Source organism: Rattus norvegicus, chromosome 5 (assembly GCF_021556685.1).
Source record: "Rattus norvegicus strain SHRSP/BbbUtx chromosome 5, alternate assembly SHRSP_T2T, whole genome shotgun sequence".
Taxonomy (NCBI): Eukaryota; Metazoa; Chordata; class Mammalia; order Rodentia; family Muridae; genus Rattus; species Rattus norvegicus.
Window position 1 is genome coordinate 125,546,182 of NC_141538.1, and position 247,100 is coordinate 125,793,281.

Consider the following 247,100-nt stretch of genomic DNA (forward strand, 5'->3'; position numbering starts at 1 on the left):
TCATCTGCTTTGACAGTCTTCTCAGAAATCTTGTCGAGGTGGGAAAATGCTCGGTAGGTAAAAATGCTCGTCTCGCAAGCGTGAAGACATGAGCTGGAATCACCAGAACCCACAATGAGAGCTGGGCACGTTAGCAAGAACATGTGCAGCCTCAATTCTTTTGCTGAGAGATGAAAGGAAAGGAATGGGAGAATTCCAGAAACTCATGAGCTAGCTACTATTTCAGCAGGAAAAACATGACAAGAGACCCTGTCTCAAACAACATGATAAGACCTAAAGTTGTCATCTGACCCACATACCCATGCTGAGATATATGTGAACCTGCATTCTCTCTCTCTCTCTCTCTCTCTCTCTCTCTCTCTCTCTCTCTCACACACACACACACACACACACACACACACACACACACACACACACACACACACACTAAAAGGTTCACCATCATTTGAGTGTGCTCTCCTGTGGTTGGAATTTGGTGACTTAAAACAGGGAGAAAGAGGAACACTCCTTCATTGCTGGTAGGATTGCATACTGATACAACACTGGAAATCAATTTGGAGGTTCCTCAGAGAATTGGAATAGACCTACATAAAGACCCAGAAATACCACTCTTGGGAATATACCCCAAAGGTGCCCCACCATGCCAGAGGGGCACATGTTCCATTATGTTCATAACACCTTATTTGTGATAGCTGGAAGCTGGAAACAACCCAGGTGTCCCATGACAAAAAGAATGGATACAGAAAATGTGGTTCATTTGCACAATGGAATAGTACTCAGCTATTAAGAATGAAGACATCCTGAGTTTTGCAGGCAAATGGGTGGAACTAGAAAATACCATCCTGAAGGAGGTAACTCAGATCCAAAAGGACATGCATGGTATGTTCTCACTAATAAGTGTATATCAGCTCCCCCCCCCCAAAGTACAGAATACCCAAGATACAGTCCACAGAACTCAAAAAAGTCAACAAGCTGAAGGCCCCAAGTGAGGATGCCTCAGTTCCACTTGGGAGGGAGAAGAAAGCAACCACAGTGGGTAGAGAGGGAGGGACAGGGAGGGAACGGGGATGGGGGTAGGGGAACATGGTCTGGTATTGGGTGGGGAAAAAGGACTGAAGCCCTGAGGGCCAGCAGAAAGAATGGAAAAAGGTGTCCTCAGAAGGAAGGAGGACCTTCTAGAATGTGCCAGAGACCTGGGAAGTGAGAGACCTACCATGACTGTTCTCCAAAAGACCCAACAAGCAGTTGAATGACTCAGATGCAGATATGTGCACCCAACCAATGAACAGAAGCCACTGGCCACTCTGGTTGAATTAGGGAAAAGCTAGAGGAAGCTAAGTAGGAGGGCAACCCTATAGGAGGACCAGCAGTCTCAATTAACCTGGACTACTGAGATCTCTTAGACACTGGATCACCAACCAGGCAGCATACACCAGATAAGATGAGGCCTCCAACACATACAAGCAAAGGACTCCTGGTGTGGGTTCAGTCAGAGAAGATGCATCTAACTCTCAAGAGACTGGAGGTCCCAGGAAGTTTAGAGGTCTGGTGGGGTGGGTGGGGTGGGGACATTCTTGTGGAGATGGGGGGGGTGGCGGGGGGTGCCATGGGGGGGAGGTATGGAATATGGAACTCTCAGGGGGTGGGTGGACCAGGAGGGGAATAAAATCTGGAGTGTAAAAATAAATAAATAAATAAATAAATAAATAAATAAATAAATAAATAAATAGAAAACAGAATGACAAAGATTCAGTCTGGTCAACTCCTAGGTCGAGTCCTGATATTGGCTTCTCTCCCACAGTTTATGCCACAAACACAAGCTATTCACAACTCCAGTGTCCCTTTCTGGTGCTGTGGCGTGATTAGGAGGCAGCTGATGCTAAGAGAAGACACAAAACTATGCATTACCCAAACTGTACAGTTCACAGATCTCCTTCGTGTATTTTGGGTCTTGTACTCACTCCACAAAATAAACATCATTATGCTCAATTTATTCATAGGCTAGAGATGCCATTCATACCCCACACTTTGCTGAGCAATCTCAAATACAATACTTCATTTCAACATCACATGCCCTACAAAATAAAAATTATTATTTTGTCTTAAGGAGGAAGGAATGGAGTCCTGAGTGACATCCCTACTGCTGTCCCCTACACTCACAGACAGGGTGCGATTTGAATGAGAACTGTATCCTAGGACAAAACTCCTACTCAGTTCATGGGCAGTACTAGGTTCCTTTAAGAAAGTCTTGTCTAACCTCTGCCCTGGATTCTCACAGACAAACCAGACTCCATCGCTGACCCCTCTGAGTGTTTCTCCTGTCATTGGCTGTGAATGCAAATGACCTGTCTAGTTTGCAGGACTGCTGATCCAGAGAGAGCTTTGTCTCAGACACTGCACTCAAGGAGCCTTATCGGCAGCCTGTCCTGATTGATATCTGGATCCTGCACCTTGAACCCGAGCCTTCCAGCACACTGGGATGAGGCTTTGTGGTTGCCGTGAAGTGGTGAGCATGGCAGGCCTGTGGAATAAAGGCAAAGGAGTTGTGGTCAGAGGGCAGACCAACCTGCTACTCTTAAAGCATGATTGCTGAACCCATTCATATGCCTCCTGCTGTACCCTCTCCCTCAGTCTAGGAGGCTAAAGGCTTAATAAACTAGCTTCTCTCATCTCCTGTCTTTGGGAATTCTCAGTCATCCATCCCAGCCACGGTTGTTACATGGGAGCCATAGATAGTCCCATATGGAAAGGAACTGACTGGTAGGTTTTGCCCGCCATGTAAGTAGATCCCCAGAGGCGCCTCCAGCCAGTGCTGCCTAGAGCAGGGATCAGACCATACTGCTGAGCCTGACCAAATGGAAGCTTTATGAGCAAACTAAATGGCGGGTTTTGTCTTAAACCATGATGTTGCGGCTTGGTTAGCTATGCCATAATAAATAACGGAAGGAGTGGCCATCTTGAAATTTCTAGAGCCTGTTCTGCATGACAATACTGACAGCCCTTCCTAGACACATAGCAAGACCATCATACTGACAAATAGCCCTTGTTATGAAATAGTTTTCATAACAATCTCTTGAACACGTGAAACTGCAGCTCAGAAGGAGCCAGTGGACCAGCCTAGAGCTGAATTCAGTCTGGTTAAAAACATCACCCCCTAGCTCTTCTGTCTACACTACAGGCAGTGTAGTAGACTCTGACCTTTCCCAGCCCTCGCCTCCCCACGAACCTGTGTCTAGTCCTATGGAGTCCTTAGGTGCAAAGCAATCACACTGGCTCATTTTCTTCTCAGTAAAAGGTGTTTGGAAAGAGACACATCTGGTATCAATCCCAGAGTGCTCCAGGCAGTTGGATGTCACTGGCTGAGTCAGTTGGGTAACTCTCCCTCCACCTCTGCCTCCTTAGACTTCCCTGAGCCTCAGTTTCCTCATCTGTACATGGGGATAGCAATATTTACTTCTCAGAGGCATTGTAGAGATCTGGGAAGGGATTGTTAGGAAAATGACAGCGTAATACACAAACCATAGTAAGTCTTGAGTAAACTGGATATCCTTGTGGTGGTGGGTTTAGCCTGAGAAGTTTTCTTCTCACAACCTCCTGAGGACAACAGAGCAGGAGAGGGAGAGGAAGAGGGAGAGGGAGATGGAGAGGGAGGGGGAGAGGGAGGGGGAGGGGGAGAGAGAGAGGCAGAAACAGAGAGAGAGACAGAGAGAGACAGAGAGAGAGACAGAGAGAGAGAGAGGAGTGCTCTGAGGGTCACAATGGATCAACTATAACCCAACCCCCCAAAGATTCAGTCCCTTTGGCTTCCTCTTTGCTTGCCCCTCCAGAGGAGAACAGGCTCCAACAGCTGCTAAGCTTTGCTCACACATTCCCCCTTCACGACTGACTGAGCCCTGACACAGGAAAGAAACATTCCGTTGAATCATGTAAATCCCCACTCATCTCCAAATTGGGTGCTGGAGTGCCTCAGGGAAGTGATTTTACAACCTCACTGACTCCAGCCAAGGTAGGCTTCAATTGCTCTTGCAAGATAATTCAGCCTCAGCCTCTGCCTGGCAACAAAACTGAGCAGGGGCTCCCTCCCTCCTGCCAGAGAGATGCCCCCTTAGGCTGAAGGAGAACAGTGTCTTTCCCCAGTAAGCAAAGAAGACCAGGCTTAAGCCGCCTTCTGTAGCCTTCTCAGACAGTGCAGGGAGAATCCTCACCTGAACAAAGGCTCGCAGACAAGCACAGGAGGGGTAAGAGCCAGTGCATTGGACTAAGAGGTCAAGGTTGCCTAGAATTCCCCTCACCCCTCCAGGATCTCAGAGGCAGGGTTATGCTATGATGGACTGAGCCATCCTCCTGCCTTCACGCAAGAAAACACTTTCCAGGCCTGCTGTGCCCCTGGGGAGAGCTGTTATCTGTTCTTGTATGGCTGCCTATTTAAAAAATTTATTTTCAAATCTGAGCCTCGCAATAGATTATTCAACCCACAGCCAACAGAGCAGCAAGAAGCACATAGCCCTGGCCTCTGCTTTGGCTAACACAGCCTTGTCTTCCTGAGACACCCTGGCTGCTTCATCATCAGTGACTTGGGTTCCCAGGATTGCTACGAAAGATCGTGTTTCTCTCATGGTGTTAAAAGCCCAAGTCCTAGTGCAAATATTAGCAAACAGGTCAGCCACCCACCAACAAGTGTGGCCGTAAAGCCGTGTCAATTCACCGGCACGAGGACTTAATAACCAACCACCCAGCCACGATTTCGTGCCACCGATTCCTATAGCAGCTCTTACTGTCTGTGTTCCATATTGGCAAAAACAAATTCAGTCATCAGGAGATTGGTCCAAGGGCTTCCATGGCTATGTGGAGGAATTAGAACGTTGGTTCCAACATCAGGAATTTTTGCTGAAGTCTCTAGGGAAGCCCTCCCCAGAGGAGTTTGCTGACAGACTGCTGGTTATGTTCAGTTAGTATCCTTCCTTCCGAGACTCCTTTCACAGCTCACCTCACACAGATCCTGACTGAGTCTGGTGGCCCTCGCTTGTTACAGGTGCTGTGCTGCCCTGAGCCACGGGGGTTACCTTTCTCTCTCCCAGCATTTGCTTTGCACACCCCAGTGTCATTTCTGGTGTGTTTTGGCATGAATAGTTTCACCAAATTCAAACTCCTACTCCTTGGGCCCTTGCCATATTTCCCTTGCTGTCTGCGTCCTGATGTCAAGACTGGACTAGATCAGAATTTGCAGAGAACTGAGCTGTGGGGAGATGTCTAGGGAATACCAGCCAAGCAAAGTGAGCATAGACTTTCAGTTCCGCAGCCATCTTTATGAAAAGAGTAACACTGATTTTTTTTTCCCCTTGTCTACTGTGAGGTTCAAATGCACAGTCCACAAAGGTCTGTTCCCTCACTAGAGGAAACTCCATTCCATACCACAGCCCCTGAGTAGCACTTCTGCTCTGATAAAGTCTAGGCAACCTTACCAAAGGCTATTATCATGTAATAATAATAATAATAATAATAATAATAATAATAATATCATCATCATCATGGGTCAGTTCTACCCAAAGATGGGCAGCTAGTCATATCCATACTCTGAGGACCCAAGGAGAACTCAGTTATTAGTTGCAGCAGGGAGGCTGCCTGTTCAGAAAATGGTTATTAGGTAGAATGGAGGGCCCTCAATAACCTGGGGCTGCATGCAAGCAAAATCAGGACGAAGTGCAGGGCCGAGTAACTAGAGTCTGAGAAGGACCAAAGGCATCCAAGGAAGCTAATCATTGGCAGAAAGAGAGGCAGAGAAATGCCAACAATAAGCTTCGGGTGAGTTATGCCAATTATGAGTGCTGGGTGCAGATCCAGAAAGCATTAGGCTGATACTTCTGGAACCCCTGCATGCAGGGGCTCAATGGCTGGTCTGGCTACATGGGACACTATTCTAGGATTCCCAGGAGCACCTTCTGTCCCTTTTGCCAAGAGCATCTGTGCTATCACCCCCTCCAGTGTGCCTCTTATTCCTGGTGCTAGCTTCATAGAACCCTTCATTATAACAAAGAGAACGCTGCCAAAGCCCCAGCCTCCATACAGGTGAATGTGTGTGAGGTAACTGGGTTCGCTGTATCTTATAGACTCTAAACTGGGTCAATGCTATGCTTTATCTAGGAATCATGAGGGCGAGGGGACCTGTTTATGTCTTGCTAATGATCTTGTGGAGAGGTTATAAAGCCAGGCAACTGTCTCAGCTTCCCCTTTACTTCCAGCGTGTGCCTTTCTGCATGCCTTCTCCTCATTGCTTTAACTGACAAGGTTTCACATTTAATATACTGTTAATAAGCTATAATTTCCTTTTCAAACAAGGCAATGAATAAGCATGTACAAAGGCATAATATAAAAGTTGTGCCTTGGTGGAAAATAATTTACCCACAAGGCTTGAAAGGAGAATGGTTAAGAACTGAACCTCTCAGGGAGGTGAGGACGGGGTTGAAGAAACCAATGAGATGAGATCAAACCAGGAAGAACTGGTACCCTTACCACGAGAGGAGTTTCTGGCACACCCCAAAGCCAAGGCATAAGGAAGTACAAGAAGACCAATACTCCGGGACTGCCTATGACCAGCCACACAATAGGAGGCAGGAGAGATGCTGTGACCATCTTTTTTTTTTTTAATTAACTTGAGTATTTCTTATTTACATTTCGAGTGTTATTCCCTTTCCCGGTTTCCGGGCCAACAGACCCCTAACCCCTCCCCCTCCCCTTCTTTATGGGTGTTCCCCTCCCCATCCTCCCCCCATTACCACCCTCCCCTAACAGTCTAGTTCACTGGGGTTTCAGTCTTAGCAGGACCCAGGGCTTCCCCTTCCACTGGTGCTCTTACTAGGATATTCATTGCTACCTATGGGGTCAGAGTCCAGGGTCAGTCCATGTATAGTCTTTAGGTAGTGGCTTAGTCCCTGCAAGCTCTGGTTGCTTGGCATTGTTGTACATATGGGGTCTCGAGCCCCTTCAAGCTCTTCCAGTCCTTTTGCTGTGACCATCTTATCTCACCTTGGGACTTCACACTAGAGCTTCTAACTAGAACCTGCCAGCACCGTCCAGGTCATGGTTCTCTGTAACTCAGTCTTCCTGAGTGCAGAGAAAGGTTAAGGAAGGTAGAAAGGTAGGAGGGAAGTTGAGAATGAGCTGCTGAGAGGAATATGATGTCTGAGGATGGAACATGGGCAAACACAGTGACCACACTGAAAACTAGAGCAAGAATTGTTGAATGGTCAGCCCACTCTGTGGGACTTGTGCTGCTCCAGCATGAAATCTCACAGCAAACCTTGTGTCAGGACCTTCCTTGTCCAATAGCCCCCTTTCCTTCATTCCGGACCACTATCGTGGCACCCTTAACTTCTGGACATCTGCAATGTGTCTGCCAATGGTGCCCTAATGCTTCTCCAAGTCCCTCAGATTCTAGCTTGTTTAGTCTCTCTGGGCTTCTGTGACAGAATGCCACAAACCAAATGGCTTAAATAAGAAGACCTTTCTTTCCCACCATTCTAGAGACCAAGCAATCTACAATCAAGACACAGGTAGACAGATGTGTGTCTGAGCAGAAACCATGTTCTAGGACACAACCAGCTCCTCATTGTTGTCATGTGGGACAGGAGGTAGATGTCAATTGGATTCAGAACAGCTCTACCCTCCTGATCTTATCAAACACAAGCACACTGAGGATTAGGCCCAATATAAGGATTGGAGGTGGGCACAGTCATTGAGGTTGGTCTAGCAGCTCATCTTCTTCTGTCCATGTGATCTGCTCATCACATAACCAAGGGAAGCAGCTCCTTCTAGTCCATGCAGTTGGGTGAGAGACCTCCACATGCTCTCATTCCAACTGTCTGGACCTTTCTTGACCATTCATGAGAAAAAGTACTTCTCAGTTCAGATAAGCGTCCAAATTCTCACACCTCTAACAACAGGCCTTCTTTAAAGCCAAGGGATTTAGGAGGAGAGCCCAATGCCCAGGTGAGTCCTCTGTCACCCAACCATTTAGGACTTCAAAGGAAATCCTTAGGCACCTGAGCCTCAGACTCAGAATCTGTGAAAACAAAGAGGTCCCATGTATTTGTGACTGTATTTAGGAAAATGCAAAACCTTTTCCAGGAAGAAAATTGGTATTGGTTGACCACCTGTGATGGCCACACACACACACACACACACACACACACACACACACACACACAGACACAGACACACAGACACAAAGACTGCATCTCATATTGAGACTCAATCTGAGAGAACCGCTGTGCACAGCCTGAAGATGGTTTGCCCAAAGGCTCAGTTTCGCTGCCTCAGAAAGGCGAGGTTCAGTTGACTGGCAGTGCTTTCCTTACTGCATGGCTCTGCAGCAGACCTTGTGCCAGGGCTCCGGGCTTTGCTCATACAAATGTCCTCTTGTCCTTGATTCTGTGAACTTTGATTTGACCCCTAGAATCCTGGAAGTCTGTTACATGTCTGCAATCCCCCCTTCCTCCAGGCCTCATGCTTCAACTCTCTAAGTTCCTCAGAGGCTGCTTGTACTGAGGTGACCAGAGAATGCCACACACTGGGTTTTGTCCACAGGGTCCTATGACATCATACCTAGCAAGGGCACAGCTTGTCCGAGTGACTGTGACGAGAGGGGACCTTGAAGACAATGGCTCCTTATGTCATAGCGAGCACTCTCCTAAGCACATGATTTGGGTTTTAAAGACAGATTTACACAGGAGAACAGTCTTTTGGTTCAGTTGCCTCCAATTTTCTGTCATCTGAATCATAGCCAAGGAATAAATTGAATCTTTTTCTAACATAGAATATATTACTCTTGAAATAGTAGGAAATGTTGATAATTGCCTTTTATTGGACTCACAAATAATTTATAAGTTGGTCCGATTTAAAAAAAAAAAAAGTATTATAGTCTTATTTCTTTGGTTTCTTCCTTGAGGCAAGTATCAGTCTCTAAAAATAGAACCCGTGTAGAGATGGGACTAGTGCTCCCCCTGGTGGTCACTATTTAGGATTGCAGGCTCCATAAATGGACCTGAAGCTGTAGGCTACATTTGAATAATTCCTTTTCCCCTAAGTACACAGAAAGATTTGATTTATTCTTCCCAGCCATGTCTGCGTTACAGAGTACTTCTCCTTATAAAGTCCATCTGCTTTGAGCGTAAGTAAATGATCTATTCCTCATATACATTATCAGGCTGAGCGTCTCTGAGGTAGTAAGAGCATCCCCGGTTCTATCAAATGTCAGGGAAACTGGGAGTTTCTTCTTTGCTTTAGAAGATACAGAGGAGTGAAATGCAAGTTGGCTGTCAGAGAATCACGGTGACAAGATATTGAAGGGATAACTCCATGTGAATGTGTGTGTGGGAGGAGTGCTGTGGAGAGATGGAGAAAGAGAGGACACTACTGGCTCAGCATAGACCCCTGGGTCGGAGGCAGGGTCCCGGGAAGGACAGTCCTCCACTGTAATAGCAGATACATACCCCCCTTCCTCTGGAGAGACTGTGATCCCTTGCCTTCTTCTCAGGTAGCTAGAGACTTAAGTGGCGATTCCAGACAGTGGGCGGAAGAGCTCGCTGCAACCCTTATTGACCTAACTCTCAAGCACCCGGGAAGGCTCCCACTCTGTCTCCGTGTCCACACAAATGGCAAAGGAATACTCCAAGATGTCACAGGAGGAAAGTGGACTCTGGGGTTGGGGATTTAGCTCAGTGGTAGAGCGCTTGCCTAGGAAGCGCAAGGCCCTGGGTTCGATCCCCAGCTCCGAAAAAAAGAACCAAGAAGAAAAAAAAAAGTGGACTCATCTCTTGTTTGAAACATACTTATTTTCATTTTTGAGATTATGATATAATTTATATCATTCTCTCTGTATTTTTCCTCCCTCCAAACTCTCCCATATGCCCCTCCTTGCTCTTTCAAATTCACAGTATCTTTTAAAAAAATTGTCATCTTACACGAACACACAAATATACATACATATACATATTTATATTTACATGAACATACATATTCATATACGTGTATGTGTACATAAATGCATAAATACAGATGCAAATGTTACTTTTGTATATGTTTTCAGGGCTGACTGTTTGAAATTGCATAACCAATCAGTGTGTTCTTCCCTGGGGAAGACTGTTTCTTCCTCTCTCAGCATTGTTCAGTTGCTGTGGTTCTTTCTTTAAGGTTGAGGCCTCTCGTCTTTCTCCTGTCCACTTTGACATGTCTATTATGTCAAATTGTGTATTATTATCACATGTCTAAGTTCATGCTTAGATACTTGAGTTGGTGAGACTTCGTGGTTCTGGTTTCTGATATTCCTGGGAGTCACAGTACCACAGCAAACTCCCTATTCCCCTGACTTTTATAGTCTTTTGGTCCCCCGTTCCTCAGTGATCTCGGAGCCTTGGTTGTGGCAGTTATATCGTAGCTGTATCCGCTGGTACTAGGTTCTACAACAGCATGTTTTGATTGGTTGTGCTTTTCGGTAGTGTTCTCCACTTATTGCAAAGAGAAGTTTCCTTGGTGAGAGATGAAAACTACACTTATCTGTGACTATAAGGACCAATGTTCGTAATGTAGTTAAGAATTATGCTAGTTTAGGAAAGTAGCAGTTAACAACGGCTTTCCTCCAAGCTGACTTCACTAGCCCTGGGTGGTTGGTTAGGCTTCTGATACTGCCTAATCCAGGAAATGCAGGTGTATGTTCTATTGTTTTCTGTGTTGGCAATAATGAATTCTGAAATCATGGTTTGGTTTTCACCCAGGGTTTCTGCTGCAAGAAAAGGAATTTCTTGCTTCAATAAGTAAACAAAATCAGCTTCTCAAAGCCAGGCAGGCCCAGTGTAGATTAAATCTTGGGGCAGTTTAATCCACTCAAAGTGTCTTCCTAAATTGGCAGCATGCAAGCAGACATCATGCCAAAGAAGCAAATGAGAGTTCTTCATCCTGACCCATAGCCAGAGCGAAGAGAGGGGGAGAGGGAGGGAGGGGGAGGGGGGAAGAGGACAGGAAGAGGGAGGGAAAGGGAAGGCGACAGGGAGAGGGAGAAGGACTTTTGAAGTCTCAAAGCCCACCCCAGTGACACACTTCCCCCAACAAGGCCACACTTTTTAATCTTTCTAATCCTTTAAAATACTACCCTTCCTGGCCCTTGGGAGCCATTCTTATTCAAACCACCACAGGTAAGTAAAAGAAAGAGGCTACTAGAGACAGCTTGGAGGGGCAAATGGTGAGTGTTATTTTGTAATCACTCCAAATAATCTTTCAGAAATTTTTTAGTTAACTGAATGATATGGTTTACAGCTTCCTAACCTCTGATAGTGAGTTTCCTAAAATGCCCTCAGATATTGACTCCCTGTCTCTTTTGACAGTGTTGGGCTTTGGAAAAAGAGTTTTCATAAGAACATTGCTCTTCTATTCTGCTTTCCTTCTCTCTTGATTTGTGTGTCCTTCGATTTCCGTGTTGTAGAAAGTACATAGTACTTTATAGACGTGAAGGACTGGTGTGCCCTTCCTGGCTGGGATAATCACGTGGTACTCAATCATTAGGTAACCAGACAAATTTTAAGGAGATTATTTAGATACTCCCGAGAGTGTCCTAAATAATTGCCCTTGTGAGCAGTCACCTAGAGAGGTGATCTGCATATGCTTCCCAAGCGTCTTTCAGCCACAGCTCAGATTTTATTTCCTTAGTTTCAACCCGAAAGAATAGTCCCTTGTCAGACTACACTATGCATCTGACTGGATTCCTGGCTCCTGTAAGTCCTTCCAAAAGATAATCTAACTCCAAACAAAGGCTTGTCCTCTTAGATAACATAACTCAGGATAGGAATGCAATTGTCTGTGGAGAGGTAGAAGAACATTTTGGAATCTGGTATTCAGGATCAATGATAAAGTAGGAAGTGTAGAATTTGTTGTTGCTGCTGCTGCCGTTGAGTAGAACAGAAGGAGGCAAGATGATATCCTGGTGCCCTGTACTCCTCTTCCACAGTCAGCATGCTCTGACAACCACAACTCCCTCTCACCCCTTGCAGGAGAATTCCTCCAACCTTAGGGCTTTGGACTCTGAATACCATTCAAAACCCTATTCACACACAGACACAGGCACAGGCACAGGCACAGGCACAGGCACAGGCACAGGCACAGGCACAGGCACAGGCACAGGCACAGGCACAGGCACAGGCACAGGCACAGGCACAGGCACAGGCACAGGCACAGGCACAGGCACAGGCACAGACACAGGCAAGGCACAGGCACAGGCACAGGCACAGGCACAGGCACAGACACAGGCACAGGCACAGGCACAGGCACAGGCACAGGCACAGACACAGGCACAGGCACAGACACAGGCACAGACACAGACACACTTTCAGACTGAAGGACTGAAGTTCTCTTTCTCTGCTGGGGAGACCAGAAAGCTGTGGCTCAGTCTTTCTCTGTTTTCTCTGCTTCTCCTGGCCTCTTTCAAATTGTCTTGTCTTATGGTTATGTGAGCTCCTCTCAAACCTTTGACCCCTCCTAATTCACAGAAAGACCATGTTGTTTCAATCTTGTGGGAGACGTCTGTCTCTTTACAAATGCTTTCCTCACATATGCCTGCCCTCTATCCAGTCATGCTCAGAACAGTTCTTCATCCCTGCCGAACTCCCTTCAGTCCAACAGAATGCCTCTTCCAAACCCTTCCACCAGGTGAACCCTGCCTCTCCTTGTTGAGTAGGAGGTGCTGCCAGGAGACTGGAGGAGAAGACAAGGGAGAAGCGGAGTTATTCTTCTCTATGAAGCCTCAGGAGATACACATGTTAGTAGTCATGTGGTTCTGGCTCCCCCTGGATGTTCTCAGATCTCAGCCTGATGATATCTCCAGGCTAGTGGCTTCTTCCAGCTTTTTACTAACCTCTGGTTTTCTTGTAGCTCTCAGGGTAGGACCAGATCTCTGTATGAAATTCTCTCTGTCCAATATTAGGAGAACTCCATGTTCTTGCAATTGCACACTGACAAATAGGCCACTCCCCACTCCATCTAGCAGTATCCTAAGAAGTCCGGCTTAACCATACAGTCAGTTGAAAGGATACATCACTGGGGTGTTTACCTATAACAGATGAAATTTGTATTTCCATTCTCTAAGACCTTTATGGCTCCTCCAAATATAGCTTTTCCGACTCACTTTTAGAAGAAGGTTCCACGTTTTCTAGCTCAGTGCCCTATTCCCAAACCCCTTGTTCAAGTTAACCAGCACTGTGTGGCATTTGCATCTCTGACAGATGGTCAAGACAGAGTACAGAGAGGGATCATCAGATCAGAAATGCTTCAGATCCACAGAGCCGGCGCTGCTGGCTGGGCCTGCAGCACAGTGTGAAGGACTGAGTACCCTTCCACTTTCCCAGTCTGATATGTGACTTTCGCCAGAATGAGGCCAATTTACTGTTATTCCCAGAGCCCAGGGCAATTTTCACATGAAGGGAAGATGCACATTTGTGGCCAAATAGGCAGATTTGGACATTGGACTGGATGCTAAAATGTCCCCCCTGTGCTTGAGGCAGGCACACAGCCGGATGACTGCCTTGAAGCTGCCTGAAACATTATTTTATTTCCATGGTCTGAGCTGATTAGAAGCCAAGCATTTGGAAAGGATCTGGGAATAGCTGGGGGGGTTTGCATCCCAGCTACTTGAAAACAATGGCAGCCCTCAATCTATGTTGCCTTTCTTGAGCGTGGCTGTCAAGGTGGGTGGTGGGCACATCAGAAACAGAGTTCTAGGTAGAAAAGAGAAAATCAGGCAAATATCTGGACAGCAATGAATCACTGTAAGCCCAGGAATGAAGAAATCAACTGCACAGGCATCTGTAGCCAAAGGTGGAATAGCCCCAGAATCCAGTTATGGAAAGTTATAAAGAGCCTTTGGTATGTGAAAAAACTTTAGACTTCACCCCTTGTGGTGGGGTCAGGGGTGTTTTTTCATTGCACAGTATTACTATCACATTTACCTATGGGAAGATCAATCTGGAAAGACCCAGGAAACTTGCTTGATGTGGAATGGGAGACCAGAGACAGGGGCATCCTGGGTCTAAACATACATCTCCCTATAGAGGAGACTCACTAAAGAAATTATCTAGGGCAGGGGTCCTCAACCTTTCTAATGCTGCAATCCTTTAATACAGTTCCTCATGTTGTGGTGACCCTAATCATAAAATTATTTTCATTGCTACTTCATAACTGTAATTGTGCTACATTTGTGAATCATAATGTTAATATCTGATAAGTAGGATATCTGATATGTGACTCCTGTGAAAAGGTTGTTTGACACCCCCCAAAAGGGATCATGACCCACATATTGAGAACCAATGGACTAGTGAGATCTTCTAGAAGCCTAATAGTCTTCTGAGGTGAAACTGAACTAAGTCCCTTGATGACAAAGACTGTTCTGACTTCCGGTGGGTAAGAACCAAGTACCAAATACAGGAGTGGGCACAGAGACAGAGCCTTTGCCAGTCGCTGCCGAATGATGCACAGAGAATGGCGTTTAGGAAGGTCCAAAGTATCTTCAAGGAAGGTGAATGATCTTTCTGTTGCTGGAGCAGGTCAAGGGGTCAGATCTTGGGTTAGGTTGTGGTCTTGCTCGGTTTGACATGTTTGTGGAAGACTCAACTGAGAACCTTCATGGGCATCTGGATACAGGTCGCTCGTTATGTCCTCAATACAGAGAACAGCACCTACCTAACTCAATACCATGAGCCGGTACTCAAAAATATGTATTGAAAAAATGAACAGGTCAGGAATTCAGGAAGGGCCTGAAGTTCTTGACCACCTTCTGTGTGGCAGAGGTTGCCAATCTTCTGTCCCCAATTATTGATCCCCTATAGTACTTGAGAATGCAAGCACCCTGGAAAGATTCACCTGTGACCTAATGTTGGCTCCTTAAAGTGTAGACATTGTCCTTTTGTTCACTTCTGCATTTCTTGGCCTACTCTAGCTCACAGAGAAAATGAGACTAATATTTGTTGAATGCATGAGGACCTAGGAACATTTGATGTGGGCATGGATAGGATGTAAGGAGTAGCCAAGAGCAGGGAGGTACCCAGCAAACTGGCTGATCATGCTCATCACGGAACTTTCAAGTTTGTCACTCTTCTGTAGCCCTCCCAGTTTCCTCTTCCTCCCCGACATGCCAAACCAGGCCCAATCAAACCCTGCTGTTCTTTCATCTGCAAAATGGGGATTTAGGGCATATCCTACCTAGTGCTTGCAAGTACTACATGAGGTAATTCAATGCAACAAATGTCCACAAGGGTGATTAGATGCCTCACTGTAAAAATGCCTCTGAACAAGTCACTGCACACTGAGTTCTCCCTGGCTAATGTCCATGTGGATTGTGCCACCATGGCTAGAAGCATCCCCTGCTCATGGAGAAACACATCTTATTGGCAGAAGCATACCTGCCCTCCGGGGATCCCTTCCTTTCAATGACAAAGACTTTCTTCTTATAATCTGAATAAATAATCTGCCTCCTTCAGCCTCTCCAATCAGATCACTATCTCTCAGACAGGCCATGGTGGTGAGGCCTGTCAGCACCTCCCCTCCTCTCGAGCTGTTGCACTGACTCTTCATTGCTTGGGTCTGAGCTTATGACCATGCTGCTAACACTGCTAGTGAGTGGGGGGGGGGGGATGGATATGAGCAGAGGAAGGCCACATGATAAATGCCACAACTCCTGAAAGCATAAACCCTGCCTTGCACCTTTTAGCCCTCTTAAGGTCTGCTCAGGAGAGCTGCTTGTCAGTTGTTGATCTAGATCTCTTCTCTCTTTAGACTGAGCCCCCTCCCCCACCCTCAGTCCCATTAGGACTAAGAGTCAAATCTTGATAGCTCTGTGAAGCCTGCCTCCCTCTCTGAACAGAGACATAGGTTTCCCTCTGTAAGTGAGAGGCTGGAGAAGTACTATGTTCCTGCAGGAGTTACCTACTGTGACTGCTTCTCCCTATGCCTCGTATAATTTCACAGTTGCAACCATGTGGAAGTAGAATGTGATTCCATTATACGGATCAGAAGGCTGAGGAGCCGATAAGACAGAGCTGACATGAAGTTGAATCAGAATTGGCCAGAAACCAAATCCACAATTACAAGACTTTGTCCACGTTGCCCACAGAGCATGGATTTTGTAGCTTTGATTTTGTCTCCTCTAGGGCAAGAATCTCTCCTCTTCTACCTTGATGCCCAGACACACTGGGCAGGTCTAGAGGCCTTGATCACAGAGCAAGATCTTTTCAGGCCCAGAAATTATCAACCAAGTAGGTAGGAAGATGGGGGCATCCCCCTAGCAGGAAGACCTGGTGTCATTCTTCCGCTAGTCTGATGCACATTAAACAGTCTTTTGTCGCTAAGGTGTCATTATATCTTGCCTAGTCCCCAGCCTCCATTGCATGTTCCTGGCTCTGCCAGCTGGGCATCTGCTTCTAGTCTTCATGTTCACGTGCCTTCTGTGAGAGGCCCTAATGCTTGTCTGCTTGTCTGATGCTCTGGCACCTTTCCTAGGCACATCAGGCTCTCTCCCTGGGCGTTGAAATCCGTCTCTAAGATGCTGCCAGTAACTCTCTAAGTGTTTGACACCAACTCTTCCTCAGATCATAGTAATGTCACGCCTGTGAGCTTCTGTGAGGTCATCAGCCCACTATGCAATGACTACAAGCATCTGATGTTACCTCACCAATAAGGGCTGAGTTTGAAACCCAGCTCTGCTTCTTATGGGCCATGTAAACTAGAGATCTCTTTATACTTCAGTTTATCCATTTGTATCATACGATTAAGAGCACTGACAAAATAGGATTATGATACATGTAAAGTAATAACCACTGTTACTCAGAGGAGCTCAGATCATATCAGTCAGCACTACAGTCTGATCTTCCATTGATGCCCCACCCACGGAGTTGGCTAACCCTTCCCATTTCAGGACATTTTCCCATTCGGTCTGTGCTAACTCTTCCCATTGACTTTCTTTTCCCTTTCAAAGTAACCATGATTTTATAATGAATACAGGACAGGTGTATCAGTCAGGATAAGAGAGACTTTGCCACAGTTACAAATTACTCCAGATTCTTCGTCCTTTAAAGCAATACAGTTTTATTCATAGTTCAAGCTGGTGCTTGGTTAACAGAAGCCGAATCATAGTTCTCTTAGCAGCTCAGGGATACAGACCACTCTGGTTCTGTGCCTAGTCCATCATAACCAGACATGTTACATGATTGCTGCAAAAAGAAAGGGAGGTGGACAATTTAATAGTCCCACAAGTCATATTCACTTCTTTTTACTACAGACTATTCCCAAATGTGGTCACATTCTTAAATCTGCTTCCAAGTATGGTTAGAAATACACTCTTCTCCTGGGCCTAAGACTGGGAGATAAAAGTTAGATATGATGAGAACAAAGTGTCCTGCCTCCCCTCCTTAGCTATATTTATAGAATAACAACCACAGCTTCGATGTGTGAGGAAGACTGGTTGCATCGCAGTACCCCTTCTCCACACTCTTCAGCCCTGGAAAATGACCCACTAATCAGTATTGCAGCCCTGCCAACCTCAAAGGACATGACCCTCTTATTTAACACTCCATCCCACACGTGGACCAAAAGCATTTGCTTTTCCACTATTGCAGAGTAGAAGTTAAAATGAAATATCTAACAATAACAGGTTTTATAACATGGTTGCCGGCGACGCATGAAGAACAAATAAAAAATGCTCCTTTTTCTTTTTCAAAATAAATTTTAAAGTTCTTTAACTTGGATGTTCTTAAACCCCTTCCCTGCATCCACAGTCCAGAAGCCATCTTGCTTCTGCAGTCCAGGGATGCTTGCATGCACCGTCTACCCATAAAACATAAGCACAACATTTAAGGCAGAAGAACCAGAGGAAAAGGGGTGTGGACGTGAGTGCTAGAGAAAAGCCACCCCTGCCTCAAAGGGAAGAGCAATGCCACCTCTCAGACTTCAAGAGAATTTTCTAATGCGTATGAAGTCAGCTTGCTTTTAAAACTATGATTCATGAGAACCGTTCCAATGTTTATGATTAAAATGTTTGTGTCCTTCCTCAAATTCATGTTGTAGTTTAATATATCCCATGTGGAGGTTTTCAGAGGGCCTTCTGAAAGAGCTAGCAGGAAATATGGCAAGGCCTTTTTGCCCTCCTGTCTCCCACCCTGTGAGGATCCAAACGCATTCATCCTGTGCAGAGCGTGCTGTGCTAAAAGCATCTCCCTGAAAGCAAAGACTGGGCTCTGAGCAGACACCTGCTACTGTCTTGATCTCGGAGTTCTCAGCCTCCGTGACTATGATCATTAAAGTTACTCTATTCCTAGATCAGACAGTCTAAGGATTTTGTTTTAACAGCACAAATAGACTGAGATATCAATTGACCTATGGATTTTGTGGCAAGCCCTACCATCCCTACATCCTAATAACTCCTGGCCTTTATGCATTACAGTCATGAGGTGTGGCTATGCCTTGAAGTCCTGATATAAGTAAATGAGACCCAAAGAGAGAGAGAGAAATCCCCAGCTTGAGTTTTCTAACTAAGGACCCACTTTTCTGGGTGATGGAACATGGGAGTGATTGATATCGGTAATGATTTCCTACTTGCCTAGGAGTCAAGTATTCCCCATCTCCTTGCCACGGGGGAGTATTCCTTCTTTGATCTCAACAAGACAAGCATATCAGAAAACATCTTAATAATTCATCTGAGCGGAGCATACATAATGTAACTGGCATTAGTAGAGGAAGGAAATTTCTATACAAGAAACCAAGGACTACCACATCCCTAGCTCCAAGCAGGACACCTGGTGCAAAACAGCTGCTAAAATTCTCCTTAAATGATCATGAAAAAGTGGGGGACGCATGGGCTGTTGAGGTTATCACAGTAGTTGAGAGCATTTGCTGCTCTTGCAGAGGACCCAGGTTCAGGTCTCAGCACCCACCTGTCAGCTCACACCACCTGTAACTCCAGCTCTCCAGGATCCCTTACCCTCTGGTTTCCACAAATACCAGGATGACAGTGGCCCATATCCACCTATGCAGGCAAAACATTCAGACATACAACATAAAAATAAGCAAATCTTTGAAAAGAGGTTGTTTAAAGGAGACCAACTTGACTTGGTCATGTTTGCTTAACATTCTTCAAGGTCAAAGTTTAAAAGGTATGAATTTGCATGGGATATGTTGAGAGGACCATGGGTGAACTTGGGAGAGAGAAATGGGGAGGTCATATTTCATTGTATATGGTATGGCATTCTCAAAACTAAGGAAAAGTTATATTTTACCGATTCTTTGAGAATTCCATATAATACACTTTAATCATATCCACTGTCCCTTCCAAAACTCTTCTCAGGTCTACTCCAAACTACCTTACCCACCCATCCTCATGTCCTCCTTTAAAAAAAATTTGAGTTCTGTCTTAGTCAGGGTTACTATTGCTATGATGAAACATGGTGATCAGAAGCAACTTGGAGAGGAAAGGGTTCATTTAGCTTGTCCTTCCTCATAATAGTACCATCATTAAAGGGAGTCAGGGCAAGAACTCAAACAGGACAGAGAACCTGGAGGCAGGAGCTGCTGATTACTGGCTCCCTATGACTTGCTCACCCTGTTTTCTAGAACCCAGGACCACCAGCCTAGGGTTGGTACCACGCAAAATAGGCTAGGACCCCCCCCTTCAAACACTAATTAAGAAAATGTTCTACAGCCAGATCATTTTCTCAGTTGAGATCCTTCATTTCAGATGACTCTAGCCTGTGTCAAGTTGACATAAAACTAAATAGCACAAGTCCAATCTGTATTACCCATGTGCTTTGGATATGAGACCTGTCCTGGAGTGTGGTTAACTTACAAGAGGTGACATCCTTAAAGAAAACGGTTTTCTTTTCCCAGTAGATATCAAATTCCAAAAACTCCTAATCTATGGATGGGGCTTTGTGCCATCCCCATGCTGGGATTTTGTCTAGCTTGAGTTTATACAGGTCTTACACATTCCGTCATGATGACTATGAGTTCACATGCAATTGTCCTGTGTGTCAAAAATTATTTTTTTTAATTAATTTACAATCTGGGGGCTGGAGAGATGGCTCAGTGGTTAAGAGCACTGACTGCTCTTCCAGAGGTCCTGAGTTCAAATCCCAGCAACCACATGGTGGCTCACAACCATCTGTAATGAGATCTGATGCCCTCTTCTGGTGTGTCTGAAAACAGCTACAGTGTACTTATATATAATGAATAAATAAATCTTTAAAAAAATTAATTTACAATCTCTGCCCCCTCTTCACAGATCTCTGGGCTTTGTGAGCAGAAGCATGATATAAATATACCATTTAGGGCTGAATATTCCATAGTTTCTTCTTATTCTCTGCACACTGACCAGTTGTTCTCTTAATTGCAAGAAGAAACTTCTCTGAGGAGGGTTTGAGAGATGTACTAATAATCTCTGGGCATAACAATATGCCATTAGGAATAATTTTAATGGGGGAATAGATGTGGTCATATTTCATTGTATAAACTATGAAATTCTCAAAACTAAAGAAAAATTCATCTTGCTAAATCACATGTTAGCATGCTATTAATTAATATAAATAGAAAATGGGAACACTAAGTACTGGATTATACACTTTTCTCAAGCAAAGAACAAGTAAGCCTTTTATAGGTTGACAGACCTCCAAGATAGTTCTAGGCATTTCATCATAACATATAAACTACAAATAGGCTTATATTGTACAGTAATTCATTCCACATTTCTGATTCGTTGCCCATCCCTTCCTACCCACCTACCTGCCTGTCCTCTATAGAACCCTCACCTTCTCTTTAACCGTCTTATTTTATTTGATATCTTAGCACTCGAGTCTTTTGAGGCTCCCATGAGGAATGGAAGAGAAGAGGTGGCTCAGTGGAGTGTGGAGTCTGGGTCCTTCTCGCTCATGGGAAAAGTCTGATGGTCAAGCGCATGTCTGTGGTCCAGTGCTTGCAGGCAGAGACAGGCGTATGCCAGGGGCTGGCAGAACAGGTGTAGTTCATGAGCTCCAAGTTCAATGTGAGCCCTGTCTCGGGGATAAGGTAGAGAATGACAGATAAAAACACCTGATGTCAACTTCTGACCTCCACATGCAAACACACACACACACACACACACACACACACACACACACACACACACACACACACACCACAAAGCAGGGGCAGCTTATAGAGAAAATGAAAAGGAAGAATCGAACCTGAGTGCCAGAGCATCTGCCATGATCTTTCTGATCTCGCCCTCTTCGGTGAGAAGAAGAAGGGAAGCAACCCTGAAAACTCTGTCATGAAAAATAGAATACAACAGATGTTGTGTCGCTTGTTATATGATAGACTTCCAATAAATTTAACTTCCTTTCCCCTTTCCTTCTTTCCCCTTTGAAAGTAGTCGGGGTATAAATTATACATAAACAAATTACATGTTCTGCTGAAAGTCCTCAGACATGATTAATGTAACCAATAATAGCGTTAATATTAATAGCGGGCTACTCCAGCAGCAGCATCCTGAATGACAATCAATCTGCGCGCCCCAGCCTTGTCGCCACATGACAGATCGCGCTCAAGGCTTACCCAGGGAAATGGAGAATGCACAGGCTTTCTTCCCACTTTTCCATTTAAAAAAAAATTCCTTTTTTTTTCCGTTAGGGTATTGTGGATAAGCCGTTACTTGCAGTGCAAAGTGTAAGTAATATATTTGCCAAGAAATGAAAAACCATGACGTGATAGGAATCACTAAGCAGCTTCAAGTAATATCTAAGGCTGAAAGGTTTGGAACAATCCAGAATGTGCCGGAATACAGTTGTCTGATGCTCGCTGCCTGTTGCGTTATTTTTCCTGGGAATTCACAAATGAATGTTTGTTCACTCCAGATAGGCTGAAACCAGGGACCAAAGTTATGATTGTGCCCAAGTCTAGCTCAGTGATCCAATGAGTCTATTGAGAGAACTACAGAAGCACAAGCCAGAGGTTCTTTGAAGGATGTAGGTAGCCCCCAAAGAGCTTCACCACTGAAAAGTCTCACCCTAGCGTGAGCAGTGACTTCCCCCAAACTGCAAATATGGGGGAAGTCACCATTAACTCTTCACCTCTTATAGATCTCCCTAGCCTACAGGCACTTTGGACAGAATTACACCTAGAATGTAGAACACAGAAGGCAGAGAATGGCTAGAATTTTAGGTAAAGGTCTAAAGACCCTTCCAAACCCCTCCTTCTGTGAGGGAAGGTAAACAGATTTTGTCTTTTGTAGGTAGCCATAGGCTCTCTGGAGAAGATGGTAGTGACTGTTATGTTTCCAGGGCAGTGGCCCAAAGAATAGATGGGCCCTTAATGAGGGTGGGTTGGGGTGGTTTGAATAATAATGGCCCCCACAGACTTGTAGGGAGTGGCACTATTAGGAGGTGTGGCCTTGTTGGAATGGATGTGGCTTTTTGGGAGAAAGTGTACCACTAGCAGGTGGACTTTGAGGTCTCAGAAGCTCAAGCCAGGTCTAATGGCTCACAGTCTCTTCCTGCTGCCTGCAAATCCAGATGTAGAACTCTCCACTCCTTCTCCAACACCATGTCTCCCTGCATGCCGCCATGCTTCCCACAATGATGACATAAGCCAGCCCCAATTAAATGTTTTCCTTTGTAAGTGTTGCCATGGTCACGGTATCTCTTCAAGGCAACAGAATTCTTAAAAAAGAGGGGCACATCATGTCCCCTATAGGAAAAGCAAACCAAAGATAGTAAAAGAAATATATAGAAGAAGTTAAGCCCAAGTTCAGTCTATCTGTTAAGATCTCCAACCTCCCACTTTCAGAACTTAATTGGGGGAAACCACTTTAAACTTCTAAGTTCTCAGATCCTGTGGGCTTATTGTTTGGTATTTCTTGAAAATTGAAAGAAAAGGCAAACGGGCTGGCTGCGAGGGTGGAGTTGGCTGTCTGGACTGGAATTCCTATCCTTCCATTTGCTAAATGCTGCCCAGAGGAGGCTACTTAACTTGTGCGTGCCTCAGTTCTCAGCTAGAGAGTAGAGCTCATACGAAAGATAATTAAGGAGCGGTCTGAAAGGTCTATGGTGCTGTTCTCCAGAGGCAATAGTCTGAGACACGCAGCCAGCCATTTCCTTGTCCCTGATTAACTGGAACTCATGGGGCCATTTCTCCTGGCCCGGGGCTAGAGCAGATCCTCTGAGTACCAGGTACTTGGTCAGATTTCATCTTTCTTGACTGATAGTGTTCATTCCTAAGGTATAGTGAGATATAGTTTTACTCTGGTCAAAACTCAAACTTCAAATCTCCAATTCTTCACAGTGACTGGATTTGCTCCCTTCCCCCTCCCCGTGTCAGCTGTGTGATTTGCCTTCGGGTGGAGCTGGACACCCACTCACTGGGATCTGCTCACTCACAGGATCGGGGCTCGTGAGCAATTGGAGATCACTGGGGTTGGGGGTGAGGGATGGAACTGCGCTACCTCATTCCCGCAGTTAGGTGTGGCCTGTGCATTGCGACACGGACACAGCGATTTAAGGTAAGTGGAGAAAGGAGAGGAACGGCATGTGGGGCCTTGTAAAGTGCTAAGCACCATACCATGGTTCAGATGGCCATCAGTCCTGAAGTTAACGTTGTTGACCTTCATTTTAAAGACTAAGAACATCACAGAGGGACTTGTGGACCTTCTCCAGGCCAACCGTTAGAGGGACAAGAGTATTTCCCATCTGCATCTTATGATAATTAACATGGTGCCAAGCATAATTCTCCTACTGTCTGTTTACCTTGAAAAGTTTTTATTATTTATAATATCTAATACAGTGTAAGTGATAGATGATACATTATTAAAGAAAAAATGCCAAAAACTGTCCATTCATATTTAGTTCAGATGTAATCCTCCTGCCCTCTCCATTTCCCCGGCCCTCCCTCCACTGAACCCTTCGGCCCCCGCAATTTCCTCTTCCCCTCTCATTGCCCCAAAGTACCTTTGGCCTCACTGAAGTCATAATGTTTGTCATCAAGAGATAAATGAGTGGGGCGAGTGACATGGCCCTGTGGTTAACAGCACTTGCTTCTACGAAGGACCTGGGTTTGGTTGCCAGCACCCACATGGTGGCTTTCAATGGTCTGCGACTCCAGTCCCAAAAGATAAAAAATAAAAGACAAACAAACAAATGAACAAAAAGTCCTCTTCTGGCTCTGCAGGCACTTCAGACATGTACTGCACATAAATACATGGAGGCAAAATGCACACAGAAGGGCTAATTAATTTGAAAATTATACAATATATTTTGTTATAGTCTTTCCCCTCCCCCACTCCTCCCAGATCTTGCCATTCCTACTCACCCAACATCATATTCTTTCTCTCTCTTAAAACAAAAATCAGCCTAGATGTCCATCAATACACGAACTGGTAATGAAATGGGGAGCACATACATGGTGGAATTGCATTCAGTTGTAAAGCAAAACCAAGTTATAAAATTCATATAATCCAGGCTTAGAAAGAAAAAATACCATCTCCTTGTTCATATGCAGATCCTAGCTTCTAAACATTAGCTACAGTAGACAGTAGGAAGTACAGAAAAGCCAGGAAAGTCCAAAGGAGCCCAACGGATGGAGGAGGAGGCCAAGCCTTTTATCTACTGGAAAGATAATTCCCTCACCCAAGTTTTATGTAGGTTCCTAGTATACACTAGAACTCACCACTCTAACTAGTTCAGGGCCAAACCAGATAACCTCTAGGAGCCTCTGGATCTAGGTGGGTTGTTGGGTAACCCTGAAGCCCTGCTTAACACTCTGCCATGTAGGCTGTCCTGACGCCACCAGGGGGAGCCCTTGCGTTGGGACCATGGGGATGTTGGCGGCCCAAAGGCCCCTGAGGCTCAGAGCTGTGAAGTATACCTGGATATAGAGGACCAGAGCGCTGAGCAAATGACCCTTGGCCTTGAGGAAAGACAGCAAACATGACAGTGAGCAGCGCTGAGCAAAACGAAAGTCCTGCAGTCGGTTACCTCTTAGGGGATAAACAAGCGGGTACTTCCTTCCTACTCTCCTCCTGTCAAGACAGGGGAATCGTGTTTTTAAGACTTTGAAAGCCAAGGCATGGTGATCAATGCCTTAAATCATGGCACTAGGGAGGCATAGGGAAGTGGATCTCTATAAGTTTGAGGCCAACCTGGTCTACACAGTGAGTCCAAGGTAGCCGGAGCAATATAGAGAGAAAACAACAATAATGATTTGCTCGGAGGCCATTCCAAGTTAAATATGCAAGTCTGAAGGTAGCCTAAGTGGGAAACTCTGCACCAAACAAACAAACACAAACAGATTTTTCCCCCACAAAAAAAAAAAAAAAAAAAAAAAAAAAAAAACCTAATAAAACTCAGCAGACTATATATAAATCAAAGCACAGGTCATTCACCTTGCCCACCTCCAATCCCCATGACAGTTGGGAGATCCGCCCCTCCCCAAATCTAGGAACTGAAGTTTGGGTTTCCAGCCAGGACCGGCTCTGGAAGGAAATGGCAAAGAAATCAGAACCGAAAGTCATCATTAGTCAATCAGAGCCTCTTTCCTTCAGCATCCTACCAGAGTCACTCCAAGCTAGATAAAGGCATCTCCTCTAAGCTCCAGTTCCTGCCCTGCTAAAAGGAGGACAGTTGGATATGCCAGGGCTACTTGTAAGAGTTAAAGGGATCCATGCATTCAAACACTGGGGACCATACCTGTCTTTAAAACAGGTATAACAAGTATAATTTATTTCATCGTCCTCTCACACCCCCATCAAACGCACCTGCCCGATTAGCCACACTTCAGAGTTTTCTTTTCTTGGGGCCCTGAGCAGCTTTTGTGAAATTAAGTAGCCACCAGCAGGGGCGGAGTTGGGCGAGGGTATCACTAAAGGAGATCACAGTGTCCTGAGCTTTTCAATCTAACTTTAGTGATAAGATGTACTCAGCTCCCAGAAACTCCCCCGGATGGGATGTGATGGGAGAGGACCCGACGCAGACACAAAGTGAAACCCTTGCAGAGGGAGTGATGACAAGGAAACCTTGGGAGCAGCGGGCAAAGCCTTCTGCCCACACACCTCCCCCTACCCCTATGCAGCAGGTCCAACTGGGAGGATGGAGGCCCGCCCACTCCCAGCCCTGAGGGAGGGAGGAGCCACTGCCCAGGTGGAGCAGGTGGAGAGTCCCGGTTCCAGCCTGTCCCGGACAGGGGAAGTGACTGCACGCTGGCGGGCGGAGGAGGGAGCGTTGTTGGCCCCAAGATCCAGCTCTGGGAAGCTGGCATTGTCTCCCAGTCGGAGCCTCGGAGGACCACAATGGAAGAGGTAAGGCACCCGCTTGCGTGTGGACTGTCACCTTGCGAACTTTAGTTCCTTCCAAAGGAGAAAGTCCTAGGGAAAGAGCTGCCCCGTGTGCCCTGGGCCGAACAAACAGGTATCCTGATGAAACTGGCATGCTGGCCTTGCTCAGGAGTCCCGTGTCCTGTGTCTCTACAGAACCGGAGGCACTCTGTCTATAACCCAAGCCACAGTTCAAGTGCCTGTCACTTCATTGTTGACTTTCTTTCTCTGTCCTCTGCGGTGGCAGATGGGTATCCAAGTTCAAGGACAGAGCATGACTGTGGGAAAAGGTGGTAAGTGGTATGCCCTGTGGCATTTTTACATCGCTCTTCCCTATGAACTCTGTGGTCTGGGACGAAAGTGCTAGTGCCCTTGAGCCTTAGGGAATCTCACTTCTCTGAGACTGAAGGTGCATGAAAAAAGTTGAGCCGAGGCTTGTGAAGGCTCCAGAGGCAGAGGCTGGAGTGTTGAAAGGCTAAAACCAGTCAGAGTCACACAGGGGGACCCTGGAGGTTTTTGGTTTTGACAAAAGCAACACGAGGTTTTGAACGACTTTGAATGGCTGAATGCTATTGGCATATTTAGAGATTTTGCCTGGCTAACCCCATCGTCTCAAATCCTTGCCCTGCTGTTCTGTTAGTGGCTTTCATTCTGCAGAAGCATATAAAGATGTTGTGCTGTGTCTCTATTAAATATTTGGAAGAAAGTTATTTACTCCTGAAATTGCATCACTTCCCACCCAGATGTTTGGTTTACAGTTAGAATGGTGGACCATTCATCTGTGGCTGGGCAAGGACAGCTCCGGAGTTTTAAAGGGACTCTTGTATTTCTGCCAACACTTGTATCTCTGGCAGTTCACATCACTCAGTTGAGCTTTGGAGAAGGGGAGCCAAGGATGCCAGTTCCAGCCCACTTGTGGCGCTACCATGTTTAGAAACTCATTCTTTTACTGGGGTGGGGGAAATTGTTTTTATTTAGAAAAGGTCTTACTTTACAACCCAGACTGGCCTCAACCTTTCAAATGCTTGAATTACAGGCATGTGTCACCATGCCATCTTCTATTGGTCAACTTTTGGGACCTTCTTCCATGCTGGCCACCTGCCAGGCTGAACTGATCCATGTGGATTCAGGAAAAAAAAAAGAGAAGACAATTTACATTCTGCCCTCTCTGGCTAACCAGGATCTGAACTGCCCACCACTATGTCTGCTTATCAACCTGATAGGACAAAGACCTGGAGGTCATTGTCTCCGGGGTTTTTAGGTGAGGAAGCTGAAGGACAGTACGGTACTGCTTCACGGGATGGCACCATCAGTCAGAGCAGGGCTAGGGCCTAGGCTCAGGTTGGCTCCTGGGTGCCAACTCCAAGCCTGGCAGCACGAGCAAGGATTAATTACTCCAGCAGAACGGTCAGAATGTACAAAAAGTACGAAAGGACCTATTTGCTTCCTAGTAACATTGTTTAGGACAAGAAAAAACAGTGCACATCTTCCTCTGCTCAGAAAGATGAGGAAAGACCCCAAAAGAAATATGGGCAGTTTCTCATCTGGAAAGGATCCGTCTATTGTTTTAGAAAGCCAACCAAACATTCCTTTATATAATATATAAATTTTGAGCACCTTCTTTGTCTGGTCAACTCCCTTTTTGGGTACATGGATGCAGCTAGGAACCCAACAGTGCAAACTATCTGTGTTAGCCAGGCACACTGGTACATGTGTGATTCCAGTACCTGGAAGGCTGAGGCAGGATCAAAAGTTCGAGGCCACGCTACGCTAGGTAGCTGTAGAAAACTCATTCATGAAGCTTACATACTAGTAAGAAAGGAGAAGGAAACACAAACTAAGGGTTAAATGGCAGCTAATGCAATGCAGATGTTCAGAGAGGAGTGGGATCTAAGGTCACGAGGCAGCAGAGGAGACTGCCATTCTAAGGGGCAGTGTCAAAGGTCGCTGTAAAGAGGAAACAGGACAGAAGCTTTAGGTTAAGAGAGTGGTTGTGTGGATGTTTGGGGGGAAAGATTCCATTGAGAGGTACTAGTTCATCTAAACTGCTTTGGTGAAGACCAAACCGTCCAGTGTAAACTAAAGAAGCAGAGGAAGCAAGGGGCGAACGCTCACATAATAAAGGGTGTGAAACCCTTAGTAGAAACTAGCTTTGCCCAACGATGGTGAGTAGCTATCTGGCACCATCTGGCTTTCATTTCCTAAGAATCAGGTGACTGTAGTTTGGAAACGAGATGGCCAGAAGCTTGAGAGCAGCCGCTGGCTGACCTGGTAGAGGGAAGGTGCACAGGTCTAAGGAGAAGTGGTGTGGGCCAGGCTTAGCAGGGGTGGTGGTTAGAAGTGTCGGATTCTGGGTCTCTGACTTTGGATGATTGGTCTAACAATGTTTTGGCTTTCTGAGGCTCTCATTTGGTTAAAAAAAAAAAACTACTTTGAGTTGTGAGTTTCGACGTTTTCCTGGATCAGCCATGTGTGGTGCTATACAGGCAAATGAATATTCGGTGTGTTCTCTGTTGCTAAGCAATGAGTTTTACTAGGATGGGTGTATCAACTGCATTTTTAGCTTACGATATGGTATTTTCTACTTACCATGGGATGGTTAGGCCATTGTCCTGTCATAAGTCAAGGTACATCTGTATGTTAAAGGTGGAGTCATCGTGGTATACTGACTAGAAAAGGGAAGGGGGGAGGAAGAGGATTGTCAATGACCTGAAGGGATAAAGGCTCAACTTGAGGAAGGATAGAACCGGTGTTTTTAAGGCGACATAATTCTGAGCAGTTCAGGAGAGCAGGAGTCAGTTTTAGACATGGAATGATGGAAGGGCTAATTATCCAGAGGGATCCTCAGCTTCAGAGTTCACTGGGGAGGTTGAAGCAGGAGACTAATCAGAATAAGATCTGCATTAGGACAGTGCTGTTTAAGACCGTGGTGTTAAAACTGACCTCACATGCTCCAATATTCTCCACAAGACGGGAAAGCAGGCTCCCTATTCTGTGTCTGGGCAAAACTGCAGGCTGCCTTGAACATTGCAGGTTGCCACATTTGGCCCTGTAGGACTTCACAGACCCCTAGGAGGCACGCCGTCCCCGTCTTGTTTTGAGAAGTGATTCTTACAGCCCTGAGCTAGGTCAGCAGCCTTTGCTGCTTTCATGCTGAAAATCACCTCATGTACATCCTGACTGACAGCTCCAGATGAGTCTTGCTTGCTGGCCTTCCTGCAAGACCACTCTCAGGGCCCCACAGACCATGCCAGCACCAGGCAAACCCCACAGAGTGGCTTTCATCAACACCCCGTGGATAGAAAACTCACCCAACTGGGCCGTGTCGATATTCTCCTCCTATGCAATTGGTAGATCCAGAAGGCAGGTTTATGTTTGTTTTATGTCACTCAATTTCCTGTTGTTTGGTTCTGTATTCGTAGGCATAAAACCAAAAGGGTACATTTAGGTTTTTTTCCCAGTTATTAAAAGAAAAGTTATTTATCTGGTCATAGTAGTACACACCTCTAATCCTAGCATTTAGAAAGCTGAGGCAGGAGGACCTCAAATTTAAGACCAGCCTATGCTACACACTGAGATTCTTTCTTTTAAAAAAAAAAAAAAGTAATGTTGCTACACAGCTTTAATCCTAGCACTCTGGAGGCCAAGAATGTAGATTTCTGAGCTCAAGGCCAGCCTTATCTACATAGCAGTTCCAGACCATTCAAGGTTACATAGGGAGACCCTGTCGCAAACAAACAATGGCAAACAATTCTTTCTAATAAATATATGTTTTGGAGGAATTCTGTAAGAGTATGTTTTGAGCTGGCTCAATTGGTGTGGTCTCCTCATGCATATGCAAATATGTACACATAGGTACATATGCATACTTCACACACACACACACACACACACACACACACACATACATACGTGCGCACGCGCGCTCGTGACACCATGGGGGCTGCTTTACAGATCCTCATACTGAGAGGTTGGTAAGTCCTTTTTCAAATGCATGTGCTCTTGGTCAGGTGTGTTTTCACTTGGGTCCAGTCTTGGCAAGAAAGAACTGTAGCATTTTTTAGTTAGAGCTCACTAGTCAAGGTGTCACCAAACAGGGCTCAAATGTTTGATGGATAAGCTTGAACCACATTGAGAATCAAGCCACATTGAAGTTCACCTCTGCCCATTGGCAGCCAAGTGACTTGAGCAAGTGCTGGAGTTGGGAAATCTCTCAAAGTCCAACCAGTTTAACAACTCCCATTTTACAAGGAAATTTGAGTCCCAGGGGCAGAAAATTGGCAGTGGTTTGAAATTACCCATCCAGTCTCTGTACCTTGGGTATCCTGTTCTTTTTTATGTAGAGTTGGGAGATCTGCTAGTTAGGCCCAGCTCTCATCAGCGGATGGACATGGATCAGGCATCTCCCTGGGCCAGGCCCGCATTAGCATCTGAGAGGGACCTGCTTTACCGATGTCTAGTGTCTCTCTTATTCAGCAGAGCATTAAAGAAAACAAATGGCAGAAAGTAGAATAATGAAGATCATCCCAGCCTCAATGGCAGCAGTGTGGCTGGTGTCTAGCCCAGCATGAGGACTCATTTGAGGGGCTGCTGTCTGTGCAGAATGTCAGAGGAGTTGGTAGCAATGTATCAGAGGAAGAGGAAATGAAGAGTGGGGGTGGGGTGGAGGACAGCAGACAGGTTCAAAGGAACACAATGACACAATGTGAGTCAGGGGACACTTTTTTTAAAGATGTATTTATTTATTATATATAAGTACACCGTAGCTGTCTTCAGACACACCAGTAGCGGGCATCAGATCTCATTACAGATGGTTGTGAGCCACCATGTGGTTGCTGAGATTTGAACTCAGACCTCTGGAAGAGCAATCAGTGCTCTTAACCGCTGAGCCATCTCTCAGCCCCAGGGGAGTTGCCATAATGGAATCCTAAGATTTAGAAAGGACGGGGATTAAAAGGCCCTTGGTGATGCCCATGGATTACTCTGAAAACTGAAGTTCTCATTGGGTTGGAGTAGGGAAACTTTTCCTCTAAATTTCAGGGTTGAGCTGCATGTCCTGTGGTGGTCCTGAGGTGGTAATCTATTACCAACATCACCTTTGGCTAACTGGAATAGAATCTAGGCACGAATCCCTATGAAACACAGCTTAGCAATGCTTCAAGAGAAATGTTTGTTTGGTTTTTTTTTTTTTACCTAAATAATCTGGTGTTTAAGGAAAAGGCCCTAAGGGAATATCTATTGCTAAATAACAGAATGCCAGCTGCCTTCTGTCTGTGTGTATCTCCAGTCACAAGGATTAATCCTTGAGGATCCTCCTGCAATGACAGACTCTGGTCGGTGAGCTTGTCTGGAGAGACTAGAAGCAGTTGTGGTTGAGAGGTGTGGTGGTGCACACCTGTAATCCCAATACCCAGAAGGCTGAGGCAGGAGACTGCTGTGCATTCCAGGCTAGTCTAGGTTATGGGGTAAGACTATGGTTTTTTGTTTGTTTGTTTGTTTGTTTTGTAAAGTTTGGCAACTTCATAGATGAGTTATGAGGGAAAAGAAACCACCCAGTAAATCAGTGAATGAAAGGCTGGGCAGCTCTCGTCTGTCTTGCCTGGAGGGCTGTGGGAAGCATCCTCTCAGACTGTAGTGTTTCGTCCTTGCTGGTGAGACAAGAAGTGGCCTGCATCATTGCCTCATAGCAACTCCCACCCTTATCATCCTTTCTTCAAAGGAAGAGTCAAATCCCCCTCCTCCAAATCACTCACCTACATTTCTCCTAGGAGAAATGTTCCCAGCAGGCAATGTGGGTCACATCATTCTGCTGTCCCATCTCAGTCATTCTTGATACCTGTGACAGAAAACCCATGCTTGTCAGCCCAGCAGACAGGGCTGCAGTCTTGGTGCCCACAAAGTATCCTCCCACTTTAGCCATTGTCCCTGGGCTATCCCTGTTCCAGCCTGGCATTTCTGTAAGCATCCTTAGCCAGAGGCATGACTGAAGGCTGGTGTGACTCAAATCAAGCCCTGCTTTGCCAAGAATTCTTTCTGAGCTCTTGGGCCACAACTGGTCTCTCCTCTCCTTGCAAAACCTCAGGTCCTTTGAATAGATCCAAGTGTAGGCTCTGAGGTCCCATGGGGCAAAAACCTGTCTTATAAGAGACAGGAAAGCTTGCCTCTCAAAAATACAGCCCCATGAGGCAACCTGACTGGTTTGTCCCTAGCTCTGACAAATGCCAGTTTCTTGGTTTTGAACAAGATATTTAATTTCTCAGGCTCCCAGGTGCTCCACTTGGAAAGGAGAGAAAATAATATCTGCCGCTTAGCATTCCACAGAGGCTTAAATATATTCCTAGGAATAAAGAACTCAGACCACCCCACCAAGCTCAAAGGGCAGATAATGCTACATCTGACATAACAGTAACTTACAGAAGGAACAAGTGGCTGCTACAGTTGAATTGTGTCAGCCTTATACTGAAGGCCCGCAGTGCTTGGAGAGCATAGGTGTTATTTCGAGGGTCTTTACAGAATAGTCAAGTTGAAGCGAGGCCACAGGAGTCAGTTTTAATCCAGCACGAGTGATATCCTCAGAACAGAGGATTTAAACAGGGGCTATGCAAAGAATAGACCGTGGGATGTGAGAACACCCTGTGAACATCAAGAGCACCATTGGGCTCCAAGCTGAGTGAAAGACCTACACTCCCCAAGAGGGAACTGACCCTACCTGCCTCTTGAACCTTCCAGAACCATCAGACAACAAATGTCTCTTGTTTAAGTCACAACTTATGGCATTTAATCATGGATGCACCAGCAAAGTTCTGCAAGAACCCATCTATGCAAGTTAACAAGAAAGTTGATGTTAATATTCGAGATTTTTTTTTTTATGCAGGGTGATGTTTCATGTTTGGACCCACTCCAAAACAGTAACTATGCTTAGTTCTTCAGAAAAGGGACTTGGGACAGACATGAGGTTGGCATCAAAGTTGGTGTTCTACCCAGTTAACAAATGCCTAGAAAGAGTTTCAAAGATTAGTCAAACTATCACCCTATGTGCGAGGACTCATTAAATACAGACAAGTTGCTTAGACTACTTTAGAAAGATCAAGCAACTTCGTACCCTGACTACGGAAAGAGTTCGGATTTCCCCTTTCTCTCATCTCTTGACTACTTTTACTGTTACCTTTCCATTCCAAAGATAGGGCAGGATCCTGGTGCAAACTAAGACTGCTTAACTCAAAGTGTGATTCTTCTGTGGTTTTTATGTTTTATTCACTCTCTCTCTCTCTCTCTCTCTCTCTCTCTCTCTCTCTCTCTCTCTCTCTCTCTGTGTGTGTGTGTGTGTGTGTGTGTGTGTGTGTGTGTGTGTGTGTGTGTGTATGCGCACAGACGCATGCCATGGTGCACAAGTGTGGAGGTCAGAGGACAACTAACTAGAAGAGTTAACTCTCTTCTGCCATGTGTGTCCTAGGAACCAAACTCAGGTGATCACCCTTTGCAGAAATTGCCTTTCCCACTATGCCTTCCTAATCCTGCAGCCTTTTAATACAGTGTTGTAGTCGCCTCCCACTATAGTGTTGTGGTTGCCTCCCACTATAAAGCTATTTCATTGCTACTTCATAATTGTTATCTTGCTACCCTTATGACTCATAATGTAAATATCTGAAATGGGACCCTGAGGGGTCTCGACCCACAGGTTGAGAGTCATGCACTATGCCATCTTGCTGGCCTTCCGGTTGCAGTTCTTGTTGACTGGCTTTGTCCCTTTCATCGTGACGATAGTGGATGCTTATGGAACAGAGGGCTAAAATGTTAGTCCAGGACCTGCATGTGATCCACCAACCTGCCATACACTTGCTGTTTGTCCCCAGACAAGTAGGTTGTCTTCTCTGACTTTAATGTTTCTCATCTGTTTGTGTGTATAGTAACGCCTGTCAATTTAGTCAATAAGGATTACATTTTGAATCGTGTATTTCAATAAACAGGAAGACTAAAATGCTACACTCGCAGTTGTTGATAGTGCCAAGCTCTCCCGTCCATAGAATTAGAGCAGAGCCACCACTTACCAGTGGTGCAAACCACCTCCAAGCCCTGCATCCCCCAACCCCCACATCTTTGGTGAAGTAGTCCATAACTTGTCTCAAAAATCAGCCATGGCTGGAGGCAAGAGGAGACAAAGGAGCTGGAGGCGAGGATTGTTTCTAAAACTTTTGAGGACTGAATTCTTATTAAGCCAGTATCATTTATAAAGTTTTAAAGGACAAATAGAGACATGGCAGCTTCAGATGCCCTCTAAAACCAAAGTACCCACCACTGGTGTGCTCTTTCTTGTTTGGTTGGCGGTGGTTGTTATTGTTTATTGTGCTTGTTGTCCTTATTTTGAGTGACAAGGATCGAACCTAGCTAGTACTTTCTGTATGCTACTCTACCAACCCATTCTGTTCACCTTTCTTCCCTTTTCTTTTCTTTCTTTTCTCTTTTTAAAGGCAGGGTCTCATTAATGTTTCATTGCCCAGTCTGGTCTTGAACTCACTCTGTAGCCCAAGAAATCCTTGAACTTGTAGCCCTCCTACATAGCCTCCCAAGAAGCCTCTCATAGGCCTGTGCCCCCCAGGTCTGCAGTGATGCTCTTTGGAGTGTGTGGAATGTGTGTCCTGGGACTTTCCTGTCTTCTGTGGTGTGAGCAAAGAGCATGAGGCTGGTAGTCTTGGGACTCTTGTCCAATTTGGTGTCCTCCTCTCATGCCTGGATACCTGAAGGTGAATTATTTTACCCTCTGTGGCCTTTCGCTTTATTGCTTGTGAGAGAGGAGTTAAATGTGGAGAGCAGACAGCTAAGATCATGTAGCAGCAGAACTGTCTGTATCATCTGACTGATGTGCAGGGCAGCTGAAGAGTGTGGTACATGAGACGTAGCCCTGATCTGAAGACTCCAAACCAGAAATACTCTCACATGTGAGCTGCCCTGAGCACTGACTGACAGGGTATCACAGAGGTTTTCACACCATCTCCTTTTGGTTCATACAAAGAATTATTTAGATTACCTTCAGGCTACGGTATAAGATATATATGATATATACATGAATCTTGTATTTAGATTTAATATCATAATACATATATAGAATATTCCAAACTTATAAGGAATACGAGAGAAACCCAATATACTACTGGGCCCACACATTTTGAATAAAGGATGCTTAAGTATTTATGTCTTCTGCCTTGTTTGATTTCCAGGTCATAGACCAAGGAACCCAAGGTCTGGTGGTGTACCACCACCATAAACCATTTATACCTGTAGATGTGTGTTCTCTGTTCTCACTTCTCCTTGCTATTTACCACAGTTCTGTGCTTAGTGACTATTTTAATGAACTCAATGTCCTGGGGAGGATGGAAGATATTTATAGAGCACGGTCCAACAATTTCATTCAGACCTCACCAACCCCACGAGAAAGACTCTATCTCCATTTCAGAGACAAGGAAATGGTTCTCTGGGTTGCCTGGTTTTGTTCAAAGTCTCATGGATGAAGAGCCAGGGAACCAATCTTTGAACCATATGCTTCACTTAAAGTCCCTAGATGTTCAGCAGAATAGACCACCACTTTCTGAGTTTATTTGGAAAAACACAGAAACATTAGCTTATGTACTACACTTTTAATTTTCCATTTGGAGTAGAGTCGTATGTTTACTATGATGACTGGTCTTGGTCATAGACTTAACTGAATCTGGAATCAACCTACTGGGCACTCCTGTGAGTGCTCCTTCAAATGTGAACTCATTCTATCAGTTTTCTTCCTCCAGAGAATACTGATTAGAACATTTACCAAGAAATTAAATAGCCATCACTGTCTTAACTTCTCTACAAGCCAGAAACTCTTCCTTGCAGCCAGGTTACAATCTCTGAGTATCAATCATTCATCACAGAGGAAATAGAGACTCTGACTCTGTCTATCTTTTCAGAGAGAAGTTTCTGGAAAATCTTAGGACCTAGCCTGCCTCTTAAAGATTCCCATATCTGTCTGAATAGGAGTACTGGACCAAAGACATGCATGGCCTGTAAATCTATATGTTCTGTATGACCAAGTGTCACCACCCCCAACTTTTCATAGAAAAAGAGAGGCTCTGAGGGTTTGGAGACATCTCCCATGGGTGGCTCCAGGTCTTTCTCAACTCATTGTGCCAGCAGGGAAAGGCAGTCAGTAGGTTTTCTTCTTATGCACCCTGTTCTCCATCACATTTCTTCATTATGATAGAACATGGAGTTTCTTAGTAAATGTCCCCAGTGGTGACTCTTGTAGTTAAATATCCTCTCCTAAACAGGATTCCATAAAACTGCATCAACAGTAGCATTGCCTCAGCTGGGATGTGTGGGAGAGTCATACACCACCAGGCAACATCTACACACACTGATGCTTCAAGGACTTAGTCGGAAAGTGCTCAAACGGTCTCAGCTGTACTTTTAGTACAACTCTTTTAGGTGGAAACTATTAATGGGACAACATTCTGTGAGATTCATTGTTGTCCTGTTACTGTGAAGAAACACCTTCTCTGAAAGAAACTTGAGGAACAGTGAGACTATCTTGGCCATGCCATTTCCCTGCTTGTGCGTAACCAAAACTGCTTTCATTTTTCCACAGAGACTCACAGGCAAGTTGTGCTTTTATGTCTCATGGGCTTGGTGTGTTGAGACTCTTCTCCTTCGGCTATGACTACTCTTTCTGCATTGTTTCAGGGATTATGGGAAGAGGGAACTTTTGTAGAATGCCTCTCAAATCTCTTGTCTTCAGGGTGGGCTGTAGCTCGGTGGTAGAGCATCTGGGAGGCATTTTTGAGGCCCTATTTTCCATCTCCAGCGTCACAAAAGCGAACCCCTCTCAGTCCCTGCGTCTGAATGCCGCTACTACCTCCCACTGGGTGTGTGATCTTCAGCCTGTTATTCACCTCTCTGAGCACCTCGGTGGAGGACCCTACCCACTTATTGACAGTGCCCGAACTCTCCTGAGCTCAGGGTTTCTACCGAACACTTAGAATGGTGAACACTATGGTGGCATTAGCTGATGCTGCTGGCAATGATGACAGCACACTGTGAAGGCACTCACGGTCCACAGAGAAACAGAAAAGCAGATGTGGTGAATAAAGTGATAAACATACATGATATTAAAGACCATGCCTGATCAAACAGGGTCAAGAGAGGGAGATGTATCGTGTCCTGGCTATGGTAGACGGGTTGCTGAGAATAGTTAAAAATATATTAGTGAGTCCTTTAGAGGCTAAACAGTTGCCTAACAGAGTTGGGATGGGAGAAGGGAAGAGATGGGAAACATTTGTTTGTTTGTTTGTTTGCTTGCTTGCTTGCTTGCTTGTTTTTTAATGCAGACTGCATGGCTGGATTCACTAGATACAAATCACCCTGGCTGCTTGCCCTTGGGGCCCTGTTCCACTGCTCTATACTTTCCTTGCTTTATCTACAAAATACATCATAATAATAATGGAGCTTGCCACATAGATATTTTTATAGATGTGAAGCTCTTAGCATATTACCTAACACATGTCATTCCTTTAACACTGGCTGTTGGTAATAAAGTGCCCACGTCCCCTACATTTTCTGGAGGATGGTGAGGTAGAACTTGTAAGCATGAAACATCACAGAAGAAGGTGCACAAGGCAATGGTGTACCTGACCATGGTTGACTAGGGCACAGCCATATGGCCAAGCTGCTTAAGGCTTTTGAGGTTAAGTTTCTCTTCTGTTGAATGGAATTGAACGTCACCCACCTTCTTTCAGATGGTTATGGAGATCAGATGACGTTAGTGAGGAAAGGGTTTTGTGAATTACAATACAAGGTGCCAACAGAAGGAAATTATGGCAGTGAGTGACGTGTAGACTGGATAAATACCTAGGTCCCGCTCTCTCCTACTCTGCTGCAGCTTGAAATTATTACTTATCTCATCGCCTTGACAAAACACCTGACAAAGGTAACTGAAAGGAGGGGTCTTTTGTCTTTGTGCATAGACTTCCAGAAAAGAAAATGCAATCCAAGATGGAGGTGGGGTGAGAGGTGGGGAGGAACAAGAGGCTGCTGGCCACATCACATCCAAAGATCATCAAACACAGTAACCAATACTTGTATTCAGCTTTCTTTCCTCCTTGGTTATGGTCCAGGACCACAATGCATGTCATTGTACCTCTCACATCTAATGTATATCATGGTTAGCTTTGACTGTCAACTGGACATAGTCTAGCCGTCTGAGAGGAAGTCCATCGAGGAACTGCCTAGATTCCTCAATGAATTGAGGAAAAAGGATTGGCCTATGGACATGTCTATGAGGAGTTGTCTGGATTTTTATTGATGTAGGATGACCCAGCCCAATGTGGATGACACTAGGCATGGTCAGGACAGGCAGTCTTGGGCTATGTAAAGAATCTAATTAATCATGGACTTGCTAGTAATCGAGAAAACAGTGTTCTTCCGTGTTTTCTACTTCAAGTTCCTGCTTGCATTCCTGCCCTCATGTCCCGTAACCTATAAACTGAAGGGAACCGTTGCCTCACCTACGCAGCTTTTAGTCAGAGTGGTTTATCGGTGTCACAGAGATAAAACCAGAATAGGGTGTGTCTTCCTACCTCAATTCACTTAATCTAGATAATCCCTCAGAGACTTGCCAGGAGATAGTTCCCCTGGTGACCCTGCATCTTATCCAGGTGATAATCAAGATTAGCCCTCAAGCTTGGTGTTGAATCAGGCTGGGCTCATAAAGGCCTGCTTCAAGTTAGTAAGCCCAAGTATAAGTTACGTAGGAACATTAAGGATTCCACTGGCGAGATGTCCACACAGGAAATTTTATCATATAACCTGACCTTCAGCTAGAAAGATTTCTGAAAGGAAGAAAGCAGCTATCCTCAGCTAATCTCAAGACCCTGTTGGAATCCTTTTGGAAAGAAATGGGGAAAAATATGACTAGCCTTTCCACCAAGCAACTAGAGATCTTACGCAAAATAGAAATCTGCTGCAAAGGTAGTTTTAGTGCCTTTATGGCTTGTCAAGTTTGGGCAAACATGTGTTAAATTCAGCATGAATGTTCATACCCATCTGACCTTAGAGAAGTTCAACATGCTTTCCTCTTCCCTCCATTTTTTTTTCTCTTCACTCTGCAAGTTTGTCCATGGTTGGCCTGTGATCATCTCTCTACCTACCTCTCCTGACCTCTAGTTACCATGTTAAAAGCCTCTTTGAGAAGTCTTACTACTCCACATCAGTTTTTAGTGCTGTGGCCAACAATGCTCAGTACTTACTTACCAGACATCCCTTTGCTTTCTTAAGGATACCCCAGCTTTTTTTTTTTTTCTTCAAATTATGGTGAAGTCATGTGACACATGCTGGCCAATAGGATGTGAGTGGAAGTGACACTCCAGGCACCACAAATGGCTATGAGTCTCTTAGCCCTTCTGAACCTGCCCCAGATGCTGAGGTATAAGATGTTGCAAGGCAGATCTCTGAGTGAATGTAGAGACCAGTCAGTCCTTCTACATATGTTGGGCATGTGGAAGAGAGGGCTGGGATGGAGGAGCCTTGGGTTAGGCCACTGAGATTTGGGGTCTGCTTGAATTCAGCAAAACCTATCCTATACTAACCACTGATCACCCTGTTTTCAAAATCGCCTGATTATTGGTTTCTATTGATGGTGTAACAAGTGGGCCGCAGGTTACACGCCTCCTGTCGATATGAGAAAAATCTGTCTCCCTGCCTTTTTCCTCTTAGAACCCACTTGCTCTCATTGATTGGTGGCTCCTTCAGTGTCAAGGGCAGCAGGGTGGAATCTTCTTTTCTCTCTGATCTTGGCTTTCAGCCTTATATCTTTTAAAACAATTAATTTCTTATCTCTGTTCTATAAGGGCCCTAAGAATATACTGAGCCCACCCGGGTGAGCCAAGACCTTATTCCCAAAGTTCCTTTCACCATGTAAGACATCATAATAAAACAGATTCACAGGTTCTCAGAGTTTGGACACGGGCATCCTTAGGTACTCGGGAGGGTACTATGTAGGTACTCGGGAGGGTACTATGTAGGTACTCTGGAGGGTATTATAGCCTACTTCTTTCCTAGCCCATCCTGACCAGTTGCTTGTAGAGTATTCATCCAATTGCGTTTAGTTTATTTGTTTTGTTGTTTGTGTTTTTGTGGGCAAATAGCTATTTCCTATACAACTTATTTCCCATATTGTGACTTTCATTCTGAAAAAATAATCAGAGGTTATTTCTTATTGTTATCTTCTCCACTAATTTATTTGATCAATAAGAATGACAACTACAATGATAACAAGTATGTTCAGAGGCCAGGTCATGGTCTCCTTCCTGTGAAGAATGTAACTGCATCACCTGGCATTCTGACAGCGATCACTCTACCTATCTCAAATAGAAAGATTGAACCCTCATGGGTTTAAATATATATTCTAAGACCACAACTCAGTCATGAGTCCAGGGCTTGAAACTTAGTCTATGTGATCCCAGAGATCTTTCATTTAATAAGCAGAGTGCCAAGAGTCCATAAAATGAAACAATTTAGGCCTTTCTCAAACATCTTGGCATTTAATAAGGAAGATATACAACAGCAATATCACATCATTGCAGTGGGGACAAAAGCATCACACTCAAGTGACTGGACTCACTTGGTGAGTCAGAAGAGATCATTTCTGACTCAGCCAAAGGATGACAAGCTATTGCAAGAAGGCTTTCTCTAACTAGGAGTAAACACTTATCTGCCTTCTCTCACCATCTGGAGCACCTTCTGGAATAAGCAAAGTGTAATTCTACCAAAGTCTAACTTGGGGAGCCAGTGCCTTGATTGGGCTCACTTACAGAGCATGGGTGAGAAGTTCTCGACTGTATAGGTGACCCAAAGCAGCCACACTGTCAGAGAGTCTGACCCTGCAAGAAGGATGATGTTCCAATATTGGCATTGATGGGAGTCCACCTTTTGGTTAACTTTCTACACACTGTATAGTCTAGTGCCTTCTGAGATCACAAGACCTTATGTAATTAAGGCAGAATTACATAAAATAGGTAGGAGTGTGGAGGAGGAAGATGAATCTCAAGTGAGGATCCACTTTCTTGCTTCCGCACCCCCTTCTTCCATGAAAGAACATCAACAACCCAGAGGCTAGATCTTGAGGTCTCTTAGGAGTAGCTATGGCTACTTTGGTAAAAGTTGTGTCTGTTATGCTAGACGGACAGCATGCATAGTTCTAGCAATGGAGGACAGATGTGAGAAAGACATTGTAGCCATAGAGGATAGTGTGTCTCATGGACCTGTAGCAGAAAAGAATATGCCTTGTGGAGCAACAGGCTTTGTGTATAGCAGGGAGTGGGACTGTAGACAATAGAATCATGGATGCTTGTACACCTCTGCGGAGGGTTGAATAGGCTCTCCGACGAAGAGCCAGGGGCAGATGATGATCAGAGCAGATCCTGGATTCGCTACATCTCCCTCCTTCACTTTGTTCTCCTCTGGGCTCTTCATGAGCCTTTTAAGTGCATGGTTAGAGCCTGGTTTTAAGATTTGAAGCAGTTTCCCAGAATCCCTATCGGGGCTGTGTTCAGCTACATCTGGTTCTCTAGACATAGGTGGGCATTATGGTCCCCTCATCAGGTCACAGTTATTTTTGAGCTGCCACAGGTAGAATGCTGCTCCGTACACCAGTGTCCTCAGCGAGCTGTACCTGTCTCTGCTAATCTAGGTCTAGGAGCTCAGTTCTTTGTACCCAGACCACCCTTTCATGCATTGCAGACATTTAAAGGAATTCCTCCAACCTGAGTTGCATTCTACTCTATTCATAACATCTTCCTACTTCACTTGATATTTACAAGAACTTTAGTAATGCAAAAGAATAAATACAATTATTTTCATTTTAGATATTACCAAAATAAAGAGAGAGTATATATCTCTAATTGGTCAACAAATATTTTACCTAACTTCCTTAAGCTGTGACATACTGGATGAGAACAAATTAAGATTAACTTTTACTCTAGTGACATGGTAGGCTCTGGGGTCTCTAATCCCTACTACAAACTTCCAAAACCAGAAGAGAACTCATGTTCTAGATCATCAGCTCTCAACCTGGGGAGTGAACAACCCTTTCCCAGGGCTCACTGAAGACCATAGGGAAACACAGGTCTTTACATTATGATTCATAACAGTAGCAAAATTACACTTATGAAGTAGCAACAAAAACAATGTTTCATTTGGGATCACTTCAATAGGAGAAGCTGAATTAAGGGGTCCAGAAATAAGGTTGAGAACCACTGCTGTAGATGAACAGGCCTAGGCTCTGAGATTCTACTACCCTAGTGTTATTTCTCCTTTCAGTTTGGGCTCCAAGGAGTCAGATCCTCTTGAGGAACCAAAGCTTGCACAGGATCAGAAAGTCATCACTGCAGACCTTCTATTCCTTCAAAGTTAAATAATTGCCTGTGGTTTTTATCTGTGCAGTATCCTGTGACTTTAAATGTCTTAATCATTCATCTTGTCTATTAACACACAGAAAAGAACACCCATCACTCTTAAAACCATGCATGCTACACAGATTGCCTCTGTCACTCCACCCTCCCCTTATTCTCACCATTAACCTCAATCTGGTTTCTTAGCCAAATCCCAGATCTGTCCCAGCACCCGTGAGAAAATTCAAGGCCATCTCTAGCTGGTGGCCTCTTCAGATTCTTTCCTCATCAGGGCTCCCTTTACTATTCCCCACATTTACTGACTATACTTGAAGAGAGACCCCCAGAATAGGGTAGTAATGGGCAGAATAAAGTTTTGAAGTGGGTGGTCTGGTGCCACTCTTCTGAGTGAATATCACTAACAGACTTGGGTATAGGTTAGAAGTAGGAAGGAAAACATGAGAAGAGAGTAAAGTCATAGGGTTTGTCAAGGTATGTAGATCAGGAATGAATGTGACTCCTTAAACATGAGGTGAATGAAGACAACACTAGATATGCTAACATGGACTGGGTTGGAGGAGCCCATGAGCCCTCAACCCTAAATAAAGAACTGTAAGCAACTAAGGAATGCCCCAGAGAACTAGTCTTCCTCGGGGAACAGCACACGGATTGCACACAAGAGCACACATTACCCAATACCAAATGTTCAGCCCTGAGAACATATATACAAATAACATTATGCAGACTGAACAGGCTGTTTTTATGTATTTAGGAATATATATGTGTGCATACATATGTATGTATAACAAGTAATGGAAAAAGGGCATGACTTGAAAGAGAGTAAGGAAGTGTACATGGGAGGTTTGGGAGGGAGGAAAGAGACAGGGGAAATGATACATTCTTAAAAAATAAAAGAAATAATAAAGAATTCTGACCCAGAATATAGGTCAAATGGGATGGAGAGGTGGTTCAGCAGTTAAGGCCATCTGTTGCCCTTACAGAAGACTGGAGTTTAGGTCCCAGCTCTGACACGGTAGCTCACAACCATCCATTACTCTGATCCCAAGAGTTCTAAAGCCCTCCTCTGGTCTCCATGGGCATCTTAAGACAGGCATGTGTATATATACTCCTGCACATCACACACACATAGAAATAAAATAATCTAGCTTATAAAACAAGTCTTCAAGAAACGATACTTTGAAAACTCTTGCAATATCATTGCTACATATTTCCAATGAATCATCGATAAACACATCTTTCCTTTTTCCTATGAATCACAATTCATTTTTAATTGTGAATATATTTATTTTTGAACACATCACACAAGAGGCTAAGTGTTACTACCTTTGTAATCTAGGTTGTATATATCATTGCATTGCTCTTGAGAATTGCTATATTGAAATTTGATTTCAAAATTTGATTTCTTTATTCATATATCATGATACATTAATACTGTACATCAATGAATTAGCAAAGTATTAGGAATCCAGAAGAACATGAGTGCCTCAAGCGAGAAAACTAAAAGGTAACACCTTGGGTTTTTATGTTTTGTTCTCTGGTGATAGTTATATCTTAATAAGTTGTCTTTTTGCCATTTCGTTACTTCTATGGTCATGTGAACTCTAGCTCCTAGGCTAACAGTTGTTTTAGATACAAAATAGAGTTTGCCTTATATTCTTCAATGCTGATAATAATAAGTAAGTGTATATTACTACTAGAACGTTTAAAATTGAAGAGGAGGAAGAGGATTGGGTATGATGAGTGCAGAGAAAGAGGGGCCAAGACTCGCCTTTGTCACTGGCAAGTAAAATGCCACCTGTCAAAACTGATAAATGATCCTCCCACGTGAAAACACCAGGCTGATTAACTTGGGCACGTGTTTTTGTTGCCTCAGATAATCACCCTGCCAGCACTCACATGATAATCATGAGTGGATCGGCATTACCTCCACCATCACCACTCTCACTGCAACTCTCTGTCCCAACACCATTACTTAAGAGCCTCCTTTATGCCAGTTACCAGGCCAACATTATTGCCTGTGATGGCAGTGCTTGGTAGCCCATTTCATGTGTCAGAAGACAGGAAACAACTTTGTTAAGGTAAACACATCAGGATGCCAACCTAAGGCATTTCAACCCTCAAACCCGTGCTTTGAGCCCCGCTCCCATGATTGAAAGTAATTCTCAGCCTAGGGAGAAAGATAAAAACTGGACCACAACAACAGCACAGTAAGACCATGACTGAAGGAGCACAGGGCATTCACCACCTCTCACTTTGGGAGGCTTACCAGGTAAGCGAGATGTATAGTAACTATTGAAACACACACATTAAGTGAGGAGAAGGATACAGTGCAGTGCTCTGGCATGGCATAGGGTTTCTTTTTAAAGCCATCAGTTCATGGTGTCCTCGAAAGGGCACCCAAAGTGTGGGAGCTCACATTCAAACTCAAGAAAAGTTTATTGTTAAACCAAACTGCCTCTTAGTAATGGTACAAACCGAGAAACCCAGGGAGGATCAGTTAGTCTTCCCAGGCATAGTTAGTACCGGGTAACATGATGACCACTTACCACGGGTTGTCTTAGTTAATGGATACTGAGTAGATGGACCCTACTTGACTGATGGGAACTGAGATGAAAAAGATTCAGCTGAAGGTCACCCAAACACAGCCCCTCTACTTCCCACATCCACAGCACGGAGTTTTAACCCTTGACTAAATTGTTCTCTCTCTAAGCCAGCTCCTAAGACTGTAAAATGGTAATGCCACATACCATATCATATTGCTAAGGGGTTCAAAGGTCGTGTCTAAAAGGCAGCGGCTTATAGACACCAAATGTTGGCAGTTTTATAGTGGGGGTGGAGGAGGAGGGGGAAAGAGGAGGGGGAAGGAGAGAGTCGAGGGAGATAATGGGGGAGATATGTTCAGGGCAAAGCTGCCTGGCACTTCATATCTTAAAAGCAAGTTTTCTGAAATTCTAGCAGAAAGGAGGCATGGAATAGACAGAGAACCTGGGGGGCTTGTTTGTTCCTTCTTTAAAAAGTACTAGCACCCCATAAGCTAGAATGGGGTCCAGTTCCTCTCAAGGTTTCTTCATTTGGCTGGGATTCCAATATACAAAACAATCTAAGAAATTTAAATGGCCCGGTCAGCTGAGGCATTTGCATCATAGAATGTAGGTCAAAGCAATAAAGTGACTCAGAAAAGCTACTTAACCCTTCTCCTTTAGGTGCTTGCTAGATTGCACTTTATGTAAAGCTGTCATAACCCTGGTAGGGAGTGACTGGCTAGAGAGGACTTCAGGGTACAGCACAGGGAGCCCTGTCAATTAGACTGGCTCTGTGGCCTGCTTCCCAATAGGCAGCTTCTGCTGAAGCCTCCTTTCCCTCCTTCCTCTCCTCTTTCTCCTTCACCCTTCCTCCTCCTCCTCCTAATTGTGTATCTGTGTATGGAGATATACACATGTTAAAAGGCAACTCTCAGGAGAGATTCCGTTGTTTCCTTCCACTGTGGATTCTGAGGATCAAGCAAGGGGTTTTACCCCAAATATCTTGTCAGCCCAGAAACTCCATTCTTGCCCCTAAGCTCCTGTACCAGATAATGAAGAATGGTTGGGCAGTTGGTAGGGCTGTGGCACATTTGCACAGATTGTAAATTCCAAAATAAGGCCCCATCTCCTGTCTGCAGATATAATTAAAACCTAGGCTGTTGGCTGGGAGCTTCAGTTTGAAACTGGCCTCAGAGGCTTATGGCCCTAATTTCCTCAGAGACCCTCTACACCAACACTGAGCCACTGCTCGGCAACGTTTTGATGTCTGGAAGCAGTGCTGAGCCTCCACTGCTCGGCTGACTTCCTGAAAGGCACCGTAAATCCTGCGTCTGCAGTGAGCCGTGGTTTGCTTGGCAGGTCATCCTACTCGGTCGATCTACAGACCTGTGCCTTGAGGAAGGGCTCTGGTGGCTCTGTGTGTAAAACGCTTGCTGCACAGCTGTAAAAACTGGAATTTAGATGCCGCAGTACTCGCAGAGAAGAAGGCAGGCTTGGCACCTGCTCCTTGCTAACCAGAAGGCAGAGATAAGGGATGCCTGGGGTAAAGCCAGCGAGAGACCTTGGACAAATAGACAGTGATGGAGGGAGATAACAGTGTCAATTTTGGGCCTACGCCCACAGAGAATATCACTTTCTTGTTACCAGATCTCACTACATCCCAAAAGGCATTTCGAACCATGACACTGAAAATGTGCTGCTCATTTAATGGTGTGCAGGCCTGGGGGTTACAGCCATCTCCATTCTTCTCGTGTCTCACTCCAGCCATAGGTGTGATAATCGTCCTAGGCCAGGAATCTCTGCCTGTTGGGCTCTCTAGGCCTCAGGCCTTTTAAAGCTTTCTCTCCTTGCTTCACAACTGGTAAATAACTGTGATTTCCACTTCCTAAGGGCAGCAGCCTCCTTTTCTCTGTGATATCACTTGTTACTCAAGCCCAGTTAGGTTTGTCCTGTCCTGCCTGTCTGCCTGCAGCGCTCTGTCCTAGCAGTGTCCTTGGGAAATTGTCAGTATCGCAGTATGTGGCCTCTTACACGAGACAATGAAAAAGCTGTGTGTGTGTGTGTGTGTGTGTGTGTGTGTGTGTGTGTGTGTGTATGAGTTGGTGCGTGTGTGTGTGTGTGTGTGTGTGTGTGTGTGTGTGTTTGTGTCAATCCCACCAGGCCTTGGATGCTCAGGGGAAAGATAGCAGACTTTATCATTGAGGAAAAGGAGTGTATAACAGTGTTCTTTTGAAACCCCACAAGCTTCTGGTTGTTGCTGGCTTCAGACCTTGTCTTCAGTGTTCATTTGCAGCCTGAAAACAGCTTCAGAAAGCTCTGGTCCTCTGCTCTGTCCTTATCTCAGAAGCCTGTTGGTGGAACTACAGAAACTCGCAGCAGAGACATACTGCCATGCACACCCGGAGAGGTAGTAACATAAACAGAATGGAATCAGAGTCCAGAGCACCCTTTACCTGTCTAGAGTGAAGCCTAATTGTTCTCAGTCCCTACATGCATAAATGCATAATTAAAAGGACCTGTGTCATCTTTGTATTCTCTGTGTGCCTAAGCACCGTGACAGGAACATGAGCTGGGAAAAAATGCACTCCTGGGCTCTGCAGTCCTCAGTGTGAAACAGGGTGAGGTCAGAGCAGCCAGACACATGTACACATAGATGACTGTGATCAAAGTAGGAAACTGGAAGCCGGTGAGCAGAGGCTGCTGTAACAGCGGGGTGTGTGTGTGTGTGTGTGTGTGTGTGTGTGTGTGTGTAGCACGCTTTGCCTAACCCCAGAGCTAGAAGACACTTCTGGGAACTGACACCTCAGCTCTGGGTCAAATGGTGACTACGAGCCCAGAAAATAAATATGGAGAGGTATTCAAGGCAGAGGGCACACTGTGGACAAGTGCACATAGAAAACTTGGTTTTCTTGGGGGATGGGGTGGAGGGGGGTGGGGGAAGAGTCTAATGGAGTAGAAAGTACTAGGGAAAGAAGATGGAGGTGAAGGCAGACAGGGCCTTATGTGTGCAGCTCAGGAACGTGTAACTTAGCAGCAGGCCATGGGGAACTCCTGAAGGATTTTAATAAGGGAGTGCCATGATTAGAAGAGCAATTTAGAAGCACTGTTGGCAGCAAATTAATTGGTAGTTCTCTGAGAAAGCCCTTTTTGAGATGAGAATCCCCTCTAGGCCGCTATCTGCTCATTCACTTTGTTCTGGGTTGCTTTGGTAAATATTTATTGAGCACTCGGAGCCGCTTGTGGAGAACTCATGGGCTCTGTGAAAATGAGAGCACATCTCTACCTGCCACCAAGGAGCTCATGGAACCCAGGGAAAGCAATGTTTTCCCTTGAGTCCTTACAGCAGGGCGCAGGAAGTGATGAAGTATAAGACCGGAAGAGAATGGCAGCTGGAGAGCTCTGCATCCAGATGTGTTGTTGGACAAAAGGCTGAGATGGCCACACAGAAAGCATTATGGTGCACAGGTACCCTGTCCAGTGGGGGGCTGTTTAGAGGTCCCACATCCAAGACTGAGAGCCATTTCCAAAAGAGGTTTGAGAAGTGAGAGGTTTTGAGGGGTAGTGATAACAGCTTCATGGGAGTTTCTGAGCCCCATGTAAAAGAAATAAGTATGGCTTGAACAGTGATTGTCTAGCAAAGATACCCCACACATTTCAGAAAACAGGTGAAGCACAGGCTGAGAGGATGAAGGAAGTCATGGTCCTTACCCATGAACCACAGCAGGTCTACGTGATCATAAAATAAAGAGATGAATAGCATGGGCTTGGTGTTAAAATACTTGTCTAGCATTATGTAAACTCTTGGATTAGAGACTCAGTATGAGGGAGGGTGGGAGGAAAAAGCACATTTAACAGTGGCTTGAGATCCAGGAGCTGAAGGAGTTACCATTTGAGCTGGCTGGCTTTATGTCAACTTGACACAAGCTGAAGTTATCTGAGAGGAGTTAAAAATATGCCTCCAACAGAGCAAGCTGTAGGCAGGCTTATAGGGCCTTTTTAAAATTAGTGATTGGTGTTGGAAGGACCAGTCCATTGTGGGTGATGCCAGTCCTGGGCTAGTCATCATGTGTGCTATAAGAAAATAGGCTGAGCAAGCCATGAGGAGCAAGTCAGTAAGCAGCACTCCTCCATGGCCTCTGCACCAGCTCCTGCCTTCAGCTTCCTGCCACTGCTATGTCTGATTCCCTACCTGATTTCCTTTGATAATGGATTGTAATACAGAAGTGAGACAAACCCTGTACAAGTTACTTTGGTCATGGTGTTTCAGCACGACATTAGAAACCCTAACTACCACAGCATACTATCTGATTAATAGTTCAGGGGAAAAGCCAGCTTTTGAAAAGAGAGTGAAAATTTGTTATAGAAATGTATTTTAGAGCCATCGAGTCATTGAAGGGTTGCTTGCATGAAGCTAATTGCTAGTGAGAAAATAATTGCAAAGATACCAGCTGAAGCCGATGGCCCACTGGACTCTCTGCTAGGGGTTATCTACAGCCACGGCTGCCATTTTCTGTACCCGGCACAGACTGATTGCCTTGTTCTCCTTCCTCCAACCTTGAAGAATTTCCTGGGAAATGGATAGGAACTCATTCATAATGCCCTACCCATGTCTCCCAATGTGCTTTTAGGATGACTAATTTGTCATAACTGTCTAAGTATCAGAACCCTACCTGAATCATCCCAAGACAGTTTCTGGTCAATACGTGTGGTACCTTCAGCAAGCATACATTGTTTTCCTAGGGAAACAGTAGCAGGTCTGAGCATATAGCATGCTACTGCAGTAAGAACCTTAACTAAGACAGGACTCCAAGCAACTTCCCAAAGATAGAGAGAGAAGTGAAGCAGGTTCTGTGACTTGTAAGACCTGGATGGGCAGGGTTTGATGAGGGAAAGTTGGTCATTAGTATTCATTTGGGGCACTGGAGATAGGATTATTTATATTGGTACCAAGGTACTATTAGGACCTTTGAATTCCAGTTCCAGTGTTTTTCTGGTGACTGAACAGAAAAACTTCCTCAAAAAAAGTTGTCCGTAGATATAGACTAAACATTGTCATCTCTGCCCTCCGAAAGGCTTTGCATCAAAACACCTTTTTCTTATCGCCCTGAAAGCAGCCAAGAGCATGGCTTCCTTCTTCCATTGCCCCTGCACTGTTCTGGTTGCTCTGATCTGCTTTCCCGCTTTTATTTATGCTGTCCTGTCCACCCAGAATGGCTCTAGTCAAAACACTTCATTTCACTTCCTCTGCGCTTCACCAAACTTAGTCTTGTGTCTGTGTGTGAGGGTGTGCACACACACGTCTATGTCTCTGCGTTTGCCTGCCTATCTGTGTGTCTGCCTGTCTGCCTGTCTATCTGTCTGTATCTGTGTCTGTGTTTCTGCCTTTTTGTCTGCCTGACTTCCTGCCTGTGTGTGTGTGTCTGTCTGTCTGTCTGCCTATTTGTCTGTATCTGTGTCTGTGTGGGTCTATGTTTCTGCCTTTTTGTTCGCCTGTTTGCCTGCCTGTGTATGTGTGTGTGTGTCTGTCTGCCTGCGTGCATGCACACGAGCGTGTGTGTGTGTGTGTGTGTGTGTGTGTGTGTGTGTGTGTGCTCATACATGCAGATGTGGAGGTTAAAAGACAACTCACAGGAATCGGTTCTCCCCACCTTGTAATTCTGTCACATGGCAAACTCCAGGAGTTTCTGTCTCCTGTCTCTGCTTCCTGCCTTGCTGAAGGAGTGTGAGTTCGGCAGGTTGATCTCAGGCAATCAGACTTATGAGGCAAGTACTTTTACCCACTGAGCCATCTCAGGGCCCCAAACTGATCCACGAGGCCACGGCATGTTTATTGACAAAACCTTCAGCCTTGGGTTAGGTGGCTGTTTCCATAACTGCCTTCACTGAGCAGACAGCCACTGAATGTTTAGGGTTGCTTTCCTCAGCTGGCCCAGCTATCACTGAAGATAACAGAGATGAACCGAGCTCCTGCACTGTGAAAAAATTGAAAGGCTCATTGAGCCAGTGGGCAGTTGAGATAAGTTAGAAGGTGATAAGCAAGCCGAACTCACCCAGAAGAGTGCCTGGAGGCACATGACCACCGTGGACACTGGGAATTGCCTTCCTGTCTGCATAGTGGAGATACGATGAGAGAGGAATTTGACCCGTAGTTCCAGAAGTTCTAGATTCCTTCCTTAAAGCATATGGGAAGTGCTCCTTAGGATGCAGATATCTGAGGACACAGTTACACTTGTCAGCCCTTATACTGATGTCAGGGGCTTTAACTTTTCAGATTGAACCTGTTCTCAGGGAAGGTGAGGGGACCTCAGACTGCCCTGTGCTGTTTTTAGCCTTTCCTGGTTGTCTTAGGTGTTAATCTCTGATGCCAGGAATACAGACAGTCTTCCCACTACCCAGCTCTTGGAGTGGTGTAGCCTGTATTCATGAACGGTGACTGTCTACATGCTATTCTGAAGTTGTCCCCTTTAGCATCTGGCAGCTATGACTACTCCTTTTACTAGAGCATAATTCCTTGGCTTCTGCAGCCTTCCCTGTGCCTTGGATTGTTAGCTTGCCTGTTCCTTAGGGATCTTGCACTTTGCTTATGAGGAGGGACAGTTTCAGGTTCATGATAAACCTTTGTCATTGATGTTGCCCTGTGGTGAACAATAATTCTCAGCAATGTATAGACTTAGCCTGCACTTATGTTTTTACGTCAGCATTCAGACACGAAGTCACGGATAATTCAAACCTGTAGAGTTCTTTCTCACGTGGAGCTGGGGTGTGATGTGATGTAGGCACCACAGAGAGACATCTAGAGTACCATGACACTGCGTCCAGCAAAGACATGAGGCCAAGTAGCCTCCACCCCACGCTGTGTAAACTTCAAAGTGATAAATGATTTGACACCAAACTTGCCTCATTTGCAAATTTACTTTAAAAGCATTACATCACCTAATTACATTTTATTATTTAGTTTTGCGCTTTTATATTTTAAAAATTGCATCAAGTCAGAGCTGCTTTGAAAACCCAAGGAGGCATGGGCATGTTTGCTATGTCATTTGTTATAAACATTTAGAATTTTGTTAAGAAAAAAAATGTTGTGTTCCTGTCAATATAAATAACAAAAAGCAAATAAAGATTGGTTTTCTGAGGGCCAGAAAGATGAGTCAGTGGTTAAAAGCACAAGAGTTCCATTCCCAGCCCCCCCCCCCCCAGAGCAGTTTACAACCACACCTCCAGATCTAGGGGATTCCACAGCGTTTCCTGACCTCTTCAGGCCCAGGCATGCACACAATGTACACACAGATATACAGGTAAAACACTCATACGCATAAATATAAATTTTTGAAGTTTTTTGTTTTTGTTTTGTTTTGTGTCATTGTGACATGGCTTTCTGCATAGACCTGGCTGTCCTGGAACGCAATCTATAGACCAGACTGACTGGCCTCAAAATCAGAGATCCATATGCCTCTGCCTCATGAGCCTTGGGATTAAAGGTGTGTGAGACCATTGCCCAGCTCAAAGGTTATGTTGTTTGTTTTTTAAAAGGTGGGTTTCCTGGAATTTTAAATTGCTTCCATAAAATAACTATTAGATAATTTTTGTTTCCGTTTGTTTTATTTATTGTAAATCACAAATGTGGTTTACATGGATGTTAGAAAATAGGCACACATGCTCCACAGTGAGAGCATGCATGGTCCCACGATGGTTTTCAGGGGTCCAGTTCTCTCCTTCTGCAATAGAGTTTGGGAATCAAACTCTAGTCTTTAGGTTTGCTCAGGAAGCCATTTTATTCACCAAACAGTCTGACTGTGACTAGGGACAGTTTTCGATGACACTGTGACATTGACACAGTTAGTTGTGGGACTTCTGTGAGACAGGAAAAGAATTACAAGCCAGTGCTAAATGTCAACCTACAGTAGCAGAGGGGTTGAAAGCAGTCCTGGGATTCTAGAGAGGAGGATTTGAATCTCTGTGTAGTGTTCTTTGTCGGTGATTCTCAACCTGTAGGTTGTGGCTCCTTTGGGGGTCACATGACCTTTTCACAGAGCTTGCATATCTGATATCCTGCTTATCAGTTATTTACATTATGATTCAAAACAGTAGCAAAATTAGTTATGAAGTAGTAGTGAAAATAATTTTATGCTTGGGGGGTGGGTCTCCACACCATAAGGAACCATGTTAAAGGGTCGCAGCCTTAGGAAGGTTGAGAACCACTGATCTTTATAAACTTGAGTCATTTAACCCTGTTCCTCACATTAGCTTATCTATAAAATGGCACAGTAATCACACCTGCATGGTGGGGCTGGTAGAGATCAATCAAGACTATGCATCAGGGTTCGTGATGAGGCTGAGGACGGAACATATGCCTGTCAGATGTGTCCTGTGCCCAGGAGCACAAGAGCAGTGCACTTATAGTCTCAGGGGTGAACGTGACCCTAAATCTAGGCTGTGTGAATCAGTTCCTGGGTTGATCTTCTGTGACCTGGAGGGATGCACTAGGCTTTCTGTGCTTGGTATCTGTCTGCCCCTGGGAAACCAACAGAGGTGAACTGGTACTCAGATCAGCGTGTGGATGTGGACATGTGGGAGAAGCATCTGCCTCCTGTGTTATCACTGCTGTTAACGCTCCACGAGTCTATAAAATAAAAGGTGAATGAGAGACACCTGCTGTTCTCCAAGTTTGGCTAAACGGAGACATCATAATATCACATGCAGGGAACTGGCCTTAGAAGTGTTTGACCCTGGTGGCCTCATCCTTCTGAAGTGGCACTTACTTCTGTTTATGGTGTCTGGTTGCCCCTCCTTTCTGTGGTGGAGATAAGCCTCTTCTGTTTAGAGGACATTACACCTTTCATCTTTGATTGTCCCCACAATAGCTCAGGCATGGCTTTGCAGCTCTCCTGGTCCATCTAGAACAGAAGTGCCCAGGACAGTTTCCAAAACTATTTTTAGGGTGACCTGCTGACATTATAGAGGACTGGTTTTCTCTGTGGGTGTTCAAAGCTGACCTCACAACGATGGTGCAAGAAAACTTTAAAATTCTACAGTTCCCATTCACGTGTTGTATGGACCTGCTAACTTTTCCAAGCGTGCGTTCTCTGGTTCATCGATTCACCACAGACTTTGTGAACAAGGGAGCTAGAGGTAGGCTGAGATAAGTAAGACTCTGTGTGTCTGTAACATCTAGATTCTGAAAGGCTTGTAAATCTTCATCGATTCACTATTTTTTTTTTTATTGAGCGGCTGTTTAAGATAAATATTCTTCCAGGCTCTTACGTTACATTGCAGGAGTGATCAAAAACTAAAACACAAGCAGGGGCCTGCTTTCATGGAGTCTCCACTCTGACTGAGGGAGGTGGACAGTATGCTGGGTGCTCAGCGCTGCTGTGGAGCAAAGCATAACAGTGTGTGTCAGCACTTTTCACTGCAGATCACCTGATCTGTTGTTCCTGGTCTAACAGCAAAGGGTTCATTATAGGTTCCTTTGGGAATTACCAAGAGCACTAGGAAGAGTGTCATATTCTACACCCATGGACATTACACATCCTGGCAACCTCTGCCACACTTGGCTCCCAAAAGATAGGCTCTGGTACCCATCTCCCTCACCGGTGCTTGGAAACTTGGATGCCTCTGCTTGGAAAATTTCAGCATAGAGACTACCTGGAAATTTACGTCTGACCTTTGCAGCCTCTGCTTGAAGGGCAGGTTCACTGCACCAAGCTGGATGAGTCAAGCTACATTCAGGAGAAGGCAGGCAGAGGGAGTGAAGGTGATGTTGCTGGTTTGCAGAGACGCGGACAGGGTATCTGTTGTAAATTGTGTTTGGCTCCTCGGTGGGAGAGCCACCCGTCCTGCTCCCTGCACTTAAGATGGTTGCCTCAGGCACTCTGAGAAGACCGACTTTATAGCCTCACCCTCTGACCCTGGGAGCAGTTGTGAGTGGAATTCTTTGCTCTTCCGTCAGCAGCAGGCTGCTCCACACTTCTAGGCCCATGGTTCTTGTTCTCTGGATACCCTTTTCCTGTTCATGCTCCGTTGGTGTCGCCTCCAGGAAGCTTTCTTTGTAACTCCATTGCAGCACAAGCCTCTATTCCTGTGTATGTGACAGTCTACTGTATTACACTGGTGTGGTCCACAGGTGGCCGTTTCCCTTATTTCATGCGTCTGACTAGGAACTAGTCTATGTGTCACTCTAACTTCAGTGTCTAGCTCCCAGAAGACAAAGCAATACACATCTTAAAGCAACATGAATCAGATTTGCTAATTTGAGGAATTAGGAGAAGGATGGGCATTCCAGGCAGAGGAAATCATACATTTGAAAGTCAAGCGCTGTGAGAGGGCTATGTATGCACTTGGATTTGGTGAGAAGCTGGGCAGCCTGCTTCTCACCAAAGGAGTGGCCGCAGTGATGGCAAACCAACAGGATAGGGCTTAGGAATGTCTTAGCTGATCAGAAAATGTACTGGAGCTGGTTTGAGAGCTCGAGAAAGCCAATTTGAAGGATTTTCAGCATGTGAGGGACTTACATAATCAGATTTGTGTTGTTAAACAGATTTGTCTAACAGCTGGGTAAATGAAGGATTAGAAGAACCCAGAGTCACAGTAAAGAGACCACAAAGAAGTCATTTCAAAATAATGAGAAAGGCTTTGAGGCGGTAGGAAGAGCAAGGAAACAGAGAACAGTTGCTGAAGAAGACAAGGTCACGGGGATGTGGGATCCATAAAAATGGGCTGCGGTTCTGGTCAGAAGGCTTTAACCCACTGTCAGCTCCCAGCCCATCCCCATGATGTCTATGTACCTCATGCTCTCAACTCTGAATTCTCAGAGGGTGATAAACTGTCCCAAGTCACACCTATTTCCCATGCATACCAGGAAGAAGAAGGCAGTGCAGTGCCGGAAGACGCTTTGGGGACCATTGAGGTGACACTCGCTATGGTACATGGCTGAGTGAAATAGTGGCCTCTCTGTGGTACCTCTGAAGATCAGATATGATGCCTCACGTTGCATGGCACCTACCCCGTTCTCTATCTAGCTCCTGCCTCTAAGCTTTTCTTGCGTGTTATACTTACAGGTTATGTCTCCCTACTATTAAACTACAATATCCAAGAGAAGAGCCTTTCAGTGTTGAAAACCGTATCTCGTCCACATAGTAGGCACTTAATGGACATTTATTGAAGAGGAAATGAGCTGAGCATTATCAGCTTTGCCCCACCTTGAAGCAGTGATCTTTGCACAGGCCCTTGGCTTAAAGGTTATCTAATGCACAATTCTGTTTTCTAATTTTTGCAAAATCATTTCTACAGAGATTAAATTTTACCAAGTAATAGCTTTTTGGCTCACATGGCTCCAGATAGTAAAGAAAAAAAATTATCACATTACTTCAAAACCATTAACCACTGGCTAGTTCACACCCATTTGGATGGCCAATACAAAAAAAAAGAGCTGGTGAGTATGTTGATAAATAAGAATCCTTGTGTCCCAATTGTGGGAATGTAAAATGATGTGATTGCCATGGAAACCAGTATGGAGATTTCTAACAGCTTAAAACCAGAAGTGTCATGTGATCCAGCAATCCAACACCTGGGAACATACCCATGAGAATTGAAAGCGGTGCATCAAAACAATGTTTGTACAGAGTTTTATAGAAGTCTAATACCCAGTAACTAAAAATATGCAAAGAACCTAGGTATATGACCCAGGCTAGCCTTGAGAGCAGATCCTCCTGCTTTGACCCACCAAGTGTGTGCCAGCTTGCCTGGCTGGAAGAAAGGAAATGTAACACTACATCATGGCTAATCCTTAAGGGCACTGCACTAAGTTAAATCGCCAGTCACTTAACCATACCAAGCTAAATAGCCAGACAAATGCTATATGTTTTTTCCATTCTTAAATACCCAGAAGAGTCAGACTCAAGAGTCAGAAAGTGACCTGGGAAGGGAAGACAGAGCTATTGTTTGAGGGATGTAGAGTCTCGTTTGTAAGATGAAGAGTACTGGAAATTGGTTGCACAGCAGCGTCAGTCCTTCTCATGGTGCTAAACTGAAATCTTTCAGTAGCTAAGGTCATGTATTTTATATTAAAAAATATTTACCATGACATATGTACATCTGTTATCTTGATCCTGAACAGTTATGAGAAATGCATGTCTATTCCCAGCCCCATCGACCACATTTCCTGCCTATATTATTTATGAGAACAGGTCCCCTTGAGTAGCCAAGGCTGGCCCTGAACTCCTAATCCTTCTGTCTCATCTGAATAAGTAAATACTACTCTATAGTAAGGAAAATAGGTTAGAATTACAAAAAGGATTTCATAAGGTACCTGGCTGGAGAAGGACTAGCCTGAGACATCACACTCAGGATCTCAGATTTCACTCCCAATACAGTCTTCTGCCATATCAGGAGAGAGGATGCATAGATGATTTACCTGGTCTGTTGACTAAAGTATAAGAAATGGACCACTGAGATTTGGAGAAAGAACTATAAGCAAGTGCTGGGCTGGAGGTGTTTAGTGATTTCAGAGGAAGAAAAACAACCATGGATATAGCATGAAATCCAGCTTGCAGCCACCTGCCTTTTGCAACGTGTCAACTTCCCTCCCTTCCTAAATCCATGGAGGGCAGGTGTGAGTCAACTGTAAACATGGTGAGGAAAGGGCACGCAGAGTTCCTGCAGCTGGCAAAATCCAAAGTCACTGCCATGGCAATGGCCTGTGTACATGCAAGTTACAAAAAAAAAAAAAAAGGGAAGAAGGGAGGGAGGGAAGAGGTGGGGAATGGGAGAGCAAGGGAGAGAGGGAGGAAGGGAGGGAGGGATGGAGGGAGAGAGAAAGAAAGGAAGGAGGGGAGGGAGGAAGGAGGGAGGAAGGGAGGGAAAGAGGAAGGGAAGAAGGAAGGAAGGGAGGGAGGGAGGGAGGGAGGGAGGAGGGAGGAAAGAAAGGAAAAAGGGGGGAAGGAAGGGGGAAGGAAGGGGGAAGGAAGGGAGGAAGGAGAAAAGAAAACTTGAAGCATGATCAGAAGATAATGGCTCTTTCTTTTTGAAATGATTCCATTAAATGTCTTCCTACCTCCCACGCAGGCAGAAGATGCCAGAATGCACTTACAAAAATAAATGAACTTTAAGAGGAGAAAGTGGGAACTCTAGTAGAAAAAGCATCACGCCTATTTGGCTAGATGAACGGCCAGATCACTCTGTAGTCCTGGACTCTCCCTCACTGTCCCCAACCCCGACCTTCTTGCTGCCCTAGACCTGAGCCACCATTACCAAGTGGTACGGTAGCTTTTCATTTGCTTGAGTTGACCTGATCTCCAAAGGAACCACTAACAGGAAAATATTATCTAGCTTCTTGCAGCGTTTCTTGATCACAGCCCTACTATGTGTTTGGCCCCATACTGGACACTTTCCATATAGTAGCCCCAACCCTTCTAGTGTTTGTAATATTAAGCGACTACATGTGACGTTAAGATAAGGTTGCTTATAGTATTTGGCTGGATTAGAGGAGGCAGAGTCAGAACTTGGATATAAGCCTCCCGAATTTGCTACTAACACAGTGTGAAATTCAGCAGCCAAGTTATAAAGAGATTTCAGGGCACCATGGAAGCAACTGGCCCTACCTGGTCTGCTAGAGGCAATCGCAATGGAGAAACGAACTCGAAATCAATCAGGAAGTGAAAGGAAACTTGACATGGAGATGGGAGTGTACAAGGAGGCCAGGATGGTAAGCAGGGCACGGTCTTCAGGTGGATTGTAAGCCATTCATCTGGTGTAAGACTGGTCATCTTTTAATTGTTTTATATGGAGATAAAGTTTCATTATTCTTTGAGCAAACAGAGACTATATTATGAAGACAGTTGCTTTATGCCAACACAGATTTTAACTAATTCTTTTAAAAGAAAGAAGCCATCCAAAGGTTTATCAGCCAGACATAGTGGTATGCGCTTTTAATGCCAGCACTCTGGAGACAGAGGCAAATATACCTCTGTAACCCTGGTTCACACAGAGTTTCAGGCCAGGCAGGGCTGCATACTGAGACCCTACTTTAACAAAACACCCAAAAGGTTTATGATCAATTGCTATGATTGTCTCTACTTGGTCCTTCCATGCAGTAAGAACATCCAGCACAGCCAAATTTAAGAGGAAGAAAATCATTAACGCTCATCTCACAGAGATGGCAGTAGCACCGTCTAACTCAGCTCACCTGGGGAGCAATGCTGTCACATCAGCCATTGGCGACATTTAACATGAACAAGGAAGCCAACTGATCACGCTAGATGTTTCCCCAGGGTAATTTGACTCTTTTGTTCTCCTTTGTGCTTTAGGAAGGAATAAGAAACTTCAAGGAACTTCGAGCCAAATTTCAAAAGCTCAATGCTGTACCTCTTTCAGGACCTATTAAGTTGCCAGCTGGTGTTTCTCGAAAAGACGGTAGAGGGTACACACAGCCAAGTCAGGATCCGGCTAATAGGAAGCACCTCTCATCCCACCACTATCGGACCCCATCTAATTCTTCTGCTGGACTGTCCCATCCTCTTAAAACCCAGAAAATAAAGTCGGCTCAGAGAGATGACGTTCAAAAGAGTTCCCTGGGAACTCCAGAAAACTCTACTGTGTATCCTGAAAGAAATTTCCAGAAAGCTGCCATGCCATTGGATGTGAATAAATCAAGATCTGAGACATCCAATGAGGAGAGAGGAATGACCCTCAGCAGCTTCAGATGCAAGCTTTGGAACTGGGAGAAAGTTTCATCTCAGAAGAGTGAAATGTCTCCAACTGCACTCCTTACCAATGGGAGGCTTAAGACCTTCCATCTCGAAGGGCACAAAACCATGGAGCTTGCTCAAGAAAAACCAGAGAAGAACCTGAAGACAACAGAAGCCCAGCCTCTTCCTCCCCAGAACCATTTGATGGCCCAGGGAAAATCACCCATAGCCTCTAAAGCCTCTAAAGGTTCACTTCCTCGGTATAGCAGGAAGCAAACAGAAAGCCCTGGCACTGAGGGGAGCCATGAGAGCAGCCCATGCCAACCTGTTTATGAGTGTGAACTTGTCAGCCTGGTTCCAGGTAAGAAACTGAGACTCCTTGGGACTGGGAGTGAGACCGTCATGTTTTCTCAGCCCAAGCCTGCAGACTTGAAGTGTATGTGGCTGGTGCAATAGAAATACAACTTGGCTGTGGTCAGCCTGTCCAAGTGTAGTGTTGGGTGTGAATAAGCGTTTAATTCTGAATTACGCCATGACAGTTTGGCTGAACCTGGACTTGAATCCCAGCTCTACCTGCCACAAGCTGTGTGAGTGTGATTTATAAACTTCTTAAAGCTTAGTATGTTCTGTGAATCGAATTCATCACCAGCCTTCTCTGAGTGGAATACATAGCTCAGAACTCAATTTTCTTTTTCAAAATTGCAACCTGGAAGGGACACTCCAGTCTTCTGTCCTTATTCTTTGCATCGAATCCACCAACTGGCTCTTTGACTCTACCTTAAAAGTATCTTTGGAACCCCTCAACTTCTGTCTCTGCCCCGGGCTGTAGTCTCTACCACACCTTTCTCTTACAGGGCCATTGCTAGTGGTCTCATCACTTCCATGCGGTTACTCCCTGTATTCTGTGTCCCTCCCCACAGACAGGGTGATCCTTTAAAATAACATGAATTGGGCATCATCACACTGTGCTCAAAATCTGCTCAACCATCCAACAGTGCCTCGCATAGCGATGCTTGCCTGTTTCTCTGTCCTTAGCTCTTATCCTTGCCTGCTTAGTCTTTAAATACAAGATGTTGGCTCCACCCCAGGTCTGAGCACTGTCAGTCATCTGTCAGGGTAATTCTTCTACAAGCTTCAGGGTGGCCAGGTGATGTCTTCCTCCCTTGTAGTCTCTGTCGTAGTGTCTGTCCCCTGCTCTGCCATCTCTGCTGTCCCTGTTACCCTTAGGCTTCCGGCAGTTCTTTGTTTTTTTTTCAGGTCACTTGCCTCAGCCCAGGAAACTGTCATACACTTGTTTGCCTTTATAAGAAGGAGATTTTCAGAAGATAAAACTTGCCTTCCTCAGCCCCTTACTCCCACAAAACAAGACCAGGTTGATGAAGTCTTCAACAAATATTTAGTGATTGAGTAGATCGATGGATGGATGGATGGATGAATGGATGGATGGATGGATGAATGGGTAGATGGATGGATGGATGGATGGATGGATGGATGATGGATGGATGGATGGATGATGGATGGATGGATGGGTTAATGGATGGATGGATGGATGGATGGATGGGTTAATGGGTAGATGGATGGATGGGTAGATGGGTAGATGGGTGGGTGGATGAACAGTTAGATGGCTTGATAGATAATGAACCAGCTACATACAGTTCTATGGCTTTTCCTTTTACTTAGAACAGAAACTAAACTATCTACTACAATCTTAACAATGTCTTTGCACATTAGTCCTTCCATCTCTGACTTCTCTTCCCCTAACTCACATGCCAGGTAGACCTCCAGAACTCTCTTCTTTGTTCTTTCTTTATTATTAATCTCCTCTTATGATAATAAAAATTCCTGAAAAGGAACTATGTTTGTTTCTGTTCTTGGTTCTAGCTCTAGCCCCCATGTTAAATCCTGGAATACAATAAAATAGGTTCTTAAGAAAGATGGGAAACAAGATGAATGAAAAGAAAGGTGTATGAGGAAAAGCGAAGAGTAGGTCATCTCCAGATAAAACTAGGGAGAGAGTTTAATGAGATAAACATGTAAATTAGCTTCACACAGTGCTGAGGGTTGGGAGAGACCACGAATCTAGTTAGAAAGTGATATTTCATTTTCACTGTGTCTCTCCTTTGTGAGATTAAGACTAAAATTCCCAACATTACAACAGTTGACTTACAGTTGACTCCTAAAGAGAGTGTTGTTTGACTGTGAGCTTCTGGAGACATGGCATCTCGTGAAAGGACAAGAAGGAAGCAGTCCCTTCCATCTCAGCTTGCGAAGGATACAACCTTCCCAGAGGCACATGCCCAACCCAGTCTACTTGTTTAGTCTTAGCACGGATGGCCTATATAAACAACTACTGTATTGTGTTAACCAAGAATGAACATGCTCTATTTATTAAAAACTTGTGTCCTTTTCTGCCAAGGAAAATCACATATACTTTTTACATATAATGGAATATTGGAGTTGTATTTATGAATACAGAAAGCAAAAATACAAACCATTGGGACTGCTTAGAAAACTCTAGTACACTGAACTCATATATTCTAACAACCTTGAAGCCAGAGCCCTGTAAATTCAGTGATTAATTTCAGATCAATTCAGAGATCTGCTTTATAGTCCTGTGCTATTTGCTCAGCCGGTACTCGAGGAGTCTTTCCAGTGAGTAATCATAGCCCTCCTTCTCTAACGTAGGCCCTGTGCTTCAAGCTAGGACAGCAGTGTCACCGAGTCCCACAAAAGGCCCACTAATGACCAAATTACTTACTAGATTCTTGGTTTTTCCCCAAGTATGCAGCAACCTGAGAAATACAGTAGAGTATGCAGATTTGAGGGTGGTTAGTCCTACCCTTGATTCCAGGAAAACTCAAGAGTGCTGTAGGGGATCTGCCACTGGAGCTCAGCCTTAAAATGAGAAGTGGAAATTAGGATGAAAGGAATCAGCGTCCCACAGTCAGGAGGAGCATACACAGAGTCTCGGAGATGAAAGACTCACAGAAAGCTTTTAAAGTCAGTAGTGGATCACCGAGAAGCCAGTGGCAAGAGTGGAAGATGTGTGTGCTAAAAGGTCGGGAAGCAGGACAGTGCCACTTGCTGATGAAAGAATCTGGAAATGTGAATCCAAATTGGACTGAAATAGCAGATCAATGACTGGGCCACATTGAAGATCAACAAGACAGTGACGTAAGTGGGTGTGTGTTGGGGTCAGAGTGTTCTCACGGTTGCATAGAGACTAGTCAGGAGGTCAGGCTGGTTAGTTTTACCCAACAAATGTAAATAATACCTTATATGTTTTCCGATTTGTACTCAGAAAAACCAGAGAGCCAGCATTGCCAGCTTCCCAAAACAAAGCCACTGCCTTCCATTGAGACCCTTGGTCCACCTCCCCCGAAGCCTTCGAAGCCCCCATTCGTGAACATCTATGCTTTCCCCAGGCAGCCAGCTGTTGTCTCCAAGTCCCTGAAAGAAGGTAAGAAGATGCACAGGGCCCACCCTCACTGGCCAGAGTCATAGGTGTCTGGACCACATATCCTGTCCATCTTCACCCCTCCCACATAGCACACTGCTCTTCCAAAGGGTTTGGGCAGTATCACTGCTGTTTGCACACACAGACTGTGGCAGCTTGCCTGTGATATGACACACAGGTAGAAATTGGCCCCTTCTTGCTCTTGAGCCAGTCCACTTCCCCCAAGAGAACTGCATTACGTCACTGAAAATCTGGCCAAGAGGAAAAAAATGAAAACTCTTTAAGTGAGGAGGCAGTGAACCTTTGTGTGCACTATAAACAGTCAGTGCGGGAGGAAGAAGAGTAAGGGAAGGGGGGAGAGTTGGTGTCAGCTTGACCTGACATATTTGCTCATCTCCCTCAGACTCCCATGACCTGTATCCTCTGTGGGATGCAAGGCATCCTTGGAAGACATTTTCCTGTGTTCTTTTGTCTCTTCCTCTGCTATTTAAAGGAACAGCTCTGTTCCTTTCTGTCCTTACACTGGTGTCATCATCCTGATTTCTTAAACACCTTTCCTTCTTCCTCCAATGAGCGAGAGGGGAAAGCACACTTCAAGGCTCTGTGCAGTGGGCGATGTGCTAATGTTTGCTTTACCACGCAGATGGTGTGGTAGCAGGGCTAATATGGGCTTTGATTGTTCATTTGTCTGCTTTGGGCAACCTCATAGTTGAATTTCCCTAACTCAGATGTAGATAGAATCTTTACATAATGTGTGGAAACATCGCCTGTCAATAAAAAAGCCTCTGGCCAATGAGCTGAGGCAGGAAATAGGAGGTGGGAATTCTGGCAGAAAGTGAGAGGGGGACTGGATTCTGAGAAATAGACACTGGAGATTCGCCCCAGAACGCTCATGGACGCAGTCACGTGAACCCAAGGAGAGGTAACTAGCCCTGTGACACTCGTAGAATAGAATAAGTGGCTAATTAAGTTATGAGCAAGTTGGCCTAAGCATTTATTCATAGATGAGACGTCTCAGAGTCGTTATGTCTGGAAACAAAGAGGTCATGTGGAAAAACACAAGGTTACGGATGGCTTTAGCTACACTTAGTGCCTCTCATAATGAAACCAGCATCAGAATCACCTAAGTTTAAAAAAAAACAAAAAACAAAAAACTCAATCCTAGAGCTTCTCATTCTGAGGGAGACTGAACACATTCCTTTTGAGCAGGTAGTGGCATGCTGGTACGTGCATATCGAGAACATGCACTACAGGCCACCATCAACTTTACCTTTTTAAGAAAAGTCCACGCGCAGAGACAGAGCTCTCCTAAGTGTGTGCTGGTAATGTGGCAGTTCCTCACCGGAGAAGACTAAGTGACTGATTCCCCCTCTGACCCCACCCCCACCCCCGAGCACGCACCTTGTTGTTTTTTTCCAGACAGGACATCTCTGTGTAGCTCAGGCAGTCTCTGAACTCAGATGCCTTCTTCCTGCATGCTGGGATTAAAGGTTTCTGCCTCCATGCCTGGCTGTGATCTTTATAAATGTTGAAGAGCTCAGGTTTCAGACTATGGCCACAAAAGGGAAGATGACTGTCTAGAACCAGACGCTAAGTCTCCTGTAATAAAACAGGCGTTTTGGATCTCAGCTCCGCACCAGCAGCTGCTTCAGGTTGAGCATGGTGGTCAGGGAGCCTCCTTTTCTGTCCTGCGAGGTGGGAACTGTGGTACCTCTGAAAATGTGAAATTCTTGTGAGAAATTGTTCTGACCATACTTGGCACCCTGCACATGCTTAGTGTATCTGAGTGTCCTTCAGAACACAGGGCGAGTGGTTCTCTTTGCCAGTCCGTGTGATAAAAATGAGCAATTAAGAGATTGAACCCTGGGTTCCTACCCCTATGGAGGTCAAAGTGCCCATAAATAGTATATAGGTATGTGCTTCTGTTTAGCAATAGGCAGTCCTTAGGGTAACCAGGGTGGAAGCATCATTCGCTTTAACCAGACTGCTACCAACACCTTCTTTTCCTCTGCCTCTTGCTTTTGCAGTGACTACGAAGGAGAGCCCCCTGCCTCCGGACAAGTGAGTACCTGTTCCTCTCCTGTGGGAGAGTACAGCCCACTGGGGTAGGGTGGGGGGGAGGGACCCATTGGCCTTCTCAAGCACAGGCAAGTTGCTCAAAACCAGTATGCATATCCCCCAGAAAGGCTGCAGGGAAAAGAAAAACAGACTTACAAAGCAAACAGGAATTTCTCGTTTCAAATAAATAAAGATGCATTTAACTTCTGTGCTGATGTTAAGTTGGAAATGTCATCCTCTGAGGTACTTAGTACTTCTTCATTGTACAAGTGGATTTAGTAAATTAAAACATTGGCCTTTTTAGGTATAAATCAAATAAGAGGCTAAAGAGTGCTTTGGGCAGCTCTGATATTAGGCGTTGGAAATGGGATAAAAAATGTTCTATTTTTGGTGCCCCCTCCTGAGAATTTCACTACAGAGAGGTCAGGTCATTAATTCACTCAGCCAAATAATATCTCTTGAGCCCTCTGAAGGGACCTGGCCTGAGCGGCCTAGTTTTCGTGTGTTTGCTTAGGAGCTGCAAAGTTGCTTCCACAGCCCTCATTGTAAGGCCTCAGATGCCCAGCTTCAGAAATGTTCTACTCTCCGGGGTCATGATTCCTGTCTTGATGTAGCTAAACCATTTTGACTAAGCCTCACTTCCCTCCTAGAGATGTTCTTGGCAAGGACAGACAGTCTTCAGAGGGGAAGTGTACAAACAAACACAAGCCATCAGCTGATCACAGTGTTCAAGCATGCAGTCTGAAATAGAGGATGCATATGAGTCAGAGATCGCACCAACGAGAGAACAGTACATTTTCCTCAGTGGGGACCAGGAAGTCTTAAGAGAAGTACTCCTCCATTGCAACATTAGTAACCCTTAGTAAAAGCAGAGTTTTAGTACGGCAAGTCCTTGGGGACAGCCATTATGGCCTCTAGACTAACTCCTGTGTTTGCAGACCATTAGTGATGCTGGCTGGAGTTGCTCAACGTCTGCAGCTCTGGAAGCTGGCTGATGGAGAACTGCTTCTAGGACTGGGTACTTAGACTTAGCACTGACCATCATCAGAAGACAGAAATGTCCCCTTCTTGGTGGCAGCAGACAAGCAAGACAGTAGCGTGAACACTCACGTTTCCCAGCCTTTACCAGGTCTCTTTCACTAAGGATAAAAAATTGTTCAAAACACTTCATCGGCCAAGTCCAGAGTCAGTCTGGAGGAGCACTGAAGACTCACATGCCAAAGGAAAGGGGTTGAGGGAAGGGTAATAGAGATGTTGGTCCAATCAACCCATTAGTGCCAAGTTGAGTGTTGAGGATGAATGTTTGCTCCATATAATATAGTGAAGAAATGCTACAAGAGGAGACTGGATGTGTGACATAAACACTCTTGTTTGTGGAACAATAGAGTCATGTGAAATCAGAATGTGGACAGTATAAAACATCTACACGGGACTGTAGAGCGGACAGGAGCATTGTGAAGCATCTTGTATACTCAAGGATTGTGGAGGTGGCCTTGTTCGACCAGGCTCTGCCTGGGTTGTGCTAGACATAATTCATATGCTCAGGAAATCCCTAGTTGAATGTCCATTTGAGAGCTGTGCGTCGGATGGGCCAGTGCAGCTACGTGCTACGTACAACTATGTGAAAGAGACAATAATGTAGATGGCTGTAGCTGTGGTTCACAGTGGCCACTCTGTGATCACAGGCACAGAGTGACAGCTGAAGTGGCAGTGAACCGCTGCAGTACTCAGTCAGCCTCGTCTCATGACTGCCATTCTGGAAACATCTCAGGATGCATGGAACTATACTGGGTACATTGTACTAAATGAAGATTTCTCTAGCATTTTAACCATAGCAGCAGCAAGTCATTCCGCACTGAGAGCTGTGAGGGGCCCGTTGGGAGACTGTTTCCTGTGTGGCACTCTCTTCTTATAGGATGTGTGAAGGCAGTTTTGACAATTCTTCCTTCTCACACTGGCTTTAGAATACACCTCCATCTGAACTGGGGTTTTGTTATATGTGAATTATGATATAGGCACATATGATAAGAAAGAGATAAAACAGGCCATGTGACTCAGGTGGCTTCATGGAAGAGGAACTAACTTGAAGAATAACCTACACAATAAGCAGGAGGTAGGTAGGTAGGTCTACATTTCATTTTTTTGATGATACCATAAGATAGATAGCAGAGTGTTCCTCCTGGGACTAACCATGTCCAGACATATTGATGGGTGGATGTTGTGGTTTGCCCTAGAGTTATCTGTATTTTGATGCTAATTCCACTGCGCCAAGGACAGCTGCCTAGTCAAGTACTCAGGACTCAGGTGACTTTAACAGAACCTTCTCCCCATTGAATATATAAAATACAGGTGAGGGGCAGGTACAAGGTAGAAGGAGACCTGTCATTGGAGGAGAAGGAAGGATGGGTGGGAGAGAAGTTTGAAAGAAGAGAAGGAGACTGGAATGGAGAGGAGAAAGAGACAGGGGAGAGAGGGCAAGAAGCCATGGCAGGTGACGTTAAGATTCCACTCTGCGTGTTTACAGGTTGTTATTAATGTTCTTAAGGGATAGATGGTACTGGGCTTTGTATATTTAGGTGAACAATTATATCTTACCAATTGGGTCAAAGGTTATTGTGTTGTGTGTTCTTTTATGTGACGGGTTGAGTGTAGCAAAGTGTGCGGCAGCAGGAGACACTGGGCCGCCGTGGAGTTGGGAATGTGTTTCCGCCAAGATATCTAGCAGATACCTGGGGCACTGCAGTGTGACCTAGCGGGGATAAAAGACAACCCTACTTTTTTTATTTTTAATATTTTTACAACAATTGGATGGCTTGATGAACAGTCAAGATAGAAGTATAATGAGATATGACAGCACATGCTTGGAATCCAAACACTAAGAAGGCTGAGGCAGGAGAATAGACACACATTCAGGGACAGTCAAGGCTACATAGTGAGACCCTGTCTCAAAAAAAAAAAAAAAAAGAAAAGAAAAAAAAAGAAAAACCCAACCCCACCCCCCAAAAAAAACCCAAAATGGAAAACAATGTGTTGAACATAGGCAGCAATAAAGAGAAGTAAACAGACCAAACCATCCTGATACAGAAAAAATAATTGATATGTTTAGTATAAAATACAATCAGCCATCTGGGTTCTGATCTATAAATTCGAATAAGCCGTAGGTGAAAAAAATTGGAAAAAAATTCTGCCTGCTGAGTATCTAAAGCCATTCTTGTCCTCGTTCTCTGAGCATATGGTGTAACAGTTATTTGCACAGCACTGAAGCCACACTAGACATGCTAATAAGAGAGAGGTGAGGTAAGTGTGTGGGAGGGGAGTATAGGTTCTGTGTACACACTAAGCATTTTATAAAGCACTGTGGGCATCCACAGCCTTTCTTGTTTGCATGGATACTAGAAGCAATTCCCTATAGATACTAGGGGGCAGGCAACTGTATATTAAATACCATGATAAGAAGTTTGGACTTTGTCTTGTCAATGACAAGTCAGATGTAGCTTGAACACATAACTGTCATAATGCCCAAAAGCCTTAGATACAATTTCCATGGAAACTGGTGCTTGCTAGAGAAGAATATCTCCCTTGTTCAAGTGCTAACCTTCAATACAGATATTAGATTTAGGCATAAATTTATGGTAATGGGGAAAATACCTTGAAATTTCCTGATATAGCCAGGCATGGAATTAATGAGATCTGGGCTTTGAATCCCAGCACTACCACTTAGTATTTGGAATACTGAACATGCTTTAACCTCTGCAAACCTGCTTCCGTTCTTGTCTAATGGTTAAATGAGATAAGGGTTGTAAAGTGTTTATTACAGTGTCTGAGACAGTAGCTTACTTGGCTATTACATAACAGACCCAAAGATAAGAACAATGCATGAACCCTATTTCCAAACATCTATCACTGGAGAACTCAGTAGCTAGAATACTCAGTACCTGTTTTTCTTTGTTAAACCCTATTTTAATTCACCTAAAATGTATTTCTCCAGCATGTTTGGTATACTGAGCACACTTTAAGTCTTTCAAATTACTCTGGTGTAAAATTGGCCTCCATACTCCAATTCAACCATTTATACCATCTAAACTTGATTCTTATGTATAATAGACAGGAGTTTAATCCCCCTTCTCAGGACAGCGCTTAAAGCAGAGAATTGCAGTTTCTCAAAGTAAAAACACGTCTTGCTTTCAGTCATTATTGATGAAGTTATTGTATTTTTGCTGCATTAGAGGACATGGAAAACACACTGTAATTATTTTGCTAAGAACCCAAGGCCATCAAAGGCAGCCATCTTCCCTGTGTTAAACCTGAAACACAATGCTGTATAACACAAGTGCTTCTGGAGTCAGAGCAGTATAAGTTCAAGTCCCTCTTCCACAGTTAAGAAAAGTACCAGTGTGCCAGAGCTTTGTCATTCACAACCGCAAATAGACGCGTGATAGTAGTCCATTCATTGTGTTATGGAGACCAGTGTGTAAATATAAGCAGGATATAGATGATGCCCAGTGAGCCTTAGCTACTTCTCCCACACTTGAACTCACCATCCTTGTTGCTTCTGAAACATCAATATCCCGTTAGCGCCCAACAGTGATAGAGGTCTTTAGACGATGCTCCTTCCCATCACTCTTTCGTGCAGACCAGGCTGGCTGGCATCCCTCTTGGATCAGCAGTTAGAGCTTGTGTGAACAAAGAAGGCTGGTCCCTGGGTAACAGTTAGCTTTAGGTTGCCGTCAGGACTTAGCAGGGTTGGTTGATGTTTTATTCATGAGCTACAAATATGGCTTTCTCCCATTAAAAAATGGCAGAGGGTAATCCTGATTCAGGGAATGTCTGAGTTAGATGAGAGGGAGTAGAGAGAGTATTTACTTCAGAAGTAGGAAAAAATGCCCACATATGGGGCCTCAGAAGAGCCTGCAAGTGTGTTCGTAGAAGTCTACCACTTGACTCTTGTGTGTTTGTGTGTGTGTGTGTGTGTGTGTGTTTTGAAGAAAGTCCTACTATCCAGTCTAAGCTAGCCTTGAATGTATAGTCACTTTGCCTCTACCTTGCAAAAGAACTTTAAAAAATAGTTAAGATTTATTTTTATTATATTTATTCTGGATATGTATGCTTCTGTGCATGCGTATGTGCCACTGTGTACAGGGATCCTCTGAAGCCAGAGGTGTGAGATCACCTTGGAGCTGGCTGTAAGCTGTTGACGCAGCTGCTGGAAACTGGCCTCTGACCTCCAGAGAGCAGCCTGTGCTCTTAACCACTGAGCCACTAAGGGAACTTTTTTTTTATGTCTCTGATTCACAAAAGTTTTAAAACACCGGTATCAACTTATTTCAAGTCATGTGGCTGGTCTCTTTCATACTTAGTGTTTTGAAACAGACTTTTGTATTTGTGCTTTTTGTATACTTACCTCATGTGAAACACAAAGCCTTCTAGGATGGCTATTTGACTATGTCTAGGGCACTCCGCACTAGGAGCAGGGAATGGTTAGTGCCATGGAAGTGGGGGCAGGTAACTTACATAGGGTCAGGTGGTAAAAAATAATGATAATAGCAGTGCTGAGAACAGCCAAAGTCACTCACAGCCCTTCTCTGAAACAGCCACAGAGAAAGCTTTTAGGGAGTATTAGCATAAAACTGGGAATTGAGAGGACCAAAAGAAGTTTAGAATGAATGGCTGGCTGAGAAAGGCCTAGAGATGATGACATCAGCTTAACACCTGAGTGAGAACCCATTCTACTCATAGACAGGTCTAGGAAAGAGCATGCCCAGAAAGGGAGTATTTTCAAAGACTCAGAGTCTCAGAGGATTCGCACCCTCCACTTGTTAGAAGAACCAGATAGGAGGCAGTCATGGCTATAGCCCACTAAGCAAGAGGGAAGGAGAGTCTCACCAGTTGGGGATAAGTTTGGAGTTTGTCCTAAACGTACTAGAAAGCCATGGGAGAATTTCAAGCTAAGGAGGGGTGTGAGCTGGCATTTGTTTTGTAAAGTTCACTATTAATGTTGAATAAATAATATATTTAGAGAGGAAATAGGAAGATAGCCTAAGAAGTCACTAAATCATCAAAAGTAGCAACATTCACAGACTAATTCAAGAGGGTCTCTTCTGTGTCCTAGCATTCCTATACTAGGTAGTAGCTATCCCCTTTCAGAGCTAAGAAAACTGAGTCCCAGAGAGGTTAAATAAACCAGACCAGGACCAGGGGGGATGAGATTAATGAAATTACTTGGTTTATGCTGGGGCTGTGTGGGGGGAACCCATAGCAATTGCTGGCTCAGGCATGGGGACAGAAAAGGGGAGTGGCATCTAGGATGGCTTCTTGCTCTTTTCTACTTCCCTCCTCATGGCTGATAACACAGATGAGGACTTGGCAAGCAGCTCAAGCTCAGCACAAGGCAAGAAAGTTTCTTCCGGAAGCTGCTTGGGCTCTTTCTACTTTGTAGCAAGAGAAGCACAAAGCCAATCTGCCTTATCAGTGAGACAGACGTAGCTCTCAAGGCCACTTTTTAATTACTTAGTTTCTTCCCTGAGAAGTTGTGCTGCTGGAAATCAAGATGAATGAAGAGCAAAGGAAGCTCCTCTTGTTCTGTCCTGAGGGATGGGGGTTCGGAGCACCTGGAAACCCCAGTCTTCTCAATTAGAGTGCTTGGGGGGTAGGAAGAGCAAGTGTGGAGAGGACTTTTTTTTTTTAAATCTGTCTCCTAAGGAGTTTTAGATCCAGAACATTCTAAAGCTTCTGTTTAAGTTACTTCAAAAATGTCCCATCTGTTAAAATTGGACTTAGGGGACATTCCACAGTCATGGTGTACCCTTCTCTTCACAAGGGCAGTGGTTTTGGGAGACATGGATGTACTAGAAGGCTTCTCTTATGCCACATTTTCAGAAGTCTTCCTTTGAAACAAATCACTCCCAGTTTCTATTGTTATTTTCTAGCCACAAAGCCTTGAGTCTCATTTTCAAGCTCCCAGCCACAGTCTCCCTGGAAAAGAAGTGGTTTTCAGTGGCTCCTAGATATCTGGAATACAGAGTCAGGTCAAATAGTTTATAACAATGTATCTGGATCAGGAGGACCTGGGTCTGTCCTAGTCAGCTTGGCTCTCGAACATGGGGACAAAGGTTCCCTGTGGCTCTTCTTCACAACAGAGGAAGCTTAAGAAGCCTAAGAGGAGGTCCACTCTAAAAATTTCTCTTTAGGATTTCATTTAGGAGCCGGCCGGGGCAGAACTAAGATGCAAAAGGGTTTGGAACCAGCCAGTCTTCACCCATTGTGAGTGGCATTCAGATGCTAAGTTAGAAAATTCCAGAACTGAGGAAAACAGACATTTTGCAGGTTGCAGCCCATTTTTGTCTATTCTTTAAGGTTGACTAGAAGCAAATGTTTAAATATGACCACATTCCTGGCACTTCTTACATTTCCCATTGCTGTTAGACTCGTGTAAGATAGCATTTAGTCTTGTTTCACAGAGGAGATATCGGGGGTGGTGATGTTCCCTGACTTTTTCTCAAGTGGGAGATATACAGACCGCCCCAGTCCCTGATAAACTCAGGACTCAGTAAGGATCTCACCTGCACTGTACTGTCTCAGACTTACAGCAGGAAGGGCTGTGGAGGAATATATTGTACTACAAACCATGAGTAAAAGAATCATTTTCAGCTGTTTCCCAGCCATTGTCTTGCAGGGTGGGTGAAGAATAATCACTGGATGGCCAGTGGACCGTCAGATAAACTGATGAAAGGAGGATGGTCAAGTGAACTAAACAATAAACCCTCCACTAACTTTTAGGCAAATGACGATAGGCTTCATTTCTGTATCTTGCACTGATTTGCAAATCTGGTGCCATATTCTTCTGCTGTTCAAGCTTAGTGAATGGGCCAAACTGAGCTCTTCACGTTTGCGTGGGAGCCCTGTGACAAGGGGCTCACATGAAGCCTTTCCTCTTCCTCTCAGGCTAGAGCCCAGCACCAGCTGAATTGCCAAGGCCTTGTCCTGATTCTTTTAGCTTTCAGGAAATACATGTTCCTCTCCTCCCCTCTTTTTTTTTTTTTTTAATGAACTCACTGGTCTGTGGATAAAATATGCCGTGAAATTAGTCATCAAACATTTGTCATCCATTTTGAACTTAGAATAAAAACTTCAAAAATACGAAGCTTTTTACCAGAGTCCAGGAGTCCTTTTGTCCTGTCCATTGTCTCTCCAGGCTTCTCTCCTAGAGCCCCTTTCTCCTGATTGCTGCCTTTCATCCTATTGCAGCCTATTGGCCATTCAAGCAGGGTTGCTACAGCTCTGCAGAAATATTAGCCGCCTCCTGTGTGTGGAAGAGTCTTCTCCCATGCCATCTCTAGTTAGCTCCTACTCGTCATACACGATTTGCTTATATTATGTAATTCAGTAATAACAAACCAAAGTATGTTCAAGCCATTGTTTATACTCTGCCTTCATACCGGATATTTTTTCAGTTGGAAGAAAGACAAGTAAGCCCAATAATGGCATGGACCATAGGCGGTGTCAATTTTGTCAACTTACCCGCCTTTAGCTCAGCTTCCTCATCCAAGGTACAGTTCACAGACGGAAAGGAGTCGGGCTGTTCCCAACGATTTATTCTTGTTTCTTATTTGACTCCTGTACTGCTCAGATCATGAGGCTCCTGAGTGCAGGCTCCTTGTGATACTCATCCCCATGTTCTAGAACAGTGAATGTATGAGAAACACCCTCATAGTCTAGATCAGAGAATGTATGAGGAAAGGAGTCAAGCCGGGAAACGCAATGATGCAACATTATATTCCCCCCTGGGAATGTCTCAAATGATGCAATACACCTCTGAGCATTGACACCGTACCCAAAACTTTCAGGCTTTAGAGCACTTCTGATTTTCAATTACCATATGTGGATGCCCAACTGATAAAATGTATGCAAACATTCAAAACATGTGAGAAACACCGAAAACTGAAACAGTTTGTTTCCATGATTTTCTGATAAGATATCCTGGGTTTCTGTTGCTTTCAACACCAGAAGGTGATGCAGTTGTCAACTGGCACCCAGTGTGACACAAGGTTTGTTGATCTTAGAGCCTGTGCTAACGGTGTTCTGCTCAGAAAGTCTCTTTTTGTGCCACTTTAAGGATATTCCGCACTTTCTCTTCTATCAGGTGCAGTGCATCTGGTTTTCTGTTGAGATCTTTGAGAAATTTGAGTTGAATTCTATGCATAATGATAAACGTGGATCTATTTGCATTCTTCTATATGTAAACATCCAGCTCGACCAGCATCATTTATTGAAGGTGCTGTATTTTTTCCCCGTGTATATTTCTGGCTTCTTTATTAAAACCTAGGTTCCTATGTATGTGTGTGTATTTGTGTCTGGGTCTTCAATTCCATTGATCAACCTGTCTGGTTTTGTGCCAATAGCATGCTGTTTTTATTCCTATAGCACTGTAGTATAACTAGAAATTAGGGATCCTGATACCTCTAGAAATTCTTTTATTGGTCAGGATTGTTTCAGCTATCCCTGGGTTTTACTGAAAGTAGGCCTTTTAAGATCTGTGAGGAATTCCATTGGAATTTTGATGGGGATAGCATTGAATCTGTAGATTGTTTTTGGTAGGATGGACATTTTTACTGTTACCCCTACTGATTCACAATCATGGGAGATCCTTCATGTTCCAATATTTTCTTCAATATCCTGAAGTTTTTAATCAAACAATTCTTTTCTTTGTAGTTAGAGTTATCCCAAGGTATTTTATAATAGTTGAGGCTATTGTAAAATATGGTAGTTTTTGATTTCTTTCTCAGTCTGTCATTTGTATATAGGAGAGCTATTCAATTTTATGATTTTATATCTGGCTAATTTGCTGAACGTGTTTATCAGCTGTAGGAGTTTCCCAGTGGAAATTTTCAGGGTCACTTATATTTGCTACCATATCATCTGCAAATAAAAACAACCTGACTTCTTTTGTTCCAAGTTGTATTCATCCCCTTGATCTCCTTTAGGTGTCTTATTATTCAAGCTAAGGCTTCAAGTAATGGATTGAGTCGGAATAAAGAGAGTATATAACCTTGTTACTAATTTAAGTGGAATTGTTCTGAATTTCTCTCGATTTAAGTTGATGTTGACTATGCACTTGCTATAAACTGTCTTTATTATGTTGCGGTATATCTGTTGTATTCCTAATCTCTCCAGGATGTTTATCATGAAAGAGGGTTGAATTTTGTCAAAGGTCTTTCTGCATCTAATGAGAATATCATGTGGCTTTTGCCTTTCATTTGGTTCATATGGTAGATTATATATTTATGTTTTTGTACGTTGAACTATCCCTCATCCCTGGAATGAAGCCTACATGATCATGGTGGATGATCATTTTTGATGTGTTCTTGGATTCAGTCTCCAAGAATTTTGTTGAGAATTTTTGCATCTATATTCATGAGGGAAATTGGTCTGTAATTATCTTTCCTTTTGTAATTTATGAGGTTTGGGCATCAGGGTAACTGGCCTCATAAAATGAACTAGACAGTGTTCCTTCTGCTTCTATTTTGTGTAATAATTTGAGCGGTATTAGCACTGACTCTTCTTTAAAAGTCTGGTAAAATTCTGCACTAAAAATATCTATCCTTGAGCTCCTTTTTGGAGGATGAGATAGAGGGAGTCTGGAAGACTTTTAATGACTGGTTCTACTTCACTAAGGGCTATGTCTGTTTAAATTACTTATCTGAACTTGATTTAACTTTGGTAGGTTGTATTTATCAATAAAAGTATCCACTTCTATTAGATTTTCCAATTTGGTTGAATACAGTGTTAAAGTATATCCTTGTGTTCTCTGGATTGCCTTAGTATCTATAGTTATCCCCCATTTTTCCTTTCTAAATTTGTTAATTTACAGCTTCTTGTTCTGCCTTTTAGTTAATTTACCTAGGAGTTTGTCAATCATATTGGATTTTCCCCAAGAACCAAATATTTGTTTCATTGATTCTTTGAATTGATTTTTTTTGAGACTTGCTTTCTCTCTGAGTATGTGGTCCTTTGGAGAAAGTTCCAGTAAATGCTGAGAAACTATATTCTTTACATTTAAGTGAAATGTTCAGTAAATCTCCATTATGCCCATCTGGTTTATAACTTCAGCTCCAGCATTTCTCTGTTTTTGTTTAATGACCTGTCTATTGTTTAGAGTTGGGTATTGAGGTCTCCCACCATCAGTGTGTGAGAGTCAATTTGTGATTTAAACTTTAGTAATGTTTCTTTATGAACTTGGATGGCCTTGTATTTGGTGTATAGGTATTAATATTTGCCATGTCCTCTTGCATATTTTGTTGTTGTTGTTAAGTTTTCTTCCCTATCTCTTCTGATTAGTTTTGGTATAAAGTCTATTTGTCAGCTGTTAAAATGGCTACACCTTTTACCCTGAAGTGATGTCTATCCTTAAAGTTAAGATGTGTTTCTTCAATGTAGCAGGAGGATTGATCTTTCCTTTGTATCTATACTGTTAGACTATATGTTCTTCTTGGGAAATAGAGACCATTGATGTTAAAAGTTATCAATGAGTAACATCTTTTTAAAATTTATGTTATTTGGTATTGGTGGTAGTGGTATGAATGGGTATGTGTTCCCTCTTTTGATTTGCTGGTTTGTGATCATTTATTTATTGTGTTTTCTTGGTGTGTTAACCTCTTTTGGTTGAAGTATTCCTTCTAGCACCTTCTTTAGGGCTGTATTTGTAGATAGATATTGCTTAAATTTGTTTCGTCATGGAATGTTTTATTTTCTCCATCTATGGTGATTGAAAGTTTTGCTGGGTATAGTAGTCTGGGCTGGCATCATTTGTCTCTTAGAGTTTGTAGAACATCTGCTCAGGCCCTTCTGGATTTTAGTGTCATTAAGAAGTCAGGAGTTATTCTATTAGATCTCCCTTATCTGTTAATTGGCCTTTTTCTTTTAAGCATATAATATTCTTTGTTCTGTAATTTTAGTGTTTGGATTATTTTGTGCTGATGGAGACTTTCTGTTCTGGTCCTGTCTATTGGTGTTCTGTATGCTTCTTTACCATGATAGGCATCTCCTTCTTAGGTTAGGGACATTTTCTTCTATGATTTTTGCTGAAAATGTTTTTTGTGCCCTTGGCCTGTGCTCGTTCGTGTGTTCTCTCTCTCTCTCTCTCTCTCTCTCTCTCTCCCTCTCTCCATTATTCTTAGATTTGATCTTTTCATAGTGTCCCAGATTTCCTGGATAGTCCACACCAGAATCTTTTTATTTTTAATTTTCTTCAACCAAAGTATCCGTTTTTGTTTTGTTTTATTTTTTCTTCAATGTCTGAAATTCTCTTTTCTAACCCTTTGTATTCTGTTGGTAAGGATTGCCTCTGAGGTTACTGCTAAAATTTTCTTCTTCAGATTTCCCTCAGTTTGTTCCTTCCACTTTTTGTTTGTATTTTCATATATTTCTTTAAAGGATTCAGTCCCCTTTTAAGGACCCCTATCATATTCATAAGGACTGTTTTAAGGCCTTTTCCTTATGTTGTTGTATTGTAATTCTCAGGGCCTTCTGTGGTAGGGTTGGTGGGCTCTAGTGGAGGCATATTGTGCTGGCTGTTATTGAGTTACTACTCTGGCGTCTAGGCATCTGGGTTAGACATTATTGTAATTTTAGGTACTGATATTGGGTCTCATCTTTGTTGAGTAGGTTTTTTTCCCTGCCTTGGTTTCTGTTGCCCTTTCTGGTTCTTAGGAGAGTGTGATGGCTGTGATCACTGGTAGGAAATTCTTCTGGTATCATGCTAGAAGTGGCCATTGTGAGTTCCAGGTCAAATGTATTTCTAGGTATTGAAAACACTTAGGAATGGGAATGGACTGGGAGTGGGTGCTGTGAGAGTCCACAGGAGGGAAGAAAGCAGAGCATTCCACCAAGGTCTGTTTAGCCCATGGTAATGGGGGCAGAGGATGAGGAGAGTCCATAACAGGTAGTCTGCTATAGAACATTAGAACTCTAACAATGATCTCTTATCAATCTCCAACTGCCACCCCCACTCACCATGGACCACAACTGCTCCTGTGCCTCAGATGGGTCCTGTTCCTGTGCTGGTTCCTGCAAATGCAAACAATGCAGTTGCACCTCCAGCAAGAAAACCTGATGCTCCTGCTGCCCTGTGGGCTGTGCAAAGTGCTCCCAGGGCTGCATCTGCAAAGGGGCTCCCGACAAGTGCAGCTGCTGCCTCTGAAGTGGGGGTGTCCCCACAACTATGTAAATAGAATATGTAGGAAGGAAGCCTTTTTTTGTAGAACCCTGGCCTGTTCTCCATACCTTTTTCTATAAATAGTGCAACCAATAATAAAATAAATAAATAAATAAATGTTGACTTGAAAAAATAAAAGAACTCTAGATAACACTCAGGGATCCCCTTTGACAAAGTGGAGGGAGAGTGAAGATAAAAAGTTCACCTACCGGGGCTGGGGATTTAGCTCAGTGGTAGAGCGCTTACCTAGGAAGCTCAAGGCCCTGGGTTTGGTCCCAGCTCCGAAAAAAAAGAACCAAAAAAAAAAAAAGTTCACCTACCTGCTTCACTGGGCTACTTGTCTCTGTCTGACTTGGAAGGTGGGTTCCCCAGGGAATGCCTTTGGAGTTGGGGGTTAGGGCGAAGAGATGGTGGGGAGAAAGGTTAGAGGAGAAGACCTGTGTGATTCACTGTAGACCAGGAGCAGAGAGGGAGGTGAGGCTACAGCAGGTGCTGAGCTCCAGAGCTGGCTATGAGACTTGGGAGATTAGATTTGGAGGAGAGGAGAAAGAGGTGAAGATCTTTGGTTAGCCTCCCTGCTTCCCAGGTTAGAGTGATCTGCCAATAGTTTCTTCATCATTTTTATTTCCTTTTCTGAGATCTCTGTTCAGATCCATAGCCCATTTTTGAATGTGTCATTGTTTTTTCCTCTTTCTTTATTTCCATATATATTCTGCATATTAATCCTCTATCAGATCTATAGCTGGCAGAAATTCTCTCCTATTCTGTGGGCTCCTTTTTCTCTCAGTTGATTGCTTCTTTAGTCACACAGAAGTTTTCAGTGTTTATGACATCCCACTTGGCAGTTGTTGGCCTTTAACTTTTGGGCAAATGCCATTCTGTTCAGAAAGTCCTTTCTCGTGTCTCCATACAGCAGGGCATTGCCCTTGTTTTCTGCCAGCATTGGCAGTGTTTCGGCTTCATGTCCAGGTCTTTGATCCATTTTGAGATAGTTTGTGTGCAAAGATAGACATTGGCCTGATTTCATTTTTCTGTGTGTGGCCATCCAGTCACCCCAGCACTAGTTGTCAAAGATGTTGACAGTGTATATTTTTGGCATCGTTATCAAGTATCAGATAGATGTAGTTATGTGTCCTCTGCATGTGTGGGTCTTCTGTTTCGCTCCATTTGTCTGTATGTCTGTCTTGTGTCAGTATCACAGTTTTTATTTCTGTAGTTCTACAATCTACCTTGAGATCTGGGATGGTAATCCCTCCGGCATTGTTCTTCTTGGCTCCTGATTGTGCTGTCTTTCAAGAGTTTCCGGTGCATCCAAATAAATTTAAAGATAGGGGGTTTTTTTTTTCTCTATTTCTTTAAAGAATGAGATGGGAATTTAGATTGGGAAATCATGAATCACTGAGTAAGTAGCTTTTGATACTTTCACAATACTAATTCTACCAATCCGTGAGCATGGGAATGAAAGCCTTTGATGGTTCCCACTGCACCATGAGCTACTCAATCTGTGGTTCACTTCACCTAGCGCATGCTTCATGTGAGTGGGTGTCAGAGTTGTGATCAACAGTTCAGATCCTGGAGTCCAATGCTTGGCTCCTGTACTCTGCTGTACCACTTACTCTCTGGGAAGTTCAATTATATCTTAATTTCCTCATCTGCATATGGAAAGAATTATAGTGTTTACTTCATAGGGATAAATAATTTGACACATAATTAATACAGTGCTTAGCATACAGTAGTGATCAGTAATCATTAATTAGCTAGTATTTACCTGTCCTCATGAATATAATAAAAAATTTGATAACCTACCATCAGAGTCAGCCACATTAATTTTGAAATTTAGAACAGAGGAGGTGGTATATTTTATAAGCGTATCTAGCACTTTAATGGCATTTACTTGGTCCTTATAGATTTGAGTGTTTTGTGAAGAGAATTAGATTAGAGGTACAGGTGTCTAGGATTGAGTGATACTGTATTTATTGTTTCCCAAGTCAGAATGCTAAGTTATATATGTGAATGCATGTTTGTGTGCATATATAAACATGTAAAATATATGTAAAGATACATATACACAGAATGTGTGTGTGCTTGCTGTAAGAATGGTCTAATAGGAGAGCTAGTAGTGGTAGCAGAAATTGAAGCCCGTGTGGTAGGAGTGGAGAGCCATGTAAGAGCAGGTGGCCTCATATCTTCCTATAATTTATGTGCTATAATTTATGTTTGCTGGTAAATACCATAGAGAACAAGATACTTGTCATTCTGAAGATAGACACAGGCAAATGTACTCTGTATTTTGAGAGCACAAGAAACGTTTAGTTCCCTGATGAATTTTCATTTACTTATTTATGTATTTGTTCCTTTTTTTCCCTTTAAGACACCTTGTCTTTGGCCTGGTTCACCTGGTTCTTGCAGTGCTTCTGCTGAAGCCTCTACCTTGTTGGTGTAGCACTTGAATCTTTTTTCTCTCATCTTTATTAACTTGGGTATTTCTTATTTACATTTCGATTGTTATTCCCTTCCCCTCCCCATCCTACCCCCATTACCGCCCTCCCCCTCAACAATCCCATTCCCTGGGGGTTCAGTCTTGGCAGGACCAAGGGCTTCCCCTTCCACTGGTGCTCTTACTAGGCTATTCATTGTAGCACTTGAATCTTAAAACTATTTTGTTATTTTGTCTTTTTTTTTTCCAGAGCTGAGGACTGAACCCAGGGCCTTGCGCTTGCTAGGCAAGCGCTCTACCACTGAGCTAAATCCCCAACCCCTTAAAACTATTTTGTAACAACTAACAAAATATCATTGTGCAGAAAAGAACAAGAAGGTTTTTAATTATAGTGTATGGAAATTTTGAAAAAACAAGCAAACATTGTAAATTAGATTACTTCTAAGAATTCAACTGAATGGAAACAATTCTCCAAAGCCAGTTGGAGACAACAGTATGTTACAAAAGGGCCAAATGTGATTAGTATGTTTCTAATTCTGTGGCATTACTGATTTAGGCCAATTTATTTGTATTAACAAAATTAAGACTCCCTAATCTCTTTTTAATATCAAATACACATATCTTGCTCTGAATAGAATTAAAAGAATTTTTCTTAGGATTATATACAATCTACATTTATGTCTGCTAGAAAAGACTTAGAATGAAAAATATCAAAGTATAATAATATTTTTATTCAACTTGTTTCCTTTACCTACTAATTTTAAATTTTTATATACAATAAAATTTTTTATTTAAGTGACAATAGAAGAGCATGTGGGCTCAGTGGTGGGAGGAGGTGGACTCTGTGAATATTACAGTAAACACATATTTTATGTCACCTCAGTATCATCAGAAACAGGAAAAGGGGCTGGAGAGATGTTTCAGTGCTTAGGGTACTTGCTGTCCTGCAGAGGACCCAGGTTTAGTTTCTAGAAACCACGTAGTGTCCCACACCGTCTCTCTAACTCCAGTCCAGGGAAATGAATCTTCTCGTCTGATCTCTACCAGGTATATGTGTGGTGCACATGCACACACACAGGCAAACACTGATACACGTACATTAAAATCAATCTGAATATCTCTTTTTAAATAAGAAGTTTATTTAAACAACAAGTTGCTTGACTTGAAGGGAAAACTAAGATTATTTTATTCAAGAGTAATTTGTCCCTACTTAAAGACGGATTGCCCTACATGTAACAGTCATGCACTAAACAGTTATAAAAATTGCCCTTGGTTTTACAATGATCAATGGAAAACATTAAAATTCTCCAATCAAACAAGATACAAAAGGATTTTGTGTTGTTGGGTTCTTTTGTTAAAACAATGAGAGCAAAGTAACTTAATGGAATAAAAAGACAAGAGTTGAATGACCGTGCCAATAGTGGAGAAGGGGGATTTTTTCTCACAGAACCAGTACTGTCCCCAGACTATCTCCATCTGATGTCAATCAGTCAGAACAATGGCCCTTTAATTTAAAAAGGGAAAAGAGAAAAAGAGCAATATGCCTGTGCAATACACCAGTTGCTTATGTACAATAAAGAAATGGGGACAGGAAAATGAAGGAAGAGGGAAAGCTATACTGTAGTTGTCGGGATGTGGTGGGACTGAGTTGTCACTTTCTAATTGAGAATGTGTTCTTGGTCTATAACAAGCTTCTGGGGTAAAGTAGCAGGCTCCCTTTTCAGTAGACCTCTCCCCTCTGCTGCTGGAACATATCAATCGTACCGTCATCCTCCATTTCCAACTGTGCAGGTGTGTCTGTTTCGTTGATTGGCTGCCCATCAAACCGGAAACTGCTCTGCCTCATTGACAGACCCTGTTGTTCACAAAAGGCTTTCATTGGTTTACTAAGTTGTGTATGTCTCCTAAACCTCACCGCAGAACCATCTCGTCCCACCACCTTCGAATTAATATGACTGTTCTCCTCAGTCTTGACTCCTCCTGTGGGTTTCTTGTCAGCCTTAGCAAGTGCCGGAGTTGCCTCAGCTGCCACTTCACAAAAGAGGCACCCAGTCCGCACCGAAGGAGCACAGGAGCAGCATGGGGAGCAGCGGAAGGAGGCGGCAGCAGTGGCGGATGAGGCAGAGGGCGCATACACATGTCCTGAATATCTTCTAAAGTTTATAAAAGGATAATAGGCCTTGGGTCAAACTCCCTATTTAATCAAGGCCTCAACCAAGGACAGCTGATAACACCTTTATCTTCTCTGACGCCGTTTCCCCTCTGTAATCATTTGTTGTTTGGTGGTTGTCACATTTAACCATTATCTTATGTGGAAAAGGAAACAGTTGTCATGGCTTGTAAAGAGAAAACTCCCTTTGACCATAGAATTCTGTGACTCTGGTGTAATTACACTTTGCAATACTTCTTAGCCTGATTAGATGTCGAGGTTTTATTTTGTGTGTGTGTGTGTGTGTGTGTGTGCGTGTGCACGAGTGCTCATATATGTGAGTTTAAGTGTGCAGAGCATGTAGAGGTCTAAGAACAACTTGTGAGACATTGCTTTTCTTTCACTGTGAATTTGGGGACTCAAACTTAGGTCATCAAGCTTCCACAGCAAGCTGCTTTACACACTAGGACATCTCCCTGGTGGCCCTAAATGTCATTATTAAACTTAGGAGAGGATTTCTTAGAGTTAAGTGCTTTGGACTGGTGGCCTTGCACAAAGCATTTGCTAGTGGGAATTTGCCAAGTTTGGAACCTCACGTAAATGTGAAGTCAAATACTCTCTGGAATTGCTTCCTGCCCATAGACTGTCACGAGGGGCACTAGCTCCTCGGTGGCCCCCATTCTCCCTTATCTTAAAGCCCATGTCCTATTAGAACTGAAAGTGGGTGCAAAGCTCCATCCTGGTAAATATAAGAGGGCATGTGTGGGTCTTGATACTAAAGTTTCAACCTTTTCAATTCTTTAGATCTTCTGGAACTTCCTTTCAGTCACATTTTTTTTAACCTGTCAAATTATATGTGTGGCTCCAGAAAAATCAAGAAAGGAAATTTCCTTTTTCTATCTGGTAACACACAAAATCCGCCATCATACAGAAGTGAAGGTTCTAAGAATCCGAATGGCTGCTCAGACCAGGTAGCAAGAGATGAATAATGGTGACCCTCAAGAAATATTAACTATTATCGTGATTAATAAGTTTACTGTTTGAGAACATAGTTTGTTGACTAAGCCATGGGAACCCCTTCTATGGATAGTACAGCTGGGTATGGGGGCTGACAGACTTCTCTAAAAAACACAGGGATTGTACCAGGACCCCAGATTAATGGTCCCGAAGTAGATGGGCCAGTAGAACCAACAACAAAAAGTCCCTTATCCATGCATTAGCCAGAGATCTTTCTTGCTCAAAGCTTCATTTTGAAGATAAGATTCCAGGGGTCCACACAAAATTCAGAAAGTTCTAGTTTCTAAAACCATCTTTAGCATTCACAGTGCAGGTAAAAGAGTATCGATGCTTCTTGAAGAAAAGATGGTCATGATGAAGGCATTATTAAGAAACATTAAAGCTTTATGATGCTGAATTTGAATTACGAGAGGTTCCCCACAGGAAAGTATGAAATTTAATGTTATATCTGTAATAAAGGATCTTTATAAGATACCTTATAACATCCTTCAAAATACAATAACGTGACCAATGTAATATTACTAGTATGATTTTTGTGGCACCATTATGTAGAGGAAAAATGTTTCATTCCATATCCCCACCATATCTGTAAAGTAGATTCTGTTATTGGTATTTTACACAGTGGAAAATGGAGGCTCAAACTGTTCATCCAGTGCTTTCAAACTGGCATTTGAAGAGAGCTGGAGTTCCGGTTCCTTCTGTCTGCAGCCATGCTGCTGGCCTGGCTGGCGTTCTATCTCCGCATGGTTCTAGCATTCTGCACACATTTTTCATAAATGTGGAGATAAATAAATTGAACCGTATAGCTCTTATTTACCCATGCTCTCCATATTGATCCACGCTGTTTAAAATCCAGATGGATCTTAGATCTAGCGCCAATGTCTTGGAAAAAGCAGCACATTCTTAGACAGCAAGAAAGGGAGTTTAATCACCACCGACACTATCTCTTTCCTAATGATGGGCGTGCAAAACGATCCTTGTAAACTTGTCTGAAAGATGTTGCTGCTTCCCACCCCTCCTCCTCCTCATCCTCTTCTTCTGCCCCTTCCTCCTCCTCCTCTTTTTCTTCTTTCCCTCCTTTTTTCTTCCTCTTCCTCCTCCTCTTCCTCTTCTCTTCCTCTTCTTAGAAAAATGGTTAAAATACTTTATAATCATCTAAAATCAGATACTTACTCATTTTTGACAAAGCTTATGCAAGAAATTGATTGTATATCCTCTTTCAATTTCTCCAAAACTGTTTCTTATTAATAAGGCTAATTTCCCACTGCTCTGATGAGATCATTAAATCATCAGAGCGTGAGATACACAGCAAAGTCTCTAATTTAGCAACGTTTCTCTCAATAATCTTCTGCAGGGGGTGAGAATATGAAAGAAAAAGTTCCTAAAGGATTAGAATTCTTAAGTTTTCTTTTTCAGAAAAATGGAACTAGTCTTGTATTTTTTAAAAAACTGTAGAGAATATGCAGATAAAGACCAGGAAAAAGGAGATGGCTCAGAGGTTAAGAGTGTTTGCTGCTCTTCTAGAGGACTCAAGTTCTGCTCACAGCACACACGTCAGTCAGCTGACAAGTGCCTGCAAGTCCAGCTCCAGGGCATATGATACTGTCTTCTAGCCTCCACAGGTAGCCTTATGTAGATGTATACATGTACGCACACGTGCTCGAGCGCACGCGCGCGCACACACACACACACACACACACACACACACATACACACACACACACAAGCATGCACGCACACATATGCTTACACGAAATAAAATTCCTTAGCCCTCCTGTGTGTGGAGGTAGAAGGATTGCATGGAGTGATGTCTCCTCTAGGTCTCCACATGTGATGTGCGTGCCTCCTTTGGCCTGCAGCACAGATGTACTTCTCACCTCTAGAGCCAACACCTATTATGGATTCAGGGGTGTGTCCAGGCAGACCTTTTCTATATTAGAACTACAAGTTCATTTGCTTGTTAAAATAGAACTTTAAGTTTTTGTATAAAAAGCAGGTTTCTCTACCTTCCAAGGCTTGTTGTTGAGGAAAGCGGTTTTCTAAGCAGACGTAGGCAAGTCTAGTCTGTGGCGTTAGACTGCTGTGCTGTAGCCTATCAAACGAACATCACATTTGTTCACATGTTCCTCACTGGGCGGCTAGGCTGCTTGAAAATGTCACACATGTGGTTGATCCAAGTGAGTTTTCCAAAGCCATTTATTTACCAAAGAATAGACTTGCAAAATAATAGCAATTAGACAGCTTCAGCTTTCAAGACCCAGACATACAGTCTCCCACATTGGCTGTGCCAAGTCTCTCCCAAACCATATAAAGATTTACTACTTCTCAATTTTCCCACTGAACATGGTGTCATCCTCAAGCCGAGATTCACGAGGATCTGATGGGTGAAGGAAGTGGTTCTCTTTCCATTTTCCTCTTTACTGCGACTTTAAAGAATTTAAATTCAATTTTGTGAGGGCTTCAACCTGATTTTTCTGTGGTCACTATAACGATAGCTTTCCAGGTGCTATCTCTTTTCTATTGATGAAGAGCTTTCCATGGGCTATCCCTTTTCTATTGATGAAGAGCTTTCCATGGGCTATCCCTTTTCTATTGATGAAGAGCTTTCCATGGGCTATCCCTTTTCTATTGATGAAGAGCTTTCCATGGGCTCTTTTTCTATTGATGAAGTTTCTGATGGAATTATTACAGATATTAACACTTTTTTGCACTTTGTCATTAACTGCAGTATTTGTTGGAGATCAATCTAGATAAGAAAATTTAACCCCATGAAATGCTTTTTCGTGTTTATTGACATCTGGTATTTTTTTCATATTAAAACTGTGATTGATAAGAGTGGTATATTCTTTAAGGCTGAGACATCCTTGTGGTTGTGGAATAAACTCTTTTGTTCTGGAGGTACTCTTAGTACTGATTAATTTCTTTTTCTAGGATTTCACAAGCAGGGCTGGGTTGAATCCTTGTAAGTGAGCTTTGAACTCTTTCAATTTTCTTTTTTTTTATTTGATCATATTGTTTCTCATGCGAAGATAATACACATTAAGAAAATAACTCTTAAAATTAGTAACTTTACCTTGATTCTATTTTCTGAAACTTTCTCTTCACCTCACTGGCAGGGGCTGGGAGGTGGCTGAGTGTTAAAGCTCGTGCTGCACAAACATGGGACCTGAGTTTGTTCTTTCCTGTTTATGTTGGTGTTGAATTGTGCTGGCCAAGTCTCTGCCTTCTGCTAGTGCTGATTCAGTTTCAGGAGTTTCTCTATGCACAGGGACCTCTGCTGACCACACCTAGCTTCACAGCTGTGACTAGGACAGGTTCTCCCTCCCTCTTGCTTTCATTTGTTTGTCTTTCAAGGCAGTGTGGTAGTGGTAGTGATAGTTAATCTCAATCAGGGGTTTCTATCCCGCCTTTGATCATTCAGTTCCCAGATGAAAGACACACAACCTTTCTATTTATGACAAGCCTTTAAAGCACTAGAGCTGGGCAGAGATCTCCCCTCTAAGCTATCAGTGCCTACTTGCCCATCAGTAACCCCACATTATAACTTCCCATGTTCCACCTGGGCCACTCTTAACTCAAATTGGCCAGCCCTCATGGCCATGTTTTCATAATCACCTACCCCATGGCATCTTCTTCTCTCTCCACCTTCTTCTCTTCTCCCTTGTGGTCCTGCCTCAGACTTTAAGCCCCAGGAACCAAAAACTCACCTACCTCTCCTCTTCCCAGCTATAGGCTGTAGGCATCTTTATTTAACCAATAGTTTTTAAATTAAGGAGCAAGGTTACATAGCATCACTCAGTATATATGAAGATTTCCTCATCCCTTGGGTCATCCAGACCTTGGGAGCCACTATTGAACATAGCTACAGACCAAACCTCAACAAGCCAGGGTCTTTTCAGTGTAGCCTTGGCTGTCCTGGAACCCGATCTGTAGGCCAGGCTGACTTCAAACTCACAGCAATCCACCTGCCTCTGCCTCTGGAGTGCTGGGATTAAAGGCATGCGCCACCATTGCTCCAGTCCTACCCTCTTGAGTCTCCCCAGATTGAGTCCTTTGGGGTAGCTGATGTTCTAAAAGGAATCGTGTCACAAGTTCAGTGGGAATATGGGAGGCAGGCACCGTGCTGAGATCTCTGCAAGTTAAAATACTGCTTAGAACACACACTTGCCCTACGTGTGTGTGTGTGTGTGTGTGTGTGTGTGTGTGTGTGTGTGTGTGTGTGTGTGTGACTCCACCAGCTTAAATGTAGGCTCCCTAGCTTGTGGTTGTTCCCTGTTTTCAGGCTTCCAAGATAGCACAATTTTATTTATTTTATTTATTTTATTTAATTAGATGTGTGTGTGTGTGTGTGTGTGTGTATGAGTCTTTTGCCTTCATATGTGTTTGTGTACCACATCCATGCCTAGTGCCCACAGAGGGCATCAAATCCCCTAGAACTGGAGTCAACGTGTGGGTGCTGAAACCCAGGTCCTATGGAAGAACAGCCAGTGCTCTTAACTACAGAGCTACCATTACAGCCAGGTAGCTCAGCTTTGAACACTAGACTCCCTCTCAAGATGGCACCCAGCCACTGCCCTCCTGCTCTCACAGGCCATTCTTTTCTACTGCTGACCTACCACAGAGGAACTGCTGCCTGACCAAAGTCTACAACTAGATTTGAGACACCTAGCAACTATGGCTTGTCCTGAAGGGTGAGACTACTGTTCTCTTTGCTTCAGCACCACCTACCTTATTGTTGGATGGGGCTTTTACAGCCCTTTCCCAGAACAGGAAGCCATATTGTACTTGTCTTCAGTTTAGCCAACTGCCAGTCTTTTTGTTCTGCTTTTCAACTGTTTTGTCATTGCCTTTGGGAATTTCCAACACTCTTCCCCTGTGAAATAGAACCTGTTCTTTCTTAAGCTACCTCTCATCCTTAACCAAATCACACAGAGGCAGATTTCTAGCCTGGTGCCTTATTAATCTCAGGAATTATATTTATGGGCTAGGGAAATGGCTCCATCAGTCAAGTTCTTGCCTTGTAAGCACAGAGACAAATTCAACCCCCTCCCCAAATCTTATAAAATGGCCAAAGGTGATGAAACACACTTGTAATCTCAAGGCAGGCAAATCTCTTGCCAGCCAGCCTAGCTGTTCCCGGCCAAGTGAAAGTCTCTGTTGTAGAAAGCAACATAGATGGCACCTAAGGAATGATGCCCAAGGTTGAACTCTGGCTTCCACATTCAGGAACATACAGGTGCACACATGAACACACGTGCACACAAACAAAAGAATTATCTTTATGATTTCTTTATCTCCTTTCTCTTAACCTTAAATATGTAGAGTCTTCTTTTTGGGGCTCTCTTATTTTTACCTAGTAGTTACTATTATTGACATAGTTTTTTTCAAATACTTAAATCACACTCTAGTAAGTTTATTGTCTCCATTGTATACATCTTCCCACTGTTCTAAGGTGGCTCACATTATCCCATGCTTCTCAAACTTTGACAATAATCTTGTTCTAAGTGAGGATTGTTTCCTTTGGAGGCTTAGATATTTTGGGCATGAGAATATTTCTATCCAAGTACACCAGAGTTGCTTTATAATGCAATGAAAACTCAGATGTCACTCTTAGGCAATGAAGAGATAGTTTACTATGAGTCAACATGAATGAGGACGGCCTGGGGATATGAGTGTAAGTTGCCCCAAATGCATTCTTATAAGAGGAACCAGTTACATGAAACTTTTATAGACACAGAACAAAAGAAAGCCACAAATCAATAGATTTGCCAAGTACATTGAAGGGGACAGCCTGGATTGAAGCAAAGCAAGGAAGTCTCCGCTACATGATAGCAGTATTAGCCCATGGTGTTCGAGGCTCTTACCCGCTTTCTCTTCTATTAGTTTGAGTGATTCTGGTTTTCTGTGGAGGTTCTTGGTCTACTTGAACTTGAGCTTTGTACAGGGTGATAAGAATGGAGTGATTGATTTTCCGTCTTCTCTATGCTGACTGCCAGTTGAACCAACCCCATTTGTTGAAAATGCTAACTTTTCTCCACTGGATGGTTTTAGCTGCTTTGTCAAAGATCAAGTAGCTATAGGTGTGTGGGTTCATTTCTGGGTCTTCAGTTCTATTCTACTGATCTACCTGCCTGTCTCTGTACCAATACCATATAGGTTTTATCACTGTTGCTCTGTAATAGAGCTGGAGGGGAGGGATAGTGACTCTCCCTGAAGATCTTTTATTGTTGAGAATAGGTTTCACTATCCTGGGTATATTGTTACTCCAAATGCATTTGCAAATTGTTCTAACTCTGTGAAGAATTGACTTGGGATTTTGATGGGGATTGCATTGAATCTGTAGATTGCTTTTGGCAAAATGGCCATTTTTACTATATTAATCCTGCCAATCCATGAGCATGGGAGATCTTTCATCTTTCCATCTTCTAAGATCTTCTTTAATTTTTTCTTCAGAAACTTGAAGTTCTTGTTATACAGATCTTTCACTGCTTGGTTAGAGTCACTCCAAGGTATTTTATATTATTAGTGACTATTGTGAAGGGTGTCATTTCCCTAATTTCTTTCTCAACCTGAGAAAATAAAGGAAGGCTACTGATTTTGTTTGAGTTAATTTTATGTTCAGCTACTTTGCTGAGCTGAAGTTGTTTACCAGCTGTAGGAGTTCTCTGGTAGAATTTTGGGGGTCAGTTAAGTGTACTATCATATCATCAGCAAAGAGTGATATTTTGACTTCTTTCTTTCCAATTTGTATTCCTTTGACCTCTTTTTGTTGTCTAATTGCTCTGGCTAGGACTTCAAGGACTATACTGAATAGGTAGGGGGAGAGAGGGTAGCCTTGTCTAGTCCCTGATTTTAGTGAGATTGCTTCAAGTTTCTCTCCATTTAGCTTGATGTTGGCTATTGGTTTGCTATATATTTCTATTACTATGTTTAGGTATGGGTCTTGAATTTCTGATATTTCCAAGGCTTTTATTAGGAAGGGGTGTTGAATTTTGTCAAATGCTTTCTTGGCATCTAATGTGATGATCATATGGTTTCTTTGAGTTTGTTTTTATAGTGCATCCCTGGGATGAAGCCTACTTGATCATGATGGATGATCATTTTGATGTGTTCTTGGATTTGGTTTGAGAGCATTTTATTCAGTATTTTTACATCGATATTCATAAGGAATTTTGGTCTGAAGTTCTTTTTCTTTGTTGGGTCTTTGTGTGGTTCAGGTATAAGTGTGATTGTGAATTCATAGAACAACTTGAGTAGTAATAGTTTGGAGAGTATTGGTATTAGGTCTTCGAAGAAGGTCTGATAGAATTCAGCACTAAACCCATCTGGTTCTGGTTTTTTTTTTATTTGAAGACTTTTAATGACTGCTTCTATTTCTTAAGTGGTTATGGGACTGTTTAGATGGTTTATCTGATCCTCATTTAACTTTGGTACCTGATATCGGTCTAGAAAATTGTTCATTTCATCCAGACGATCCAGTTTTGTTGAGTATAGTCTCTTGTAGTAAGATCTGATGACTTTTGGGTTTCCTCAGTTTCTGTTGTAATGTCTGCCTTTTCATTTCTGATTTTGTTAATTTGGATGCTGTCTCTGTGCCCTTTGGTTAGTCTAGCTAAGGGATTATCTATCTTGTTGATTTTCTCAAAGAACCAGCTCCAGGTTTTGTTGATTCTTTGTATAGTTCTTTTTGTTTCTACTTGGTTGATTTCAGTCCTGAGTTTATTTGGTACCATCTACTCCTCTTGGATCTATTTGCTTCTTTTTGTTCTAGAGCTTTCAGGTGAGGTGTGAAGCTGCTAGTGTACGCTCTTTCCAGTTTCTTTTGCAGGCACTCAGAGCTATGAGTTTTCCTCTTAGCACTGCTTTCGTTGTGTCCTATAAGTTTGGGTATGCTGTGCCTTCATTTTCATTAAATTCAAAAAGTCTTTAGATTCTTTATTTCTTCCTTGACCAAGTCATCATTGAATAGAGCATTGTTCAAATTCCATGTGTATGTGGGCTTTCTGTTGTTTTTGTTGTTATCAAAGACCAGCCTTAGTGCATGGTGATCTGATAGGATGCATGGCATTATGTCAATCTTCCTCTATTTGTTGAGGCCTGTTTTGTGATGGATTATATGGTCAATTTTGGAGAAGGTATATTCTTTTGTTTTAGGATGAAATGTTCTATAGATAAACTGTTAAATCCATTTGATTCATAACTTCTGTTATTTTACTGTGTCTCTATGTAGTTTCTGTTTCCATAATCTGTCCATTGGGGAGAATGGAGTGTTGAACTCACTCACACTTATTGTGTGAGATGCAATGTGTGCTTTGAGCTTTAGTAAAATTTCTTTTATGAATGTGGGTGCCCTTATATTTGGAATGTAGATATTCTGAATTGGGAGTTCATCTTGGTGGATTTTTCCTTTGATGAGTATAAAAAAACTTATCTTCTTTGATAACTTTTGGTTGAAATTTGATTTTATTGGATATTAGAATGGCTACTCCAGCTTGTTTTTTGAAACCATTTGCTTGGGAAAAGATTTCCCAGCCTTTTACTCTGAAGAAGTGTCTGTCTTTGTCACTGAAGTATGTTTCCTGTATGTAGGAAAATACTGGGTCCTCTTTACATATCCAGTCTGTTAGTCTATGTTATTTTAATTGGGGAATTGAGTCCATTGATGTTGAGAAATATTAGGGATCAGTGATTGTTGTTTCCTATTATTTTTGTTGTTAGAGGTGGAATTATGTTTGTGTGGCCATCTTCTTTTGGCTTAGTTGAAAGAAGATTACTTTCTTGCCTTTTCTAGGGTGCAGTTTCCCTCCTTGAGTTAGAGTTTTCCATCCATTATCCTTCGTAGGGCTGGATGTGGAAATATATCCCCCAACCCCGTCCCCTCCCCTTCTGCATGTGTGTTCCCCTCCCCATCCAATACCCATTAACGCCCTCCCCCCAACAATCCCGTTCACTGGGGGTCCAGCCTTGGCAGGACAAAGGGCTTCCCCTTCCACTGGTGCCCTTACTAGGATATTCATTGCTACCTATGAGGTTGGAGCCCAGGGTCAGTCCATGTATAGTCTTTGGGTAGTGGCTTAGTCCCTGGAAGCTCTGGTTGCTTGGCATTGTTGTTCTTATTGGGTCTCAAGACCCTTCAGCTCTTTCAGTCCTTTCTCTGATTCCTACAACAGGGTTCCTGTTCTCAGTTCAGAGGTTTACTGCTGGCATTTGCCTATGTATTTGCCATATTCTAGCTGTTTCTCTTAGGAGAGATCTACATCCAGTTCCTGTCAGCCTGCACTTCTTAGTTTCATCCATCTTATCTAGTTTGGTGGCTGTTTATATCTGGCCACATGTGGGGCAGGCTATGAAGGGCCGATCCTTCAGTCTCTGTTTTAAACGTTGCCTCCCTATCCCCTCCTGTGGGCATTCTTGTTCTCTTTTTAAAGAAGGAGTGAAGTGTCGACATTTTGGTCATCCTTCTTGTTTTTCATGTGGTCTGTGCATCTTGGATAATTCAAGCATTTGAGCTAATATACACTTATCAATGACTGCATACCATGTGTGTTTTTCTGTGATTGGGTTACCTCTCTCAAGGTATTTTCTAGTCCCATCCCTTTGCCTATGAATTTCATGAAGTCATTGTTTTTGATAGCTGAGTAGTACTCCATTGTGTAGATGTACCATATTTTCTGTATCCATTCCTCTGTTGAAGGCATCTGGAATTTCTGCAGCTTCTGGCTATTATAAATAAGGCTTCTATGAACATAGTGGAGCATGTGTCTTTGTTGTATGTTGGAGCATCTTTTGGGGACATGCCCAAAAGAGGGATAGCTGTGTCCTCTGGTAGTGCAATGTCCAATTTTCTGAGGAACCTCCAGACTGATTTCCAGAATGGTTGTACCAGTCTGCAATCCCACCAACAATGGAGGAGTGTTCCTCTTTCTCCACATCCTCGCCAGCATCTGCTGTCACCAGAGTTTTTGATCTTAGCCATTCTGACTGGTGTGAGGGGGAATCTCAGGGTTGTTTTTATTTGCATTTCCCTTATGACTAAAGATGTTGAACATTTCTTTAGGTGTTTCTCAGCCATTCGGCATTCCTCAGCTGTGAATTCTTTGTTTAGCTCTGAACCCCATTTTTTAATAGGGTTACTTGTCTCCCTGCAGTCTTACTTCGTGAGTTCTTTGTATATTTTGGATATAAGGCCTCTATCTGTTGTAGGATTGGTAAAGATCTTTTCCCAATCTGTTGGTTGCCGTTTTGTCCTAACCACAGTGTCCTTTGCCTTACAGAAGCTTTGCAGTTTTATGAGATCCCATTTGTCGATTCTTGATCTTAGAGCGTAAGCCATTGGTGTTTTGTTCAGGAAATTTTCTCCAATGTCCATGTGTTCAAGATTCTTCCCCACTTTTTTTTCTACTAGTTTGAGTGTATCTGGTTTGATGTGGAGGTCCTTGATCCACTTGGACTTAAGCTTTGTACAGGGTGATAAGCATGGATCGATCTGCATTCTTCTACATGCTGACCTCCAGTTGAACCAGCACCATTTGCTGAAAATGCTATCTTTTTTCCATGGGATGGTTTTGGCTCCTTTGCCAAAAATCAAGTGACCATTAGGTGTGTGGGTTCATTTCTGGGTCTTCAATTCTATTCCACTAGTGCATCTGTCTGCCTCTGTACCAATACCATACAGATTTTATCACTATTGCTCTATAATACTTCTTGAGTTCAGGGATGGTGATTCCCCAGAAGTTCTTTTATTGTTGAGGATAGTTTTAGCTATCCTGGGTTTTTTGTTATTCCAGATGAATTTGCAAGTTGTTCTGTCTAACTCTTTGAAGAATTGGATTGGAATTTTGATGGGGATTGCATTGAATCTGTAGATCACTTTTGGTAAAATGGTCATTTTTTTACTATATTAATCCTGCCAATCCATGAGCATGGGAGATCTTTCCATCTTCTGAGATCTTCTTCAATTTCTTTCTTCAAAGACTTGAAGTTCTTATCATACAGATCTTTCACTTGCTTGGTTAGAGTCACACCAAGTTATTTTATATTATTAGTGACTATTATGAAGTGTCATTTCCCTAATTTCTTTCTCAGCTTCTTTATCTTTTGTGTAGAGGAAGGCTACTGATTTATTTCAGTTAATTTTATACCCAGCCACTTTGCTGAAGGTGTTTATCAGCTTTAGTAGTTCTCTGGTGGAACTTCTGGGGTCACAAATATACTATCATATCTGCAAATAGTGAGATTTTGACTTCTTTTCCAATCTGTATCCCTTTGATCTCCTTTCACTGTCTGATTGCTCTGACTAGGACTTCAAGAACTATACTGAATAAGTAGGGAGAGAGTGGGCAGCCTTGTCTAGTCCAGATTTTAGTGGGATTGCTTCAAGTTTCTCTCCATTTAGTTTAATGTTAGCAACTGGTTTGCTGTATATGGCTTTTACTATGTTTAGTTATGGGCCTTGAATTCCTGTTCTTTCCAGGACTTTTACCATGAAGGAGTATTGAATTGTGTCAAATGCTTTCTCAGCATCTAATGAAATATCATGTGGTTTCTATCTTTGAGTTTGTTTATATATTGGATTACATTGATGGTTTTCCATATATTAAACCATCCCTGCATACCTGGGATGAAGCCTACTTGATCATAATGGATGATCGTTTTGATGTGTTCTTCAATCAGTTTGCAAGAATTTTATTGAGTATTTTTGCGTCGATATTCAAAAGGGAAATTGGTCTGAAGTTCTCTTTCTTTGTTGGGTCTTGTGTGGTTTAGGTATAAGAGTAATTGTGGCTTCATAGAACAAATTTGGTAATGCTCTGTCTGTTTCAATTTTGTGGAATAGTTTGGATAGTATTGGTATGAAGTCTTCTATGAAGGTCTGATAGAATTCTGCACTGAACCCATCTGGACCTGGGCTCTTTTTGGTTGAGAGACTGTTAATGACTGCTTCTATTTCCTTAGGAGTTATGGGGTTGTTTAAATGGTTTATCTGTTCCTGATTTAACTTTGGTACCTGCTATCTGTCTAGAAAATTGTCCATTTCATCCAGATTTTCCAGTTTTGTTTTATATGTTTTTGTAGTAGGATCTTATAATTTTTTGAATTTCCTCAGTTTCTGTTCTTATGTCTCCCTTTTCATTTCTGATTTTGTTAATTTGGACATACTCTTTGACCTCTGGTTAGTCTGGCTAAGAGTTTATTTATCTTGTTGATTTTCTCAAAGAACCAGCTTTTGGTTCTGTTGATTCTTTGCATGGTCCTTTTTGTTTCTACTTGGTTGATTTCAGCTCTGAGTTTGATTATTTCCTGCCTTCTACTCCTCCTGGATGTATTTGCTTCTTTTTGTTCTAGAGCTTTTAGGTGTGCTGTCAAGCTGCTGATATATGCTCTCTCCTGTTTCTTTCTGCAGGCACTCAGAGCTATGAGTTTTCCTCTTAGCACAGCTTTCATTGTGTCCCATAAGTTTGGTTATGTTGTGCCTTCATTTTCATTAAATTCTAAGAAGTCTTTAATTTCTTTCTTTATTTCTTCCTTGAACAGGTTATCATTGAGTAGAGCATTGTTGAACTTCCATGTATATGTAGGTGTTCTTTCCTTATTGTTACTGAAGACCAGCCTTAGCCTGTGGTGGTCTGATAGGACCCATCAGATTATTTCTATCTTTCTATATCTGTTGAGGCCTGTTTTGTGACTGATTATATGGTAAATTTTGGAGAAAGTACCATGAGGTGGTGAGAAGAAGGTATATTCTTTTGTTTTAGGATAGAATATTCTATAAATATCTGTTAAGTCCATTTGGTTCATGACTTCTCTTAGTCTGTGTATGTCTCTGTTTGATTTCTGTTTCCATGATCTGTCCATTGATGAGAGTGGGGTGTTGAAATTTCCTACTATTATTGTGTGAGGTACAATGTGTGCTTTGGGCTTTAGTAAGGTTTCTTTTATGTATGTAGGTGCCCTTGTATTTGGAGCATAGATATTTAGAATTGAGAGTTCATCTTGGTGGATTTTTCCTTTGATGAATATGAAGTGTCCCTCCTTATCTTTTTTGATGACTTTTGGTTGAAAGTCGATTTTATTCGATACTAGAATGGCTACTCCAGCTTGCTTCTTCAGACCATTTAATTGGAAAATGGTTTTCCATCCTTTTACACTGAGATAGTGTCTGTCTTTGTCTCTGAGGTGTGTTTCCTGTAGGCAACAAAATGCTGGGTCCTTACTATGTATCTAGTTTGTTAATCTGTGTCTTTTTATTTGGGAATTGAGTCCATTGATACTAACAGATATTAAGGAATAGTGATTGTTGCTTCCTGTTATCTTCGTATTTGGAGAGGTGAGATTATGTTTCTGTGCTTGTCTTCTCTTTGTTTTGTTGCAAAACGATTAGTTTCTTGCTTTTTCTAGGGTGTAGCTTGCCTCCTTGTGTTGGGCTTTACCATTTATTATCCTTTATAGTGCTGGATTTGTAGAAAGATATTGTGTAAATTTGGTTTTGTCATGGAATATCTTGTTTTCTCCATCTATGTTAATTGAGAGTTTTGCTGGATACAGTAACCTGGGCTGGCATTTGTGTTCTCTTAGGGTCTGTATGATATCTATCTGTTCAGGATCTTCTGGCTTTCATAGTCTCTCATGAGAAGTCTGGTGTGATTCTGATAGGTCTGCCTTCATATGTTACTTGACCTTTTTCTCTTACTGCTTTTAATATTCTTTCTTTGTTTTGTGCATTTGGTGTTTTGACTATTATGTGACGGGAGGAGCTTCTTTCCTGGTCCAATCTATTTAGAGTTCTGTAGGCTTCTTGTATGTTTATGGGCATCTCTTTCTTTAGGTTAGGGAAGTTTACTTCTATGATTTTGTTGAAGATATGTACTGGCTCTTTAAGTTGGGAGTCTTCACTCTCTTCTATACCTATTATCCTTAGGTTTGATCTTCTCATTGAGTCCTGGATTTCCTGTATGTTTTGGGCTAGTAGCATTTTCTGTTTTACATTATCTTTGACAGTTGTGTTGATGTTTTCTATGGAATCTTCTGCTCCTGAGATTCTCTCTTCTATCTCATGTATTCTGTAGGTGATGCTTACATCTGTGACACCTGATCTCTTCCCTAGGTTTTCTATCTTCAGGGTTGTCTCCCTTTGTGCTTTCTTTATTGTTTCTATTTCCATTTTTAACTCCTGGGTGGTTTTGTTTATTTCCTTCTCCTGTTTTGTTGTTTTATCCAGTAGTTCTTTAAGGGATTTTTATGTTTCCTCTCTAATGGCTTCTAGTTGTTTACTTGTGTTGTCCTGTATTTCCTTAAAGGAGTTATTTATTACCTTCCTAAAGTCCTCTATCATCATGATAAAATGTGATTTTAAATCTAAATCTTGCCTTTCTGGTGTGTTTGGATATCCAGTGTTTGCTTTGGTGGGAGAATTGGACTCTAATGATGCCAAGTAGTCTTGGTTTCTGTTACTTGGGATCCTGCACTTGCCTCCCACCATCAGGTTGTTTCCTATGTTAGCTTGTCTTGCTATTTCTGACAGTGGCTTGACTGTCCTGTAGGCCTGTGTGTCAGGACTGCTGTAGACCTGTTTTCCTGTTTTCTTTCAGCCAGTTATGGGAACAGAATGTTCTGCTCTCAGGCGTGTAGTCGTTCCTGTCCACTGGCTTTCAGCTGTCCCTGTTGGCGGAACCAGAAAGGCCTGCCCCTACTTCTCCTGGGTCCCTGTGCACAGGGGGCACAGATGGCACAAGGTGTTTTCCTCTTGAGTCAGGAATGTGGGCAGAGAGTAGTCTCCTCTGGTTTCCCAGGAGTGTCTGACCCTCTGAAGGTCTAGCTCTCCCCCACACCGGATTTGGGCACAGGGAGCTGTTTGACCGGTTCAGTTCAGATCCGGGTTCAGTCTGGACCATGGGGCTCCTGCAGCTTGACTGCTCATATCTTCCTGTGTTGAGAGACACAGTTTCCTCTTGGGCCAGGGATGTGGGCAAAGGTGGGCAGAAGTGGCAGTCTCTCCTGTCCTGCAGTTTCAGGATTGCCCACACTTCTAGGTGATCAGCTCTCTCTCCCACAGGGTTTGGGAGCAGGGAGCTGTGGGCCAAGATCAGTGAGGTTCGGGCGCCAGCCAGGAAGTTTGCCTTTGTGTGTCCTGAGTCCACCAGGCAGGTCACTTGGAGCAGAAAAGTTGGTCTTACCTCTGGTCTTGGGCCTGAAATCGCTCCTCAGGGCTGACTTTCAGCTTTCCATGAGGGCAGCAACCAGAAGCTCAGGTATCTCCTTCTTTAAGTTAGAAAATTTTTTCTTTTATGATTTTTGTTGAAAACACTTTTTTTGTGTGTGTCTGACCTGCGTTTCTTTTCCTTCCTCTATTCCTATTATTCTTATATTGGGTTTTCTTATGATGTTCCATATTTCTTGGATGTTTTAAACCAGAATCTTTTTAGATTTAATATTATTTTCTTTGACAGAGGTATCCATTTCTTCACTGTCTGAGAATCTCTGTTGCATCCCTTGATTGTGTTGGCAAGGCCTCCGTCCAAGGTCCCCATTCAAGTTTCTAAACTTCATATCCAGATTTCCCCCAGGTTTCTTTATAAATTCCATTCCACTTTCAGGTCTTGAACTGTTTTATTCACTTCCTTCCTCTGCTTGTGTTTTTATGCCTTTCTTTAATGGATTTATTAATTTCCCTTTTAAGTACCCCTATCAGATTCATAAAGGCTATTTTAATGGCTTTCAGACATTTTCCAAGACTCAAAACCTATTGTTGTAGGGTCGCTGGGCTCTAGTGGAGGCATATTGTCCTGGCTAGTTTTGCTGTTTTTTGTTTTGTTTTGTTGTGTTTTCTGGCTTTTAGGCATCTGGGTTTGGGAAGATTATAATTCTTGATAGTGATATCTGATTGTGTTTTTTTGGGTGGGTGTTTTGTTACCCAGTTTCTGCTGCCCTCTCTGGTTCTTAGGAGGGTTGGGTAGCAAGAAATTTTTTGGTATCCCACTAGATATGGTCACTGGGGCTTCCAGGTAAACTGTGTTTCTAGGTATTGGAAGGTGACTCTTAGGAATGGGGATGGGCTAGGGAGATCTGAGGGGATCCACAGGAAGGAGGAGAAGGCATGGTGCTCTACCAGGATCTGCTTAGTCCCCTGGGAATGGGGACAAGGAGGAAAGAGAGGCTGTAGTAGGTGGTTTACTGTAAGGCTGGATATGAGATTTGAAGATTGGATTTAGAGGAGTGGAGGACAGGTGAAGATTTACAGTTAGCCTGCCAGCTTCCCTAGTTGGAGTCAAGAAGCATGTGATTTCAATGAACCCTTTTTCTTCCATTCTTCTCAGTGCAGAGTTGGAAGAAGCACATAATTATGACACAACAATTTCATATCTGAGACACTCTGGCAACTCCATTAACTTGTGTGCTGCAGGAGAAAGTGCTGAAGGTAAGTCTGCCAAGGCCAACTGATATTATAACCAGTGTGAGTAAAAGTGTGTCAAGATCATAGTTCCCCTACAGCCAGTGAGACATTAAGGTTATCACATTCATTCTGCTCTGCTGTCTTAACTTCCTTTTTATCTCTCCCATATCTACTCTCTTAACAATCTTATATACATCAGTCCAGTTGGGCATCAGCGCTGATCTACAACCTTAATACCTAACTCCTCTATGGTCCTCCTCCTTTCTCCTATTTCATTCCATCTCCAATAATTTTAACCGCTTTGCCCTTTGTATGTGTGTAGGAGGAAAACTCAAGATGCTGTGATTCAATGTTTCTCACTTGTCTTATGGAAACCTCACCTCTCACATCACATACCTAGTGTGTGGAGATGGAGACAACACATGATGATAATTAGGCTCTGTGGTCAATATAATTAAGAAAAGAGGGGTTATCTAGTAACTCATAGAGTCCGAACCTAAGTCCCTCAGCCTTTCATGATGCTCAGAAGGTTCATGAAACCTTCTGAAAAAGGAGATGCCCAGAGGAAAAGAATGAGAAGCAGAGACTCATAATATTACTGCAAGTTTCAAGGTCTTTGTTTTACTGACAGAATCATCCAGTTCTCTGTAGAAGCCATAAATATCAGCACTAGACTCAATACTAGGACTTACAGGGCCAGCACTATGGACTGCATTTCTCTACTAGGCCCTCTGTGCAGATGTTTGATGATTGAATGCTCCCACACTGCTAGAGACAGGAGACTGAAGATCAGAGAGGTTGAGCTGTACATGGTTACCCAAGTACTGTTGGTAGAACAGTAGTGTAAAACAGGCTCAGCCTGTCTGGACACACCATGCTCTGTCCATAAATCTAAGCTGCATCTGACTCAGGGGAGCTTATCTCCCTTATTCTAGAAGGCTCTTCTGGCTCAATTATTGCTGTACCAACATGAAGACTAGGTTCCAGGAAAGGAGTCCTGGAATATGTACTTAGAAAGTTTGTACTGACATTTCACTGTCCTTTTCCAGGAGTGAGAAGTTGAACAGCTACTAGAAAATTCTACTGGGCAATGTCTATTATCAGTGATGCTACCTTGAACACTTAAAATTTAGAAGCTAGATCCAGGCCTGGGATGAAGCCCTACAATTGGCTACTGATATCTGCCAGAGATGAAGGATTTTGTTGTTGTTTGCTTTTTGTTTTGTTTTCAATCCACTGCCCCTCCTACGATTGTAAGGTTCTAACAATCTAAAAGTCAGATGGTTGTCTTTGTGCCCTGATAAAGTTTGAATTGGGATAAATCAGATCACCTGTAAGAAACCAGGATTCTCCCCAAGGTAAAATACTAGCCATAGGAACAGAACAGGGCTTTGTACTTTCTAATGTTTGCACTGAACCCAAGAAATCTTACAGTACAGATTCTGATTCCATGGCTCTGGTATGGGGCCTTGGAGCTCCTTTTCTAACAAGTTCACCATTCATCTGATACTCCTGGTCTGTCCACTGTACTTTGATTAGAGATGCTAGGGCCACATGAAGGCAGAATTCTCACTCCTTAACTTTCTTCAAGACTAAAGGCTCACAGAGACAAGGGGAAGTTTCAGTCTGAGCCTACACCTTTTTTCTCTGGATCCCTGAGTTAACCTTACCCAAAATCTACCATTGTGGAAATGCCTCATCAGGATCCTGGTTAGGGATTCTCTGTTGGTCCATCTTCCTCATGACAAGCTGAGCTGCAGGGGAGGTCTATGGATGTCTTAGACATACAGGACTACTCGTGCTAGAGATGAAACTGAGGGTTGACTAGGGAAAGCTGGGAAAAATATTGTTCATTCACTCTGGGACACAAATTGGGCCTCATGGGACAACATTTCAGATACCTAAAGAAGGAATTGCTCACCTAAGCCTCTCTTCAGTCTTTTCTGAAGAGTCACTTCTTTGTCGTACTTCAGGAGTAATGCCATCAAGTAGAGTCAGAAAGGGCTCAGAAAATGAGACCTGGTCCAACTAAGAAACGACTGTGTAGAACAGCAGACCATCAGATGGGACAGGGTAGAGGTGGCTAAGACTACCTTTGTAGAAGGGCATCTTCGTAGTAGATAGGGATAGACCAGGTAAGACTTAAGAAACTGGAGATCTATGGTCAGTGGTCAGGAAGATTTCTGTGGTATGCCCTACCCCTTTACAAAGACCAATGGAATTGACAAATCTCTAGAAAGAGTGACTTAAAAAATTAACAATCTCAGGAATAAAATGAGGATCTCCTCACAGACCCTGTGGGTACCAAGCAATCAGGAAGCATTAGAAAGCACTGCACATCCATGAATTTGGCAACTTAGACAAAAGCAAAACAATCCTTCCTAAAGCACAGACTATCATGGATCACCCAAAATAATTTGATAACCTGTGACACTTAGGAATATCTGAACTTAGAACTTAAAGTGTCCACCCAAATAGGGGCTGAAGTTATGGCTCAGTGGGTAGAGCTTGCCATGCAAATATGAGAACTAGAGTTTTAATTCCCAGGGCAGGCGTGAAAGCTAGGAGGCATAGCTACTCCCTATAATCCCAGCATTTGGGAAGCAGAGATAGGAAGCCCTGGAGAATCAGTGAGTTCTGGGTTCAGTGAGACAGCCTGCCTCCGAAAGTAAAATGAAGAGCAGTTAAGGATACCCAACACTAAGCTCTGGCCTCCAAGTATACATGCACATCCCTAACACACATGGGAGTCCACATACATGTGAACGTAATATACATTTGCACATCTCCATTACACATGGTGTGTGCGTACATGATATATACATACATGTGTGAATATACATACCATATAAACAAGTTCCCCAAAGAGCATCTACACTCAGATGATTTCATTGAAACGTGCTTCCAAACACTTAAAGGTTTGATGTTTTTCACTGTCTTCAAGAATAGAGGCAAACCATTTCTGGCTCACCTCATGAAGTTAGCATAAGCCTGAGAGTAAGACTAAACCGACAGCAACCCGCATGTCAATGTCCTATCTGAGAGTGACTGTGAAGACACATAATAATTATTAAAGATATTAATAATAGAATTCAGCAAACATAAGTGCCCGTAGTTTGTTTCAGAGATGCAACACTGACTCAGTATCCATAGGTCAATCAATGAAACCCACCATAATGAAGGAATGAAGCAGTTAAATCACACAGTATATTCAGAAGGGACACTGGGAAAATAAGTGACAACTACAAGAAGCCTGCAGAACATGCTGCTTGATGGTAAAGGCCAACAATTTTCTCTCCAAAATCTGAAACAAAGCAATGTCCTCACTTACTGTGCTTACTCAGTGTAGAGCCAAGAGTTCTAACCAGTAAACAAGGAAATAAAAGGGCAAAGGAAGATAGCATCTTAATCTGCAGAAATTCCTAAGAGTTTACAAGAACCTACCAGAGCTACACCTCTACCCCCACCATCACTGCCCCACCCCCACCAATAACTACAATACAATGGTGTTTGAATGTTCTATTCCCGTGCACGTGGATGCTGATTTTGAAAAAGTACAATACCTTTAATGTTTTCTCCCCAGAAGATAAATACATAGACTTAAATTTGTCACAGCATGCATAGGATTTAAACGTTAAAGAGTAGAAAATTTGGATTAAACAAATTTAAATCTAATCCAAAAGAATGAAGGGACATATTGTGTTTGTGGATCAGAAGACTCAACGAGTAAAACTGACAGTTAAAAAAAAAAAAAAAAAAACATCAGTTGTCCCCAAGTGGCACACAGGCTTAAGGCAGTGCCTATGAAAATCCCAGCAAGGAGTTCTGTAGCTGTAGACAGGATTATGCTAAGATTCCTATGGAAATACAGAGGGACTTAAAATAGCTGCAGACAGTTTTGAGAAAGAAAACAGGAAGGATCAGGCACTTGACTCCAAGGCTGTGAACCACAGTGATCAAGATCGTGTGGCTTGGGTGGAGAGACACAGTATAGGAGAATGACGTTGAGAAACCAGAAACAGGAGGATACAAACACATCGAACAATTACTTATGAAGATGAAAGACAACTTGATGGAGACAGCCTTTTAACAAATGGTGGTAGAGTGGATAAGCGTCTCGAGGTTAAAAAAATGTGGAACCTAGCTCTCACACCTTTAAAATGTAAATGTTTCTCTCGCAAGAGCAAGAAGTCAAATTTCTTATTAAAAGGGAGTGAAGAAAAACAAAGTGAGACAGGGAGGGGAGGATACAGAAGTTAGTATCTGGCGGTTCAATCCCTTGAAACAAAGCCAGCAGTTTGGGGTGCATAGCACACAAGGTGCTCACCTTACAGAGCTCGATCTTGGATCACATGATTCAGGTTGTTCTGGAAACTACATAATTATCCACAGAGGTTATCAAGACCAGTGCTCTCTGACTAGTCTCTTGGATGCCCAGGAATTCTTGAGAGCTCGGGCCACCTTCAGACTATTAAGTTCTAAGCTGAAGAGCTACTGCTCTTGCGTGGCCTTGGGCAAGCTTCTTCACTTGCAGAGTATCAGTTTCCATATTGCTAAGTGTGACGATCAAAAGGAAAGGCACTGCCTACACTGTGAAGTTGTTGGCTATCTTTATTATTGAGTTATTTAATATTGATGATCCTCTTCTCACCTGATGTAAAAGGGAGACTTGTCTGAGATCATGTGGGAAATAGGGTCTCCAGAGCATGATGAATCTCTGCCGTTGGAAAGTGGCTGAGGAAAAACTCTTCTGGATTTTTCTCTTTCCCCACCACCCTGGAAAGCCAAGTCATAGAAGGAAAGTTAAAGAATCCTGCATAGAAACAGAGTCAGACTCCAAAGCTGTGGATCAAACACCATTGCCATTCCTAGTCCCTTGCTGACTCTTTTGGAGTACACCCCCCTTCTTTTATGTTTGAGATTAGAATCATCTCTCCCTGCCCCTTCCTTCCTCCTAACCCTCCCATCTGTCCATTCTTGCTCTTTCCCAAGCCTTATATTCGTCCCTTGGAGTAAGTCTGGATGCCAAAGCCTCCTATTGGAGAGACTTCACTTTGATAAAGCGTTGGTGTTATGAGGACATGTGTTAGCTGAGTTAGCTGAGTAGGTGATCTCTGCCTGCTCACTGGAGCAAGCATCCTCAGGGCGTCTGCAAGCCTTGGTTCTGTAGTTTTTAGACATAACATGCACTGATATTCTCCATGGTAGCCAAAGGGAAGCAAGTGCAATCACAATGTGTTAATTCTGTGAAAGACAGAAGACACGCACATGAAAGAGAAAATTATCTGTTTTAAAAAGTGGAAACAAGTCAACACTCAGAAGTGTCAAAACCTGTGTCATAAGCAGATTTGAATTTTTCTAGCTTAATGAGTGTTTGGCCAACACGTGTGCCCGAGACCCAGGAGATTAGAAGAGGCTCTTGGATCCCCTGAAACTGGAGATGCAGGCGGATCTGGGCTACCATGTGGGTACTGGGACTTGAACCTATGTCCTCTACAAAACCACAAGTGTTTTAACTGCTAAGCCATCTCTCCAGCCTCATAAACATATTTATCATTTCTTTTAAAAATGGTGAGTGTTAAACAAAAATTAAAATAAAGGGCATAAAACATTTCTCCTGAATACTCACTAAATATGAACTTCTGCAGTTACCTAAGCAAAGCTACATTATTAATCATGCATGCAGAATTTTAAGTCTAAGAAAACCTAAATTTTAGGGAAAATTAGGATTACATTTATTTTGTCAGTGGACTGTATGTTTACATTAAGGGCTGATCAATGCAGCATTTTTGATCAATTTCAGGCCAGTAGTAGAAGAAACAAACCAGAAACCCTGTCTGCTCCACACCTCCATCCACAGTTCAAAACTTTTATACATGATTGCTAAGCAAGAAGCAGTGAGAAGCAAGTTTCTGGAAAATCTGATACTTTTCATAAAGTCCAGTGTCTTCTGCTATCTGGGAAGTACTGATGGCCCAGCTTCACAGATAAACGGGCTCCTGGGACTTCATCTGAAACTCCCAGGAAGAAAGTGGCAGGACTCATCTCTGAAGCCAATTCTTATATTTTTAATAAGCCACCACTTAGATTTTTCAATAATTTGAGAAGTCATGATCTGGTTAACCATCGGGAAGGTCAGAAGACATTTATGTCCTCTCAGGTTCCTCTTTCAAGCTGAGTTTAAGAAAAAGGCACTTGGAATAGAACCTAGCAAATATCTGTTGAGTTGGACTCGGATTCCTGTTAGTCTGTCTCCCCAGCCCCCACCCCCACCCCAACACACCACACACACACACACACACACACACACCCCTCCCACATAACCCACCCACATACTCCCACCTTTCATATTTGTCTTCTAAGTGCTGCTACTGATTTTCAATGCTTTCTTTTAAGCAGGATGTAGGCATTTATTGACTAAAGCAGGAAACCCAAGGTAGGGTTTCTTAGGCTTTCATTGGTTATAAATTCCACTCTGGAAATCCCCATTGAATTCAAACCTTGAACCTTAGAATTTCCCTACCCCTGCAGAGCAGGTCCCAGATCAATGTTCTGAGGGGTGAGAAAACTGGACTTTGTGACCTTGTGAATTGTGTTAATCCTGAACACTGTGAGAGATGAGTGGATAAACTGACTGGAAATATCTTTTGTTTATTTTAGCCACTTATGAAATTGAGATTGAAGAACTCCAAAAGGTATTGCTTCTCCTGTCCTTACTGATGTGTGACTAAGAATACCACACTCCCACGGACGTGAGTCTAGGGTACTCTCCAGCAACATGAAAGATCCTTATTTGCAGCAGGCTTTCCCAGGCTCCCAGGTTGTCAGGATTCTGTACCCTGAACCTTTTGTGTAGAGTTAGAAGTTGTGTACTGAGGTGAGCAGACATGGCCTGAATTGATTCTTGGACCCTCCCTCATCTCCTGAGGTCTATGCCCATAGCTTTAATAACTGTCTCTTTCAGAGAGACACGTCCTTTAGGATAATGTCCAAATTTAAACATTTTATGCTTTCAAGAAAATAGCCAGAGTCAGGAAGGCATACTGGGAGATGATGTAGCAACCCAGTTGTGGCCCCCAATAGAATTGTACAGGCTTCAGTCAGATTTTGACTATGACCTTGAATGCTAGTTGCTATCCTAACCTGTGCAATGGAGAGAATAGAACACCGATATCTCGAGTCCTTGTGAGGGTTCATAGGGCAAGCCCTGAAGGAATGGTAGTTCAGAAGTACCTGGGACTCAGCATTCAGCTCTCCGAACAACCACTCTTCTGCAAATGGAGTATTCCACATGGAGACAGGAAGCATGTTTTACCACTGTGTCTGCCATAGCAAATGTTAAGTAAAGAGACCAGTTAGTCCTTCTTCAAACTGCAGAGAGCAGTAAGTCATATGAACTCTTGCTACAATGTCTGATGTGTAGTAGGTGCTTCCTGAGCACTTTTGTGGGATCAGTGAAGGATCCCACAATCCATGCTCAGTGGGAACATTTTGGATTTTTAAGCTGAGTGACCAGAGTTCTAATTTTATCTTCAGTCATGCTAAGCTGGCTGTAGGGCTCTGTGAGCACAGTTCATGTTCTTACAAGATGCCCTTGGATCCTTAGAGAAGGGCTGGTTACCTCATCTCAGAGCTCAGAGCTCTGTTTCCTGTGGTTGTCGTCTTGCCTGCCTCCTGTTTGCATGTTGAGTCCTTTGTTTGACCCGGAATTACATAGCAACATCCAATCCTCAAGATGGCCCTGGGAGTCAGCACCCCGATCCCAACGATAAATAATAACTTGAGAACTCAGAGCTATTAAGTAGACAGCAATTAATAAATCAGAGATATTAAGAAGAGTCTGTCTGACTTGTCTTTTGGTCCTGAATTCCCAGAGTTCTATAAAGAACCACTAGCCATTAGATGAAGGCCCGTGGGTCTCTCTTCCAAACACTGCCTGGTGTGCTTGGCATCCAGGCAGTCTGTCAGATCCTTATTTTCTGTCTTCTTAGGGGTTCTTGGCTAGAGTCCAAACAATTACTGACATCAGATGTGAGTCCAGTGATTAAGGGGAAGGGAGTTTGTATTATGTTGTTATCACTGGGGCATAATCTTAACGAAACCAAATCTCTGCCACATAGCAGTGGAGTTTTGATCAGAGAGCATGAAGCTAGGATTCGGTCCAAGCAAGATTCACACACTGACCTACGTCAGTTTTGGCAACTGAGCTGCCCAGATGCCACAGGTTGTGCCCTCCCAGGATGTGGACACTCTTATTCTTCACAGTCATGCCTGGAAAGGGATGCAGAGACAATGGTCCAAGCCGTTTTATCTGCTATAACTTACACACGCTGTGCATTCAGAAATGTGGGTCTCTCTTCTGCTTTGGCTTCAGTCCCACCAGAAAGGTTCATGAAACTTTCTGTGGCCATTGTCTACTTTCGCCATGTTCTTAAGACTTACTTCCCATTGGATGAAGTCACCTGATGATCTATAACCAACAACAGAGCCTGCTTTGGGTAAACGCACAAAAATGACTGCTTTCTTTTTTTTGTTTTTAGCCTCAGAGGGGTATTCTCCTTCCAGAACTGAGGTAAGTTTTATCTGCAAACCGAAAGCACAGTCTAGTCACTGATGACTCACTGCTGAACTCATTTTCTTGCTATGGGCTGGCCATGGTCCCAGTGCATAAACTGGTTCTGTCCCCTGGCACCATGTAAGGTACCCAGTGCACAGCAGGTTCTCAGTGACCCCGCCTGGCCTTCCTTGCCATTGTCGTCTTAGCTCATACTATACTCATGCAGCAAACTGGAGCTGACAAAACAGCGAGGAGGTAAGAGAAGATAGATCCATAGGCAACATGCAGTGATCTAAAACACTGGAGACAACATGACTGCTTGAGGGTATCAGTGGCGGACTCTCAAGTATTGTGACTTAGACAAAAGAGATCTTGGGTTTGTTAGCAATGTAAGACGCCAATGGCATGTTTGGGAAAACTAAATAGCTAATAAAAAGGGAGACACACTCAAATAGGCTGGTGTGTTGGGGAAAACCGAGAAGCTAAATCCAAACAGAAGTGGAGGAAAGGAACAAAGAGATATGGAATTGGAAAGGAAGAAGCCTGGCATAGCACAAGAGACTTAGATTGCATCTTAGAGGTACTGGAGAATGAAAAGATTTAAGCAAGAGTTAGCACTCAACTCATACTGGTTGGAATAGGCGGAAGCTATCTGTCACGGGAGCTATCTGTCTGACTCGTTTGGTCCTAGCTCCTCATCTGAAAGGAAAATTCACTGTTCTCAGGCATCTCATTAGGACTGGGCTAATCTACCATCTACAGTCAAGACCTTACTTCTCCTTGGTATCCTCCTATTACAGTCCTAGACCTAAAGATGGAGAAAACACCACAAGGGAAAAGGAGCCATGTGCATCAGAACCTCCAAAGCCAGGGAAGGTGTCGTACCCTAAGCATCCTTCCAAGGTATCTGTGTCCTAGGGCTCCTGATGTTCAACCATGTGATCTGCCTTAAGTATGTATCTGATCAGTATCATTCACTGCTTGTCTGTCAAAAGTAAGAACTAAAATCCAAACTCCTTGATTTGTATGTAACACCACTCAGAATTCAGCCACCGCCCATCCCGCTTTCAGCCTCATCTCATCTTCCTCATCTATTTCTTCCCCCTTTCCTTTGGCTTAGTTCTCACTACAGCTTCCACCCAACCCTCCTAGGCCTCTGACACTTCTCCATTCTTTGCTCATTCTGATGAATCTGCCAGACATTCCTTTCCCCTTCGATCTGTCTCCTACCTACATTTTACAAGATAGGCTTGAACGCATTCTGCTTTTGGAAGATTTCCTGAACTCAATCTCCCAGTGAAAAAGACAAATCTCTCCATCCTCTGTTTCCAGGGCTGTGAACCCTTCCATAAGTAATATCACATTGACCCTAATTTCTCATGAATGTGCACCATGACCTGTATTTGAGATGCTCAGTCAACTGTCTGGGCTACTACCAGAGCTTCCCATGCTATCTTATATTCAGTACAGGTCTCATAGGTCAGAAAATGGAGACTTGGGAAGGGACACAGGTAGTGGATAGAAAGAGAAATGTCAGGTAAACTGTAGGGAAGGAAGGAGAAGTAACCAACAGCTTCCTTATAGGTGATGAGAACAGGGATGGAGGGCTAAGCCCTCCCTCAGTAGATTACTAATAGTGTGGTCCATCATCAGTTATTTGACCTGCCTAGATGCTTTATCAAGAGGACTAACAGCGGGGTTGGAGATTTAGCTCAGTGGTAGAGCGCTTGCCTAGCAAGCGCAAGGCCCTGGGTTCGATCCCCAGCTCCGAAAAAAAGAAAAAAGAAAAAGAAAAAAGAGGACTAATGGCATTTTTTTTCTCATGGGATGCTATGACGATTGACATAGAAGGAAGAGCCTGACGTAGAGCTAGCACTCTTGAGGGCCTACCTCTGTGGGACTCATTAGCACTCAGAAATAAATGAAGGGCATGGTGTGTACTCTAAGAAGACATGGGGTCTGGTAAGAGAGCACTCAACAGCTAGTAATAATAAGACGTGTTCCCACTGAGGAGAACATCCTGAAGACCAGGTTGCGTGAGCAAGGAGCTGAGGTGGCAATCAGCCCTAGCAGTGCTCTCCTTGCATGTGTTTAGATTGCTGTCTGCGAAGGGACTCCAGGAAAAACGCAGATGTCTGGAGTCCAGGAGAACAGAAGGAGTATGCCAGCTGGAAACCAGCAAGCCATTATCGACATCATTCAGAGCAGGCACGTCCAGGAGGATGCGATGCTGACTAGGCATTCCCAGGGTAAGAGTAAGTTGCATTTCCCCTGGGCTCTCATTACCACCAAACTGTTTTAAAGGGAATTGTGGCTGAGATCATAATTTACTTATGGATATATAAAGGACATTTATTATGTACCTAGTAACTCACCTGGAAAGGCTATCTCCCCAGAGCAGTGGAAAGATCACTAGATTTAGAGGCAAAGGGCTTGAGTTCAAGTCTACACATAAGTGAACTTAAGGGTTGTATGGTTAGTTCGTATTCCAGTAGTCCAGTAGTTCAATTTCTCTGTTACAAGGGGAATCTGAACATGAACTTCACAGGAATGTAATGAGGACCAGCTCCAACAGCATGTCATATGACAGTCTTGCTCTTTTCTTGTCTACCGTCTGACCCCTGCTCTCACCATTGACAAGCGGATGTATCACTAAGTGGCCATTTCAGCTGCATTTCAAAATTCTTGAGTATAAACAACAATAATTAAATCATACTTTGTTAAACCACATACATAAAAGGGGCTCACTTGGCAGAAATTCTAGGCTTGGTTTGATCCAGGAGTACAGATAATACCACAAGGACAAAGTATCCTGAGTTCTCCTCTGAGGTAACTCTATTTTTCAGGCAGAGTTGGTTTCTGTTCCGTCAAGCTGGCAGCAAGCAGTGAGAGTTACAACCTATTCTCTGATAAGCCCCAAAGGAAAACTAGTAATTTTTGTCTCTCAAAATTGATTTGATTGGATCATGTGCCCTCTCAATTTAAAAAAATGCGATGCCCTGATGGAACCTGACTGTGTCATACATGGAGCTAGGGGTGGATAGATTAATTTCTACCAAACAACATACCATCTGTCTTGGTGACTTTTCTGTTGTTGAGAAGAGACACCATAATCAAGATAACTTAGATTTCATGACCATCTTGTCAGGAAACATGGCAGCAGACAGGCAGGTATGGTGCTGAAGCAGTGGCTGAGAGCTTGTGTCTCATCCATAAGCACAAGGCATGTGAAGAAGAACTAATGGGGGATAGTATGAGCTTCATTAAAGTCCACCCCAGTGATACACCTCCTCCAACAAGGCCACACCTCCTAATTCTTCTCAAATAGTTCTACTAATGTGGGACCAAGTATTCAGATACAATGAGTTTATGTGGGCCATTCTCATTCAAACCAAGACTTCATCACATGGAAGGAAAACAGGACAGCTGTTGTCAGGAGAATGAGAGTAGATGTTTCATGGATGAGGAAATGCACACTGAATGAAGCACACTGGGTCATTATAAAGCCATGGATGTGATGTATACTGCCAGACTAGAATGAATTCAATGATCAAAAGGATGATCCTTGACATTTACTCTAGGCTCATGGGCTTTACCTATGCCACACGTATGCCCCCTGCATACTCTCTGCCCTGGAGGAATGATTTCAGACAGGTCATATGCTTTGATGGCCTTAAATTTTGACTTGATCTCTTTCCTCCACCTAGAATGTTTTATGTCCACTCTCTTATCTTACTGTGTCCTACTCATCTCTACAAACTCATCCTTGAAGTCACTTCTGGAGTTTACCTTAGCTTCACCTCATTTTTCCCTTAGCCCAAATATTAATTTATTTTATCCTGAAAAGACTTAGACAAACTAGGATCTATTTCTTAAATCATACAAATAAAAGAGGTGGTGGTAAATCACAGAGTGAAGATTATATATATATATATATATATATTATATATATTACATTAGTTACTTTGTGGTTGTGATTAAACCATGTCTACAGCAACTTAAAGCTGGCATTTATTTGGGCTAATACTTTCTGAGGGATAATAGTCCCTCACAGCTAGGAGACACAGTAGCCAGTAGCAAGCATGGTGACAGAAAATGCAGAAACTCACATCTTCAACGGCAAGCAGAAACTGTAAGTAGGGCAAGGCTGTGTTTAGTCTCAAAGTCCACACCCTAGTAATATATTTCCCTTTGTAAGTCTGCACCACCTAACTGTCCCCAAATAGTGCTACTAACTGGGAACCAACCTAGTGTTCAAATATGAGCCTGTGGGGGCCATTTCTCATCTAAACCACTGTACATGTTCACAAGTTTAACAAAGGACTCATAAAGGGAATAAATAAATCTTTTATATAGACATTTTTTCATTCACAAAATATAAAGCAGAAACTAACCATGTTTAAAAAAAGAATGGTAGATATTGAAATTGAAAAAATATTTGAACTAGCAGTTGATCATAGGGGAAAGAGGGCCTCCAAAAGGTGAATATGCACTAAGAACCCAAGGTCATTGACTCTCCACTGCAAGTGGAACTGTAAGTGAAGAGCATTTACCATAGCATCTTCAACAAAAAAAGACTAAAAACATTCAGTGTTGGTGAAGATATGGACTAGGTCGAATGCTCCTATTCTGAGGAGAGTGTAAGCTAGGATCAACACCTTGGAAACATTTGTGAATGTTAAAAGCAAACACATGTACTTTCAGTCTCTAGACATCCCAGGATACACATATCCCAGGTGGAAATATGTATTTAATTCACAAAAATATACAAATTGTTTACACCAGAACTTTATAGTAGTCTCTGACTAGAACTTGTCCAATAAGGAGTAGAATGGAAGGCTGGAAAAGACAGCATCCTGAAAGTCCAGCACTAGGGACACGGAGGTAGAAGGATGAAGGTCTGAGGCAGCTTGACCACATAGTGAAGACTGTGCTTTTCTTTCTAAATGATTTACTTTTTATTTTATGTACATTAGTGTTTTGCCTGCATGTTGTCCGTCAAGTTCTCTGGAATTGGAGTTACAGACAGTTGTGAGCTACCATGTGTGGGCGCTGGGAATTGAACCTTGGTCCTCTGGAAGAGCAGCCAGTGCTCCCAACCATTGAGCCATCTCTCCAGCCTCAGGGCTATGTCTGATGGGGAAAAAGGCAATAACAACAATGAAAAGAGTAGACAAATACATCATATCCTGTTCACACAACAGAACAGAAAATGCAGTCCTAGTAATGGTCACATTGCAACTATCAGCAGCAACCTGGAAGAAATCTCTCAGCATAATGCAGAATGCAAGTGTGCAACACCAGGAGTGCAAACTGCATTGCTGCGTGAATACAAACGTCAAAAGCAGGCAGAATGGACCTAATGGATGGGAGTCAGACCGTGGTTACCCAGAAGTAGGGAATGGTGTGGGTGCAGCTGGCTCTTCATCTGCACCTATGAAGATGCTCAGGTTAAGACAATCCTTGGTCAGTAGTCTGGTGATGTATTCCCCCATATCATGGCTGTCCTTAAACCTTACAACATTCCTAGGGATGCCGTTGAGCTGTACTGTGTTGCCCAGCATGTACAGGACTCTGGGTTTGATCCACAGCACTAAAGTCTAAGGACCAACAGACAAGCGAAGAATATGAAAGCAAAAAAATAGTAAAAGGTTTTTAAAAACACAAACATAACATATACACCCTCTAAAATGAGAAAATGAAAAATATCAGAGAAGAAAACCTTGGTTAAATCAAGAAAGAGGAAGATTTAAAAAGCAGAGAAAAATTTTAAAATATGTTATAAGATAGAAGGATACAGACATTTCAATATCAGTAAAGGCTGGGTATGTTTGCTTTAAAAATGCATTGGAATTGTTCAAAATTTAAATATTTGAGTGTCTTTTACAGGTCCTATACTCTGGGTGTGGGGATTTAGCAGTAAAAGAAACAACAACAACAAAAAAAATCTCTTCTTCATGAACATGGGACTGAAGGTCCTGTCTTTCATACTGTACAAAACTCAATTCAAAGTGGATCAAAGATCTTACTGTAACTACTAGAACCCAGGAAGTCATGAGAAAGACGCCTGGGAAAACTTTAGAAATATAGAGATAAGCAACTAGTTCCATAAAATAATTGCCACAGATGAGACTATGCAAATGTGAAAGCTTCCAATGGCAAAGCAAACAGCAGACCACACAGAGGGCGACAGAACAAGTGAAGATCGTCGCCAGCTATGATGGACTACTAATATAGAGAATGTATAAAAGTTTAAAATTCAACACTGAAAAATCAAATAATCCAACCAAGAAATGGCACATGAACACAACGGGGTCTGCTCAAAAGACATATAAAACATATTACATGGAAAAACATTCAACATCCTCAACCATCAAAGAAATGTAGGTCAAATCCATGTTTAGAGCCCATCTTACCCAGTCAGAATGGCCATCACAACTAAACAAAGTCTAGAGAGAATGTTGGAGGAGGGGGCTCAACCACTGCCGGTGAGAATGTGAATTAGAGCAGGTGCTATGGACAGTGGTATGACCAAAACTTTCCAAAAGCTAAAGTGGAACAGCCACATGACACAGCTATACCAGGGATGGCTCTGTGCAGATGCGGCTCTAAGTCAGCCCACCCTTGTTTATCAGAGCACTGCTTAAAACAGGCAATTTATAGAGTCACCATCAACAAATGAATGTCTAAAGAAAATGGAACAGAGAGGGCGGGGGAGGGGAAGGTGTTGGAGAGTGAGGGAACGAAGGAGGAGGAGGAAGAGAGTGCTTGTGTTATGAAGAATGAGAAGGCTGGGAGACAGGGAGGTGGATCCATTAGTAAAGATCTTGCCTTGAGAACTCAAGTTCGGATGTTATAACCTGTGTGTGAACAAGCAAACAGAAACCACAGCAGGCATGGTAGTGTGCTTTATAATTCCAGCCCTGCAGACAGGAGCACCCAAGGTCCCTGGGGCTCACCAGCCAGCTCAGTAAGTTCCAGGCCAGTGAGAAAGCCTGTCTCAAAAAACAACACCCACATTTGACCACTGGCTTCCACACATGCATACACACTTAACAGAATGGAAGAATGAAGCTATCATTCATACCAAAATGGATGCAACTGGAGAGGGACTGCGGACAGGCTCAGAAAGATTTAATCATGTTTTCTCTCTCATGCGGAAAGATACTCACAAGGAAGACAGAAGGGTCCGTGTGGAGGGAGACATAGGTAAAACCAAGATGATGGGGTAAACAGGATCAAAGTGTATAAGCTGACTGTGCGAGCATGCCACAGTGAAGTACATTCTTTCTACAATTAATGTCGATTGATAAAGAGTCCCTGTCCCCATAGGGGTTACTTTCTGATCAAATGCAGCAGACAATACATAAACAATAAAATGCTCTTCTGTGAAATGGAGGTAAATAAGTCAAGAAGGGAAAGAAAAGGAGGTCATGGACATTAGAACTTGAGTGTGACTGTGGTTAGCTTCAAAGACCTCAGGTATATACAGAAAGGATAGTTCATGCTGCACGTCTACATGTTTAGAGACACTGGAGATGCACCTCTGGGCACGTCCATGGGGGAATTTCCTGAGAGATTTAGCTGGAGAGGCTAGATGCATTCTGCGTGTGGGGCTCACCATCCCACATGCTAGAGTTCTGGACTGGATGAAAACAGAAAAAAAGGAGAGAAAGTGAACTAGTCACTGCGTTGGTCTCTCTTGGCTGCCTGAAGGTAGAGGCAGGGTGACGAGCCACCTCACGCCCCTGCTGCCATGGCTTCCCCTGCCGTGACGGACAGGAGCCAAATTACACTCATTTTTCCTTAAGATGCGTCCGTCGGGGGTTTTAGCAAAGCAGTAAGAATAGCGGAGGGATGTGTGTATCTGACGCAAGAATATTATAGGGCAAGGAGAACAGGAAGCAAATACCTCCAGGCCAGAGCTGATCATCGGTGTTGGTGGAATATAAAATCTTGTGGTTGGCACAGAGAAGAGAGAGGTGGAGATGGAAGACAGAGAGCTTTGGTCTTTGTTCTCAGTAAGACTTTCCAAACCATTCAGAGCTTCGAGCACACACTAAAAGTCATGATCAGAGTCGGCATGGGAGATACAGAAGAAAAGAATCAAGGATGTCTCCAGCACTTGGCGCCTGATGAGCCTGAGGAACAGAAAGGATACATTCGAGTTTTCAGAAGCAGGGTAGATTTAATGACTAGCAAGTTCTTTCAAAGAAATCATGAGATGGGTTTGCAATCCAGTATACCTAGGACAACCCAGTGGAAGAAACATGAAGGATTTTGGTGGATTTGGAATTCACTGATCTGTTCCTTAAAGACATACATCTGCAAATTTTGTTTCTACGAAGATTCCATGGTGTGCTTCATAATTCAAGAAGAAAAATTAAGAAAGGCGATAAGGGAGTTGGAGAGATACCTCAGTGGTTAAGGGCATTTGATATCTTAGAGGATCTATGTTTGCTTCCCAGAATCCACATGGTAGCTCACAGTCACCCGTAATTCCAATTCTGTGGAATCCAGCCCCCTCTTCTGGCCTCTGAAGGCACCTGGTATACACGTGATATACTTACATACATGTATACATACACTCAGACCCTTAAAGCAGAACAAGTACATTTTTGAAAAAGAAAGAAAAAGTACCTGACTATGTGCTTAGCGTATTTATTTATTTATTTATTTATTTATTTATTTATTTATTTTGCTGGAACCATTCTGATAACTTCTTCAGAAAAAGTAAGCTCCTTCCTCTGGGAACGGACACTCTCTGAAACAGTTTGGGGGTCACGCACTTCTTGCAGCAGGATACAATCTTCTCATTTGGTTCATTTAATTAATAGCTACAAGTCACTTCGCGAATATCTTTAGATACACTTCTTACGATAAGTGGCTCATGTCTGAAATGAAAATAGCTCTGAGTCACCCACAGCCTAAATGTGAAGCTGCACCAACTGATGAGGAGGTGAGACTTACGGCTGGTTTACAAGTTTACAGCTGAGAAATACCTGCATTTATCAGGCTGGCTCCCTGTACAAACAATCCCTACAGACTTTTCAGATTGGTGTGTTTCCTTGTGGTTGATTCTGTCTTTAACAGGACACTTGACATGTATTCAATGAGCTTACTTAAGAATCTTTAAGAAAAAACAAAACAAAACAAAAAGACACCAACAGATTAGAAGCCGCCATTTTGATGGTAGAGAAAAGCTCCAGGGCTGAAGGACTTCAGCACAGAAGGTCAGAAGAGGCATTTCACTGGGGAAGAGCTTTGGTTTCCCAGGGAATTAGCACTCATTGAGCTTATACACTGTCCTTGCACAGTTACGTTGTCAATTTCACTGCAGTGACTAAAGAGACAGCAGGAGAAAGGAGGGGTTGGGTTTGACTTACAGTTTTACAGGTCTTACTCCATAGTCCTTGGCTCTGCTACTTTTAGGTCTGTGGTAGGACAGAGCATCGTAGTGTGGAAGCATGTGGAGGAGGAAGTGGATCATGGTGGACAGGAAGCAGAGGAAAGAAGGGACAAGGGACAGCCTCTAACGGGTGCCCCTTACTGACCTAATTCCTCTAACCAGGCTCTACCTCCTGACGTTTCAGACCCTAACAAAACAGCATCTCTCTTGAGGACAGAGCATTGCACACCTGAGCCTGGGGTGGGGGCACCTCTTGCTCAAATCAGCACATGCCAAGGTGGCAATCCAGCTTGATCCTGCCTTTTCCCGCTGTTGCTCCATTGCCAGCGATGAGGGCAGATGTGTCCCTAAAAGCCAATGACAACTGTCTTGGGGATTTCCCTTACAGGTGGATATGTGGAGGCTTTGGGGGTGACAAAGGAAACGCCCAGTCCAAGCACCGTTAGGTCAAGCTCCTCTTCGGAGAAGACGTATGATGATGTGGAGTGCTCCAGAGAGGACATGTAAGTACATTCTGCCCTTCAGGGGGACGCATTCCGTGGGGCCGCGGACGTGCAGTAGGCGAATGATCTTTATATCTTTCTCCACAGACAAAAGTGGGACTTCTCCAGCTCATTCACCTCAGACAGTGGTGAGTACTGGTTGGAAAAGCAGGGTACTTCTGAGGCTGAGCGGAGACCACAGCCGTTTATTTGGGCACATTTTCCGCGATTAGAAACTGGGTGGTGTGACTGTAAGCTTGGAGCATGCGCTTAGAGGAGGGAGTAGTATTCTTGTGGCCAAAAGTAATTTCACACGAAACAGCTCTCTTTGGGCTGTCTTCATAGCACAAGTCTGAGAAGTGATGTGCAATTTTATTTAAAATATCATCATGGCTTCCTAAAATAGATTTTAATTATGTGTATGTAGGGGCTGTATGTGCCTACCTGTTGGAGTCTCTGAAGCTGGAGTTTCAGGCATTTTATTAGCCAGCTGATATGAGTGTGGAAACCAAACTTAGATCCTCTATGATCAAAGTATGTAGCCCCAACTTCCCAGTGCTTTTAATAGCAATAGCAATATGGCCTAATGGCTTTGAATGGCCTGGTGTCTCCCCAGCATTTGTGTGAGTCCATCTATGTCCCACACCACATTCAGGTTTCCCTTGAGAGGCTTCCATGTTGACTCTTCTCTGCTTCTGCAAATGCCAACCAAAATGTGTTTGCAGATGCCCATCCCCAATTAAAGGGACACGGTCCTTCTCGGGATACCTTAAGTGGCCCCACCCTCAATTGAAGTGACCCTGGCCTTCCTGGGTTACCCTCAATGGCTTTTGTCACCCTTGTTTCATTTTCATTCTTGACACTTTCACACACTTCCATGAAGAATTTTAGCTGTTTTCACACTCTTATCCTCCTCCCTCCCCCACTAAAACTTTTCTCCCCTTCAAGTCCCTTCCACTTCCATGTTTCCTTTGTGTGTGTGCACCGCTGGATTTGGGTTTCTTGCCAGAGCCCGGGTGTGAAGTCACGAGAACAAGGTTGTTCATCCGTGGTTATGCCATGAAGAAAACAGCAAACCCTCCCTGCAGAACTGTCTAGTAGTCCACCAGGGAAGTGGACTATCCTGCAGGTCCCTCTGTCCTTGATGAGATACCATGGGTCCACTCTTATGCAGATGTGTGGTGATAACCACTGCTGTAGTTACTTGTGCAATGGCCGTGTCACATCCAGAAGATGCCTTTGGGGGGGTACATCTCTTACACTATTTCAGTGCTCTTACCCACAGTGCTCCCCAAGCATTGTAGGCAGTGATTCAGTGGCCTCATTAGAGCCAAGCCCTCCACTACACTAACTTTTGGCCAGCTATGGACTTTACACCGTGAACTACCTATTCCTATAGTGTCTCTGATTATAGCTGAGTGCCGTTCTAATCTGCAGATCTAAGCTCAAGGTCTAGACAGCAGTTTGAGAACATGATCACTTAGCAGTAACAACAACAACAACAACAACAGCAACAACAACAACAACAACAGCTAGTGGGGCTGGAGATGGCTCAGTGGTTCAGAGAACTTGTTGCACTGCCAGAGAACCCATGTTCAATTCCCAACACCCATCTGGCAGCTCACAACCACCTGTAACTCTAATTCCAGGCTCTCTCATGCCCTCTCCTGGCCTTCATGGGTACTAGGCACACATGTAATGTACAGTAATATATGAAGGAAAAATACACATAAAGTAATAGTTTAAAAAAAACAATAACAGCAGTTTCCCCTTGGGTTTATGAGCCCCTCCCCAGGCCCCATGCATCTACTCTTTACCAGGTTTACAGAACCAGACATGAGTTTCTTCTTGAGAAGTGGGCATCAAAACCAATCAGAAAGTGAAAAGTTACCACCATACCGTCCATGCCACTACTAAACCAGAGGGTGTGTCAGGCCCGGCAAGGCATGTTGTAGCTTACAGATCCACAGCTGGAGAACACTATTGATGACTTTCCCCCATCGGTAGGCAGCAGAGCTCCTTCTGGCACCATGAAGCTAGACAGCAATGAGGAAGTATCTCTCTCAGCTTTAGCTTGATTTTTCTGTCACGAAATGGTGTATGATGTCTTTGGGAATGGAGTCTTACCATCAGTTCCGCTGGGCAACCTAGAACAAAGAAAGCACCTTGTACTGTGCTGGGAACTCTGAGGTATCTCATATCTGGTGCTGATATTTCTGTTTAATAGCCAGAGCTCCTGAGAAAAGCATTACCTACCCATACAGGGTGTCTTAGTTACTGTTCTATTGCTTTGAAGAGATGCCATGACCAAGACAATTCTCATAAAAGAAAGCATTTAATTGGGGACTTGCTTACAGTTTCAGAGAGTTAGTCCTTGATCATCATGGCAGGAAGCAAACAGGCATGGCACTGAAGCTGGAGCTTTATACTCTAGATCCAAAGGCAGTTGGAAAAAGGAGAGGAGGAAGGAGAGGGAGAAATGGGGGGAGGGGGGTAGAGAGTGGAGAGAGAGAGAGAGAGAAATTGAGACAGAGATAGCGACTGGGGTGGGGCAGGGGAGAATGAAACTGGCATGGCATTTTGAAACCTCAAAGTCCACTCCTAATGATACATCTCCTTCCCGAACAGTTCCACTCCTTGGTGAGTAAGCATTCAAGTATATGAGCCTCTGGGGCTATTCTAAAACCTCTATAGAGGATGCCTCCATTCAAACTTTGTTTTTAGGTAGTATTTTCTAATGAAATAGCAGGAGGGAGAAGAGACTAATCAAATACTATTCCAGGCTCCCTCCTTAGAATCCAGAAATTTGACATGTAGAAACAACCTCAGAGAACATTAAATCTAATACCTTTTAATGAGAGAACAGAGGTACAGAAAAGCTCAAGAACTCTGCATGCGCACTGTGTTCCAGTCAAGTTTGAAACCTTAATATTTATTCCTTGAATCCAGTACTGTTTCCTTTAGACTCAGTTTCCAGGCTACACTCAGCGCCCTTCTATGTGTATTAAGCATTTTGTGTTACATTGGTGCAAAGGAAGACATTCTTCACCATACATGGGTGCCCTTTCTTTCCCAGCATTTAGCATGCTGTTCCTCACTAACCATGGGAAGGAGGGAGAATAAAAGGATCTGTTGAGAAATAGCTTTCTTTGGCTGACCCAGATCCCACATGGAATCAGAGGCAGAAGATAGATCTAATTCTTCTCATTTGTACAAACCTTTATATAAATTTATGAATTCATGCTTATGAAACTTGCATAATTTCGACAAAACCACTTAACTAAATAAAGATGAGGGACTGGAGAGATGGCTCAGTGGTTAAGAGCACTGACTGCTCTTCCAGAGGTCCTGAGTTCAATCCCGAGCAACCACATGGTGGCTCACAACCATCTGTAATGGGATCCGATGCCCTCTTCTGGTGTGTCTGAATTTACAGTGTACTCATATACATAAAATAAATAAATATATCTTTAAAAAAATAAAGTTGAAAGTGCCTGGCAGCTCCTAGGTATTCATTCATGTGTGTGTGTGTTTTAATTTCAGAAGAAAATAGTGAAGAAACGTATGAAGATATCTACAGAGCAAAGACTAGTGACCCCAAAACAGAGTGAGTGTCTTTCTCAGATTGTGGGCTCAAGGTATTTCCTGTCTATCTAGTAAACCAGGATTTAAGACATGGCCCCATTTCCCACCACCATTGCTGGGGGAGACTACAGAGGGGTGATAAGCTATGAAATACTACACTGTCAATCGTCAGCATATTCATTACTGTGTACAACCACACGCCATAATATTAAAGATTCATTGCTTTCTCCTTTGAGCAAAATGTCCGCTTTCTGGAGTAGAGAACTTTTATATGATGTGGTAAGAAGTAGTTGAGACAAGGAAAGTAAATAACGATAGACTTTGCTTTGACTTTCTAGTTGGTTTCCCAGGAACAAAGCAATAAGTTTAACTAAGCCCTTGTCTTTGTGAGTCAATCAGACAGACTCTGGGATTTACCCGCTGGCATTGCAAACGACATTTGTTTGTTCAAATGAGCAGCACTGGTCAAGTTTAATTATAAACAGCAAGAAAAAGAAAATAGTATGTTCTAACAGTGATGAGTCTGGGGATGAAGGGCACAGTGGTCTGGGTAGTTATGTGGGTACACTCCTTTCGTCTCCATCCCCCTAAACCGAAAGGATATTTAGAAGAATTTCATCATGAGCATGTCACCACAGGTGTACACTCAGTTACTGAAAATCAGTGATGGCAATTTCAGGAGCCAGTAGTTCCTCTGATGTGTCCCCAGTACCATTTAGAGGGAGCATTTCCTGGGTTATTTTCTCCCTGGAAAAGCAAGATTTTGCTTTATAATCTCTACAGAAATGCACACTATTTGTGGTAGATGAATGTTTGTACACACTATAATTACTCTACTCATGGTTGCCTCAGATATGCTTCGTATCTCAGCAGGATCTCAGGAGACTTCACTCCTCGTTGCTGAGACATTTCCTTGTGCTTCCTTGAGGCTGAAGTCTCTGGTCCTTGATAATCCAACAGTGTTGTCTCCCACGTCTAGTACTCTCTCAAATGCTCCGTGTTTCCTCTTAGTGCAGCGGGGAGGGCAGCCCTGAGAAGGTTGCAGCAGCTCTTCTCGAGAGAAAACGGCGTGTTCAGAATGAAGAAAACCAAGTCAAAAGAAATTGTCAGGTAAACCATCCCCTTTAGCCTTTCCTGCTGGTTGCTGCCATCAGCAACAATGGCCTTGCACACACATAGGATACTTTTTTTCCAATTCTCTGCACCAGTGACGAGAGAATCAGATCCTACAACTGTAAAGGCCCTGATTACATGATACCCTAGGAAAACAAGTGAGGAGAAAAAACTGCCAAACAGGCAAGCAAGATCCAGAATGGAACATGTGTTGTCATCTTAGACACCTTGTATCATTAGCACTAAACATCATGTTAGTGGTTACAAGGTTTCAAGTTCTCTTGGCCACACAGATTCCAGTGGTCTTTCTTGTGTACCTGTCCATATGAAAGCAGTGATGTACTCGTGATGTGGACATAGGTTTCCTGAATGGTTTGTGTATCTCAAGATCTTGGACTTAGAACCCCCATCCCCACCTCCTTGTGTAACCTCCATGATTAGTCTTTGGGAAGGTTCCAAATTCACCAACAGTGAAAGAGAGAGGGGTTTCTTCCGTATGTGCTTATAGGACTTGGTTCCCTCAGGGATGCAGTGGAAGGGGGACTGTGTAGCCTCTGGAGACATTTCTCTTCACAAGGTCGATACAGATAGGCAGGTCTAGATCTGCACTTTGTGAGAGCAATTGGCCAAGTAATCATCTGCATTCAGATAATACGAAGCTATTGCCCTCTCAAGTTCTTCCCAATTATAAAATCCTGCACTTTTGTGATTTTTAAGCTCAGTGGTCCCCTGGAGCTAGCTCTCCCAAGAGATCCAAGCAGACATGAGTGTGGGTACTGCAGTTCCCATTGCAGCACGGGACATGCTGTTACTTTATTTCTATCTCCCTTCAAGACAGAAACTGTATCCAATCATCTCACTAATCTGGCATAAGAGTCTGGCTCATGGCTAATACAAAAACGTCTGTAGTATTGACTCAAAATTAAAGATGCAAAGGCACAGATCTGTCTGTCTGACTGTGTCTCCTTCCTTGCCTCCCTCCCTCCCTCCCTTTTCCTTTTCCTATCCTGCAACTCTTTCCATGTGACATCCTTAGCAACCAGAGAACCAAACGCCCGCTCCTACTTGGCAGGCTGCCATCTTACATTTCCACCTGACCTGGGTTTCTCTGTGCAAGTCTTCCTTTGGCTTAAAAAACACAGAAAGAATGCAGTATATGCAGAGCCCCTCTGGATTTGTCTGTACACTGTTCCTTTTCCTTCCTCATGGTCATTAGTATATCTGACTGCCTCTCAGAAGGTTAATGACAGTTGTGGATTCTGTGGGTGCAGGTCTAGGTTAGGTAGTTAGGAAGTGAGTTACTGCAGTCCAGAGAGATGAATGAGCTCATTTGGAATGGGGTAGGGACAATCAAAACAGAGCTGCAAGACTCTCACTTGACAGCCTTGCCTAGGAGTACCATCTGGGCCAGGCACCTGCCTAGGAATACCATCTGGGCCAGGCACCTGCCAAGGAGTACCATCTGGGCCAGGCACCTGCCAAGGAGTACCATCTGGGCCAGGCACCTGCCTAGGAGTACCATCTGGGCCAGGCACCTGCCTAGGAGTACCATCTGGGCCAGGCACCTGCCTAGGAGTACCATCTGGGCCAGGCACCTGCCTAGGAGTACCATCTGGGCCAGGCACCTGCCTAGGAGTACCATCTGGGCCAGGCACCTACCTAGGAGTACCATCTGGGCCAGGCACCTGCCTAGGAGTACCATCTGGGTCAGGCACCTGCCTAAGAGTACCATCTGGGCCAGGCACCTACCTAGGAGTACCATCTGGGCCAGGCACCTGCCATCAGGATGACATCTGGGATATGTCTGCTCCTGAGCATGACTTTTCCCCTTGACCTTTTTTGTCTTTTCCTCAGTAGCAATGGATTTTCCATGTCACTGCCTGACTTAGGTAAGTGCCATTTACTTTCTGTTGCCTACCAGTATTGCTGTCTTTGGGGTTGGTATACTAAGGGTCAAGGGAAGAACATTGGCTTCCCAATGAAAAAATGGACTCATCAGAATGAAAGAATATACCTCAAACAGTGGAACTTCCTGCTTTGGAGAGATGAGAAACTTTTTTCTGGTATTTCCATAAATAGATGTTACTCTTTTTAGGAAGCTTCTAGGACTCACATCCATACTTTGTGATTGGGATTTGTACCCAAGTATCTCTGACTGTGAAGTCTAGGCATTCTGCATTGATCCGCACAACTCTGATGGGTTTGCTAGCCAGATTAAGACATGATAAGTGAAGTATGAGCATGCTGCAGTATACACACTAGCTGATTAAAAATGGGTCACTGGATGTATAAATCATCACAGAGGATGCTCTCAATACACATCCAGTACATGGAATTTGCCAATAAACAAGATTTGTGTGATTTTTGTTCATTGATTTTTGTTCATTGGCACTAGAAATACAGTTTCTTTCACTAACAACTGTGACTCAGTGATTCAAACATGTATTTCAGAATTATAAGCTACCAAATCAAATGACAAAGGTTATATAGTCCTGATAAAATTGCAGCTCTCTCAAATATTGTCATAAAAAACTCAAAAGGCAACCTGGCATGGGAATTCGTCTTACAGATGGATTGCCTCTAATCCCCCAAACCATAAACCAAAATTGCACCCAAATCTGAACGTCTTTTTATTGCTGACAGAATTGAGAACTTCTACATGTGACTCCATGTAACATCTGCATCACATGGCAGGCACAGTGAAATATTATATGAAGTTACCATTAGGATATGTGTAGCAAGTGCACATGAAATAGTAACTAACTTTGTTTGTATTTAACTTCTATTTCCAAGATACAATCTGTATATTTCCCACTGTATATATGCAAATACTCTGAACCCAAAAAGATTTGATGTCTGAACCTTTCTGTCCCAAAGCACTTAAATAAGAGAGGTTGAATCTATACCCCCACCCAAAGCTTAAAGGTACTGAGGGAAATTAGTAAAGTTAACAGTGACTATGAACACTGGAAAATGAATTGGGGATATATCAAAATGTCCCAAAGTTTTTCAAATAGTGAATCATTTAAAAATCATAGAAGTGTATATTGCATGTTATGATGAAATAAGCTAGAAATATCTAATTATCATTATACACTAACTCAGATTCGATGTAATACAATAGTATTCTAAAGAAACAATGTGTGTGTGCATGCACGTGTGCGTGCGTGCATGTGTGCGTGTGTGGTAGGTGGAGACCAGCAAAAACATTCCCATTTGCCCTCCACTGGGTATTAAGAAAAGTTCCCTCAATGTTGTAGCAATATAAATCATTTTTCAGCTCCAGAAAATGGGACAACTTACAATTCGACGAAATCAAATTGATGTAAATGCATATGCAGATCAGATGCTCAGCGAGCTCACTGCTTCTTATTCCCTCAGTTGAGTTTCTTCCCCAAAGAGACTCATTTTGCTCCAGCCTATCTATGTAATCAGATAAAAGGCTTGAGGACACATTTGGATAATTAGGTCATTGTGTATAATTTGCAGAGCCAGAGGTGTATGCTGCATAGCTAATAATTTTTTTGATCCTGTCTGTGCCGTAGGACCTAGGTCTCATGATGGTATCATCTATGATGATGTGGATGCACGTGAGAAAGAATCGAAGTAAGTCAGTTTACTTCATGGTCATCCCTGGGGGCACCAACCACTGGCTGATGCTTCCCTAAATACAGCCAGAGGGGCAGATGCCGACAGACTGGACAAAGGTTCTTGACCCTCTGTTCTGAAGAGAAAATGATGAATACACCCACTGCTGGCCAACAGTGGGACCGAGCCACAGAAAGGCATTGGAGCTTCGTAGTCTGTGTTTCTTATCTGTGAGCCTCGAAAATTTCAACACATTCAAATAGTAATCTTTTGTGTACACTGAAAAATGCTGGATAGCAAGTGCTGTTTGATAGAACAGTTTTCAAGGACTAAATCACTATCACTATTATCTGTAGAAAGGAAGCCATCAGACTTAGTGCCCCTCCCCGTTTTTGGCTGTCTTCCATTCAATCTCCACCAAGCAGCTGGTGATGGGGGCTTCTTATTTTCTGTCACCTGTCCCTGTTCACTGTACCAGGACTCTTGCTGGGTAATAAGCCTTTGTTAAACCAAGAGGTATTTTTAAGATCATACCATAATTGACTTTTTCTACAGTGTTTTAAAACTCTGGTCATGCTATCCTTACAGGGAAAAAGTGTCCTGTTCTCCCCATGTTTCCATGGAATGGTTTCCCATTCCTTCTCTTGGCTTGTCTTAAGCTTTTCATGTGAGGTTTCTTCTGCCACCCATGCCTTAAGTATCAACTGTTCAGACACCCCATAACCGTTCTGTTATCCCTTCAAACATCCTTTGTTTTTACTTTTTGCAGGACTGGGGATTGTTATGAGGCCTCCTATATGCCATGCAGACACTGCACCACTGCCCCCTCTAGGTGGGAACGGCACACAGTCCCCTCTTGGAGGACACTCTGCACTGCCCTCTCTAGGCGGGCACTGCACACTGCCCTCTCTAGGCGGGCACTGCACACTGCCCTCTCTAGGCTTGCACTCTGCACTGCCCTCTCTAGGCGGGCACTGCACACTGCCCTCTCTAGGCGAGCACAGAACAGTGCCCGCCGTCCTTTCATTTTATATATTTCACTTTATTCAAGGTTTTCCTAAATTGCCCAAGCTGGCTTTGAACTTGGGATTTTCCTGCCATAGATTATCAAGTGGTTTGAATTAGAAGTGTGACATGCCAGTCCTCCCTCCACCCCCATATGTTTTTTAGTGTTTTCTCAGCTACCACCAAGACTTTAATATAACCAAAATATCAAAAATTATACATTAAAGTGAGATTTGTTTTTCTGAATTCCTGTAAGCCAGGAGAGCAATATGACCTAAGCTCAGGGGGTTTGTAACAGTGCAGGATACAGTTTTCTCGTATCCAAACTTGCCTGCTAATCTCTACGGTAGTGATTAGAAACACAGTTGCCCCTGGGCTTTCTGATCCTCAGTTCTTGTGCCTGCTGTCCCAAGGTTTTGTTCTAATGTCTCTGACACTTCTCACTTCCCTTCCTCATCACACAGCCAGGACCACCACCCGTGTTGCTTCTTAAATTCCCATAAAAGTCCCCGAGTGGCCTTTACTAATTAACAAATATAGTCAAGCCACAAAATCCACAATCCACCAGCTTTAAACATTTGGTCCTTATGCATTATTCTCAAAATGCAGCCCACACTGCCTCCTCAGCCTCACCTGCACCCCACCCCCATTCTACACTACTGAAAATTCCTTGAACTCTAAAACTGTCCATTATTTCAAATCTTCAAGTATTTCAACACTATTAATTCATTCAGCAAATGCTGATAATGTACTTGGTACCAGATATTGGGTGTAAAGTAATTCAAAAGCAAGATGTAATACTTGATTTGGGGGAGGAACAAGTTTTCTCCAATTATGCACTAGAGTTTGGTTGTGCTGGACAGGAATATTTTGAAAGAGATACAAATATGTGGGAAGCATTCTACACAGCACTCATTATTTGTTTTATTTTACTGAGGGTTTTTGCCAAATTGTCCAAGCTGGCTTTGAACTTGGGATCTTTCTGCTTTGGATTCCCAAGCTGCCCAAATTACATGTGTGATTCTCCCAGGTTTGGCTTCCTTGTGGAAGAATTAGCAAAGCCTTGTGGAGAATTCTCTCATCCATACCAAAGACTTTAATTACAATCATGATAGAAGTGATATCACAATTCATATTTTGAGGTCAGATTTTTTTTTTCTGAGTCTCAGTAATCATCAGGAGGTGTTTGATATTAACTTACAGTAGATCATTCACCTCTGTGACTTAGGCACTCCCTTTTTATGAAAATATTATTCTCGTATCTAGAAAAGGCTATTTTCTTGTTTATGTCTTCTGGTAGTCTTAGAACTCCAAGACCCTATGCATGGTGGTTTCAGATCTAAATCATGTGGCCTGATACCAAAATGCAGTATGTAAAATTGGACTTATGAAACTGCACAAAATAATCTGGAATCTCGACATGGTAGCTTTTGTGTCTGTTAACGTGTTGGTGTCTATACTGAGGCAGTGAAAAAAAGCATTTGACAGGTGGGATCTGGGGATAAGAGAAGAGTCCAGAAACAGGGCAACAGCTTAGTAGACAACCATTTACATGTAAAACACTGTGTTTAAGAAGTTTCTTGAAGCCAGGTAGCGGTGGCGCCCTTTGGGAGGCAGAGGCAGGTGGAACTCTTGAATTTGAAGCAGTCTGTTCTACACAGCAAGTTTCAGGATAACCAGGACTGAAACCCCATCTTGATAAACAAACAAGAAAACAAACAAACAAAACCAAACAAATGAAGATCGGAGGAGGAAGAGAGGAGAGGGTGGTGGTGGTGGTAGTTGTTGTTGTTGTTGTTTCTTAGATGAGTGTGATTGTGCATGCTTAGAGGAAGTTAGATCTCTGTGAGTTCGAGGGCAGCCTGATCTATATAGTGAATTCCAGACCAGCCAGGGTAAGACTGGGGAAAAACAAACAAATCAAACTAAAAGCAAGTTGGAGCATAAGGCATATAATCAGAACATAAGCAGATGATGGTAGGAGACTGGAAGGCAGCCCTAGAATTTTTAGTCAACCACCCTATAATACCAAGTTAAAATAATAAATAAATTCTATTTGTAACAGTACACTATAAAGCACAATAAAACCAACCAGCCATCTCTGTCAAACAAGAACTAGAATATAGCCAGTACTAGCCATTCCCATATGCTCACTCCCCACCTGCTCATTCCTCACCTGCATATCTCTCACCTGCACACCCCTCACCCGCTCCCCCTCCACCTGCATGCTCCCACCTGTACACACCCCTCACTCACTCACCCCCACCTGCTCAACCCCCACCTGCTCACCCTCCACCTGCTCACTGCTTTCCTCCAGGAGGTGTTCAGGACTTTTCTGTTCTGTGTGTTAATGTGGGAACCGGGGCTAACCCTTATGTGCTGGGATGGCACTTGTGAATTTGTATTCCATGTGTGCTTCTGTGCTTTTCTTGTTCAAAACAAAAAAACATATTTATCAAATTATAGATGACAAAATTATTGTTTCATTATAAAAATGATTTCATCATTTACATTGAATTCTGTAGCTTCTGGTTTTACTCACATCTACTGTTTTGCTGCCATGCTTCCTTCATTTTTACTGCTCTTTGATTAATATTCCAGTATGCGTGTGCCACATTAATCCATCCTCTTGTATGGATTTAGTTCCGGAGTGATTTTGCACTTGCGATCAGTACTTCCACAGATATTGATCCCTGTTACCCTGTGTGTACTTGTCATGTTGGTGCCTGTAAATAGTATCACGTCATAGTAATTTGCGTCACTAACAAGCTTCAGTGCAGTTATACACGCTCTGGTCTTGCTCCTAGACTCTGTTCATATCCTTTGACTGCTTTTCTGAGGTGTTGCCAGGATTTCTCTTCTTCTTGGGTTTTAAATCAATTCATTTTGGATACAACTCTTTCCTTTCTCACGTCACTACATCTTCTACTACTGTTGAAGATTACTACTACATCTTCTCCACCTGTTGTTCTCAACTTCCTTTCTAGTCTTCCAAAGAATAGAAAGTCAAATTCTTAATGTACCTTTAAATGATCACTCTATGTGCTCTCTATACATTTAAGAGGACTTCTCCCAGCTCGTTCACCAGTCTCCTATATTCTCTTCTAACAGTTGCACCTTGGCCTTTTAAACTCAACCTCAGGTCCATCTGAACGGAGGGTTTTTGTTTGTTTTGTTTTGTTTTGTTTTTGTTTTCAAGAGAGGGTTTCTTCCCTGATTGGGGATTGAACCAGAGCATCAGTGGCAAGAGGGTTGAATCCTAAACCTGAGACCACCAGGGTGCATCAAGTATGGCATGAATTGTGTTTTATTTTAACAAGTGACAGCCAGTTGTTTTCCTCTATACAGATAAATGTCTCTTATTCTCCCCAGCAACTTGCAATGCCATTTTGCCAAATCAAGTATCCCATCACCTGAAGGTCTGTTTCCAGGTTCTTCTCTTCTGTGGTTGCTTCTATCCTAATGGCATTGTGGAAGAGGCTGTGTTTTCTATTTCTTCTTCCTTTCTACTGCTTCAAAAACTTTGAAGACTTGGCTATACTGTTTTAGTAAAGAAAATAATCATGGGAGAGGGTGTCTGCCCAGCCTGCACCTGTTCTCATGCTGTAGCTTCCTTCAAATTTTGTGCACAAGCTCATACTAAACTCTGTTCTGTGCCTGGTATTGTACAGAGCTTGTAGCAGATCCACTGGGACTAGGTCAGAGTTCCACCTTCTGGGAGCTAATACAGAAACCAAAAGTGAGTGAACATGAGACCATTAGAAAAAAAGAGTAGTTTCTAGAGTCTTCTTCCAGGCTTCAAAGGTTAACAGATCATGAGAAAAGAGAGGTGTGAGATTCCCCAGCAAGTCTTAGGGCCTTGCAAAAGCCTTCTCAGGTGCAGCTTTCAATGACTGGAAGGGGCTGAATCCTTCATATCCTGAGGACCCTGTGACTATAATCTGAAGAAAAGGCAGGCTTGGTGGCAGAGGCCTGTAATCCTGGCTACTATGGAGGCTGAAGCTGGGAAGTCACGAGTTTGAGACCTACCCGGGCCACATAGTGTGTGGTCTGGAATATAGTTAAGTGGTAGAGTGCTTGCCTTGCATGTGCCAAGACCGGAGTTCAGTCCCTAGGACTAAAGGGAATCATAACATAACATCTATGAAAATGTAAAGTTTCTTAACATGTGTATCTTTGTACTTAAAGGTTTCCTAGCGCAGAGTTACTGAAGTATTTAGGCTCGTCAACCCTAGAGGTACCTGGATTGTTCTTAAATCACTGAGCCATCTATCCAACTCCTATTTTATTATTTTTAAAACTAGCATACAAAGAATTTGATACCATTATAGCATTCACAGCATTTTCTAACAAAGTTTGTTTTTGTAGATCCTCTCTCCCACTGCCCTCTTCCAACCTCCATGTCCCCAACCCCTCTTATAACCTCCTTCCTCCCTGCCCCTCACCCTCTCGTGCAACCCCCTCCTCTCTCATGTTACACATGTCCTTTCCCCACTCTGTATGCGGCACCTCTTTACCTTCCTGGTCTCCTTTCTAGACTGTTGGACTTTGCCCATCTATACATGTAGAGTAATTTAAATCCACAACATGGCTGCTGTAGCAAGGGGTCACATCCAAAGGTATGATCCAACTAGAATGCAGATGTGCCCTGGATTATAGTATGATCTGGCTGGAATACAGACAAGCCCTCACGACATATCTTTGGTCCTTAATAGAGAAGGTAAAGTTAGTTTAGAAGGAAGCAGTCACATTTGAGAGTGGCATCTAATTGAGGAGCAGAAAAAGGGACAGATCAGAGTAAGATTTGACAGAACGGGTCAGAGATATTATCACCCAACTCTCACATGAACAGACAGGAAATAGAAGCTACTTAGGAACAGTGTAGAGTGAGTCAGGGGTAGAGGGCAGTTGATTGAGTGAAGTTCAGTTGAGTTCAGGCAATGAGTTGAGTTCAATTGAGTTTAGTTGAATGTAATTGGGTGCAGTTCAGTTGAATGCAGTGAGTTCAATTGAATTCATGCTGTTCTGTTCAGTTCATACAGTGAGTGGAATTCAGAGGCAGGTTTTCCAAGCAGAACAATTTAGCAGAAGCCAAGAGCAACCAGTTTGAATCAATTAGCTTGGAAAGGAGTTTTGAGCCAGAACAGCTGAGTTGAACCAGCCAGCCAGAGTTCAGAAAGAACTAGAAAAGGTGAGCTTATTCAAACTAAGCCTTTGAGACAATTACATCTGGTGACTACAAGTTACTTGGACATGTATGCATACATGTAAACTCTACTTACTAGGATCTACATGAGAAAGAACATAGGTTTTGTCACCTCATTTAACATTATACTTTCCAGACTTATCCATTTTCCCACAAATTTCATTTTTATTTACAGCTTAAATTCCATTATATAGATGTACCACACTTTAGAAAAAGAATTATTTTAAGTATGTGAATGTGTCTGTGTGTAGATATGTACATGTGAGTTCAGGTGATCTCAGAGATCTCAGGTGTTGGGTCCCCTAGAACTGAAGTTACATGAAATTGTGACCTGGGAACTGCACTGGGTTTTTTTTTGTAAGAGCAGCACATTCTTTTAATTACTTAGCTGCCTTTCCAGCCCCCAAGCCATATTTTGATTATCCACTTATCGGTTGATAAATATCTATCTGGTTCTAATTCTTTGTCATTGTGAATACTGCAGCAATGAATGTGGATGTGCAAATATAGCTGTAGTAGACAGGGAGTCTTTTGGGTATATACCCAAGAGTGCTAGAGTTGGGTCATGTGGTAATTTTATTTTGAATTTTTCAAAAACCTCCATACTTATTTTTATAGTGGTTATGCTAATTTGTACACTCACAAGCTTCATTGTAGGTAATCTTAGCCATTCCTACCAGAGTGAGGTACATCCTTAGCCATTAGTGAATTGCAAGTTTACCAGTAGGATTCACATTTTAGAGAAAAAACAAGCAAGCCAGCAAGCCAGCAAGCCAGCAAGCCAGCAAGCAAACACACACACACCTGAGGCTCAGAAAGGACAGGTGTGATTACAAGCTGGCTAATTTTGTTTCTGGCTTCAAATTTGGGCCACTGAGAAGCCAACAGATTTTGTCCTGTGGGCCAGTGTGGCCTAGTTGCTTTTGTAAATGAAGTCACAACAGTGGGGCTAACAGGATGTTCACTGTGAGTATGTATATGGATTTCTAAATGATGCTTAACCTACTTTGGTCACTGACCTAGAAAACACTGGTGGTTTGGTAAATGTTTACTAGTTGAATCTCAGTGTACTTGATCAAAACATTTTTCTCCTCAGAGTGAAAACTTGGAAGGCTAAGTTTTTGACACCAAGAGGGAAAAAGGGGAAAGGCAGCCGTGGATCCAAACGGTAAGAACACAAATGCACTCACTTTCAGCTTCAATGCTGCGGTCTCTACTCTTGCCAGTTGTGGGACTGTAGGCCAGTCCTTAACATGGACTCTCAGGTTCCTCACCTGCAACTGAGAGCTAGCAACACTTGCCTCACAGTACAACTAAGAGGGGACAAAAGAGACAAAGGTACAAATACACAGTTCCTTACACCCATCTCCAACCTCCACCCTACTCTCCATCGAGGAATAAAAAAGCAAGGGAGGTAGCCCCTAGCAAACAATGAAGGACATACAATCTTCTTGTCTTTTAGACCATAGGAGCATCCCTCCAGAAGGATAGAACTTCAGTAGAACATCAGCCAGATCTGACTTTGCTAAAATGTAAGTTTAGTTATAACTACAGTCAGAATGCAGTCAGAGCATTTCATCAGCTCAGGACATAATGGGCACTCGTGGTGCTTCAGATTGCACTCGCTGCTCAGGGAGGGAGGCCATATCCTCTAATGATCACTTAGCTATGTGCTCCTCTTCCCTGATGCAGGATCTGGGGGACTTTCTTTGACATACTTCTTGGGAAAATTCTTAGCAAATAGTGGTTTGTTTGTATCAGGAAACCTATGGTTTTCTCAGGGTATCCCAAGAGAAGTCACATTTGTTGGTAGCAAATTGAAACTCAGAGTGGCAAAGGCAGCCCTTCCCTTAAGCTTATTTTTCCCCATTTAGAAAGAGGCATCCAGACTAGAAAAGTTGATTTTTGTTTTTTACATTAAACATCATACTTATTTGCACAGGGCAGCTGAAGAGAAATCCAAATGTAAAGTCAGGAAGGTTTCTGACTCCTTGTCTAACACAGTGTTATCTATCATCAATACACGTCTGTTTTTTGGGGAAACAATTTTCTAAACTGATTAATATATTCTCAATTTGAAAATACAATAATAGACTGTCATTGTTTCCGAAGAGCAACGGATCAAGTTCTTGGATCCTTTTATAGTGGTTTCTGGGACAACTATCCTACCAATAAAGTGTTTTTGGTATTAGTTAACTGACAGCTTAGTCTCCAGTAAGTACAAAGTTTGGGTGAATATTCAAATATAAAGGCATGCATGGTCTAAATAGGCACTGTATGTAGAGGGAATGTGTATGATTCTAATGGAGCCGGCATTTGCTGAAGGTGCTCAAGACCCTGAAGGATGTTATCTGAGCATACTTAATTTAGAAAGATATCTCTGTAACGGGTATGCAGATAATTTTTTTTTACAAGAATGGACATGGAGAGTGGTGTTGTTACCAGTTGTCAGGGTCTAAGAGGGATATTTCCAGGTTCTTGGCTTCTTATTCAACAAAGGAATAAAAACAAAACAAAACAAAACAAAACAAAACAAAACCATATGCTGCAAAGTATTGGGGAAAATTTATTCAGAGTAAAGAGCTAGAATAGGTCAGAATACACTATAAGGCTGTTTTATTTGCTTAAAGTCTCACCCATGTTTGCTGCATCCCGCTGTGTAGTCTTAACTCTGTTCATGCATTCCTTACATTTCCTATCTCTATAATAAGATATTCCCCAAACCGACTTAAGACAGAAAATTTTATTTTGACCCATAGTTCAAAGGTACAGTCCATCACCACGGCTCTTGTTTCGTTACAGTAAAAACATATAAAATCTATAGTTAAATGTTGTCAAAACCAGTTACCTTGTTGTGGTGTTTTATGATCAAGGCCCCCCACAGTCTCAGGCATTTGAATACTTTGGTCCAGTTGGTGGCACTGTTTGGGTACATTTAGAAGATGTGGCCTTGCTGAAGGAAGTGTAACACTTGTAGGTGGCCTTTGCAAGTTTAAAGACTCAGGTTATTTCCAGTTCTCTACTGGGTGCTTTCTGTTCCAGCTACTGTGCCCACCAGTTCCCTGCCATGATGGACTCTAATCCCCCAGGAACTGTAAGCCCAAATAAACACTTTCTCCCTATAAGGTGCCTTAGTCATGGTGTTTTCTCACTGCAACAGAAAAAGAAACTAAATGATACACCTACCATTCTAATAAAACACATTATTTCTCCTATTCCATTGCTCCTCCTGCACTCAACCATTCTCAAGTTTGTTTTATTCCATGCTTTCTTGCTATAAAAATATTGGTAGAGAGAAACCTCAGTAGTAGGACGCTCACTTAGTATCTATGGAGTGATGGGTTTGATCTTCAGCACTGGGGGAAAAACACATATATGTATGTATTGAACAGAAAAATAGTTATTACCTTCTTCTGAAGTTATGACAATCTGCTGTAGTAGAGGGATGTGTTCACATAGATAGATGTGTGTATAGATATATGTAGATGTATACATGACAGTGGTACCTGAGTTTACCCTGAAACAGGACGAGTTCTAGACTCACAGATGCAATATCTTTGTCATGCTATACTTACCTCTACCCATGTTATTTCTTGCTAGTTTTTCTCCCAAGAATTTCTTCAGAACTAAGAAGAAAAAATTAGAAAAGAATAGAGTGGAAAAGGAAGAAAAACTGTTCAGAGAAAGATTTCAGGTATGTTCTCTTTCTCAAAGTAAAAATTAGCAGAAAACGAATGCCACTGACAATCAAACCTTCCACTCCTGAAGACTCCACTAGTTTGTGGTGTCTCAGCCACTCTGATGATCTTTTTAGAACAGTCTGATACATCCCTATATTGGCATGCCTTTGGATATTGCTATTCGATCGGTTAAACCTTCTACAGTGTTTTTTAAGGCTCTGTTCAAACCTCCCTCCCTCAGCTCATTTGTACAGCGTTGCTTGGAAAAAGAACTTTTCATATGTCGGTTCCCAATGTGCCGGCCATGTAGTTTCGAGCACTACTGCAGCAGCGTCTCAAAGTCTTTCATTAAGAGCCTGTGGAGCATTTTCTACTTCTCCCAAGTTGAAGTGGTCCTTCCTGATTGCATATCCTGCCAAAATGAGAACTTCTGAATTCAGGAAACATTTTTATCACCATCCATGCGCTAGACAGCAGATGAAGGGAGACAAGTGCTATAAAGAGGAGGCACACTGTAAATCAGAGCTCCAGCAGAAATGCTTCTTGGTAGTTCCCTCAAGTCAGGAACACAGCTAATCTTTGTTTTCTCTCCTTACATCCTGTCCCTGCTCTTTTTGCTTTGCCAATAAACCACTCATAGTTTGGTTTCTAAGAGAGCTTGCAGCTCCTTCCTCCAGGCCCCGACTTGGTCTACTCCACATCTGACATGCCCACTCCACTTTGCACGTGCTGTGTTCACTTACTGAGGCATCTTCTCATTCCAGAAAGACCTGCTCAGACCTTCTGATTAAGGGTTTGCTCTTCTTCCCTAAGGAGCAACTTCTGTGCAGTTCATCACACTGCACTGTGAACTTCTTGGAGACAGTTTACCTTAGTCTTCACACCCATGTGCTCAGCAGAGCCACTACCTCAGGCTTCACACACATCCCTAACTGTTTTGAAAGTGAACTAAATAGGAGGTTACATAAACCCTTAACCACTGCTATCATCTGCTTGGTCCAAAGGTGATGATGTGATTTGATTAGCTCAAAACCAACAGTATAGCAATCTCTGGTTGAAAATACCCCTATAGTCCATCTAGCACTTACTGCCTCCCCTCTATCCCACATGGGACAGAAATCCCATCTCTGTATGCAATTTAAGTCTATCCTTAATTTTCTGAGGAGCTTCTAGTTACCTTTAGGGGAAAATATGACATTTCAGTCCAGCTCAAATGAAGAGACAGTGTGCACTTCACTGGTGACAGGAACTGCAGGTACACGATGAGGAATGCAAGCTTCTCCTTTAAAAGGAAGCCAGTATGTTTAGTACACTGCAACAGTGGGCTGTTCATGGCAGTCCCCAAGGTCTGAGAGGTCACTGGCAGATGAGTATTTCAAGTAGAAAAAGGAAGTGAGCATGCTTGAGCAAAGGCCTGAGGAGATGGAAGCACGATGCATTTACAAAGTCTCCTGGAGCTTCCTCAGGATTCCATAAGGAGGACAGAGACAAAGGGACAAGGGATGACAGTGTGCCAAGGACCTCTGATAGGAAAAACTACTAGCAAAAACCATGTAGACCTCATCCTAAGAGCAACAGAGTTTTCAGATTAGGTGACCTATGTCAGATTCGTATTTGAAGAAAGCATTGAGGATTCCTAGTAAACACAACGATGTGTTTCCGGGGGAAGCAGGAGCACTCTTAGCCAGCTGAGGAGGAGGCTGTAAGTGGAGGCATTCCATTCTAATCTGCCAGGGTGGACATCTATGACCTAAGCTACCTTTCCTAGGTTCTCTTTTCCCAGTCAGTGCATGACAAGGTGAATTACTTGTAGAGGCTAGCTCATCAGGAAGAAAATATCCTGTAGGTTTAGGAACCAAATTTCCAATCAAAGACCGCTCCTTCTCAAATGCTTGTCTTTCATCAGACATGGAGAGTGGGTCTTTCTGTCTTATACCCAACTACTGCCATTTTAAAGTACATGTACTCTGAAAAGCTGAGGCTAGAGCATCCTCCAAAACAAAGTCAACTCTGCAGCTCTGTTAGATGTTTCCTCTCCTGAGTTGGGAGGCACCTTTGCTATTGTAAAGCATAACAACTATGGTTTATTCTAACCCACGAGGACTTGTTCTAATGTGCATTAGTGGATGTGAAAACAGTTTCAAGATATAATCAATTAGACAAATGTTTTATTTGGGATTTTACTATTATTTTTAGGGAGTTCTACTGTAATACCCCATTTTTTATTTTATCCATCTTATAGTTTGAGATTATTATAGTATATGTGTCATTAATTCTGTTATAATAACCATGCAAGCATGCCCTTACTACTAATTTCTCATTTTAGTATGGTAAAGAAATCATGGTCATTAACAGAGCTGTAGCATGTTCCGGTAACTCACGAAATGGAATATTTGATCTGCCAATAACTCCTGGAGAGCAGCTGGAGGTCATCGACACCACTGAGCAAAACCTAGTAATATGTCGCAATTCCAAAGGCAAATGTGAGTTTATGTTGAGATTATTTTCTTTATATTCAAGAACTTTCTCTACAACTCTCAGGTTAGTAACATGAGTTTTGTTTCTACAGATGGATATGTGCTCATTGAACATCTGGATTTCAAGTAAGTTGTTTAATATTATATCCAGTCATGAGTTACAGGTACTTAATGTGATATATATTCTAGCCTTCAGGGACCAGAGTTTACTTGGAAACCAGCTATGTAATGCACTGTCTGGGATTGCATCAGAGAAGGCCATGTCACTGGACTTCCAGTATACTTACCAAACTAATACATAGAGCCCATTTGTAAACAGGTTTTTCTTTTAAGATTTTTTTATTTTGATTTAAATTTTCAATTGCATGTTTTTATTTACATTTTAAATGTTATCCCATTTCCTGGTTTCCCCTCCAGAAACCCGCCATCCCATCCCAACCCCTGCTTCCATAATGGTGCTCCTTCACCCACCTACCTACTCCCTGCCACCTCCCCACCGTGACATTCCCCTATACTGGGACATCAAGCCTTGACAGGACTAAGGGCTTCTCCTCTCATTGATGCTACTACATATTTGAATGGAGCCATAAGTTCATTCCTGTGTTCTCTTGAGATGGTGGTTTCATCCCTGGGAGCTCTGGAGGTCTGATTGGTGATATTGTGTTCTTATTATGGGGTTGCAGATCCCTTCAGCTACTTCAGTCCTTTCTCTAACTCCTCCACTGGGGACCATGTTCTCAGCTCAATTATTGGCTGCAAGTATCCGCCTCTGTATTTCTCAGGCTCTGGCAGAGCCTCTCAGCAGACCACTATATCAGGCTCTTGTCAGCATGCACTTCTTGGCATCCACAATATTGTCTGGGTTTGGTGGCTGTATGTATATGGAACTCATCCCCATGTGGGGAAGTCTCTGGATGGCCTTTCAGTCTCTGCTCCAAACTTTGTCTCTGTATTTCCTCCTGTGAGTATTTTTGTTCCCCCTTCTAAGAAGGTCTGAAGCATCCACACTTTGTTCTTCCTTCTTCTTGAGCTTAATGTGGTTTGTGAATTATATCTTGGGTATCCCAAGCTTTTGGACTAATATCGACTTACCAGTGAGTACATACCATGTATGTTCTTTTGTGTTTGGGTTACCTCACTCAGGATGATATTTTCAAGTTCCATCCATTTGCCTAAGAATTTCATGAAGTCATTGTTTTTAATAGCTGAGTAGTATTTCCATTATGAAAATATACCACATTTTCTGTATCCATTCTTCTGTTGAAGGGCATCTGGGTTCTTTCCAGCTTCTGGCTATTATAAATAAGGCCTCTATGAACATCATGGAGCATCTTTTGGGTATATGCCCAGGAGAGGTATAGCTGGGCCCTCAGGTAGTACAGTGTCCAGTTTTGTGAGAAACATCCAGACTGATTTCCAGAATGGTTGTACCAGCTTACAATCCCACCAACAATGGAGGAGTGTTTCTCTTTCTCCACATCCACGTCAGCATCTGTTGTCACTTGAGTTTTTGATCTTAACCATTCTGACTGGTGTGAGGTGGACTCCCAGGGTTGTTTTGATTTGCATTTCCCTGATGACTAAGGATGTTGAACATTTCCTTAGGTGCTTTCAGCCATTCAGCATTCCTCAGTTGAGAATTCTTTGTTTAGCTCTATATCCCATTTTTTAAAATAGGGTTATTTGATTCTCAGGAGTCTAACTTCTTGAGTTCTTTGTATATATTGGATATTAGCCCTCTATTGGATGTAGGATTGGTAAAGATCTTTTCCCAATCTGTTAGTTGCTGTTTTGTCCTATTGACAGTGTCCTTTGCCTTACAGAAGCTTTGCAATTTCTATAAGGTCCCATTTGTCGATTCTTGATCTTAGAGCACAAGCCATTGGTGTTCTGGTTAGGAAGTTTTCCCCAGTGTCCATGTGTTTGAGTCTCTTGCCAACTTCCTCTTCTATTAGAATCAGCGTATGTAATTTTATGTGGAGGTCCAAGATCCTCTTGGACTTGATCTTTGTACAAGGCGATAAGAATGGATAGATTTGCATTCTTCTACATGCTGACCTCCAGTTGAACCAACACCATTTGTAGAAAATGCTGTCTGTTTTTCCACTGGATGGTTTTAGCTCCTTTGTCAAATATCAATTGCCCATTGGTGTGTAGGTTTATTTCTGAGTCTTCAATGCTATTTCATTGATCTACCAGCCTGTCTCTGTACCAATACCATACAGTTTTTATCACTATTGCTCTGTAATACTGCTTGAGGTCAGGGATGGTGATTCCCCCAGAAGTTCTTTTACTGTTGAGGATAGTTTTAGCTATCCTGGGGTTTTGTTACAGTTTTTAGAAATCACTTGCCATATCCTAACTGAACAGTTACTGATACTGTGTATTTCATAATGTCATCATGTGTTCCTTTCTGTCCCAGGCATCAGGGCTGATCCCGTTAGGAAGGTATGCGTGACGTCAGGATGTGTCCTAGGTGTGAGTTCACCCCTACAGCACTTTCAGCTCCTGCCTCAAAATGACATGGACAGTGGAAACTTCTGTCGGAAACTCAGAAGAAAACCTTCAACAACTCAATGTTGGTTTTACTCCATAAAAGTTTGTCTTTCAATGTCTACGTTCCTGCTGGTTCAAGAAAGCATGACACAATATGTTAGTGTGCGAGCATTCGCCTAATGAGCCATAGCCCAAATTAGAAACCTTGCCTTCTGGCATCGGGGAGTTGGGCAGATAGTAAGTGAACTTCTAATGTTAGTCCACTGCATGTGCAGCCTCTTGGTGCATAGCTACATTTCATATGAATTCTGTGTAGTAATAATGTGCTCATATTCCTTTACATGACCATGACACCACCACCTGAGCCACCATCACCTGATTTGTTTCTTAACCAAAGCAAAAGACTAGAAGACGAGGACTGATGAAGGGAACAGTTCGCTGCAGGGGGTGGGGGTAGTGGATTCTTTTCTGGACTCAACCAGAACTATCATTTGTGTTTAAGTATATTTAACAAAACTGTGAAGATATATAAAATATATACATGTTGTACCATGTTAAAACGGTGGAAATGATTAGTCTCTGTGGCTAAAACACATCCAAATGTATTTCCTTTACGTAACAGTAAATAGAAATTGCAGAGTTGTAAATAACATTCTGGTTCTACCTGATATGCACTGTATGTTAATAAAGTCTGCATATGCTTTCAACTACTACATTTGAAGTTCATTTCCTAATCTTCTAGAGGACTCCAGTTCAGTTCCCAGCACCCACATGCAGTAGTCACTGTATCTGTAACTCTGGGAGTTGGCATACCATGCTCAGCTCTCCAGGACACCTGCATTCAGGTGGCATAGCCTTGCACATGAAGGAAGAATTGTGCTTTAGCAGAAGGGATGAAGAAAGCTTTTCCCTGACAGACCCATTCTTCCTCCTTTGAATCTACTTTGTAGGCTTCCCTAGTCTCCTATCTTCCTTTACATGGTCCCAATGGCACCTGCCATAAAGGCCATTTCATCCTAAATCAGATGAATCAAAGGTATTTACAGAGTTCTAAGTTTATAGAATAAACAGGTACATTACCACAAATAGAAAGACTAATCACATTATAAATGGAATAGCTTAAGGATTAAGAAAGGTGTTACAAAGCTTGGTCTGAAAGAAAGGCAGAAACTAGAAAAATCAATAGTCTTTCTGGAGACTGTCGAGAAGTTCAGGCAAATAGTATGCACAGAGTCTGACCGGCAGTGCTGCTTGGAAGACTTCCTCTAAAGACTGGGGACCCAATCAAGGATTGAGCTAAAAGAAAATGCCAATGTTTGGGGGGCTCAAGGTTAATGGGGTTACAGATTACAGAGACAAAAAAGGCTTCTTTGCAATATTCACTAAGGGAAATTTCACAAGGCTCCCACACTTAGATGAAGAGCTATAGGCAATCAGTGGCTGCCAAGAGAGGAACTCTCTCCTATAGGAATACGCTCCCTGCTAGGATTCAACCCTAAGCACACGTACAGAGAAGAACACTAGATGAGCCCAGTAGGTTGTTTGTGTGCCAGTAGCTCATCTGTTTGTTGTGTTTGGAAGTGAACTCCAAGGGGCAAAGGACAAATGCAGTCTTAACATATCAGCACAAGTAAACGGAACAAGCAGGCACAGCTCTACTGTGTCTGACCCGTTAGACTCAAACGGAAGCCAGGCACAGGAGGCAATCAATGTCACTTCTTTTTGATTCCAGGAACAAATCTAAACATATACTCAACAATACCAGTGCACCTAATTTCATTAGACTGACCCAGCTGGATATAAAGACATAGACTGATCTCCATATAGAAATACTGGCAGGTGACTTCAACACCCTGCTCTCACCCAGACACATAAGCAAGTAACCTTCAAATGTGTGGGACAGACATCTGCATAATATTTCCCCCACAGAGTGCACATTATTTTCAGCAGCCTAAAAATAGACCACAGTTTTACAAAGCAAGTCCTATCAAATCTTTAAAAAGAACAACTAGAATTCTATAGCAGAAAAATTAGAGTAGTTTTCATGAAAATAGAACAACACATTATTGAACAATGAGTGGGTCATTTTTATAAAAGAGAGAGAAATTTCAAGACTTTTTGAACCCAATCATAATAAACACATAACAGAACCTATGCTATATTTTGAAAATCTCTTTACAATGGGAAGAGCACAGCTATAGGTGGTGGTCACACTCATCAGATCAGAGTTGCCATGAGCATCCCATGGTTTTGCCAGTATCACTCTAGCAGTCTGTGCACATTCCTCAAGGCTTTGGTGCTTGTCAGTCACCCTGGAGGTCAGCTTATGCTGCCAAGGCTTCCTCTAGTCCCTAACACCCAAAGCTTTAGCCACACCCAAAGTCCTGCTATCACCTAAGCAAGTCCAGATCACCACAGCCACCCCACGTGTGAGTAAGCACCTGTCATCTGGGCTCCACAGCTGAATTTCATGCAGGCACAGTGTTGGCAACAAAGCACACAACCCTCAGCTATGACCCAAATACAGACTGAAACATTTTCCAGACCAGAAAGGATAAGAGCTATCCTCCTCCTGTTTGTTTTGCTTTATTGGTTTGTACATATTTTTATTCTGTGTATTTTTGTGTTGTATTTTTGGTTTTATCAATATTTTAGTAGTGTGTGTGTGTGTGTGTCTGTGTGTCTATATGTGTAAAACTAGTCGCAATTTTGTACATTAACTCACTATGTGTCTTAGTTAGGGTTTAACTGCTGTGAACAGACACCATGACCAAGGCAAGTCTCATAAAAGACAACATTTAATGGGGGTTGGCTTATAGGTTCAGAGGGTCAGTCTATTATCATCAAGGTCGGAACATGACAGCATCCAGGCAGCCATGGTGCAGGCAGAGCTGAGAGTCTACATATTCATCTGAAGGCTGCTAGCAGAATACTTGCTCCCAGGCAGCTAAGATGAGGGTATTAAAGCCCATACCCACAGTGACACACCTACTCCAACAAGGCCACACCTCTCAAGTGCCACTCCCTGGGCCACGCATATATAAACCATCACATCCCACTCCCTGCCTTCCCCCATAGGCTTGTTCAAACATATGAGTCTAGGACGGCCATATCCAGCCATAGCATAATTTAAAAAGTACATTTAGTCCAACTTCCAAAAGTCTGCATAGTCTACAGAAGTATCAACAATGGAAGAAATCAAATTATTCATTTCCAGATGACATGATTCTATACTACTCTATATTAAAAAACCTTTTAAAGTTTGTGAGGAAGAGAGCTAATAGGAATTTTCAGTAACTTTGTAGTATACAAATCAATATACAAAAAGCAGTACCTTTCTTACATACCAGCGATGAAACTGCAGAGAAAGAAATTAGGTAAACATCCTAGTCACTATAGCTCCAGAAAAAAATTACCCGGGAATAAACTTAAGCAAGGACAAGAAAGTCTTCTAAATGAGGTCGTTAGGACACTGAGAGAAAATGCTAGACAACAGAAAGGTCTTCCCTGCTCCCAGAATGGCAGAATATTGTAAAAGCCATTGTATTGCTAAAAGTAATCAACAGATTCAATGCAAGTGCCACCAACATCCTAATGTCACTCTTCACAGAACTAGAAAGAAGGATACATGTGTCATGTGGACACAAAGAGTCACAACAAGCCTGCAGGGAGAGAACACGGTGACAGGCAGGCATTATACTACCTGGTTTCCAAGCACACTACAGAGCTACAGGACACGGATGGCCTAGGAACAGCACAAAAACAGACACAGGCCAGAGGAACAGAACAGTAGTCCCAGAAATAATCCCAGTAAGTTCGACCACCTAATTATTGACAAAGGTTTTAAAAACATAGTGAGGGGGGAGGAAAAGGCCAGCTGTTCAAAAGGTGAGAGAAAACCTGTAGTCTACCTGCAGATAAAGTTAAATCCACACCACTTCACCCGATACAAAAAGCAATTTAAAGTGGATCAAACAAAGCCCTAATATAAAACCTAAAATGCTGAATCTGCTAGGAGAAATCACTTCAAAATAAAGGTATGGGAAAGACTCTCAAAACAGGGCTCCACTACCAAAGGAAACATAATCCCCAAACTAAGATACGGAATTGTGTGAAATTAATTTTTTCTGCAGAGCAAAACAAAACTATCACACAGGGTGAACAGTCTATAAAATAAGAATATTTTTGTCACCTATGCTTCACATAAGGAGCTAATATGCAAAACTGAAAAAAAACTGTTGAAATTAAATGAACTCAGAAATAAAAATCAACACATAGGCTAATGAAATGAACAAACAGACCTCAAAAGAAGAAACATAGATAGCCAATTAGTACTTTCATTTTTTAAGGGAAATAATATTCATTAACACACTGTAGTGGCCGAGCACCTGACAATATTAGATATATGTATATCTAATTACATATAATATTATATAAATATGCATATATATTCCTTAAGAGAAAAACATAAGGGCCTTTTGAGTTTATACATTGCTGCAACCACTTTTTAGATAAGTACACTAAATTCTAAGAGAACTCCTAGATCACTCACTCAATGTATTCACTGGGAATTTAGCAATAAGCATTTTTAAAAGTATTCAACATCCCTAGTCATCAAGGTAGCACAAATTAAAACTACTGTGATAGACCATCTCATTGCCATCAGAATGACTATAATAAAAAACATACACACACACACACACACACACACTCCACATTCCCATCCCATACGCACACCACATTCCCACTACACACACACACACACACACACACACACACACACACACACACACTCCACAGAACACCAGCAAACACTCCTTAAAATGCACAGAGGAGGAACCCTTACTTATTCCCAGTGGAAACATGAACTAGTGCAGTCATCATGGAAATCAGTGTGACAGCTTCTCAAAGTCAACACAGGACCCAGATGCACCACTCCTGGGCACAGAGCCCAGGGTCTCTGTTTCCTGCCCATAGAGACACTTGTACGTCTGTGCTTATGGCTACACTACCCACAATAGCAAGGAAAAGCAACCAGCTCCAATGCCCATCAACTGATAGATGATGAAAATGTGCTACATATGCCTAATGAAATTTTAGTCAGTTATAAATAAAAATGAATTATAAGAAACTAGGTGGCTCTAGAAGTATTTTACTAAGTCAGCCAAATTTAGACAGCCAAAAACTGCATGGTCTCTCTTATATGTAGATCCTAGCTTGTAATGTACACATGTGTGCAAATAAACGGGCATAAATGTGGGTGTAGCCAAAAAAAAAAAAAAAACCCAAAACAAAAACGGAAACAAACCAGGAAGTAACCATGATAGGAAGAAAGAAATGCTGAGGACAGACACAGGGACGTCCGTGGCTAAAAAGCTGACAGCTAGGCAGAGGAGCATTCGAGCAGGACAGGGGACGGGGAGAGGAGAGGAGCAGGAGGAGCACCAGCTAAAATTCTGTTGAAAACACCACAGCAATAAGTAGTACTTTGTACGCTAATTAAAGTAAAATTTAAAAAGAGGAATCATTACAGCCAGTCTAGGGAAGTCTGAACCATTAGAACATATTTTGACAACTTACATACCAAAAAACTGAGGAACACTAGAGACAACTGATGTATTTCCTTCCATGCAGCTACAGCCTACTAAAGGGGAGAGTTAACAACTAAAACAGATACAAGACAAGCAGTGCAGCTAAACGGATCATAGTCTCTGATATAAAAACAACAAAACAGTAAACAAAGAACAAACAGGACCAAAGGACTCCTTACTGAATCCTGTAAAGAATGCATGAGCCCCCTCCCAAATTATTCTGGCAAGCAGAATGATGCCAAACTCACTTTATGAAGCCAGTGTTACCCTGATACCCAAACCAGACAAAGACACAACACAATAATTACCAGCCAATCTCCTTAATGAAGGTAAATGCAAATTTTCAATAAAAATACTGGCAAACCAAATTCAGCACATATAAAAAGGATAACTCACCATGATGAAATTGATTTAATTCCACAGTTCATAAAGTATGCAGATCAGTAAGTGTAAGACATTATCATATAAATAAGAATTAAGGACAAAAACCATATGATCATATCAGTCCATGGAGGATTTGCCAAACTCAACATCCTCTACATGCAGAATTGTGAAGAAACTAGGAACAGGCAGAGCAGATTTCAACACAATAAAGAATGCACACATCGAACCTAGAGCCAATATTCTACCAGAAGAGGAAGAAAAACAAAGGATTTTCTCTGAGATTAGGAACACAAAAAAGGGGGGGCCTACTTTTGTGACTATTATCTATTTCATTTTAGCCTTGAAAGGAAGACAAGACTGTCTGAAGGAATGAAGAAAACTAGCAGGCAGAGTGAGACAGGAAGAGAAAGAGGAGACATGGTCAAAGCACATGTTACACTTACAGAAAAAGGACATATGTACAATTCATATATCAACAAAGTATTGTATTTTAAAAGTAATCAGAGGGGCTGAGGCCATAACTTAGATGGTAGACTGCTTACCTTGCACGCATGAGACTCTGGGTTTAATATCCGCCACAGCATGAAATGGGAATAGTGGGGCGTGCCTCTAATCCCAACGCTGGGGAGGTAGACACAGGAGAATCAGAAGCTTAAGGTCACCCTCAGCTTCACAGCAAGTCCAAGGTAATTTAGTTGCCTGAGATCCTGTCCCAAAAACAAAGAAGACCAAACAGAGGTGAAGAAGAAGGGAGGAGGAGAAGAGGGGTGTAGAGAAGGAGAACGAGAGGAGGAAAATGATGACAATAATGATAACAGCACAAATTAGTAGTAGTAGATTTGTGCTTAGTCTCCTGAGAGAGCCCAAGTATGCCCACGGCACGTCCAAAGAGTAAAACAATAAATCTGTGCTAAGTCCTTAAGATGGTGGTGGTTTGTTATAAAACGCAACACCCAGACGTGCCTCCAGTCACACAGTCACAAAGACGAACGTGGACAGCGACGGTGTGAAAGAGCCAACAGAGTCCCAAGCAATTTCTTTCTAAAGAAGCTTTCTCTTAGCTGGAACATGGAATATTAGCCTAATTACTGAACAGAAACAAAAACAGCCTTCAAATTAAACAGACTTTAATTTGACTTTGTGGGAAATGCAGACACACGATTAGATGGGCCACTTTTCTCTTATGTTTGTTGCCAGGGAGTCCCACACAAGTGAAACATCCATCAGAGATAATCTGCACATAGGAAATGCTACTCAATTCACTGATCTTCTCTACGTGGTTACTGAAGAGAAGTCCTCTCCACTGATCACTGAACTCTCAAGAATGCATAACAAATAAAACTGAAAGTATGATCTATAGTCATTTAAACAAAATCACCGTGAGTCTGCTGGTTCCTATTCTGAAACTGATTACAGAAAGTAGTCCCGATTTCAATAACTTAACAATGCTTTTAAATAGAGATGAACTCTGGCACTGTGCCATTATGGGACTATTTTACAGGCTAAGGATGAATGCAGGGTATCCCCAAAAGCAAATCAAACTATTACTCTCCAGTAATACACTATGTTATGATCATGGATATAACCTAGATCTGTCAACTTTGTTTTATTTTTTATACTCAAAAATCAATGTATTATAGTAAATGTGATAAAAACACAACCATTCCTACCAAAATAATATCAAAATACTATGACCCTCAAGATCATAGTTCATAACAACCTCACAATGAACACTCAAAACAGTACAACCATGAGTAGTTGTGAACAGTCTTGACAGCTGTATTTTGGTACATTAAGGCAGCTTCAGACAACACTTTGAATAACAATATTTATTGAATCAAAAGACAGGTCTGATATTTAAACATTTGAGGTTTTCAAGAAATTCTGAAGTGTCTTACAGTAAGAATATTATGATTTGTGAAACTGTGTCTTAAACATTCTCAGCACTATGCCCTTATTACATATGACATCTAAAAACAAGATACTCATTCTATCATTATCAAAGGTGTCTAGTAAAAAAGGAAAGATTGACATTGAAGATGGGACTAGAAACCCCTACTTAGGGGCCTTCAAACGGTTTCTCACACACATCTGTGAGGTAGGTTATTATCCACATTTTGTACAAGAGAAAACTACACAAGGTTACATACCTTGTGCTGCCATAATAGCAAACAGGGAATTAGATCCAATTAGATCCGGTCCTTAGCTTTGCATTTCTTTTCTTTATAAACTTTAAAATATAAAGACTGCTAGTAATTGCATTCATTTTAAAAGCATAAGAAGGCAGCCAAATAGTTTCCCGGGTGGCTTTACAAAGTGAAACAAATGAACAGAAAATGCATTCAGTGAAGACATTCCAATGGTGACGCTGTAAGGTCTGGTCAAGTGGAACCAAAAGGCAGAAGCAAACCACGTGACCGCCTGTGGGACAGGTCTCAGGAAAACGGGGGAGCTGGGGGCAGCAGACTTTGAACACACGTTTACGGCTACTCTGCAAGTATTTGAGAAGGCACCAGGTACTCTTTCTTTCTTTGTGTAGACTGTGGGTCTGTGTCTCTTTAATTCTGGAAAAATGTTCTCCACTTAGAAAAAAAATGGGCTTCAAATTTGGTAACAAACCTTATTTACAAGAGACTTTTAGCTGTGAAAATGCACATTCAGACTAGCAGGAGAAAAATAACAATGCAATTCTTTCCCAGGAGGCTTCGGTGTCTCTTTGAAAATTTAAATTAACACAAAGTAGCAAACCTTGAATTAAAAAAAAAAATCACTGTATAAACCTTATCTTTTAAAAAGTCTCCTCAATATTTTTTTCATTCTATGACATTCTACAAATCCTTGACTTTTTTTTAAACTGGAGACATTATGCCCTAGAATTTCCTTAATTGCACTTTAAATATACTTGAATTTACCCACCCTGCTTGTCCAAATAATCATGAATTACCTCTATAAAACTCGAACTGCTTTTAGACATAAACTACAGCTACCAAAAGTCACATGCAGTCACAAAGGGCATTGTTATGCAAGGCTGGCAGTAAATATTACTGTTGGCTCACAAAATACAGGCCTGCAGTCTGATAACTTCCGGATGGGACCTGATTCTGTTCAGGTTATGGCTGAAGAAGTTTAATCAAAACTCAACCCAGTCTAGACTGTGGGCCTGTCTCTCATGCTATTACTGTTTAGTGGCATCATAAATATTCCAGGAAAGGCTGGTAAAGATGCTGCTAACTTGTTTACATGATACATATGTATATACACATACATATATGCATGGTTTAAAGCTCATTAACTTAAGTTACATTTCCAAGTTTAAAAAGGCTTGGAGCACTTCTATCAAGCCAATAGTGATTAGGTAGTTCATAGAGACACACTCCATAAAAACAATGTCGTCCCATTTATGCACAAAATAAAAAATTATCAAAATGAAATTTAGATAAGCCTAATTCAGCTAACAGTCACAAACTGTGATCATTTAGGTAGGACTGGGGCTAATTTTCCTTTACAAAAAGAGACTGTACTTTAAAAATCACGTAACTAAGGTCATGGGGTTTAGGTCAGCAGTTAAGCACTTGCTTCATACATGTGAAGCCCTGGGCTCAATCCCCAGTACAAAACTCCCCACACCAAAATCATATAAATAAAGTTGCAGAAAAAAATATGTCCTAGAGATTTTTCTGGATTTTAAGCACCCTCAATAACTTATAAATACTTACAATAAAAATCAATATAATCATAAATACTTCACAAAATTACATCTAGTTAGTGCAATCAATGAGCTTTTATAATTAGATTAACTATGTTCAGTTATAACTACTATATGTCATTCCAGGACTTACAAACAATACACCAGTGTTTGTTTTTATTATTTGTCTATCCGATGTTTCACAGACGCTTACCGCTCAGCCCAGAAGAATACAACGGCAATGAACAATTGGTCACCACTGCATGAGTGCATGTATGCATACATACATGAATACATGTATGGCACTGTGACTTATGGAGAGACTATTGAGCCTGCGTACTGGACTGCTTACTGCAAGGGTGCATTAGCAGACCTGGAAATGCATCACACCACCTCTGCTACATATCAGTCATTTTCTAATTAATGCTAAATCCCATGCCATGTTTTGATTTTTGCATTCCAGCAGTCCAAGTAGTTATGGTTAGTGTCCCTTTGAAATGCCTCAAACTAAGACAGAACACTCATACTAGTATGACACAAATACATAAAATGTGAACACTAACCCTGATGTTCTGAAGAACTAAACAAGGCAGGGCTTTAGAGCTCAAAGGGACGAGAGCTCTTTATCAATCCCTTTCATTTTAGGGTTTTAAATTGAGGCCAAGTCCAAGATCAAACTTACTACACTCATAGCCTTCATCAAAGTTTTCAACAGAGTTGCCAAGAATACTAAGTCATAATCCCTACTTAAACAAGCCACAGAGGAACTGAAGGACAAGTCGCCAGACTGAAAAGTTTTAGGTCTTTAAAACCAAACACAAAGCAGACAAGGCTAAGGGCAGATCTCACATTTAGGTATGAGACTTCACACTGGGAGTTTAACTTAGTCACCAGTGACCAGACAGAGCTGTAGTGTCTGTGGTAGGTATGTTCCAGGCTGTTAAGTTTTGTGAATATCAGTGTAAGACCCACATTAACTAAGCATGCTCACATGTCAGTAGAGACTACAGATAAAGCAGTATAAAAATCTGATTTGGTTGTTTATGATTATTTTCCAAATTGTGTTTCATCTCACAAATCTGTGTTCCCTGAGTACAAACTAGCTAAGGAAAGAGTATACCCAGAGTTAAGGAAGTGTCCTGGAAAGCTTACTGTATAAAGGAGAGAATTATGTGCTTCACATACCCAATTCCCTGGCACACAAGGACTTAGTGTTTCTGCTTAGCTTAGGCTCCCACCAGATGTTGCAAGGGTCTCTTACAAGGTTTCTTGATTAAAACAAAACCCTAACCTGTGAATGGTTTAGGTTTTTTTTTCTCTCCTGGTAGATTTAATTTGAGACAGCTTTAGTTTTGGTTTCCTAAATAAAAGGACTTAGAAAATGTTCAGTGACCACTGAAGAATGAATAAAACTGATTCACTCATCATGAAGCCACACCAGAAAGCCATTGGTCTCTTACTCTTCTGGTTTTCCATAAGTAACTGTCTAAGACTTTTCAGTCATCCACTAAGGGAAAAAGAAGGAATAGATGTTCTATGTAAAAACCATTAGTGTGACTCAGGATGAACATGTGTTCACGGTCAATGGAGTGGTTCTGAATTAGCATCCGGCTCTGGGAAAGAGGTGCTACTCAGTGTCACTAATGAACACACTGTGTGTGGCACTCATGTTTTCTTACGGGATGCTAAGGTTTCTTTACTGTTTACTTTGAAGCAAGATCTTGCTATCTATCTAGTCATTAGGCCCCCAACTATCTTCCTGCCTCACACTCCCCAGTAGCACTACAGGTAAGCAACCATACTCAGCAGAAGTTTTAAAAGAGTAAACTAGCTTGGGCCAAGTAGAGTTTCGCATGGTTATATGGTTTGTTTTTTTCTGAAAGTCTGCAAGTCTTTTGTGTTAATAGTCACTGTCCTCTGCAAGGTGCAGAGCAGAACACAATGTATTCCAAAACTATTCTGCAGGATTTCTTTGTTTAAGGAAATACTATTTTGGGAAAAAGATGGACTCCATTTCCAGCCCACATAAATAAGCCCACATCTATAACCTAACAGTAATTCTCCTAGGATCCAAGAGGATAGATTGCTCTAAACTCAGTACCTGTCATACTTAACCGAAATGTGGAGACTGTAAATTGCAAAGAATTCTTTCCTTTTCTGTTGCTCAGAGCAAGAAAACCCTGTGCTGTGACTATATCCCAGCCTCTTCTTTTCCAGACGAGTCACTGAATTCTCTCTGCAAACCAACTTACTCTATCACCTAGATTCATTCAATAATCATGTCTTAAAATGTTAAAAGAAACAAAATGACCTTCGGTTTTCCTAAAATTCAACAGGTTAACTGTCAACCTGGTTATCCATAAAAACTAGAATGAGTAAGACAATAGTAAATAACTTTTAGCTCTCGAATGGCATCATAATCACTCACATAAAGTAATTTGGTTTAAATTCGCTAGACTAAGAAAGCATTCTGCATCCTTCCTGCCTTCATAAATGTTGTGGATACTGTTATTAGAGGTAAGGAATCCAATCAGTTCCTTATTTCAAGGTCTTCCACATCACAATTAAGCAAACATTATGAGGTGGTCTCCCCTACCCCACAAAAAAATGATACATACACATTTGGAGAAGCCAAAATTATGCCATCTTCATAAAACACATTAGACAAACCAGGACTAAGTATTGTTATTAAAATAACTACTAAAATTACCATCTATTACCACAAGATGGCAATCTTTCAAAGATTAAAACCTTAAGGTACCTCAAACTGTCCACCCTCCTTTCTCAATTAGTGAGCAAAGGTTCCTTTTTTTTTTTTTACTACTGAGATGTCAGAGTGATAAAGACTGACCGTCATTTTTAAAAGAACTATGAAGTTATCTGATGTGGTATGATGCAAATTCCTGATTCAAAAAGCTATTTAAAGATAGATAAACTTGCCTTTTGTAATGAAAAATTTGGTCTAACAGTCTCATTTGCTTCTTGGTAAATAGAAAATATACTATTTTTGGTGAGGAGAAACCTTTCAAGGCAATGTTACCTTTTTTTCAAGAGCTTAATATTTTCTAGGGTGAATCAGATCAATGATTTTGTTAATTACAACATAAATACAATAAATGAATAAATAATTATTAGATAAATTACACATAATTTAAAATACTTTTACCAAAACAACATATAATCAATTAACTATCTATCTTGCTATATAGTGTTTTTTAATCTTAAATTAAAAAAAACTTGTACAAAAAAGTTTGGTTTTTTTTTTTTTGATTAAAAGCACTGATGTGTCAATACATATGTATATATATGTAAACAACACATGTAGTTATTCCAGGAGAATATACTTTTAAATATTTAAGGCTTCCCTGTCCAATCAGGTTCAACAGTGAAGGTCACAGCAGATCAAGCTTTGAAAGTATTTAAAGACCCTATGGCCAAAGCAAGGTTTTGATCTAAAGGAGTTAAAAAAGGGAAAAGCAATGAGCAAAGACAGTGGCTACTGAGGAAGAGAGAGGACTCGGCATCAATAACAAAGTTCAAGTGGATTAGCAAAGATGCCCAAGGGCTGTGACTCCCAGCCCGCCCCCAAGCCCCCAGCTACCCAGTCTCATAAACACAAATGAGATCAAAGAATAGATTTCCTTTTAAGAGACTGTTGGTATCTGCCTGTTTCCTTTAACTATGCACTAACTTTGCATGGTTTTATATTGCTTTGTGGTAGTGGGATTTAACTAGGGGCCTTGCACAAATGTCAGGAAGCTAGGAGACTGGGCTCCTATTATCAGAAACACAGTCTGTATGGCTAATACTAGGCAGTATTTGCAGAAAGTATTAAAAAAGACTTTTGGTTTCTGATATTTAAGGGGACAGGATTTTCGGATTTCTACATTTAAATAATATTTCACTGACAGTTACTCTATTTCTGAATCTTCTTGTCCAAGAGTGCCTAGACAGCCTGACACCTATGGAAATTTAGGAGGCAAACAGGATTTACATGAACTAAACGTGAAGGAAGGCGGTCCCACCGAACCACCCCGAGATCAGCGGGTTCATCAGTGAGGTGTGCTCACCATGTGTAGTGAATTCACGGGTGTAAGTTAACAAGCTTCACCAGCACTCAGCCGTTCCTAGCTATTGATACCTATCATAGGCACAGCAGAGTTACAGAGTTCTAAAAGTAAACAGAAGGCCAGATTTCTGTGTTTCCAGCAGCACTGCATGTCACCTGGGAATGTTCACATAACTTCTATTGCAGAGCCTGTGGTACCCGAGAGTGCGGTAATAATTTGAAGAGTGTATGTGATTTCACAGTGCGGTAACAGAAAGACAGAGACCGGTGGTGGGTTATCAACGGGCTAAAGCAGTGATAAGACTGGCGCACATTTCAAAAAAATCCATGGTATGACTGCCCAGGCGCGGGGAAGCGGAGGACAAAGTGCTGCCAGTCAAAGAACCAGTGAGAGAGCCAGACAGTGAATGGTTCTCGGCTGTGCTGGAATCGACACTTGACCGAGGTCTGTGGAGGCCGGCAGCAGAACAGGAGCGCTGAGGTGTTGAAGAACCAGACCTCTGCTCCACCACCTCATCTGAAAAGACCAAAGATCAGTAAGCAACGGCCCTGCTGAGCACTTGCCCAAGTCCTCCCCGGAAACAGCTGCAGGAGCACGGGAAGTAGAACAGATCTGAGCGGGGAGCTTAGGAAGGACTGTCATGTTAATGTTTTAAAAGAGCCACTAACCCGCCCTTCCCACAGTCATAACACGGTACCCACCCACCATTCATGGCATTTCAGACAGTGGGCCCCTAAGTCCTTCTCCACATAGGATGCAGCATTTATAAGGAAATGAAAGGGAGTATGCTTACATCTGAAATTACCTCACATCCTTGGCAATTTATTTTCTGCTAAAGCTACATGTTTGGTTTCACTTACATTTTGTTTAGATCTGCTTTAAGAGTAGAGGACCCACCCACCATGTCTTTGTGATGATTTTAACACTAGGTCACATCGTGTCAGATTTTCTTTCTCAGGATTCATTCCTGTTGGCCTCCTTACCATCGATGCTTTTAAAGTCTAGAAGATAGCTCCGATTGTCAACCAGGTAAAGCTGTAAGCTCATTTTCACGTAATTGCCAGTCACTGGGTTTTTTCTTCTTACTCGAAGATGGTATGCATTCACTACCTAAAGCCGGAAATAGGTAAATATTTAAAAGTACCCAATGTCTCCATCTTAGCAAAGGACATCAAAAGCAAACATGGGCGAGGGAGAGAAGAATTTATGGTTGACTTCGATGTTACAAATAGTTTGGTATCTTTAATCCCACTATCAGCAGCATTTGTTAAAAACTCAGATCCTATAGTCTAGCCTTTAGCTCAGATACTAACCACACTCAGTTGCCTTTTCTTCAGTCGTTTTGAAGGAGTAGCTGAGAACTGAATGTTAGTGGTTTACATCAGGTAGAACAATAAAAGCCAAATACCACCATAACAGAGGATGGTGTTAGCACCTTTGAGAGACAGAAAACTGCAGCTCAGCTAAAGAGGATTCTGGGTCTTCAGAACTTTGGTCAGATTAGTTTCTAAATATTTCCATGGATATTTGAAAAATATTGGATTTCCTTTTATTTACATATTTCCATAGTAAGACAAGGCCCCACATTGGTCTGAAATCTAGAGAGATTCTCCCATCTCAGGTTTTATTCTGGAGTGGCAGTGCTATGGTCATGAGCCACTAGGTCCAGCAAAGTTGTTTTTAACTGAATAAAATAGCTTCAGAAAAAAGACAAAGGCTTGAGTTTAAGTAATGTTATTTAATCAAGTAAAACAATCAATGAGAGCACACTAAACTGATGTAATAAAATGTACTGGATATATGATAAATTTGAATTTTTTTCTCCCTAGTGACTTAAGTCACGAGTCGGGAAGGGGACAAGTAGGGAAGAGCTGGGGTACCGAGGCAGGGGGATAAGAGAGAGTTGGGAGAATAACAAGAATTCATTTCATACATGCATGAGGTTGCTAAAGAATTAACTTATTTTTAAAAATTAAAATAGGCCAGTTGTGGCACATGCCTTTAATCCCAGCACTTGGAGGCAGAGGCAGATGGATCTCTGTGAGTTCAAGGCCAAACTGGTCTATACATGCTATACATGAGTTCTAGGACAGCCACAATGATGTAATGGGACTTGTCCTATCTTGGGGAAAATGGATGGATGGATGGATGGATGGATGATAGATAGATAGATAGATAGATAAATAGATAGATAGATAGATAGATAGATAGATAGAAAGAAAGAAAGATAGAACACACATTCATCACCCTCAAGGAAAAACAAAACAACAGTTAGTTAAAGGGATATCTTTTTTTTTTTTTCTTTTTCTTTTTCTTTTTTTTCGGAGCTGGGGACCGAACCCAGGGCCTTGCGCTTGCGGATGAGCTAAATCCCCAACCCTGATATCTTATTTTTAAAATGTCCCATATATATTCAAATAGAGTTAAACTGCAATGAAATGCTAAGTTAAAAAGAAAGTAAAAATATGTGCTGATAGTAATAAAAATATGCCATAATGAAGTGTGACAGCTAACACTGAACAGTGTTGGCAGTGTTAAAGACCATCGGGACCTCTGAAGCTGTACTGAACGCCCTTTCTACCGTGAGATGGTTATGATTCTATAGGAAGAAGAGATGAAAGGTTACAGCTTTGAAGTGACCCAGTATGCAGGTGACAAAGGTAGACTGTGATGGTTAATCCTGTCATATGACAAGGTCTACAATCACCTCGAGGACACACCTCTGGGCACGTCTGTAAGAGATTTTCTGGATGATGTGATCTGAAGTGGGAAGGGCTGGAGTCCTGAACTGCGGAAGGGGCAGTGGGCTGAGCACCAGCAGTGACGGCGTTCTGCTTCCTGACTGAACATGAAGTGAACTTCTGCCTCACACCCCTGCCTCCCTGACGTCCTGCTGTGATGAGGCCTGTGTCCTAGAACACTGAGTCTGAATGAACCTTCCCTCCCTCCCTCCCTGACCCCTCCCTCCTCTTCCCTCTGACCCCCTCACTGCCTCCCCCTCCCCCCCCACCCCTCCCTCCTCTTCCCTCTGACCCCCTCACTGCCTCCCCCTCCCTCCCTGACCCCTCTCTCCTCTTCCCTCTGACCCCCTCACTGCCTCCCCCTCCCTCCCCTCTCCCTTCCTCCTCCTTCCCTCCCCTTTCCATCTGTCAGATATTTTGTTGCAGCATGAGTAAAGCAACTAACAAGTCAAGGATATAAAGTCTAGATAGGAGAATTGATGGACTTGGGGAAGAGGATTGCTGACTGAATGAACATGTCTGGATAGCATAATGTATACTGGACACTAGCTGTCCTAGCCATCAACCATCTATGCCAAAAAAGCATGGGGAGAAAACAAACTTCCTGAAAAGAGAAAAAAGTTAGAAAGAAATTGCCTTTTAAGATTTCAGACATTTTGTTGCTATGAACCATGATGTAAGAGGTGAGCTGTTTTCGCAGATAATTTCAATTGCATGGCCAAGAATGCTATTCTGTAAATCGAAATATGTTCCCAGCATCAATAGCTCTTTGTCCTTTATTATGTTTTAACTGTGTGTTATATAATTTAAAAGAATGAACCATGTCAACCAAAAGCATGAAGCCTGCTACAATTATTTCTAAATCAAAACCAACTTTGCATGGCCCTCAATACTGAACTGCTTTGACAACTTACATAAGAAAAATCTCTTGTGCAAACAGCCTTAGTACATTGCAATGCCTACCTTCCATTCAAAGTCCAGCTGCTTCATAGCTCGGTACACCTCCGCCATAATGTCGTATGGTTTGCTCTGGCTTCGGATCCCAAGGTGCCACTTGGCTTTTTTCACAGCTAAAGATTTGGGCTTAGTTGTGTTGAGTGCATCCAGTGGACAGCGTGCTTTGGGGCTGTCTGCTATGAGAGGTGGCATCCTTTCAGGATGTGGTTTCAGGCCGGGGGGAATATGCATGGCACTATCGTCCATGAAGGAACCCGTTGGAGGACTGGAGGCGAGGTAGAACTCACTGGCTTGGTTCATTATTCTCCGATTGTCAATGATGAGATGATAAGCCACTGCGAGCTGGTCTTGAGGGTCACCACTGTATAAACTGTTCATCACTTCTGATTCTGTACACTCAAATTTTTCACATACTTCTTTCACAGCCTCATCATCAATGACGTTAGCATCATAGGAGGGGTCTTCAGGAAAGAGGTAACTGGGCAAATCCTGTTTAAACCATTCATGCTCTCTAGGGAAAACACCATACACACTATTGTAAGAACATGCTTTGGTAAGTCCCACATAATTTAGACATGTGGCAATACAACAAAAACACTCTGAAATACCGGAATCTATTCCCAGTTCTCCCTATTAACCGCTTATTAACTATGTGACCCTACGTCAACTGCAGGCTATGTGCCCCTATTCCAGTCAATTAATAATTTATCCCTGAATAAATACAGGTATTTAGGCTCAAGATATTTCCCTGAAAATGAACAAAGTGGGTCTGTCACTTTGAGGAAAATGAGTGGCAATATTGTCACCAATATCAGAATCTAAGTTTCCTAGCAAATCCAGATGATGTACAGTAATTTGTTCCTGCCACCTAGAGTTTGATGGTTTCTCAAGATCCAAAGATGATCTGATTGTCAGTATTGATAGTACTGAACCTGACTTTTATAGTGTAAAATGAAATGTTCAAAATCTGTATATTTCAATAATGTAAGATTCCCCAATCATGTGATAGAATTATACATGTATGAGAAGGTCACTTAAAATTTAAAACATTATATAACTATAAAGTGGTACAATATAAAACTTCACTTTTCTCTCAGTTGATACTGAAAACTGTAAGCTTTGGTATAGTACCAAAGAATACCATTATTATGTGCATGACTATTAAAATACTCCTTTATTTTCCAACCACTTACCTGAGTCCACATTTTCCTCAGTAACTTCAATGAATATAAAATTTTTGCAAGATTAAGTGAAGAAGTAGATTGAGAATCTAGCTGCTTTGGGTTAAACTAGGCATTGAGGAGATCTATAAAAATGTAAGATGATACTTTTGACAAAGTTTTCCCAATACACTTATTATCCTAACTATTCAGAAGTCTCATTCAGAAGAATCTCAAGTTCAAGTCTTGCTTCAGCTACAAAAGAAGCTAGAGGCCACACTGGGTAATTTAGTAAGAGCTTATCTCAAATAAAATATAAAAGGAGCTAGGGGAGGAGAACAGAGATGTAACTCAGTGGTAGAGTGCTTGCCTAGAAAGCACAGGGCTCTAGGTCCAGCTCTTAGTTGTTTGTTTCTAAAAAGATATTTAAATGAATAGATTTTAGGTATATTTAATTCTAATTTTAATTATATATGCTAACTACTGGCATATTACTATTAAAAATTTCTTTGAGGTTCTCAATGACTTTTAAGACTAAAGAGCACTTCTCCATTGTTGGTGGGATTGCAAACTGGTACAACCATTCTGGAAATCAATCTGGAGGTTCCTCAGAAAATTGGACATTCCACTACCTAAGGACCCAGCTATACCTCTCCTGGGCATATACCCAAAAGATGCTCCAACATATAACAAAGACACATGCTCCACTGTGTTCATAGCAGCCTTATTTATAATAGCCAGAAAAGCTGGAAAGAACCCAGATGTCTTTCTACAGAGGAATGGATACAGAAAATGTGGTACATCTACACAACGGAGTACTACTCACTATCAAAAACAATGACTTCATGAAATTCATAGGCAAATGGAATGAACTAGAAAATATCATCCTGAGTGAGGTAACCCAATCACAGAAAAACACACTTGGTATGCACTCACTGATAAGTGGATATTTGCCAAAAAACTCGAATTACTCAAGATGCAATCCACAGACCACAGGAAGTTCAAGAAGAAGGATGACCAAAATGCGGATGCTCCCACTCCTTCTTAAAAGGAGAAAAAAATTAGCATAGGAGGGGATATGGAAGCAAAGTTTAGAGCAGAGGCTGAAGAAATGCCCATTCAGAGCCTGTCCTACATGTGGCCCATATATATACAGTCACCAAAACTAGATAAGATTGATGAAACTAAAAAATGCAGGCTGAAAGGGACCGGATATAGATCTCTCCTGAGAGACACATCCAGAGCATGTCCAATACAGAGGTCAATGCTAGCAGCAAACCACTGAACTGAGAACAGGACCCCCTTGGGGGGAATTAGAGGAAGTATTGAAAGAGTTGAAGGAGCTTGCAACCCCATAAGAACAACAATGCCAACCCCAGAGCTTCCAGGGACTAAACCACTACCGAAAGTCTACACATGGATTGACCCAGGGCTCCAACTGCATATGTAGCAGAGAATAGCCTTGTTGGGGCACCAGGGGAAGGGGAATCCCTTGGTCCTGCCAAGGTTGGACCCCCAGTGCAGGGGAATATGGGGGGGCAGTAAGGGGAATGGATGGGGGGAATACCTGTATGGGGAAAGGAGAGGGAAGGGGATGGGGGCTTATGGACAGGAAACTGGGAAGGGGAATAACATTTGACATGTAAGTAAAGAAATATATCTAATAAAATTTTTTTAAAAAGTGTAAAGAGTTACTAAAACTAAAATGTTTACACACTGCTCTCTTAATCTTATTTTCCCTCACTTCTGAAACTTTATTGCCTAATACTATGACTGGTGTCAAATAGTCTTCAAAGATTATATACCAGATGAATATAAGCAAATATTAAAAACAAATGGTTACAAGTACACAAATATTCTAATAAAACCTGGGAGTGGAAAAACAGTAAATGAAAGCCTTTGATTCAAAATGGGAGGCTGAGTAGGGAAGCCATTCAAGCTAACATCTGAGCACACACCAGAATGACCAGCACTCAGCTAACCAGTACATAGAAGTCAGTTATTGAAAAAAAAAAAAAGAAGAAGAAGAAGAAGGCACAATATCTGAAAATATCCTGAGACAACAAAGGGTTTTGCCATGGTATAAGAACCACTCTGGTCCAATATCATGAGTCGTAAGACATGGCAGAAAACGGTAAAAGAAATCAAGCACTGTAGACAGTTGTAGCAAACCTGTCAAATTAACCTTTTATAACTATAGCACTTTCCCAAAGGACTGTAATGACCTGGGAGGTTTATTTAAGCACTGGCTTTATAACTTTAGGAAAGTGAGACGTGAGTTTGTGAGCCGCCTCTCTCTCCTAAGCATCCATTATTTTCAGCTACACAGAAGACTTAAAATCCAACAGCCTCACACTCACGTGGTTGAGGAGAATCATTGGAATAACAAGAATGGAGAAATGGAACATCAGAGTTCCCTACAAGTCCCATCCCATTAAGAACAACCACTTGTATGCACCTAGTGTGCTGATTGCTCTTTGTCAAGTTGACACAAATCCAAACATATCTAAGTAGAGGGAATGTCAACTGAAAAAAAAATGGCTGGTTATGATTGGCCCTTGGGCAAGTCTGTTGGCCATTTTTTTGATTAATGATTGATGTGAGAGAGTCCAGCCCATTGTAGGTGGTACCACCTCTGGCAGGCTGGTAAGTCATTAGGAGCAAGCCAATAACCAGCTTCAGTTGTCTCTGCTTCAGTTCCTGCCTGCAGATTCCTGCCTTAGTGCCTGCCCTGACTTCCCTCAGTGAAGGACAGTCACCTGGAAGTGTAGGATGAAATGAATCCTTTCCTCCTCAAGTTTCTTTGGATCATGGTGTTTTATTACAGCAATAGAAACCCTATGACACCTAGCAATTCCCTGAATACTTCCACATACAGCTTTGTCATTGGTGTGACTTAGAATTCTATTACTGAAAGCCACCAGAGTATTTGCTTTAAAAAAAAAAAAAATCAGTGCCTATTGTTTAATATTCCGGCTCTCTGGAATGGCAACCAAAGCTGGGTAACAAGACACTCACCTATAAATGTAGGTTAGGAAATAAGCACACAAAAGAGTCTGAGAAGTTTTCCCAGATTCCTGGGACTCACAAAGGCCTGTGTGTACGCAGGAAAGACTGAGAAGACCCTAACTTCTCATCAGTGGCTGCCTTCGAGGCTCTTTGCAAGCAGGAGATAAAAGCAAAGGCAGAGTTACCACCCTCCTATTGGAGAACTAGAGATACGTCCCAACACAAACACAAAACCACCTTCAACGTCTGAAGGACTTAATACATTGTAGCATTTTAAGAAATTTCTGCAGCTCTTCATTTAGCTAACCAAAGAGAATTTTTGGTTGAAAAATGTAACAAGTGTATAGACTTTAACGAATTAGTTCAAAAGAATCACTAAGCACATAGGAATATCAACAACCAACAATATATGATAATTATAAAATCTAGGTAAATACATGAGAGATGAAACCATATAACTATTAAATATGAATGTAAATGGTCATAAAAATATTTATTAAAGTCACAATAGGAACATCCCAATGTCATCAAGAGAAGAACAAACAAAACTATAGTGTATTACATAATAGAATGGTTTTCAAGGTAAAAATAATGGAGAACTAAACCTACATATGGAGTCTGTAAGAGCTGGCGGATCGGGGAGTTTGCTGTGAGATGGCGTCTTCTAGTAAGATCAGAAGCCACACCCATGAGTCTCGGCCTCACCAATATGACTAAAAATGAGCTGAGGAAGGACAACAATTTACAAGGGAAAACCACAAGGCCTCAACCATATGCAAAGAACTTTTCCTCAGGTAAGGAAAGCTGAGAGCTAGGGAGGTGGTTAACCCAGGGATGACTACACCAACTAGTCACACAGTGCCACACTCATTAGCCCTAAAAACATGCACAAAAGTTACATTGTGCATACTTAGGAATACGTATGTACAGACACATACACCTACAATAACAATTACTGAAAAAGAGGCCAGGAATGTGAAGGAGAACGGGGAGGATTATATGGTAAGGCCTGATGGGAGGAGAGACAAGGGAGAAGGGTTGTCATTAAACTCTAATCACTTCACTGAGCAGGGCATAGTATGAACACCTTTGCTATTAGCACTCAAGGCAGAGGAAGGCAGACCCCCGAGTTTGAGGCTAGACTATTTTATATAAAGAATAGAGACTCTGTCTCAACCAATCAATCGATAACTTCATAAATAAAATAAGAGAAAGATAAGTAAATAAAAACAATGAAGTATGGATAAATAACTGCACATGCAAGTGTCTTGAAAGCATTATGCTAAACTAAAGACACTCAGTAGAGAAGCTGTTGCTAGCTATTTTTATTGACTGTGAACCCTGCGAGGTCTAAAAGGCTCCACACTTAAGACTACATGGGCAGCAGTAGCTGGACTCCAAGCTAAAAATTAATTAGTTGATTAATTAATAAAATAGAAAGGGGACACAAAGTTGGGAGGGTGTGGAATAAGGGAGGAGATGGGGAAGGAGAATGAATATAATAAAAACACATCAAAATTAAAAGTAATAAGTTTTCAAAGAACCAAAACCATTTAAGACAGTAACTTACTACATTGCCTAGGTTAGCCCCAAGCTTACAATCACCCTGCCTTTTAGCCTCCCAAATGCTAGAGGGCACATATAGGTCAGCACAGCACACTTAGCTGTTTCAAATTAACTTGATTTCAAGAGTTGAGGAAACAGGTTTCTTGGGACCAGTGGCTGGCCTTCCAATGCAACTTGGTGAGTTCCAGGCCAGAGAGACCTTTTCTCAAAAAAAAAAGAAAAAGAAAAGAAAAGAAAAAAGATACCACCTGGGGAACAGCATGAAAGCATGGAAGGTTGTCCTTTGTTTACCGCAAATGGGCGCCAATGTAAATGTACATCTGCACACATAAATATACATATGCAAATGAAGTTGAATAGTTGAAGGTTCTAATATTCAATTAATTTTAGACCTATAAAAATAGCAATCTCACATGGCTCAATCTGGAATTACCTTCTCAGTAATTTCACTATAAATAGAGAGTAATTAAAGAACAAATATGTTAAGGAATAAAATCCCTATTAGTAACCAGGAACAAAAACAATATCCAAATCCACAGGTAAGCTTCAGACCCACTGCTTTCAGGCACAGTAATTTTAATGCTACTACAAATGCTACTACTGGATCTAAAAGAGCTGAAGGAAACAAATCCCAGATTCCCAAGGCACGTGTCGCTCCTGTCTATCACTGTATTTCTGGCACTCAACTTAGGACCCCTCACACAGCAGATGTTAAACACATATTGGAAGGAAAGCAAAAACAATTAAATAAGCAAATAAGTGGAGGCATTTTTCTAACATCACAGCCTACGAGAACATTGTGCAGACAAGTTGAGCACCAGAAAATCCAAACTCTTAATGCTCCCAAATCTCAAATCTTTTTGCTCCCAATCTCAAACCTTTTAGGTTCTAAAACTTCTGCATTTAAAGCATTTCTGGGTTTTGGATAGGATGATTAACTGGAAAAAAAAACTATGCAAATATTCCAAAACCTGAAAAACTCTGATATGTAAAATACTCCTGTCTCAAGCATGTCATAATTATGCTCAATTTCCACAATAATGGTAAGCCACTAAGTATCATAGTACATAAGAAATACAAAATATTATGAGAGAATTAAGGAGAAAATTGTTACTCATGTAACAATCTAGGCAAGTAAAAATAGCACTGGCTTTAATTCAAAAAGGTTCTGAATTCCAATGTTTTCCTTTATAAATATCCCAGGCTAGCCGCAGACTTGCTGTGTAGCCAAAGATGACCCTGATTCTCTAACCCTTTAGCCTCACCCTTCCCACCCCACCCCAGTGCCAGGAATACAGATGTGCAGCACCACACCATTTGTGTAGTGCTGGGGATCGAACCCAGAGCTCTGTGCACACTGTATGTACAAGAAGTATGCCAACTGACCTATATTCAGAGTCCTAGGCTGTGTGATTTAGAACAAACAGAGTACTTCCTGTTATAAATATGTGCGACACACGCATGTGATATATTTAGTATGAAAATGTGGTCTGTAATTTAAAGTAACTTATACTTAGAAACAAATGGATATATAAATAAGTCATGACACAACCTCAATTTCAGTTTTATTGTTATAAAATAAAATTAATAACAGCTTGCTCTGAAAATGTCAGTGCAACGAAATAGGTGGAATGTATTGCAAAGTGCTTGCTGTGGATCCACTGTTGAAACTTTTAACTTTTCCTTTTGAAGTATATTTTATCAAATTAAAAATTCTTATACTGAAATATTGAACATAAGCATACAATGGTGAGAAGGATAAATCCAAGTTATTACTCTAAGTATAGAAGTGTCGTCGTTACTTTGTCCTTTGGCTGTGAGCTTTATCCTGTAATGGTTAAGCCATCTCTCTAACCTAGAATATCACTATTTTATAGCACTTCCTATGGGTCAATTAATTCATCTCAATAGATTTATGTATACTTTTCTTCTAAGGTCTATAAATATATGAATAATTGTTTTGAAATAACAGAATTAACTTTTTTACTATTCTATACTCACAAGTGCTTATATAAGCAAGTACAAATATATTAGCATGTCTAATTTTTCCTCTGAGAAAAACCCAATGGGAAGAACTATTTATTCCAAAGAATTATGAACAGAGGTTTTCCCCCTGTTGGTTCATTTCCATAACTAAATCTGGCAGCAATTTTACAGCTGTACATTGTTCTGCACGAGGCCTGGAGCACTGGAAAAGGACAGAGGAAGAAAACAACCTTGTGGTTTGAAGGTGCAATGCCCATCCCCTATAGGCGCCTGTGTTAGGACCCGTGATTTCCAGCAGGTGATGCTTATGTAGGTGGCAGAATCTGTCAGGAGGTGGAGCCTCAGTTGACAAAGTAGGTCACTAGGGGTGGGGCTCTCAGCCTAGCACCCTTTCTATCCACTTTGCTTTCTAACTACTGATGCAGTGTCACCACCCCCTCAGGCTCCTGCCTTCCCCACCATGGACTACTTCATCTCCTCAAGCACTGAACCAAAACAAGTCCTTCCGCCCTTAAGTTGCTTCTTGGCAGGGATTTAGTCACGGCAATGAGGACTGTGAACAGAACTCCATCCTGCTTACAAGAGACTGCAGCAGACAACAGGCACCACCACCTCAGCCATCCTCTGACTGTTCCACGGGACACACGTGTCAAAACATTTCCTCTGGCTTTAGAGGAAAAGGGGAAAGGTTCTGAAAGATGTCAGAAGACTGGGCTTCTAAGCAACACTTTGAAACTTAGATAAGACAAAAGCCTTCTAAATACATAAAGAACATGTAGAAGGCATTGCATCATTCCTGCCATTACACTAGTTAATTCCTCAACAATCAAGTGATTCTCCACAGCAAATCCACTAGTGGCTACCAGATTAAAAATGTAACAAGCTTATTTTCTTAAATATACTAAGTAAGATAACCAGAGTGGTGCTCAGGAGGACAAATATTCCGTGTCCTCTCTGATTAGGATTCTAGCTTCTCGTGATAGTATGAATAGAAGGCCAGGAAACTAGAAGGGGCCCATGAGATCGGAAATATGGGCTTTAATGGAGAAAGGTATGGATGGAAACCAAAGATATTGGGCATAAACGGTGTAAGGGAAATACAGGAAGCAGAGGTTCGGGGGGGGGGGGGGGCGGAGGACGTGGAAAGTGTGGGTGGGGGGACAATGCATGCTTCTGAGTTGAAATGGGCAGGCATGATTTGTGCTTATTCCTTTAGTACTGTGTTTACATAGCATTTTCACTGTGTGAGACACTATAAATGAAAAGGGTGAGCCGGTTATAACATGGTGGTAAGGCTTCAGAAAAGGCCATGCATTACACCATCAACCACACTGAAAACACAAAGTTCTCCACTTTTCACATCTGAAATCTCTCCAGATTCCTTCTAAACTTCCACTTTCAGTAATGGTAAAGGAACAGGGAAGTATTCCTAAGACAGTTTGTTCCCTGACAGTTATAGTGCAAGAGAGGAGAGGCGCAGAGAAAGAACAGACACTGTGTGAAGGAGAAATAACAAGGCATGTGCTGGGGGCTGCCTTGCCACAATCAGAAGTTCCTACACAGCGTGAGGGGACCAGAAATGATTCCATGAAGCTGGTGGCACTCAAGCAGAATGTAAAAGAATGATTCAAATGCTATCAGGTGAGAGGGTGCAGAAAAAAATGAGGGTCAGAATAATATAATTAAGGCACAGAACCTGAAATCTAAGGTGAAGGATGTGGTGGGGAAGGCAAGACGAGACTCTAGGAGACTGAATCCTTCTCACCCAGGCCTAGATGTTGTGCTACTTATGCCAATAACCATACAATCAGTACAAGACATTTGAAAGATAAGTCATGTAACCAGGTTTGCATAAGTCCAGATGTCGAAATTCCTTGTCATTGACACAGTCATAGTCCATGCTGGCCTTGAACTGGAGATCCCCTTGCCTCATCCTCCTGGGTAAGCACAAGATGTACCACACACTTGGCCTTAAAATTCTCGTAAAGTGTTATGAAGCATAGATGTGGCAAATATTCTAGTATCACTATTACTACTACAATGAGAAGGCGTACAAAATGCCAAAAGCTGTAGTCACCGTATGTCTTTGATAGTTGCTCGCTTCAAGGGGTCCACCTGCAGCATGTGCATCAGCAGAGTGGCAATAGAACGGTTGAGATACTCCGGGATGTAGAACACACCCCCTCGGATCTTCTTAAAGAGCGTAGGCACGTGCTCATCGTCGAACGGGAGGGTGCCACAGAGAAGGGCATACAGGATAACACCACAGCTCCAGATATCAACCTCAGGACCCGCATACAGCCTGAGGAAGGAAGGCACAGGCCTGAGTGTCACTATCATTTCCCCTCATTGTTAGCGTCCTGCTTATATACATGATAAATGCAAACCCAACTTGGTTACATTGCTATTTAAGGTCTTCACTAAAACACAGCAATTTCCAAACCTCAGTAACTATTCTTTATAGGAAATTATCAGCCCAACTAATTACACAAATTTGTCAAAAGACTTGTTTTTACTTGTTAAAAATTAGTTATAAGTGCTCATTAAAATTTTATTATACTTTCTGGCCAGGCAAATGGCGTATGCCTTTAATCCTAGCATTCAGAAGGCAGAAGCAGACAGATCTCTCTGAGTTTTAGGTGCGCCTGACCTAGACAGTCCCAAGTCACCTGATGTGGTAAGATCCTGTCTCAAAAACAAACCGACTAACAAACAGAAAAATTCACACTTTCTGTCTTATTTCTTTAAGAAAACATAAAAGTAGATAAACACAAGTTAAAAAACAAAACAAAATGAAAAAACAATAATCTACCCCCACACACACACCAGAACTAGTACAAGAAAGAAAAGAAAACGAATATATAACAGAAATTTTGCCTTTGGGCACATATTTTAAACAAAAATTGAGATATTAAAGTACTTAACTAGTACCATATAGACAATGTTTAATTTGCATAACATCTTCTCTAAAACATTATTTATTTTTAAATTTTTATCTTCTATGTATGAGTATTTTGACTGCATTTATGTCTGTGTACTACATGTGTGTATGATACCTAGAAAGGCCAAAAGACAGTGTCAATGCTCTGGGAGTTGTGAGTCCTTGTGTGGTTGCTGGGAATTGAACCTGGGTTCTCTGAAGAACAGCCAGTGCTCTTACCCATGGGGCCATCTCTCCAGCCCTGGTATGACAGATTTCCTACTACTTTCTCTCAAAGTCATCGGTTAATTCATTGGACTGAGGCAGCTCGGCTCTGGACAGCTCAGCTCAGCAGTACAAGCCTCTCACTAATTTTGTCTTATCCTTTTACTATATTAACATTCCTAACAGCTCACTTCCAAAATCAAACTCTGGTCTGAGGTAAGAAATGTCTATGGGGTTGGGGATTTAGCTCAGTGGTAGAGCGCTTGCCTAGGAAGCACAAGGCCCTGGGTTCGGTCCCCAGCTCCCAAAAAAAGAACCAAAAAAAAAAAAAAAAAAAAAAGAAATGTCTATAGTTCCAGTGGAAAGAACATAATCTACTTCCCTAGAGTGCTGCCCCTAATTTACATCATCTGCTGTATCACCCAAGCTCCTTACTAAATAATGTGTCCCTAAAACTGACCAGCTGAAATTCTAACCTCAAACCGATGGTATAAGGAAGTGGTTATTTTAGGGAGATCTGGCCCTGAGGTGGAACTCTCATAAAGAAGGTTAACGCCCTTATATAGGACTACCCCAGAGAGATCCTATTACCCTTTGACCACACAGGCTTACAGTAGGAGACAGTGGGCTGTGAAGAATAGGCCCTATGCACACACCAGATCTTTGTGGAGCTACAACGCTAGGACAGGCAGACTGCTGGTGTTCGTCAGGATGGTGTGTGGTGGTCTTCCATAGCCCACGTGAACTAAGACACTCACAATCTCCACCTGTAAGCACATACTCAGTACTTCTCTCAATGCATTCTGTTCATTGTAAAACCAGACACTAGTCACTGTGAAATGGCTTCGCTTACCTCTGCAGCCTCTGTGAATATTTCCTAATGTACCGTTGAGCTAATTACACGAGGGGCCTCACAGTCTCCATTTGCATAGATGAACTGCTTGAAATCATACTGTCACCAAATTTCTCAGTCTTCCAGAGACAGAATATAAAACAGCTGCCTGAAGACTGTGAAACACTATTAAATAACCAACTATATCTGACAAGTAAAGACAATGGCTTCAATTTAGCAAATCTTTACAGCTACCTGACATTTTCTAGAATAGAAAACAGACATTGCACAAGCTCTGCCTCTGCCTCCACCAGTAAACAAAATGCAGGGACATATGTACCACAGTCAAAATGCAGGGACATATGTACCACAGTCAAAATGCAGGGACATATGTACCACAGTCAAAATGCAGGGACATATGTACCACAGTCAAAATGCAGGGACATATATACCACACTCAAAATGCAGGGACATATGTACCACACTCAAAATGCAGGGACATATGTACCACACTCAAAATACAGGGAAACAAAGACTATACATGGACTGACCCTGGGCTCCAACTGCATAGGTAGCAATGAATATCCTAGTAAGAGCACCAGTGGAAGGGGAAGCCCTTGGTCCTGCCAAGACTGAACCCCCAGTGAATGTGATTATTGGGGGAAGGGTGGTAATGGGGGGGAGGATGGGGAGGGGAACACCCATATAGAAGGGGAAGGGGAGGGGCTAGGGGGATGTTGGCCTGGAAACCGGGAAAGGGAATAACAATCGAAATGTAAATAAGAAATACTCCAGTTAATAAAGATAAAAAAAAAATGCAGGGACATATGTACTACAATCAAAACGCAGGGACATATGTACCACAATCAAAATGCATAAACATATGTGCTCCAAGGCCTACATGGAGTTTAAAAGTTAGCTATCCGACCTAAAATAAAAGATATGTGAATAATTGTTTCTATTAGTTAAAAAACATTAATGTAATTTCAATTAACCGTGTGTGTGTGTGTGTGTGTGTGTGTGTGTGTGTGTGTGTGTCAAAGTTTTCATGTAGTGAGGTTCATTCCACCTTCACATGTGGTACTCTTTATTATGTTAAAAAATCTTTTCCCAAAGGATTACAATTAGATGTTACCAGAATGGATGCAAGGTCACAAAAGCCTGCTTATCTCTAAAACTCTTACCTTCCTGAGATGACCTCCGGTGCTGCATAATTTGGCGATCCACAGCTAGTTCGTAGAAATTCACCATCTGACATCATATTAGAGAGTCCTGAAAATAAAAGCAGTTTATCAGATGCGGAAAACTGAAGATACAGGTAAAACTATGATGAGAAGTCTCAATTATTACATGCTTCAGAAATCTAATTCGTTATTTATGTTTAAAAGTAATGGTGGGTGGCAAGATAGCTCAGTGGGCAAAGTTAACAACCTGAACTCCATCCATGGATCATACAGGGAGGCAGGAGAGGACTGACTCTGGAGGCTTGTCCTCTGACCAACATGCATATCTGTACTCTCTCACATACACCTACAGACAACACACACACACACACACACACACACACACACACACACACACACAAATACTAATTAGACTGGAAAGAAATCACTTTAGGGAACGTACATCATCACACAGAATGCCAAAGAGCACCACATGTGAAGGTGGAATGACCCTCACTACTCACTTCACACACACACACACACACACACACACACACACACACACACACACACACACACACGGTTAATTGAAATTATATTAATGTTTCCAAAACCAGAAGCACCAAATATTATCTACTTCTGTGATGAAGAAATAAAATACAGGCTGCTACTTAAAAACAAACAGTAACTGCTTTTAAGAGTCTTTCTTAAAGGGTTGTAGTTGGGTATTACATCCTTAATGCCAACACTCAGGAGACAGAAAGGAGGATCTCTGTGAGGTTGAGGCTAGCCTGGTCTACATAACAAGTTGCAGACTAGCCAAGGCTACATAGTAAAAGTCTATCTTTTTCTTTAATTGTAATTAAACAGTGGACCAGGTCCAGCTGATAAGCAGGCTAGGGTGTCCTAGGAGCTAGGGTCTCACTGCTCTCCAGGGGAGTCTCCTGTTGCAACTTCCTAGGAAAGGTTTATAATTATTATAATTAGAGAGCTTCAATTCAACATAGTAAAACCAATCTTCTGAACCAAAACCCCAGCTGAATTACTTGCTGAAATGGTTTAAACAGAAATAGTAAAGCTAGTTTAAAGACAGGCACAAAACAGACAGACTGCAGCAGCCTTTCCAAGTATGCTTAGGCCAGAAAGTGTATGCTGATTTTAAAATGTACATTTTACCTTGCCTCTTACCAAGGACTAGTGTCTGATTTATGCATAAGTTATCAGATACTGCCCTAAAACTTACAGGTCTTTCCGAGATCAGTTCAGAAGCAGCACAAAGCTTTTAAAGCTGAGAACAAACGTTCACACACTTGTCTATTTACATTTATCAGGAAATACATCCAGTGTGTCAACAAGTTTTTCAAGGGAGTTTGGGACTCTTTCTCTTCCCATCATCACCCCTGTCCCAAAAAAACAAACAAACAAAACAAAAAAAAAAAAAAAACCAAAAAAAAAAAAAAACAAAAAAAACAAAAAACCCAACAGGTACCATTGCCTTAAGAGGAAAGGCATGTTGAATGGATCTGTCTTGATGTGGCTTTCTAATGTGTTTTCTAGAAACTTCAGCACTATTTAAGTGAATTTAAATAAACAAAATAGGTCAGTGTGAACTGCAATCAGTCCCTTTTTGTGGTAGAGGATTTGTGAGGGTGAATGGAAAGTTCTTAGTTCTGTAAGGCAGACACTGGTCCATTTTAGAGGTGCGACACAGCTCTGAGCAGCCCTGGAGTGGCATACCGAAGTCAGCTATCTTAGCATTCATCTGGGCGTCCAGCAACACGTTCTCTGGCTTCAGGTCCCTGTGGACAACCATGTGCCTGTGACAGTAGTCCACGGCAGACAGAATCTGCTGGAAGAGCCGGCGAGCTTCCACCTCTTCAACCTAGCGAGCAGAGGAGAAGCTGCATCAAGACTATCCGGGACATGAGTTATTATGCACTTCAGTTTGTAACCAGTCTGAAGACAACTGATCAGGCTAATTAAAATCGACGAATTAGAAATCCAACATGTCAGACAAAGCAAAGCAGCTAAAACCTTACCAAAGCTCAAAGAGTATTCTAAGGGATTTTTTTTGCTTGGCTGCATGACAATGATGTTTAATTTTCAACCAATATTAAATATGCACAATGTTTTGGGGAGTCAGTAAAACCAACTAAAACAGAACTTATATGAAAATTCTAAGAAAAGAAAATAACTGAAGCTTCAAGGTAACTTTATACAGAACAGATTGGGAAAAGCACAAGAATCACTTGGTGATTAAGTGCGATATAGTTTCACTACTCAAAAGGCAGACTTCTCAAGAAAGGACATACGTCCTGCATGTGCAGTTGATGTTACAGAAACAATTAAAGCACTTAAAATATCTTTGTGATTAGCTATTAGCAATTCTTTCCACTGCCTTACGTTGGGGCTGAGAGATACACTAGAAAATATGTCACTCACCCTCCCGTGTTTACAGATGTAGTCGAACAATTCACCTCCAGACACATATTCCATTACCATAAAAAAGTCTGTTGGAGTGCTGATCACTTGGTAGCTTGTTCGGAAATAAAAAAAAAGAAAGAAAGAAAGAAAGAAAGAAAGAAAGAAAGAAAGAAAGAAAGAAAGGAAGGGAGAGAGAGAGAGAGAGAGAGAGAGAGAGAGAGAGAGAGCGAGCAGGTTAATACAAAATGGCGCTCCCACAAATAATCAACCTCATCTGCTACTGTTGTTACAACGTCGTACTCTAATGTTTGTATCATATTGCAGGACAGCAGCAGATTTTACAGTGTTATCAAACTAATTCCAGTGCCAAAGCATGGAAGGAGATTACAAAAGAAGTATCCCACTTCCTGAGACTTACAGACGATTCTCCTTACCTTTAAAATCTTCACAAACTAAGTTAAGCATGTTCCCATTTCAACAAACTTGTTTAGTCAATAAAGATAGGTATTATATGCTTAGAGTATTCTTAGACATATAAAAATATATCGCATATATATATATATTCAACAAAATTCAGTAGGTAGACAAATCATTCTTTCTTAAAGGTGGCTGGAGGGAGGAGCTACATACTGAATCAATCCAAGAAACACGAGGATGAAAAACTACACCACATAGACTTGCTTTGGCTCTGACTCAACCAACTTTAAAAACATTAACAAATCCAGTGCGTGGCACAGCTGCGTATTCCTGTATTCAGAAGTCTGCGGTAGAAGAAATCAATGACTTAGAAGTTACCCTGGGCTACACAGTAAAGGTTTGTCTCAAACATACACACACCGTGTAACAACAGGAAGTTGTCACGTACTACGGAAAACTGAACTCTGACTAGATTACTAATAAGACTCATTGTGTTTTTATTTTTAGATGTGATACTGACACTCCGCTTATGTCATTTAAAATGATACATTAGAAATACTTTGAATCTGCCTCAGATGTTCTAGTAAGAAAATGTGGAGGGAAGGAGATAAAGCAACACACTGCTGACCCTGAAGCTGAACTCCAGATACATGGGCTCATCACTTCAGTTTAGTACATGTTTAATAGTTTTACAATAAAAGTGTGTGTGTGTGTGTGTGTGTGTGTGTGTGTGTGTGTGTGCGCGCGTGAGCACGTGCACACACAAACACATATACATGTGTGCAGACACCTAAAGCTGGTCTTTGTCTTAGTCAGGGTTTCTATTCCTGAACAAACATCATGACCAAGAAGCAAGTTGGGGAGGAAAGGATTTTCTCAGCTTATTTCCACTAAAGGAAGTCAGGACTGGAACTCAAGCAGGGCAGGAAGCAAGAGTTGATGCAGAGGCCATGGAGGGATGTTTCTTAATGGCTTGCTCTCCTGGCTTGCTCAGCTTGCTCTCTTATAAAAACCCAAGCCCATCAGCCCAAGGACAGCACCACCCACAATGGGCTGGGTCCTCCCACCTTGACCAGTAATTAAGGAAATGCCTTACAGCTGGGTCTCATGGAGGCATTTCCACAACTGAGGCTCCTTTTCTGTGATAACTCCAGCTTGTGTCAAGTTGACACACAAACTAGCCAGTACAGTCTTATTAAACAAATAGTACGAAATCAGCTTAATTTTACAAAATAAGGTTTTTCTCTGAAAATTATTACTTTCTCATACAATCTTACAAAATCAGATTTTGAAAATGAGTTAAAAACAATACTGATGTTTTAAATGAAGATTGTTTCTAACATTTACACAAATGTATACTGTTCTACTTTAAAAAAACAACATTTATATCTGTATTTTTAAGACTTATTTATTATGTTTAAATATACAGTATTTATACATACAGTGTATGCCTGCTGGCATCTCATTACAGATGGTTGTGAGCCACCATGTGGTTGCTGGGACTTGAACTCAGAACCTCTGGAAGATCAGTCAGTGCTCTTAACCTCTGAGCCATCTCTCCAGCCCCCATCATTATTTTCTTTACAAAGGATTCTCTATAGTCTTGTTGATTATGAGTACTGTTAGTTTCATAATGAGCTATTATTTAAGGCTGATAAATACAGCAATAAAGAGGTTGCTGGCTTCAAGTTACTCAGGAGAATACCCAAGGAGCTGACACCAGTCTCCAGGCAATCCACCTTGATGGAGACTGTGTTAGAGTAGGAGCCCTTTGCTGTTTGTCAGCCAATGGGCCACATTTTATTAGTGTGCAATAAAGCGAGTATGTTCTAGCTGGTGGTGGGCCGGGTAATCCTAATAGCCATCAAGTAGATGCATTACATTCTATCTATAGGAAGAGAAAACACATCATGTGTAAATCAAACACATGAAAAGATCGTCTGTCTGTAGCAGTGCTACTTTCTCGGCATTTTTGTCGTTGAGATAGATGTCTCGAGTCCAGGCTTGCCTCCAACTCATAACCTTCCCTGCTTGGCTCCCACATTCTGACACTTCAAGTGAATTACAGGGCCAGCCTGGAGAGACACTTCAGATGGTAATCTTTAGTCTTGAAGGACACAACGGGCAGGTATCCCATTTTATGTAAAACAAATGACTATAAGAGAAATAAACTCGAGACTATTTCATGTGAACTGTGGAAAGGTAATTTTATTTAGAGCTCTTGACAGAAATGCTTTGATAAAGACTATCTGACAGGTACTGAGTGATCAAACAAACTGAATACAGTAGGCAGCAGCATCTATTGCTACCAACTCATTTTTCTGGTCTGATTTATTATTATCCATTCTGGATGAGGCATGAACAAAGCAATGAAACTCAAACTTGGCTGGTGATCCTTTGGAATACACCACAAGTCTTCATAGGACAGTGCTGGGTTGAATTGTCTCATGAAGCCTCTAACTTCACAGTATATGCTAACACACACCAAAGGCCACTTCCTAACAATGAAAACTGTAGCTACCATGAGTGAGTCAGATATAACTGATCAAATAAGAGACCTTAATACTTCAGGAATCCCTTCTTACTGTCCCTGTGTGAAACTAGAAGTTGGATCCTCTGTGGAGGAATTTGCAGTCTAACTATATAGTAAGGCATTGAACAAGGATTCTCTTCAGACACATACCTGAATTTCAGGGCCAGAAGTTTTCTATCCACCCTAAAGCTCCACACTAATCAGGTCCTGTTATCTGTCATTTCTCAGTATGAAACCCACAGTTACAGTCTCACTACTTTTTATTAATCATGCTTTATTTTCCTCTGCTGCAGCTTCCTCATACAGGCTATTTCTGCTGACCTGTGTACCTTTGACAGGGTATGAGCCATCGCTTAGAATTTAGCTTACAGGCAACCTCCCAAGTGTAAATGAGGCATCTTGCTTGCATAGACACATTTACCTGGGCTTTACAACTCATATTTCTCAGTTTGTAATTACACGTTTCATAATGATGATAATTTGATTAATGAGTTTGCATCTGGAAAAGTACTTACAACAAACTATTTAAATTAATGTAGAAATTACCACGTTAAAATATGTAAATAGCTTGAATCAATACCACATTGAACTGAAAGTAAAAAGAAAAAATGGCAAAATTTCAACCAATAAAATTTCAGTTAATGAAGGGAAACAATTTTTGGAAACAGAAGAGTCCTAGGAAAACAGCTTCATATTAGAGAAGCTGCTTTGGTGGGAAAAGCAAGTCCCTGGGTTATTAAAAGGTAACTTCTAGTAATTACATGGAAATATTATAAAAATTACAATGAAGAATAATCAGCACACATAACAGCACTCTTTTAATGTGGCAGAAATGGAAAATAATATGCATTAAACATTTTTCAGAAACATTTTTAATTAAGAAAAAAAAGCAATTAGCCAGCTGATCCCTAAGCAATGTCTGGCTGGTAAGGTTATATCCATTGTTATGCAACGAACACAAAGTAATATATACAACTCAAGGAAAAAAGAAACCTCTCTGAAGCGAGCCAAGAATCAACATTCATGCACATCCCTGTTCCGTGGTAATGTCTATAAAGACTGTAAAGTGTTATTTATATAGTCTAGTATATACAGTAAGATTTTTCTTTAATTATAACAGCTGCGGGCTGGAGAGATGGCTCAGTGGTTAAGAGCACTGACTGCTCTTCCAGAGGTCCTGAGTTCAAATCCCAGCAACCACATGGTGGCTCACAACCATCTGTAATGAGATCTGATGCCCTCTTCTGGTGTGTCTGAACAGCTACAGTGTACTTATATATAATAAATAAATAAATCTTTAAAAAAATTATAACAGCTGCATAAAACGCAATAATCATTCTCCTGGTCTTTTCTTTAGTTGATTGCTGTTTTATAATAATATACTAGTAGGTAAACACAAACTATTACCAGGCAGTAAAGCGGGGCCTTGCCAATCCTTCCCATGTAGCCACACAGAGAACTGCACTCCACTGCAGCCCTCTTACCCTCACCCAAGAAAGCCACTGTCCTGAGACCCATTCACCTTCTCTTGCTTTCATTTTAGTTTTATTTTAATATATGAAAATATGTACATACATATTTATATATTTATACTTAACAGTGACTTATATCCATACACCTAACTTAATGGTTCGGGGTTTCAAATGGTATACATCATATGTAATATTGGAGAACTTCTTTGAGAAATCAGTCAATACTGTTGTGAGCCACGGTCATATGATATGACCATTATATAACAGTTCGCTGTAGTTATCCGGTTATTCCCAGAGCTGATTTATTCATTTCTCCACCACAGAGAGCTGCGAGGCTTATTGCCACAGTTCTGCTATTATGTGCTGCTTGACCATTTCAGTACATGATGAGTTTTCTCTCGATATATACTGAGGAGCTGAACTGCCCAGTTCCAGTACATGTGACTGCTCTATTTTGGGTGCCAGTTGTTTTCTGAAGAGATTTTTGGACGCTAAAATGACTAGAGAAAGTTTGTGGAGTTATACAGTATCTAGTACTTGCAAACTATCATATACATTTCTTCTCCAAGAAATGCTTGTGTCTTTTGGCAAATTTTATTGGTTTGTTTATGTTTTTCTAACTTATGCATGGACATAAAAACCATTTCCATAATAGTCTGGAAAATAGGATAAATATGCACTGGTTACTGAGTTTATAAAGCATACCTTCTGAATTTGCTTTCACTTTTCTCTATAAACAGATTAAATATACTCTAATGGGCATCTCCTTAAAATATCACTATCACTATATACACTATGTACGTGTATGTCACTATCAGACACACATTTTGAACGCCAAGAATATCTTCAAAGATCCAATCAGAAGACTCTTCAGTTACAATGTTTCTCCTTTTGTTCCTCATTTGCAGAATGAGATCCAATACCATCCACATATTTTAATTGGTTGTTCTGCCTGTTTTAATGTATAGGTTGCTGATAGTTTGTTTTGGTTTGTCCTTGAGAGGATAAGTTCACTTTCTCCACCCATCCTTTAGAGCATCATGATGAACAAGGTGTAGCTCTTATTAGAACTAGAGAGCTGATCAGATTTCCATCTCATTAGGGTAACGACTAGACTACATGCTACTGTGCACTTCTAGCCAAAGACACAATGTCTCTCCTTCTGAAAGTCTCGATTCATCAATTCATCAACTAAATATTAAATTATCTTTTTATGTAAATGGGCATTTTTGTCTGCATGTATGTCTGCACACCAGAAGAGGGCATCATAGCACTACAGTTATAGATGGCTGCCAGCTGATATATGGGCACTAGGAATTAAACCCAGGATCTCTGGAAAAACAACCAGTGCCCTTAACTGCTGAGCCATCTCTCCATCCCCTTTAATTAATAAAACTTAGATGCTGTAATATTTGAACAATATAGCAATAAACTGTGTTGCAAAGAAAAACTTCATTCCAATCTTCCTCAAAATAAGTTCAAGATCACTACCTCACAAGTTCAAAGACATCTTCGGCCACATAGTAAGACCCTGTCTCAAAACAAATGATCAAAGAACATCAAACAAAAACCCACTGCCTCTGTAGCATGCACCATTGTAACTCAGTAATGATCTCTCTCTCTCTCTCTCTCTCTCTCTCTCTCTCTCTCTCTCTCTCTCTCTCTCTCTCTTCCTGTACACCCTCCCTCCTCTCTCCCCTATCTTTCTTCCCCCATCCTCCTCCCTCTCTCTCCCTCCCCCTCTCCCTCCCCCTCACCATGTCTTTTTCCTCAGTGCTATTTATTGTTTGTATTTGGAACGCAGATGCTATGTATTTATGATATCTGTCTAACAGATAACCTCTAGGTTCCTAAACATTCTCATTTCTAATAATTTTTTCTTCCCACTACATACACTAAAAATTCATGGTCATAAATTTTCTAAGATTAACTCTTCAAATTATCTACTGAATTCTACCTGCTAAGGAACTTATCTGCTACAATTAGCCCCCTTTCACCTGCATCTATTGTCTGGTCTCCATCCAATTCTTCTCCACTGTGGCACACAAATATCTATGACTTTACCCACCCTAAAAGACACCCCCTTAGACAATACATGCTCTTTGAATTACTACTGCTCTATTTCCCCTCTCCTAAACTATTGTTTCTCTTCATCACATATTCTTTCTTTTTTTTTAAAGTTTTATTTATTATTGTATTTATATGAGTACACTGTAGCTGTCTTCAGACACACCAGAAGAGGGTCCCAGATAACCATTACAGATGGTTGTGAGCCACCATGTGGTTTCTGGGAATTGAACTCAGGATCTTTGGAAGAGCAGTCAGTCCTCTTAATAGCTGAGCCACCTCTCCAGCCCCACATATTCTTTCTTCATGTAAGATTTTTGACTTTAACATTCTAATGAAAGTTTTAAAACAAATGAACAAAAAAATAGTAACCTCCTGTTCACCAAATCTAATAAGTCCATTTTTGGCTTTCATCTTACTCAATAGTAGCCATAAGAACAGTTGACAACCTGCTGAGATCAAGCTGTTTCCTAAGTTAGTCCACAGCGTACTGTAAAGGGTTTGGGAGAGGGAGAGGTGGCCAGCAGTCCAGGCAGGTACTGCTCAGTGGTGCGAAGCTCAGTTCCCAGCACCACATGTGGTGGTGGCTCACAACTGCTTGCACCTCCAGCTGCAGGAGATCCAACACTCTTTTCTGGACTCCAAAGGCACCTACATCACATGTACACATATGTACACATGTACAAACACGTGTACACATGCACACCACACAAAAATAAAAATAAAACAACTCTTGAAGAGGAAGAAGGGGAGGAGGAAAAGGAAGAATTTAGGGGACACAACAAAGCAAAGTGCTTGACTCCCTCACCTGGATCCCATAAAGTGGTAGTTCCTAGCACTGCTATGCCATGGGCCCCAAAACAGGTCACTTATAACAACATGCACATCAAGGATGGCTGTCCCTGGCACTTCAGCTCAGCCTGTCTCCTGCTGTGAATTCGTTCGTTCTATGGAATTGCTTTTAGTCACTGGTCCACCTGGGCAGCTGATGACATCTCATCTCACACAAGAGTAGAAGTTAAAGTCCTTAACAATATTCAGTACTGTCCTATATAGTGTGGCTCCCTTTCTGTTTCTTACTCTACTAGATCAGTGTTCTCAACCTTCCTGATGCTGCAACCCTTGAATAGAGTTCCTTATGCTGCAGTGATCCCCAACCATAAAATTGGTTTGGCTACTTCCTAAATGTAATTTTGCTACTGTTATGAATCTGAATATCTGATATATGTTCCCAAAGGGTTGCAACCCACAGGTTAAGAACCACTGCCCTAGATCATTCTTCTCTTCATTACTGGAGTGTAGGATTTTCCACTTTAGACCCCCTTTGTATTGTCAGTTGCTCTGTGAATAATTCCTCTTCCAGGTTCCTTACCTCTTTACTGCGTGTGATAGAGTTGACTATTGTGGGTTTATTGCCTACTTCCCCACTCCCCACCCCCACACACACATGTTCTCCCTCTTCATCTCCATCCAGGGTGGCTTTTCTGTCGGTTACTGTAGCATTAATGCCCAAAGGTGGTATGTGTTAAGTAACGGATCAACAGTCCACCCTTCCGTCTTCGGCTTGCCCATCCTTTTCCCTATGCATACTCTGCGAACCAGCTACACTGAGATTGCTCAGACACACATGCTTACGTTCATTTCTTGTTCTTGACTAACCTCATAGAAATGCTGAGGCTTCACTAAAACATTTCCTTTTCATATTTACAAGTAGTTATTGAGCATTTATTATGGGCTGGATAAGCGACGATTCTATATGACATCTCCATTCAGATACATAGTAAGACACAATGTTTAGCATAGTTTAAACATTTCCTAATGGTCAGCACAACTCCATTGTTTCTTCCATTCCTCTCAGAAAGTAGGTACCACTATTGTTACTTGGTGGTTCAAACCAAAAATATAGACCCTGTATTTCCTTTCTTTACTCCTTCTTTCCAATCTCGCAGTCATTCATTAGTTCTGGTTCTGAACTACATGACTAATTTTGCTAAATGGACATAGAGTCACACCGACTTTTAATGTTTGTACTGATTAGTGCTGCTCTCACTCTTGGTCACAGACACTTCTGTGTGCAGTGGGTCAATGCAGAGACAAGACACTAGTCAAAATACTAAGAATAAGTGACTGTGTGAGATCCGCCTTAGATGGGACATTGTATCACTCATTCCTAGGCCCAAGGAACATCACAGAAGAGGGACAGAAAGAATCTAAAATGCACCAGATGGGAAGGCATATCATGGAATGCTCTCTTCTGCTCATGACAGAGTTGTGTGTTGATGGGTGCACAGCAGTTCTCTCTGCACACGTTTGCACCCGACAATATTCTATCATGGACAGACAGGGGCTGCCGAGGCCCTACCCTTCCCTGAGGAGATATAGACTGGTGACGGAAGGGGAAGGGTAGTCATACTCTTCTGTGATTGGGCACTGGTATGCTGCCCTTGCTCAAGTAAATCGCCCTGCAAGGCTCATGTAAGCAATTTCAATTCAATGGAATGGGGCGCTGCAAAAGACACGAGAGCAGAAGTGAGGGCAGCAGGGGGACTTGCTGAGAAGAAAATATCTAGAGCAGGGGTGGGGTGAGAGAACAGGAGAGAGTGAACATGATCAAAGTATATTTGTATAAAATATATAAAAATATGTAAAAGAATAAAGAGATTACTTTATATCTGTTCTTACTATATTACTTACTAAGCACAAAAATCAAACCTTTAATTACAATTATTTATATATATATATATATATATATATATATAAAAGAATAAAGATAGATTACTTCATAGCTGTTCTGTCTATATTACTTACTAAGCACAAAAGTTAAACCATTAATTACAGTTAATTTTATCTTTAAAAGAATACACATGTCTAGTGGTTGTTATATCAGACACCACAAACCTTATCCATCAAAGTAGTTAAAGCTACCACAGTCTCTCAGCTAGCCAACGGCAATGGCTTTCTTGCTGGTCTTCCTGCTTCCATTTCTTCCTCTATACCACAGTCAAGGCAGTCCTCTAGCTCTCCCAAAGTCCCCAACGTAGAAGACCCAAACCTGTCTCCCGTGACCTTATCTCCATTCTGCTCTGGCCGTTATAGCAATCTTCCCTTCCCAGGATGCTCACACTCAGTTTCACCCTAGAAGAGTGCTCCTCTCCTTTCTCACAACTATGTTCAGGACAGCAAAACAAATGGGAGGCCTTACAGAGATGACAAGTGATGCTTTGGTAGTAAGGAAGTCACTGAAGTGTGCACTCAGAAGGCTGCATGAGCCCAGCAGGTTGAAGTACACACTTAATGTATTTACTGAGCGTAAGGGTAAAGAGAAACTTTTAAGATTAGGCAGAGAACAAAAAGGGAAAACCAGGGGCTAGAGAGATGGCTCAGAGGTTAAGAGCACCGACTACTCTGCCAGAGGTCCTGAGTTCAAATCCCAGCAACCACATGATGGCTCACAACCATCTGTAATGGGGTCGGGTATGTCTGAAGACAGCTACAGTGTGCTTATATACATTAAATAAATAAATAAATCTTAAAAAACAAAAAAAGGGGAAAACCAGAAGATTAGGTCATGGAAACCTGAGGATCACAACATTCAAGATGGTGAATACTCTTAATTAAAAGCTGAAGATGGGCTTAAAGAAGTAGATTAAATAATTAGCCAGAAAAAAAATCTTTTCCTATATAAGAAGTATTCACCTTTTGAGTGTAACTCGAATTTCTTTAAGAACTACAGAGGAAAGAAGAAAACAAAAATAAAGACCAATTCCATAAATTCTAGAGTCTCGGAAAGTTTTCACTTTTCCTTTCCATCTCAGTTGTTATGTTTAGACTTTTGTCAGTGGCTCTCAGGATAAACAAACACTGCTCTTTTTAAGTTAATAAAAAAATAATTCAGTAAATATCTGTCAGTCTTCACTTTTTCTGACTGATTCTAAAGGCAATAATGAAACTATTCTTGACAGAAAGTTAAGAAAGAACAAAACAAAGATTATGAATCAGATCTCTTTGTGTGTATGTCTCTGTCTCTGTCTGTCTCTGTCTCTGTCTCTGTCTCTCTTTCTGTCTCTGTGTGTGTGTGTGTGTGTGTTTAACACTAACATTACTAGAGGCTATGTCAATAAACTTTCTCAGTTGGAAGAAAACATGAGTGTTTTTCTTTTTAAAAAATTCAGATTCACAATTCAAGAGGCAATGTGGATGAATGACTTAAGTTCATGGCTGAAAATGTAAGAGCTTTAAGCACTGATTCATCTCCGCTAATTACTTGCTGACCAACTCTGAGGCTGTTCTATAGCTATTTTAGTACAATGTTACAATAATTAACTCTAAGTCAGAATGAGACAAAAATTGTTAATAAATTATAGAAACAGCAACAAGAAAACACTGATAAATTACAATGTGAGAAATCAGGTTTTAAATTCTACAATAAGCTGCTTGTTGACTGTGCTCCTAGTTTTAATTAACAATTTGCCACAACCCAGAGTCACCTGAGAAGGAAGGCCCAGTTGAGGAATTATCTAGATCAGACTGGACTATGAACATGTCTGCTGGGGACTGGGCTGTCATAATGGTTAACTGTTGTAGGAAAACTTGGCCTGCTGTGGGTGGTACCATCTTATGCGCTGGTTCCTGAACTGTCTAAGAGGGGAAAGGGCTGGCAGCCAGCAGCCAGCAGGAGACAATCATTCCTCTCTGCTCCTGATGTGGAAGTAATGTGTGTGATTAACTATGTGTTCCTGACCCGACTTTCCCTCAGCAATAGACTATAACTGTAATTACAGGCCAAGTAAACTCCCTTCCTCCCTAAATTGCTTGTTGTCAGGGTATTTTATCACAGCAACAGAATTAAACTAAAACAGTGATAAAACGCAATCTATGTTTTCAAGGGCAGAACAAATCTATATCACACACTCCAAATGGGAGCTTCCAGGGCTAGCTTTTTAAAAGCCCAGTCAGAGGCATCTGTTCCTTCTCTACCCTCACTCTGGTACAAGATACTTTTAGTACGGCCATTTCAGGTTTCTCCTCTTATACATAATAGCTAGTAAGCAGCAAAACCCAAAGAGATTTAGCTTACAAGCCATTGGAGTCAATACCAATATGGAGTCAAGTCAGATGTAAGAAGGGCACAATGTCACCAGCACAGCATTAAGGAAGCAAACACAGGACTGTGAGTTTGATGGGGAGGTCAGACTGGGTTACACAGTAGTTCTATCTAGGTCAGCCTAGGTTATAACAGCAAGACTGTATTAAAAAAAAAAAAATGAACTGCTTCAGTTTACTGAAAACTACTTGGAGTCAGCTCAAGGAAGAATAGAATCAGCTCACAGGAGGCCAGTGCTTGCTTTTGTGTTGGCATTCTACCAATGCCAACAGTTACTTCTTACATAACACTACGAAGCATGCCATTTAAAAGTTAGAGAGTAAATGGGAAGAGAGGTGCATTATCCTCAACAGGTTGTATTGTATACTAACCCTCCAAACCTTTTACATTCACATTCTAGCACTTAGTACTAAAGGTAGTCTTAAAATCAAATATTGCCATGTGATTCTATGTTTATAATGGAACGAACCTAAAGTATCATATAGCATTGAAGCTTACTGCAAAGCTGGAAGTTTCATGGCAATTGTATCACCCAATGGCACACCAAACCAAGTATTAGCCAACTAGGAACAGTCGGTGGCATATTCTTGATGTTGGCAAGATGGCACTATGTGGGCTCCATCACCAAATATTTTAATTTGCAATAGTGCACTGACAAAAAGTACAACAACAAAAACTAAATATTTCAAAGCCTGTAAATTGTACCAACCATGCATCTTAGGGATTTCACAAGCTGGGCTTGGTGGCACCTCTCTTTAATTCTGTCACTTGGGAGTCAGAGGCAGGAAGAACTCTGTGAGCTTGTGGCTATTCTGGTACACATAATAGGTCCAGGCCAGAGAGGGCTCTCCTGTCCTGGGAGGGGAAATCACAACTTGCTGTTTGTTCTAGCTTCATTTTCTGTTGCTGTGATTGCTGTGATAATACTGACTTAGAGCAACATGGGCAGGAAAGGACTGACTTCATCTTGCAGACTACAGTGCAGCATGAAGACAAGTAAGGGCAGGAACACAAGCAGAGACAGTAAAGGAACACTGCTTCCTGGATCACTCTCCGAGGCTTTTTCAGTTTGCTTTTTACCTAGAACTGTCTCCCCAGCTTGGCACTGCCCACAGTAGGCTAGTCCCTCTAACGCCAGTCATTAACCAAGAAAATGCCCCACAGACATACCTGTAGGCCAAACTGAGAGGCAATTCCTTAACTGAGGTTCCCTGTTCCCAGAAAACTCCAGTTTGTGTCAAGTTGACAAGAGCTAACCAGAACAGTGTTACTGTTTCTTTGCCTGCATACTTCAAAGGTAAGAGGCTGAAGAGAACAGGCTTGAGTTATAGCTCTGCAGATTAGTAGCCTAACGCAGGAACTAAGGTGTTGGCAAGGTTTCGGTGCCTCTGGAGACGCCCAGAGCAAAGTCCACTTTGCAGATTTGGCTTTGGAGGCTGTCCTGTGTTGTTGCACAGACATTTCCCCATCTCGTAAGCCTCCACTAGCCAGCAGAGTCCTCCCATAACTGCTCGAGATGACCTTTCTGACTCCTCCTTCTCCCCTGTCTTGAGGATCACGGTGTCTACGTAGGCTCTCGAGCCATCCAGAACCATCTCCCCCCTTTCAGCGTAAGATAACAGTCACCTTAGTTTCTCTTTCCAATGTAACAGACAATATTCACGGGTTCTTGAGGTGAGAAGACAGACATTGGAGGGCTCTTATCCTGCTGACTATCATCAAATAAACCAAAGCACTCCACAGGGTTATCAAGGTGCTCCCCATTAACAGATATTCAAAGATTGCTCACTGGGGGTTTTAAAAGAGCTTTGAAGTTGGACTTGAAAAGTGGGGAAGGGGGACTGGAGGGAAAGGAATAGGGTAGATTGGATAAAATGATTTTCATAAAAGATTGATCACTAGCCAGGCAATGGTGGTGCACACCTTTAATCCCAGCACTTAGGAGGCAGAGGCAAGTGGATATCTGAGTTTGAACCCAGCCTGGTACACAGTTCAAGTTCTAGGGAATCTAGGGCTATACAGAGAACCCTTTTTCAAAAATTAAAAGAGAGAGAGAGAAAGAAAGAAAAAGAAAAGATTGTTCACTGACTAATTTTTAGGCTAAATATAATTTATTCTGATTTTAATATACTAGCAAACAAAATCTAAAAGATTAATATCTTTACATTGATCTTAAATAGGCTTTCTTATGCAGCAATCTTATTTGAATCAAGATATACATTAACTCTCTTTCTACGATTTCTAGTACTATATTCACTAACTAATTTGGCATTTATAAAAACCATATTGTTCTTTGTTTACATACTTGAATAACAATATATAAATATAACTGGGTCAAAACCATGGCTACAAATTAACTTTTCTAGTTGCTTATCCCTGTTGGGTATGCTGTCTTCTTACCAATAAAGTAAGCCTACCTTACAGACTTGTCATGATGAAATTATGGGATTATAAATGTAGAATGCTCGGCACAGTTCTTGGCTACCCTCAGGTACTCCTTGAGTGAATAAAATTAACATTTGTTTTATAAAAACTGCATCCTAGCTTTAAAGTACAATAAAGAAATTTTCTGCATCTAGAATGGTAATCTATTCTCTATAGAACTTTAAACATAACAGAAGATTACTGCATCCTTAATATCTAGATTTTCTATATCTAATTAGTTAAATTATCTTTCAGTTTAACTAACTAGCTTACAGCTCTTTCAGTATTTACCATTTTTAGACCAGTTTTGCTATATATCCCAGGTTGACCTCAAACTCACAACCCTCTTGCCCTGGTCACCAAGTAACATTACAATAATGTACTGTTACACCTGGCCTGATATTACTTTTAAATTAAAAATAGAAAGAGGAAAAAGAAGAAAAGAACCAACATAGAATTACAAATGCTGAGTGATCTCCAGAGTGAATTCTAAAGAATCAACCTCCAAGGCTATACTCATCACGTGACTAGTACCAACTCTGAATCAAGGCTTTAATTTTAAACCAAGAATGTGCACTGAAGAACTGACAGAGGGGTAATGAATTAAAACTGAACATGAACATGGAAACTGATGTTTCCTAAAATTAACTTAAGGTATTTATAGAATTTCGGGTCAACTATTTCAGGACAGTTCTCTTATATTTTCAAGCACAAAAATACTTACAGTTTGATAATATGAGGATGACGAAAGAGTTTAAGATTTTGAATTTCTCGTTTTATTTTTCCAACAACATCTAAACTGCGAATCTTCTGTCTATTTAAGATCTTAACTGCCACTTTATGGCCTGTCAATTGATGTTCTCCAACTGAAGAAAAGAGAAAGAGAAATATTGGCTGTCAGAAGAACAGAATCACTCCTCGTGCACCTTCCCACTGTGCTCTAAGCTTGGACGCACTCCAGCATCACGGGACACACAGGCCTGAAGTCCTCCTCCTTTACCTCAGCCTCTTCCCCTTGAGAAAGCATGCCTTCAACACAGAAGCTGTGCCTCCATCACCTCAGCATCCTCAGCAAAGCCGAGCAATGCTCCTTCCACCTTTGTGCAAAGGATTACTCAATTCTATATTCCATCATAGGAATACTAGGGAACATCTTTTAGACAGAATTCATTATATTTTCCTTATTTCTCATCTTCTATTTAACATCACTGTATTTATTACAGAAGTAATTTTTTAATAAACATAATAAAATAGTTAACTACTATTCAAAATTCAAGTTAACGCAATCTTTGCTACGTCCCATGCCGCTCCCTTGGTTCAGTGCCCAGGCTCATCTCCCTGGGCTGATCCTGCATTAATGGTTCTGCTGAGGAGGCAGTACTCTCAAGGTTACCCTCACTCCCTCCTATGAACTCCTAGGTGCTCTCCTCTCTGCTCTCTACTGACTCTTTAAAGATTAATGTCCGAGGCTTCTCCCCTAGATCCACGGTAGAGACACAAATCATCTCACTCATCACCCAAGGCTCATAGCTAACTAACGATCCTGCTCCCTCTTCATGTTCACATAGAGAATTTCAAGATGGGTGTTCCATAAGCACCTCAAGTTTAGCAAATTCAAAATTAGATGCAGCATCCCTGTCCTCTTCCTCTGCCAAACTTGTGTCCTTTACTAATAATGCACCGCTTGTATGCTAGAAAAAAAAGATCCCCACTGTGATAGCTACTGAGTATTCCTTTGATAGTAAGGAAACATCACTTAAACACTATAGTAAAAGTAGCAGTGGAGCGGCAGTGCTATTCCTAGTGTGTACTGAGCAGTGTCCGGAGTGCTAACTGGCTCGCTCACCCATCCTTACAACAACTCTGTGGAGTCCGACCGTTCTCCAGGGAGATACACATGATTTATCACAACAACAGGCAAGATCCAGCTCCTCCTTCCCCACTAACCAAAAGCACTGAAACACAGGTAACCTTCAAATCAAAGAAGACCATGGACTCCGTGCTGGTTAGTCCTATCACGTTGACTGAGTCAACGCTTTAGAGATTAGTGAAGTGCAATTCTGGGTCCGTCTGTGAAGGTACTTCCAAGATAATTAAAACCAGCAGACACTGACCTAATCAAGGGCAGATGCCTTGCTGTTCATACTACCCCATTACAGCTGACAGGTGAGGTACGAGGCGGGCCTGTGGAAGGAGAAAGTCACTGGGAAGCGTCTTTAAGGCAACAAGTGGTTCTTGTCTCTTTTTCCTTTCTGGCTGAGAAAATAGAAACAGCTCTGCTCCAACCTGCCCTTCCAGTCATGATGGCCTGGCACCTCTGAAGCTGGGAGCCAAAATAAATAATTCCTCCCTACATGTTGTTCTCAGGTATCCTGGTCACATGGTATAAACATATCAAATGTGATATTAGCCAAGCAGTTGGGTCATTTGTTTTAATATCACGGAATAAACTGAAAACACAAATGCTAGTGAACTGATTCAGGAAAGAATATAACGACAAAGTATTCCTTTGCCTCTCCCACATGAAATACTGAAGAAGAAACGGCATTTTCCCTACAAATGGTTACAGTGCTGATAAAGGAAGTACATGCCTTAAGTTAAAACAGTCAAATGTATTGACAACTCCCCCTTTTTTGTTAATTATACGGCCTAATGATACCTTCAGTAACGTGGTGCTTAACTACAATTAATTACATACAATAATTTGCCACACTTTTCCTTGAAAGCCAAATGAAAGTTCTAAAACTCTTTCGACAGCCAGGCAGTGGTAGCACTTGCCTTTAATCCCAGAACTCCGGGGGCAAACACAGGTGGTTTTCTGAGTTTAAGGCCAGCCTGATCTACTGGATGAGTTCCAAAACAGCCAGGACTACAACAGAGAAACCTTGTCTCAAAAGAGAAAAACAAATCTTTTCATAAATACGCATACAAAACTAAAAAATATCTTCTATGTATGTGGCAGACATGAACTTTGCTTTATGGAAATCAAATGTTTTCATTCATCAAAGTTTTACTTCCATTTACTTGACCAATTTGTAAATTTAACAAATCTAAAACATTTGCTAAGCATCTTTTATGTGCTTGTTGATCTTATGCACATGAAAAAAAGATTTACAATGGGTTTCAGAGTATCAATGGAGAAACAAGTTCAGCAACAAAATAACTATCCAAGAGTTCTTAAAAAGTAGAAAGCAGGGGCTGGGGATTTAGATCAGTGGTAGAGCGCTTGCCTAGGAAGCGCAAGGCCCTGGGTTCGGTCCCCAGCTCCGGAAAAAAAGAACCAAAAAAAAAAGAAAGCAGATCCACATGGCTTAAGAAAAACCATCAAAATTCACATTAAAAACTAATGATAGAGCTGCTATTTAAAGCCACATCTTGGTACCTTCAAAACTATTCTTGGGGAAAATTAAGTTCACTTGCTTCCCACTTCCCAGGAGTCCTACAGACCTGGTAAATATGACGGGAAAAAACACTGAGACTAGAAAGACAAGTACAATAAAACTCTTCCTTGTGTATTCTGCATATGCATGTGTATGTTCTTGTGGAGGTTAGATCAAATATCTTCCCCAATCACCCTACACCCACCTACCTACCCTACCTATTTTCCTTCCTTCCTTCCTTCCTTCCTTCCAACTGAACCTGCAGTAGCTAGTGTTGCTGTTGTCAAGCCCCAAAGATCTTCCTGTCTCTATCTCCCTAGTGCTATGACTATAGGTGCTACAACTGATTTAAAAAAAAAAAAAAAAAAAAAAAAAGTAAGTGCTAAGGATAAAACTCAAGTCTCTAGGCTGCAGGACAGCCTTTTCCTATGCCATCTCCCTCATTCTCCAAACAAGTATATAATATATACATAAAACTATAATCTGATGGATTTATTAATTTATCCATTTGCATAGCCATCCACACAAATAAAACTGATGATTTTTTTAATCAAAAGTGATGCAATCAGAAAAAAAAAAGACTTCCTTAAATTTAAATTTTAGAAGTCTTTATTTTAAGAAGGTACTTTGAAAAAAAATTTAATGAATGGCTGTGTGTCTAAGACACATTTGAGAAATGCATCGTTAGTAGCTGAGAGAAAACATCTGATAGAATCAATTTTTAAAATGTTTATGTTCCCAACTTTCTGCGAAACTGCCCACTTGATTTCCAAAGTCGTGCAAGTTTGTACTCCCACCAGCAGTGAAGGAGTTCCCTGTGCCCTACATCCTTGCCAGATGATCTGTCCCTTGAGTTTTGATCTTAGCTGTTCTGGTGGTTGTAAGATGGAGTCTCAGAGTCATTTTGATCCGTATTTCTCTGACGACTAAGGATATTGACCATTTCTCTAAGTGCTGCTAATCAATTAGAAATCCCTCTGTGAGAATTATCTGTTTAGATCTGTACCCCATTTTTTAATTGGGTTATTTGGTTTGTTAATGTCTAATTTGAGTTCTTTGTATCTTAGATGTCAGCCCTGTGTCATATGCAGGGTTGGTGACGATCTTTTCCCATTCTGTAGGCTGCCGTTGTGTCCTTTGCCTTCTAGAAGCTTTTCAGTTTCGTGAGGCTCCAATTACGAACTGTTGATCTCAGAGCCTGAGCTCTTGATGTTCTGTTCAGGAAAGTGGCCTCCTGTGCATTCAAGACTACTCCCCACTCTCTCTTATCAGGTTGGTGTTGGGGCCTTTGATCCACTTGGACTTGAGTCCTTCTTCTACGCTCAGACATCTAGTTAGACCAGCACCATTTGTGGTATATAGTGCCTCATCTGCCCTGAATAAAATGTATGTGTCCACATCCACCCCAATAGAGCAATATGAAGAAGCTCGTTCACCCTGAATAAAATGTCTACATCCACCCCAATAGAGCAATATGAAGAAGCTCGTTCACCCTGAATAAAATGTCTACATCCACCCCCATAGAGCAATGTGTGTGTCCACATCCACCCCAATAGAGCAATATGAAGAAGCTAAGATCGTACCCGTGAGCTGCTCGCTAGAGACCACGGCAGCGCAGGAACGAATGCCAACAACAACAAACCTTTGACAGCAAAGGTAGTGGTAAGAATTCTATAGCAATAAATGCTCATATAATATATAAAAAAAAAAAGGTTTAAAGCACACAGCCTAATCAGGCATTTTAAGGACCCAGAAAAGGAAGAACAAACCAAACTGAAAAGGAGAAAGAACAAAAGTCAGAGTAGAAATAAACACAATAGAACAAATACAAAAGATAAACAAAACAGGGGGTTTGCCTTTTCAATTTTTTTTCCTTTTCAATTTTTTTTAATTTTATAAACTTTATTATAGAAAACACTAACAAATAAATAACATTGGTTTTATAAAAAAAAAGTAAACTCAATACACCTTCAGTTAGATACTAAAAAAAAGAAGATTCAAATAAAATTAGAGGAAAAAAAAAAAACAAACCCTTACAGCCAATATTAGAGCTGTAATACAAATAACCTACATGCCAACAAAATGGAAAACCTACACTGATCGGACTTGATTTCTGAACACATATGATCTGCCAAAAATTTAACTGAAAGAACATTAAAAAAAAAACCAAACAGATCAAACAAACAAATAAAAACTGACTGTTTAACTATTGTAGTTAAAAATAAATAAACTAACAGGACAGAGTAGCTTTACTATTGAATTTTACCAAACTTTTAATAAAGGGTAATACTCTCCCCAGGGTATTCTAAAGAATTCAAAGGGACAGAAAACTTCCAAGCTTATTGTATGAGTCCAGCATTGCCCTGATAACTAACACACACACACATACACACACACACACACACACACACACACACACACACACACACACACAAGCTAAAGAACAGAAAAGTAAAATTTCCCAACAAAATATCCATTGAAGAGTGCCAAGGACCAGCCTTGGCTTGCAGAAGGGTTCCTGAGAGAGGGGGTGTTTGAGAGCAGAGAAACAAATCACTTGAAGTCAAATTCTGCGTCCAAGCTGATGGCCTATGTTCTGCATGAGTTGTCTCCCTAGCAGCCCCCTGTAGCTAGTTCTTGACTCTGTAAGTTACCTCAGACAGCTCTCTCTTGCTAGAAAAAAAAATTCTAAAAGCTCTCTGGATAGCTCATAGATTTTCCAACCAAAGTCAGAAAAGCTGCTATAAAAAGTTCTTCGATTTTCTAGAAAAACAATTCTAAAAGAGCTGTTTTAGCTCTCCAAGCTACTTTTAAAAATCTAAAAGAGCTATGGAAAATTCTAAAAGAGCTGTGCTCACTCTCCAGAGATATCTGGACAGATCAGCTCTTGCTAAAAATTTATCTAAGAAAAAGAGAGAGGGCTGGAGAGATGTCTCAGCGGTTAAGAGCACCCGACTGTTCTTCCAGAGGTCATGAGTTCAATTCCCAGCAATCACATAGTGGCTCACAACCATCTGTAAAGAGATCCGATGCCTTCTTCTGGTGTGTCTGAAGACAGCTACAGTGTACTAATAATAAATAAATAAATAAATAAATAAATAAATAAATCTTTAAAAAAAAAAAGAAAACGAAAAAAAGAGAGAGAACTGCCATTGCTCTCTGCTGGCTTGTCTCTGCAGACAAAAGTCCAGTCTTTTATTTACATATCAATTCGGTCATCTACTCCAGGTTCCCTCTCGACCATCCCAGGAATCAGCATTCCAGGACCTTAGCTTCTTGGTCTTAGAAAAGGACAGGAAGTACTTTTTTTAATATTGTAAAAGAATTCAGAGGTCTGCCTGCTTTTGTAAACTTAGCCAGTTGGGATTCTGTCCTAGAATTACATTCCTACCATGCCTGGGCCTGAACCTAAACTCCCTCGGTCCCAGGCTGACCTTGAACTCAGAAATCTGCCTGCCTTTGTAAGCATAAACAAACCAACAAACAAAAATTAGCTAGGTGGGATCTTGTCCTGTGATCACCACTCCCTAAATTTCTTTATCTCCCTAGTATCTTTCCGACAAGCTGGCTCACAGTAGAGCTGCCTCTGCTCCTTTACACCTGTGAGGCACCTTATACAATTCATATTCAATCCTTATATTTTGCATAGTTGAAAAACATTTTTGAGTTCATGTTTTCAGAGTTCCTTCCCACAGCCTTAAAGCCTTCACAATATTCTACAATTTTGCTGAGACATTAAGACACACCCTTGCCTCCCGAACCTGTGCTGTCTCTGATTATCATGGAGTTATTAAACTTGGCAGAGAGGACACTCCTCAAAGGAAAAATATGAAAAATCTGTACAAGCTTTATGCCCACAGCAACTATCAACACTCATGGAGGCCCACACCCTAATGGCTCTGCTTCAGGGCCCAAGCAGGACTCAGCAGAAGAGTACATCAAAAAGGCACAAAGGTTACATACATACATACATACATACATACACACACACACACACACACACACACACACACACACACAAAATATCACTATGATCAGTGAATTTATTTCAGGGATCCAAGAATGGTTCAATATTTTTAAATCAATAAACAATGAGACAGTTCATCAGGTAAGAGCACTTGCCACTAAGCCTCTCTGAGTTTGAATCCCAGGGCACTAAGGTAAAATGGAAGACCCAACTTTTGTGGGTTATCCTTTAACCTTCATATATGTGCAGTGTCATGCACCACCCCATATACATGCATGCACAAATAGACATGAACACAGTAAATGAGTAAGCTCATAATTGTTAAATAAGTGTATTAAAATTTTGATAAGGGCTAACAGGATGACTCAGTGGGTAAAATCACTTGATATGATCATTTCAAAAGATGCATTAAAAAGCATTTAATAAATGAATATCTTGCATGAATTTTTTTTAAAATTGAACGTATTGCTAACAAACTACAAAAATCAAACCTAAATGGACCAAAAACCTAAATGTAAAACTTGAAACTATCGTTTCAATTATCCATGTGTTTATGCATTTGATCACAAAAGCATGAAAAAAAAAAAAAGCAAAAACAGGCAAATGACAACACCAAATAAAAGGCTTCTAGGCAGCAAAGAAATTCATCAGTAAAATGAAGAGACGAAATGCTCAGTATCAACAGCTTCTGAGGTATTGTGTCAGGAGTGTCCAGACCTCGGCATGCCAGTCAGAGAAGACAGAGCAGAGGCCCAAAATGGAGACGCTGCGACCCGTTTCCCTTCATGGTGTCAGACTCTGTTGCACACCGGAAAGGGAAAGGCAGTCTGACATGAATGCTGTGGTTCCTGGTTTTCTCTCTAGCTACACAGGCACCTGGAAAGGAAATCAGGATTAGGGGTCCGAGGCCCATATTTCCCCTCAGTGTGTTTGCATGCCAGGCAGGAAGGGGAAGACAGAGCCTGAGCCGAGCAGGGTCTGATTGGACCAAGTGCCAAGTACTACACGGGTAGGAGAAGAGAAAGGCCTTATTTGGGAGTCAGTATTGAGGCTCTTTAGGCAAAGGCCTTCGCTGTGGTGATCTCTAGTGAAGCAGCTCACTGATACGATCTTAGCTTCTTCATATTGCTTTATTGGGGGTGGATGGGACACATGCATTTTATTCAGGGTGGACGAGGTACTATATACCAATTAGTGGAAGGGCAAGAGAATATCCAGGAAGGGAAGGTCATTGTTGAAGGCTAAGGCTATTTAGATACCTGATTAGCATGGAGAAGAACTCCAGGGCCTATGCTACACTCCTGAGTGCCTGTGGTCCTCTCAGTTGGGTGTCATGGTTACCTGTTTCAAAGCAGGCACAGAGAAAGGAGAGGCTCTACTCATGCCATTCTCAAATCACTGATATTCCTGGGGTTTGAGGTACTTGACACAGTCCACTAGCCCTACATGCCTCTAGGGAACTATAACCCAAACCCTAGTTAAAATGGCTTTTTTTTTTTCAAACGAGGAATTCTGTCATGCTGTCTGTTGGAAATGTAAAGCATAGCTACTATAAAGAAGTGTGCGCTCCCCACAATTAAAGGAAAACCCAGCTATCCCAAGCCTGAGAACACATTCGAAGGAAATAAAATCACTGTACTAAACACCTGCAGGTCCAAGTTACTGAGACTATGGATAAACCTAGGTGCACTGAGAAGCTCAAGAAAAAGTTATAGATAAGCACAATGGAGCCAGAGAGAAGACTGAAACCCTGCCTTTTACAGTAAAAGGAACTGGATGATGAAAAATAAACCAGGCACAACACGGCAAGTATCATACATTCTCCCTCAATGTGGAAGCTGAAATAGCATGACCTAAATGTAGGAGGGTAATTATGAAAGTCTGGGAAGGATGGATACGGGAAACTGAATTTCATCTACATGTATAAGAATGTCAAACTGAACCCTGTAGGATGGTCTTCATGACAAAATCGGAAATAGGGTAGAAAGAAACTAAAATAATATGGATGAATTTTAAATTTATGTCCTTTTTTTAAAATTGGACATTTTATTTATTTACATTTCAAATGTTAGCCCCGTACTGGCTGGCTTTGTGTGTCAACTTGAAACAAGCTGAAGTTTTCACAGAGAAAGGAGCCTCAGTTGAGGAAATGCCTCCATGAGACCCAGCTGTAAGGCATTTTCTCAACTAATGATCAAGGGGGAGGACCTGGCCCATTGTGGGTGGTGCTGTCCCTGGACTGGTAGTCTTGGGTTCTATAAGAGAGCAAGCTGAACAAGCCAGGGGAAGCAAGCCAGTAAGTAACATCCCTCCATGGCCTCTGGATCAGCTCCTGCTTCCTGACCTGCTTGAGTTCCAGTCCTGACTTCCTTTGGTGTTGAACAGCAATGTGAATGTGTAAGCTGAATAAACCCTTTCCTCCCCAACTTGTTTCTTGGTCATGATGTTTGGGCAGGAATAGAAACCCTAAGACAAATTGGTACCAGGAGGGGTTATTCCTGTGGCAACCTGACCATGTTTTGGGGAGGACTGTGGAAGGACTTTGGAACTTTGAGCTAGAAGAGCTATTGGGATGTTAAGAGCTTCTGTAGGAACTTGAAAGATAATGTTGAGAACAGTGAGGAAGATGGAGGCCTGGCTTGTGAAATTTCAGAGGGGAAGATTAAAGACTCTTGTCAGGGCCATGTTGTGATTGTAAAAATTCTGTGGTTTTGGTTAGCTGGGGTTGGAGAATCAGCTGTGATTAACAAGAAACCAGAACTAATAAAGTGAACCTACGAGATACTGGAACAATTGATGCTGGTCAGCTGGAGCTAAGAAGGTAGTGGTGATTAGGAAGAGACCAACATCATTGAGGTGACATCATCTGGGAAGTGTTTTTTGAGAGCTGTGTTCCAGATACGCCAAGGTTGTACCTCGTGCTGTGGCTGGACTTGGTAATGTGTAAGAGTCACTCAGCTGGTACTGGTTTTGAAGGCATGAAGAGGTCATGAAGAGCAGCTGAGGCTGGGCACTGTGAGAGGCCATGGAAGGCCGTTTTTCCTCCCCCTGCTCTCGTCCTCCCAAGTCCCTCCCACCCTTTAGTTCCCTTGATTATTTTGTTCCCTCTTCTATGTAGGACTGAAGCATCCACACTTTGGTCTTCCTTCCTCTCGAGCTGCATGTGAGTATTTTTGCATTGATATTCATGAGGGAAATTGGTCTGAAGTTCTCTTTCTTTGTAGGGGCTTTGTGTGGTTTAGGTATAAGCATAAGTGTGGCTTCAAAGAAAGAATTGGGTAGTGTTCCTTCTATTTCTATTTTGTGGAATAGTTTGAAGAGTATTGGTGGTTTGAGCTGAAGGGTATTTTATTGACCACCTGATTAGACCACCTTCTGTAGCTCACAGGGCAGCCTATCCCCCACCATGGTTTCCCTCTTAACTGAGTGTCTTTCTTCCAAATGTATCAAATTAGCAGGTTTGGGACGAATGTAAACGTTAGCTAAGGACTAATAGATTTGGATAGCTTATTCTAAGAATGGAGCCCTATAAATGACATTTTTATATTCTAACTAGCTCGTATAAAAGACACACAGCCCTGATATTTTATTTACAAGCTGGACGCCTAGATTCCACAGGTTTTGAACTATTCTAACTTGGTACTAGGTATTGGTATTAGGTCTTTTTTGAAGATCTGATAGAATTCTGCATTAAACCCATCTGATCTGGGTTTTTTTTCTTTGTTGGGAGACTTTTAATAACTGCTATTTCTTTAGGGGTTATGGAACTGTTTAGATGTTTTATCTGATCCTAATTTAACTTTGGTACCTGATATCTGCCTAGAAAATTGCCCTTGTCATCCAGATTTTCCAGTTTTGACTATAGTCTGTTGTAGTAGGATCTGATGATTTTTTTTAATTTTCTCAGATTGTTTTTATGTCTCCTTTTTCATTTCTGATTTTGTTAACTTGGATACACTCTCTGTGCCCTCTGGTTAGTCTGCCTAAGGGTTTATGTATCTTGTTGATTTTCTCCAAGAACAAGTTCCTGGTTTTGTTGATTCTTTGTATAGTTTTTTGTCTCTATTTGGTTGGTTTCAGCCAACCAAAAGTTTGATTATTTCCTGATGTCTACTCCTCTTGGGTGTGTTTGCTTCTTTTTATTCTAGAGCTTTCAGATGTGCTGTCAAGTTGCTAGTGTTTGTTCTCTCCAGTTTCTTTTCGAGGTACTTAGAGCTATGAGTTTTCCTCTTAGCACTGCTTTCATTGTATCCCACGAGTTTGGGTATATTGTGCCTTCGTTTTCGTTAAATTCTAAAAAGTCTTTAATTTCTTTATTTCTTCCTTGACCAAGTCATTGTTGAGTAGGGCGTTGTTCAGCTTCAATGTATATGTGGGCTTTCTGTTGTTTTGTTGTTATTGAAGACCAGCCTTAGTCCATGGTGATCTGATATGATGTATGGGATTATTTTAATCTTCTTATATCTCTTGAGGCCTGTTTTGTGACCAGTTATATGGTCAATTTTGAAGAAGGTACCATGAGGTGCTAAGAAGACGGTATATTCTTTTGTTTTAGGATGAAATGATCTATAGCTGTCGGTTAAATCCACTTGGATCATAACTTCAGTTAGTTTCTCTGTGTTTCTGTTTCCATGATCTGTCCATTGATGAGAGTGGGGTATGAAGTCTCCCACTATTATTGTGTGAGGTACTATGGGTGCTTTGAGCTTTAGTAGGGTTTCTTTTATGAATGTAGAAATTGCCCTTGTATTTGAAGCATAGATATTCAGGATTGAGAGTTCATCTTGGTGGACTTTTCCTTTGATGAATAAGTGTCCTTATCTTTTTTGATAACTTTTGGTTGAAAGTCAACTTTATTCAATATTAGAATAATATCTGCCCAGGATCTTCTAGCTTTCATAGTCTCTGTTGAGAAGTCTGATGTAATTCTGATAGGTCTGACTTTATATGTTACTTGACCTTTTTCCCTTATTGCTTTTAATATTCTTTGTTTTATGCATTTGGTATTTTGAGTATTATGGGACTGGAGGAATTTCTTTTCTGGTCCAATCTATTTGGAATTCTGTATGCTTCTTGTATGGTCATGAGTATCTCTTTCTTTAGGTTAGGGAAGTTTGTTTTGTCCAGCTTGTTTCTTGGAACCATTTGCTTGGAAACTTTTTTTCCAGCCTTTTACTCTTAGGTAGTGTTTGTCTTTGTCACTGAGGTGCGTTTCCCATATGCGGCAAAATGCTGGGTCCTGTTTACATACCCAGTCTTTAGTCTATGTCTTTTGATTGCAGCACTGAGTCCACTGATGTTAAGAGATATTAAGGAATAGTGATTGTTGCTTCCTGTTATTTTTGTTATTATATTATCTTCTTTTGGGTTTGTTGCAAGATTAGTTTTTTTTTGCTTTTTCTAGGTTATAGTTTCCCTAGTTGTGTTGGAGTTTTCCATCTTTTGTCCTTTGTAGGGTTAGATTTGTGGAAAGATATTATGTAAATTTGTTTTTGTCATGGAATATCTTGATTTCTCCATCTACGTTGAGAGTTTTGCTGGCTATAGTAGCCTGGGCTGGCATTTTTGTTCTCTTAAGGTCTGTATGACATCTGCCTAGGATCTTCAGGCTTTCATAGTCTCTGGTGAGAAGTCTGGTGTAATTCTGATAGGTCTGCCTTTATATGTTACTTGACCTTTTCCATTATGCTTTTAATATTCTTTGTCATTTGGTGTTTTGACTATTATGTGACAGGAGGAATTTCTTTTCTGGTCCCATCTATTTGGAGTTCTGTAGGTTTCTTGTATGTGTGTGGGCATCTCTTTCTTTAGGTTAGGGCAGTTATTTTCTATAATTTCGTTGAAGGTATTTACTGGCCCTTTAAGTTGGGGAATCTTCTATACCTATTATCCTTAGGTTTGATCTTCTCATTGTGTCCTGGATTTCCTGAATGTTTTGGGTTAGGAGCTTTTTGCATTTTGCATTTTCTTTGAAGGTTGTGTCAATGTTTTCTATGGTATCTTCTGCACCTGAGATTCTCTCTTCTATCACTTGTATTCTGTTGGTGATGCTTGCATCTATGACTCCTAGTCTCTTTCCTAGGTTTTCTATCTCCAGAGTTGTCTCCCTTTGTGATTTCTTTATTGTTTCTATTTCGAGTTTTAGATCCTAGATGGTTTTGGTCAATTCCTTCACCTGTTTGGTTGTGTTTTCCAGTAATTCTTTAAGGGATTTTTGTGTTTCCTCTTTAAGGGCTTCTACTTGTTTATCTGTGTTCTCCTGTATTTCTTTAAGGGAGTTATTTATATCCTCCTTAAAGTTCTCTATCATCACCATGAGATGTGATTTTTAAATCAGAATCTTGCTTTTCCGATGTGTTAGGGTATCCCGGGCTTACTGTGGTGGGAGATCTGGGTTCTGATGATGCAAAATGGCCTTGGTTTCTGTTGCTTAGGTTCTTGCACTTACCTCTTGTCATCTGGTTACCTCTGGTGTTAGCTGATCTTGCTGTCTCTGACAGTGGCTTGTCTCTCCTGTAAGTCTGTGTGTTAGCACTCCTTGGAGACCAGCTCTCTCCAAGCAGGAATTCGGTATGGAGAGCTTAGTACAGGGTCAGCTCTGGGGCACAGATGGAAAGCAAAAGGATCCTGTCCCAGGCTGCTCTTCCATTCCTGTGTCCTGAGGGCTCTGGGTCGGTCCCTCAGTGGTGGTCTCACCTGTGCTCTCAGGTGTGTCAGCACTCCTGGGAGACCAGCTCTTTTCTGTCAGGATTTGGGTATGGAGAGCTGTGGCACAGGGTCAGCTCCAGGCGCTTATATGCCTTTCTAACATAACAAAATGATATAAGTGGAAAACATAGAATGCTTAAAGCAGCATTATTCATAATAACCAAAATGCAATCAATACATCAATGAGTGATTACAAATAGCAATTATATGCAGCTACAGACAAAAAATTCACAAACATACTATTAGGTAAAAGAAGCAAGATATAAATGATTCCATTTCTAAAAAACTCAAAAATGGGTGCAATTCTAATGGGAAGGGGGTCAATCAGGTTTCTGCTTCTGGCACCTTCCCTTCCCTGCTTGCTGCAACATCTTCACCACTATAATGGACTGTATTCCTCTGGAGCTGGTTCCAAATAAATTTTCTTCCTCACATTGCTCTTTCTAAGGTATTTTATCAGAGGAACAAGAAAGTAACAAAGGCAGCATTGTAATTTTAAAAGTTAACTGAAAACTTTTGGGGATCCTGGGCATGACGGTACATGCCTGGCTTCCTAGAGGTAGAGGCAGGATAATCAACCCAAGTTTAGTCTACATGGTGAGCTCTAGGCCAACCAAGGACACTGAACGAGTACCTAAACTACAGCAAGCCAAGGGTTACTACTAAATCTATCAGCTGCTCAGAACTTGGTGTAAAAGCGGGCTCAGGTTATTGGCCTTTACTCATGCACATTCAGAACTTTACGCTGGGAATCAGGCGTGGTCTGATGTGCATATGTTCTAACTCCTACCACCACCAGAGTCCCACCAAAATAGCACAAGGCTCCTTTCTTCTTTGCCCATGATGAAACAAAATGGTCTCACTGATTGTCTCCAAGTTTCCTTTTCACGAAGTCCTTAAGTTCCCTGAATATACTTCTAACATGGAAGCAAAGGTCTTTTTTACTTTTGACCTCTGTGATATGCATTGTGATATGCATTGTGATATGCATTGTGATATGCATTGTGATATGCATTGTGATATGCATTGTGATATGCATTGTGATATGCATTGTGATATGCATTGTGATATGCATTGTGATATGCATTGTGATATGCATTGTGATATGCATTGTGATATGCATTGTGATATGCATTGTGATATGCATTGTGATATGCATTGTGATATGCATTGTGATATGCATTGTGATATGCATTGTGATATGCATTGTGATATGCATTGTGATATGCATTGTGATATGCATTGTGATATGCATTGTGATATGCATTGTGATATGCATTGTGATATGCATTGTGATATGCATTGTGATATGCATTGTGATATGCATTGTGATATGCATTGTGATATGCATTGTGATATGCATTGTGATATGCATTGTGATATGCATTGTGATATGCATTGTGATATGCATTGTGATATGCATTGTGATATGCATTGTGATATGCATGGCAGATTTAATTCTCCCAACTCTATAGGGTAGACAGCATCGTGCCTAGACTGCAGGTGAGGACAGCAGGAATCTGGAGAAGATCTGAATAGTGCAGCACACCCAAGACTTTCATCACTGCAGTGACAAAACACCCAACGAAGGCAACCTAGGGAACAGGGCTCATGTCAGCTCATGGTTCAATAACTCAGCCCAGCATGGTAGAGAGTCGCACCTGCAGGACCTTGAGGCGGCTGGTCATACTGCATCCACAGTGACAACGTAGAGAAATGAATGTTCCGGCTCCATGATCTTTTTATTCAGTCTAGGACCCTGAGCTATCCCACATTTAGTGTAGGGTTTCTCACCTCATTTAACCTAATCTAGAAAATGCCTCGTGACATTTTCAGAAATTTGTTTTCATGGTGACTCTAAGTCCTATTACCCTGACAAACAAGATTAACCGTCACTCACTGTCAAGCTGACTCACACACTTCCATTTTAAGCCATAACCTTCCGCCTTTGTCCTCACACATTTACAGACACCTGATGATGCAAAATGTATTCAACCTGATTTCAAAAATCCCTATAATCTTAGCAAGTTTAAAATCCCACATAGTTTAAAATTCCAAAGTCCATGCCTCTGTTGAGATTCAAGGTAATCTCTTAATTGGGAGAAACTATAAATTTTGTTTAAGTTACACTCTTACCACATAGAAAAGGGAGCTCTGGGGCACAGGAAGAAATGAGTGAGCCACAGGAAGACTGAAACTCATTAAGGAAAACACCAAATCCTACAGCTCCACTGCATCTTCTGGGGATCACAGTAGAATCATTTGGGTTCCAAGAGTTGGATGGCCCATTTCTCAGCTGGGCTGCTGGAGGTACACGTATAGTCCCTCCTTTGAGCCAACTCTCCTCCATGCCAACAGCTTTCTTCAGCAGAAGTTCCATGGTCCTAGATTCAACAACATGCTGGGGTCTCCAGAACAACCACAGTTTCACAGTCCGCTCCACATGCTGACCTCAGGATGTCCTCCTAGCAGGACTGAAACCCTGGCACACATCGCTGGCCTTAGTGGCTCTCCGGAACTGTTGTACAGACCTCATGACCTCCTCAATCTTGCATCTGTTGTGCCTGTGAAACCACTGTCATGTGGATGACTCTGCCAAGTTCTGCCAACAACCGGGAATGGAGCCTGACCTCCTGGACAAGAGCTATGGCGCCTTCTGTATGCTAATTCAGGGAATCCTTTCCTAGGAAACTGTTTATGAGCTGGGAACCCCAACAGTATCATTCTTAGTTTAGGTTCCCTCCTTTCAAATGAATCTGAATCTCCTTCAGATGAAGCCTTCCCTGAGTGAGGCCTTGTCCTCAGAGGACCTTTCCTGTTCTCATGCTAGTGCCAGATCCCTGTTACATGGCACTAGTCTCTTCAACAAGTACAGATACTTTGTCCTTCATCAACACTCTGCTTGTCTGAAACCTGACACTTAAATCACACACACTTTCCTCCCCAAATGTCAGCTTTCTTATATCTCTGCTCGACCTTTGCTCTTTCTCACTATAGATGTGGAATATACCAATAAGCATTGAGCAGCAACCAAGACTGAATGGTAGTCCATCTTGAAATGTCCCTGATCAAACCAACTGGTCTATTACATTCAGCCTCACTCAAGTTCTCAGGAAATCGGCCAGATAGATTCTTTCACCAGAATAATCCAGATGGAGTCCTTGTTCACCTCTGACATTTCATGATGGAGGCCTCCTTTTACACGGGTCTTCCAATATCCCAACAGAATGTTCCAATAAGTTCTGCTTACAGTACTCCAGGGCTTTTGTAGCCCAAGGATTCAAACTCTCCATAGTCCTCCTGAAAACCAGTTCCAAAAAACCAAACATTTCTGGGTACCAGTTATCTGTATAAATTAGCTTTCCTCACTAATGACCAAATTCCCAACAAAAGCAACGTAAGGAACAAGAGCCTTATTTGGGTTTATAGTTCATCATGATAGGGAAGTCATGGCAGTGGGGGTGGGGGGATGGTGGTGTTGCTTATAGTAGTATATCACATTGTATTCCCACAGAGAGCAGAATACTGCAGCTTTGCTACCCTTTTCCTTCTCATTTAACAGGGACCCTCCCCAACACATAAAATGGTGCAGTTTACATTTAATGTGGGTCATTCCACCTCCAACTAATCTAGAAATGCCCACAGAACTGCTTCCACAATGATATTAAATCCCATCACTTGCATACTTCTCATTTGATGTGCAGCATGACAACTAAATGAAGCCATGATGGAAGGAAGGACACTGGATGACAGTAATCAAAAAGAACTACTTACTATCCCATCAAAGATCAAGGTCAGGCTGGAGAGATGGCTGAGCAGTTAAGAGCACTGGCTGCTCTTCCAGAGACAATGAGTTCAATTCCCAGCAACCACATGGTGGCTCACAACCATCTGTAATGGGATCTGATGCCCTCTTCTGGTGTGTCAGCGACAGCATGCTCATATACATAAAAAAATAAATATTTTTTAAAAATCAAGGCTTTATCAAAGGACAAAGCTCTACCCTTTCTTGTGAATCAGACACACAAATTGAAATTGGAGACATAAAAGCTGGCTAAACTCCTTTGCTGGCCCCGTAATAACACACTGAACATATATTCAGTACTAAAAGGATGCATTCACATATCCCCAAAGGCTTTTCTCTCTTGCTTTTACCATGTAAGTGTGTGCAGTTATTTTTCATTCTTTCAAAATTAGTAAATATTGTTTGAAGTATATAAAGAATTGTCTTGAATTCTAAAAATAAGTGGAAATTGCATTCTGGTGGAGAATATAACTAATAAGCAAATATATCAAACAATATTAATATTTTCAATGGCAATAAGTTAAGAAAATACAGCACAGGACAGACAAGAAGCAGAGAAAAAGCAGACTGTTTAAAATCAGGAAAGGCCTGAGCATGTGTTTGGTTTCGCTTGTTTGTTTTGTTTTGTTTTGGTAAGAACTATACTTCTTGGTATGTTTATTTGTAATGGGGGAGGGGGAGTCTCACTGTGTGGCTGCAGCTGTCCTACAGCTCACTCTGCAGACCAGGCTGGCCTCTAACTCACAGGGCTACATCTACCTCTGCCTCCTGAGTGCTGGATTAAAAGCATGAGCCACTACACCGGGTTTCTGCTTTATTTTTTTTAAACTTTATTTATGCTGGCTCTATAGACTATAACTTTAAAATATTTCTTTAAAACTCGTCAATCCATAACAAATTATTAATTTCTTAGCTCCATAGGAAAATTAGCTTGGTGTTTACATAATAACCTAAGGTAAGATATAATCAGGAAAAGTTGACCAGCATAGAAGAGATTATTTTAAAATGCTAGAAGATACACTAGCATTCAAGTTGTGGATAAAGGATCTGAAATTTTCTGACTGTCCCCGTTCCTAGGAAGTGTAGCTCCTGCCAGGGGCATGACCACCACTACTCACAACCTCTCCTGCCTTTCCAGCCCCAGTGCTGTGTCCATAAAATCTCTAACAGTAAGTCGTGGAATGATTTTACATTCTCTACAAAATAAGAAACATAAAACCAGTTTTCACCTCAAGGGCCCTTGGGATTCGTTTTAGTAATCACCCCTGAGATTGTAATATGCATCCTTGACCCGCTAATGTCTAACACAAATTTGGACTTTTACTTTTCTCAGATATTCAATGTATTCTACATAAGTCCACTCTCACATTTTGCTTTGTATGTAATTCTGACATAGACTTTAAATCTTACAGGATGGACTTTTATTATCGGTATCTATTTAGTTACCGCTCTGTGGGCCCTTTCCAGGGCCTTTCGTTGCCTCTTGGGCTTTGTGGTGGTTTGAATAAAAATGGCGCCCCAGGAGGCCCATGGGGAGTGGCAATATTGGCCCAGGTGTGACCTTGTTGGAAGTAGTATGTCACTGGGAGGAAGGGAGGGGGGGAAAGAGGGATAGGCTTTGGGGTTTCAGAAGTTCAAGACAAGCCCAGTGTCACTCTCTCTTCCTGCCGCCTGCCAATCCAGATGTAGAACTTTCAGCTACCTCTCTAGCACTATGTCTGCCTGCTTGTTCCCACGTGTCCCACCATAATGATAATAGACCAAACCTCTGAACTGTAAGCCAGCCCCAGTTAAATGTTTTCCTTTATGAGAGCTGCCATGGCTCTTTCTCCTCCATTGTGAGCCATACACCTGATTTGGCTTCTCACCAGTCTTCTCAAGCCAAGAAACAAAGCAAAACTGTCCTATTCCTCCATGGATTCAGATGAAAACTGGTAACAAAATCAGGCACAACTCCAAGAGAAGACACTTGAGGAGAACGAAGCTGAACCTGTAAGGATTCACACAATGGTGAGACTAATGGTTTATACTGAATCATTGTCACCAATCAATCCTACCAGATGGAGTTCAACATTTTTAACCTGGAGACTTGGTCATGTCTAAACTGGGGGTGTGTGGTTTGTCTAGTAATAAAATTTAGAACCTAAAAAAAAAAAAGTTGCCATGATGTCATGGTGTCTCTTCACAGCAATAAAATGCTAATGAAAAAGGCTTCCTGTTTTTATTTGGACTTAATTTCTTGCTTACTGAATAATTCTAATAATTTCCTTGACTGTGGTTATGCTAGTAATAATTTAAATTTATCTCTCAAAAAAAGTGTGTTGCTTTATTTTTAAACTTTCTCTCCATTCATGTGGCAAAAGCTGGGGAATTTATTTCTTTCACTTCTTATCTTCAAAATTGCTCCTGTCCACTTTCTCTTCAAGAATGTGAATGCCTACTCTGAAACTATCAATGGTCTTGAATCCAAAGTAGTGTTTACAAGACAGGCAATGTTCTAACTTCACTTCGGTTTTCTTAGTTTTCAAAGATTTAGGACATAGATGATCCAGAATGTCAATACAGCATAATCACACGAGTCCTTAAAACCCAGACCTGTTATGACCAAGCACAGTCTTCATATAGGACATACTAGGTTATGAGGCTCACATGAGTGGATCCTATCAACTCTAGTAAAAAGACTCAAGCAGGAGCCATGTGTATGCATCTGAACAGACACCTTAAATGGAAGCTAAAAGTCTGTTTCTGTTTCCTTACAACTGTGTAAAAATAATGACCTTACTTTTTCCATAGACCCTCCAGCCCAAAGTCAACTAACCATTTACAGGCGTTTTCATGAAAATGATGTTTAGAGACTGGCAGGATGTCTGAGTGGATATAAACTCTTGCACACAGGCCTAATGACCTGAATCCAAAATTCCCCATTTCTCACAAGGTGACAAGGTAGAACTGATTCTCAAGAATTAGCTATCCTTTGATCTCCAGACTCCCACAATGGCACATGGGCACTTGTACACACACACACACACACACATAATGCCACTTATACACACACAAACACACAATGGTACATGTATGTACATACACAATGGCACTTATATACACCACACACTAATAGCAGCAGCAGCAGCAGCAGTAGTAATAGTAGTAATAGTAGCAGAAGAAGAAATAATAATAAAACAATAATGTTTTAAATGTTTGGTAGACAAACTACATAATCATATTTATCTTACTATACATTCAGAAAAAGTTCATTTTGAGAAGGAAAAGCCCAGGAATGGAGAGATGCCTAAGCAGGAAGACCACGCACTGCTCTTATAGGGGACCTGGATTCAGTTTCAGCACTCACAATGTATGGTTCACAACGCCTGTAACTCCAGGGCTAGGAAATCTGAAATCCTCTTCCAGCCTCTGTGGACACTGCATATATATGCCACAACACCCCCACACTGTAATACACACATACATATAATTAAAATATTTTTAAAATATCACTAAATAAAGGAAAACCTAAGGTTATGTTTGCATTCACTCATACCTACATACCCTATAATTAACTTGTTCTGGGAGGTTCTGATAACAATTGTTCTGTTCCAATTGTGACTTATGCATTCTTTTATCCTCATCCCTCTATGGTTCAGTCTGGATATCTATGTTTGACCCATATCATTCACTACACTAATCTTTTCAGTAGAATCTAAGTTGTTAAGACATCTACAAAGTTCTGCTTTGATGACTGCATTTTTCAGTTCTACAAATTTCCTTTGCTTATCTGTATGGATTCCAAACCAGATAATAAAAGGCCCCATCTTAAATATATGAGAAGGTAGAGTTCATGCCTGATAACTTGAAAATCTGAATCATGTTCCTGCTTTTCCTCTCCTCACAGACCTCTCCTGGAATGCTGAACACTGCATGTGAACATCTGTAGAGACCCCACTCGATTGTGAGGCTCTTGTTAGTTTGTTGTTTATTTCCTCTAGAGAAGATAGAAAGTAGACATTCTTAGTCTGGGATTGAGATGAGCATAAATAGAATTTGTAACCTTCCAAGTGTTGTAACTAACCACAAATGCACATGTTTACCCAGGACTAGCTCTGGAAAACTTAATTCTATTTTCTCCTCAGAATTCAAACTCCTCAGTCCTTCTCTCTTCTGGCTGCAGCTCTCCGCTTAGCTTCTCACATTTATCATCCTCACAAATTAGCAAACTCAACCTGCCAGGCTCATGCCAGTGGATTTTTCTTCTCAGGATTCCTTGAAATAGATTCAGCTGCCTTCAAACAGATGGCTATGGGATTATGTGGGATTTCCTCTCCAGTTTTCTTTTTAGTTGTTAACTATATATGAAAGTTCATACAAGTCATAGCCAGGGGAGATGGCAATAACACAAAGAAAAAATGTGTATGCAATGACAAAATGACAGAGTTGGCAAGAGCATCATCCTATGGAAGCTATACCCACCTTCCATGCAAACTAGGTCGTCTGCAGTAACAATCCTGCTGGACGACCACCTACCCCCGAGGAAAGAGTCAATAACAGAGATCTCGGGCTGGAGAGATGGCTCAGTGGTTAAGAGCACTGACTGTTCTTCCAGAGGACCTGAGTTCAATTCCCAGCAACCACATGGTGGCTCACGACCATCTTTAATGAGATCTCACGCCCTCTTCTGGTGTGTCTGAAGACAGCTACAATGTACTTATATATAAGTAAATAAATCTTTAAAAAAAATAAATAAATAACAGAGATCTCACGGATGTGTGCATTGGTGCCTGGAAGCAAATCTAATTCTGGACGACGCTGTGTTTCTTTGCAACCATCTCCAAGGCATCGCCAGATATGGCAACTCTTTTGTTGTCTTTTTTTTTTTTTTTCAAATACATTTTTTAGCTGCATCAGACAGTGTTTTCTCACAGTGTGAAAAAAAAAAATCACATCTCCTCTCTGAGCTCGCACAGCACACTTTCGGACTTCTCCTAAATATAAAGCTTATTGTCAGAATGAATCACAATTGGCTGTCTTCTTTCCAAGCTGTAACACCCATTATTGCAGATTTGACTTAAAGTATAATAAAACAAAACTACTCCTACAACTGCCAACTGATGTTGCCTCGGCACATCTACACTCCACCTGGCAACAATTTTATCATTTAAGCCTTCATAATGTGTAGTTCCTAAGCTTGTGGTCACCTAATACTCCCAAGTCTGAAATTCCTATCAACTGACCCATTCTTTATACACCACCTGTGTTTTGGTTTGGGCTTACTTTAAGAGCTAGATTTGACACATGTCCCTACTGAATTTCACTCTTCTGGCTTTCATATAGCAACCTGAACAGTCTAGTCAATATAAATTCTGATCCTATGGTCTGTCTTCTAGTTATCTCATATAGCTTTTTGCCATCTTAAACAGCAGTTCACATGGGATCTGAGTCCATGTCAAAATCATTTATAAAAGAAAGAAACTCAGTGGTATGGACTAGAGAGCTGGCTTAGTAGTTAAGAGCACCTACTTACTTCCAGAGGACTGGAGTTCAATTCCCAGCACCCTTATCAGGCAGGTCACAACTGCCTGTAACTCCAGCTCCAGGGGGTCCAGAACCTTTGGCCTCTGCAGGCACATACACACACCCAGACACAGACACATGATTAAAATTAACAATAAACCTTTAAGACAACTCAAGTGTACACGGAGTACCCCTTTCTGCTGATACCTAACTCTTTAAGGACAGTTGTCAGCAGTGGTAAACCACCTGGAGCACATGCCACCTTAATCACAAAGCTACTGTGAAAACAAAGCCGTTTTTCTAGCTGCAATCTCTTGGTAGTATACAATATAGCTGTGAGATTATCTAGCAGTTCAGAGAGCACTGAAATGGGCTATGAAGGGAGGACTTGGAATGACTCTGAGAGAAGACGGGCTCATCATAAGACAGTGACTTAAGACATCAACCATGCAACAGAATCATTTAAGCCAGTTCTGTAACATTCTCACTTCAATTAAATTAGTAAGTCAGCTGTGCATAGTTGTGTCTGTAGCCACATTAATAACATTAATAGCAATATTATTTGTGCTTGAAATTCAATGTAATTAAAGACAGCAAATGGGCACTGCTGGCATTATTGTATTAACTGATTGAGAGAACTGAAATCATCTCTGGGACCCCACACAGCACCAACTCAAACAGGTAAAGAGGAAACACACACAATGTATACCAATAGAATTGTACAAGTAAAGTAAGAATAGAGAAAAAGGGCTGGGGGTGTGTGCAAACATTTACTCTCATGATTTTCAGTTAGGACAACCATAGTTAATTGTTTATAGCTAATTATAGTTTAGAGAAAACCAACAGCACTGAATGAAAACACACTGCCCACTGGGCTTTAATAATACAGAAAAGTGACCAAAAAACACAAGGAGCAAAATACTTTCAATAACTAAGCACATTAACATTTGGAATAAAAATGCAACTTTTGTTAGTGTTTTTTAATTGCACAAAAGGCTGGTTTTTCATTGAAAAAAATTAATACTTGGAAAACAAAGACACCAGCAAAAGAAACAAAGTGAAAATCCATCAGAGACCAGCACCACCAAACAAGTCCCCACTTAAGCAAGGAGACTGCTCCCTTGAAGGGGTGAAGAAAGTTTCTATTATTAGCAGAGATAAAAACTGCCTGAAATTCCTTCCTCACTAGCACTATGCTAAAAATAAGATGGTTTACCACACATCAGAATAGACCTTGCTTTGCATATTCATCTCACTTGCTTAAGTAGAAAAGTACAAACCTAATGCCCAAACTTTCTCTTCTTATACATCGGGTCTACATACGGTAAGTTCCTCTCATTGTTACAGAACACTCAACCCTGGCACCCACTTACTAATTAACTTGAAGGATCTGAGATTAGATCTTTCTGCTAGACCAAATTAAATTACCTACTTGACTTCAAAGATTAACTAACTTTTCTGCCAAATATTTTCCTTATCATTAAAGAAATGGCAGGAATCTCTGGTAATGGAGGTGACGTTGCATTACAGAGCGTGACCAAGGCTGGCATAACCCACAAGATGGCTTGTTTTCATAGAAGCAGTGGCAGTGGCACAAATGAGGAAAAACAGTGCTGTGTCAGCCTGAGAGGTGACAAAGCCTGTTCTGATCTCTTCCAGGGAATCTGAGGCACAAGTACACCACATGTGATGTACACAATACTTGCCTTGGGGGTTATGACGGGGAGAGGTTGAAAGTGAGCAGTGTTTACGCAATTAGAGATTTCTGAACACATTTATCTGCAAATTCCATTCCTTTCATCAAATAAAGTTCTGTTCTCAGAACTAGGTCACGGGTAGTGGTCCCAGTGTAGCTAACGGTGTGTTTAAGTGGACCTCTTGAGCTATGTATGTTCATGCACTTTCTCTCACCGTGTAAGGATCATGAGTTTGGCATATGCCACATAGCTAGCTGGCTTATGATAGTTCCACACAAGGTTATCCCACTCCAATGCTCTGGACACTATAAAGAGTATGCAAGTACCATGTCCCTGTGAGTGTGTTTGGAATGTATCTGTCTACCACATGCAACAGAGGATTACCTGGACAGTACCAATAATAGCCTCGAGTGTACATAGTGTAATAATTAGAATATGGTTTTTAAAAAAACTTAGCATTGTGACTTTCATCATTGAAGAGTTAAAAATGTATTTCCCTTTTCTGTTTCATTTTTGGGGCAGGCACTGACTGTACGGCCAAAGCGGGAGTGGCATCCATGATCCTCCAGTCCTAGCCTCCAGTGCTGGGATAGATGCCTGTGTGCCGCCATAACCAGCTGTGCTTCCCTTTCTGACATCTGACATTCCCACTCTGCTCAAGAAACTCGAAATTCTGTTAAACCAAGGTCAGCAATTAAGCACAAATATGTTTAAATCGATTTCTTTTCTTAATCAGCTTAATCAGTTGGTCAAGGTCTTTACACGTTGCATGTGTTCTCTTTTAAGGATAGAGATACAGTAAGGGTAGAAATCTAACTGTTCAAGGCCTTCAGACTGGTGGGAATAAAACATAAATCTCAAGGAAAGCATAGTATATTTTTAATCTTCCAACTAGCCACTTAAAACTAGCTATTTACATTCTGAAATTTTTCATCTCAAAAATAAATGGGGACATAGTGAAATGTTTATTTAATTTCATGAAATCCATATGTCACAAATAACTACTTGAAAAGCAGAAAAACCTAATGTTCCTGGTGACCTTTGTTGTCTAGAGGGCGATTGATGTCACCGCAAAGTATCTGTTGGTGCACAGATATAAAAAAAACAAAAGATCCATCCTACTTATGCCACCTTTTCATAAGTTAGAATAGAGAGGTCTAGCTACAAGAGCTCCAAACAGTAGGTCTATCCTACCAGAATGGGTAAAGCTTTAAACCATCAACTTAGAGGAAATCTTTCAAGAGAACTGAAAACATACTGCTCGTTCATTTTTGTCGACCCATAGACTCTGTCTCTAGGACACTGTCTAGGAACAGCAATACTAGAGCCTAATGGAAGAGAAGATTCAACTTAGTCCATTTTAAATAAGTTTTTAATTACTTACTAGCAAATAAGGTTTTATATGCTTTTAAAGTAATTTGAAGCTATGTTATTACATGAAAGCTATACTACTATTTATATTTTCGCTTATTAATCTTAACTTAGATCAATAAATTTATATATCAACAATTGAAATTAAATTTAAATAGCATAACAGTTAAGTGAGAAAGTACATAAATGTGCCTCGCTCCTCTATTGCACGTGGTTATTGCCTCATAAAATTAAACCATTCACTATTAAGGTTTATAGAAGAGATTAATTTTATAAAGTCTAAATCTGTAACTATTAAAACTGTATGAGCTTTCAACAAAACATGCTGAGACAAGTGGATAAGCACACGGAAAAGATCAGCGTTTAACCTCACCTCCATACTTAGCAACGAATGCAAAAAAAATGGATCTCAGAGTTAAATGTAGAAGTCAGAACAATCAAATATTCACAAGAAAAGATACTAAGCCAAGCCTTTCAAATCTCCTAGGCAAAGATCTTTTAACTATATCAAATATTTGATCCTACCCACCCCACCCTGGAACTCACTAAGTAGACCAGGCTGGCCTTGAACTCACAGATATCCTCCATCTCTTTAAATGATAACTCTAAGCTCAAAAACCCTAAAACCTTTTATATTTTAAAGACACAACTAAGAAAATGAGAAATCAGATAAATCGGTTGATGAAGTGCTTGCCTAGCATGTGTACGAGCCTCATAAACGGGCATGGTGGTGCATGCCTGTAATCCTATCATTTGGGAAGTAGAGACAGGAGGATCAGAAACTCTAAGCCAGGCTTGGCAGTGTATTGACTTTGATGCCATTCTGGGATACATAAGATTCTATAATGAAAGAGAGGGAGATGGTGGGGAGGTGGAGAGAGGGAGTCCAACAAAGCAAGAATTTTGTTTGGAATATATATATATATATATATATATTTTTTTTTTTTGGTTCTTTTTTTCGGAGCTGGGGACCAAACCCAGGGCCTTGCACTTCCTAGGCAAGCGCTCTACCACTGAGCTAAATCCCCAACCCCAGGAATATATATATTCAGCAAGGAATTTGTAGCAAAAATTTATTTCAAGAAATCCTGTTAACTCAGCTTAAAAGTTGATGAGCAACTTGTTTTAGCCTGTCTTCTACTGATATACTGCATATTTGAGAGCAGGTAATTTATTAAGTAAGGCAGTTTATTTGGGCCAGTGGCGACAGAGGTTGGGAAGTCTCCGAGCATGGTGCCAGCATCTACTCAGCTTCTGGGAACCACTCCATGGTGCTGGCTCTCATAGCAGGAAAAAAGCAGGACTAGCAAGTGCATGGGAAAGCCACAAACCACAAAGGGCGGACTAGCTTTATAACAATAGTTTATCTATCCCACTGTTACTTACACACTGAAGAAAGGCAACGATTCCACTAAAGACCAAGATGACGCAGAAAAGTTCCAGCATCTTTCAACGTGGTATGGGAATCAAATCCAAGATAAGTTGTCATACAGCGCAAACCCTATTCAAGACATTCATTGTACACCTCAACTAAACACAAGCACATAGCCAGGTGGGTTGAACGCCTTTAATCTCAGCACTCAGAAGGCAGAGTTCTAAGAGTTGTAAGCCAGCCTGGTCTACATAGCAAGTTCTAGGACAGTCATATCTACATGGTGGCACCTTATCTCAAAAATCAAAACAACAAATACATATATATATATATATATATATATATGTATATATATATATGTATATATATATAACAAATATATATATACACATATGTATATATTTATGTACATATGTATATATTTATATTTAAGAAAATATATATATGTGTATGATTGAATAAATGAAATGATGGCCAATAGTAAAACACTGTCACTACTAAAATGCAAAGTCAAAACTCCATGCCCAGTGGAATAAATGTAACAAGTCAAATAATAACCACTGTTGATAAAGAAATGGAGGGAAATGTCGGTGGGATATAAGACGGTACGACCATTTTGGAAAACAATTTGCCAGCATCTCAAAAGACAAAACGATGCTAGGAACCAGCAACCCCACTGCTAAGTAACCATCCGAGGTGTGAAAAGATGTGTGTCTGCAGTGGTGAGGTTTGGATACGAGTAGTCCTCGAAATGCTGTGTGTTCAAGAGTCAGTCTCGAGTTAGTGAAGCAGACTGGACCCCACCCTCAGCAAGGGACTAATCCCTGCCATGTTCATAGCACCATCGATGGCCATACTGGGTGGCAGTAGAGAGTAGGAGGTGAGCCAATCTTTAATGAGGTAAGCTTCTTTGCTTCACGTATTTCCTACCACAGTGTTCTGCCTCATTACAACACAGAACAAAATGATCAAGTAACTGCTGGGATAATATTATTGTGCACTGTGTAAGGATTGTCTTTTATTGCTCAAATGCTGAGTTCTGTGCCAGGAGAGCACTGATTGCAAACCGGACTTTGATACTGTTATTCGTACAGATACATCAAACTTTGTAAACACTCCCTCTCTCACCTTCTGATTGGTTTAATTAAAAAAAGCTGACGGCCTATAGTGAGGCAGGAGAGGATGGACAGGACTTTGGAGAGAGATAGAACTCGGGAAGGAGAGTCCAGGAGAGTCCAGCTGGAGAGAATTCTCCAGCCAGATGCTGAGGAAGACATGGGACTAGAGACTGAGACATGGTAACAAGACACAAGGCAGAATTTAGGTAAAAATAAATGGGCTAATTTACAGGCTAGATGGGAATAAGCCTACACTATAAGCCCTTAAGCATTCATAATAAATATGTCTCCATGTTGTTACTCAGGAGCTGTTGGTCCCAAAGAAAGTCCCATTGCAAGTAACCACAGACATAAACCTCTTAAACATGGCTGAACTATATGTGTCTTCTCTTTGAGTTAGTTTCCCAAGTATTCTCTCGGGGAAACAACACACATCCACACGCAGGCCTTTGCGTGTGAATATTCATGGAGGCGCTCTTTGTAATAGCCTGTATAGCAAGACAATGTCCAGCAGCTAAGAAGCATGGGGGGAGGGGGAGCATACAACAGCTCAAGCAACAATAAAAAGGAAAAAAATCAGTGATAGATATGAACTCAAGAACAAAATGCTAGACATAGAGACACCATGCTCCACAACCCCTTCACCTTTTTCCAGAAAAGACAGTCCTTATACATATTCGGCGTAAATGGCTGTATCCGAGGGTTGTGGGTGGAAATGGGATTAACTACATTTAAAATAAAGGATAAGATAAATTTTCTCCAGCTAAGCTACATGGATGGCTGTGGTACTTGGTAAACTTGGTACTTGGTACTAAAAACTGTTGACCTGTATACTTAAAATCAGTAACTTCTATAATATGTTTTATAATACCTCAACACACATTTTTAAAACTACACATGCCTTGCATAGGGGAGGAGCTCAAGAAGGCCCACTCTCAGATGAGAAACTACCTACACAGTTCACAGTTGTTTATGGGGTTGGGGGCAAGGGGTCTAGTTTTCTTCAGAGATGTGACCCCTAGAGGATTGGCCCCGTACCCATGCACATATCTGCACTACTATATACATATGTGACATTGGGATGGAGATTTGGTGGGAGGGCATGAAAGGAGTTGGAGGGGGAGAGAGAGCGCACTAATTAAAGCACATTGTATGAAACTGTCAAATAATAGATTAAAACGTATTCTTATAATGCGTGTGCTCTGTTTCACCAGTCCCTTGACTTAACTACTTAACAACTACGGCCGTACTGATTACAAACCCATACGACCTAGTTTTATTTCTGTCATAAAATGCCCTGACTAAAAGTTACTTAGGAAAGAAAGGGTTTATTTTCTCTCAGATCTCCAGGCTACAGACCTTTTGAGGGAAACGGAGGCAGGAAGTTGAAGCAGTCACATCCTCAGTCACCAGCAGAGAGAGAAACAGAGAGAGACAGAGAGAGACAGAGAGAGACAGAGAGAGACAGAGACAGAGAGACAGAGAGACAGAGGGAGAGAGACAGAGGGAGAGAGGGAGAGAGACAGAGAGACAGAGACAGAGAGAGAAAGAGACAGAGGGAGAGACAGAGAGAGAAAGAGACAGAGAGAGACAGAGGGAGAGACAGAGAGAGAGAGAGAGAGAGAGAGAGAGAGAGAGAGAGAGAGAACACATGCATGGATGTTTGCTCATGCTCAGCCATCCCTCTATACTTACACAGTACAGGACCCAATCTCAGGGAACAGTGCTGCCCAGAATTTTTTTTTTTGGGGGGGGGGCTCCCACTTTAACATGTGCACAAGCTAATTAGATCTAAGTAACTCTTCATTCAGATTCCCTTCCTAGCTAAGTCTTCTTTGTGTGCATTTGACATAAATAGTAACTATCACACCATACAGTGTTTCTTTAGGGAAGATCAAACAACATCAGGAAAACCCCCAAACAGCTCATTCCACCAGGGTTCTCCAAGAAAAAGATTTTTCTCGTAAATCAAAGGTCCCTTCAGTTCCATTTATACTTTAGGAAGCTGGTGGTTTAGAAGCAAAGAATATAACCAAATAGTTTTAAATTATCCCGTGACAATGGTTTGAGGAATCAGAGTTGGTATTGCACTCTACACTGAGAGTACAATAAAATTTTTTTTCAAAAGCAAACAAAAGCACTTAGCAGAACATGAAAGCATAAACGGCTAAGTTATATAACTTACCCTAAATGGCAAAGCAGCCGTTTGCATAACTTTGTACTGCCAATCCAGCAAAGCAGTTCTCAGCAAAGATGGTGTCAACATCACCCATCAAATCTCTGGACCATCTCACGACTATCCACAATTCTTACAAGATCCCGATTTCATAAGACTTCAAATAACTTTACGAACATTTTAGGTCTTTACAAAAATACCCACTGCCTAACTAAAGTCCCCATCCTTTCTTCCCCTAGTTGCCTTTCTCAGTAGGAGGGAGCATACATTTTTCACGTGTATTCTGATTGCATTTCCCTCTCGGAAAAGTCCCAGGAAAGCTCAGGTTTTGCTTTCCTAGAACTCTGTTGCCTGGAACAGTAACTCGCATGTGGTAAGAGCATTCAATAAGCAGTGTTTCTCATTGTACAAATGGGTATTAGATAGACCGAGAGGAGTTAATCCTCGCAGGAATGATGAGTCCCTGCCTTCTATTCAAGTCTTCACTGGAGGTTAAAATGTGAAAAATATGCCTTAGCATAAAATTCCCAGACTGCTTACCCACTATTTATTCAACAAAAAAAGCTAACGTTTCACTTTTAATTCTCAACTCGCTACCAAGTATCTTCTTAACAAGAGCTGGTAATCAAACCAAACCCATGTGACTCTTATTAACTAATAAGAAAACAAAGCAAAGTTTAATACTTAACTAGTAAGTGGAGTTGAAATTTCAAAAGCAACCTGTTTTTTTTTCCCCCCAAAACCCACAATTTGCCATCAAACAAACGCCTTGCCTAAGCAAGTCTGACATCTTGGGGACCCAAATTCCATTACCAAGGAACATTTTTCCCAGACCCTGACCCCAGAAGTCTTCCTAGAACCAATTTACACACACCAATCAACCTGCAGAGCTGGGGTTCCCCTAAAGCCTCTGCCCAACCAGCTGCATTCCAGCGTTTTCACACACCCAGCAGAGGGGACTCGCCACCTCTCAGCTCTAGGCATGCCCCTAGTCAACTCCACCATCAAAGGCCTGGGACAGGGAAGAATCTGGGGAAGCCAGGGGCCTTATCGGCAAGGCCAAAATTGGAGGACATTTTAGACCTCACCCTGAATCTGCCAATTCTCTGTGACCTTGGGCGTGCCGCTGAAGCCTCGGAGCTCGCGTTCTCTCACCTTTAAGGTGAGGACCGCACCCTGGCTACGCCACGTAAAGGATTAAGTGAGACCACAGATGCTGCTCCAGGCAGAGCGCTTGGCACCAGTGGGAGACCCACTCCCAATCCGCGGCGCCGTGACTACCCCATCCTCCCCACGCTTCGGGGCCCTTTGGACTGGGCCAGTCGCCCAATTCTGCAGACAAGTGAGCTGACGGGTAGAGAAAAGACAGGGTGCTCGCAGACACCCCCGCCAAGGCACAGCTCAGACCGTGGGTCCCCCTGACCCACGCCCCGGCTGCCGCGCCAGGTGCCTGTGCCCCGGGCTCGCCTGCGAGCGCTCCACCTGCCACCCGGCCCCGCGCCCGCGCCGCTGCACTCACTCTTCACTTTGCCGAAGGTGCCGACGCCCAGGGTGTCCCCCAGCACGTAGTGTCCGATCTTCACACGCCCGTCGTGCTTCTGCTTCTCAGCCATGTTCGGCGCGCGGCCTCCCCGGGCCGCGGGCTCTAAGCGCCGCCGCCGCTGCCGCCGCCGCCACCGCCTACCCACAGTGCAGCGGGCCCGGGGGGCGGGACGGGGACGCCTGGGGCGCGGTAGGGTGAGCGCGGCTCGGCGTGTGTGGACGCGAGCTGGAGGCGCAGAGCCCGAAGCGTCCTGAGGAAAGCCCACGGCGGTGAAGATGGAAGGGATGAGTCTGAGAGCGACCGAGGTGAAAGGAGAATCTGAAGAGAAGTGGGGGTGAGGGGGTGCAGACCATGAGACGTGCCTCAGGACAGCAGGACCAGGCGGGGAGGGCGGCCCTTCCCTAGCCCCTGGCACGCTCCCCCCAGGCAAGGTTTATTTGACTGGGAACGCTCTAGTCCGCACCCTCCTCAGATAGCGACCCCATTGTTTTAGAACTCACGCTTATTTTGTAGTTCCTTGTCACGTTATTGTTAGGTCGAAACCCTGGACAAACTGCCCAAGGAGACGCCTATCATTAACATATCAAAGATGACGCTGGCTGCCAGGTTCTCTCAGCATCCCTCAGTCCCTAACTGGGATAGGGTCCTCCTGCCTGCCATACCTCGACTCCTACCCCGAACTCTCCAGCCCAGGGACTCCAGCCCCTTCCCTCAGGTCCCCTGGTCCCTAGATTATTCAGCCATTTTGGCTGTGCTAATCTCTCAGCCCAGACCACCCACCCCTCTAGTCCTGGCTCCTCTCTTGCTCCCACTCCCCCTCTCTCCTCACATGGCCCTGCTCAGTCTGCCCATGTTCACCCTGGACTCTCCTAAACGTCCCTGCTTCTGCCTGTACGTTCGTTTATCTACAATAAGCCTTCTTCGTTGTGTTAGTTAAGGTTTTTTTTTCATTGTGATAAAACACCATAGCCAAAAAACAAGTTGGGGAGGACAGGTATTATTGTTACACTTCCACAGCACTGTTCATCTCTGAAGGAAGTCAGGATGGGAACTCAAACAGTACATGGAACCTGGAGGCAGTCCCAATGCAGAGGCCATGGGGGGTTAGCACCGGGAGGGTGCTGCTTACTGGCTGGCTCATCAGGGCTGGTACAGCCTGGTTTTCTACAGAACCCAGGACCACCAGCCCAAAGATGGCACTACCTACAATGGGCCATTGATCACTAATTAAGAAAATGTCTTACAGCTTACATCTTATGGAGGCATTTTCTCAATTGAGGTTCCCTCCTTTCAAATAACCCTAGCGTGTGTCAATTTGACAAATGACAAACCAGCATATCCACTGTAGCCAGGAGCAATTATGTCCTTCCTTTTATTTCTTTTCTTCATTCAGTTATATAGACAATCGTGTTATAGAAATAAAAGACACCCTCTCCAGGACTCTCGATTCTAACTAATTTAAACAAAATTTCTCAATAAATCACAAACAGAGCCCTAAGTATATTTCAGCACTTGTGTATATGTTTGTGTGTGTGTGTGTGTGTGTGTGTGTGTGTGTGTGTGTGTGTGTGTGACTGGACAAAGGAGAAATACTAATATAGGAAATAATTCACATGTTCAGGTAAATGCAAAACACAGAAGGGATCAAAGAATTGTGGGAAACAAAAATGATGTAAAAGTGCAAATTAAAGAAATGGATTACTGAGGATGAAAGTAAAAAAATAGTAAAGAGAATCCAAAGCATGACCAGAGTATTAACAGTGGGCAAATAATTTATGATCAAGCAATCTCTTCCTCCCTGCCTCCCCCTCCCCCTTCTCTCCTTGCTTTACTTAATGTTGGCCGATCCTTCCATACCTGAAGATTATTTGCTTCCTGTTACAGGAATATGAAACTTCATACCTCCATTACTTCCATAGCAGTTCCCTGAACACATACAAACACTGTACTGGCTAGTATTGTGTGTCAACTTGACACAGGCTGGAGTTATCACAGAAAAGGAGCCTCCATTGAGGAAATGCCTCCATGAGACCCAGCTGTAAGGCATTTTCTCAACTAGTGATCAAGGGGGAGGACCCAGCCCAGGGTGGGTGGTGCCATCCCTGGGCTGCTAGTCTTGGGTTCTATAAGAGAGCAAGCTGAACAAGCCAGGGGAAGCAAGCCAGTAAGTAGCATCCCTCCATGGCCTCTGCATCAGCTCCTGCTTCCTGACCTGCTTGAGCTCCAGTCCTGACTTCCTTTGGTGATGAACAGCAATGTGGAAGTGTAAGCTGAATAAACCCTTTCCTCCCCAGCTTGTTTCTTGGTCATGATGTTTGTGCAGGAATAGGAAACCTGACTAAGACAAACACATTTCAAAACATTATAAACACTTGCAATTTTTCCCATGAAAAAAGTAATTTAGAAACACAAAGAAAACTGATTATTTGCTGTTTGGTGATTAAATTACTAAAGGTTAGTCAAACAACTGTGCATGCCGATAGAGTTTCATAGTCACATTCCTCAAACATGAAGTCTCAAGTCACGATGTTTGTACGTAAAGAGTGAACCTAGGAAATGGGCATAACAAAATTTCATCTCCTGAGACCTAGTAAACATACAACTGACTGACTCTCTTTTGTGTGTACGCCATGGCGATCTGATGAGAGGTGATCTCAGCGTATAAATTATAGACATCACAGCTGTCGGACACGGGCTATTTTTGTTCGCTCTTCAGATCACCTTTCCTGCTGACAAGACGTCTCACTTACGAATCTCGACCTAGCTGGTAAATTTGAGAAAGCTTCCTGGCTATTTTTAAGGCTGAACTTTTATTTGGTTAAAGACCATTCCCTTGCTAGTCATTCGGATGGGGAATATGAGAAAGCGTTTCTGGTGAGAGTTACATATGTGTGTCTGTGTTGTCCTAATAATCTAATAAATGATGTCGAAGAGTCTTTACATTGTGAAGCTACACCAGGGAAAGCTATCTGCTGAGATCTTAAAGCACGTTGAGCTGCCTGTTCACTGACAATTCAAGTTTCTTTGTTATTCCAGTAACCTTGTGGTCTTATGCTAAACAATACTTTCTTGATTAAGAAGTTCATTTAAACGCAGTTATTTGTCATGAGGGAACATTATTGTCCCCATTTTATAGATGATAAAACTCAGTTTTCCCTCCTTTTTTCCAAGGCTGTGAAGCTAAAGGCAAAGCCGGCCAGACTCAGATCCAGTTCCAAGCTGTCCTCTTCCTTCCATTTCATTATAATGGAATCGCATGACACTCTAGCGAGTTCCAGACCTCCCCAACTCTGCCTCCCAAGTACTCACAAGGCATGCACCGCACCACCCAGTTGTGGACAGGAATTCCAAACAAGGGGGTGACCTATCCTGAATATGGTAGCACCAGGCCATAGACTGAAGCCCAGGTAGAATAAAAGGGGAAAGAAGAAAGCATCAGCAGGCACAGGCGTTCTCTCTGCTTCCTGACAGACATGATATGAGCTGCTGGGCCTACTGTTACCTCTTCACCATGACCAACTGTGATCTTTGAAACTAAACCTCCTCTTCAGTCATTCTGGCAGGCATCTTGTAACAGCCATGCAAGGCAGTTAAGATTCCCAGGTTAAATATAAGGCATAATTTTACATATCTCAGCATCCCAATCAGAGGTGAGAAAGAAGCATGAGTCAAAAGCAACCACATTTTATAGATTTGTGGTAAGGCATTTTTATTATTCTTCAATTTCAAATAAAAAAATTAAAGATTCAGCAGTCATATTGATGGGATCTTGTCTGTAATACAGGTTCAAAATTCACATTGAAAACCCATTCTATGAGAAAATGAGTTTAAAGATGGGCAGAATGTACTTCCAGCCTGGATGGGGCCAGACATGGGAAGATCATGAAGTCCAGGATAGGCTGGGCTACCCATAGCAAGATGCCAAGTAGACCCCATGACTGTTGATAGATACTGTTCACATTTGCCAGCCTAATTCTCTACATTTTCATTATTAGTTTCCTGGGATATTTAATAACAAATAACCAGATAGATTGTCTCATTAGTAAATATCTCATTTCAAAGCTTTAGCATACTAGGAATTTATTTTAGAATAGCTGTACAGTGATTTCTAACAAAATATACACTAAGCTCTTAACAGTGCGGGATATTTTATGTTCAATTTCTCTAAATTGCCTTATGAACATTATTTTACATTTTGTTTATTCTGTACCAGATTCAAAAAGAAAGTCATGACAAGTATTTTGTTTGTACATCTCTCAAGTTTCTTGTCTACAGTGGCTTCCACCTCTTCTTTGAGATGAAATTTGCTTTTTAAAAATTACAGTTATTTTACCTGTCTCATGTGCTAAAACCATGTTAGACATAATTATTTATTTTAATAATTCTTTATGACCATAAGATGTAGCAGAGAAAATATTATGTTTAGAATAAAATAATGTGTTCGAGTTTAGCCACTTGACAGTCTGTTCCTAAGCCATTGTTTCACTATTCATTAGTTAAACTACTGATGTTGGTCTAGACTTTCTGTATAGTACATTTTCATTGTTAAGGAGTTTCACTCCAAAGTCTCACTCCTCATTTTAGAATAGGATTATTAAAAGAATAAGAAGCCAGTCCTGGAAGACCAGACCTGTGTCCTAGCTACTTGGGAGGCCGAGGCAGAAGTTTTATCAGTGCTTGCAAGGATTACAGAATGAGTTTGGGACTAGCCTGAGCAAAAGTACATTCAAAGGAAGCCTGAGAAATTTTACCAAGACCCTACTCTCTCTCTCTCTCTCTCTCTCTCTCTATATATATATATATATATATATATATATATATATATATATATGATCTAGCTTGGCATAAAGTCATTTGCCTAGTGTATGGAAGGTCCTAGATTCAGTCCTCCGTATGATGAAAATAGATAGATGATAGATACAAACATACATAAACGATAGATGATAGATAGATAGATAGATAGATAGATAGATAGATAGATAGATAGATAGATAGAATAGGATTACTATAAATCTTAGTAATTCACAGTTCAAGGTTTCTCAACAAATGCTTTAACACTGGCAGATTATTTATAACTTTACCCTTTGACATTTATCATCACTGATTTTTAAGGTTGAAGGATAATACTAGGCCTAAACTCTTAAAGAGAAGCAGATGCACGTGACAATACCTAAAACTCTTTGAAAGAAATATAGTAAGTTTGAGATGTTATTTTTAGCAAGAATCCTAGTAAGAAATGTCATCGTTAACATGATCTATTTTCATTTTGTAGCTGCATACGTTTCTAAATTGCCTCAATATGAGTCAACATTAGAATACTCAATGTATCTAAAGAAAAAAAATGAGCACTTTGGGTCAGGCTCTCTTCACAAGCAGATGTATTAATTGGAATAACAAAGGCTGTTTGCTTTGCTGTGTAAACATTATGGGTCTTGCCAGCATTTTGGGGAATCTTGCTTTCATGTGTATGTAGAAAGCTCATGTGAACTCAAACCCCCTTTTGAGACCAGTTAAATCACGACCCCTCACAGATTCTGCGACTGACTATCTCTGAGAGTACTCTGAAGATGCTGAGACTTGAGTAAGTGGACCCACCCCACCCCACCTCCCCACCCTCCAACCCCACCCCCCACTCCCCACTCCCCACCCCCCACTCCCCACTCCCCACCCTCCACACCTTTAAGTGATTATCATCTCTGTTACAGCTGTCCTTTGGAATTAGAACAATCCCTGACAAAACCAACAGTGTGTGTGTGTGTGTGTGTGTGTGTGTGTGTGTGTGTGTGTGTGTGTGTTATTTGAGCTTTTTCGAACACACTTTTAATGACCTCAAATGGGCATTAATGCTCCAGCTGTTAGCACAATCCTGTTAGCCTTAAGCACAAAGCTTTGACGTGATTAATTACCACAAACAAGATAAATTAGGTAATTCCAAATGTTTCTACAAATAACAAAATATTTCTCCACCTAAGGAAAAGGACTTTAAAGCTTTGCCAGAGAATTCGATGTTCAAATTGAACTCTGGTATTTGAAGGTTCTTAATTCTCAAGACTCAGGTTTCACATTAGCAGTTGTCTTAAAGCTTTCTCTAATGAAGGTTGAATCACTGTTGTAAAAACACCTGTATGTTTAAAGTGATATGAAAGTATCCATCAAACCAATTTAAGTCCCCTGTTTAAGTTCTGTGGGAGCACTGCTTCTCTGTTCTAGATGCATTCCTTCTTTAGTGACATTGAGTGGACAGTGAGCATATCAAAGCATTCACTGGACACTGGGGATGAAGTAGGGAGAAAGCCAGGAGCTAGCTGCACCTCTCCTTATTATCACTCAGAATGGTAGCATCTGCTGAAGAAAGCCCAGGCCTTCACTGGAAACAGGAAAGCATTCCTTATTTAGTACTCTCATGATAGGTACAGGGGTGGTTGCCATGAGGATTAATGGAAGAAAGGAGTTTGGGATCAACTCCAAAAGAGGTTCTCTGTCTACATAGGTGAGGTATACTTTTGGATGGACTACTGCTAACCAAGTAAGGAAATTCCTAGTTAAACTGATGTAAGATTTTTCTGCTGAAGGCATGGCATGTGGTCAGGTATTACCTGGAAGACAGGGAGTGGAGGGTAAGGAATTTGATTAGATATCAGGATTGAGCACTCTTGTTACAACTAGCCTCTTAAGGACGTGCCCAACGATGAAGCGTAGCTGGACTCTGATAAGCAAGTCTTTGTCACATTCTAGCAGGAGAATCAAGCAACCATACAAGACAATGTAGTGCAAGTAGTGGGTTGCATGGAAAACTGAAGCCAAGTCAATGAACCCAGAGAGAAGAGGAAGAGACTGCACAGGCATTTGTATTTAGGATGTGAGAGAAATGCAGCACTTGAGCATCGTGTAAAAGATGACTTATATGAATGCACGAAGGCACTTCTGAAATGTTAGGGATGAATCCATCTCGGACAGAAGGAACAACAAGTACTCAACACACACGGCACACCAGAGGACCAGTGAGAAAGCTCCTCCAAAGATTTGACATGACTAATTAGTGCAAACGAGAAAGAGGGTGGAGAAGTTCACAGTTAGAAGTGACGCTCCTGGGGTTGGGGATTTAGCTCAGTGGTAGAGCACTTGCCTAGCAAGCGCAAGGCCCTGGGTTCGGTCCCCAGCTCCGCAAAAAAGAAAAAAGAAAAAAGAAAAAGATGTGATGCTTCTAGAGACTTTCAAACAGGAGAATGACGTGATGAAATGACTAATGTAAAGGGTCCTTTGACATGTTTATGTGGAAAGTTGTCTAAGGTGAGCAACGGTACAAGAATCGATGTAAGACTACTGTAGACTAGATGAGAGCTGATGTGGGTTTACTGGGATGGTCTAGTGCAGATGAAAGGAGGCATTAAAGCGCAGTAGGAAGACTAAAGATAGTACCATAGGGTCGCTGGTGGTTGGAAGGAAGGTATAAAGAACACAAAGAGAGGGGCTGGGGATTTAGCTCAGTGGTAGAGCGCTTGCCTAGGAAGCACAAGGCCCTGGGTTCGGTCCCCAGCTCCGAAAAAAAGAACCAAAAAAAAAAAAAAAAAAAAAAAAGAACACAAAGAGAAGAACCAAAAACTCAGAGCTCAGGGGCTTGAACCTAAGGCCTCCTGCATTCTGGGCAACCTCTCTACATAGCTCAACTGAATGGTTTTCCTTTTGGTTTCACAAAAAGATTATAATTTTTTTCTGAAAAATTTGAGGAGGGGATGGGCATCGCTGGATGAGAAACTTCTGCTTTGACTGTGGTAAGTTTATGGTGCCTTATAGGAATCCAGCAAACCTTGCCAACTGAGTGGTCAACCACAAAAGGGCAAAATTGGGAGGAAAAGTTTAATCCCAAAGTGTAAGTACAGGGCCACTTTTCTCACTACTCTGACAAAGTAGCTGATAACAGCAACTTAAGGAGAGGTTTGTCTTACCTCACAGTTGAGGGTGTGGTTGATTCTGCAGAATGGTGAGGCAGCTCATTACACTGCATCCACACTCAGGAGGTGTGGAGGTGGGGGTCAGAGGTAGCCTCCCTTTTCCCTTTTCCAGGACACCAGTCCATGGATCGGTGTTAGCCACACTTAAGGCGAGTCTTCACACTTGAGTTAACTTGATCTAGAAATCCCTTCACAAATAAGCCCAGACATTCATCTCCTCGGTGATTCTAGAGCCAATCCAGTGGACAATAGTAACCGTGACAGTGTTTCAGAACCATCCACCTTTATATGCAGGGACTTACTTAGGAAGTGAATATAGAGAGCAAAGGAAGAGACAGCAGAATTTATTTATTCCAGATCTGGAGACATGGAAAAGAAGAGGTGTCATCAAAGGTCTCTAAGAAAGGGACCACTGAGTTAGGTGGAAACTTAAGATGTGTTGCCAGTTATTTCAAGACACTACTATCTACAGTATCTAATGCAGCCTAGATGTCAGAGGTCGAGATGAGAATGGAGAGTTGCTAAAGGATTTGATGGCTTTGACAAATGACAAATAGTGTAATGAAGATGAAATTGTAAGTGAAATTAGTTTCTGGAAAAAAGGGAAGAAGTATATTAAGCTTGCTATGAAAGGGAACAGACACATATTAGATGATGTGTGTGTTTCTGTCTCTCCCTTTGTCTCTGTCTGTCTCCCTCCCTCTCTGTCTCTCTCTCTCTCTCTCTCTCTCTCTCTCTCTCTCTCTCTCTGTCTCCCTCTGTCTCTCTGTCTCTCTCTGTCTCTCTCTGTCTCTCTCTCTCTCTCTCTCTCCTCTCTCTCTCTCGTGTGTGTGTGTGTGTGTGTGTGTGATTTGAGCATGCATGGTGCATGTGTGGATTTTGGAAGAGTGTTGGTCTTTTGTCTCCCATCTTGTCGGAGGCAAGATCTTCTGGTTGTTTTCCCACTACACATGCCAGGCTAGCTGGCCCATGAACTTCTGGGGAGTCTCTTGTCTCTGCCTCATCTTCCTGTGGGAATGCTGGGATTGCAGATTTTGTACTTTATATCTGCCTTTTTTTCTTTTTAAGGTAGGGTCTGAGTATGAGCTTAGGCAGCAAGTACTTTTACCCAGGGTGCCATCTCCCCAGCCCCACATATTTGAATTCAACTATGAAGACAGTAGTAATAGCAAATAGATAAATGGAATCAAAGAGAGTTTTTGTTTGATTTTGGTTTTTAGGGTGAAGAAACCTATATCATGTTGGTATGCTGATGAGCAGTAAAGGGAAACCTGCTAATGTATAAAAGAATGAGTAACTGGAGAGCATATAGCAATCATCTCAGCCTGACAGCCTTCCAGGACTTCATCTGTCTGCTTTCTAGAAAATTACACTGCAGTGAAAACCGCATGTATTCAGTAAATTTAAAAACTGAGCTAAGCACTATGCTAGGTAGATGGGAAGGACCGACGACACAGTGCAGAACTGTGCGTTAGAGGCTCTTGCTCTCGATCAGGGATCAAATAATGAGGACCCAATCCAGTGGAAGCCCCTGTGAGGAAGGAAGTGAGGAGAATGGAATTGAGAAATAAAGAGAATAAACAGGGCCTGGTGACTACTTATGGGTAAGGGTGAAATGGCTTCCTGGCTCAATAGTGCAGAAGGATTGATCACATGAATCGCACTTTGTAGCTTATCTCTCTTCCCCAAAAGCATTCAAAGACTTTACATTATGTAAAGATCAACATTTAAAGCTAGGTAGCCTAGGCTCGGCACCTCTTAAATCAGCCCTTTGGGTGTGCCCTTTGCGTTATTTTATTTTACATATTTCCTCGGAACTCAAAACCATAGTGGATGGGATTCAGCTTGAAGAAAAGCACTACAAAATAATTTTCCATCTTATGTTTAAATTTATGGTTTCTTAGGACGTGTGGTCCCTGCCAGATTAGACTCTTACCTTACTTTTGGTACAGCAGCTCTATTATTCTAACAATGTGTTGTTTAATAATTAATACCTATGTGAAACTCCCTTCGGTTCTGGGTACACATCACTTGAAGTCTGCTTTTCCCTACTCTTATGATCGTGGTTAAACTCCCTTGGTCTTTGGTACAGTCTGCTTCACAAGTATCTTCATGCCTCTCGAAACTCACCTCCCTCACGAATCCGTCCCTCACACTCCCACATATAACCAATCAGCCTGTCTTTAGCAGCACCATCTGCCTTGAGTACGTTTAATTAAGCCCACCATCGGATCTGCCTGTTCCATGTCCAGTCACCATCTGTCAGTCCCTTGAGAGCTAGCACCATAAACATAGTCCTTAATCCTAGGGGTTGAATAAAGGAGTGGCAAGTGAGTGAGATCTCAGTTCAGGTGGAGCTTTAGCCTCAGTTTCCTGTCCTTCTTTTAATCAAGAATTCAGAAACAAATAGTGCTATAACATTGTATTCATTCTATTGCCTCCTCCTCTCCTCCTCTTCCTCCTCCTCCTCTTCTTTTTCAGGTGTGTGTATCCTCTGCCCAAAATGCTCAAGGATGTGACTTGTATCCTGGTCATTTTATGTCTCTAGCATCTAGCTACTAGATAAATGTGTAGTTTCACAGTGACCCGGTGGCCTTGCCTTTTCAAGTTGTCATTTGATTGTGTCCACCCTTTCTCACCATCACAGAGAACTTCTCAGTTATTCCTGGCAGAGATCAACCTGCTGCGGACAGACATGAGAGCACATCTCTTTTCCCTTTATCCTTCTCTAGACCAGTTTTGACTTTGACTGACTGTAAAAGCCTAGTCCCTCTCCCTCTCCTTCCCTCTCTCTCCTCCCGCCCCTCTCTCCCCCCTCCCCTCCTCTCCCCCCCCTCTCTCACACATACACACACACACACACACACACACACACACACAAAACCAATTCTTTTCATTGTAGCCCTATGCATTTGGCACAATTCCCTACTGGCAGAGCTATAAAAGAAGCACACCTGCTTCAGTCTGATGACTTTTATGTATTTTTTTTTCTGTTAAAAATTTTCTGTTTATTGTTAGTACTTAAATCAGCCTCTTTCCCTGCTGAGAATGATTATATTAGAGTCACTCTTTAAATATTTGATAAATGAATAAAGGAAGGAATGTTATTTTCACCATCAAGTGAAAGGCTGTACCTCTTATGCAAAATTAGTTCACTTATATTTATAACTGTTTACATTCAAGAATAATTTATTTGCATTGTCAACTAACTCTAGGTAAAATGATAACTTTATATTGTAAAGTATTCTTGTACCCGAAGCCTATGCTAGTTTTGGCAACAGACAGAAATGTGGCAGTCGTTGAGTTTCCCCTGCAGTTTGATAAAGTTCTACCCTCTCTGCGTACTGCAGAACCCAACTCAAACTTGCGCTAAAAGGTCCATGGTGCGACTTGTCCATCCGGCGCCCTCTGCTGGCCTCATGAGCTTTGATGGACTCGAGTTTTCTCCGCCTAGGTGGTGTCTGGAACAGTAACAATTAAAAGGCTATCTTTTCCTCGACAGCCCCTTACAATGCAGAACCAGTAACAAAATTTCCACGCAGTGGTTCCACGGTGCTCAGGATGTCATTTACAAGCTGCCACAGCAGTCATGCTTGCAAGCCGCTGCGTGGCTCTAGTCTAGTGCATGGGCCCTCTCTTACAGCCTGGCTCACACGCTGGTCTCAAGGAACATCTTCTGATCGCCTACAGCCTGGAGGGAGCTTTTCTTTCTCCCACATTGTTTTGCACTGGTGTTACCACTCCAATGCCTCAGAAAGATTCTCCCATTGTAGAGGGAGAAGTGAGGAGAAGCCGGTAGAAGGAGTCGCGGTGGGAGGAGGTCTGTGCAAATGAGACATTTTGGTGTTTCAGCCCTAGTTCCCCTGGAGAATTGTGGATGGCCTCCATGCCACAACCCTGCTTTGTTTTTGTTTTAAAGTTTTTTTTTTCATTATTGAATCCGCCTAATGGTTCAAAGAGATTATTAACAATTATAACATTTCCAGCACAATTGATTATAGGTGGAGTCCAGGAAAATGCTCAAAAATTACTGTATAAAGAGAATCTGGCCTGAGGTGGTAGCACCCACTTGAACCCCAATGCTTGAGAGGCAGAGGCAGGCAGATCTCGGTGAGTTTGAGGCCAGCCTAGTCCATAGTTTCACTAGGGCTACACAAAGAAACCTTGTCTCAGAAATAAATAAATAACAGATAGATAGATAGATAGATAGATAGATAGATAGATAGATAGATAGAGAGAAGAAAAACTGATAATTTCTTGAGCTTTACCAAAACAGAACAAGAGGTCAATGCTGTCTTCAACTGTAGGCTCAAAAACATGCCTTTCACGTTTCCTTATGAAGGACAAAGAGGTCACTCTTAGACATCTTTGTTGTGCTGCTGTTTGGTGTTTTGGCAATGGGAAGGGATTTTTCACTTACCTGTTTGCTTTGTTTTGCCCTTAGAGACAAGATCTACCTCAGGATAGCCCAGAACTCGCCATCCTCCCTTAGCGCCTTCCAAGTATTGAGCTGTATGTTACTATGCTTGGGTGTCCTTCGTTTTTAAATATATATACACATTTAAAACCTTTAAATTTTTTGTCTGGGGAACAATGAAAACAATAGATTTGGTAAGTTCTTATTTTGGTTTTTTTTTGTTGTTTTTTTTTAAGATTTATTTATTTATATATAAGTACACTGTAGCTGTCTTCAGACACACCAGAAGAGGGCATTGGATCCCATTACAGATGGTTGTGAGCCACCATGTGGTTGCTGGGATTTGAACTCAGGACCTCTGGAAGAGCAGTCAGTGCTCTTAACCGCTGAGCCATCTCTCCAGCCCCCTTATTTTGTTTTCTGGTTCATTTTGATTTGTATGAAGCTTAGGCCTGCTTCTTTTCATACAGGTACAAAAGACTTATCCCCTGACCCATATTCTCAGGGCTTTTCCCAAAGCAGGTATGTTCCTGTGAAACAATTGTAAAACAGTCTACTGTCCGTCATTTTCACAAACCCCTTTTAGTTATCCAGAAAGAACTTTTTTCTTGGTGTCTTGCTTCCCAGCTTCACTAAATATAACATAAATTCCCTTGATTAACAGACATGCAAACAAAGTGCGTGTACGCCATCCTGCTGGATACTTTTCCCATTTTAAAATCTAATAGTCACTTCATGATACACATAGGGCAAACACTAATTAATGTTGTAATTGCCCAGTGAAATTTACCTAGAAGACAGGCTGGATTTTGAGACAGAACTATCCAAGCCTGCCTTGAACAAAGGGTGTGTTTCTGACTGCTGTGGACGTCAGACTCCTCTTCCACTCTGAGTGCTTGCCACAAGTGTCCTCTGCCTGGGCCTCCTCTTTATTCCTGGCCCCTTACTTTGCCTTGTAGGTAACCACTGAAGTCTTCTCTACAGTTTTGAAGGCTGTCCGTTTCCCTTTGCATCTCGATCCAAACTCTAAAAAACAAACAAACAATTTTTTAAAACCCTCTTGCTCATTTCACAAGTTTAAAATTCATTTTACAAAGTTCGGATTCATTCAGAAAACTGCAGCCCTTTCTCATGAAAGGACTGCCAAAGAGTCTAAAAGGGAAGGAATATGGCATTCTGGCACCTCCAACCACTGACAGCATTTTTTTCAACATTGGATAGACTGCCCTTTCCTCTACGTCATGGAAGAGAGTGGCGTAAACATTTATTTGTGGATTTGCATTGAAGAATCACAGGTATTGAGAGGTATCAGATGAGAAGCTTTTTCCACTGGCTGTAGAGAAGTGAGGAGCTTTTATGAATTGGGGAAATGAATTCCAAGTTTGGTTAATAGCACATTCTACACCTTGTTTCCTGCTCAGTCAATGGGGCATTTTTGTGGAACTATGCCAAAGTGTTTTATGAATAGTTCTTTACTTTTCTCCATCTGTTAGGAACATTTTTTTCAAATATAAATTAAAAATAAATCCCTTACAAAAATGTGTGTGTTCTCAGTCTGCTGCTGGGAGCTCAGTGCTGGGAGATACAGTTTGTCGGCATATGTCTTAGTTGAGTCTGCATCTGCTAAACTACTCCTAATAGAGATGATCTGTACACAGAAGCACCTTGTTCTTATTGTATTGCAAATACTTCTCAGGTTTAAGCCAAGACTTCCAAGATTTCAGCTGTTCACTATGCGGGGAAGGATTGACATAGGGTCTTGCTATATAGCCTTGGCTAGCTCAGAGCTCACTACGTAGCCCAGGCTGGACTTGAATTCCTAGCAATCCACCTGCCTTAACTTTTGAGTACTGGGATTATAGGCACATACCACCATGCCTGCTATGTAAATTATTTTTAGTTACTATGTTTCCCTTATGATATAGTTAAGATCCTTAATGAAAATCATCTGGACTGCTAGGCGGATGGCTCAGTCAATCCAAAGAACCTACGTGAAGAACACCAGGGTTGTGGGGTGGTCTGTGGTTAGAGTCCCAACACTGGGAAGGCAGGGATAGGAAGAGCCATGAGGCTTGTTGGCTGACCACTCTAGGCTAACTGATGAACTCCAGGCCAAGAGAGACTGTCTCAAAAGAGGTAGATAGCATTCCCAAGAATGGTACCCAGGGTGTCTTCATGCCTCCACATGCAAGCCTATGAGTACACATAGAGCACACACGACAACTCATACACACACACTCACATGAAAATACTCATCACAAGCTGTTGCTTCTTGAGACAAGCCATGTGGGTTTTGGATAATTAACTCGGTCTACACTGTTACCACATTTTTGTGAATAATAAAAAATAAGCAGCAGGGCTGGAGAGATGGCTCAGCGGTTAAGAGCACTGACTGCTCTTTCAGAGGTCCTGAGTTCAAATCCCAGCAACCACATGGTGGCTCACAACCATCTGTGATGAGATCTGATGCCCTCTTCTGGTGTGTCTAAAGACAGCTACGGTGTACATGTATAAATAAAATAAATAAATCTCTAAAAAAATAAATAAACAGCAAAGTCACTTGAACAAATCCTTGACTAAGAACTAACATTCATCCGAATGTTCAAAAGTTATCGTGAACAATTAAGCTTCTTGTATTAAGATGGCCCAGCATGTAAAAGTCATAAGCAAAATCTGTTTTCCTTGAGAGTAGATACATTAAAACAATATTTGCTATGTAATCTAGCTAAAACCAGCAGCAGAATTGGAAGGCTGTCATCTGGGAGAGCAAGGGGAACTGCAGAAAGGATGCTTCAATATTATTTCTGGATGACTTGTAAAGATGCAATTTTATATAAACTACCTCCTTGCTTCACTGTGAAGTTCAAATTATGAAAATACACAATTGAGCCAAGAGAGTTCAGCAATCATTTTGTAGATATTGAAATGTTTATTGTATGTTGAATGGTAATAGAAACCAGTTTGCAGCCCACCGTTTCCATTTTCATCTTTTTGAAATTATATCAGCTTTCTCATTCCTTCATATTATTATCTGCTCTTTACAATAAAGGCACTGCATTACACAGCCTATTTGAAATCTTTTTAGTAGCCTACTAGGATAACTGTTCTCCTGACAAGTTCATAAATACATAATGTCAATCTCCATAGCTTTTCACAATAAACAAATCACAAAAGATAAATGTTAAGAAGAATCTGACTCAAGAGCTGACATTCATCAGTAGCACAGTAAGTGGATAGTGGATTTATCCCTGAGATATTTCCAAATGCAGAAAAACTACTTTCACAGATTGCATGCTGTCTCTGTATTTATCAGCAAGAAAGTGTATATCAAACAAAAACTATTCATTTTCATTTATTTAAAATAAAATAACTTCACTGGTTTCTAAAACTACTTAGCGGAGAGGAGGTTTCCAGTTCAAAAGCAGCTGATTTCAAGTCCTGTGACTAATTGTATGGTGTCTGCAGTAATAGAGTCTTGCAGTAATAAGTAGTAAGTTCTGATGGGCAATCAAGTTAATGACAGTGGCCTTCATTTTTCTCTAGGATTTCTTCCCTTATTGTGTCCAATCTACATCTTGAGGGGAGGTTTCCCAAACCTGGAACTGGGCTTTTTCTTTGTTGATCTATGGTTCTATAAAGGCCATTATCCTATATACAAGGGAATTCTATTTAACTCTGTGAGTGTGTGTGCTTATGTATGTGCACGTGCACATGAGTGCATTTATGTAACAGCAGATTGGTTATTCTTTTTCTTGCTCCCTCCTCATTCCTACTAACTTGCCTGGGAAGAAAACTCATGAACAGTCTTACCTGTGAATGCTGGATGTGACTAGATATCCCCAAGGCTGCAATAATGGCACAACTGTCGTGGAGGCAACCAACCACTTTCTGATTGGATTTGAGGTCATTCCACAGGAGGAAACTCATGCATGGTGCTATAAATCTGAACAAAAACCCATGGATAGGAAGGACATGGTATTATTTTGCTAGACAGGCATCAAATTCTTGTAAATATGAATCTCTACACTCACAGATTAGTGCAACTCCCAGTCTTCATCAGAGAAGCATGCTGGTTAATACAAAGACTCACGGTGGGTCAAAGTACAGAAGACAAGTGTTTGTGCCTGCTCCGCCATAAATGAGACATCAGTGTCACACACTCTCTCCTCAAGATTCTGAGAACATGAGCAAAGAGGGAGGCAGAAAGATTGTAACAATCAAAGGTTGGAGGTCACTGAGGTGAAACAGCATCTTCTGGACATGACAGGACTATCACACTCATGAGCTCATGGCAGCTGTGGTTATAAGCACAGGACCCCTGCAAGATTAAAGTGTTCATGGCTCTGTCACAGAGGAGAGAGAGACACAAGAGTTCATACCCTTGATGATGAGCTACTGACAGATGATGGCTGCCTGGGGAGGGAAAGTCAGTTTTCTTTAGGGAGATGATCTCTGGTGGATTGATCATGCCCCAGTAGATGCTGCCACATGTATGCATGTATGGACTCAGTAGTTTATATAATAAAATACATTTTTAATATAATAAAAAGACAAGTTGAAAGGGGGCAATGGGACGGGGATCCAAGAAAAAGTAGAGACAGGAAGTCAAGGTAGTTATCACAATATTAGATGAATGTATGAAGTTCTCAAAATAAAAATGTATTTATAAATAACTGAGAGAAGCAACAACTAAAAAGTTTCAGGTAGAAGAATATGGGAAGAAAATGGGAAAGTTAGCTTTCCTGTGATACAGAATGGGATTAAGCATATGTAGGTAAAATACCAGTAATTAGCACTAAATCATAACACCAGGTGTTGTTTTATTCATGAGTTTATTAAACCATTTATCAAGCAGTCATTGCATGCCTAGTCAGTGCCACAGATTTTCCTAGGTTCCAAATATATACCAATAGAAGAAAATACCTCTCTCTTTATAAATAAATAACCAAAAAGAATAATGGCAAATTAAATGCTAGGAGACAATAAAGAAAAACTTCCAAAAGGATGACTACGCTTTCATTTTATGCTTTAAGTATAAAATTAATGCATTTGATTGCTTCCTATAAACTCCCATTATGGTTGCCAAATTGTTATTTCCTTTATAAGTTAATAAAGATGTTTTCAATTTCCCTAGATATATATTTTTTATATTTTAATTCTTGCTAGTCTGGGATATAGTCATGCTAGCTTGTAACTAGTTACTCGCCTATCCTGTACCCAACACCATTTGAAATATATATTTCCACATTAAAGGAGGGCTGGTTCATGTGACTCTCTTTGGCCAATGAAATGTGAATTGTACCTTACATGGATTTTAATGTGTGTCCCTGATTTGACATGAACTGGATGCCCCAGACCTCTGCCCAAAGAACAATTGTCTCCAGACATCTCTTGATTTGTATGAAGGGCTATGCTCACTCCACGGCATACAGAGTAAGTGTTTGCCTCACTCAGTGTGCACCGTTGTGATTCGGGCTTCCCTCCCCAAAGATGAATCTTTGCTCACACTTGAACTATTTGATGTTTGTCATTTTAGTCAAGTTGTTTTTACAACTAATTTTTGCAATAGTTTTTTATTATACCCTGTAGATGCATTAATGTGTTTTTATTAAGTTGACAATTTATTATAAACAAGCCTATTTCATGTCAGACTTACTATATTTCCTCCATAAGAGGAAGTCGGGATAATTTCAATCAAAGAAGACATAAGTAATAGTCCCTGCAGGAGCCCGTGTAAGTCTTTACTAGCCTGAGGCTGAACACTGATGCCGGGGAGATATGATCCCCTAAAATACAAACAAAAATATTTTCACAAAGTTTTCTGAATAGAAAAAGGAAAATATGCTTGGGATACACCACACAGATTTTTTTTTTTAATCCCCTGGTCTATGCCGAGAGAACCCACAGACTAACAGATGCGGTTCATGATCCTGCAGCTGGAGACTCATTGCTTTTCTGCTTTATATGAATCTGAATTTGTACTTACAGTAAGCAGGTAATGAACTGCTTCCTCTGCTCTCTCTGGGAACTGAATAGAAGCCTTATCACGAATCCAGCAAATACTGAATGTCTGAGACTGAATATTGAGGCCGAAAATGCCTTTTTCAGAGGTCATTTTATCTTCCCGTGCCTTGGTTCCTCCTTCTGCCCTTTCCTTCCCTTATTTATTTATCCAGTTAATGATAAATATTTATCAAGTGCTTCCCTGGAAGCAGGCCTGTGCTAAGTTCAGAGAGTACCGGGTAAATAAATAGACACCGGAGGGGCTCCAAGAGCAAACCTCCATCCTCCTTAAACCCCACTCATCTATTTATTCTTGTTTATTTCCAATACAAAGTACAATGAACAGACTCCCAAAGACAGGATTTAACTCTTCTTTAGCAGCTGAATGGTCTTGGGGCCAGTTGCTTAAACCCTCTGAGCCTCAAATTTCCTCTCCGTCTCCAAACGATGGAGGGCATTACAAAGATCAAACTTCCGGACACTCTGTTCTCCTTCCCTTCACAGCTCACTTTCCTCAGAGCCTAGAGGTATGGAGTGAGCAGGAGATACTGTATAGCATTTTACTGAGTTGAGACACAGAACAGTAGAAAATGTTACCTCTGCCTTCTGGAAAGTTACATTTTGAATGGTAAAGGCTATCATTTAACCTCTACCAAGCATCAAGAGCTGTGTAAGCATGAGCTCGTCCTCCAGATGAGGCATATATCTATCCTCCTGGCTGCTGAAGAAATGGGTACAAAAGATGGAGTAAGTTCGCCAAAGCCAGAGAAAACAGTGAGCAGTGAGGATGAATTCAAGCCCACTGTCATGTGTGTGTGTGTGTGTGTGTGTGTGTGTGTGTGTGTGTGTGTGTGTGAGAGAGAGAGACAGAGAGACAGAGAGACAGAGAGAGGAAGGAGGAGAGGTCAGAAAACAACTTCCCGAAGCTGTGATTTTAATCACAGCTACACAGAGAAACCCTGTCTCAAAAAAAAAAAAAAAAAAAAAAAAAAAAAAAAAAAAAAAAAAGTTTCTCTACTCTGGTCTCCTCTGGTTCTTTTAATGATCCCTGCCTTGCATGTGTTTTCTCTCCATCATTTGTCTTTGCTATGCTGACGGGCTTCCAGGTGAAACTTATTTTAGGAAATGCATTTTCTGTGAGAAAATAGATTCTTTACAAACTGACATAAAAAGTCACTTGATGTTCTAAGGTTACTTGGAGACACACTGGAGAAAGGGGCCTTTGAAAGGAACTGTGAGATGCCTGCTTTCCTGTCCTGAGACCTGTCACTAAGGATTCCCTAAGCCCTGTTTCCTGTGTGTGAACAGGGGCTGGGTAGGGGTCAGGTTCCCCTGAAGCCAGCTAGTGGATGCTAAGAGAGAGTGACACTTATTCAAATGTAAAGGAGGAATGGAGAGGGAAGGGTGTAGAGCACCCAGTTCAGTTCTGCACACCTAAAACCCCACCCTGCTATCAAGAACTAGGTAAAGCAGCCTATGGAGCACAAGATATCAGGTCTGGGGCACTTTATAATGTCTTCTTTTTCTTAAATATAAGTCAACGGGCCTTCAGCCTTGGAGTATTTAAAGGTTTCTATAAATTTCCTTCACTGAACCCACCGGTGCTTGAGTTTATAATGTATGTGACTGCTCTTCTGCCTAGGAGGGTTGGCGTCTTTACTCCCCTCAAGAATAGAAGAGAATGCAAAGGACTGTTGGACAGGGTCCTAGTTCCCCGTGCAGCGCTGTAGCTTGGCCTGCCTGTCTTGATGTGCACCTTTGTAGCCCAGCTCCGAGGACGGCAAGCTTCCCTGCTGTGGGTAGTCAGGTACCTGCAGACAGAGGAGACCTTGGTCTTAGCACAAAGTGATAGGCCTGTTGTGCAGGAGCATTGACGTCACGTGCTGCAGCAGGAGGCACAGCCAGTTTCTTCGGTGGATTTGATTGGCTAGTGGCTAGGATGAGGGCTTCTGCAGAGATACCCACGCTTGGAAGGGTTTTTATATTTTTGGTTGTGAGCCTAGCCTTTAACGGCTGAGCCATCTCTCCAGCCCTTGGAAGGGTTTTTAAACCATTGCTGTAGACAACAGAAGGTGGTTTGCCCTCTTCATGTTTATTTCCCTTCCAGATAGTTACGTCCAAAAGACAGCTGTTTTGTCCCACTCTCCTACTTTCCTCCTCTGTTAAAATAAGAACAGGGGTCAACTTATGTCCCGCTCCTGAATGCATGTAAAATTTGTACAAAAATATCTTCTATGAAAATGATTTGTAATCTGTAGACATCGCTTGGGAGATGTCGTGAGATGTAAAATCCCATCCATGCTCTAACTCCATACTTGTTCCCTGTACAAGCCTAAACTATTGCTTTGGGCCTGTAGCTGTATATAGCCTGGCTAGGGGCAGATGTCAGTATCCCACAATCCTCCTCGAGGTCCCATTCCCAGCCTCTCACTAGGCTATGTAAGACTTCCTATCGCCCTGTACTAGAACAGTATCTATTCCTTCCCCAGATGCCCTGACAAAGCTCATCTAGTTCCATGTTGGAACCATTTCGCTTCCCACCTCTGCCTTCCACCTGTCTCCTCCCACCCCAGGGCTTCATTTGCATCTCAGCCCCTTCTCAACCCTACTAGGTGTTGACACTAAGTCATGTGCAACCAGAAAGCACAGGGCATCAGCAAATGTTTTTTCGGTGTTTGTTTGCTTTGTGAAGCAGGATCCCAGTATATTAGCCAAACTGGCCTGGAACTTGCTCAGCACACAGTCTTCTAACTTAATCTCTACAGCCACAATGCCCAGCCTCTCTATGGCTGTAGATAGTGGATAAAACCATTACACCTAGGATCTCCACACTTAAGTGAACAGTCCTGAGGTGCGGTGTGTTCTGATGATTAGAAATGCCGTCTTTGACTGCAACAGTGTGTCACTTTGCAGCACCTCCCTTTGACTCTCAGTTGATCATCCTTACCGAAGCATCTCGATCCCCTAACTCTTCTTCCCTGGAGTTCCTCTCTCTCTCTCATAAAAAAGCATAAGCTTTAGGTTCTGCTCTCAGGAGATTCAGCCCAAGATACAAGGAAAGTAGAGAGCCGAAGCCAGCATCTAGTTAATTCAGTCCTACCTCTTCCGGAGATCAATTTGGATTGACTTACAACCGGATGTTAAGTTCAGAACAATCATACGGCCACCTGGCATCTCTCTTGTAGCTCCCTTCCCTCCTCTGAACTATTGATTTCACAGTTTCGCTTCCCTCAACACTTCCTCCTCCAATCCCTATCATGTTCAAATGACAGCCTCTCTGCAAATTTAATTGAGAAAGCAGAAGCCAGGAGGTGCGCCTTCCCTCACAATCTCATCGCCCCATCAGCAGATGTACCTGCGCCTGCTGAATTCCCTTCTCTCCGGTTTCATCTGGCAAGTCCCCTTGCTTATTTATTTATTATTTCTGTGACTCACTTTTACTATTGCCTGAAGCTTCTGTACCAAGTAGAAGTGTTTCAAATCCATTCCCCAGACTGGGAGAGATCAGCAATTAGGAGCCTTTGCTGCTCTTCCAGAGGATCCAAGTTCAGATCCCAGCACTGACACCAGTCGTGCTTACACAATTGTCTGCAACTACAGCTCCATAGGACCTTGTTGCCCTCTTCTAGGCTCCTTGGGCAGGCACATGTGTGTGTGTGTGTGTGTGTGTGTGTGTGTGTGTGTGTGTGTGTGTGTGTGTATGAATGTATGTGTCATACATTCACACATACATACACATAAGTAAAAACAATTTTAAAAATCAAAATGCTTTTTATGAGGCAAATAATTCTACCTTCCTGTGCTGGAGGAACCTGCTAGAGCATCCCTGGACTAGGACACCCCAAGAGAGAAAGAATGAGGCTCCTTTACCAGCTTGGGAGCTCTGTTCTCCTTTACGACCTTCATTATATAGGCTGCTTCGAGCTCCTCTCCTGGCCCACTTCTTTTTCTAAAAACAAAACAAAAAAAAATCATATGCATTTACTTATTTTTTGTGTATGTGTGCCCATGTGGATGTATATGCCACAACAGTGCTTGTGTGAAGGTCCAAGTACAATTGTAGGAGTCAGTTTTCTCGAGTTTTCAGGCTTGGCAACCAGTACCTTTAGCTGCTGAGCCATCTTGCCAACAGAAACACCCCTTCTTGAAGACTTGTATGAGCAGCTATAGGCCTTGGTGATCCCAAATCAAGCCACTGGACTGGGCCAGGAAGTTGTGCGTGCACAGTACTATAACCTGTCCTGAGGGACAGGAAGGCACCGTTTCAGATATACTGAGACTGGGTATCCAGTACAATGGTCAGATTCCTCAGGTTCTTGAGGATAATGAAATCTGTGTCCCAGAAGATGTCAAAGAATTGGGACCATGGAAGCATCCATAACACTGGCAGCTGATAGGGCTTCCAAGTTTACCTTCTGTGACTGTACCAGGCTGCCACTGGTGTGTCCAAGAGCACAATCTTCAGGTCCACTTGTACCTGGCATCAGGAAAGCACCAGAAATAAGATGTGCAGGCTCTGGAGTAGGTCTGCATTGCCTTTGTGTAGCCCCTTCATCTGCACTACCACCCGGGACTTGGGGGCAGGCCCTGTGCGGGACCCCCAGAGCACATAGCAGGAAGTCGTGTTTGGTCTGCTCCAATGCCACTAGGAAGATGTTGCCTGGAGTAGGGTGCTGGGGGCAGGGCGAGAAAAAACAGAGAATGATAAGGGACATTTACTGAAAGGGTACATAGCTTTGGTCCTTGGGCTTTTCTACAGTATGCCAGTGGATTATGACAGAGATAAAGAAAGTGAACTTGAAGCTGACAAGAGAGGATCCATGTGTATTGTCTGTGGATGCCTGGGCAACTGCAGCAAGCAGTCCAGGGCTTGGATGTGTCTGACCTCTTGTCTCTCTTCATAGCAAAAGCTGCCAACAGGAACTGGTTGCTGTACAAGCCAGCATTCGGGAAGACAAACATGCTATAGGCATTCTGGATGCTCAAGCAACACCAGTTTCCAGAGCCCAGGGACCCCAAGGCCCAACAGGCCTAGGTTAAACCTTGGGCAACTGGCTACTCATCTATAAAATGGCAGCCTTTAGACTGTGACGTGATCAGGGTTCCTTTTGTTCTCTGTAGCAAACCTCTATGTGCCCAACATGTGGGCCAATGTCCCCCACAGTTTGTGGCTGGGTGTAGTGCAGGCAGAGCCTGTTAGAAGTGATAGCTTTGCCTTGTGGTACTTTCTTCATGGGGAGACCTGTTCATCTCTGCCTGTTGTACTTGTAGCCTATCACTAGAGGCCGGGCGTACACACCTCTTGGCTCCACGAACAGACTAAGCCTTAACAAGGACAGACCACTGGATGGTCTTAAGCACATGTAGCATGAAGACCACAGTGTAGACAGGCCTGGTGATGGCTCCTGAAGGAATGGCATGATACAAACTAGGAGTCATGCTAGATATATGGCTCTAGGAATATGGATTCTGCTGAGTCCCATAACTCTTTCCCCCAGACATGAAGGGATCTCCTGCTCCTTGGCTTCCCCAGTCCAGGCACTGGACTGTTGCCATAGATAACAGATGTACAGTAAGAAGGCAGGGAAGATACGCTTTCAGCTTGACCTTGACTAGTTCCAATGACCTTGGACCCTCACTTTATCTTCTTGATGTCCATGTGGACAGTCCCTAGGAGTATTTCTGAGGCCTAACAGGAAACTGAGGTACCAGATACCAGATACCAGCTTCTAAGAGTGGAGCTATGAGGCGCAGGGATCCCAACTCTGCTAAGCTGGTAAGGAGACCTGGCATAAGTCACTGAGGTCTGACTTTTCACATGCAAGGCAAGAACTTTGGAACCTGCTGGAGGGTGACAGTCATACCTTTTGCACTCTTTTCTATGGTGTCGGGGATGGAAGCTAGAGTCTCACCCATGCTAGGCAAGTGTCCCAACACTCAGCTACAGCACCTTCAGATACTTATTATTTTTAATTTTGGGACAGGTTCCCACTAAGCTGCCAGGATAGCCTGAAACTTATTGCATAGTCCAGGCTGGCTTGACCTTATAATCTCCTGGCTCAACTTTCTAGAACTTGGGAATTATAAGTACATGCCGCCATGCTTAGTCAATGAATATACTTACTCACTCAATAAATACTGATTATCTAAGGAGTACAGAGTAGGTGGCCTTGTCAGTATTTTATACATATAATGACTTGTCAATCCCTTACAAGCACCCTATGGTGGGTTACTGCTCACTCTTGTATTACAGAACAGGCAGAACTCTATGCATCACACTGTCCAATGGGCTATGAACAGCAGAGGTGAGAAACAATTATGGTCTTGCTGGGGCATTACGTGGACTCTTCCCTGAGAGAGAGCTGGTATCACTAAGGTTCCTGGTACATTGGAGGAATTTATGGCTGTGACCAGAAAACACTTGCTATTAATAGGAATTTCAGTCACCAGTCACTCCTTGCCCACTGTGTATGCCAGGCTACATCCATACCCCTCTGGCCTTTGGCCATCCCTGGGGACAGTTGCATTGTTTCTACTTTAAGGGTCAAGGACTAGGCACAGCTGAGAGCTGAGGGAACATTGGAGCTAATTTCCTTCCAGGACAGTTGGAACAGCTGTCCCACAGCTTGAGCCATCTCACTTAACTCTCCCCCACGCTAACAGGCAAAAGACCAGCCTGGGTAACACACGGCAGAGAGGCGTGATCCAGGCACCCAAGAATCCCTTAGAGACGTTTGATGGCCCAGCAGCTGGTCCTCTCTGCCAACAAGAGCCTTGCTTTCCTGCTCAGCCTTGCCCGCCCATGCTGGGAGATGGCTTTGTTTATCATGGCAGGACAGCAAAGGTGGAGTTTATGGTCTGTACTTGTGGTTGGAACGAACGTCTTACATCTTACGTTAGTTAGTAAACCAGGAAGCAGGAGAAGGACCAAGCCAACATTCTGTGTGGTTGCTTTTGTTGAAGCCAACTCTTTCGTGCGGATCAGACTCACCCAGGCCCTCTCAAGCTAAGCTCCTTGTCATGCCCTTCTTTCTTTCAGCTA

At 42.1% G+C, this 247,100-nt stretch overlaps 2 protein-coding genes, 3 long non-coding RNA genes and 2 pseudogenes across 12 annotated transcripts; 4 read left to right on the top strand and 3 right to left on the bottom strand.

Moving 5' to 3' along the window:
* Nucleotides 1-17,091: 17,091 nt before the first annotated feature.
* LOC102547236 (uncharacterized) lies at nt 17,092-22,664 on the bottom strand. 3 transcript variants are annotated; one of them, XR_015620383.1, is made up of 5 exons: nt 22,541-22,664; nt 21,243-21,323; nt 20,829-21,068; nt 18,963-19,054; nt 17,092-17,243 (listed from the first exon to the last, which is right to left on the bottom strand). It is a non-coding gene; the product is annotated as an uncharacterized LOC102547236 (long non-coding RNA). The 3 variants fall into 3 exon arrangements; XR_015620384.1 differs by having other exon boundaries at nt 22,486-22,658; XR_015620385.1 differs by lacking the exon at nt 22,541-22,664 and adding an exon at nt 21,613-22,140.
* Nucleotides 22,665-22,703: 39 nt separating this feature from the next.
* LOC120103169 (uncharacterized) lies at nt 22,704-23,879 on the top strand. Its single transcript, XR_015620386.1, has 3 exons — nt 22,704-23,225; nt 23,338-23,554; nt 23,670-23,879. It is a non-coding gene; the product is annotated as an uncharacterized LOC120103169 (long non-coding RNA).
* Nucleotides 23,880-26,213: 2,334 nt separating this feature from the next.
* Nucleotides 26,214-143,027, top strand: Fyb2 (FYN binding protein 2). Of its 4 annotated transcripts, none has more exon segments than NM_001431228.1 (20): nt 26,214-26,344; nt 59,618-60,359; nt 63,300-63,458; nt 65,483-65,516; nt 100,640-100,740; nt 107,377-107,411; nt 109,257-109,288; nt 110,074-110,176; nt 111,369-111,522; nt 119,071-119,185; nt 119,273-119,313; nt 122,708-122,771; nt 123,761-123,859; nt 125,717-125,751; nt 127,408-127,468; nt 134,758-134,829; nt 137,262-137,355; nt 139,668-139,824; nt 139,911-139,944; nt 142,241-143,027. In NM_001431228.1, coding segments are annotated over 20 exon segments (2,154 nt in total). In that variant the 5' UTR covers nt 26,214-26,335; the 3' UTR covers nt 142,254-143,027.
* Nucleotides 78,523-78,708, top strand: LOC134479020 (metallothionein-2-like; annotated as a pseudogene).
* On the bottom strand, nt 82,881-85,503 carry Sumo2l1 (small ubiquitin-like modifier 2; annotated as a pseudogene).
* Nucleotides 143,028-150,103: 7,076 nt separating the features above from the next.
* On the bottom strand, nt 150,104-221,836 carry Prkaa2 (protein kinase AMP-activated catalytic subunit alpha 2). 3 transcript variants are annotated; one of them, NM_023991.2, is given in 9 exon segments: nt 150,104-156,560; nt 157,028-157,154; nt 159,749-160,253; nt 169,541-169,765; nt 172,625-172,712; nt 174,341-174,485; nt 175,046-175,139; nt 189,769-189,910; nt 221,663-221,823. In NM_023991.2, coding segments are annotated over 9 exon segments (1,659 nt in total). In that variant the 5' UTR covers nt 221,757-221,823; the 3' UTR covers nt 150,104-156,321.
* A 16-nt stretch (nt 221,837-221,852) lies between these two features.
* On the top strand, nt 221,853-232,756 carry LOC148005951 (uncharacterized). The gene is made up of 4 exons (XR_015620387.1): nt 221,853-221,991; nt 224,403-224,453; nt 227,218-227,267; nt 230,859-232,756. It is a non-coding gene; the product is annotated as an uncharacterized LOC148005951 (long non-coding RNA).
* The last annotated feature ends 14,344 nt before the right edge of the window (nt 232,757-247,100 follow it).

Excerpts from the sequence above, each read along its gene's own strand:
- Fyb2 (XM_087550532.1), top strand. The coding sequence starts at position 59,939 with ATGCCATTGGATGTGAATAAATCAAGATCTGAGACATCCAATGAGGAG. Across the intron at positions 107,412-109,256 it reads AGATTGAAGAACTCCAAAAG|CCTCAGAGGGGTATTCTCCT; the intron begins GTATTGCTTCTC and ends TTTTGTTTTTAG. Across the intron at positions 137,356-139,667 it reads TGTTCAGAGAAAGATTTCAG|TATGGTAAAGAAATCATGGT; the intron begins GTATGTTCTCTT and ends TTCTCATTTTAG.
- Prkaa2 (XM_087551294.1), bottom strand. The coding sequence starts at position 175,105 with ATGGTAATGGAATATGTGTCTGGAGGTGAATTGTTCGACTACATCTGT. Across the intron at positions 169,766-172,624 it reads CCGGAGGTCATCTCAGGAAG|GCTGTATGCGGGTCCTGAGG; the intron begins GTAAGAGTTTTA and ends TTCCTTCCTCAG. Across the intron at positions 157,155-159,748 it reads AGCTGGACTTTGAATGGAAG|GTAGTGAATGCATACCATCT; the intron begins GTAGGCATTGCA and ends TTCCGGCTTTAG.